This window comes from Ostrinia furnacalis, unplaced genomic scaffold (genome assembly GCF_004193835.3).
Source record: "Ostrinia furnacalis isolate ACB-3 unplaced genomic scaffold, ASM419383v2 OfSCF1353, whole genome shotgun sequence".
NCBI classification, from domain to species: domain Eukaryota; kingdom Metazoa; phylum Arthropoda; class Insecta; order Lepidoptera; family Crambidae; genus Ostrinia; species Ostrinia furnacalis.
This window is the reverse complement of record NW_021131592.1, coordinates 352375-640732: the sequence shown is the minus strand read 5'-3', so window position 1 is coordinate 640732 and position 288358 is coordinate 352375. Positions and strand designations below refer to the sequence as shown.

At 37.9% G+C, this 288358-nt stretch overlaps 10 protein-coding genes and 4 non-coding genes across 27 annotated transcripts; 9 read left to right on the top strand and 5 right to left on the bottom strand.

The window, feature by feature from the left end:
• The first annotated feature begins 55647 nt into the window (after positions 1-55647).
• Positions 55648-64436, top strand: LOC114352431 (cyclin-dependent kinase 12-like). Of its 2 annotated transcripts, none has more exons than XM_028304044.1 (9): positions 55648-55811; positions 56623-56743; positions 57493-57605; positions 58124-58243; positions 58802-59029; positions 59908-60104; positions 60647-60851; positions 61345-61613; positions 63030-64436. In XM_028304044.1, exons 1-9 carry the CDS (start codon positions 55794-55796, stop codon positions 63184-63186), a joined length of 1428 nt encoding a protein of 475 aa, XP_028159845.1. In that variant the 5' UTR covers positions 55648-55793; the 3' UTR covers positions 63187-64436. The 2 variants fall into 2 exon arrangements, with proteins under 2 accessions (XP_028159845.1, XP_028159844.1); XM_028304043.1 differs by having other exon boundaries at positions 58802-59041.
• A 4817-nt stretch (positions 64437-69253) lies between these two features.
• Positions 69254-130889, bottom strand: Myo61F (unconventional myosin 61F). 6 transcript variants are annotated; one of them, XM_028304022.1, is made up of 22 exons: positions 130871-130889; positions 130510-130641; positions 93776-93932; positions 90988-91103; positions 89502-89572; positions 87631-88022; positions 86860-87072; positions 84857-85119; positions 84343-84512; positions 83581-83735; positions 82978-83118; positions 82339-82480; positions 78747-78864; positions 78258-78371; positions 77629-77870; positions 75981-76137; positions 75134-75246; positions 74457-74584; positions 72368-72586; positions 71621-71721; positions 71041-71143; positions 69254-70491 (listed from the first exon to the last, which is right to left on the bottom strand). In XM_028304022.1, the coding sequence occupies exons 2-22, from the start codon at positions 130605-130607 to the stop codon at positions 70477-70479; spliced, it is 3228 nt and encodes a 1075-aa protein (XP_028159823.1). In that variant the 5' UTR covers positions 130608-130641; positions 130871-130889; the 3' UTR covers positions 69254-70476. The 6 variants fall into 6 exon arrangements, with proteins under 6 accessions (XP_028159823.1, XP_028159824.1, XP_028159825.1 ...); XM_028304023.1 differs by lacking the exon at positions 130871-130889 and adding an exon at positions 71979-72122 and having other exon boundaries at positions 72512-72586; positions 130510-130741; XM_028304024.1 differs by lacking the exons at positions 130510-130641; positions 130871-130889 and adding an exon at positions 124140-124601.
• Positions 130890-131817: 928 nt separating this feature from the next.
• Positions 131818-146469, bottom strand: LOC114352428 (RNA-binding motif protein, X-linked-like-3). The gene is made up of 6 exons (XM_028304039.1): positions 146203-146469; positions 142032-142288; positions 140954-141463; positions 136393-136521; positions 133642-133899; positions 131818-132812 (listed from the first exon to the last, which is right to left on the bottom strand). The coding sequence occupies exons 1-6, from the start codon at positions 146221-146223 to the stop codon at positions 132506-132508; spliced, it is 1482 nt and encodes a 493-aa protein (XP_028159840.1). The 5' UTR covers positions 146224-146469; the 3' UTR covers positions 131818-132505.
• Positions 146470-157926: 11457 nt separating this feature from the next.
• LOC114352425 (Kinesin-like protein at 54D) lies at positions 157927-182901 on the top strand. Of its 3 annotated transcripts, XM_028304036.1 has the most exons (14): positions 157927-158797; positions 159846-159990; positions 168482-168577; positions 171190-171343; positions 171784-171915; positions 177279-177419; positions 177909-178050; positions 178485-178721; positions 178997-179112; positions 179402-179506; positions 179886-180003; positions 181247-181463; positions 181971-182009; positions 182601-182731. In XM_028304036.1, exons 1-13 carry the CDS (start codon positions 158647-158649, stop codon positions 181990-181992), a joined length of 1776 nt encoding a protein of 591 aa, XP_028159837.1. In that variant the 5' UTR covers positions 157927-158646; the 3' UTR covers positions 181993-182009; positions 182601-182731. The 3 variants fall into 3 exon arrangements, with proteins under 3 accessions (XP_028159837.1, XP_028159835.1, XP_028159836.1); XM_028304034.1 differs by lacking the exon at positions 181971-182009 and having other exon boundaries at positions 182601-182901; XM_028304035.1 differs by having other exon boundaries at positions 181971-182731.
• On the top strand, positions 180423-180495 carry TRNAT-UGU (transfer RNA threonine (anticodon UGU)). The gene has a single exon. It is a non-coding gene; the product is annotated as a tRNA-Thr (tRNA).
• On the top strand, positions 180586-180658 carry TRNAT-UGU (transfer RNA threonine (anticodon UGU)). Its single transcript has one exon. It is a non-coding gene; the product is annotated as a tRNA-Thr (tRNA).
• On the top strand, positions 180759-180830 carry TRNAT-UGU (transfer RNA threonine (anticodon UGU)). Its single transcript has one exon. It is a non-coding gene; the product is annotated as a tRNA-Thr (tRNA).
• On the top strand, positions 180931-181002 carry TRNAT-UGU (transfer RNA threonine (anticodon UGU)). The gene has a single exon. It is a non-coding gene; the product is annotated as a tRNA-Thr (tRNA).
• Positions 182902-182999: 98 nt separating the features above from the next.
• Phf5a (PHD finger protein 5A) lies at positions 183000-184515 on the bottom strand. Its single transcript, XM_028304050.1, has 3 exons — positions 184329-184515; positions 184053-184243; positions 183000-183789 (listed from the first exon to the last, which is right to left on the bottom strand). Exons 1-3 carry the CDS (start codon positions 184378-184380, stop codon positions 183700-183702), a joined length of 333 nt encoding a protein of 110 aa, XP_028159851.1. The 5' UTR covers positions 184381-184515; the 3' UTR covers positions 183000-183699.
• Positions 184516-186398: 1883 nt separating this feature from the next.
• pths (probable ATP-dependent RNA helicase DDX47) lies at positions 186399-194792 on the top strand. The gene is made up of 8 exons (XM_028304040.1): positions 186399-186594; positions 186805-187063; positions 189585-189751; positions 190097-190333; positions 191255-191478; positions 192163-192295; positions 193674-193802; positions 194609-194792. Exons 1-8 carry the CDS (start codon positions 186478-186480, stop codon positions 194768-194770), a joined length of 1428 nt encoding a protein of 475 aa, XP_028159841.1. The 5' UTR covers positions 186399-186477; the 3' UTR covers positions 194771-194792.
• Positions 194793-195659: 867 nt separating this feature from the next.
• Not3 (CCR4-associated factor Not3) lies at positions 195660-224705 on the bottom strand. Of its 6 annotated transcripts, none has more exons than XM_028304028.1 (16): positions 224325-224680; positions 223718-223950; positions 222487-222642; positions 221206-221418; positions 219954-220152; positions 218307-218407; positions 217497-217597; positions 214899-214996; positions 211532-211648; positions 210764-210840; positions 208651-208799; positions 206706-206841; positions 205140-205226; positions 204188-204313; positions 198346-198555; positions 195660-197580 (listed from the first exon to the last, which is right to left on the bottom strand). In XM_028304028.1, the coding sequence occupies exons 1-16, from the start codon at positions 224347-224349 to the stop codon at positions 197482-197484; spliced, it is 2127 nt and encodes a 708-aa protein (XP_028159829.1). In that variant the 5' UTR covers positions 224350-224680; the 3' UTR covers positions 195660-197481. The 6 variants fall into 6 exon arrangements, with proteins under 6 accessions (XP_028159829.1, XP_028159830.1, XP_028159831.1 ...); XM_028304029.1 differs by having other exon boundaries at positions 197471-197580; positions 210764-210837; positions 224325-224705; XM_028304030.1 differs by having other exon boundaries at positions 197471-197580; positions 221239-221418.
• Positions 224706-238314: 13609 nt separating this feature from the next.
• LOC114352436 (uncharacterized) lies at positions 238315-274261 on the top strand. Its single transcript, XM_028304048.1, has 4 exons — positions 238315-238611; positions 271329-271449; positions 273216-273290; positions 273917-274261. The coding sequence occupies exons 1-4, from the start codon at positions 238563-238565 to the stop codon at positions 274137-274139; spliced, it is 468 nt and encodes a 155-aa protein (XP_028159849.1). The 5' UTR covers positions 238315-238562; the 3' UTR covers positions 274140-274261.
• On the top strand, positions 242354-249815 carry LOC114352435 (ras GTPase-activating protein 1-like). Its single transcript, XM_028304047.1, has 6 exons — positions 242354-242481; positions 242812-242941; positions 244303-244457; positions 244996-245128; positions 245627-245785; positions 246614-249815. Exons 1-5 carry the CDS (start codon positions 242422-242424, stop codon positions 245776-245778), a joined length of 630 nt encoding a protein of 209 aa, XP_028159848.1. The 5' UTR covers positions 242354-242421; the 3' UTR covers positions 245779-245785; positions 246614-249815.
• A 2607-nt stretch (positions 274262-276868) lies between the features above and the next one.
• LOC114352439 (spore coat protein SP85-like) lies at positions 276869-277959 on the bottom strand. The gene is made up of 2 exons (XM_028304051.1): positions 277864-277959; positions 276869-277230 (listed from the first exon to the last, which is right to left on the bottom strand). The coding sequence occupies exon 2, from the start codon at positions 277226-277228 to the stop codon at positions 276962-276964; it is 267 nt and encodes an 88-aa protein (XP_028159852.1). The 5' UTR covers positions 277229-277230; positions 277864-277959; the 3' UTR covers positions 276869-276961.
• Between the last annotated feature and the right edge of the window lie 10399 nt (positions 277960-288358).

The window sequence follows — 288358 nt, the reverse complement described above, 5'->3', positions numbered from 1 at the left end:
GAGTGAATGACGTTTGATTTCAATTAATTTCAATATTTTAATGTCGGGAAATAAGTGATTGGATTATTATTTTGCCTGTGAAATGTGATTCCTTAATTTTTGTTTGTTCGAACAGAACGGTTTTTACACAATTTCATCACACAAGACATGTCGTATTCGTGTTGTTTTTTCGCTGCTTAAATGTGTCAACTGTGTGAAGTTTGCACTCGAAGTGGTGTATCAGGGTGTGAATGTGTGCGTGCCGGCCTGTACGTACAGGCAAGCTGGTGTATCCTAATGTCACAGTATTTTGTTGATGAGAATCCGTCCGACTTTTTTTATAGGTCCATGGGGATCAAATTTGCCTATGAAAATATATCCCATTAAAACACAATTATTATGATAAATTATTTTATTTCCATAGTATGCGTAATAAATAACTAAAAAGTCCTAAAATTATTATTAATTTCCTATATTTCAGGTAATTTTCCCACGTAAATAACTGAGAACACTGGTCTTTGACGTATTATTTTTTCGAGTGAATGACGTTTGATTTCAATTAATTTCAATATTTTAATGTCGGGAAATAAGTGATTGGATTATTATTTTGCCTGTGAAATGTGATTCCTTAATTTTTGTTTGTTCGAACCGAACGGTTTTTACACAATTTCATCACACAAGACATGTCGTATTCGTGTTGTTTTTTTGCTGCTTAAATGTGTCAACTGTGTGAAGTTTGCACTCGAAGTGGTGTATCAGGGTGTGAATGTGTGCGTGCCGGCCTGTACGTACAGGCAAGCTGGTGTATCCTAACGTCACAGTATTTTGTTGATGAGAATCCGTCCGACTTTTTTTATAGGTCCATGGGGGGAGGCCTATGTTCAGCAGTGGACGTCCTATGGCTGTAATGATGATGATGATGATGACTTACGGCCGAATACTGAAACGCTACTCAAATCTTTTACTCAGCTGACGGGCTCCTAAATTTAAGTATCCTTCAATTTTAAATGGTATTCTCAAACGCTACTCAACGGATTTGAAGCCGTGATCAGCTAAGCAGCTCTCAAATGTTTACATAATGGCAACATTTACCAAAAAAAGTATGTTTTCATTTACACAAATGATAACTTTACGTCTTTTATCCATTACACGCAGCATCGTTTGGTTATGTATTGTCTTTTATGGAAATATACTCAATCAACTTAACATAGAACAGTTTATTTTTAGTTTCTATTATATATAAATCTCGTTTTATCATATAAAAAAATTAATGCTTGCATTTTTATTTAATTAAAAAAATAATTTTAAATGTGATACTTTTTATTGTTGAAATCTATTAAGTGGCGATCGTGGACCGAAACGTAACCACAATTGACATTTATCATTGTTGACTGACAGAGCATCAAATTGACAAATCAACAACTCTTGGAAATGCTGCTATGCGATGTCCCCTTAATCCTCAGAAATAGGCATGTTTATGTAAAGCGATTTCATAGCAGCTATTTTGGTTGTTACTTCGTGCACTATACGATGCACAGTTGGCTGTTAGATGTGGAAGATATCACCTAGTACACGTTCATAACTTCCCGTTGCGTAGAACAGTAGGGTTATAATAAGTATTTGGTCCACTGGTTGTATGGCGTTTGGTGAGGGGTTTCAAAGAGCTTCCAAATTATGAATCCAGAAACAACACCGTTTCTTTAGAGACGCGGAACCTCGCTCGGAATTGCATGTCATTATAATAATATTTTTCAATAGCGTTCAGCCTTATTGCGTTCCTGCGATTAGATCTAGGTATTTCCTCGAGGCTCGAAAGAAATGATAACGATGACACACATTATTTACCACTATTTAGGTCGATTTAGGTATAAGAATAGGATTTAAGATACCGGGCAAGCACTCTCAAATTTAACAGCTGCTTAAGACGATTTGACAGTTGTTTGAGTAATGCTTAGCGTTGAATGGCGTTTCAGTATGCGAAAATTCATTTGAGAGGCGTTTAAGTGCAACTTAATTTGAGAGGTGCTTAAAAATTGAGAACTGCTCAGATATTGTTTTGAGTATGCGAAATGTAAGTTTAGGAGCTGCTTAACTATTTGAGAAGCCGTCAAATATTTAAATGGCGTTTCAGTATTCGGCCGTTAGTCTTCAACTACCATGAATGATGTCATGGTCAAAGGGACGATGCCGTACTGACTCCGCATTACATTACAAAGAAGATATTGTGTAAGCACTTAGCGCTTTGCTATCATGTATGTAACTACTCTGGGACTCTGGGTGCAACATGAAAAGCCTGTAAAAGTTTGATTATTTTATAGGGACTTTTGAACTTAAAAAGTTCTTCTAGCATTTAGTATGATCGTTATTAGATAAGATAATTTTTTTGCAGATTATTTTTTTCGTAGGATTTTTAACTTTATTTACCTACAATTTAGATTCAAATGTCAAATCATATTCTCGAGAGGCTATTACGCCCGTATTCACAAACATTACTATGAGGTCTCACAGTACGCGTGGACGCATAGGGTGATACACGAACAAATCACAGATCTGTGTATTCAACGCTGTGCGTCCGATTTGCTGCTTCACTTAAGCAAGCATCGTTTGTGAATACGGGCGTTAGATTCTTCTCCTCAAATGTTTTATTTATAATTCAGATTCTGGGTAATGACACAGTTTACTGACTTCCATAGGTCCAGTTTCAGTGTCTGAATGGCGTGTAGTTACTGGNATACAAAGTTTAGAGTCTGGATAAACTATTGACAACAATACTTTGGTAACAAATAGCATATTAGGCAACTTATGGGCTCATATATTTGACATAAAAACTTACTGCGGCTGGGTAAAAAACAAAAATCCTTCCTGTACACCTTCGTTTCTCAGCGCAAGCGCCGCCGACTGGTGAGCGGATGGAAACACAAAAAGCGCATATTCTGACGCTATGCACACAATCTAACGTCGCTTGTATGAAGAAATATCGCCGATGGTACTATTGACCCGTGGTACTATTGTACCCGGTCTACCCTACGTTGCGCTTCTTTATCCCGTATCTCTGGGTGCAACATAAAGAGGTTGTAATTTGACTATTTTATAGGGACTTTTGGACTTAAGAAGTTCTTCTAGCATTTAGTATGAGCGTTATTAGATAAGATTATTTTTTTGCAAATTATTTTCCAGCTTCTAAAGTCAAAACTAAATATTCTCGAGAGGCTATTACGCCCGTATTCAAAAACATAACTATGAGGTCTCACAGTGCGCGTGAACGCACAGGGTGACACACGAACCAATCACAGAACTGTATTCAACGCTGTGCGTTCGATTTGCTGCTTCACTTAAGCAAGCATAGTTTGTGAATAAGGACGTTAGATTCTTCTCCTCAAATGTTTTATTTATGATTCAGATTCTGGGTAATGACACAGTTTACTGACTTCCATAGGTCCAGTTTCAGTGTCTGAATGGCGTGTAGTTACTGAGTGAGAGTATGTCGCAGTAGACAGCTCTGGTTGCGTGTTTTATAGCGTTGTACTGAGTATGGTCAATATTGGCGTCATATTCGGAAAAATTTACTCGATGTATTTTTGTAGCGATTGTTTGTGTAAAATTCGACGAAATAATTACAGTTCTCATTGCCTTTGTCATTTGTCAGTGGCTATATAATATCAAAAACAAAACAATCAAAAACAGAGCCTATAGAGACGCAATTCTTGCGATCATCACTATGATGTAGTGGGAGAAACACTACTTGCAAAATACCCAGTTTTTAAGTTATAGAAATATTGTTAGTTCATCATTAGGAATCAGATTTAATAATATATCAATAAAACGATAAAGATGTACGCTGAAAGTAAACTTATCAAACAAGATCTCGCTGTCGTTTTTAATTATAACAATAAATAAAAACTTAATGAGATAGTCAACGACCAATTTGCTGCAGTGCCAGTAAAAGATAGGGACGATTAGCTCAACATCGACTGTTACTAATTGTAATGGTCCGAGAGTGATGCCTTGCGAGACTCCCACGAAGTTGCCTTGGTGGCTTGGTACAAATTAACTACACTTGAGGTTGATTAATTGAGATGCTTCTTAGCAGTGTATTGTTTGCAATAATTATTTGTCAATTTGGTTTCAACCCTGTCCTAACTCGGTTAAAAAAAGTTGGTTTAGAATGTCAAAAGCCTGGGTGTTTAAATTATTACAAAACTAAGCGGTAAGCAATAGCAAAGTAATTAAGGCAATATTATCTCCAAGAACTTATAAAAACAAAACAGGTACACTTTTAAAAAGGCTATGTTATTTAATACGAGTATTTTCACGCGTTAAAGTTACGAATATGTGACCTACATTTTCCAAAAGCGAAGCGTTAACTCAAAATCAATTAAAAGACGAGGAAGTCGTAAAACGTTACACGAAAATTATATCATTTCAGATTGAAACGCAATAACTTAAATGTGGCATAAAAACTAGGTAACTTTATTGTTAAAACTGGTTCAGAAGTATGTATTTATATGCAAAAATCTTACAAGTAGGTATACTACAGTACATACAGTAGCAGTAACTTTTTTTCAAATAAGTCCAGCTACATCGTGATCTGTTACGAGATTATTCCCACATTTCGTTTCTGTCACTGCTGCAACTCCTGTGTAGCCAGGATCTACAGCTTGACCGCATGACCGCCAATAAAAACCCAACCAGTGAAGGTCAAATTTGTCCCGGAGGAAATTTAAACTGTCATAGGACCTGCAACGAAATTAATCAGAAGAACATAGAAAGAGTTTGAAGCTAAGCTTCAACTTCTCGTGACCTGTTGTTGACACTTATCATAGGACGTCCACTGTTGAACATAGGCCTCCCCCAATGCTTTCCATGTTGCCCGGTTGGTAGCGGCCTGCGTCCAGCGCCTTCCTGCTACTTTTACGTTGTCCGCTATCCACCTTGTCGTGGACGTCACACGCTGCGTTTTCCGGTACGCGGCCTCCACTCCAGAACCTTGCTCAATTGACACTTAAGTTTTTTTTATTCACAGAATCGCTTAAGCTTCCTTATTGTACCATGCACGGCCGTCTCCTCATCGTCTAGTGACAGTAGGTAGCACTGGTAGCACTAATGACCGCTGATGGCTACTCGCAGACACAACACGGCGGTTTCCATCGATTAAGACGTCATAAGCTTGCATGCCGAGTAAATTGGTGTAATTAATTAGATTAGCCGGCGTCCGATGACTTTCACAGTAAGGTAAGGCAGTGTGCGCGTGAATACATCGATAAATAAATGTAATATTAATATTGTACAGTACCTACTTCAGATTTATTTTGTTGCAAAATATCACTATTAAAAGTTGTGGGAAAAGGCTTAAAGCTCGATGTACTGTCGATCATACTTACTGTTACTTTTATTGATTTTAATTTGTAATTTTAGTACTAATTACAATAAGGTAATTGAGTACTTAATATATTGCGACGCTTCTAACAAACTGGGCATTTCGAAGAAGAACGAAGCGCTACTGGTAGACGAAAAATAGGGTCATGTAAAGGATCCATGGATGAGACAGTTGGGTATTATGCTCATGATGATCTATTGTTATCTTGAAAATGATTCTATCTAGTAGTGAGATGACCAGTATTAACCTCGTAATAGTAGGCAAAAAGCACAAATTCCGGATTTTATTCACACGTGTCCTGGTGGGTCGCTTTGCTCTCTGTAATCAATGCAATTTGAACGTGATGAATAATTCACTGACGTTAGATTATGTCCATTGACGTCACCTTTTTTATCAACCGGGTGTGGCTTAATTTTAATTCATTCAAATACCTGATATGGTCTGTCGTTCATATACACGTCGTATCTCGTATGTATTACGTATACCTACTACACGCCTAACTTTTAAGCGCGCAGTTACTTATGACGTTCGAAATCGATCCTAATCTGCTCGGATTTTGCTGACGTCCTTTTGAAATACTACGTATGATTTGGACAGACAAAAAATGAATACAAATCGTAACTACTCAAACGTAAAATGTTCATTATAATAGCAACGTAACTGATGTGGTATCAAAATACATAATACCTATAGCATACGGTTCTGTGGTTGTGGTTGTTTGTGTTTGATTGATGAGTAATTTTACTGTGATATTACATTATGTGACATCGCATTTAATCAGTTAGAAAGCTGCAAGTTAAACTATTACGAATAAGCAAAAAATTATATCCAATGTTTGGTTGAAATAAAGAAAAACAGTGATGTGTATAAATAAAGTTTAATAGAATGACCTAGTAACAACTCACTGAAATCGATTCGAACAGTAATAAATTAAAATTAATTTCCAGTATTAAAATGTTTTGAGAGTCCCGAACTCCCGAAACACTTGGATAACAAAATAGAAAAACGGGCTCTATTTCTAACTGGTTAAGGGAATCGTAGATTTGTGAGTATTATAGAATGTATTAGCCTATGATAAATGCTCCATTAACATTCCAAAGGAGAGTAGCGTGTTCCCGAGGACAGATATCGTATTACGTGCGCCAGTCGCCATGTGCGTTGATAGAGACCGCCCCAATTTCTATGAAACTTAACCAGTTGAAGGAAACTATTCTATAACGCAACGTGTTCGTTTTACATAATAGGGCCTATGATCTCTGTTTTTCTATACGTTACGGGATTAAAGTGCCATTTGATGGTACGTAAAAAAATACGTTTTGGTTAGCCGGTTCAATTTGTTTTATTATGGATCTTTCAAGGTTGTCCTTCAGCATTTATAAAAACGTAGAGCTGACTTCTCTATACACAGATTTAAACTATTTAAGTTGTACATAATAATAAAAAGTGTGATGAATTTATTAAATAGAATAAAAGATATATGTTCTACTTATTTTTATAATAACTAATCAACAAATAAAACATAATAATATGGTGGTTAAATTTGAAGGTTTTCCCTTGATATTTAGGTATCGTTTTTGAATGGTCTCAAAATTTTAAACAATTACAACTTTAACTTAAATTATCATATTAATTTATTACAAGCTGATAGAAAAAGTAATGCCTTTTACAAAGCCGCTCGCAGCATGGGGTAAATCTTTAGTTAATCACTTAAAGACTTACATAATTACACGCATAAATATCCAAAACAATTACCTGGGATATTGCACCTAATAACTATGAGAATAAAAGTCAACATCGTTTATGGTAATAACTAGAGTTATTTATACTTCAGCCGTATCGAGTAGTTACGATAAACGAAAGTACGTTTAATATTTTCTCTAATATGTCAAAGAGTGATTTATGAATACAAACGACGTTCTAAGCAATAAAAATGCATAGTTACCGATAAAATTTATAATATCAGGCCTTTGGTGGCAGGTAGTAACAATATTTTAATAGATAAGCTAGTGACGGAGAAGTTTATGTACATTTTATATGTACATATATGACATGCTAGTTACTCGTACATGCGACGTATTAAGGTCAAAGACATCTTTATACTTCTAGATGGACTTAACTGAGACTTTGCTAACTATTTGTAGATTAACAACTCATTTGTCATTTAGGAACAAGAGGAGTAGATGTGCAAATGATGTTGATAAGTTTATGGGACTGATACAATGATGTAATCTACGAGTAAGAGAAAAGCGAAAGGTCACTGACTCACTCACTCACTCAAATCTCAGAAACTACAAGTGCTAGGAGTCTCAAGTCTTCCTTTTAGAACGTAGGTGCTCACTAAGACGGGATTTCGCTAAATTCTACCCCTAAGGGGGTAAAACGGGATCCACAACTACGAAGTCGCGGGCGGCCGCTAGTTATTTATGTCCGTCTTTTGTGTAGGGATTTTCAGGTACATATTTGGTGAAGGCCTACTTTGAGACTTTTGATACAACAGCTACAGCTTACCTTTCCAGTTCATAAAGGTATTTCAATTCAATTAAACCTGAAATTACACACCTACTTAGTGATTAAGGGAATGTTAAATTGAATTTATTTCAATTCCTTTTCATAGCTACTAGTTTAATACTGGTGGAGTAAATTGGCTTCCGCTAGAATTAACGTCTGACAACTTTTATCAGGTGGAAAATACATAATTATTGGCCCGGTGGTCGTTCCTTGCTTAATAGAAAATTCACGTATCACACCTTAGTTCAGTCAGCTTCAAATACGAGTAGTTTGTGACACCCAAAGTAGCCAAAATTTATTTATTTATTTATTTTCAAAAGTTTCAAAAGTTTACAACACAACCATCGTTCGTTCGTTTCAGCCGAAAGACGTCCACTGCTGGACAAAGGCCTCCCCAAGGATTTCCACAAAGACCAGTCACCTCCCGTGACCTTCACCAGATCATCGGTCCACCTAGTGGGAGGCCACACAACACAACCTTATTCCAATAACAAAGACATGTTGCAAACGTTTTGACTGCTTTGGGTGTCACGAACTAATTGACGCCGAGTGTACCACAATCCTAACATATCAATAAAACAAGGTCTCACTTTCGTGTCTCGAAGAGAATCTGCAGTTAATTACCTTTATAATTAGTAGCTTATTAACGTAGAGTTCCGTGTCCGACATCTGAACGGTAGTTTTATTGCTAATATCCTAAATTGCCCATACTTTCATAATATCTCGATTGGGAGAGTTATTATTCAATTTATGATTAAGCAGGCGATAGTTGAATGGTAAGAGTCAAAGTTATCATAACATCATTAGGAGCTTATTTTTCAATCGTTAGATAGGTAAGTTTTAGTTTTAAAAGTAGTAAAAGTTGTCTATTTTTGTACAAAGCATATCAAAGTTCCTAATCCGTAAGATATTTATAAGAAAACCATAAAAACATTGGAAAGACGCGAAACTATAAAGAACAAATACTTTTTTCCGAGCCCTGATTAAATCGAATCCAATTTTAATGTGAAGATGCTATGCTACTAAATACTAATTGCATCTATTTCACTTATTGGGTTCATCAACTTGTCAAAATGTTTATGTAGACTTTTTTTTTTTAATTTAAAAATTACAAATTATAAAAACTATTTACAAAAAAAAAATACTTCACCCCCAGCGCCGCAGTCAGGAATGTTGCCCAAAAGGCTGGCAGCATTGCCACGTTGAATGGCCAGGCTAATTCTCTGACCAAAATAGCTGCCAGCCTTTTGATCACCGGTCACCTTGGTGAGCCTCTTTGCCAGTTCCTTATAAAAGGAACGAGCGCTTGGACCCCATGGTCCCATAGTCTCAACCCCAAACGGCACAAATATATAACTCTCATTGAGAGCTGCATATTTGCGCCGCTTGGAGCACTCAGCCGAGGCCGCCGCCGCGCCTGCGGCAAGGGAGGTACCTCCTGTATGAGACGGAGCAAGCGTATCCGCGCATGTTGCGTCCCACACAAGAGGACTAATTTAAATGTTTTCTTGATTGCCATTGCCTAATAATGTAATACCATCATCGCTATAACGTTGTTATTAATCTGTCTTCGGGCTCGTTACTTTCTGAAGGGTCTNAATATGTCGAAGAGTGATTTATGAATACAAACGACATTCTAAGCAATAAAAATGCATAGTTACCGATAAAATTTATAATATCAGGCCTTTGGTGGCAGGTAGTAACAATATTTTAATAGATAAGCCAGTGACGGAGAAGTTTATGTGCATTTTATATGCACATAATATGACATGCTAGTTACTCGTACGTGCGACGTATTAAGGTCTTCTTTATACTTTTAGATGGACTTAACTGAGACTTTGCTAACTATTTGTAGATTAACAACTCATTTGTCGTTTAGGAACAAGAGGAGTAGATGTGCATTGTGCGACGCACATAAATAATTAAGTACATCTTTGTATCAGTCTCATAAACTTTCAATATCATTTATTGTCCACTGTAACTCTACAATCCCTAGGAGCTTAATGCACAAATTGTGCGTGTTTTGTGTGAAATTGAAATTACAGGTAGGTATTAGGTTAAGGCCTACTTTGAGACTTTTGATACAACAGCTACAGCTTACAGCTCAGACAGCGAAGAAGACGACCAAAATCCAGAACCGCAGCCATTGATGGGACAATGAACCGCAGCCATTCATCGCACCAACGCTCAGTCCTATCAACGATAAACCCGTCTTTACCTATTTTCCTAGACCAGGCTCAGGATGCATATCTACTTGGTTGTGGTCGACCGGTTGCGGTTTAAAGACGCAGCGGCTAGTCGGCCGTCCTCTCCCATCCCAGAGCGTGTCCCTCCTTAAAATTGTGCCTCCTGGTATGCCGGTTTGACCGGAGCAGGCCTCGTCCTGGCTGGGTGAGCACTATCGTATCGTATCGTAACAGCTACAGCTTACCTTTCCAGTTCATAAAGGTCTTGCAATGCAATTAAACCTGAAATTATTAAAACTTAGTGATTATAGAAGTATGTTCAATTTAATTTAATTCAATTAATTTTCATAGCTACTAGTTTAATACTGGTGGAGTAAATTGGCTTCCGCTAGAATTAACGTCGTTTATTGACAACTTTTATCAGGTGGAAAATACATAATTATTGGCCCGGTGGTTGTTCCTTGCTTAATAGAAAATTCACGTATCACACCTTACTGCAGAAGCCCGTTCAGTCAGCTTCAAATGCGAGTAGTTTGTGACACCAAAAGTAGCCAACATTTATTTATTTATTTATTTTCAAAAGTTTCAAAAGTTTACAACACAAACTTCGTTCGTTCGTTTCAGCCGAAAGACGTCCACTGCTGGACAAAGGCCTCCCCCAAGGATTTCCACAAAGACCAGTCACCTCCCGTGACCTTCACCAGATCATCGGTCCACCTAGTGGGAGGACAACACAACCTTATCTAATAACAAAGACATCTTGCGGACTTTTGGGCAATTTTGGGTATTCCGAACTATTTGACGCCGAGTGTACCACAATCCTAACATATCAATAAAAGAAGCTCTCACTTTCGTGTCTCGAAGAGAATCTGCAGTTAATTACCTTTGTAATTAGCAGCTTATTAACGTAGAGTTCCGTGTCCGACATCCGAACGGTAGTTTTATTGCTAATATCCTAAATTGCCCATACTTTCTTAATATCTCGATTGGGAGAGTTATTATACAATTTATGATTAAGCAGGCGATAGTTGAATGGTCAGAGTCAAAGTTATCATAACATCATTAGGAGCTTATTTTTCAATCGTTAGATAGGTAAGTTTTAGTTTTAAAAGTAGTAAAAGTTGTCTATTTTTGTACAAAGGATATCAAAGTTCCTTATCCGTAAGATATTTATAAGAAAACCATAAAAACATTGGAAAGACGCGAAACTATAAAGAACAAATACTTTTTTCCGAGCCCTGATTAAATCGAATCCAATTTTAATGTGAAGATGTGCTACTAAATACTAATTGCATCTACATATTTCACTTATTGGGTTCATCAACTTGTCAAAATGTTTATGTAGACTAATTTAAATGTTTTCTTGACTGCCATTGCCTAATAATGTAATAACATCATCGCTATAACGTTGTTATTAATCTGTCTTCGGGCTCGTTACTTTCTGAAGGGTCCCAGTAATTGAATGATTAAACTAAGGGAGTGGCCAAACAGTGAATGGCCTGGAGGCTTTATCCTACGGTGATTATTTTACCACAGTGGCACCACCACTTGGGGAACCTTACACGACTTCATTTAGAGATCAGAATCGAACACCTGATGATGCTGGCTGAACCGTTTGAACTGACCGCGAAAGTTGTCCATTTAGCAGGCTGACTGCTTTTTCATAAATAAAGCTTGATTGATGGGAGGTCTCAGTTAGATGCTCCATCAAGTCACCAGAGAAAGGCAAGGAAAGTGATTTTGCAATGAAACCGATGTTTAGCGAAAGTGTACAAGCGATCCTTGTTAATGAAGCTGCTTATGATCGCGTCATCGCTGATGATTCCAATCTGGGATGTAATTAGTCTTATTTGCGGAAAAAACGAAAGCTTGATGAGAAATATTAATGGTTGAAGCCAATTAGAATCCGCGAATAGCTTTTCACCTTTTCTATGTTCATTCACACCTGATACTTAAAGTTTACAGTGCACGTTTATGGTTTGCTTATTGCAAGTTTTCTAGTAGGAAAAGTCAATGACATTCACAAATAGCCACCTATAGTAAAGTTAGTTGGGAAATAGCTGAAGATTGGATGCTGCTAGAACAGTTAGAGGACAAGGACTTCTACGTAGAGTAATTATATTCAAAGTAAAATCATGCGTAAGTGATTCATGTATTTTAATGAAGTTTTACGACAAATTCTGTATGTTGTTCAAAGTAATTATGCTTTAAAAACGCATAAGTGATGCTTCATAATACGGTCGTTTATCTAATGCTGCTAAGTCCTTGAAAGCCTTATTTTAATCGGCCCATACAAGCTCTCTGATCATTCTGTCGGAGGCCTTTGTCCACCAGCGGAGTTCTAGAGGTTGATTTCTACCCAACAGTAAGTACCGAAACTACAGAAAACAAAACTTTTTATCCACTTCATAATTACTATCGCAACAACAAGTTAATGAAAATTAATAAACTTATACCTACCTACATTGATAAAGCTACTCTTGTATCTATTTTTAGAATAATATCTCTAACCATTTCATTAATTAAATACTGCCATTCAAGCATAGTGACAAATAATTAACGAGAAAAGTCTGAATGATTTTATAATACTGTGCGATATATTTGTTTTGAATGAGGTGTCAAAGCGCAAAGGTTGAACACATTATAGATAATGTACTCAGAAATTATTTATTTTCATATTTACTCCCAGCTTGCAATCTTTAAAAGTTAAATAGGATTTGGTTTCATACGTCTGTCTGTTCGAAGAGGCAAGTCGTTATAGTATTGCTCATACAATGTTATCATAGTGACATAGTAATCTAATGTATGTTGTATAATGTAGTTAAATGTAGTTAAATGTAGTATGTTGCTACTTGGCAACAAAGGTAGTATCTATAATTTAGCCACACTTAAGTCTGGCTATAAAATCTACATTTATAATTGCCTCAAGTCTGTGATTGGTTTAGATATTTAAATTGAAAAAATAAAATAAAAATAGTGGCCGCCCGCGACTTCGTACGTGTGGATCCCGTTTTACCCCCTTAGGGGTGGAGTTTCGTAAAATCCTTTCTTAGCGGATGCCTACGTCATAACATCTACCTGCGTGCCAAATTTTTGGTTTGGGCTGTGCGTTGATAGATCACTATGTCAGTCTGTCAGTCAGTCACCTTTGAGTTTTATATGTATAAAATAAAATAGTGGTACCTAGGTAGAGACGAATTTACGTAATTAATAAAATCTAAAAACGTTTAGTGTAGGTGTTTGACATTTATTTGTACAGTTTTCACATCCTGTCGTTGGTTTTTACAAAGGTCATTTCGTCAAAACAAATACAGTGTGAATAAACAGCACACGGTAGAGTTATCTAGCCATAGGTATTCGTTTAAGTAATTTACTCGTACGTAGTAGATAAGAGGCGTCAAAAACAATTATTTTGTTATTTCTTAACTTTTAACACACACCTTTAACTGACATTACAGTAGATATGTTACTGTAAAAGCTCGAATTGCAGTAAATCCTAAGATATTCCAGTAAAACCTAAGATCTACCAATTCCTAATGGTAAATGTCCCAAAAGGTTTGCGATTCGAACTCTTACCACCATTTCGTTGGTAAATCTTAGGATTTACATTAATGGCACGGTAAATGTTGAAAAACAAAACATGTCATGACGTTCTCAGGGCATCTCATCATCATCATCATCATCAGAAATTACTTCAATTGGAAAAAAATCGAATCTATCTTAATATTGAAGTTGCCCTCTTTGTATTTCTAGTCGCTCACTTAGTAATGTAATCGCACGGACAGAATTTTAATATATAAAACGGANAAAACGAAGGCTTGATGAGAAATATTAATGGTTGAAGCCAATTAGAATCCGCGAATAGCTTTTCACCTTTTCTATGTTCATTCACACCTGATACTTAAAGTTTACAGTGCACGTTTATGGTTTGCTTATTGCAAGTTTTCTAGTAGGAAAAGTCAATGACATTCACAAATAGCCACCTATAGTAAAGTTAGTTGGGAAATAGCTGAAGATTGGATGCTGTTAGAAGACAAGCTTCTACGTAGAGTAATTATATTCAGAGTAAAATCATGCGTAAGTGAATCATGTATTTTAATGAAGTTTTACGACAAATTCTATATGTTGTTCTGTTCTAACATGCATAATAAAAATAATTATGCTTTAAAAACGCATAAGTGATGCTTCATAATACGGTCATTTATCTAATGCTGCTCAGTCCTTGAAAGCCTTATTTTAATCGGCCCAGACCAGCTCTCTGATCATTCTGTCGGAGACCTTTGTCCAGCAGTGGACTTCTAGAGGTTGATTTCTACCCAACAGTAAGTACCGAAACTACAGAAAACATAACTTTTTATCCTCTTCATAATTACTATTGCCACAACAAGTTAATGAAAATAAATAAACTATACCTACAAGAGTAGCGTTATCAATGTAGGTAACATTGATAACGCTACTCTTATTTCTATTTTTAGAATAATATCTCTAACCATTTCATTAATTAAATACTGCCATTCAAGCATAGTGACAAATAATTAACGAGAAAAGTCTGAATGATTTTATAACACTGTGCGATATACATATTTGTTTTGAATGAGGTGTCAGAGGTTCAACACATTATAGATAATATACTCAGAAATTATTTATTTTCATATTTACAAGTTTAAAAGTTGAATAGGTTTTGGTTTCACGCGTCTGTCTGTTCGAAAGGCAAGTCGTTATAGTATTGCTCATACAATGTTATCATAGTGACATAGTAATCTTATGTGTGTTGTATAATGTAGTATGTTGCTACTTGGCAACATAGCTAGTATCTATAATTTAGCAATACTTAAGCCCGGCTATAAAATCTACACTTATAATAAAAGCCTCAAGTCTGTGATTGGTTTAGATATTGAAATTGAAAAAATAACATAACAGTGGTAGGTAGAGACGACTTTACGTAATGAATGAAATCTAAAAACTTTTAGTGTAGGTGTTTCACTATGTCACGTGTAAGGTTTTCACATCGTGCCGTTGGTTTTTACAAAGGTCATTTCGTCAAAACAAATACAGTGTGAATAAATAGCACACGGTAGAGTTATCTAGCCTTAGGTATTCTTTTGAGTAATTTACTCGTACGTAGATAAGAGGCGTCAAAAACAATTATTTTGTTATTTCTTAACTTTTAACACACACCTTTAACTGACATTACAGTAGATATATTGATTTAATTATCGCCATTAAGATGTCTTCATTACAGCTAAAAGTTTATGTAATACAAACAGTTTTTAACTCTACATTTTTACAATTTTGTAAGCTGCTAATTAAAATTTAAGTGCGTGATGCTAAAACTTCAGCGACGATTTATATCTTAACTACATATCTATATTGTTTTAAGGTCAAAATCGGGACAAACGTTTTTCTAAATATGCAAAGACGTAACAAGTGCAGTTGTTTAGTTACTCCGTCACATGTTCCTCACACGTGTCCCCAATTCCCGCTGCGCCCGCACATGTGGCCTCACGACAATTTCCAATTGTTCCATTCCGAATGCATAAATCATAAAATCGATTTGAATTTCAACCTTATTGCAAGATCAGTAAAAGCGAGGGTTTCAGCAATTAGCGAGGTGCAGGGTACCTATTGTTCTTATTCGTAGTAAGTGCATGTGTTTGAAGGAACCGATTGAGTTGAAGTGATATTTGGACGTCTGGTGTCTGGCAGACAGTTGCAAAAACGCTTCCGTCGTGTTTTACGATAATCATTTCTGTCTTAAGAGACAAATTATTTTGTAGATAGATCTGATGCCCACTGAAAATCAGTTTTCAGCCATGTTATTAGCTGGCAGATAATACAGAACGGGTGTTCTTTTTTGGCACTCTTGATTATATTGTTACATCTCTGTCTTTGTCAAATAAATTTTTATTCTTTGTATTTTTTGTTGCCATTATTTCTTCGAGCACCTTGAAATATTTTGATTAGGTAGGTAATTCTTGTTCAACTTTCTTCTCTTCGCATATTATCCGTATTTAATGTTTCTGATATCGGTTTACGCCCCAGAGCAATCTCGGCCGATTGACCTCTTAGCGGCATTATGCCAGTACAAATGATCGCCCTGTCTGTCTCATTGATTGATTATGCACGCATATGCATATCTTATGTAACTGAAAATAAAGGTCACTTTTCCACTCCCATAACAAGTATTTTTTGATCAGGTTACCTGTGTCATTACGTGATGAATCATAGATTGGATTGCCTTTTTGAGAGACCAAGAAAGATAGAAATATAACAATATCTATACTCTTTATTGGTTATGTTTTCTCTGTCTGGTCTGGTACGAAATCGCCCCTATAACTTACTACAAAGTAAACACACTTTTGTATCTTTATAGGGTAATGTTCGATGTTTTAAATATAGCCTTATCCGAAAGAAGTCTACACTGATAAATGTCACCACATTACCAATTGTAATAAACGCAAAGTATCGGAAGAAATCGCGAGAGGTCACCCACTGGACGTCGAAATCGCGGCGCTTACATTTCACCAGTGCCATACATCAAAACAAATAAGGGAAGCCGGTAATACAATTTTGTCATCGTCATTGACATTTTGTAGTCAGATGAGATCGCTTTATGCTGAACCAATCGGACAAGGCTGCCATTTAAATATGACTCACAGTTTTTACCGTAAAAGATGAGGGCATTTCGATGCAAGTTTACGCGATTTTGATTGAAATTTAATGGAAGGTTGCACAGACAGCCATAATAAGGGTTACATTGAGAATGATATAGCATGTGTGAGTTTGCTTGTGTGTGGTTACTGTCTTAAACAGTAAACATCTTATAAATGGTTTTTATTTATTACTCGGCAAAAACGGACATGTCCAAGGAAGAGTTCCAATAGGTACAGAATCATCATATTGAACGTCATTCTCTTACTAGATGCCTCTTTTTTCAACCAGCCTGTATATCCTTTCAGTTACCTAGTTGTTTGAATATGGAAGAATTTGTTTTTAGACCATAGTTCACAGAACTCTCAATTATTTAGTGACTGCAGCGTTCGCCTGCCGTTCCTAATCAACCCAGTGCGTAACCAGGACATACATAGTTCCGTTCACACTGAACACCAGGTCAAGACGAAGGCGCTCGTCCGAGCGGAACGACACTCGATACGATCGAGTCGCCATCATCGAGTTACGGGCTGGCTACTTAGGGCATATCGATACTTTAGTGTTCGCGATTAAATCGCTCGTTGTATGGAAAATCGATGGAGTGGCTAGATGCTGCATTCCGTTGACAATAACAATGTGAAACCTAATATGATTGATTGTTCATGGATATTCCTGCAATGCCATATACGTACTAACATTTATATGATGAAATAGTTACATAACGTATAGTATAAAGTAAATAGCATTTTCTGGGTGAGCTCGCTCCATCATAGAACGCATCTGCACTCTTCGGGTGATATTGTGATCATGAACCAGCCAATAAATTATATAAAAGATCTATTGCTCCTACAGATGTAAATAAAATCAATCTACATTCCTTAAAAATTATAACTGTCTGAGATTATTCATTATCGGTACAACCCAATGGTCCAAAATTCATATCAGTTAAAAAGCTGCAATACCAGTCCCAATTTAGTGACTAGCTATTTGATGCACCGTTATGCACTCCGCCATAGCCTAAGTCTAGAGATAAAAAGCAAGCATTAGTCAAAGTTGGCTATCGGTTAATGTCAAAGCCATGTCACGGAAGAAGGATTTCTTGCTACCAGATCGCATTTGCTTACATTGTATAGCTAATCGAATGCTGACAATGAAGTTGCCGCATCGATACCTGTTTTGTCATCTCGATTGCAATTCGATCACGGAACAACGATCCGGCTCGCGATTTTTCATGCTAATTAATTATGGTGTAGTGTTTCGTTTTGGGAAGTAAGAATAAGAATCCTTGTGCTAAATTCGGCAGCATTTTAATTGAAGGGTAACTGATCTCATTAGTACAATTTAAAATAAACATGAGGCTATGTTATTCTTTACTAGTTCTTTAATGTGGCTTCGCTCGCCTGGATTTTGATTCTTTATCATGTGCGTCTCCCTATCAAAAAAGTTGATTTTGATTACCAATAGTATAAAATTCGTTAGTTATAATAATGAGAAATGATTGGTTTCTATGATAAACTTAGTAATTACTATGACTTTCATTTCAAGGATGTTTTGCGTAATATCACATTGAACTTTAATAAAAGCTCCTTTCTTCATATTCAAAACAAAGCACTTAAACACGTCTAAGCTCTGCAGTTCCTCCTCACATGAGTTATGAAGCTCTCGTGTGATATATTGAGGCCTACATCGATCAATATGGCTGGCTCTCTGCCAACTTCCCTAGGGTTTTGTTTTTCATATCTCTCTGTCAACAGCTTCGAACTTATTGACCTGGAAATAGGAAGAATGGGATAATAATCAGTTGATTTTTGTATTTTTGGTTCGGTTGGTTTAAAATTCTAAATACATTTTTTATTTACAAGGAGGAAGCCCTTGACCTGCATCTCACCTGATGGAAAGTAATGATCATTGAGTCGAAATAGTCAGATGTCGACTTCTGTCTTAAGTATGTGGAATCTTATCTACATTAGCAGTTATGGATGTGGTAACATTTTAGAAATTCTATAAGATTACTATGGGATATTAATTTCTAAAAACATCGACTTAGGTGTACGAGTATGTAAACCAGCAGTTGTAAATTATGTATTTGTAATATTGCGATACTGAAATGAAGATCGTGAAAGACAATGCAGTATTGGTGTAGTCATCAAAGCACGGGATTTAAGTATTTATACTGCGAATAAACTGTTGACTTGGTGGCTCGTGTACCGGACGGAATACAGCGCTGGTTGCGGATTCGATCCCGCCGGGGGCAAGCTTGTGTACGTGCATGAACATTTATAGCAAAGTCACGGACATTTGCGTGTAAATTATTTATTTAAGTATCTTTACCGTTTTCTATTCGCTATAGTAAAAGCTCAGCTTATTTCAGGGTTAAATAAATATGTGTCTTGTATAATTCATATATTTATTTCATTTTACTGCGATTAAAAGTGTAATTCGCCGAACGTGATGAATCATTGGTGCAGTCCTTAATGATAGGGAAATGCATGTCACATTATGGATTTTATTTAGAAAATAGATAATTAAGTAGATTTTTTAAGGGTTTGACAATAATTTAGACGGATTATCTAAAATCCTAAAACTAGTATTGTTCACGTAAGTGAAAGTAGGCATGAATGTGTAAGACACACGACATTTTAAGGATGGTCGTGGAAATGCCAGAGAGAAAGGTTAATGCCTAGACCCTAGAATGACTGGTACGGTCACGAATTAGAGAGATTAGGTACGTCTCCTTTTGAGGCTTGTATCAGGGCGAAGTGAAATTTCCATGAAAAATAGTCACATGTCTCATTCGAGACCACCTACGTTGATTTACAGAATCATTTGTCACTTGCCGACAGAGATGTTACTTTATTAGTTACAAAAACGCTCGCTTTTATCCCGACGTGGTAGAGTTCAATGTAAAAGTTCTATGATTAATTTGTCATAGTGTAGAGAACATTAAGCGACATTTTATTGTATTGAAATCGAGAGGATCAAGTTTGTTGAAATGAAAAACGACTTAAAGAACGTTGACATCCTTCTTTGTAGGTACTTACTTTGTGTGACCACTTTACTCAAAGTTAAAAATGAAAATCCATCATGTGTGCTCTATAGTGACAGATTGATTTGCATAGTCGATGTACAGTTTTAAACGATGTTTAATAATGTTAATGTAAATTTCATAGCAGCGAAAGTTTTATGATAAGAACTGTGTTTTCACGATTTTAAACTTTATCGCCATGGATGTACAGGTATTTTTGTTTGAAGAGGAAAGTTTCATTGCTGTAATCAATCAAAATTGTTTGTATTACAATTACATGTACCTACAATTTAGAATGTAATTAATTATTAACTGTCGTTTGTTTGGCAGCAAAACATGATAAGTTTAGTCGTCATTATTCAGATTACAACTTCATAATTGATTACACGTTTCGTCGTTTCCGATTGTTTTAAATCACGCCGCGCCAATATCTTTGGGCTCTTACTAAAGTGTACAATCAGAAAAGGACATCAGATATTTATAAGTGATACTAATAGGGATCTCCAGTGTACCAAAATGGTAAATTCACATTACAATACCAATTTGTATGAGCCCAACAGTGAAGTGGGCTAACTCGAGATCCGAGGAACGCGGGTTCGAATCCAACCGCCGCTTGACTATTGTAGTGAGCCCACTCGTAAACATAAGCTTATTTAGCATAACACGTCGGGCTAACGGGACTATTAGTAATTTGTGCAATACAAATTGCTAATAATCTTTAAAAAAAATAGCATGCTTAAGCCTCAATACGGGGCGTACAACGAAATGTAGCAAGTGCCATGAACGCCCCGTAGCTAGCAACTAACTGAAGTGAATATTATGGATTACTAATGTTTGGCCAAAAAACTTTTCCCAAATTATCACATCGCAAACAACGTTTCGCAAATTTTCATTTGGCAAATTCTCTTTTGGCAAAGCAACTTATTGNTTCCCGTGGGAATTCCTAAGTATCCTATAACCTGCCCAGGAGTATGAAGAATAATTGTACCAAATTTCGTCAAAATCCGTCGAATAGTTTTTGTTTCTATAAGGAACATACAGACGGACAGACAGACAGACAGACAGACAGACAGACAAAAATTTTACTGATTGCATTTTTGGCATCAGTATCGATCACTAATCACCCCCTGATAGTTATTTTGAAGATATATTTCATGTACAGAATTGACCTCTCTACAGATTTATTATAAGTATAGAAGATAGATGATAATGTGGTGAAACAATAAAGTATTGAGTATTGAAATAGGTGACTTCTAGGTAAGCTCGCTCCATCATAGGACGCATATGTACTCCTCGGGTGGGAGTGCCCAAGAATCAGCCCATAGAAAAGAGATGTAGTTTAATTGGACGAGCGTTATTAATAGCTCCTACCTAAGAATATATATTTCTTCAGGCTATTTACAATGTATTTACAATATTCCACGAAAGACTTAATAGCTAAATCGCTGGTTGTCATTTCAGGTATGTCAAATGGAGACACATCTAAATGGTTACACAAGGCTATGTGTGTCTCCCTTTGCCGGGCATATTTTGGGCATACTTTAAGGAGGTGGTCAATGTCCTGGACAGTGTTGGGGTCACAATTGCAAAGAAAGTCAACATCTACAAAAAAACTTCTGGTAAAAACAAATAGAATTAAAAAAAAACCTAAGAATATAAATCAAATCTAGCTACTCGTATATTCCTTTATTCAATTAGGTATAACTGTCTGAGATTATTCATTATCAGTATAACCCAATGATCCAAAATTCTTATCAGTTAAAAAAGCTGCAACACCAGTCCCAATTTAGTGACTAGCTTTTTGATGCACCGTTATGCACTCCGCCATAGCCTTTGAAGTCTAGAGATAAAAAGCAAGCATTAGTCAAAGTTGGCTATCGGTTAATGTCAAAGCCATGTCACGGAAGAAGGATTTCTTGCTACCAGATCGCATTTGCTTACATTGTATAGCTAATCGAATGCTGACAATGAAGTTGCCGCATCGATACCTGTTTTGTCATCTCGATTGCAATTCGATCACGGAACAACGATCCGGCTCGCGATTTTTCATGCTAATTAATTATGGTGTAGTGTTTCGTTTTGGGAAGTAAGAATAAGAATCCTTGTGCTAAATTCGGCAGCATTTTAATTGAAGGGTAACTGATCTCATTAGTCTATTTAAAATAAACATGAGGCTATGTTATTCTTTACTAGTTCTTTAATGTGGCTTCGCTCGCCTGGATTTTGATTCTTTATCATGTGCACGTCTCCCGATCAAAAAAGTTGATTTTGATTGGTCTCTATGATAAACTTAGTAATTACTATGACTTTCATTTCAAGGATGTTTTGCGTAATATCACATAGAACTTAATAAAAGCGCCTAACCATCTTCATATTCAAAACAAAGCACTTAAACACGTCTAAGCTCTGCAGTTCCTTCTCACATGGGTTATGAAGCTCTCGTGTGATATATTGAGGCCTACATCGATCAATATGGCTGGCTCTCTGCCAACTTTCCTAGGGTTTTGTTTTTCATATCTCTCTGTCAAAAGCTTCGAACTTATTGACCTGGAAATAGGAAGAATGGGATAATAATAAGTTGATTTTTGTATTTTTGGTTCGGTTGGTTTAAAATTCTAAATACATTTTTTATTTACAAGGAGGAAGCTCTTGCTTGCATTTCACCTAATGGAAAGTAATGATCATTGAGTCGAAATATTCAGATGTCGACTTCTGTCTTAAGTATGTGCTGGAATCTTATCTACATTAGCAGTTATGGATGTGGTAACATTTTAGAAATTCTATAAGATTACTATGGGATATTAATTTCTAAAAACATCGACTTAGGTGTACGAGTATGTAAACCAGCAGTTGTAAATTATTTGTAATATTGCGATACTGAAATGAAGATCGTGAAAGACAATGCAGTATTGGTGCAGTCATCAAAGCACGGGATTTAAGTATTTAGACTGCGAATAAACCGTTGACTTGGTGGCTCGTGTACCGGAATACAGCGCTGGTTGCGGATTCGATCCCGCCGGGGGCAAGCTTGTGTACGTGCATGAACATTTATAGCAAAGTCACGGACATTTGCGTGTAAATTATTTATTTAAGTATCTTTACCGTTTTCTATTCGCCATATTAAAGCTCAGCTTATTTATATAAATATGTGTCTTGTATAATTCATTTATTTATTTAATTTTACTGCGATTAAAAGTGTAATTCGCCGAAACGCGATGAATCATCGGTGCAGTTTAAATATTATTCTTCGCCGTTTCCTAATAAAGGTTCGGCCAAACCAACGCGATCAGCCGGCGTGCAGCGATGGCGATCAATGCATTTAGGTCTGGTCGCCATCGCTGCACGCCGGCTGATCGCGTTGTGATCGCGTTAGTTTGGCCGAACCGTAAATCTCCTTAATGATAGGGAGATGCGTGTCACATTATGGATTTTATTATTAGGAAAAAGATAATTTAGTAAAGCTTTGAGTTTGACAATAATTTAGACAGATTATCTAAAATCCTAAAACTAGTATTGTTCACGTGAGTGAAAGTAGGTATGTGTAAGACACACGACATTTTAAGGATGGTCGTGGAAATGCCAGAGAGAAAGGTTAATGCCTAGACCCTAGAATGACTGGTACGGTCACGAATTAGAGAGATTAGGTACGTCTCCTTTTGAGGCTTGTATCAGGGCGAGTGAAATTTCCATGACAAATAGTCACATGTCCATTTAAGACCACCTACGTTGATTTACAGAATCATTTGTCACATGCCGACAGAGATGTTACTTTATTAGTTACAAAACGCTCGCTTTTATCCCGACGTGGTAGAGTCCAATGTAAAAGTTCTATGATTAATTTGTCATAGTGTACCTACAGAACATTAAGCGACATTTTATTGTATTAGAAATCGAGAGGATCAAGTTTGTTGAAATGAAATACGACTTAAAGAACGTTGACATCCATCTATGTAGGTACTTACTTTGTGTGACCACTTTTACTCAAAGTTAAAAATGAAAATCCATCATGTGTGCTCTATAGTGACAGATTGATTTGCATAGTCGATGTACAGTTTTAAACGATGTTTAATAATGTTAATGTAAATTTTTATGATAAGCAGCGAAAGTTTTATGATAAGAACTGTGTTTTGACGATTTTAAACTTTATATCGCCATGGTTGTACCTACAGGCATTTTTGTTTGAAGAGGAAAGTTTTATTGCTGTAATCAATCAAAATTGTTTGTATTACAATTACATGTACCTACAATTTAGAATGTAATTAATTATTAACTGTCGTTTGTTTGGCAGCAAAACATGATAAGTTTAGTCGTCATTATTCAGATTACAACTTCATAATTGATTACACGTTTCGTCGTTTCCGATTGTTTTAAATCACGCCGCGCCAATATCTTTGGGCTCTTACTAAAGTGTACAATCAGAAAAGGACGTCAGATAGTTATAAGTGATACTAATAGGGATCTCCAGTGTACCAAAATGGTAAATTCACATTACAATACCAATTTGTATGAGCCCAACAGTGAAGTGGTCGGATTGGCTAACTCGAGATCCGAGGAACGCGGGTTCGAATCCAACCGCCGCTCGACTATTGTAGTGAGCCCACTCGTAAACATAAGCTTATTTAGCATAACACGTCGGGCTAACGGGACTATTAGTAATTTGTGCAATACAAATTGCTAATAATCTTCAAAAAAAATAACATGCTTAAGCCTCAATATGGGGCGTACAACGAAATGTAGTAAGTGCCATGAACGCCCCGTAGCAACTAACTGAAGTGAATATTATACCTTTATACTCGTGGTCGTAGCCTAAATCACCACTGTCGTCCAATCTCTCGCTCGTGTTTACGTTTTATTTTACTTCAACAATGTTTCGAAGTGTGTCAAGATGCCAGGCTGAAAAAAACATGATTCTCAAAGACTGAGATCAATCTAGCTATCTGTTAAGATGGTCTTGTTAACAAGCTTCGTGTTGTTGTTAAAGACTCAAATTGAATATTTCTGAGTTGGGATGATCAGTTTATGGAACTCTTGAAGGAAAGTTTTACTAACTTTTAAAGTGTTAGAATGCTATTTCAAATCGATTTTAACTCTCTCAAGAGAGGATTGATCACAAAAGCATAGTTCTTTTCGTAGCGACATTACTATAGTTTTTTTTCTCAAATAAAACCTAAATGTACCACAGAATAATAATAAGCTTCCTATACTCCCATATGACAATAAAGTTAATCTCTAGTTTAAATTGGAAATTACATTTTAAACCAGTGTTTAACCCGGGTATACTTGTAACTTTTTTGTAATAAGGCCCTTGAAGTTTCAAAACGTGGACAATACGTTAAGTAGCTCTTTATTAAATTATGTAATCGACACCAAAATACCTACCCCCTTACTAATAAAAAGTTACATAGTTGTTGAACACTGTTTTAAAATGACATTTCCATAATAAACGTCACTTTAAAACACTGTTCTACGAGCGTGTAAGTTTTATTAGTAAGGGGGTTCATCATTAAAGCTTTTTTCAGTGGGCTTCTTGAAATTCAGCAAATCACAGGTTTGAATCTTACATACTTTTTTTTTCGTTTGAAGATTTTGAGCGCCATCTTAAGGTTCATAAAAAATTACCTTTAGATAGTTCTTATAACATAATAGACCTTGGCAAGGGCTTCGACCTTGTCATGAATTAACATACAAAATATGAACATCCGCATATCCCAGGTCTTCTGTGTTCAGATAGAGAGATACATGTAATTTAGCCTATTAACCATGTAGATTGATATCTGTTTTGATGGAATAGTATGGACATCCTCTTATTAGTAAGCTATCTGAATTAATGAGGAAAATAAATTAGTTATTAATTACGTTCGTTAAATCAAGGAGGAATGTGCACGCATGTCATCCTGGTACGGGGAAGCAGGATGATTATGCACCTTGTCGGGTTTAAACCCGCTACCCTGAGCAACCACGCCTCTTTGAGATTTGATACTTCTTTCGTCATTGCGAATGCTGAAAACAATAGAGACTGTTTACGTAAGTACAAAATAATTAGAAATTAAGTAATATTTACCTATAGTCAAATACTTACTAACGAATGCAAAATCATAATAATTACCTAAGTTGATTGTAACTTACGAGTTTTTTTTTAAACTGAAAAACGGTTAGTTCTTAATTTACACACAGATAACGTCTTTTGTTTTTTGCAAAATAATTTGGGTTATGCGACATGGCTCCAGGATTTATAAGAAGAGAGCCAGAGTTTTCTAGTTTATTTCACTTGGAAGTTGGCTCTTGGCACTTAAGTGGACATCACAATGAAAATCAGTGATAATCCTCCTAATTCGCTTGCAGATCCTGGATTCTATTGGTGTGGTCTACAGTCTTAACGTGTCACATAAGCTGTCATTACATAAACAGGCCTAGTTTTAGTACCACAAGTACGTGACGTGCTTAGGTGCAACTTACCGTGATAAGGCTCTACTTCATCGAACGTGTAGAATTAATTAACTATGTGCCTCGGAACCAGTTCGCTTTTCCATGTGATGCAACACACGTCAGCTAACGTTTATGACTCATTAGGGATAAGTCCAGTTGAAGGGAAGCGATAAAAATAGGGTTTCAAATATAAGACGGCGGTTAAGATGAAAGTCTAACTTCTCTATGGTGTAAGTGGTGTGACTCATCTATTGTTATTCTCATAATTATGTTACAAAATAAACAGGTAGTCTTGTCCACTTTATGGACAGTCAATTAGTTAAGAAGGTATTGTGATAAGATAGTTTATTTTCTTTTCAAATGTTATCCTGCTTTTATTAAGAATGATGACTTTGTCAATGGTACAATTTTTTAAATCTTTATTTGGGACAACAAACAGTTACATTAATAATTCAGGGAACGATACCTTAGTCGCGAGGTCGCATGGTACTTTTGATAAAAGTTAAACATTTATTAGCTATCGATTCGCTTGAGACAGTGGGCTACAGGTTTAATAAGAGCAAGTAGCGGCCCACTTCACACGATGCCGACACTGCACGCTGCTACGAATCTGCGCCCGCGCAATGTAGAGCCTCTACTGCGCAAAACAACACCGGTATATTCATCTAACTCTCCTCCTGAGAAAGTGACTTGAGCAAAAGAGATAGACAGAATTAATAGATCGAACACAACAAGTAATACCCCAGCTTAACTTACTATCGATTTTCCCTCATTTAACATCGATATTTCATTGATCGGAGCTTTCTATGACTTATAACATATTACTTCTATTTATAATATCGAATAAGCGCGTGTAATATGCATTTATGGCCCTATCGGCGAAACGCATCCTGGGAAAATGCACCGCACTTGCATTATTCGAAATGATAAACGATACTCAATTACTTTTTTATTTGGGAGCTTCATCAGTAAATGATATTTACCTTTGAAATGGTAATATTCTTACCCGTATCATGTGACTTACCATGGTTTCTTTCAGATTAAATAAAGTTTCTAATATAAAAGCAAACTTGAACTTTTATTTCCAATTATACTTTAATGAGGCACGATACATATAGTTATTGAAAATGGTAGAGAGTTATAGAACAGACTATCAAACGTCTGGTTTACCACTGTAATGATTAAACTGATATTTATAGTTTCTTGGAATAATAACCGTTATTACATTAATTATTACTAATATTATTGCTTACCAATCCATTATTTCTCTTATTTATTATTTATAATTAACTGTACCGTATGGCAGCACCTAATAAGAAATACAATTACAAGCTTTTTGCTTAAAGATATAACAAATGACGCGAGGCCAAATTAGTATACAATGATCTATCGAAAAGTTTGTTATACAACGCTGTTTTAGAAAGGCAACTTAACTGAAGCAATGTGAAGACAGAGAAATGTATATCAAACTGAAATAAAGTTATCGTTGGTTGTGGTTCTGAGTGAAGGCCCGTCTGCCGCCAGTCTAGTCGCTAAGTCAATGGCAAGCCCACTTTCTCAGGCGTCTTGTATTTTTTGTGTTACTATAACTGGCCTGGTATTGTTGTTGGTCATTATTTCCGCCATGGGTTAATTATATATTATATTCTCTGAGCATTCGATCTCGTTTTGGATCGGTGTGGTCTGATCACTGTCTACTCTCTCATATTGGGTTTTGCCCAGTTATGGATGCTTGTGGTTTTGTTTATGATGTCATGGTTTTGTTTTCCTCTTTATATCTGTTCCGAGATATCTTTTATTTGGTCTTGAATGTGTTGCTGTTTCTATGAGGATAAATAACTTGTGAGCTACTTACTTATGGAAGAGATTGTAAAGAAATCATTAAGTGGTCGACTCTACTTCGTTGGTATCTAAAAGTTGAGGATCATGATCCCATATACTCTTATTGAAACTTCTTGATGAATAGCTTCAAATCAACTGACTAATTAGGTAGGTTGCTTAATATTGTGTTCAAGAATATTTTCAATAGTCTATTGTACAGCTTAGACTTTACATTTTTGTTGTAAAATAACACGTACCTATTGCTAAATTAAGCTCAATGTGCTGTCGTCTGTACCTATGTACTATCTCTAGGAACCAGATCATGTTCTGCTGTTCTAAAACTAGGTCTTTGCGCGGTAATATGAGTTTCTATAACTGCATAATTGGCGCTATAAGTTACATGTTCCTCCATAATGGCTGGCTGTAATTTATGTTACAGTCTAGTATAGTGTTTGTTCTCATTACACGGCCGTGAGAAGCAGAAAGGTCAATCCTAGTCACGTACTCATATGACGTTAAGCACCATTTCTCTAGGTCCTTATATTGAGTATCCTGATACTAATCACTTTTTCCATATCTTTGCATGATGTACTGGATAGTTTGATAATTTGATGTTGTTGAATAAACACATTTTGACTTTGACTTCTATCATAAGATTCTATGAGAACAGAAACACTTACTAATCCCCGACGTAAGAGTAAAAGAAGCAAAATCGAATCGAACCCCTCTTGGGTGTAATGAAGTTGTCCGCTATGGACGAAATAGGTTATGACTGTGTCTGTCTAGCGCGCCGTAGTTCTTGACTGGTGAAGTCGATTCGATTTTGCATCTTTTACTCGTACTGTATACATTTTCTTATATTGTTGTGTTTATGTCTCACTGTCGGCAGCTTAGTTCATAACAAAAGTAATCTCTATTACAGTTAGTTGATCGTTCGGACTGAACCACTAGGTCAGACGGTCGCTTAATGTTGTTAAACTTAGATGCTACACGAGGCTGCAAGTCTAGGTAGTAGGGGAGACCGAGGAGAGTTGTAACAGAGGAAAGTTGTTACATTGTCGAATTTTTGAAACCTATTGCATACCAGCGAGCTGGCAACAGCGCGAATTTGTTAGCTCGAGACTTTAACAAAAAAACGCGCACTGTGACGAGCTCGCTTCTAGTTAGTACGAGTAAGTTCCAAAAATCGACAATGTCACAACTCTTCTCTATTATAACTCACCTGGGTCTCCCCTAGGTAGTACTTTTGTCTAGTTTAGGTACTTGGCTGTATGTCGATTCTCTCGCTGACTGGTCATCGGGGTCAAGCGTGGAGTTTGAAAGGAGTCCGGGGTTTTAATAGCATTAATATTTCTTAATCAGCGCCGATCTAAGTCGCCGAAAACAAATATGTATAAATAATAGATAACCGTCATTAGTGTCAGTTACATTCATTGGCACGTATGTGATCTTGGCAGACTCTAGGAACAAAATATCAGTCCTACCCAAATCATAGAGATGAAGAAGTTATCTACCTGAATGATAGGAGGAAAGTTTTATGAATTCTTTCAAAACATGTTCTAAGTTCATGTTCTTTTAGATTCTAGCTAGCTTATAATGTAACGATGCATGTGAAATGATGTTGTTGGTAAATCTTTAACAATAAATAATAAGCTTTGACCAAAAGTAGCCGATCCTTACCATTTTCTTCACTTTGATAACAAGCAGAACAAAATTCTTTCTTTGATAAAGACTGGCCTCCATAAAAAATAAAATTATTGGTAAAGTTTAATCCAGTTCATTCGTTCATAAAAAATAGCAGTTGCGACAAACAAACACATTAACGTTGTTTACGTTACTTGAGCAAAGCCTGAAAGCTAACAGGCACTTATATTCTAGCATGTCAGACATACTGCTATTACTGCTGTATTTACTGATGCCAGTATCAGGTGTCCTCGACGTAGTCTGTGTAATAATTATTAGTATTTTTTTTCCACCGAGGAGTACTGCACCATGTCTCTCCTTTCCGTTTTCGGTCTTTTCCAAAGGACTCGTTCTAAGGGATTTTTATCTATTATAATAAATCTGTAGAGAGGTCAATTCTGTACATGAAATATATTTTCAAAATAACTATCAGGGGGTGATCGATACTGATGCCAAAAATGCAATCAGTAAAATTTTTGTCTGTCTGTCTGTCTGTTTGTATGTTCCTTATAGAAACAAAAACTACTCGACGGATTTTAACGAAACTTGGTACAATTATTCTTCATACTCCTGGGCAGGTTATAGTATACTTAGGAGTATCCCACGGGAACGGGAATTAGCGGGAAAATCCTTTTGTATGAAAAATCTAAACCGCTTAAGTTAGACGCTTGAAATTTGGCATGCAGATACCTTAGTAAATTTAAAGCTTAGTTACAACAGGATATTGCAAAATTCTCACGGGAACGGGAGTTAGCGGGAAAAACCATTTGTATGAAAAATCTAAACCGCTTAAGTTAGACGCTTGAAATTTGGCATGCAGATACCTTAGTAAACTTAAAGCTTAGTTACAACAGGATATTGCAAAATTCCCACGGGAACGGGAGTTAGCGGGAAAAAACATTTGTATGAAAAAATCTAAACCGCGTAAGATAGATGAAGGGGATAAAACGGGATCCACGCGTACGAAGTCGCGGACGGCCGCTAGTTCTATTATAAAACTCAACAAAATTATTTATGTGAAAACGTAAAACCCAGACGCCTAGACGGGTAGTTTACTAGGATATGTAATGTTTTATGTGTGTAACTACCACGCACTTTATACTGCATGCCTAATAAATAAAAGCATCGTTGAGCTCAATTCGTTTGTCTTTATTAAATCAATCGCCCTAATTTTTCAGCTCAGATCGAGTTAACGTCTGAAAATCGAATCTGTTGGCCATTAACGTTGATCTAGCACAACCGACAATTAGTGATGTGCCGCAAACTGCCTCGGCAATTGATCGTGCGTTGACCTGTGGCAATTTTTCTGCGGGCAATAGGTCAGTATGGTTCGCCCGCATAGGCATAGTCATCACACCGTAGGGGTGTCAGATGGCGGGAATGGGGTCAATCACAATGAGAATGGAGATAGGGTTTTGGGCTGATTGATTTTTTTTATGTAACAAGAGGCAAACGGGCAGACGGATCACCTGATGGTAAGTAATTACCGTCGCCCATAGACACCCGTAGTCCCGGGGATCTTACAGGTGCGTTGCCGGCCTTTAAGATGTGAATGAATAAATAAGTGATCTAGTATGATATCGGTCTTTAGTGGAAGGGTTCTTCTTCTTCTTTTCGTGTCGACAACAAACCTACACAGTGTCAGCCCAAAACTCCGCCACAAGTGGCGTCGTCAGTGGAAGGGTTTATGTTGTGTCAGAAAATCTTGCCACGCCTCGCATTGAAGGAGTACACGGTTAAACTCCAAGCTCTATGTATTAAATTTTATTATTAAAAAAATGTAGTACGTGTCTTGTAATATTTTAATTTTTAATTTAAATTTTAATGATAATTTTAATGATAATAAATACTCAGTGTAAACATTTTATTTGTTACGACTCATGAACAGGTCGTTGAAAGACAGGCAAAGAATTCGAAATTAATAGGGTCCGACTGACCCTCTTTGGGGCTTACCCAAGTGGGGGTACGAAACTCAAAAAAAAAAGGAACATAATTTAGCGGTGTATTATTATTTTTAATTAAAATAAGTAACCAGAAATTAAGATTCTTAAGAAAGTGGTCTGCTTTACCATATGTGATTTTAATAATTTTTATTGCAGTTTACGCACTTTACTGGACACACTTTCTAGATTTCAGTTCCGGTTGTCAGAGATGGCGCTTGATTTGATCTCAAGCCGATAACGTCCTCTCAAAATCTTTGCTTTTTGGGGACACAAACGATGCAGAGACTGGCGAAATGGATATGTGACAGATGAGAGATAGTACGATAGTACGTAAGTTTTATGGCTCATCATCATCATCAGGTCACTTAGTCTCTACTGCAGGAGGACGACCCGCTCTAATTTACCAAATGCAATTGGAGCATTTGGCCTACATCCCTGCGATGCCCAGATGGTTGGGAAGTTTTAAGACTTTTATCTCTTGTCCCAGGGATGATTTTATTCCCAACCTTCAAATTGGTGTTTTATTAATATAACTAATGACTAACCAAATTTTAAGTAATTTAATTGAAATTAAATATCAATCAAAAAAGCCACGATAGCCAAACAGTGAAGGGAACAGCGATTCCCGCCGCCACTCGACTATTGTGGTGAACTCACTCGTAACACAAGCATTTTTAGCTTAGTACGAGGGGCGAACGGGACTACATACTCGTATTAGTAATTTGTGAAATAACAAATTGCCTACCTTAAAATAAAATGCCCGCCACTAGTCCTACTCAGGTCGCCGCAACCCTACTCACAGGATACGTTAGGAAATCAGGTAACACAGTTCTGGCTCCTGTATAATTATCATTTACAACCATTTACGATCGAAACGCAATTTCCTTTACGGTTGCAAGCGTCCCGAAGTTACATTAAAACCCTATAAAATATTTCAAGCGGTTATACAACCTGTAGTAAAATTCCAGGTAATTAAACACTTTACTGGCGTTTAAAAGAAAGGCTGAATAAACTAATTGCAGTTATTACTGTGTTATTATAAAGACAAAATTACAGAATGTTTGTTTAACTAAGTCCCGTTCAAACAACAAAACAGTTTTTCTCATATTTATCAATTAGTCTGTTATTTGCAAAATCATTACACAAATAACGAAATGTTTAGAACTTGATTTGAGACAAAAACTAAATAAAATGCATAAAAATTTGACATTAACCGTATCGTAGTGTTTAAAGAACTCTCAAAACACATTTTGACTTTATACCATAATTATTTACTATAAACCATAATAGGTACTTACACATATTCACTCCCTTAACTGTTTAATAAGTGATCCTTTTAATTTCGCACAATAATTTTATGATGCAATTGCAATGAAATTACTTCTACAATTCACCTTAAGAGCGTTTACGCCGTTTGGCGCAAAAACAGTACTTTTTCAACTCGTTACAATCATTAACCAGTAATACTACAAATATGTTATAGGCATAAATAGTTAGGCAATTTCGTCGTCTAAATAGTTAATTGAGAAAATATTGCGATTAGTTTAGTATTCAAGAATTCTATCAAGATAAGTCCACACAGGTTTTGTAAATTTCCACTTTAGCGTCAGTTTACAAGCTGAAATTTGTATAAAAATACTTTGAAAACGATTTAACAAACATTTATATCATTNTAGTCGAATTTTGGAAACTTATTGACAATCAGCGAGCTCGCAACAGCGCGAATTTGTTAGCTCGAGACTAACAAAAAAACGCGCACTGTGACGAGCTCGCTTCTAGTTAGTACGAGTAAGTTCCAAAAATCGACAATGTCACAACTTGTCTCTATTGCAACTCACCTGGGTCTCCCCTAGGTAGTACTTTTGTCTAGTTTAGGTACTTGGCTGTATGTCGATTCTCTCGCTGACTGGTCATCGGGGTCAAGCGTGGAGTTTGAAAGGAGTCCGGGGTCTTAATAGCATTAATATTTCTTAATCAGCGCCGATCTAGTCACTGAAAACAAATATGTATAAATAAAATAGATAATCATCATTAGTGTTACTTACAATTGCACGTAAGTAATTTTGGTAGAGCAGACTTTAGGAACAAAATATTAGTCCTACCCAAATCATAGATGAAGAAGTTCATTAAATTGCATCCGTCTACCTGAATGATAGCAGGAAAATTTTGTGAAATCTTTCAAAACATGTTCTAAGACATATCTTTTAGATTCTAGCTTTCTTATAATGTAACGATGCATATGGTGAAATGATATGTTGTTGGTAAATATTTAACAATAAATAAATAAGACTCTTTCACACGCTTTGACCAAAAGTAGCCAATCCTTACCATTTTCTTCACTTTGATAACAAGCAGAACAAAATTCTTTCTTTGATAAAGACTGGCCTCCATAAAAAATAAGATTATTGGTAAAGTTTAATCCAGTTCATTCGTTCATAAAAGATAGCAGTTACGACAAACAAACACATTAACGTTGTTTACGTTACTTGAGCAAAGCCTGAAAGCTAACAGGCACTTATTTATATTCTAGCATGTCAGACATACTGCTATTACTGCTGTGTTTACTGATGCCAGTATCAGGTGTCCTCGACGTAGTCTGTGTAATAATTATTGGTATTTTTTTCCATCGAGGAGTACTGCACCATGTCTCTCCTTTCCGTTAACTGTCTTTTCCAAAGGACTCGTGCTAAGGGATTTCTATTCTATTATAAAACTCAACAAAATTATTTATGTTAAAACGTAAGAAATGACTAGGATATGTATCTAATGTTTTATGTGCGTAACTACCACGCACTTCATATTGCATGCCTAATAAAAAGCATCGTTGAGCTCAATTCGTTTGTCTTTATTAAATCAATCGCCTCAATTTTTCGTTAGTTAACGTCTGAAAATCGAATCTGTTGGCCATTAACGTTGATCTAGCACAACCGACAATAAAATTAGTGATGTGCCGCAAACTGCTAGGCAATTGATCGTGCGTTGACCTGTGGCAATTTTTCTGCGGGCAATAGGTCAGTATGGTTCGCCCGCATAGGCATAGTCATCACACCGTAGGGGTGTCAGATGGCGGGAATGGGGGCAATCACAATGCTAATGGAGATAGGGTTTTGGGCTGGTTGATTTTTTTTATGTGACAAGAGGGCAGACGGATCACCTGATGGTAAGTAATTACCGTCGCCCATAGACACCCGTAGTGCCAGGGGCGTTAAGGGTGCGTTGCCGGCCTTTAAGATGTGAATTAATAAATGAGTGATCTAGTATGATAATAATATCGGTCTTTGGTGGAGGGGGCTATGTCTCAAAAACCGACTGTGTGTGTGTCTTGTAATATTTAATTTTTAATTTAATTTAATTGTTATTATTTTTTGCTATGGTGGCAACGGTAATAAACTCAGTGAAAACTTTTTATTTGTTACGACTCATGAACAGGTCGTTGAAAGATAGGCAAAGAATTCGAAATTAATAGGGTCTGTCCGACTGATACTCTTTGGGTAAGCGAGTACAAAACTCAAAAAAAGGAACATAATTAGCGGTGTATTATTATTTTTAATTAAAATAAGTAACCAGAAATTAAGATTCTTAAGAAAGTGGTCTGCTTTACCATATGTGATTTTATTAAATTTTATTGCAGTTTACGCACTTTACTGGACACACTTTCTAGATTTCAGTTCCGGTTGACAGAGATGGCGCTTGATTTGATCTCAAGCCGATAAAGTCCTCTCAAAATCCTTGCTTTTTGGGGACACAAACGATGTAGAAACTAGTGAAATTGGATATTGGATAAGTGACAGGTGAGATATAGTACATATTTACGTTATATGACTCATGATCATCATCAGGTCATTATTTTAGTCTCCACTGCTGCTGTCTCCAAGCGGGTCGTGCCGCTTTAATTTACCAGAGGAAATTGGAGGATTTGGCATGCACTCCCCGTCTGGGCAGAGTAGGGGGCGTATGTTCAATAATCTTATACCGTCTGCTGGTTGGAAAGTTTTAAGACTATCAAAAATATGGAGAGATACCCTTCGTATCTCTATTTGATCTTTATCACCAACATAATTTGTCACAGGGGCGTTTGGTGCTTATGTGAATTTAATGATAATCTTAAAATAAAAATGACCACTGGTCCTAGCTACTTCGGCAACCCTACTCACAGGATACATTAGGAAATCAGGTAACACCGTTCTGGCTCCTGTATAATTATCATTAACAATCATTTACGATCGAAACGCAATTTCCTTTACGGTTGCAAGCGTCCCGAAGTTACATTAAAACCCTATAAAATATTTCAAACGGTTATACAACCTGTAGTAAAATTCCAGGTAATTAAACACTTTACTGGCGTTTAAAAGAAAGGCTGAATAAACTAATTGCAGTTATTACTGTGTTATTATAGAGGTATTAGCAACACAAAATTATAGAATGTTTGTTTAATTAAGTCCCGTTCAAACAACAAAACAGTTTTTCTCTTATTTTGTATCAATTAGTCTGTTATTTGCAAAATCAACAAATTACAACGAAATGTTTAGAACTTGATTTGAAACAAATAAAATTCATAAAATTTATTTGACAATAACCGTATCGTAGTGTTTAAAGAACTCTTACCTAAGTAAAAACTCATTTTGACTTTACATACTTATTTACTATAAACCATATTAGGTACTCACTTAAAATACATATTCACTCCCTTAACTGTTTTAATAAGTGATCCTTTTAATTTCGCACAATAATTTCATGACGCTATTGCAATGAAATTACCTCTACAATTCACCTTAAGTCCAATCGGGTCGGTCCAATCAATTTCCAGACATTTTCTAAAAATAGCACAATGGCGTAAGCGCCGCTTGCCAATCCCGGGCTTCCTTCAGGACGCGTCCAAGGATGCGGCACGTGGCCGCGTTTCCCGCGCGCCAGGAAGGCTGCTAATCTGCACGACAAGGTCGCTGGTAACCGTGCAGACTGGTAATTGGTCATGCGGGTGCCAGGACCGTTAGCAAAATTTACTAGTATGTATTATTAAAATATTCCTGGTAATTTGGTCTGGTAAGGTAGTATAATACTCCCGTTAACCCCAGTCAGGTAGATATATCAACTGTTATTACTACTTGCTGTCAATATGTGATAGGGTAACGGATTGCATACGTACAGCCATCTGTCATTTGATCAATAGCTGCCTGAAAGAGGCTTTGTCACATAAGCTGGTTCCCATTTGTCAACAACTTCCACATAGCCTGTTACATCAGGTAAGCGTAAAGCAATTCTTGAACAAAAAGGTGCGTTCATTACGATAGTCCAGCTGTCAACGGGCCATACACACACATTGTTGCAAGCTGTTTGAATTCGTTTCAAGTAAAATTGAAACACTTTTTTCATGTCGAACAGAACTTTTATTAGCGGAACGAAAAGAGCAATAATGCTTCATTTATACCAACAGGTGTTCTAGTTTTGAACACAATTTGGCGTAAAATCGAGAGCAATTTTTGCGGACGGTACTCACGGAAGCCGAACTTTTGTGCATTAAGATTGATAGAACTCGGGATTATTTTGTCCGCAAACAAACCGTCTGGGTGAGGTGGCGATGGACTGCCGACTTTAGGATGTCCTTATTGCCCGAAGGAAAGGCTTGAGTCAGTTTTGAACCATCTACACTCGCGAGCAAAAATACGAAATGTTCCGAGTGATCTTAAGAACTAAATGACTGTTGAAGATTTGAGGATTTGTCATACTGGATGTGTTCTGCGGTCTGCGGTCAGGTCAAAGTGAACGGGAAAACATGATGCGGGCTGCGTTAATTCACATTGAACTGACCACAGACCGCATAACGCATTCAGTGTGGGAAAGCCTTAATGAAAAATGGTACCAAAGACATATTATTCATTACTAGCTTTTGCCGGCGGTTTCACCCGCGTGAAATTTTGTGTCACAGATCGGCATAAATTATAGCCTATATGTTAATCTGGGTTACAAACAAAATCCGTTCAGTAGTTTTTGCGTGAAAGAGTAACAAACATCCAGACATCCAAACTTTCGCATTTATAATAGGTATTAGCAGAATATATTAGTAGGATTAATAGGATTAGAGTTCTTCAGATCGCTCGGAACAAAACACAAGACGGTGATTCCATACTTTTGCTCGTAATATAGATGATATCAGCGTTACAAATTGTTTCTTCCACGGTTAAAAGATAAGTAGGAAACGAATTTTGAGGAGAGAATTCACTCTATCGACGGCCATCTATAGCTAGTTAGTTAGTAAGTAGTTATACTGCACTAGAACGACAGTTGCGGTTCAAATCCTACGGAAGGCAATTTTAGTGAGATGATGGAATTTTAGTAACTATTTGAGTGTGATTATCCTGGATAATAATCCTAGTACCTAAGTAGGTATCTGATGAGAAATACTCATGTTTATTTGAAAATAATAAATAACTTGAAAAAATCGAACTGTCTAAGGCGGGAATTGAACCCACAACCTTCCGCTTGACTTGACATGCGACGCTTAACGCTAATAATTAAAAAACTACTCATGTTTATTTTGATGAACCGTCATCCATACTTAACAAAATGTATTGTTATTAAATATCATTTCAAATACGTTTAAAAAAAGCTCTATTAAAATAGCTGTTTATTTGATCAAGTAAAATACAACTTGAACATTTGAAACGAGATAGTAATTAAAATTTATACTCTACACAATGACCACTGAGTCGCAATGTTTATTTACTATCAATTGGCAATTTGAAAATAAACATAGTGTTACAGAATTTATTACGCATGTTTGTGTGATGAACAGTCACCTTTATTTTGTTTTGAATGGAACTTTCGTATTCGTTACACAAACAAGACTGTTAAATGAATACAATAACTGCCCATTATGCGTAAGTCCAGACTGCAATAGGTACTCAAGGTGGGATGACGAACTTCATAGGGTCGATCAGGGAAAAGGTGAAGGAACCCGATCGCGTGGCACGTCACCTATGCGCTGGACTAACCAAGTAAAATCGGCAGTGGGAAACCGCGTATGTCGTATGTGTAACAGGCAGTCTATCAATAGAGAGAGATGGCGGGAGATCGTGAGGAGAGCTTTAACCGCCTCTACAACCGGCGTGAACGCCAACGCAGCGTCACCTTGAGGTGACCACAACCGCTCTGCCAAGAGTGAAACGAATAAGTTTATTTACAGAGATAGTTCGTGATTCAAAATACGGGCCGTCGATTAATGTTCATTACCTTAAGTTTAATAGTTATAATCATGTAAATTTTGTGGCACATAACAATTAATTAGAATACTGCTGGGAGCCCAGTAAGCGACGCATTAAAGAAAACGTTGATTATTAAATTAAAGCTAAGATTATGGTGAAAGTGAGCACATTTAATACGAGTATCACGTCCACGACTTAGGCCCTTGAGGCAGACATTCGCAACCTTTGGCTATTGCGTTGTGTTCAGTCACAATAACCCCTATAATTCTGAACCACCTGCATGACAAATGTACGATTGACGTTCGAGAGAGATTTTCATGTGGCAGCAAAATTAACGTTTTCTATTCTATTCTATTCTAAATAAATGGCAGCGCATGATTGAGAAAGCCCACCCCGCGTGACGGGATAAGGCGAGGCAGAAGAAGAAGATGCTGAAATTTTTATGGTTCCGTGACTAAAAGGTCTAGTAGCGGAACCCTATTAAAGTGTCTCCACTTGTAGCCAGTTGTAGTATACTTTAAAAAACTAATAAATCTCTACAAATTAGTAAACAATGTTGTCGATCCCTGCCTTAGGACTTTCTGCAATGTAGCCGCTTTCAGCGCAGCCGCATGTAAACTGTTCAAGTTCGGTATTTAGATGCGAGACACGATAATCTATACCAAACAGAGGCTAGTGTAGAGCGAGATACTATAAAATGGCTAAATGATTTTGCTACGCTACTTTTGATTTAAAGATTAAAGTTACTTTTCTTCAAAACACATCCACTAATTTATACTAAGACTGAGTTACACCACGTAACTTTAACCGTAACTATAACGATAACCGGTGTATTTTGTATGCAGTTTGGCAGCTTTTTGACATTTGTTAAAGTAAAAGTACCTAAGATGGTGCAACCCAGCCTTAGTGTATACCTACTTACTATATTAAAAGCCTCTGTGGTCTAGTGGTGAGACCACCTGACTCAGACCCAGAGGTTACGGGTTCGATTCCCAGTTAGGGCAAAATTTTCTGCTCGATTATGTTGGTAGTGGAGCTTGTTCTAAGTCCTCCTGGCTAGCTCTCCATCTTACCAAAGTCTGTCACCATAACAGTAATATTAAAAGATTTTTTGCGTTCCAGCAGAACGTAAAATAGCCAGTTCCTTTGTGAGTGAAGATTCCGCGTGAAGCTCATTTCTGTCTGGCCTGATCATCACTTTCCATCATGTTATTTGTATGATGTAGGCATAGAGTTTCCCCCTTGAGGATTAAAAACAATCATTAAGCATCTTCTACTGAAAAGTTTATGGTTTACCTTTTTAGCACATTGCCACTTTTGATTAGGACATTGTATCAACAAAAAGATGTCTCTAGAATAAATATTAGCTTATTTGTCACTCCGACTCGGAATGACGCATATGTTCCGACGATGACGGTGCATAACTTACCTACCCACTTTGTTATTAGATGTCGAACTTATTATGGAAAATTACCTAAATGAGCTGGATTTAGACAATCCAATTATCATTGTAATTTTAAAATATGGAAAATAAATACGTAATATGTATGTTATGTCATGGTATAAATATGTTATATTAAGAGTGCGAAAATTATTAGTACATTATGTTTGATAAGTTTTCATGACTGAGCCGATTTTGATGTAGCATAAACATAGATTAGATCATGGGCAATGATCTAAGCTACATGTAACCGCAAAAAAACATAGCTTTACAAGCAATTTGGGAATAAATAAAATATTTTTGATCACACAATAAACATAGGAAATCTACCGTTCACGAAGTCAACGCCGAAGGCAGTCCAGATAAATAAAACCAGTAGTAAATACTTGACTGATTTTGTTGATCCTTTATTTGTCACGCTGAAAAACCTGACAATGCATTAAGGTTAAACAACACATTTGGCAGGAGCACGGGATGCCCGGTGTCGCCCGCAGTGTCTGAGTTAACCGGTATACGTCACCGGGAAATACGAGTATATTGCCACTGAAAGGGGACTTGACCCCAGGACCTCGGTTAAATGGAATCGATGTCACCGTGTTTTGAGTCTAATATCATAAAGAGGAAAGATTTGACTGTTTGTTTGCATTGAACAGGCTGAGGCTCTGAAACTAATGAAAAGATTAGAAAAAGTCTTCCACCATTGGAGTCCCAAGTTATTTCTAATAACCATAGGCGGCACGGAGTTTGCTGTCTTTTATTTGGGAGGATCTCCATGAAAAACTTGAAAATTGGAATGCGGAACATCTGAGCAATCACCTTATTACTGGAAAACTACTATTAGCTCGACAAATTAAGAACTGTAACAATTTACACTACAATATGTAATTGCTAAAAGAGTAACTTTTTCTTGCTTAAGTGTTTAAATCTGCTTAAGCTAACTTACTGTATAAGTATTTTCTCGTTAACTCTTTGGGCTTATTTTTATGTATTAAACGCCATTAGTCATGTCTTCTAAGATTTCGATCGTGTAATACACGACGTTGATTATGGTAATTAGTATTACCCAATAAATGCTCCCATACAGCTTGTCATCGAATAAGGGCATCTCCAATGTATTAGTACATTAGCCTTATTAGAGGACATAAGTACTTTAGTTTGATATGAAAGCGTGAGAAGGGAAAGATAAACGTTAAGTGAGGAAATACGGGTACAAATACACTACTGTTAATGTAAAACGTACCTTTATAGCCATAAGAGCGCCTAAATTGTACCGTTTCAATTTTGTTTTTCATCTAGCCGTGTGTAAGCTTCGCTTGAAAATAGTTTGAAAATTTTTCCCGTTTTTGCAAACATTTCATTGATGTTCCACTTTTACAAGTATTGGTTGTAGCGTGATGTTACATGTTGTCGTGTATAGCATTTATATGGCTTCTTCAATAAATTGACTATCCAACACAAAAATAATTACCTATACACGATGTGTTGCGATTTGATGCTGCGCGATGTACCTATCTATTCTTGGAAAAATGTCTCCATTTACTGTGAATTTATGTAACACATAACTTTATGACTTCCAACAATACTGCGAAGTTTCTCAAGCCTGTGCTCATCACTATTGTTCTATAATCACTTAGGTCACATGCTTCAAATACTTAAATACTGAAGTAAAAGTCATTAAGTCTTGATTTTATTATAATAGTAGAGTACTAGATCCTAGTGCAGTTATTGCTCTATAAGATAAATTTTCTTTTTTCATGCCTATAGAAAACAACAGAAAAGAGATTGTTTTTTCTTTAAGGCGATTAGAGTCCTCAATGACCTTGGGCGTTTGACCTTCACGCCGCGAGCAACACCCGCGCACCCCGCACCAAAAACTCCGATTTGACACCGATCAAAAATACACGGGCATAGGTAGATACAGAATAGAAGCTCTTTCTTCATACATTACTGCCTATTATTTTAAACTTAAATTGATGAACCTTGATGTCGGTGTCATTTAACTCAGGCTTAAAGGTATTTAATAAAAATAACAAAATCCATGAACATTTTGTACGGGATAAAATTTTATTTTATTTTTCGTAAATTTTCTAATGCTTTTGTCGGTTCAGTCGTTCTCGAAATTTGAACAAACCCGACTTTATTACAAGCTTTTATTTAGCTTGCAATTTATGATGTATGTATCAGTCTATAACTTCTATACTCCATCGATAACGACATTGAGCTTTGGTTGGGGTAAATTAATATAAGGTAACTTCATTTAGTCCCAATAATTGATTCTGAGTTTTTCGTCCATACAAAATGGAACTGACTCCTTTATGCAAAAATCGTTAAAGAACATAATAATAACGTATAATAATAAAAAGGTTTTCATACAAGCATTTTTTAAACCAATTTCGAGCCTTGCCCCCAGGATTTAAAGTATCGATATCTTATCGACTCCATTTTATCTTTCTTCTCTCTAATTGCTTTTTTCAAAGTGTGCGTCACGTCACGCGGCCATTGATTGGCCATAAGGCACGCCTTCTGGCCAATCACAGCACTTTTAAGCCGGTTGCACATGTTGTCGTAGACTCTCAGTCGCTTTGTTTTTACACAGTTGAATGTGTGTGTGGGAGCTGTGGTGGGGGAAATGTGGGGACACTGGTTCTCGTTGTAGTTACGCGCGACTTCATATCTATTCTCTTTCTATGATCTGAGTTCCGTTCACACTGAACACCAGGTCAAGACGAAGGCGCTCGTCCGAGCGGAACGACACTCGATACGATCGAGTCGCCATCATCGAGTTACGGACTGGCTACTTAGGGCATATCGATACTTTAGTGTTAGCGATTAAATCGCTGTATGGAAAATCGATGGATTGACTGGATGCTGCATTCCGCTGATATTAGCTATGTGAAACCTATATGACTTTGACTTTCCATGGATATTTCCGCAATGGGCATAAGTAACTGATATAACCTAACGAATAAAGAGCTTCCATATACGAATCCAAGGCCTTCAAGGTTCAAGTAAATAAAGTACATACTCAATCAGTTAAATTCAATCTATTTAAACAGTTAAGATCGTTCTGCCTCCTCCCTCCAAAGGTTGCTGTGCCCTACCTGTGTCCACATTGTTCTGCTTGAATTTTATGACCCAAACTAGCGGCCGCCCGCGACTTCGTACGCGTGGATCCCGTTTTACCCCTTTCGTCTATATTACGCGGTTTAGATTTTTTCATACAAATGTTTTTTCCCGCTAACTCCCGTTCCCGTGGGAATTTTGCAATATCCTGTTGTAACTAAGCTTTAAGTTTACTAAGGTACCTGCATGCCAAATTTCAAGCTTCTAACTTAAGCGGTTTAGATTTTTCATACTAAAGGATTTTCCCGCTAACTCCCGTTTCCGTGGTAATTTTGCAATATCCTATTGTAACTAAGCTTTAAGTTTACTAAGATACCTGCATGCCAAATTTCAAGCGTCTAACTTAAGCGGTTTAGATTTTTCATACAAAAGGATTTTCCCGCTAATTCCCGTTCCCGTGGGAATTCCTAAGTATCCTATAACCTGCCCAGGAGTATGAAGAATAATTGTACCAAATTTCGTCAAAATCCGTCGAATAGTTTTTGTTTCTATAAGGAACATACAGACGGACAGACAGACAGACAGACAGACAGACAGANTATCATAAAACTATTAGAAGAATATTAAAAAAAAGTTACAAGTCCAAAATGTCACGGACCGTGTAGTGTGAGATTCCCGGATTTGGACATACAATATTTTTTTCTGAAGAGATGTTATGTTATTTTGATAAATATTACAGTAATTATGCAAGATTAATACATGTTATATAAGACTGTTAAAAATTTATATCAATAATAATTACCATTTTTGATTTTGAACACCAAACATTGTGTGAGCAGTTTTTGTGTCACAACCACGTGCGCCACTTTAAATATGCTTAACTCGGTAAAAAACTATCTTTGATATTGACATCCCTTGCTAAGTTTTTTTAGAACAGTAACATTGTCATCTTATTAGATTTGCAAATGGCTGAACGTAGTGAGTGAGCCGCAAAAAATTATTTCCCATTTATTTGAAAAAAGGGACAACCATAACACGTCCATCCCGTGTACGATTTTTAAAGGTAGGTATCAATGTCACGCTATTGTATAAAACATAATTATGTACCTCATGCAGTATAGTTTCAGATAATTGCACAAGATCTGCTAATTCACAGATAGTTTTTTGGATATATCGGACACGTTCCAAATTGTCACGGCCATGGTATTAAAAATGTGTCACTACCGCAAACTATTTAAGTACATGGTCGTGACATTACAACGCGTGGTTGTGACATTCTATTTTTATTATTTTATAATAATAATAATAACTATTTATTAAAGTTTGTTTCAGGTAAGCAATTCATATCAAGAAAATTTAACAGCATATCAGTGAGTACTTTTATAAATGTCTTGGTCTTCTTTTTTCTCTAAGGAGAGAAATGACGTACCTACGTGATGACCTACCCAAGGGTCAGAATAGCTAAAAATACTGAAGTCACAAAAGAACTAGCTTGAACACCAGGTACACCTACGAATAGCGTTTTCAACTTTTCAGCAATCTATTTGCCTTCGTCCATCTTTTTTTATGCGCCAACTTCGATGGCTGAAAAACAAAACTATGATGCGCCCCGTTCAACAAGAAATGCCGTTGGAAACTGAACTCTATCGCTGCCGTATACAGTGCCAATGCATTTAGGTAAATTGATCACGGTGATGCTGTCGGCGTTATTGAATAAGTTCCGAGCGATAGCGCAGACGTGAGTGCAGTAGGCTCGGGCAACTGAAGTTTTAATTCAATGAACGCTACACATAAACGTACATATTGTTACATTTATTTCTTTAGGTTGCAGTTAGCCAGGTAATATACAGGGTAGCCAGGGAGTTGACGTTCAAAGTTAAAATTTAGATTCCTTACATCAAGGTGTATTAAAATCACGCCCATGTATGTTCTACGTTTTTGTTTAGTTTAGGAGATAGAGTTAATTTTGTAATTTTTTCCTTTCATCTATGGTTGGTTTTTAATGTTTTTTTCATTCTGGCGAGCACTTGTAGTTTGTTTTTACTTACTTACGCTAGAAAAGCTTCCAGTGAAGATCAACTTTCAAAGCTTCACGGTTGTTTTTCACCACGTTCTAAATCACGAAATTAATTCCATCTCCTAACTTAACTATGCAATATCGTAGAACATACGTGAGGGTGATTTAGATACACCTTCATGTAAGAAATCTTAATTTTAGCTTTGAACGTCAACTCCCTGGCCACCCTGTAGTTTGCTCTACCCGATTGAAAAAATGAAAATTGTAAGTCACTATAACTATTCACATTATTAATGTTTTCTGCTACATACAACTGCAAATGAAACTCATTTTGAGAAAATGCGTTTTGAACTTTCGCTCCAACTTACGATTTTTAATACACATTTTTAAAATGTTTGTAACTTTCTGAGAGCTTTTACAATTTGTGAAGTGAACTTACTGTATGTATCGTGTATGTTGACATCGATAGGGAGTTGCGATTGATTGCGTCGTGAATGTCATAATAAAAGTATGACAGAGCGGTGTAAAAGAGACTAGTTTTACAGTGCCCTATAAAATATTTAAAGTGCTCTCAAATAAAATTAGTTTGTCAGTAAAACGTAAATAAAACAACAAATTATTGAGTACACGATAGTCCCATGATTTAGCTATTGGACTGTTGGCAAAGTCTCTAGTTTGACTCCAGTAGTTGAGTTACATTATTGTGATGTTGGTATCCACTCTGTAGTCAAATTTATCTTATCTGAAGGCATAATGCCTCATCTTCGTGCCAACTTCAGCCCTTTAGATTCGATGTTCAGGCCTATGTGAAACTATTATGATGCACATCAAGGCCCAACGTTAATACCCATTGCTAAATTGATAAGCGATACCCTAACCCTTATTTATTCAGTAATCTAGCAGAAACTTGGCAAGATTTTAGTTTGAGAGTTATGGGTTAATGGATTGGAAAATGAGGAGCGAAGGCTTTTAGTTGCCGCAGTAATGGACCGGCCTGTGTCAGCTTTGTTACACAACTTGGCCCGTACGCTGCCGGGTGCTCGGTATAATGACGTGATCTTTATGAGGAGCGCTTGGGCCACTACGGTTTGTTAACTGAAGTATGTGCAATTCAAATACCGTTTAACCCAGGTCCCGATAACAACATTAAGGTTTTTAAGGGAAAACCTAAGATTTTACAGCTCTAGTACCGGTAGTCGTTTAACGTTACGTAAAACACAAGCCTATTTGTCTCCTGTTTTATGAAAAAAAAAATGTTTACCTTATTGTTAGTTAGATAAGTTGAAGTTATACGCGAGCTATGCAGAAGAATTCCAACACGAATAACTTAAAAGACGTCAATTGGATCCTTTGAAGTACATAATAAAAGGAAACAATTGCACGTCATTATACGCAAATAGCAAATCGATACTGTAGCCATGGTCTGTATTGATCACGGGGATTGTCGCCATGGCTCTCGGGCAACAAAACTTGGCTGTTTATCATATTAAACGTGCCCTTTGTTTTTGAGCTTGGCGTAATGAAGTAACAAACATTATTTGAGGGGACTCCCACTGCCGAGATGTGTCGTGCCTTTTTATGAAAAAAAATATAACTTAGGTAGTTCAGTAAGTTTATTTTTTTCAACGTGTATTGCAATTTCATATACTAATCTTATAAAATACTAATATTATAAAAAGTAAATCTGCATAACGTCCAAGCAGTGTACTAAGAGCAGGCAATGGTAGGCAGAAATTTATTCCTGCTTAGAAGCAGACCAAAGGCGATTTCTCGTAGTACCTAGTGACCAAGAATAATAATAAATTAATTTCACTTCGTCGAACATTCCGGAACGTAAAAGCGGGACAATTCCCACCTCTAATTCCCACTGCAAGTCCTGTGTAGTCAGAGAGCTTGACCACCAATAAAACCCGGATAGTGAAAGTTGAGGAGTCCCGGGGGGAGTGTTTGGACCCGTGACGAAATTAATCAGAGCTTCGTAGGCGAGAGATATTTCCGGAGAACTAGTGTAGCGAGGTACGCCCGTATTCTCAAACATTACTATGAGGTCTCACAGTGCGCGTGGACGCACAGGGTGACACACGAACCAATCACAGAGCTCTATTCAACGCTGTTCAAATTTGCTGCTTCACATAAGCAAGCATCGTTTGTGAATACGGTTGTTAGATCCTCTTTGGTGTAATGGTTATGGGACCTTGTTAAGCTTATTCTAAATGTTAAGCAATTCGCTAATTATTGTATGGAAGTATGTTACACAGACACATTGGAGCCAATGTCTACTTTTCGCATCAACAACTTCTTCTTCTTCTTGTCGTGTCGACAACAAACCTACACAGTGTCAGCCCAAAACTCCGCCACAAGAGTGGCGTTGTCAGTAGCACTCATCAAATCCTCCTGAGTGCAGTTGCTTGCATCAACAACTTATCCTCACGTGCTGCAACTTTATTTAGCTTTGCGTTGGCTACTGAAAGCTTGGAACTTGAAAGCGTCACATCCAAGGTTTGTTCCAGATAGATACACTCATTGGTGTCTTCAAATATTATATTGGTATGTGTTTAGCCATACTTGGACGCAACGTTACACAACGCTCTCGATCCCCAAGGCTCCTATGAACTTTTATTTATTATTTGACACACTCTGTATGATAATTTTCATTAATAAACATCCGTTTGGAATAAATAAAAGATAAAGCCTCATTTTTATTCTGGAATGAATTTAATTTTCCTTCTTATGTTTATAGTCTCTCTGTACAAGAGTTTTAAAGCCTAAAAGGAGCTAAATTAGGTATAGCTAAGTGTAGAAAGTCTGCCTGGAGCACAAGTAGGCTCATAAATCCCTTTGGCAAAAGGCCCCACCTAAATTATGGACGATACAGCACTAAATAAACCATAGTTTATAAGACCTTTGTTACTAACACTTTTATGGGCTATGCCTGAAATAAATACCTTTTATTTTATTTTTATTTTTACTAAACCATATTTATTTAGTGTAGACAGCTTTCATTTGGAGCTTTTTATCTGTTGTTCACCCAGCGGCAGGCACTAGTCTAATTTTTGGGCACTGGATATTGAAATACTCTAATTCTAATTTACTCTAGTTTTAATTTTAATTGTAACTTTTAAATTTTGGTTGTGGGAAACAATAAATGATTTTTATTTATTTATTTAAACATTTCAAACTCATGTTTTTCAAGTAGACACCGCCTAACTACTTATGAGCATTGCACGCCTCTGCCTTCATCTATTCTTCATCATTTCAGTCATAGGACGTCCACTGTTGAACATAGGCCTCCCCCAATGATTTGCACAATGGCCGGTTGGTGGCGGCCTGCATCCAGCGCCTTCCCGCTACCTTTATGAGGTCGTCGGTCCACCTTGTGGGTGGACGTCCTACGCTGCATCATCTATTAATAATCTAAAAAGAACATAATTTTTAAAGAAAACTTGTTCAAACTTGCTCCGAGTTTTCCACTAACTTCACATAATCAAATCACATTTTGACAACCATCTACAGATAATCTAATATTAAATCCGCAAAATCTCATAAGACTTAACCGACGCGCTTCTAATTAAGACTGGCGGTGGAGAAGTCTTGTCATTTAATTATCTTATTCAAAACCAATTCTGCTATCACTTTATCAACCACCCATTTTGCAAGATTCTCTCTTTACACAAATCTCTTTTAATTTGAGCTAGTGTAGTCAATATTTTGGATTTTCACATTTTTAAGCGGAATCTTTTATCATTCGTCATTGTTCGGTACGCTACGAAGTACTAATGGGACTAATACCACCTCTCTACCACAACTGCAACTCCTGTTTTGTCCAGGAACAGCTTGGCCTCGTACGAACTACTAGTGAACAGGGCCGCTTTGTTTCGATTTAAAAACAAAAGTCTACGAACAGTGTAAATCCCGCTCTATCCAGAGCTTTCATCCGCCCAACCCGCCGCGTGCAAACGCTGGGGCGGCTTCAGTTTCAGCCCCAGTCGCCGGCGGGCGCCTGACGCGGCCGGTCGCGTGCCTGCGTGTGCCCCACCCCCATCGATCACATCGCGCCACAAACATCTCCCGACCTATGTGATCATTGTGTTCAATATTCTACCACTCCTCTCAACATTCTGATTCTGACTGTAGTTTTTTCAAAAATAACTTTGTAGTTCTGTGTTTTAAATTACGGGTTTGTATTAAAAGTTCGCAAGCAAATATCCTCGCACGAGTTGGGTAATATTTTATGTGCTATTTAACATTGAAAGTTAGATTGGCCTTAACATTCCGTTTTTTTGGAATGGCATAATAGGTTACTTTTACTTACTAACGTACATGTTAGGTAATTTAGTAAGGCCATATTTTGAAAATGTAAGATTGTTTTGGTTTATGTTGCTACGCGGTGAATATAAAGAACTAGAAGTCGTTCGCTGTACTATTCGAAATTAAATAAAGTATTTATTTGGGGTTTCTGAGTCATGATAGAAAAAAGAGCAGTTTTTTGAGTGGTAAATAACAATCATATGAAAACCTTTAAAAATTAAAATACCTTTAAACTAACTTTACAATATACGGAAAAAACTTTATAATCACATAGTAACTTCGTTGAAAACATAGTAAATCAACAGATTCATTAAAGATTCATACGAGCAAGTTGTACTATGTGGATTGGATTCGCCCACGCGAGCTTCTCGCCTCGGGCTGTGTTTTTGTTCCAGTTTTAAGTTACTTCTTATTAATTAGTAATTTAATGTATTTTTTGCTGGGGTCGCCTGATGTAACTTATTTTCTTTGTTCTTCTTATAGTTAAGACTTCAGGGGGCAAAACGCCCTTTCTTATCAGCAGGGGTTCGTACGATTCATTTCCTGTCTATAACTTACATACAACTGAGTTTCTTGCCTATAGAGATAAAGAAAAATCATAGTGAAGAAAGAGAGAGACTTATATCTGAGGTGGGTTTGTGTAAAGCAATCGTAATCATTTGACAGTTCATAACGTACGATAAAGTCAGTTAAACAAAGCGTTTGACAGAATAATCGTACGTTATGAACTGTCAAATGATAACGATTACTTTACTTACACAATTCCACCTCTGGTGGGGAATTGAAATAGAGAAGACAATACAAATATGCATCTTTGTAAAATGACCTTAAATATCGTTTATTTCACGTAATGCTCACGCGTTGCAATGAAATACGTCCAATAAAAAGCCGATCTTAAATATCCTTACCGCATAAATCTTCAAAATCAAATCAATAACGTTCACAAGCCTAGATAATAAAAAATCTCGCTATCTCGAATCGAATTTCCATTATTCAATAATGCTCATGAGAAACTTGTAAAGGAAATTGAAATTGACAGGCGTTAATTGCAAAATCTCCGTTTCTGAGAACGTTATAAAGATCTTCTGTCAATTTGAATATAAAACCAAGTGACAGCTGAAGATTGGACAAGACGAGACAGGAATATGGATGGAAGAGAGGTTTCCATGGGAAATCGTTTTGTAGAGCATTTTATTTATCATCGAAAAGGTAGGGAAGCTCGGAGAAGTCTCACGGATAAATTATTAGCCTAGCCGCCCAACATTTGGGCCCAATTTATAGGATATCGGCCGACTAATGCCCGTTTTCACCATCAATCCCTAATTTTAAAGTGATTCATATGGTAACACCTAACAGGAATTTTGTATATACAGGAGTCACTTAAAAATTAGGGATTGATGGTGAAAATGGGCCTAAAACTCTGTAATCTGCGGGGAGTCTTAAGTCCATTTCTTGGCCCTTTAAATCACTTGTGGAGCGTGACATGTCCACAATGACCAAGTTAAGAAAGTGTCATGTCATCAGGTCCAAAATCAGGAGACCTTTCGGGCAATAAGCCGTTTCATACTTGCGTGGCGTGACGTGATAGAGGAATATGGGATTCATGTTTCTTTCTCTTGTGATTTAAAACTATATTTAAGACAGTTTTGAGTGGTTTGCAAAATCTCATAGGTCATTTTAGTTCTAACTAGCGGCCGCCCGCGACTTCGTACGCGTGGATCCCGTTTTACCCCCTTCATCTATCTTACGCGGTTTAGATTTTTTCATACAAATGTTTTTTCCCGCTAACTCCCGTTCCCGTGGGAATTTTGCAATATCCTGTTGTAACTAAGCTTTACGTTTACTAAGGTACCTGCATGCCAATTTTCAAGCGTCTAACTTAAGCGGTTTAGNTCAATAAAGAATTTTATTATTATTATTATTATTATTTTGTATTTTGAGGATTAAATGTAGAAAAGTGGTCTAACGCTAAATTTGGATGAAGTGGTTTTGATTAAAATCACTCTCGGATAATTCCGAGAAGTGGAGTATTTCGTGAAATGGCTTAGAAATAATGATAAATATTTTTCCCGACTTCATTGTAAAAGCTAGGTGATTTTTATTATCATAACAGCCTCCGGCCACAAAGTAAGAAAGACAATTTGTGAAATAATAAAGTAAGAAGTTAGTGGAGAAAACAAGCACTTACACGGTCTCGACGTTTATCGTATGTGTTAAGTATATTCTTAAGTATATCTATTAGAGTACCTTTCTCAGTATTCAATCTCGTTCTCTGTTCTCTGTAAAATCTAATTACTTTTTCTTATCTAAGAAGAAGCTCTTGGCCTGTATCTCACCTGACGGAAATAATGATCAGGTCAGTCCAAATGTGGAAGCAAGCTCTACCTGAATCTAATCTTCTCAACCACAGAGGAACTGTGTAACTATAAGATAGTTACTCAGTTTTCATCACACTTACGTTAACCTCCGGCGGGATTTGAACCCATCATTACTAATCATCTCATCTCAAATCATCAGGTAGGTACAGCAGCCGTCAAATAAATTGAGCCTTCGTATCCATCTCTCATCATCTTCTTATCACCGGGCGATGCGATATGGAAATCATTGGGGGAGGCCTATGTTCAGCAGTGGACGTATGACGACGACGTGTCATGACATGCATGACATACGCCAATGAGTGGACGTCTTGTGGCTGAAATGATGATGATCCATCTCTCTTTCTGCATCATCACCTGAGTGATATATTGTTCGTAATAAGAATAAAACCCCTCGTGGTAAGCTAAATATGCATTTGCTACGAGGCGTTCACCGTAATAGTCCAGAAGCGGCGGGGTTCGAACCAACGTTCCTCGGATCTCGAGTCGATTAGTCCGACAACTTCACCGTTGGGATATTGTCACCTCAAATACTCGTAGGTATGTATTGTTGCCACTCTACAGCGTAAAATAACTTAATCCACTATTATTTAAATGCGCCCATTTCCCAAGGCAAGCTAGATTTGCTCAATTTAGATCAAATTATGATACAACGGATTATATTGCAAAAATAAGTAATAATTCAGTGGGTAATTAACTAATCTTACATCCTGTCCAAGAACATTGCGATTGCATTATGTTGATATATAGATTAATAAGTTAGTAAAACAATTTTATTACACACCATGGGACAAAAGAGTTTATAGGGGTCTGCTGACAGACTTAATCGTATCAACATGTACGAAAGACAACACAACACAACAACACTTTTTTCAATTTATCTTCATAAAACTGAAGAAAAAAAACTAAGTGACTTTTTTAAGTCTCTCTAACTCATCTGGGCTGGGAATTCAACCCAAAACCTTTGAACAAGAGCTTTTAAGCTTTTAAAATCCCCCCGGTATCCTTGTGTAGGGAGTAATTCAGCTATCTTCAGGAATTAACTAGGCTCGATTGTGCGATATTTATATTGAACGGAAATTATCTAGGCTGAATTGACCGGTATTCATATTGGCATCCCTAGACCTACCCAAGGATCAGTCTCGCCCACGGCCAGGGCAGCTTTATGATCGTGCAGCATTTGTTGTCGCCGACATCCGCTGATTTACCGCGCGCTGCGTTCGTTAAACGAATACCGTTTCCCGTTAAAGGGCACATCCGTGAATACTTAGTAGGTGACAAGTTTAGGATTGGATTGTTGATGTTCGCGAAGGTAATTTGATTAATGTTCCGATTTGTAAACAAGAAATATTTAATAATTTTACTTCTCTGGTGGTTTGTGCCAACTGGGGTCGCGGGTTTGAATCTCCGAAGCAGTAGCAGAAGAAGCAGAACAGAAGCAGGCAGTGTTACTTAGTTAGAACTACATTTTTGAACCACAACTTTAGATNATTTAGAGAAGCATTATTCAGGGTTACATAACAAAAAAAAAATTTGGAAAAAGTGAACATTTGTGGCAACACGAGTAAAAGGACCGTCACCTGGAGTAGAATTTTTGGATTTTTTTTAAATGCCTATTATTTTTAAAATATGCCACATAGATTATTTTTTATATTTTTCTGATAACCAGCACAACTTGCCTCAACACCCAGTTCCGGCTTGACGTTACATTACGGGACACCCTGTATATGTCACCGTAACATTGTGAATTCCGTCAGATTATAATCTAACGTAGTTAAATTACAATCTAACCTAACCTAACCCACTGTTAGTTTACAATCTCACGCGTTATATTGTAAACTGACGGAGTTCACAATTTCACGTTGACATATATATCCCTTGATATATATCCTCGAACCCTGATCACAAGTAATATAAGATTCTAATGCCTGTTTTCATTACACTGGGGAACAGTCATTTTGCGGCATGGTAGTTTAGAGTCAATTCTGTATGCGACTAGTGTGCTGAATACTAGAAAAATATTAGTTTTGTCAAATTGACTCTAGATCTTGAGATAAATACTATTAACTATTTATATGAAAAAAACCAAAATAAAAATACCAATCTGTATAAAAAAAATATTTACACTAAGATCCTATTTAAGAACGATATAAAAATTCAAAATATGTTTGCTTTTCATCAAATAATAGAAAAAAAAACTACAAAAAGCTTTTTCTGTAAGCTTTTATGTTATGGTTTTGGTCAGGAAAATTCCATAATTATGGCAACAGTAATCAGCCATCATCTGGCGGTCCCATTGACCGTGGATATCATTCTTCCACTATCCTGATGTTCTGGTAGAACCGTTCTGCTTATTCCTCACTGTAATCACCCAGATTATGGGAGAACGTGTCCAAATGGCTATTGTTAAAAAAATTAATACTCAAATTAGATTCTTATGTGTTAAATGTTTCAAACAACCAATTCTGAAAAGTCTGGTGCTCTATGACTCCCCAAATATTGTTTGATTACTAAAACAAAGCTTAGCCATGCTTCAGATTCAATTTGTGTTATGTGGTTTACAAATACAGTGTCTTAATAAGAGTACGGATTTGCGGTCAATCGAATTTATTTTTTCCGTATTCAAACGGACGTTTCAGGACGTAAAGGACTTTAATTTGGCTGACTTTTGATCATTTTAGTGATTAGAAAGCTCAGTTCATATCTTTGGCTTTCCAAATTGAAGTCCTTTACGTCCAGCTTGACTCCAGTATGGCAAAGAGTCTTCACGAGTCTTGCAGACGATATTGGACCCCCAATATTTATTATTTTATGGAAGTTTTATAAGACAGTATGCTTGGTAGGTTTTTATCACTACCTCCGTGATCTTATTTCTTTGCTTTTGTAAGTTTAGAAGCCAAATATTAACAAAAACTGTTGGGATTGTAAACGCAAGGTTTTCATAATGAACTCATATTTTTGAGACAAAAAAGCTCTTTAAAAATTAATTTAAAAGACACAAACTGTTAATTTCAAGGTCTAGTAGCTGATTACTAAATTGTTGTAACTACAACTACACTAATACATGAGTAGAAAATAAAACTTAGTGGGTATAGTCAAATTAATATAAGTTTAGGGAGGGTAGTTTAATTTTTTTCATTGATTTCTTGTGTCTCGTTTATCTCAAGAACCAGAGTCAATCCAAAGAAAGTAAATGCACACCATTTATGTCTAATACAAGTATTTACAAAATCCATTAACAAAATAGATGCCGCAGATTTTTTTATTTTTTTTGTTCCGCAGTGTTATCAATCCCTAATTTTTAAGTGACCTCTATGAAAACGAAAAGCCTGTTAAGTGTTATCATAGGGTTCACTTAAACATTTGGGATTGATGGTGAAAACGGGCATTATTGTCCCAAATCCTTTCTCCCAACGCACAGCTTAAAGTGTATGTTGAAGCTACGATAGCCCAACGGTGATGGGGTCGGACTGGCCGACTCGTGATCCGGGGAACGCGGGTTCGGTCCCCGCCGCCGCTCGACTATTGTGGTGAGCTCACTCGTGATACAAGCATATTTAGCTTAGTACGAGGGGCTAACGGGACTATTAGCAATTTGTGTAGTAACAAATTACTAATAATCTTTATTAAAAAAAACCTTCCAGAAACAGCCCACAACGCCGCCGCCGCCCGCGACGGTTCCGCCCAACCCGCCGCTGCCCAAGGCAGGCGGCAGCGTGGTGGACACCGTGTACAACCAGAACAGCCAGCCGCCGCCGCCCAAGCCTAAAAGCCTCACCAAGCTGCCCATGCCGCCTAACACTCAGGTATTTGTTTATTTGTGTTTTGATGATACACGATAGAGACCTTGCATGAGCGGTTTGATGGCGTATCAGGAACGTTTTAAGCCTTGGGCAGGGCAGTAGCAGCGCAGTTTGAATGCGGGCCCGCGCAAGTTGTAATACAAGAAACTCTTTGAAGTGTGTCACTCCAAATTTGAACGCGCGCCCGCGCTTCAACCGCGCCGCACTGCAACTGCCGAACGACAAACGAGGCGGCGCGGGTGCGGGACAGAAGCGGCGCGGGACAGATACGGCGCGAACGCGGGCCCGCGCTGTTGTATTACTATGGCAGCCATATTAGCATGACACACCGGACGCAGGGCGGTAGCAGCGCGTTGAAAGCGGTTTTCGAATATTTAGCTTTTTGACAATCGCCCGCGTTGCAACTGCTTTGAAACTGCGCTGCTTTCAGTGTGCCTCAGCCGCGCTGCAACTCACCCGCACTGCTTCTGACCTGCGTTTGGTCTGTGGAAGCCTTTACAGAAAAATTTAACAGATAATAAACTTACCAGTGTTAATATCAGATGACTAGTTTTTTACTTTAAGACTGTCTCAACACTTCCTTTCTAGTTGGATTTTTTTCATTGCAGTTGCGAGCATGGTTTCCAACAATTTATCGAAATTACGGCTGTGATGACGTCACATGTCTGTACTTTTCTTATAGTACGAAAGGGGACCGTAAGAAACCCTAGGGCTCACGAAGCTCCATGGCACACGTTCAGAAAAGTTTGTTCTACTCTACGTCATGCTCAAGATGAGCAAAATTTATTTCTAAATCATTGTTTATTTTTTCCAGGTCGAAGATCTGAAAACGCTTGCGAACGAGAGTCCGCTAAGCACGCCTTCCCCTAGTCCAGTTAAGAAACAAGACAGTAAACCTAAGAAGAGTAATATCATGAACCTGCCCATGCCACCTGGTAAGTTTTTTGATTCTATCAAGTCATTAACTTCTTGTCTTATCTGCGCACCCAAACGAGTCTAAGTGAGCGTTCTAGTACGTGTTAGGTACGCGTTCTATTTGCCTTGGCGAAAACCACCGACTTAGTTGACCGATAGTTAGGCCCAATTTTAATTTGTATGAAGAACCGGCCGATACCAAATCGGTGTAATGTACGAACTTTCATACATCTCCATACTGATTAACAGCCCGACCCAACTATCGGCCAAATAAAAATCGGTTGTCTGCGCCTAGGCTTAGTAATTTGTGCAAAACAAACTTACAAATAAATCCAAAGTTTTAGATAGTTATTCTTCTTTTGGTTGATGGCGAATTTTGCCCTTTGTGTGTTTTTTCTGCATTAAGGCGATTATCACACTGCACCGCGGTCCGCGTGGCGACATATAACGAATCCCGCGCGCAAACGCGTTGTCAGTGTGTTGTGCCGCGCGTGTTTTCTATACAAACTGAGGTACTTGCATACAATGATTAAATCTGTCGTCCCGCGTACCGCGGCGGAGCGCGGTGCAGTGTGATAATCGCCTAAGGGTTCGGACAAACCAACGCGATCACACCGCGATCAGCCGGCGTGCAGCGATGGCGACCAGACCTAAATGCATTGATCGCCATCGCTGCACGCCGGTCGATCGCATTGGTTTGGCCGAACCTTTAGTTGCACGTACCGCAATATGTACATCAATAAACACTTGCAATATTTCAATGTTCCAGTGATACCCGGCTCCGAGGAGCTGAGCGGCGACGAGTTGGACGGCTCCACGCCGCCGCCCGCGCCCCGCGACCAATACTCCCACGTGTTCTCCAGGAAGCCCCGGGACGCTAACGTATGTACTTCTGCCATTACACCGTAATAAGTCCGTAGTAAGGACAATGTGTACTACAGGTCTAATAACCGTGTCAGTGCCTGAGGAATGGGAGCGGCACGTTAGGGTATTTTTGTGACGATCAAACTTCTCTTCTGGTGACTCGCCGCAATATTTACGTATATTTGTATCCAGAGGGCTTAGTGTGAGTTTACATAAAACGTCACTAGCGAGCGCGTTAAAAAAATTATATGAATATTTTAGTTCTTGAAAGTTTTCGCTAGGGGCGCTGTACAATCCGTCATACATTTAATGACACTTTTACGCTGTCGACATCAAATGCGTTTGACGTAAACTCACATTACGGCCCTTGGTGGTTTGGGTTGGCACTAGATAGCACGGCGTAAAATGTTTGGGATATAAAATATTTCCTTCAGTCCTAATGTCAAAGTCAGATACTGGTAATATAACTTAGTTTATTTAATCCTTATGTCCGTGTTCCTAGAGTTATATTAATCTGATCAATATTAATTCGGCAGGCGGGCTGCAAGCTGAAGCGGCCGCGCATCCTGAAGCGGCGCGGCTCCAAAGTGGTGGCGGTGGCCACGCCCACGCACCACGCAAAAGACTGGGGCGAGAAGTGCGTCGACGGCTTCCAGGTAACACCATCAACATCGGTGGAAATTGAATTATTTCTTTGTTAAAATAATTACGCTAATTAATATTTTCGTAAAGGTAGCAGGGAAGCGCTGGATGCAGGCTGCTACCAATCGATCAACGTGAAAAGCATTAGGGGAGGCCTCTATGTTCAGCAGTGGACGTCCTATGGCTGAAATGATGATGATGATTAATATTTTTATGCAGTAAAATCTAAAATTCTATATTTTTATTTCTAGAAATTAGAAGATGCCTACGCTGGGTTGCGCCATCTTACTTTAACATTTACATACGTCAAAAATCTGTCAAACTCCCATAGAAAAAACACCGGTTATTGTTTATGTTAATTTGTTACAGTCACCGTTAAAGTTAGGTGGTGCAACTCATTCCTAGTGTTTAAATCTTGATTTGCCGTGCTGTCTCTCGGGCTAGCATGAACGACAATACAGTTTCCACTGAGAAACGAGACACCCAAGAATGGTTTGAACTGCCGCATATTTGCTCGAGAGACTGATTTTAAAATCATAAAAACATTATTTCAGAATTCTGTAAATTTTCAGGTGATAACCCAAATCGGCGAGGGCACATACGGGCAGGTGTACAAAGCCAAAGACAAGAACACGGGCTCGTTGGTCGCGCTCAAGAAAGTCCGTCTTGAGAACGAGAAAGAAGGCTTCCCTATCACCGCAGTCAGAGAGATCAAGATCTTGAGACAGCTCAACCACAAAAACATAGTGAATTTGAGAGAGATAGTCACGGACAAACAAGACGCGATGGACTTTAGGAAGGTCAGTGTGCAGGTCAGGCGCAGAAACATTATTAGGGCTGCATCGAAGCCCCCTTGAATGCCTCGCTTGTTTGGTAAACGATACGCTGTTTTATTCTTTTAGCATTAGAAGGGTTTCTTAACATTGTTGTCAGTGAAGTTTTAAAATTTCCCTGAACTGGACGAGTAGTACGAGTAAATACAGGTTTAGTTACATTAGTTTGGTGGTCTGACTCATTGCAAACGAAAAGTAGAAGAGAGAAAAGTATCATAGAAATAATAATACATATGTCTAGTTTGTTAGTAGGAAAAAGTACTGATCCATTGAATGATAGAAACAACCTAAACGTTCTCCATTGTATTTATGTATTGATTTGTATGAGGCATGTATTTTTATTATGTGTATTGATGTAACATGTGGCTCATGTCATGACACCTGGTCATGACATGAGCCACACGTTAAGAAACCCTGGTCAAAATTGTAGTGTTGGTAGTTTGGAATTTGGATTACAAATTGGTATGCAATGTTTTTTGAAAATTCTTTTGTACGAAATTAATTATTCGCATTTATTGTATTTTTTGCTACTGTCAGTTACGTTGCCCATTATTTCAACTAGTCGTTTTGTTTTTAGATTTATTGGTTTGTCGATTATTGCCTTTGGAATCTATTTAAATTCTTATCAAGTTTTTAAATAAGAAAATGAACTTATTTATTCATAAAAACTGAAACTAGCCCCAATATACAACATTCTTTTTCATCACAGCAAAATCAGTAATAACTAAAAGTAATATTTATTACATAAATTGAAAATAACGTAATTTAGAGCTTTTTTCAGTGTTATCCCACCCATAACCTTCTTATTTCCATAGAATTCTGCTAATTTTCAAAGTGTGTTGTAGGACAAGGGCTCATTCTACCTAGTGTTCGAGTACATGGACCATGATCTGATGGGGCTTCTGGAATCCAAAATGGTGGACTTCACGGAGTCGCACAATGCATCCATTATGCGACAACTGCTGGACGGATTAGCCTACTGCCATCGGAAGAACTTCCTTCATAGAGACATCAAATGCAGCAACATACTTATGAACAACAAGTGAGTTTACGCAGCACTACTAAAGTCCGGTCGCCGAGCAGATAGAATTTCGTCCAATGACCCCATCTTTATCACTCGCGCGTAATTATATTGCTGTCGCGACTGTCGGTCATTAGACGAAATTCTATCTGCTCGCCGACCGGATTTTAGCTAGGTCAGTCAAAAAAAAAACAAATACGTCACACCGCAATACGATACCTAGCTCTAGCACCATACTTAAAAAAAAAATTTTAGTGGCACATAGCTCGTACAGACGAGAAGTTCTCGAGTGGCGACCACGGGCCATAAGACGTACTGTGAGAAGGCCTCCCACTAGGTGGACCGACGATCTGGCGAAGGTCGCGGGAAGAGCCTGGATGCGGGCAGCGCAGGACCGGTCGTTATGGAAATCCTTGGGGGAGGCCTTTGTCCTTCATAGGGCTGAAACGAACGAACGAAAAACCTTTTAGCCTGCATTTCCCACGCAGACTAGATAGGTTGGGGCGGGCAAGTTCTTTTTAAACGTTTAAAAATATTTTATTTATGATTCTTTCCATTCTCAGAGGCGAAGTGAAGCTCGGTGACTTTGGTCTGGCGAGGCTCTGGTCGGCTGAGGACCGCGCGCGGCCCTACACCAACAAAGTCATCACCTTATGGTACCGGCCGCCCGAATTATTGCTAGGCGAAGAGCGCTACGGGCCTGCAGTTGATGTTTGGTCCATGGGCTGCATACTGGGAGAACTGTTCCTGAAGCACCCGCTATTCCAGGTCAGTGGTATTCCGAATGGGGCTACGGGGTGGGGTGAAACACGTCAACTTTAACACACTACAATGTCAAAGTAGAGGTTAAGTTTTCTATGAAATAACAGTTGGCGAGTGCAAGCGTAAGTCGTATAGTTCATCCATACAGCTGTGGTTGTGTTTATGCGGGGTTTCGAGGTAACACGAAGGTGTCCATTGCGCTTTGTTAATCGGATTCGGATCTAAAACTCGTCTTCAGAGCATTTTTCGTTAGCATAACACAGTTATAGGTGGCCTTTTTATCAAACTCCTTAGGAACTAGATCTTAATTTCAGCCAATGGTTGTCCACTTACCCACACACAGTACTAGTTACTAGATGTAAGCCTTCTCCGAAGTTCGCCCCAAAACATGATCTTCCACAATTTTCATCTGACTGCCTTCTATCTTCTCGAGGTCCGTCCACCTCAAATCTAGCCGGTGGTAATCCACACAAACCATTAACCACTTTGTTATCCGCAGGCGAACGTCGAAATGATGCAGTTGGAGATGATCTCTCGAGTCTGCGGGACACCAGCGCCAGGCGTATGGCCCAACGTAGTCAACCTGCCTCTATGGGGCACGCTACGGCCGAAGCGCTTCCACCGACGTTGCGTTCGCGAGCAGTTTGCCTTCATGCCTCCGCACGCGCTCACACTCCTCGACCGAATGCTCGAGCTCGATCCCGAGCGTCGTATTACCGCTGAGGACGCTCTCAAGAGCCCGTGGCTGAAGAACGTCGTGCCTGACCAGTGAGTATCATTCCCTGGCACCCTGTACCCTGGCACACTGTACCTTGGCACCCTGTACCCTGGCACACTGTACCCTGTTACCCTGTACCCTGGCACCCGAGTGCTGTATGTGCGAGTTGTTCGCCTTCATGCCGCCACACGCGCTCACGCTCCTCGACCGAATGCTCGAGCTCGATCCTGAGCGTCGTATTACCGCTGAAGACGCGCTCAAGAGCCCGTGGCTGAAGAACGTCGTGCCTGACCAGTGAGTATCATTCCCTGGCACACTGTACCCTGGCACACTGTACCCTGTTACCCTGTACCCTGGCACCCGAGTGCTGTATGTGCGAGTTGTTCGCCTTCATGCCGCCACACGCGCTCACGCTCCTCGACCGAATGCTCGAGCTCGATCCTGAGCGTCGTATTACCGCTGAAGACGCGCTCAAGAGCCCGTGGCTGAAGAACGTCGTGCCTGACCAGTGAGTATCATTCCCTGGCACACTGTACCCTGGCACACTGTACCCTGTTACCCTGTACCCTGGCACCCGAGTGCTGTATGTGCGAGCTGTTCGCCTTCATGCCGCCACACGCGCTCACGCTCCTCGACCGAATGCTCGAGCTCGATCCTGAGCGCCGTATTACCGCTGAAGACGCGCTCAAGAGCCCGTGGCTCAAGAACATTGTGCCTGACCAGTGAGTATCGTTCCCTGGCACCCTGTACCTTGGCACCCGAGTGCTGTGTGCGCGAGCAATTTGTCTTCATGCCTCCGCACGCGCTCACGCTCCTCGACCGAATGCTCGAGCTCAATCCCGAGCGTCGTATCACGGCTGAGGACGCGCTCAAGAGCCCGTGGCTCAAGAACGTCGTGCCCGACCAGTGAGTATCTGATCACACCCTATGCGTTGCGAGAGTTATTGTACCCGAGCACAAAAACACTGCGGGAGTATTGTACCCGAGCACATGGGGATTTCGGGAGTATTGTACCCGAGCACATGGGTATTGCGAGAGTATTGTACCCGAACACATTTTTTTACCCGAGCATCCGAAAGGTTCCGAGTATTGTGCCTGAGCATCAAAGCGCTGCGCGAGTGTTGTACCTAACTACTGCGGGAGTATTGTACCCGAGCACCCAAGCACTGCGAATCCGACCGTTGTAGGAGCCAAGTAACTAAATAGATGTGTCGGCGTGCTGGTATCATATTGCCGCTACATGTCGTATGTTCACTAATTTTGCTGTCGTAATTATTTTGAGACGGAAATGTGCCACATACATAAAACCATTACTCGGCGGCGTACCATTTGCCATGAGTGCGACGGATTCTGCTGAACTCACCGTCAGATACTAGTTCCACAAAGCCCAGAATTAATAAACGAGTGTAAAGTAAGTATACTTGTCTTACTATTCTTATTATTTACACGTCGTTATTTATCCACAGGATGGGCGCGCCGTCTCTCCCAACATGGCAAGACTGCCACGAGCTGTGGTCAAAACAGCGGCGGCGGCAGCAACGCGAACAGGAGGCGCGGCGCGGCGCCGACGACGACAAGGAGCCCTACCGCGAGCGCGCCGACGAGCCGCTGCCCGTCAAGTAGCGCACGCCCCGCGGACGCCCCGTCTACGCCCCGCCTACTCCCCGCGAACGCCCCGCTGTGAGTGACCGCGGCTTTGTGTACTACTAACGCGATCCTGGTGATTGTCTGTTCTTGGTGCTACTCCACTGGCCTAGGAAAGAGCGTGACTGGTGGCTTCTATTCCAAAGCGATTAGTCCTGTTTTGACACACTGGTGTCCACAATATAACATCGCGTGAGAACGCATGATTATATTTTGTTTTATTCGGTTGTCAACGCTCATTTGTCGAGTTTTTTCTACATTAATATTTATACCATTTTTGGTCCCTGACCACACATTAACGTCGGTTAAGATGATTCTCTGGGTTTTCGATTTGGAATAGACAACCACAGTGATCCTACGCCAATGTACCTCATCTGAACTTTTCGTAAGCGATGTTGTAATTGCAGTTATGCTGTTTATGGTCAGTGTCACAAGAAGCTCTACAGGGTACGGCCATAGACAAGAAGTCTAGTAGCCCCAGCTGTGCTGTGGACTCCGTGCCGCATAGATTGTCTCTGGTCAGATGGTTACTTGTCAAATTGCAGTAGTACACAATGTATTCGTTTAGAGATGTTTTCCGGGCGCTTGTAATCATATTTTGTTGTAAATATTGTTGAAAATAATATAACATTTCGGGAAATCTAGTCTTTTAATTTAACATAGTAAGAGATCTATGAGAGATGAGGTTTTGGTGCCTATGAAATATATAAAATCGTACTGTATCTAACATATCGACATTATGAAGTATAAAATTGGTATCAGTCACCAACTATTGTTTTATTAAACCTGTAGATTAAAACCACACTCATTCCCATTCAGTATTATTGTAATGTGACAGGTAATTAGCTGATCAAGACAAAATAATAATAATTAACAATAATTCAAAGCAGTAAAAGATCTACCAAGTGTACCTAAAAGACAATGCTGCTAAATATGTATTCCATACATATTGTGTGAGTGATAATGGACGCCTCGGCTTGAAATAAGCTAGTGAAAAAGACTTTTCCAAACGGTGCTTGAGTGTTAGACCAATTGACTATGTGATCTAGTGTAATTTATTGTAGAGAGCGCCGTCGATCGAACAGGTGAGACATTCGTAGCTTCGCAGCATAAAAAGATGAAATAGTTACAACAATAGACACTAATAAGGTGTACAGTCAGCGTCAAATGATGACAAAGTAGCCAAAACGTTGCCAACAAGTCTGTCACAATTGGAATAAACTTTTTGACCAATTTGGGTATCACGAACTATTTGTGTATAGTCTGGTCTGCGAGCACGTAGAATTTTGTCCAATGACCCCAAGCTACCCATCCTTATCGCTCGTGCGTAATTATATTGCTGTCGCGACTGTGCGACTGGCACCCGCAGTGAGTGTGCGAGCATTCATTGGACAAAATTCTAAGTGCTCACAGACCGGGCTTTACCAATATTTAGTCAAATCAAATTACAACTATCTATAGTTGTACCAGTACTGCTTTTTATTATTAACATGTATTTATACCTAAGTATGACAAAATGAAATCATCGTACGTCCATGTAGTCATCGATTTTTACGAATAATAAGTTAATTGTACACTCATAGATATTATGTAGATAATCTTCACAGTTCCTATGTTCTTAAAATACTCGCTAATTGTGCTAAAACTCAATTATCACGTTTGCAAAATATGACAATAAGAATTTATATGTTTGTGACAGATAACTCATAAAATTAGCATTTTATCTAAAGCCATGAGATGCTTGTTTGTCTTTGGTTCCCTTTATCAACTATATGAGAGGCCCCAACACAATATTTATTATTCGCGCAAATTATGCATCATGATTTTGACAATAAGACAAACGAAATTGCAACAAAATTTAAACGAACTGAAGGTAGATCGAAATAATATAATTTCATATTTATGTAAGTAACTGTTTCTTTTCAAGAACTACGAATGTCATTCACCTATTCGAACGACGGGTTTCTTGAATTTGTATGGGGCCAGTGACTGGTCGAGAGAGGTGGCTTGCATGGCGCGTACCAAAATTATGATAACCAAAGTTTTGAGCATAGCTAGTTACCAGCGGGCCGATGCATACAGAGGGGTCGCGCTTTACAGTACTATAAACCTTGGCTGAACCGAAAGGGGTGATTCTGATGCCTTACTTATAACGGTTTTTTGTATGGGACAAAAGCTCAGAAAATATACTTCTCCATACTAATTAATTTGTATTTTAATGCTGGTCCGATACAAAATGTACGTACCACCAGAATCATAACCTTTTGTATCAGACAGGACTTTTACATATTGTATGCGCGTGCGCGTTCGTCTGGTGTTCATACAGGGTGATATACGAATTTATCTTTCAAGTCTTTGAATTGAGAATTCAAATCGCGTAACATCTACAACTTGACTGAGTGTAGAGGGCGCTCATGTGTCAAAATCGAATGTTCAATGAAACGTCACCCTGTATTTTATAACGCAACTATAGAAATAAGAACGCGCTCGTGACCCCTCTTTAAATTGTATAATACGCGTCTTCTGAAACTGTAAATAATATGTCTAGTGTAATTATTCGCAATAAGAACAATTAAGTTTATATTTTATCTCTGGGTTTTATTTATCGAGTCCCATCTGGAAGCGAGTGATCGCGTAATAATGGCCTAAACATTTTGATTGTTTTCAATCAACTTGTGATAGAACAAACTGGAATACATATTAAAAATACCTTCCCTTACTATTTTGAAATTTGCCACTGAAACGAATTTGGCAATTAAATTTATATCGTGGGAATAAGCCAACGAGAAGCTATACAAAAATGTAAATATTGTAGACACATCACAAGTGATATTAATGAAATAAAGCAATACTTACATTTTTGTAACCGTCTGGCTTGAAACCCATGATATGAACTTTTTATTTTTGAAACTAAAATTCCTACCGTCTCCTCCTTCCTCAGAGCTATTATAGCTATTATATATTATATAGCAGATATTTTGATCTGGGGAGGTTCAGGAAACTTCATGACAAATCTTAAGTGAAATTATGAATAAATACAAGAAATAAAAGAAGTTTTATACCTAGTGGTGGCTGTAATTTCAGAATTGTTGCCATTTTTGCAAACTCTAACCCTCCTATTCTGCACATTGCCGATGTCAAAACACTTGTCATTAGTTCAGTTAACTTACTAACTTATACATATACATAATAAGCACTGTATAGCCTTGTATATTACGGATTATATTAACCGAATTATTATTAATTATTAACTCATTTATAAAGTTAGACAAATGTACAGGGTATTTTATGAAACGCAATAATACATTTAGTCTCTCTTCGCCTATTGTAAGATAGCTTTCAAGTTCATAGAACAGTATTCTATGTTTCCAGTTTATTCTAGTTTGAAATAATTTCACCACAAATGCAATAAGTACAAAATGGCGGCGTATTTCGGGAAGTTACGAATAGTTGCACTCAGTTGGTTATATTTACGTAGCCACGGGGCTTACGTGGGGCGTTTGTATGAGACAGCGGATAGCCCCGCCCACATTGTTTCAATGTCACTTGTAGGCCACGCCCAGCGAACGTCACGTGGCAATGTCAATATACCTTAGGCAGTTGGGAATAAATGAGTACGACGCGACATCCTTAATTTGTACAGGGCTATTTTGAATTCTAATTTATATCATTTTAGTGCAATAACTTGTTCTATTTAGCATTTGCAAGTTATAAAATCTTGAACTTGTAATTTTGTTTTTTTGTGACTTTATCTTTGAAATATTTTTATTTATTTAAATAGCTTTGTATAAGTAGATAAAGCGTCCCTTGCTCCATTGTATTGCCTGTAGACAGTGTAAACATTCGTAATCGCTATGTCCCAAAGTCCTACAGCTGTAGATGTGTGCGACTTATCGATATCTACAACGAATGTTGCATTGTCTAGGTGCACAGGACCGCCAGTCCACGAAAGTCCCGCAAGCTCGGCTATTTTTCTAATATCCAAATGTTTATTTTAAGGGTTATAATTAAAATGCGGTCGCACGTATTCCTTGCCCCTTATTATATTTTGTTGACACGATATCATTATTTCTGCTCCAATATTATAGTAAGCTAGTCTAATTTACGCAAGGAACGCGACGCGTCCGCCATGTAAATACAGTAGTTTTTATATGAATTCAAAGGTGGATCGGAGCCCCACTAGTTGGCATTTATTTATGTGATCTGTATGTATATGTATGAGTCTGTTGAGTGCTGTAACGACCGTTGTTTTTAATTATAAGTAATATAACATCATGTTAATTGTTTCACAAATGTTTAAGTGTAGGCTGTAATAAGTTAATGCAACGCATTATTATTTTATAACGAACGTGTATATATGTTTTAGTTTCTTCGAGGTGTTTGTTTCGTTTTCATATTCGTATCCTTTATTCCATATGTACCAAATCTTCCATGAACTTGTATTGCGATGAACTATTTGTATATATTAGAGGTGCGTATGTCTGTTCAAGACAGAATTTTTTTTATTTTAAACATTATAGGAAGCAACAGAAAACAGAATTTAATGTTTTAGACATCTCACTTCTGATATTTTTATAGTCACAGAATGTTCGAATTTTTTACTTATGAGCATTGTCACACAGGATTTGTACAGTATTATACACCAAAAATGTCTAATTTTACAGTGTTTGCTTCCTACAATGTTTGTTTTGTAGTGTGGGCGATGGAATTTGAGACCTAGCTGAAAGACCTAATACCTGTTTTCACCATCAATCCTTAGTTTTTAAGTGACCCCTATGGCAACACGACAGGAATTTTGTTTTCAAAGGGGCCACTTAAAAATTAGGGATTGATAGTGAAAACGGGCATAAGTCATGTATGATATTAGTGAAGCGCCAAGAGCGCAAGCAATAATCCGGAGGGGACAATCAGTGTGTTTTCCTGGCTCATAAATGTTATATAATTGTTGTAAAAGATGCTCGCAACATGTGTTTATACATGATGGATATGATTTACAAATCAATGTGTTCAAAAACGTAAAATATCACTAAAATGTACTTGTAAATTGCCAAATAATGTTGTGTAAGTGTCGAAGATTGCTTCCGAAATGCACCTAGACGGAGTGTGTTATCTCGGACCAAATAACTAATTTAATAAGGTTATTTTTATTTAATAGCTGCATTTTATTAAGGACTTTAGCCCAAACATATTTATGTAGTATTTTAGTCAATTGCGCTGTCCGATGTATACCTACGCATTTCCTCTTAGGTGCATGTTTATCCTGTAAATGGTGTAATGTAAATATTGAAAATAATGTTCTATACCAAGTGCCTATAGTTATTTGGGTGCGTGGATGTCATATACGAATACATAGCTAATATTATGCGATCCATTGGCTCGCATCGCAATACATGCCTTAGATTGTACATACAATTATGTTGCAATACAAAGTAGTTTCAATATAAAATCAATGTAGTAACTATAATATACGAAACATATAAAAATATATATTTTAATATAATAACCAAGGGCTTCGAGTCCAAATATATCAGAATTTCATAGGGATATTTTGTTTATTGCCAATTAAAGTGACACTTAATATTGAATCCTATAGTGAATAATTTTCTTAGTGGTGAATTACTTTGCATTTAGCAATTTAAGCTTTTGATGGGTGGTTGAGTTTATTTGGTTTTAAGTATTATTCGTGTTATGTTGTTGAACACAGCACGATGTTCCGAAGATATGCACAACGCAGTGTTAGGCCGTGTGACTGTTAGTTTGTTTGCGCGAGATAGATCTATTGTTTAAAGACTGAAATTGTCGAAGACGGATGATTGTCTGTTTCTGTAACTCTGGATTGTTATCACAAATAAAATGTAAAAATGTACCTAAATTTTTTAAAATAATTAAACTACAATGAATTATACTTACTCTCTTTTACTTATACCTACCTACCTATACACACACCCGTTTTCTGCTCACAATTAATACACAATAGTAAAGTTATAGGTTCTGGATACAATAATGAAGTTGAACAAGCGCATTGTTATTGTTAATAAAAGAATCCTTTATCAAAATAAGTTTATATTTAATAAAATGACTACAGGAACGGTCTTAAAAATAAGGCACTAACAGCCTGCACATGTTACTTATGGCCAATCGACAATTATTCTGGCACGTATCGGCGAGAATCAGCGGTCACCATCGTTTTATTATGAACTATTTTTCCTTTATTTACATTTTAATGTAATGCGTTGCCTGTGGTTCAACTGCTTAGCCTTACGGAAAATCATTTACAGTTTGCAGTCCTGCCAATAATAGGTATTATGGTAAATATTATTTTTCCATAGTAGTAGAACCATCGAAAAACGAAATTCCCCATAATACTGCCAGTGGAACTAAGCAGTAGGACCACGAGCAACGCACAAAATAAATTTTGATTCGCCGGATTTTGTAAAATTAATTTAATTTAGTTGGACCATTATTAGAAAAAATCTTGTAGGTGGCGCCATCTTTTTAATGAACAACGTCATTTCCGCCACTACTCCTGCGCCATTCGTAGTGACCGCTGACCTCAAATATTTATTTTAACGTTGGAAGGTACTGTTTTCCTAGTAAAACGTGAAAACTAGGAAATGTACTACGTGACTGCCAGGTTACGCTAATTTTCTACACATAACTTTAGGCACCTTTGATTCAGCTTAAATTACAAAGCAAATGAAATATGCCAATAATGTATAACGCCGCACGATTTCGTTGTAGGTAAGTGGTGATATAAAATTTTCATTATTCAACCACGATAAATAATTGAAGTAAGTTGTATTTAGGTATTACATTATTTTCTTTGGAACATTGCTTGACACATTTCATATTAAGTATGTAACAATAATTAAATCTTTATGGCATACAATATAAAATACTAAGTACTTTGTACGTAAATCTCAATAAAATTTATCACATTTCATTACAAAAATAAAAATAGAATTATGGAAATTGCAATGATGAATACATAATTTGATTGTATTAGTTACTTAATTATAGAAAAACAATATAAAAAAAAAGTTTATATAACTTTGGTTCAAATTAATGTTATTTAAGATAATTTGAGCCAAAGTTATGATTGATTCTTATTAATTCTAGTCGACTATGAACACTTCTCACCGAAATAAATAAAGTAGATGGAATAAGGCAGTAGTAGAATAGTAGTAAGTACTAGCTATCGAAATAATTTAGACGTGTTAGGGAAATGCTGCGTTGTTCTGGATCGCTCGGGTCTTCAACACTGGTTGATCAAGGGGTAGCAACCTGCGAAATGGGAGAAACGAAACTTGTATTTCAAAATGTTTTTAACCTAAGTGTTATCTTTATCTAAGTTATTTCTGGAAGCAACTAGCAAGTTTCTAATGCGGGGAAAGTATAGGTTTACTTACGTTTAAGAATAAATTGCATTAACTCAAAAAAAAGTTTTTCAGAGTTTTTATAATAATGCAATATTATTCGATAAAAACTCGAAAAACTGATTTTTCGAGTTGATGCAATTTACTATTAGACGTGCGTAGGATAGAGAAAGTAGGTTATTGCATAGTATACAGACAGACGACAGCACATCAGTTTAAACACTGTGCATCTTTGTATTGGTCTAATTCCACTTTGATCACGTGGGTGAAGTCACCTGGGCATACATTGGCGACACTTTGATCACCTTTGGATTGTCACCTAGGTCCAAGGGTGATCCTAAGGCACTAGTGTCACCTATCCAGATGATCAAGTGGTAGACCGTTATAATAGGAGCTGTTTTCAAACAAAAATGTGCTGTTGACTATAATAATAGTATATGTTAGATAGTGCACATACCACGAGCAGGTTGCCGCTCTTGGCGCGGTGGATGGTGGGCTGTGGGCCGTTGGTCACCTCGATGGTGCCGCCCTGCTTGCCGTTCACCAGGTTGTGCGCAATGCTGAAATACACGAGAAAATTAATAAATGCCACTTCATAAACTTATGCTCCATTGCAGCATCTAAGTAGGTACCTAAAATAGCTGGAATTCAGACGTGTTTCAATAATGGGTATAATGTTACTCTTTTTAGTAAGTAATGTATGTAACTCAAGCTTTCCGACACTATTTCTAAGTTAGGTAATTAGAATCTTAACTAGTAATGTTTGGAAATTTTCTCATACAATAAGTTTCGTTCTGGTTTCGAGTTGGGTAAGCCTGGCGCTTGGGGCTATTTTATCCATTATGCTCATTCGTCAAAAAATTCCAAATTCCACATTTCGTGCTGCAGATGCCCATTACAGCAGGTGGATAGTACGCTTGAAGTATTCCTCCGCAATAATTATAATTATAAATTATAAGTGTCTCAATTTTTCTAAATTGGCCGGCAGAAGATAAGAAAACATAAAAAGGTTATTTGTTAGGTTACTAAACACTTACGTCCTGGTGTCGACGATCTCGATGAGCTCGGGCTTCTTGGTGTAGTCGGTGACGATGGTCAGCGCCTCGATCAGGTGCGTCACGGAGATGATCAGGTCACCCTGGAATTGACAAACATTAGGATCAATCAAAGAAACCAAGGAATCGAGGGAGTCTAGTGAAAAAGTCTGTGAAGCTAAGGAAGTAATCTTAGCTTCACAGACAGCTTGATGTATGTCTTGGGTCCAACTCCTAATGGGATCCCGTGAGTCCTTTTCCTTCTTCTAGTTGAAGTTACCTCATCCACTTGGAGCTCCTGCGAGATCTTGATGGGCTAGCACTTGGAGATGGATGATCAGGCTGTTTAATGACTGCTTACCTTGTCCTTCTTCAACTCCTGAGGTATCTTAATGAGGAGCAGGCTATCTGTCTCATTGGTGACGACAACCCGTAGCCTGTCAAGCGGCAGGCGGTGCTTCAGCTTGTATGTCTTGCGGCCGGCAGCGTCTAGCACGTATAGTGCCTTGTCAGACGCGAAAAGGGTGCTAAGTGTGTACTTTTCAGGTTGCTAATAACTAATAAAGAGGACTGCTTGGTGACTTTATTCTTCTGCGGTATCTTGAAGAATATCAGGCTGCTATGGGACTGTGCTGGCTGACAGCTTATTTTTTTTCAGTTCCTGTGGGATCCTATGAGTCTTTTGTAAGGCTACTGGACCTGGAACACTTTCTGCTACCAGGCTATTGTTAAAAAGGTCTGTCTCTTTACCTTGTCCTTCTTCAACTCCTGAGGGATCTTGATGAGCAGCAAGCTATCTGTCTCATTAGTGACGACAACCCGTAGCTTGTCGAGCGGCAGGCGGTGCTTCAGCTTGTATGTCTTGCGGCCGGCAGCGTCTAGCACGTATAACGCCTTGTCGGATGCTAGGAGTGCACGCTCGCGAGGCTTGTAGCCGCGGCGGTCGTATTTCACGGCTTCGCAGGAGTACTGGGGGTAGTAAAATCACATGAAGGCACACAAGTATTAAGAAAATGCTCGAAATTTAATGCAATATTGAGACCAGCATAGTTTTAGTCATGTCTTTGCTTCACTTTGGTCTAGTTAAGAAAAAAACGAGTACACTTTCTTCCTCAACAGTTTCCTTAGTTGCAAATCATGATCGTTCAACCAGTTTTTAAACTAAATTTAGATTGCTCAGGTCTGCTGAGGTTGTGGTAAAATATCCAAGGACATTATTTTCTGGGAAAAGTAGTTACTATCATTAGACTCATAATACTTACGAGTTTACTGAATGATTTATTTAGTGCCTCTCTTAAAGTGACGATACATTTCTAACCGCCCATCGGTGAGCTCGGCCCTAAACGGGTTAACATCTATCACATTTCCTAGCAGAAGAATTTAGTCATCAAATAAAATCGTAGATGGCGCTGTGCAAAATGTCCCTCGCGCTAGAACGTGTACTTACAATGAGCTGCTCGCCGGAGGGCCAGGCGGGCGAGGCCATGAAGGAGTTGCGAAGCACCTGGTGCTCGCCCGTCAGACGATCCTCTACGAAGCGCTCGCGTACGCTGCCCCGGTAGTTGTTACGCTGCCCGGGCAGTTGTTACGCTGCCCGGGCAGTTGTTACGCTGCCGGGTAATTGTTACGCTACCCGGGTAGTTGTTACGCTGCCCGAGCAGTTGTAACGCTACCCGAGCAGTTGTTACGCTGCCCGAGCAGTTGTTACGCTGCCCGAGCAGTTGTTACGCTGCCCGAGCAGTTGTTACGCTGCCCGAGCAGTTGTTGCGCTGCCCGGGTAATTGTTACGCTGCCCGGGCAGTTGTAACGCTGCCCGGGTAGTTGTTACGCTGCTCGAGCAGTTGTTACGCAGCCCGGGCAGTTGTTACGTTGCTCGGGCAGTTGTTACGCTGCCCGGGTAGTTATGCTGCTCGGGCAGTTGTTACGCTGCCCGGGTATGTGTTACGCTGCCCGGGTATGTGTTACGCTGCCCGGGCAGTTGTTACGCTGCCCGGGCAGTTGTTACGCTACTCAGGTAGTTGTTATGCTGCCGGCTTAGGTGTTATTGTCATGTACTCACAATGAGCTGCTCGCCGGAGGGCCAGGAGGGCGAGGCCATGAAGGAGTTGCGGAGCACCTGGTGCTCGCCCGTCAGACGGTCCTCCACGAAGCGCTCGCATACGCTGCCCGAGCAGTTATTACGCTACCCGGGTAGTTGTCACACTACCCGGGCAGTTGTTACGCTGCCCGGGTAGTTGTTACGCTGCCCGGGTAGTTGTTACGCTGCCCGGGTAGTTGTTACGCTGCCCGGGTAGATGTTACGCTGCCCGCCCGGGTAGTTGTTACGCTGCCCGGGTAGTTGTAACGCTGCCCGGGTAGTTGTTACACTGCCCGGGTAGTTGTTGCGCTGCCCGGGTAGTTGTTACGCTGCCCGGGTAGTTGTAACGCTGCCCGGGTAGTTGTTACACTGCCCGGGTAGTTGTTGCGCTGCCCGGGTAGTTGTTACGCTGCCCGGGTAGTTGTAACGCTGCCCGGGTAGTTGTTACGCTGCCCGGGTAGTTGTTGCGCTGCCCGGGTAGTTGTTACGCTGCCCGGGTAGTTGTTACGCTGCCCGGGTAGTTATTGCGCTGCCCGAGCAGTTGTTACGCTACCCGGGCAGTTGTTACGCTGCCCAGGTAGTTGTTATGCTGCTCGAGCAGTTGTTACGCAGCCCGGGCAGTTGTAACGCTGCCCGGGTAGTTGTTACGCTGCTCGAGCAGTTGTTACGCTACCCGGGCAGTTGTTACACTGCCCGGATAGTTGTTACGCTGCCCAGGTAGTTGTTACACTGCTGGCTGAGGTGTTATTGTTATGTACTCACAATGAGTTGCTCGCCGGAGGGCCAGGAGGGTGAGGCCATGAAGGAGTTGCGGAGCACCTGGTGCTCGCCCGTCAGACGATCCTCTACGAAACGCTCGCGAACGCTGCCCGGGTAATTGTTCTTTTTGCCTGAGATAAACAATGTACTGTCAGTAACAGTTTTGTGAAACATTTCATTTTGTGGTAGTTGGTGCTAAATGCTCATAACTAAATGTGCCGCCGTGGCCGGTACACCACCTGGCAACCCTAGGCACGGACGACAGCACATCATCAGATTTGTATTTTTATTGCTAAATCGCCCGTATTTACAACTACACAAGATCCCACAGTGTTTAGCTTGATGTGCTTAATAGAACCACAAAGTCTATGACAATTTTGTCACTAGAAGAAATTAGAAGAAGTTAGAAGCCAGTAAAGATTTCATGCAAGAACAGAAAGATTTGAGAAGAACAGAAGGAGTAGTAGGGCCCAACCCTAAAAAGTGTAAAAAAGTGCCCTTTGGGAGCCTAGCATAATAAACGATTTTATTTCATTTGATTCTTACCCTCATAAAGGTATGAGTAAGGCGCTGGATGCAGGCCGCTTCCAACCGGTCATCATGAAAACTAAGTCATTGGGGCCAATGTTCAGCAGTGGACGGCCTATGGCTGAATTGATGGTGATGATGATGATTCTTACCCTTGAACATCTTCTCGGCCAGCACCTTGAGCTCGAACTGCTTCTTGTCGGCGGGCGACAGCGCCAGCCGGTACTTGCGCGACAAGTGCGCTCTATGGAGTCGGTGTAGCTCTCTGGAATGACGCAGGAGGTTTATATGAAGCTGTGCAAACTTATGCTGACCCACGCTGAACTGTCCCACCAAACTCAATGACAGGGGGGCGCTACCATCGTTCAACTATATGGTTTCCAACATGGCATCGGAACCAGCGATCCGGTATTGACGGTGGCGCCCCACTGTCAATGTCATGGATAGGACAGTTCAGTATTTTGGAACTATAGCTTAGACTTTTTGCGCAAATGTAGACACTTTGATGTCCACACGCATGACACATTAGAAGAGGAAACCGAGTTGCTGAGTCCGATAGCCCATTCTTTATTTTATTCTTAAGATTCATCAGGGTTCCTGTTATTTTCTCTCAACAGGGCTCTCGTTCTTTCATCAATTAGAAAAGAACTGATGATCTTTAAACGGTAGAGATCTTTTGAAATTATGGCTGGCTAGAGACCGTCTTTATAACGTCAACTTTTAACAAAAAACGCATCAGTGCTCTGTCTAGCGCAGTGTAAAAAGACTATTATTTAGGAATCACGATGCCAAAGCTGAAGGAATGATTAGTAATTAAATGGGTGGTCCCATTTTTCAAAGTCAATCAGCCACTTCCCGATGGATGGCTAACTGGTCCCGATCCCCGACGCTTCATGTGTCTCCTCCTGAACACTAAGTAGGTAACTATGAGAAACACATAGGTACCTACTTAGTGTAGATAATGTGTTCAAAACCATCAAAATTTAAACATGAACGTACTTGGAAGCCTCCTGGCAGGTGGCAGGGCACTGCGGCCAGGACAAGTCCAGGATCTTGCGTGGCAGCTGCGTGGAGAGTCTCTTCAGCCAGTGCACCTTCGCGATGCCGAGGAAGCGACGGTTCTCGGGCGTTTCGGGACCGTTGCGGGTGATGAAGCCTGTTGAACATTCGACAGTTAGATAAAGAGTAGGTATAAGTAAGGGTAGTCAAAGACCGTGTCAAAGAGGTTAGATCCTGTGAAAAGGTAATACCTACCTTTCAAGGTACAATAAGGTAAGACCAAGGTAAGAATATGTACATCATCTTCATAAACAAAATTTTGATTCGTATCGTAATATGATTAGTTTCCCACATCCACCCACACAACTGAAAAGAGAATCCTGATAAGCAGTCTTCTTAACACTTAACATTTAGTACCAAATAAATATTTTTTCTTTCTTTCTTTCTTTCTACCTTTCTTCTCCAACTGCACATTTCTGTGCAAAAATGACCATGTTCTTAGTCTTCAGGTACTGCTTCCTCTGCCAGGCAGACCCTGGCAGTCATAAACGTCAGAGTAGTAATTACTAACCTTTGATGAAAGCCCTGATGACGTCAGCGGCCTTCTTTCTCCGTTCCTTCAACCTCTGCGCGAGGAACCTTCTGACCCACTTCTGTATGACGATGGCTGCGGCCCTCGTCTTGAGGTATTGCTTCCTCTACCAGTCTCTTATTAAGGAGCCTCTCAATTACTAACCTTTGATGAAAGCCCTGATGACGTCAGCGGCCTTCTTTCTCCGTTCTTTCAACTTCTGCGCGAGGATCCTTCTGACCCACTTCTGTATGACGATGGCAGCTTGCTATATCTTCCGATGCTGTATCCTACATCAGTCCCTTATTAGGATGTGTCTTATGATGTAGCTACTGACCTTTGATGAAAGCCCTGATGACGTCAGCGGCCTTCTTTCTCCGTTCCTTCAACCTCTGCGCGAGGAACCTTCTGACCCACTTCTGTATGACGATGGCTGCGGCCCTCATCTTGAGGTATTGCTTCCTCTACCAGTCTCTTATTAAGGAGCCTCTCAATTACTAACCTTTGATGAAAGCCCTGATGACGTCAGCGGCCTTCTTTCTCCGTTCCTTCAACCTCTGCGCGAGGAACCTCCTGACCCACTTCTGTATGACGATAGCTGCTTGTCTCATCTTCCGACGCTGTATCCTACATCAGTCCCTTATTAGGTGTCTTATGATGTAGCTACTTACTATGGGCCTCATAAGAAGGCTCAAGTTCACCCAAAGAGCGATGGAGCGTGCTATGCTCGGAGTTTCCCTGCGTGATCGAATCAGAAATGAGGAGATCCGTAGGAGAACCAGAGTGACTGACATAGCCCGCAGAATCGCTAAAATCAAGTGGCAGTGGGCGGGGCACATAGCTCGGAGAGCTGATGGCCGCTGGGGCAGGAAAGTTCTTGAGTGGCGACCACGAGCCGGAAGACGCAGCGTGGGCAGGCCTCCCACTAGGTGGACCGACGATCTGGTGAAGGTCGCGGGAGGTACCTGGATGCGAGCGGCGCAGGACCGGTCTTTGTGGAAATCCTTGGGGGAGGCCTTTGTCCAGCGGTGGACGTCTTTCGGCTGAAACGAACGAACGAACGATGTAGCTACTAACCTTTGATGAAAGCCCTGATGACGTCAGCGGCCTTCTTTCTCCGTTCCTTCAACCTCTGCGCGAGGAACCTTCTGACCCACTTCTGTATGACGATGGCTGCGGCCCTCATCTTGAGGTATTGCTTCCTCTGCCAGTAGCCGCGCCATCTGCTCTGAATGATGGTGGCGATGTCGTTCTTCTTGATCTGGTAAGCGTCTTCCGTTTCGAAGAGAGTCTTCGGGAATCGGATGAAGATTTTGGTGCTGGAAATGGAGATTAGGGTTAGTTTGTTCTTTTCATTTACAGAATCCTCCCTTGTGGATGAAAACTTGAAAATGATGAGGTTTTAAAAGATATCTTCACATCCTTGAATATTTCCACTGCTTTAGGGCAATCATTTGGAGCTAGTTTGGACAAAGCATGTCGCTTTGTTTTACAGAACAAACTGGGTAGAAGTTAATGCGCCAGGATTAGGCCTTACTTTCAACTGATTAACAAATACCAATGCTAGATTTTACGTTGGATGTTAGGTGACATTGATATATCCAAGGCCTGTCCAATATTTTGGTAGCTATTGGTCCTAGACTGCCAAAAAATGACGAATACTTATCAGCATTAATATCAGAAGGTCATTCAAGTTTACTACTTACTTGCCCATCCTGTATTCCTCTCTCTCGTACTTGAGCGTCTCCACGAGCTTCTGCACGCCGTCCCTCGGTATTCCCCGCCAGTTGGGCCACGTTTCCGGGCTCAGGCACTTGTATCTAGAAAGAATTAAATATTTTTAACTATCAGGAGTTGGTGTTGGTTATTCAATATTAAGGGTTAGAGAGGTCAAAAGAAAAGATCTTGGTATTTTTGACGTTTTATTTCAACTGTCTCTGTGGTTAGATTACTGACTCAGAGTCAGACCCAGAGGTCCCGGGTTCAATCCCCCGTGGGGGCAATTTCTGGTCGGTTTGGTTGGTGGGAGAGCTTGTTCTAAGGCTAGCTACCTATCACCATCTTACCATAACAAAAACGACTAACAACATTGTTGTGTTTTCGGCAATTCCTCTATGGTTGAGGATTCCGGATGAAGCTTGACTCTACCTTTGGCCTGATCATTAATTTCCATCAGGTGAGATGTAGGTACTTACCTCTCCAAGAATGCATCATAAGTCCTTCGGTACGCGAAACCAGCTCTCCTGACGCGTAGGTTCTCCATCAAGCCAAGGTATTTCACCTGGTGCGAAACAAGCTTGTCGTCGAAGGTCACTGTTTGAAAAGAAATTGTATAAGTAACTCTCACAGTCAAAACATCGACGAGTCAAAAAACTGGTCAGTAGGCGTGAGAAGGTTACAGATAAACACAGAGTTATTTCTTACTTTCGGATTTGGAATTTGTGCTAGCTGTTGCTTGTGGCTTTAACCACAGAATAATAATAAGTAACTACGTACAGAAGTTTTACTTCGCGAAGGTATTTAAAAAATGTATGTTCTATGTCTTTATCTGTCTCCAGAGTCAAGCACCATTTTGTTGACAAACGTCTGTGATCGGCACTGCGCCGAAGCTATAGGGCTGACTTCGGTAAAATGATGTGACGTGAGGTGCCAAACTGCGGAAAATGGCGGAGGAAATACATGATTTAGCATGAATTATCATGAATAAACTACTTATTTACCTCTCAGTGTCTTGAGTGAGGCAAATTAAAAAGTACATTCTGTGTTTTTATTATTATTTAGGCAGTTAAATACTGCACAGTATTTAGTACACCATTTTCTTTATTTTCTTCCATCATACACAAGAATACGCGTGCGTGAGTCAATGTTCGCTCGTATGTGAGGCCTTGTCGAATAGTACCTATCCTGTAGGTGGGCCATCGTGCGTGTTTTGTTTTCGATGTAAACTCGCGGAGATGAACAGGCCTGCTTTAACCGAGTGATTTTTGGTCTAAAATTAGGCTTAATCGTGAGTGTACGACTTTCGAAAACTTGTTATTTCCTGGTACTAAAGGGTATTTCTTCAGAGGCAAAATTTTCGATGTCTTTGGGTATAGTTCTGTAACCAACTAACAAAATGGCATGCAATATTTTTTTTCGTATAGCTTAGCTATAGCCCTATCTGGCGCAAATTACATTTTTTACATAATTGCTGTCTTTATACAAAATAAAAATATTTGAAGTGTGATTCTCTGATTCATATGGTGTGTCCGTTAGCCATTTTCCGGAACAAAATGGTTGATGTAGCATTTTCCTTTTGATATATCAATATAAATTAAAATTATTTCGAAAGCTAATGAGTTGTCCTTCTACAAAAAAAATGTGTCATAATTTTAATTAAGTTAGTTTGTTCGCAAAAAAATAAATAAGCAGTGTCCGGCATAAAATACTGATTCATATGGCGTGAGCTGTTCTTGACCATAACTAGTCAGGTTTTAATCATGAGAGTCTGGTTTCTGGCGTGTAGGCAAGCCCATCTTGCAACGGATGATCTAGAAGGCAGACGTGGAGCTGGTTGGCTTAGAACCCGGTGTGACGAAGGCAAATACTTGATTCATCTGTGCTTGGTTCAGGTGGCATGCTGATTACAATGCCTACTTTATAAAATTACATTATTGCATTAAAAATCTAATCTGTCTTTCTTGTGATGCTTTTGGGTTATAGATTCATGTAGAAAAATGACAACACTGTAGTCTGTATGTATGACGAGTTTTGCTCGATTTTAGGCAAAAAACTGATTTATCTGTGCGTGATTCATATGGTCAGGGCCCTATATGAATCATAAAATAAATTAGTTTTTGGTCTTTCAAGCACCAAAAAAGGGTTTTTTAACTAAGAATGACATCCCAGACTGCATATCACTTAAGACCAGGTGCGATTGCGGTCTTGTTATGAATAAAAAAAACATTATCATTTGTGTTTAAACAGTAAATAAGTAGTATATCCGTTAAGCTAGCAACCATAACACAAGCATATTTGTTGCTTATTTTGTAGCTAAATGGCGCTGTATGAAATTGCCCAACGATTTATATATTTTTATTATTATTTCAGCTACACTTATGGCGTCCATAGCACATAATACTAAACTGCTGAGCATAGGCCTCCAATGATTTCGAGATTAACTGATTGCCATTGCCACAACCTCTATAAGCTCATCTCACCTTCTTCACCTTGTAGGTGGACGTCTTAACAACAATAGCTTGGATAAGTGATACATCTCGGTAGAGTCATCTAAAATACCTTAGTGCCATAAGATGAAAGTCTACATCCAGTGTGTGTTTATCAATGATGACAAATTGTATTGAAAAGCGGCCTCTCACTGTAGGCTTACGAACCACAAAGTTGCATAGTGTACCTACTATGGAGTGGACTATGCTTGTTTTTTTTTATGCAATCGAATCTGAAATGAGGAGATCCGTAAACGATCTAAAGTCGCATGGTGGCATAGTCCGATGTTTTAGCAAACTGAAGTGATAATGGGCAGGACACATAGTATACAGAAATGATGGCCGATGGGATACCACGTTTCTGGAGTGGAAGCTACGTGCCGGAAAGCTCAGTGTAGAACGTCCTCCCACAGGAAGGCGCAGGATGCAGGCCGCTACCAATCGGTCATTATGTAAATCATTGGGAGAGGCTTATGTTCAGTTGAAATGATTATGATGATGACAAAATACTAAGGATGTATAATAAAGTTTCAAAAAAATGTTTTTTCACGAATTATTTTGGAATCGTTGCATTTTTTCATAACAACAGATCATTGTTTTTGTTATAGCTAATATGATTATTTTCTTAATTTAGAGCCAGTTGTACATGAATATCATAAATTTTATTTCTATTTTTGATTAATATGTAACAAATTCTGATTCATATGGGCACAAAATATTTGAACGTCGATATCTTGAAAACTACTTTACAAAAACGAGTCCCTTATCCAAATATATGTTATTGGGTGTACCTATTTTTATATGAGTCTATGTTACAAACCTAAAATTGAATTTGAAATTTGTCCATATGAATCAGCCGAAGAATGCGATTTCGAAGAAGTGCCCTAAAGCTAACTATCAAAACCAAGTGATTTGCCTTTTGGTGGTTAAAACATTTAGGCGGTCTTTCCGTCTTTTCGCTATAAATCGATCTATTTTAGACAACATAGAGGACAGTTCTTTGCTTAGAATAGGTGACGGGGAAAAATATGATTAAAGAATGAATAACTATATCTACATATAATGAACATGGAAGTGTGAATTTTGTTCTGTGCTTACCATGAGTTTACGTTAGGTGTGCTCGTTAGCGACTGCGTAAAAAAATTACATTAAATGTATGACATATTGTGCAGCGCCCCTAGCGGCTACTTTCAAGAAATAAAATCTTCATAGATTTTTTTGACGTACTCGCTGGCGAGCACACATAACGTAAACTCATGGTAAGCACAAAACACAGGCTTCTTTCTTTACTTTCGGATTTTGAATTTGTGCTAGCTGTTGCTAGTTGCTCGTGGCTTTAGCCAAGAATTTCAAAAACTTGTTTTTTCCTGGGACTATAGCCTTCCCTCATCAAAACCAGGCGGTTTGCTTTTTTGTGGTTAAAACATTTAGGCGGTCTTTTCGCTATAAATCGATCTATTTTAGACAACATAGAGGACAGTTCTTTGCTTAGAATAGATGACGGGGAAAAATATGATTAAAGAATGGATAACTGTAATGAACATGGAAGTGTGAATTTTGTTCTGTATTGTATTATACTTACTGGGCGCCTTGTTGTCGTTGGGCTTGATGCAGCGGATGTAGGAGGGCTCCTTGCTGCTGAGGATCTTGATCAGTTCGTTGAGCGAGTTCTTGAACTGCGTGATGGCCGTGTCCGGGCGTTTCTTGGAGTTTAGGTTCACGTCCTGTGCCCCAATAGGAAATCCGAATTAGAGAAGTAAAGAAAAGGAATTACTTCGTCTAGGTGGCAGAAGAGGTGCATTGATTGTATATGACTGTATTGTGATTACTAAGCCTTTTTTTATGCATTACTAGCTTTCCGCCCGCGGCTTCGCGCGCGTGGACTACATTATCTACATATTTTACGGAACCCTATTTTTTTTCCAAAATAAAATTTAGCCTATGTTACTCGTGGATAATGTGGCTTTCGAATGGTGAAAGAATTTTTAAAAACGGTCCAGTAGTTTTTGAGCCTATTCATTACAAACAAACAAAGTTTTCCTCTATATAATATTAGTGTAGACAAGGCAGGTATTTGACCACAATCATAGAGAAAAGACTGCACTTGGAAAGTAAAAGGATTAGCGAAACGTCATCAAGCGGTGGGCTATTTTCGCTAACCAGAAGAACACGATTTTCACGATTTGGACATTTCACCACTATTTTTTTTCCAAAGATTTACCTTGAAGCAGTTGGTGACGATGGAGTTCCCGCTGGCCGCCATGAGGCTCTGGATGTCTCTGAACAGCAGGTCGTTGTTCTTCTCCAGGAAGGTTCCCACGCTGTACGTTACTTCGCCCGCATAGTGCACCAGGCAGAATTCCTGGAGGCAACAGAAAGCTACGTCAGAACGAGTTTGTATCAAGTTCGTTCGTTAGTTTCAGCCAAATGACGTCCACTGCTGGACAAAAGCCCCCCCCAAGATGCCTAAATAAACTGCTGGACAAAGACATCTCCAGAAGATTTCTACAGGGGCTGGTATCGCGCTTGGATGCAAGTGCATCCCAAACCCTTATTAGATCTACGGAGTGGAAGGCTTGCCTATACTACATTTTCCAAACTTTTCTTTCCTAAAGATTTCCTCAATTCTGATCCAAAACCGACCTATACTTCTCTGCAACTGACCGCGAGTATTGCCTGAGGTTGTAAGTGATATTGTGACATTAGTAATAAACAATTTGAATTTGAATTAGGTAGCTCTTAAGGGGCTCTTCTGATTGCCTGATAAATATCTAGAGTGTAATGAAACAGTTCTAAGAGAAGAAATTGACAGCAAGATACTCACGTCACGGCCCATAAGCTTCTGCGTCCTAGAGTCGACCTTGCGGTGGGACTTGAAGTGCGCGTGGCCGTCTAAGTTCTGTGTCAGCTTCTCCAGGAAGCTGGCGTCGGTCGCGTCACCGGGCCGCAGGCATTCGTCGTCCAGGATCGATATGATACCTGACGGGCAGAAATAATTATGTCTACATTTTAGATCATCATCATCATAATATTCATGATCAACAGGTCAGTTGAAGGAATTGGCATAGACTCTCCACCTCTTCCAATATTGGCCAGGGTTGCGGAATAGGGAGGTCTGCCATTAACCATGTGGTTCTGGTAGAGTATTGGCAACACTTCCAACCTCCCATAAAAAGGGAGAAATGTCAGACGGTTATCATCATGACATCATGGCTCAATTGAACCTTCTTCCGGAATCATACAATCTTTCCAGAAAAGATAAATCTCTACGAGTCCGAAAAGTCCGCTATGTCCAATGGACTCTGGAAGCGTTTATTGCATGCTGATAATGTCTTCCCAATTTTTTGTAGTTAGATGCCAATCGTACAATCGACGGCACGCACATCAGACTTCATTTTAGTTGCATTGTAGCTACTTATGATGTCGCAGGGTCCGTACCTCTATGGCGCGCCTCAATGAGGTCGCAGATGACGATGTTGTTGAAGTAGTCCACGGGCTCCCATTAGATGCCCTCGCGCAGGTATTCTTCCTGCTCCTACTAGCGTCAGTTATCACAACACTGTACCTCATGTCGCAGGGTCCGTACCTCTGTGGCGCGCCTCAATGAGGTCGCAGATGACGATGTTGTTGAAGTAGTCCACGGGCTCCCACTCGATGCCCTCTCGCAGGTACTCTTCTTGCTCCTGCTTCAGCGTCAGCTCGATGAACAACTGCTGCAGTTTCTCGTTGCAGAAGTTTATGCAGAACTGTTCGAAACTGGGGAAAATAGAACATAATACAGTTTCTCAGCGAGTACAACGCACCATGGTCTTTTAAACAGAATCATAAGTAAGAGCACAGAAGACCCAGTAAGACGTAAACCAGAGACGGTCAGTATCAAATCGAAAGTCAAAATCATAAAGATTTGGGCGTAATTTGGATTGATCTAATTTGGTTGTGGTTGGATTGCCGATTTATTATAGGTACTTAGTTTGACCTAGTCTAATACCAATGCCAACTACTCATTAGAAAGTTTTAAATGATTAGAAATGCATGCGAATTCGTGTGTAACTAGTTAGACTATTATTTTTGTCAGAATTGGTTCATTTTCGTGTTCTTACCTGTTCTTGGGGAAGATTTCAAATCCGTAGATATCCAGGATACCCATGACGGACGACCTCGAGTCGCTGTCGCTAGGCACCAGCGAGGCGTTGATCCTGGTCACCAGCCAGCTGAAGAGTTTGTCATACATCGCCTTGGCCAAAGCATCGCGGGCGAAGTGTGCTTGCTCCAGGTCTAAGGGAGTGTTGACGACGTCACCACGTGCGTCGATGGTGCGGCTGGTCAGCGCATCGTGGAGTTTTGTGCTGTTTACTTTGAGGAGCTGCAGGGAGATGTTTGGTGTTGTACTCGTATTATTTTAATGCGTGAGCCAAAAAAATGAAACTTAAATAAAGTAGTATAAATAATAATAATAAGGATTGAAGGATGACATTATTTTCAAAGTAATCAAGTTGATTCAATGTGCTTATGAAATCGAAAGGAGATAAGTAAGTAATCAAGCTGTTTGTTTCCTTTAGAATAAAATAAAAAAAATTGCCCATTAGATATGGGGGTCTCTCAGAACATGCTTTTTCTACTTAGAAACTTCTAAATGTTACCCAATCTTCCATTGCCTTAATGAATAAATTAGGTATTAATTGATAAATATTTTGACATGATTTCATGACTTTCATTTTATGGATAACGTAATGAAGGTATTGATGATAATGTATAAGTTGAAACTATGTACGTGAATAATTATTACAATTTTATGTAGTTTCCAAGGAAGACTATCAGCGACACTAATGCAGACGGTCGTGATAACTGAACGGATAAAAACATTAGCAATAGAAGGAAACATTACGACATATCCTAAACCGTGACTAAAGTGATAACGATGTGTTGCGAATAACATTTTGCAACTGTAAACGCAAGGCCACTTACTGCATAAAAATGTCATTTGCATATCGCAAATTTCGTGCCTTAGAACAATACTTTTTTATATCCACAACGAGAAAGCTCTTGGCCTGTATCTCACCTGATGGTAAGTGATAATCAGGCCGAAGGTGGAAGCGAGCTTCACTCGGAATCCTCAACCACGGAGGAACTGGCTATCTATTGTACCTTTAGAGGTAGTTAGCTGCCTGAATGCTGTTAACATTGTTGTTATGGCGACAGACTTAGGTAAGATGGTGGTAGCTAGCCAGGCGGACTGAGAACAAGCCCTACCACCAACCAAACCGAAAATCTGCCCCCACTGGGAATCGAACCCGGGACCTCTGCGTCTGAAGGTGGTCTTACCACTAGACCACAGAGGCAGTTAAAAGGCGCTTAAGGCGTACGAAAAAATTTCAGATCTCTTGGGAGAATATTAATCGTACACCCAATGACGTCAGTCAAAACCATATTTCAGTAAACATTGACGAAATCCAAATAATTATACCTAAAGCAAATACTAGTCATTTTGGCTGTTCACTACCAATACGATGATTACTTCAGATTGTCTTAGAACCGAAAACAATGGCAATGAAGACGTATTCATATTTACATAAACAATATAGAACAATGGGCCTAGTTACGAGCCTTGTGGAACTCCGTACGGTACAGCAGAGATGAATGATCAGATAGGGATAACATAAGCTATTTCTTTTGAATATGTTTCATAATAGGTATTTTCTTTGGTATTATGCAGACAAGGGCAAAGGACTAAAGGTAGATTATGAATTTATTTAAGTATTTAATACTTTTGCTTTAAAATATCAGAGGATTTATTGATAATTTTATCTTTGGCCCAGATTTAGCTCACACATACAATTATGTGTTTAATAATAAACCATGTCTTTCCCTTTCCTCAATTTACTATGCCCAGATAGGTAACAATGCCAAAACCAACCAATATTAATAAATACGATCATTTTAGCATGGTTCTGTTTTTAGATGAAAGTTCTGACCAAATTAATTATGAGGATTTTCATCGCTTAATGCATAACAAAATCAATTTTGTGATAACTGGGGTCAAAAGTCAAAACGTTAAAGAATTTACATTTTAAAATAATTAATGTCAAATCTGACATCATTTTACCTCAGCCACATTTCCACTGTTGGCGTCGTGGGACAGGATCTCAGCATATCCCTTGTCGTTCTGGACGAACTTAACGTTTCCTAGATGCAGTACACTGGCCACAATCTCGAAGATGGCCTGCTGCTCTTCAAGGCCTATCTCAATGACCTTCATGGCTTCCTGGACCACTCGGAACTGGTCCGCATCGGCGTTCTTCTGGCTTTGGGGGGAGGTCTAGGAGAAGGACAAAAACTTTGGTTATTCAAGCTCCAACTGAATATCTCAATCGAAAGATCTAATTCTAAAAGTAATACTTAATGTAACTTTAATTTAGTTAGTTTAATAATATTATGATAACGACCACAATTTTAGAATTACAAATAAAGCTTATCGGGCGCTAGCGGTTTTCATGAATTATATTATTAGGTATGACGATAGCAAATAATGTAATAGAATTCTCAATAATTTTGTAATAACCTGTGTCACATTTTATATGAGCTTTAAAACTAAAGTGGAGGAGGCGCATAGTCCAGCAGTGGACTGTAGAGGAATGTTGATGATAAAGTACTAACTATAAATCTATGTAATACAGTGTGTCCGGGCATGTAGTAATCAAACTTTAAGGGCGTGATCTATGGACAATTTTATCGATGAAAAAACTTCAAATTTGGGGCTTGTCCCATCTCTCACAAAATTATAAATTGTCCATAGATTGTGCCCTTAAAGTTTGATCACTACGTGCCCTGACACACTGTATACGGGGGGATCAAAATGTTACATTCATCAACTTACCACATCAGTAGTGTACTTGTATGCCTCTGGCCTATTCTGCAGCTTCAACTGACTGAGCAACTCGGGGCTGCCTCCAGCCAGCAGCTGGTAAAACACGTGGAAGTTTCTCTCCCCTGTCATCTGGCTCACAACCCTGGACTTTTCTAGAAGGTAGTTCAAGATATGCCCTCCTTCGGGACCTCCTTCGTAGTTAAACTGGATGTCCATATATTTCCCGAAGCGACTGGAATTATCGTTCTTGTTAGTTTTTGCATTCCCGAAAGCTTCCAGCAGAGGGTTCGTTTGCAAGAGTTTGTCCTTGACGTTTTCGACATTGCGTAGGTGGTTGGTCCTAGCTGCGATGTATTCTAGCACTTTCTTGGACGCTTCTGTCTTGCCTGAACCGGATTCACCTGTTAGAAGAAAATTAGTTAAGATTCAAGATTTGATTTGATCTTTGGCAAAAGTTTGTGACAATAGATGGATGTTTTTATTTCGTTACGAGACACTATTGGGAGTCAGTTGGTAACATCAGGAAAAACTAGAAATTCGAACTATCTGCCTAGGCAAATAATGAATCTTTTTAATAATTGTATAATAGGCTAGAGGCAACAGGGAATGTTTCCTGGGTAAAAATGCAAGAGTTTTAATTAATCCGTCAGTTAACTTATCAAAAATTACCCGACACATATTTTTCACTTTTTGAAACTAGTGAAAATTGATTATAATTATTAGGCAATTGATTTATTACTTCATAGTGTGTAATTCCGAAGACGATCGCCATTGGAGATGGGTAGCATGAATGATAACCTAAATTGATAAGAATGACTAAGAGCAGGACAATAGTGTTTTGGATCTTGATACTATATCTGACAAAGCAATCGCCATGTTGAAACCATAAGAAATAAGATAATGAATAAATACTGCTTTTTGCTTAGCTTAGCATACTCGTATAAATAGAGTACCTGCAAGGTAGACCTAAGGTTGACTGGAGGAGAATGCTGAATAGCATTAAGGTCGCCTTATGTACCGTGTTTTACGTGCACACAAGCTTTAAATCAGTCTTTCCCAAAGTGGGCGATAACGTCCCCTTGCGGGCGCTGCAGGCTTAAAGGGGGGCGGTAAGAGACCCAGAAAAAAAAATCGGGAAGTTGTGTAGAGGCTTGGGAGGCGTCATCTACTAGGAGGACTCTTAGACACCGACTGAGCACTCGACACTCGACTACAAATGGGGGCGCTAAAATTAATTTATTCTCAAAGTGGGCAGTAGACAAAATAAGTTTGGGAACCGCTGCTTTAAATAAATAAATAAAGACTTAAACTAGTCATTCTACTATCCTACTATAAAATAGTAGTTGTAGGTATGTGAAAGTTTATGAGAATTGATAAATTGAATTTGTTACTCTTTAACCCAAAAAGTACTGACCAGATTTTTCATATAGTTAACTTGCTTAAGAGCATCTTATTGTGAACATTATAGGTAATGCTATAATTTTTAACGTACAAGTATCAATAAAACTATACGCGGGCAAGGCCACGGGCAAAAGCTAGTTTAAAATAAATAAACATCAGCTGTGCTTGTGTTAATGGCGGAAAAACAACATCAACACGAATAGATTCTATTAAAACTCATCATTAGAAATAGATTTCCTCATAAAACAGGAAAATTAAAGGACTCCTAAAGCGTATGATCACAGAATAATATTTTGGTCTGCTGAATATTGAAGCTGAAATAAATAATCATCAATCCAACAGCAAACCGTTTAAAAACACTATCTAACTACTTTGATGTGCAATTATTTTTTTGTGTTGTGTCATGTACTACAGTAAGCAATAAAATAATTTAGTTAACTGGCTTTATTAATCTAAGGTTAACTAGTTAACTAATTTACCTGAGATCAGGATACACTGCTCTCTATGCTCGTACACCAGCGAGCGGTAGGCGTTGTCGGCGATGGCAAATCTGCAATTGACAGAATTTTTTTTTTTTCTATATTTCCGTTAATGAGAATGGAATGCAAGTATCGGTAAGAAAATAAAAACGAAAAACAGAACAATTTACAAAAGACGATCGATAAGGTAATTTGTAACCAATTAGAAATATTCTCGCCGGCCAGTGTCTACTTTTAATTATGAATCTAAATAGGTCGTATACCTTCTGAAACAAACCTTTAATAAATAATTAATAAAAAAGTTTGATTTCCAAAATCTTTTCGGACTGTAATTAAGGTATTATTGTTAAACGATTGTAATAGAATTAAAAGAAGTAGGTACCTACTTAAAGGCCAAACAGTTTGTTGAAGTAGCGTAATTTTATCGATATCTTGTCTGTTTTTTTTAAACAAGAGAAAGGCATTTTACTTTAAAAAAAATTTTTTGTTTAATTAAATATTGAATTGGTCTTTTCTACAAATCAATTTACTCGTTTATAATTGATTTTGAATAGAAGTAAAATGTAAAATAATTATTTACTTTCAGTATTTTTTGTACATTTTCAGGCGCATTCACCAATACTTTATCGAATTGATATCATGTCTGCACTCAATATTAAATACTATATCGTGATATCATCAGATATTGTGCCATTATCGTGGTAATGACTAAATTATCTGCTAAGCAAGTCAGCTGGCTGATAGCATACGGATAAAATGTGGAAGGCTTGGGCACTTTCGATGTAGATCATCTGTCGGGTGAATGACACAAACATCATAATTTGCATGATATTTAATCAGATAACCCAAGATTTTTATGAAGAAACTAATCACACTGCTCGTTTCCACTGTTGTGTATCTTGGATTTACAACTGGACTGCCAATCCAAATGCCAGATTAGAAGAGTTAGGCCCTGGCTTTTTAATAGCATTGAGGGAACCGAGTGGTTAAGAAATTGGGAGCAGTAGGTAAGAGGGTAAACAAAATGGTTTGAGGGTTCTTGGCAGAACTCCTTCTGGAGAGAAAGCAAAATTCGTAACATTTTAAATTCTGAAATCGCGTATTCAATAGTCAATACTTTATTGCTTTATTACGTAACTCTATTAGGTCTCAATTTAAGCAGTTATACAGTGTGGACCCAGTTAAAGCAAAGAAAGTTTTGGAAGGAGGCCCCGCCCTTTGAAGCGATAGGAAATTGGATGGGATGTTACTTTGTCTCCCTAGATAGCTTCCTTCTTACCCCTAAATAGCCTTTCTGGGCTGCTTCTTCAGGGAAACATGGCAAGATCTGTCATGTGACCAGACCACCAGGCCTAGAATGCGCGCCACGATAAACTTTTATCGTTTTACGTGATAAGCCCATACATTTGTCGTTTAAAATCATCGATAAGATTTTACCACGGCGCGCATCCTAGCCCGGCTGGTGTAACAATAAAGGTCAACTTACACATGAGGGGGGGCTTCGAAGAAGGCTTTCTTGTAGTAGAGCTTGATCTTCTCCTCGGTGTAGATGGGCAGGTTCTTGTAGGGGTTCACGGAGATCAGCACGTTGCCGATGTACGTCTGCGAAAGAGTACATCTTTCAGTCATAAAAGTCATTTGTTTTCTGCAAAATGGCTATCGCCCGTATTCACAAACATTACTATGAGGCACGTGGACGCCAAGGGTGACAAACGAACCAATCACAGAGCTCTATTCAACGCTGTGCGTTCGATTTGCTGCTTCACTTAAGCAAGGATCGTTTGTGAATACGAGCGTATTATTCCTTAAGCGCCGTTATTCCCCTTCGGGACAATAATCTGGGCCAGAGCAGCAGAGAAGAAGCAGCGAAAGACTATATCTTTTTGTTTTCTTTTAGTGCCTCTAAATCAACTCATCTTTCTTGTGTCTATCCACTCTACAGTGTGTTAGGTAAATGGGTATATGAGCCGACACTAGCCCATGTTAACATAGGCATATAAATGGTATGGTGAAGTCAGAAATTTGATATCATGATGTTATTTTTTTTAATTTTCATACAAAATAAATTTTATAAAATCCGATTTGTATGAAAATTAAAATAATTAAAATGAAGATATCAATTTTCTGACTTCATTATACCATTTATATGACCATGTTAACATGAGCTTGTGTTGGCTCATATACCCATTTACCTAACACCCTGTAGAAGATGAGGTGTAAAAACAATAGTACCTACGAGTATACAGGGTGTTTCTTGTAAGGTGTCAAGCCGAAGGCAGGTGATAGGTGAGGACTAGACCTATCGATTTCACCCCCATGTATGTTTTACGATTATTCGTAGTTTAGAAGTTATCGTTAATTTTGTGATTTTTTCAAATTTCATGACCTAGTGGCTTAATTTTTTTTTATCTTTTTTTTGGGTTGACTTTTCTCAGAATTCTTTTTTTTTACAGATTCCCTATTAGTTGCAGATATTTGAAAAAATTAATCACCTTCCTATCTTTGATGCAAGATACAAAATTTTTGCTAGCAACATAAAAAATATGCTTTTAGCAGAACATTCTAAAATGAAGTAAAATAAGCATTTTAGTTAAAATTAAAATTGTCCTTACCTGTAGAGGAGAATAATGTTGTGGTAGGCCTTTGTTCAAACTATCATAGCAAATGTTGTGATAGGGATAGAGACATGCAATTTTTGGTTTTACAAAGGTAATACGATAGAGAATAATACAAAACAATAAAAACCACCTGTTATAGGGGCATTTTTGGAGAAATTTATGAAATAACCAAAAAAACACGAATTTTTAAGCAGATTTTTTTCAAAAAGTATCATTTTTTATTATTTGTTGGCTATTTTTGTGTATTTTATGTATTTTTTTAGTATCGCCTGTTATTTAGCATTATCACTGTTTTTATTTTATCAGGATATACCGCTTAGTTTAAAAGTTATTACGTTTTCTTTACAATACGTAATTGGAAGAAAAAAAAATCTATAAAAAATTTAAAAAAAATCTCAAAAAATTTTTGACCCCTTTTTTGTCGATAAAAATAGGTCTAGTTTCATCTATTTTCATATGTACACTTTAACGTGACTCACACTGTATATTCTTTTAAGTACTCATTCTGGTCTGAGAAACTAAATGTGATCAGGATGAAAAAGGCATTTTCGTGAAAATTTTCAAAATACTTAAACAGTATTAATAAGTAAACTTTAATACGCCCAGTAAGTCGATCAATATCGCCAATTAATCATTAAAGAATGTACATTTGATAATGATCTGTAATTTGTATCTGGTTCCTTAACACTGTCGCCACTCGCCACCGTAATTAATTTTGATAAGATTATTTAATTAATCATTAGTGTGGGCACATCAAGCTTTACACTGGGGTATCTTATGACATTGTAATAAGTTACCATTTTGCAAGTAAAATGTGTAGTCTGAGTACAAAAAAGTAGATCACGATTAATTAGTATGTCATGGCGACGCGGTACCTTAATAGCATATTGCAATGTTTAGCAGCAGTGACATGTTCATTTATGATTTACAAACAAAACTCAATGTGCGGTCTTAATGCCGGTCATATGGATTAGTCAATAGTCAACCAAGAAAGCGGTCTTATGCCCGGGCATATGGATTAGTCAACCTTTAGGCAAGGAGGCAGAGAATAGAGCAGTAGGAGACGTAGAGCTATCCCGTTCTAATGGACCATGTTGAGTCAAAAGTGACTCAAAAGTGTTATTTTATACTGTTAGTCTGAGTTGCACCACCTAACTTTAACCGTAACTATAACGTTAAATTAAAACCGGTGTTTTGTATGGAGTTTGAAAGATTTTTGACGTTTATTAAGTTAATGTAAGATTTTTTGTCCTCTATGTAAGATGGTGTAACCCAGCCAGCTTATACAATGTTGAATTTAATTTTGTACTTTATCGCATAAAAGTCTAATCTTAATCGTTTTCGTTATGATGTAATCATTTTGGCACGTGCACGTGATATTTGACCAACATTACAAATTATTTTCATAAATTGCATTTCCTCTGACAGGTTGTTTTGCATGTATGCCTTTGCTACAGACAATTAAGAGTAGGCGCACACCGTTGATTTTTAGTTGGCTGATAGTTGTGCCCGATTTCAAATTGTATGAAGAATCGGCCAAATCGAATCGGCGTAGTGTGCGCACTCCCATACATGCCCATACTGATCAACAGCCCGACTAAACTATCGGCCGACGAAAAATCAACGGTGTGCGCCTACTCTAAAAAAGCAACTCACATAGATAATGTTCTCCCTAAACCGCTTCCTCAGGTTGTCTATGAAGGCCGCCTCCGACTTGAAGTCCTCCAGAAGCACGAAATCCTGCACGCCCACGCGCTCGCGGTGTTGCAACGCGTGCTCCATCACGCCTTGCACTGACACCGGCCGTAGGACCCTGGAAAAGAAAAAAGAATTTTGAATTTCGCGCCAATTTTTGACGTTTGAAATTTTGTTTCAAGAAGTATGTAGCAGTGACACAGGCAGGCTGTAAGGTCTTGAAGAAAAAAAGATGATTTCACGTCACTTGAAAAATTGAATGGAATCAAAAAGTATACTGGCAGTGACACTGGCAGGCTGCAAGATCCTGAAGAAAAAATGGATTTGATTGTGTCCGCGCCAATTTTTGGTAACTTTATCGATTTTTTTTTTTTATGCTAGCCAAGGCAGGTATTTGACCGCAATCGCACCTGGTGTTAAGTGAGATGCAGTCTAGGATGGTACATATCTGCCCTGTAAGTGCCTATTCACTCTCGCCTTGAAAACGCCCGGATTATAGTGTTCAGGAAATACAGCAGCAGGCAGCGAATTCCAGTCCCTAGCTGTTTGAATTTGATGAATGACAAATCCCTCACTTCCCTTCCTCTGTTTATTTCGCGCCAAAATATTTACTGATAGAAAAAAAGAAAGCGAAACCACAGCTAACAAAATATTAAGTTGTACTACGGCAAAACCTCGATTTGAAGGTGACGTTTTCTTTGTAGAATCAGCAGAATAAATTAAAAATCCAAGAAGTTTCTTGCTCAACACGTAAAACGTTAAAAAACAAGATTATCGGCCAGCATTAGTAAATCTGTTCTATCATTAAAATTGATGTTTTTCCTGATACATTTTACTCGTAGTAATCACCCACCGTAATGTCTCAATTCTCCGAAGAGTGCACATTTTAGCGTAACCCATTTTTTTTAACAGTCACTTAGATTTTCACATCACTATCACTTTTTTAAAGATTTTCATAAAAGTGGAAAAACAAACAATCCCAACTAATATTATAAATGCGAAAGTAACTCTGTCTGTCTGTCTGTCTGTCTGTCTGTCTGTCTGTCTGTCTGTCTGTCTGTCTGTCTGTCTGTCTGTTACGCTTTCCCGCTTAAACCTCGCAACCGATTTTGATGAAATTTGGCATAGAGATAGTTTGAGTCCCGGGAAAGAACATAGGATAGTTTTTATCCCGGTTTTTGAAACAGGGACGCGCGCGATAAAGTTTTTCTGTGACAGACAAAATTCCACGCGGGCGAAGCCGCGGGCGGAAAGCTAGTAAACTATAAAATACAGACGAAATAAATATAACTGCAGCGAACTTGAACACTAACTGGACAATGAATAAAATAGTAGACTATGCGAAATAATTATCATTTATAATGAGTTCTAACACTAATTAACATCCTAGAGGAAAGTAAATAAATAAGGAGAAATTACTGTAATGTAAACAAACAAATAAAATCATACCGATGGATTTATAATTAACAGGCAATACCTACTAATATTACGATAAATGCGAAAGTTTGTATGGATGTTAACATGTTTGTTACTCTTTCATGTAAAACTACTGAACGGATTTTGATGAACCTTTACAGTATTGTTTATAACCCAGAATAACAATAGGCTATAATTTATGACGACCTGTGTCAAACTAAACTTCACGCGGGTGACGCCGTGGGCAAAAGCTAGTATTGTAAAATAGATTAGGATGGCATGCGTAAGTACTATTATTAACTTATCGTTTCAGTTTGTAAAAAACAAAAATAACAGTTAACTTATGAAGCAAATGTTATTATTATTATTTTGCATTAGAAGCGACAAGAGAGACCAGTTTTGTTTTTTAATTTACTAAACTGTTTTTCGTATTAATTATTGTGAAAATGTAATGTTATAGCACAGCATTTACCTAATTGGTAAAAAGATATTTTTGTTTGTAAAAGTATTTGTTGAATGCACATTGAAAGTGAGTTATGTAGTGAACAATGTAGGTACTTACTTACTCGTATCTACACTAAACTTTAAAACTTAAATATTTAATTACGTTTTGTAATAAGAGTGGGTAGTTATTATGTAAACTAGTTAACTCTCAAAAATAGAAAAAGAAGCGTATTTTAGTTACCCCATATCTAATTAGTTAGCTCGAAATTTACAAAAATGAAGACGGTTCAGTCACCATGATGAAAAAGTCACCTACCTACTACGCCACTGATTTCTTAGATAAAACCACATAAAACTGTTGAAATGGGATTTACTTAGGCTGGGTTGCACCATCTTATTTTAACTTTAACAAACGTCATAAATCCCTCAAACTCCACACAAAAACACTGATTATGGTTATAGTTACGGTTAAAGTAAGGTGATGCAACTCAGCCTTAATCGAGTTTAAAACTTCGTTTTGTATGTGAGCCTTAACATAAAGCCGCAGGGAAACCACACCGCACGCTCGGGACAGCAAACGACTTGCGGTGGTATTTGTGAATGTCAACTTTCATGACATTCGGCTGCAAATATCATGACATTACACAATGTGGGACGATTCGAGTTGGAGTGAGCCTCTAATGGTATTTGATTGAACCATGATAATGTTTCAATAGTCTCAAATATTTACAACTTCTCAAAGGGAAGAAAAAAAAAGTTTGAATGATGCTTAAACGTATTTGATTGAAACAAAGTTCCAATTTTCATATTTTTTTAACTTCTAAAAAGGATATTTTATCTTTGGAATTAATGTTCCACTATACGATGGTATTGAGAATGATGATGATCTTCATAATTTCAAGATTTGATTTGAAAGAAGAGCTTTGTTTACCTAAAACGGAGAAACTCTAGGCCTGCATCTTACGAGTACCTACCTACCTAATACAAAGTGATGATTAAGCTGAAGGTGCTGATTACAGGTCAGATTTGGAAGACTGGAACTTGGAAGTTCCTGTGTGGATTGCATTCTAAACTAAGTAGTTCTATCCTGAAGCTATTTACATATTTTTAGATAGAATTCAGAACAAGTGCCATTTAAACCGCGTGGGCTGAGTCCGCTGAGTAGGTGAGGGATACACGATTAGTGTCAGTGTCAGAATAAGGATGCGTGACATCATGGCGCCAAACGTACGATTAATGGATTGGAGGAGGCATGTCGCATGCAAATATGATGTTAAGTCAGCGAGAAACGAATTAAGCAATCTGACGTTTTGCATGATAGAAGTTTATTGTAAAACTAGTTAATCAAATCCTTCGAATCGAATGTCAGTCTACTACCGTGCGAGTTTTCCCCTTTCAAAAACTGGGATATACTGCCCAAACCTCTTGAAAGGTTCAGTGACTTTAGCATGAAAAGGTAACAAAAAGATAGAGTTACTTTTGTTCGCCTTTATAATATGAGTGTGGAAGTGTTTATAGATGGATTTATTTAGACGCTCACAACTCAAGTCTAATATTGTCCTATGATTGATTGATCTATATCATTGGTTCCCAAACTTATTTGAGACGCACCCCCTTTCGACCATACAAAATATTCCACGCCCCCCTCCTCCAGTCAAGATTATTTATTGGTCGTATCGAGCAGTCTGGAATGCATTTCTCTCAGCGGTCGCAGGTTTTTTATACTTAAGTACACATATGGCCTACGTCCCCTTTAAAGGTCTTTGCGCCTCCCCTTATGTGGTTCCCAATATCTAGTAATGACTTGAAACCATGGCTGAATCGAATAGAGTTTTGTCGTACTATAATACATACTATAGTAATACAGGCCTAAATAAGGCCTTTGTGGCCACTAAGGTTAAATATGACATCTGATACATGTTTAGATGACGTCATCTCTAATCGAGGAGAGCCAGTGCCTTATTAAGTTTTCCTGTATTTACTTACTGCATATAGCATCTAAATAAAGTTTGGAATGACTGTTGTTGACGTGTGTGTACATGATTAATTAAATGCGTAAGTTGTTTGTTGTAGTGCAAATAGCTTAGGCATTTCCTTAATAAATTACCTACTCATGTAACACGAATGAATAGAGATTTAAGACACAATACCTTAACGGTTAGTTATGTATGTTTAACATACTTGAAATTCTTAATTGTTTTGTGACAAGAACTGCTATATCAAAAAGAAGCGATACGTGTTCTTATTCCGTTGTATAACACAGGACTAATAAAGAAATTCGCCTGACACACTTAATATAGCTTAATATCTCTCAGAATGTATTTCTGTAAAAAGTAGCCTCTATCACTTCTGATTTAGTGCAGCTTTTTTCATTGGATTCTTTCTTTATGAAATAATTAACTAAATCGTACGACGAGAAGTTTCAGATATTACCTACAGCTTCGATACAAATTTTGTTTTATGGACTTGGTAGTTAACCTACTATTCAATAGTTTATTTATATTGTAAGGAAACGGTTCAATGAGTTCAAATAGGACTTAATTTTTCTTTTCAACCCATCGATTATACTTCAAAAGCAACATAAATCGCTACGCATCCGTCGCATGCGCACCGTTCCCGCTTTACCAAAATCGATCGGAGTCAATCACCTTTCGTCTAAATATGGTCTGGCTAAACTTAGCGGATTAACTTTAACGCGCGCGTTAAAACTGTTTCTTTTCGTTTACCTGAATGATGTTGTTTGAATTTTGAGGTGGAATTACAAAATATATCTACTAGGGTGGTCCTTATTTTTCGACTTTTGAATTATCCCCGGGGCACTTTCTCATTCGATTATATGCCTCTAAATATGAAATTAGCTTTTTTTGTTTTTTTTTTTTAGTTAAGATTTAGAGGTCGCTACCAGCTGTCAAAATATTTACAAAAGCTTTGAAAATCTTAAATCATGGTTTCATAAATGTTTTATTTAAGTGTTTATATCACATTTTACGTGCAAATGAACATCGCATAGATAGAATAGACAATGGCTTCTTGTCCCCTTCTCCCCTCAACCCCTCTTCTATACCGACCATGGTACCGACGCGTCGAGATACTAACAAGTAAACTCTTATATCTTAAAAATAATTGATTCAAATATGTACATTGTACATAATATCTTAGTTCATAGCAACAACAATAATTTTGTAATATTTTTATTTGGCTTTGGCTTTAAAAATAAATGAATCTAACAAATACAGATTTTGTTTTTACTTAAAATTCAAACCTTGGTAGCGACCCCTAAATGTCTTTTAAAAATTAAAAAAAAAATAATGAAAGACTTTCATATGGTATAGGGTGTCAATTTTCGACGAATTTCATAATTTATTGTGTAACTTAAAAAATAATTGAGATAGATTTTTTTTCTTATTTTTCCTAAAGCAGTCATGACTATGTCCACACTGCGGCGCCGGCTTATCCTTGAATTTTGGGACACGTTGTATATTCAAATTACGTGGTGCCCCGCAAAATATAAGAAAAAAATTTTTTTTTCGTAGGAATAAGGACCACCCTAATATCTACACTTCTTAACTGTATTGTCATCTTCAAGTCATTTATTTAGTGTCCATTGTAAGAGCGCGATCCTCTCTAATTTACCACAAGCAAACTGTACTAGGAAGTTACTCTTAGAGACTTTCGTAAGAGGTCCTAGAAGACTAAGTACAGTTTGTACTCGGTTTCCGTGACGAAATTTCTTTCAGGCGAATGTGGTTGTAATTATCTGAGGCACGTATTATACGACGAAATTCAAGACTGGATTTCACCAAATGGGATTCAAGAATTTATTTTGTCAGTCAAAACCCAGTCTTGAGCTGCGGTTGAGATTTTCATTATCATCATCATCATCATTTCAGCCATAGGACGTCCACTGCTGAACATAAGCCTCCCCCAATGATTTCCATGTTTATCGGTTAGTAGGTAGCGGCCTGCGTCTAGCCACAGAATACATAATTAGTAGCGTCCAGCGCCTTTCTGCTAACTTTATGATGTCACGTGGTGGAGATTTTAAGAGTTTGGAAAAATACTCCCATGAAATAACTGCGGGTTCGGGAAGAAAAAGATCCTTTACAAGAAAAGACGACATTCTTTGGAGAAGAGCAGTTAAAAGCTGTGAACCAAAATGTCAGACGCTTAGGGCAGTATAAATATTGACACTAGGGTTGAATCAACGCACACAAATCGCCGAATTCATAAACAATGTGCTACTAGCGTTTCTACTTAAAAAAGTTCCAGTTGCGTGCCACAATCACTTAGTGGACATCCATCGCACCCGGCCCTTCCGAAACTGTGTCAAGACCAGTGATGAATTTCTGGGAATATTGCTTATATTCCCATGCAAAACTCCCTTGAATCCCGAGAAGTACAAGTACCTACATTGATAATATATAAAATAAATATGCATAAACATGACCATTAGAAACAAAATTGTGTAATGACAAGCTATATGCAACCGGCAATAGGTATTACTGCGATTTTCAGGAAAGTTTGGTATTATCTGCATACATTGCAATCTTTTATGTTTGCGACAAGATCCGTGTCAAAATTGTGACATGCCCAGTGATGTGCTGTCGGGAATATTGCCGAAAGCAAGAATTCCAGGAAATTTTCTTGTCCAGTGCGATGTAACGGTATTGCAGTCCGTCCAAGCCGAAACTATGTCAAGCAAGACCCACCCACAGTCCTTCCTTGACGAATATGGCTGTCAAATATTTGAGAAAGGGAAAGTTGCCAGGATTTTTGATTAACGGTGCTGTATCCAATTTTTATCAAGGTGTAAAATTTTTAGCAGCTTTCACCCGAATACAAAAGCTGTTTTAAAACAGCGGCTGGCTTACTAGCAGGTTTTAATAAGTTTTTTTATGCTAAAAGAAAAAAGAAGTTTAAAGAAAAATTTAAATTTAGCCCATAAGTTTACGTGCTATACAATTTGTGAAATTTTAATTGTAGGGGAACCTGTTGTACTTAGGCCAGTTTTTAGAATTTTGATTTTTTGAAAAATAATGGTGATAGTTAAACTTGTCTAGTGCAGTTATATTTAAAGATCATTTAATTAACTACATAAATCATTCATAAAATTGGGTATAATTTTAACAATTTGGGCATACTAGCTGCTAGAAAAAAAAAGGGAAAACTGTCCTAGGTACAACAAACCAGATGTACCTTGGACCGTGTACTTTGTACCCATTTAAATTTAAATAAATGCTTATATTCGCTTCAATTTGTTAATTTTCTGTTAAATTATTATTTGAAATACCAATTATTACAGTTATTAGCAACAATATCTAAGTAAAAGTATTTTTTAAAAAAGATCCTCATCCATATTTTTTGTACTATTTATTTTTCACAATTTTTTGGCAACAAATCACTTAAGTTTAAGCCGGCTCTCCAGTCCATGTTTAGCCTTACACAATCAACAAAAATATGACAATATTCAACATTTTTTCTAGAAAATTTTGTTGAATGTTGATAATGTTATGTCGTGTAGGACAAAATACGCGCTGGAGTGGCTTTAACTTTCAATCTAGATTTTTTTATTTCTTATCATTTAACTTAAATTCTAGCAAAATATCCATTAAAACCGCTTTATCAACAAATATAATCTTAAAAAAGTCATATGAAGATACATTAAACGTAAATTTAAAAAAACATTAGAAATTAAAAAAAATATATCAAAAACAGACTTTAAATTGCTATTTTGAGGTCTTCGGGGCATTGTTTCTATAACAGTATAATATGTTTTTTTTAGTACAATAAAATTCTCATTAAAACGTAATGAAAATCAGTGACCAAGGTACTCATCGCTAGTTGGGTGGTCAAGGTACAACATTACGACTACTTCACTTAATAAGCTTAATAAACCCACTTCCATTTGAGCTTAGGATCTGAAACTCATATCGTCCAGTAGCTAGATATATAAAGATTATGTTCTAACTATAACCGTTTTGTCAAACATGCAACATTTTTCATAAATTGACATGAAGTAAACCTCCAAAATCTCACTGCGTCAGTGTAAAATATTAAATTACCATTTTTTCTTGTACTTGCACGGCGTCGGCGAATCTTAGCTAACTTCACGTTAATGTTGACAAATAACGTATGTAATACCCTAGACAACTTTTCATAAAACCTCATAATTTAAAAAATATATACAATTGTTTTAGGTACAACTCTGTCCAAGGTTCAACAGGTTCCCCTAATCTGTTTTGCGTCTTTAATAAATAAATAAACAAATAAATAAATCATTTAACTCTCTCTCTCTTTTGCCAAACTTTACCATGACAATTTTTTGTCTTCATGCCTCCTAAAAAAAGGGCAGTTGTGTCCATCTTTCTGTATTATCTGTATGTCATCAATATCACTCATTCATTTGATTATTTTTTTACCACTTAGTGCGCACTTGGACGGCATCAGATTATAAAAAAAATTGTAGCAAAAACGCATCTATAACAACGGAATAAGAAGCCACAGGGTAGCTTGATATGCCCTCGTCTGCACAAGCAAATCGTAATGCATTAGAATGTATTGCCGGATCGAATTGATACATCAATTAAACATCCCATTTAAGATGCCGGCAAATGGCCGACAAAAGAACGGTTTCTTTAATTCGTTTCCTGCAATCGATTAATTATTGATTCAATAAAATATTCGACCGTCTGTCTGTCTGGATATCCTTTCTCCTTACATAATAAACTGGTTATCGAGTGATTTATTTGTCCATTAGTCTGAAAGCGAATGTAGCTAATCAAATCGTGCAGACAAAATTAAGCATTAGCCATTTATATTGGGGGTCAGAGAAAAAGAAACCAAACAACTTTTTATTTTATTGATGCTGTAGAAAATTTTTTAAGTGCTTCTTTTCCTACCCTTTCAAGCCTCGCAAATCGAGACAATAGAAATCAATTGTTACGCGATCTTCGAGTAGGTAGACCTGTACCTTAGGTCATTTAAAATCGATAGCACATCATTTGTTTATTGCTAAATGTTATTATATTTAATTACAACTACCCACCAGAAATAGAAGACGTCAATAGCTTGATTTTCTTTCCATTCAGAACAAAACATAACTTACGTATAACTACTATTTTTTTCAGATACAAAACATCTCAAAAATAGAGTTCAATAAAATTGATAAAGAAGAACAAAAATTTTGCGGGCATAAGCCATGAAAACTTGTTTTTAATTTGCCACATGCTTTTCAAAACTATATCCTGATAACCTGACCTTTTATGGTAACCCCAGCTCTTTATTATTACCATGATGTCATTAGAAACGAGGATTTCTCTACTTCTAGAGTCTTGGATTAACCGATTACATAGACTGACGACTTTCTTGTTTATGACCAAGCTTACAGCTGGGAGCGGTTTTTATTTGTGCTAATGGAGAAAACACACTGCTTTATTGATGGCTTTCCTGTCAGGTGGCGAAGGCTTTGTTTCGTGAAGGTAGTGTTCGAAAAAATGAAAAATTTCGTGAATGGACTGTCTCTACAAGTTTATGTTGTTTTGCTTTCCTTTATTGAATTTGAAAAGTCAACATTGTGAAGCTATGATCACTATGATGAAGACATAAATCAACGAAGCGAAGTAACAGCTGACGTATTAGTTGGTCTACTATAGAAATAAATAAAATTGAAATGTCTGTTGGTGTAATGCTCATATTTATAAGGCTTTTTGTACAGGAATATTGTGAGCGTGAAATAATTCCATACATTTTGGTTGAATTAATAGCAACTCTACATAAGATCTGATTTTTAAATCTCTAAAATAGTGACTGAGTTTCTTGCGTTGCTTGTTTTCAGCACTGGCACATTTATTGTCCTGAAACAGTGGTAGGGTTAATACTGGGACGTGTAAAAGCCTACTTACAAAAAATGGGTTGACCGATTTTGAAGGTAGGTATAATTTCACAAGCAGATTGTTGATGTTAGAATACGAAGTAACATTTATAAAAATAATAAGGGTTTCTGGCAGACGAAGCCACCGACTGAAACTAGTTTAATAAATAGACAAACTGTCGTCAAGCCAACTCCTGCGCACACCGTTAGCCGCCGGTTTGGGTCTCATTTGCATTTGTTATTGTCTACGCCTGCTCGTGAATGCTAATGCGCTGTCACTTGTCTATGGGTCACAAGAAGTAGGGTCTCGGGCAGGGGGTCCCATTGAAATTGAATTATATTTTGTTGCCTATTCATTCCAGATTCCAATTGGAAGAAGTCGTAAATAATGTCAAGTTTGTCAAGTCCACTATTACAGAAGATAGTAGGTATTTCAAGCACTGGGTTATTTTATGTATTTATTATAGGTGCTATTTTGCAAATAAATAAAATTGTATGGTCTGATGTGAGTAAATTCTGAATTTTCCCTTCCCTTCGGGACAAACGTGGCCTTAATGACTTGGGTTTTTTGGGCGGTCAAGCTGTAGATCCTGGCTACACAGGAGTTGCATTGGTGGGAACCAGAGGTGGGAATAGTCCCGTGCCTCTCTGAAGTTCTCTTGACTGTGACTTTTTAACTTTCCTGTAAAACCTCTCGTCTAATGTATCACATAGGAATAATGTAGCATTACTGACGGTGAAAGTAATGTGGTTACTAGAAACGGCGATTGTTTGAAAACATAGTCTATTAAACGATAGGTCTCGACCGTTAGCGACCTAGCCACTTTGTTGAGGCACCACATTGTTCGTGGTACTTGCTAGGTAAGTAACTGTTCGTGATAGTACAGTGAGTTTGATAAGAAATTATACATAACATGCATAAGTAATGTATTTTGAATGAACAGACTTCGACTATCTTTCAAACAAATAAGTCCGATGAATCTCGCAAACCTCTGAAAACTGGACTGACATGACAGACCAGACAAAACGAGGACACTGAATTATGAAGGTGTCATCTACATACTTTCAGAAGAAACCCTCCTCCAAAATTAAAGGTATTTATAGTAATTTCGGAACACTTAAACTATTTGCCTGAAAAGCTGAGATAAGAGAAAGTGGTTCAATGGATATTTTTCTAGTTTGACGTCTATTTTGTGGTTTGACTTTTGTAGTATGCTACATTATCTAGCTTGACGTGAAGTCGTCTGTTTTCTCTCTAAAGGCCTTTGCCCAGCTGACTCCTCACAAAGAGAACCGGTTGTGTCATAGCTGACGTATCTGGCTCTAGTTTCGTTGTTCCACCTCAAGGCTTTAGGGAAGTGTCACTTGTAATTGGACGCGTAATCACAGTATTAAGTTACTTTGACGTAATATTTTCTAAATAGTGATTTTAAAGCGAGGTAGTGGGAGAGATTGAGAGCCATAAATGGAGCAGGACACTTGTTTGTTGCGGTCGCGGTGCTTCTTCTTAGCACTTGCCAAATGTTGGTCTCGAAGCGCTGGTGCGGTAAAGATTATGCGACATGTAGAGGCAGGCTCCTTAGGAGCAAAATATTTGTCGATTTGTAAGTACTATTATACATAAATAGTCTTTATAGATAAAGAAATTTTGATTTTGACTTTGACACATTGCACGGAATACGGATGAACCGCAGGGCCAGAAAGACCTTGGAGTGGAGACACCCGGGGCAGAGAAAGACCGTCTAAAAGATGGACAGATGACATCCGGCAACAAGCTGGCATAAACTGGATGCAAGTGGCCGGGGACAGAAGTTGATTGAAGGTTTTAGAGGAGGCCCATGTTCGTAGACGAACCCAAAGCCTGATAGATATCATTATAAAGTTACGTAGAAATAATATAAACATTAAAAGCTATTTTATTTATTTTCTCTTTAGCAAAGTGAATTATTAAGTATTTTTGAAGAATAAAAAATGATTCAACTAGGTATTTACTTATTTATATTTCTTTCAAACGTCACTTTTTTGTCTCCACAAAAAATCCAATATTATTATACCGTTTAATTAATTCATACCTAATTCGAACGAGTAATTCCAAGAATTAGTAGTAATTAAACAAGAATATGTTGTTTTTAGAAATCGATTTGGACGATTATAGTGGAGTGGGTATCGGATTAAGGAATTTTATTGTTGACTAGCTTTTACCCGCGTCTTCGCTTGCGTGAAATTTAAAGCATTCATGAAAAATTTAGCTTTCTCAATCTCATGGTCAAAGAAGTTTTAAAATCAGTTCTGTGGTTTCAGATACAACTTTTTACAAACAAACTGTACCTAATGTTATTTTTAATATTCACTCGATTTTTTTTCTGTTTCTGTAGCTTCTCTCAATCTTAAATCTTTCACAGTCCCTAAAAGTAGGGAGGTATATTATTCGTATAAATAAAGCATTTTTTTAAAACACCGCTCACCTCTCAAGAGTGGGTTCCAAACAATACCCTATTATGACGAAAAGCGAACTAGAGCCCTTTAAATCGACAAGTTCGTCGCCGAAATTGAAATACGAAACCATGTAGGCTAAATAGAGCCAAAAATAAATACACAAGGTCTTTCTTTATGCAACACTCTTGCAAATCCTCAACGATTTAAGTATAAAATAATTCAGAACGTTATCAAAGAGCGTTGCATCTCGATTGTAATTTAATTAATTCAATTTCGACATTATGGCTTTCGGAATTGAAATCAAGAATTCGAATTTGTTGAAAGGCGTTTGCTAATTTATGTTTCGCACGTTTCAATCTGATGTAACTGCATTTTTTATGTATGTATTATAAAAGTTTAGGATAATTTATTTACATATCTGCAATTCTGCATCTAATTTGACCATAATCATAAGTTTCTTAAAACAACTCATTTGAATTTTAGGTATCTAGCTAGCTCTAGGTGGGATTCAAACCTATATGTAGCCTGTAAGGCAGGGTACTCACCTGCCATGTAGCACGTAACGTAGCATGTAACGTGTCCAACCTTCAAGTGAGTTTAAGATTCGTCCACGGTCATCGCGTATCTAGCTGCGAGCTCCTGGATCCTACTGCGAGACGCCTTTGTGCTCGCAGTGATACCGCCACTCGGCGGGTCGCTGCGATCTCCCTGCGAACCACGCGCGAGCAGCTCGAAGCGGGCTCGTGCCTACCTATGTACTCACTTGATACAGTATCTGATACATTACATGCTAGGTACACGGCTAGATGAGTACCCTGCTTAAGAGGCGACTACTTTTCGCAATGAGCTATACACATAGAGACAAGAATGGACAATGGTAAAAGGACAAGGAATCTTGTACCAAATTTTGGTGAATAAGGCAAGTTGGATTTAAAATAAGTAATTCTTAACGATGCAGGTAAAATACATGTTTTGTAGGCCATTTGTTTATTGTTTTTAGATTATTTTATAGCTTGTAGAGACTGCTTATTTATCTAGTTAGTGGATAAATCTTGACATCTCTATAAAGTCATGAATATGTGCCTCTATACTTAAAAAGGTTTTAATAACTTGATAGACTGACAACGGAGGATCTTTAAAAGGATTGTTTTTTTCTATTGAGGCGTGGAATCGTTGTTGTGGATAAAAAAAGCCTGGAAACAATATAAATATTGATAATTTTCAGCTTCAAAATACTCTCGCTTACGATGTTTGCTACGTTATTTAGAAAGAAGTAATAGTAACGTGAAAGTAAAAATAAATAAACTAATTGAAGATAAAATATTGCTAACAATGAATTATTCATTAGATAAACATTTAACAATGTGTCTCTGTGCGTGACAAAAACAAGTGAAATATCCACGTTTTAGAAATTTTGTTAAATCACGTACGAGTTAACAATAATATTATCTACTCTAACGTTTAATGCAACGATTCGTTTATACATATTATATTGGTAATTAGAGGCATTTTTTAGGGTTTCGTAGTCCTGAAAAGGAACCCTTATAGTTTCGATATATCTGTCTGTCTGTCTGTCCAAGGTTCTGCTTGGAAACTATTGGCACTAGGGAGCTTTAATTTCGCCCCCCCCCCTCTATAAACTAAACTGTTGGCTTAAAAAAAATATGGGAAAATTCCTAATAATACTGATTTTCATGAACTTTCAAGGAAAACTATAACGGTTAAGATACATCAGTTATTTTAAGAGTAATAGTCATTTGACTCATGTATTAGGTATACAATTTATTAACCAGTAAAAATTCCTTAGAAGAAAAAATGAAAAGTGATTTTAGGTGAAGTAATTGCTTGATTCTGAAATATATTGTGGTAACGATGGACAACTAGGGAATCCTACACTGCGCGTTGCACGACACGCACTTAGCCATTTTTTTTTAGTTTAATAAATTAATTAACAATTAGTTTAGATGACAGACAAAATACATAGCAGTTTGTCTTCTTCATAGTCATACTCACAGACGCATGATAAGTTGATTGATTAAACGAGTACATGATTTACATAGTTTAGCAGTAGCACTTTATAATATTAATAAAATAATCTTTATTTTCTCATCACAAACATTACAATGAGCACAAGTTATTCATATAATTACATAAAAAAAATGTTTGTGTGAGACTGATGCCTGTGATAGGTATTTGTATAAATATTAAGACTACTTTTACGGTAGAGTATCATGAATTGAATTTTGTTTGTCAATTGGTCATGATGAACTGTAGTCATTAGTATGAGTATGACAATACTGAAGACCGGTTCCTAATTACGTAAATAAAAAGCTCTAGCCTCTATTGAAGTGACAACACGCTGTCAAAAAAGGAAGCAAATAGGTAAATAACAGGGTTTTATAAAATAGTTAACTGAACTTTAGTAAACACGCGTATCTTCTAACGCTACCTAATCCATTTTATGAATACAAAACCTTTAAGCATTTACTTACTATTGATAGGTAATTTAAAAAAAAACACTAGATAGAGAAGCATTTTGGAAAGATACGGGTCAGTTAAAAAACTATTACCTACTTAGTCGTTTTTTTACGAATTTACACATTACCTAGATAAGTAATTTACCACAAAAGTGTATTTACATAAATGCCGGTACCGTATGAGTCAACCAGTTGACCCAGTTGTGGGGTCTGACGTCTACGATGACACGTTGGTATGTTGCGTTTGGTACCCAAGGCCGTAGGAAAGAGAGGTTTGAGAGTTACTTAACCCTAACCCTTAGGGGTTAGATGGTACCTGCCTAACTCAGGGGGCCCACTGTCGGACCCATAGTCCGTTCCAAGTCGTTATTGCCCCGCACGTGGAAAATTTTGAATTTTCATTTCGGCAGTTGCCCAGGATCTCACGTGATGAAATCCACACGATATTAAAAACCTTAATGAAAAAGACGCTATTGGAATGTTTACGCAGCGTAACAAACTACTTTAATGATGACAATAAGTAGGTACATTGACGATGATGATGATGAATCTAAAACTTTATTTATTGATACTTATAGGTACAAATTGATCTATTTGATTTCGCCTGCAATGTAATAAAATCCAGACAAGGATCTCCATCAGGAAGGTGAACGACTTAGCCAAAACGAAAAGTCGGCGTGATGTAGGCGCCGCCGGATGACTAAGCCGGCTTGGACGTGACTGCAATGAAGTATTGAATTTTGGCAGCATTAAATTCACACGGATCAGGTGCGTCTGCGGTGGTATTGCCGGACGGCAATGTTTCAAAATAAACTTATTATTTGGTGCTGAAAATGCGATTTCAGAAAAAGTATTTGTATCTACTACCTACCTAACATTTTTTTTTACATAGAGCATAAATAAATGTCGCTCTGCCCTAGTTAGATCACACTATGCAATGGATAGTTTACGTATGCCCGTTTTCATCATCAAACCCTAATTTTATGTAAAACATACATTTATGTTTAAAACAGTTTGAAATCGTTTCAGCCAAATGACGTCCACTGCTGGACAAAGGCCTCCCCCAAGGTTTTCCACAATGAACGGTCCTGCGCTGCCCGCATCCAGGCATGGAAGACGTAGCGTGGGCAGGCCTCCTACTAGGTGGACCGACGATCTGGTAAAGGTCGCGGGAAGTTTGAAATAATAAGAGTTTAAAAATAGATTAAAAACAAACTCTTCAGCTTTATAGTATTAGTATGGATAATACATGCATATTATAGTAGAGAAAAGTCGGAAAATTCCATTACGTTAGCAAGAAACAATCATACCAAAATAGATATTTTCTCGACAGGGGATCGAATCCTCGACTTATCAAACATTATCTCGTGTTGCTACTCCCATGGAGTCATCGCCCACGCGGTGATAAGTTGCTCTTATGAAAACACTTATCTAAACAGTTAAACGGAGTGACACAAAATAATAGGTACGTCTCCATTCCATGGAGTGTGGGTTGTATGGTATTATCTACTGTGATAGTATACAAAATGTTAAAAAGCTGATTTCAACCTACACATTGAGACTACGGATAAAGAAAAGGTACATTATTATGTCACACAATTAAAAACTATAGTAAAATGCTGACGCGAAAATGTAGAGCTTAAAATATCTACTAAGTCTTTTACAGCGAAAATTCCTTTGTAATGATAGAATTTTCGCAAAAACTTATGATGACATTCTTTGAAGAGCATTTGACACATTAGTGTAAGTAAGTACATAATTAGTAAAAATATTTTACTCTAATCGAAAATGTTCTGTTCTTAAAACCAGCAGTGAAATAATACCCTTGCTTACAGGCTATACATATGTATAGGAAAATTAAGTTTGTCCTGTAAACAAGGAAACGGATTAGCAGTGAGTTTGTCCGATTTCAGCTAATTCCAGTCACGATCCTGACTCACGTTCGTCAATGAGGTCACGGTCCTTCGTCACGAGTGAGGTAAAAATAAGTTTAAGTCGCAACTTGATATCCATTTGGCGATTTGGCACTAATCACTTGTTTGTGTAATTGTTTTACGCCTCTTTATCTTGTTAGTTATTTGTGTGTGCGTATGGCTTAAAGCCCGCAACTCCAAACACCTAGTTAACCATCTTGTTGAAGAGAATTAAGTTTCAGAAACCTGTGTTTATGGGTAAACTTGTTTCACACTAGTCATAAACAGTTTATCAACAAATGTTGCCTAATGAATACATGGCTTTAAGGTGTAAGTAATTAAGTATCACACCTATTAGAAAATAAGTATAAAGTATGTTACACGTAAATCAATAGTTTCAGTCTGGTAGTTTGTTACCAGATTGAATTAAAGTTTTTTCAGTTGCTTTAAACAATATGAGTGTAAAATTTGTTAACTACAGTCTTGATACATTACTTGGTATGACGTTTGATTCGTGACAGGATGATACACTAGTCATTCATAGAGCGGCTCGTTGTTCTGTTACAAGTAAATTCTCTAGTTAGTGACTAGAGAACCTTTTTATGTAAGTTTTTTAATTTAATGTTGTAGGTAGATACTCAACGTTGTTCAATGCAATATTATCAATTAGTGATACTTGCTAAGCACTTCCTTTATTAATTCTACATAACTTCAGGTACACCGTTAGCGATAGTATTTCCCAATATACAGGGTGTCCCAAAATTAGCACGTCACACTGAGACTGGAGGTAGCTGAGTCTAAGACGCATCGAACAAGCTTAATATGTCCATGTAAGTTTCATAAGTTTTAAGATATGACCAATTTTATTTATTCATGTCCATAGAAAAGTTTTATGAGTTTTGAAATATGATTCATGTTAAGTAGTTATTTTTAAAAATACGTTGTTAGATGCGTCCTAAGCTCATTTACCTCTGGTGTCAGTGTGACGTGCAAATTTTGGGACACCCTGTATACAAACTACTTAAATGCTACATGAAATTTTCCTGCTAATACGTCATAAACTACAATTTCTTGGCAAAAAATCCATCAAAAAATTGAAGTAAATGTGATACAACAGCAAGTATAGTATGCAATAACCTACACACCAGCTGTGAGTCAAGGACAGTGGCCGATGTTACCTGGTCTAATCCGCCTAAACCACGTGGGGGAGATTAAAATCTAATGACCTGCTTCGGTGACGTCATGCGATTAGTCATAGTGGACCGGTTTGCTTACATTTTAGGTAGTAAGAGCAGTCTAATAGGTAGTCTGCAGTTCAAATCTTGGATAGGATATTAAACAATGTATGTCAATCTATGAACGCATCTTTATGGTAGGTCCTAGTCTATTCCTTCTCTGTTCACTCATTTTCGTATTGTAGTAATTAAAACTTTTTAATTTCAAGTTTCTTTGCTGATTGACCTTATTTTCCAGCAGAGGACGTCCACTGCTGGACACACGATTCCACAATGATGCGCAAAAAATTCACACGCTATCGTGATGCATAAAAGGGACAACGCCATCTATTGGTCAGATTCCGAACTAAACTCATACACACATAATGTAGTGCATTTACTTGACATTGACATTGATTAAGGGTGGGTTGCACCATCTTACTTTAACTTTGACAAACGTCAAAAATCTGTCAAACTCCATACAAAAAGCACCGGTTATTGTCATTGTTACGGTTAAAATAAGGTAGTGCAACTCAGCCTTAGACTCGCGATTTCTTGGTTTTTCTTTGACAAATAGAAACATACGTGAGAAGACCAACGGTCAATATTTAAGCTATAAGCATAGTTACCTGGGTATCATTTTATCGCTTTGTTGCCAATTTAGATTAGAGGCTATTCTAGAAGCCATATTTAGAGGCTTATAAATATGCAGTGCTTTCCTAGCATTATGTCATCGGCGTATTGCCTGTCTTTTGTGCATACAAACGAACTTATTTTTACATCAACGCAGATACAGGGATACTTTAGTTAATTTTCCTGACAGAACATTAAATCTGTACCCCCAGTGAAAAGGGATCTAACTCGACTTAGATCAAAATTGACTTTATAACATAATGTGAATCTCTGAAAAATTAGCTATTTTTGTATCTAATCGGTATGTTTCTACGACGTATAGAAAAGAAAATAAGTTTGTGCCAAATGATACAAGTAAGGCTTTGTGAACCAATTTTGAGTTTTCTTTCGTGTAAAGGGCTTTTTAAAAGCCTCTTTGTTGAAAACAAATGCATTTTATGACTTTACTTTTATATTATCCTTCTGTAGCCAAAAGGCAATCAATATAGCTTGACATCATCATCTCTGGTCCAGAGATTGATTCCTAATAGGGTAATTGTAGAAAACAAACTTTTCTCTGTCTTCTGTCTAATTAGTTGATGTGAAACCATTGTTGTTTCTGGTCTTTATTACACAATTGCTTCAGCTATACTTACTTTAAAATAGGAGATAATGTATGTGATTTAGGCCGATATAATTCATGGTATATGGTGTAATAATTAATAAAATAGTAGTTTCAGATCAAAATAAACATTTAAGGAGTAAATAATTAGAATTCAGTCTCAAATTCTAGCCTTATTCCTTTACAATCGCCACTTATATCACTTTACACATAGTTATTTGGATACTTAGATCGCTGTTATGTTAGTTAGATCGGTTTACACTTTTTTTTTCTCACCACAAAATTGGTGTATATTGATATAAGTAAAAATTTTTGGACGATTTACCCTAAATAACCTGAAATAATGATTCCTCATAGTGTAATTACTTATGTTTGTTTTACAACTTTTTCTAAAATTGAAGAAACAAAAAATTATCAACAAAAATGGCGGAAAATGTATCACTTTACACTTGTTAGCGTGTGGTCAATTCAGTGTGGTGTAAAATGATTTATGTCCCATTACATCACTTTACACGAATGTAAAGTTGTCGTGCATGGTGATATAACTGTGTTTTTATTTAATTACGAAAAAACCACATGCTATATTTCCCAAACTGGCACACTGTCTAATTATATCTAACATTACCTTTCACCTAAAAAATATTTCACCAAGTTATCTCTAATAGCGATGAAGCAGGATTTTTTTTAACTTCAAATGCGATTTCCCAAAAATCACCATTTTCGACTTAACTCCCTTTTCACTGGGGGTACAGAAATTTGATATGAATGGACGTAAGAAATAAGTAACAGTACCTACTTGAGGACAGACGACTATCTATACTTTGTGGGAATATTGCACTTAAGTATTTAGGCCACCCACTAGGTGGACCGACGTTCTCTGGATGAGGGCAGCGCAGGAATAGTCGTTGTAGATATCATTGGTGAAGGTTTTTGTCTACCAGTGGACGTCATTTGGCTGAAACGAACGAAGAACGAACGAAGATAGCACAATGACAATGTTTAATTTGGTGTGCTGTCGTCTAGCTAGCTTGGTAGGTCTATATTTTCTGCCTAGATTTACATATAGCCAGGATGACCTATACTTAAGTTATTTATTAGTAACTGAAGGTTAAGTTTTCCCTGTGTTCATTATGCACTAATGACGTAATGCTCATTAACACACTAATTTAAAAGTGTTTCGCTAACGAGGTCATTGTTATTATCTCTTGGGAAATTAGACAATGTTTAATTTCGTTAACTCTATGTTACAAAGTTCAAACTTAACTAAATAATTTATTATTCTTTACAATAGTCATATCTTTATTTCAACAGTATATTATTCGTTACTCTGTGCTAAGATATTCATTAACTTGTTACATTATTGCAATGTAGAGCCATCTCTATTGTATCTTAAGAGTGACAAATATTCCATGTTTTTACCCGACTGCGCCAGGAAGAGTTTTATTTTTAAGGAATTATAATGAAATGCCTAATCAAAACACAATAAAACTTTTTGCGATCAACCGATATCCATGCGGAAAAAACCGTAGGCAAGCGTTAGCTTCTAATTTTAGGGACAAAAGACATAACATTAAAAGAGTCACTTCAAAATAAGTGACTCTACCTTTTCCTAGAGTTTCAGAAACTTGTCAAAAACATTATATTTAGAAATCTGTATGCAGGTTTCTATAGTCATGTATGGGATTTAGTTTAAACTTCAAAAAGCCTTAACAAAAATATTATCCACTTAAAAATGGTGCAAAGTATGGCGCCTGTTCGCCCGGGGACCGGGAAATAGGCGCGCCTGGGAGCGGCGACCTACTTTGTGGACATAGGTGTTGCACTATTGATACGCTCGTAGTAATAGTAAACATATGCTTTGTGTACGTAATACATATTCAATATTTATATACAGGGTGGAATTTTGTAATGCCACCTGGAGGGAAAGTACTCTTAATATTGTAGGTAGAAATTTTTCCTCAAAAAAAAATTCCTTTATTTTTGAAAAGAAATAGAACTGCAATCAAAGATTTCCAATAATATGCTTGCCACACCCGGGAATCGAACCAACTAAAATCTGCTAAAAATTACACCCTGTATTTTTATTACATCGATCGTTAGGGTTAAGTATATAAGGATGAAATCTCTCTAACAAACTTGATAAATCAAATGAAAGGAAAACTAAGAAATCTTAAATTATTAGGTGGTACCTACACAAAATTGAATGGAATGGTAGTGAATTTTCGAAAAATTTTCGAAAATCTTTAAATGCATGCAGTTCTCTTTCTTTTCAAAAATAAAGGAATGTTTTCTTTCAGTAAATTTTTCTATCTACAGTATTAAGAGTACTTTCCCTCCAGGTGGCATTACAAAATTCCATCCTGTATAGACGCTATTTGGATCAAATATGTAATTGCTCAATAATGAATAATAAATAAATAAATAATACATATTGAAAGCAGAGGCATATTAAATAAACAGAAGTCGACTGATAAATAGTAGGATGCGTAAGTAAAGAGAGATTAGAACTGATAGAACTTCTACTAAGATAAATCTTATGAAGGTATGGTGAGACATACCAGAATTGAGTCATTTCAAGGCTTTTTTAAAGGTCAATAGTCTCAATTTCTTGGGGAAGAGCATAGAACTGAATTAGACATTTCATACCATTTAATTTCCAAATGCTGGATCGCTGGATGCAGGCTGCTACCAATCGATCAACGTGGAAGCATTAGGGGAGGCCTATGTTCAGCAGTGGACGTCCTATGGCTGAAATGATGATGATGATGATGATGAAGCATCCTAGTATGCTACATGTCCAATGTTCACTATAGGACTTCTGATGTACGGGATATACCTCCAGTCCTCCACGAGGCGGATAAAATGCCTCCTCATATCTTCACAGACTGCGGACTTAAGATGTGCTATAATAGCTTGAATACCTGGGCAGACACGTCTTAGGCACTGAGGAAGTAAGACACAAATCCGCTCCTCAAAAGTAACTCCTTACTTTCTAAAATTTAGATTCTAAATAAAAGCGACACTTTGGTATGCTTTGATCACCCATGGATAAAAAGCCACTTATGATCACCTAGGTGATTTTATCCATGGGTGATCAAAGGACACCAAAGTGTCGCCTGGAGTTCACTTTGGTCACCTGGGTGATCAAATCCAGATGACCAAAGTGGAATAGACCGATTACGACACTGAACTAGAACAGTCGCTTAAAACACAAATTAAAAATAGTAGAGAGAAAGCTCCTTGGATTTTCCAGCACTAAGTTAAAAGACCGATTGTTACAGTCCATACGATAGAAGATACCATTTCCTATGGAAATCTTTTCCTACAATGCACTACAATGTTCCCTGGGAATGAAGACCGTACATTTGATCTGTCTTATTGATAAACCAATCCACTTCCTCATTTACACTTTTTCTATCAACGGACTTGGTTTGTTTGCTTGCGCCATGTTCATAGTGGACACACTGGACTTACATAAAGTGGGTTTGGTAAAATGACTATGATTTCTTTCGATATGACGATGCTTTAAACAAGTTATAATGTCAAGTTAGATCTGAAACTGAAACAAGATAGATAAGTAGGTACGAGGTGAGTCTACGTTTCAGCACCGAGAATAAAATCTTTCATTTTTACCATTCATCATAACTTCATGAATGACGATGGGTAGGTATCTTTAGTTTTTGATAACATTATGAAGGATTCTGAGGAGGGAGCTACATAGCCAGTATGGTCAGTCTAATATGCTATCATCATCTTCATTTAATATTCACTGCAGAAACACGAACCTCACTCGATGCAAATGGCCTGATGTTAGCATAATTTCTCCCCGTCTCTTATAATCATCATCATCATCATTTCAGCCATAGGACGTCCACTGTTGAACATAGGCCTACCCCAATGCTTTCCATATTGATCGATTGGTAGCGGTCTCTTATAATAACCACGCGAAAAGTATGGGTATAAGTCATGTTTGACTGAAGTGCAGCTACTGACTACATTCCTACTGCGGCAAACTCATGGGAACGTAAGTTTTTCTCCAATTTTCCCATTATTGTTCCGTGCGAAACAACTATAACTTAGTACTATAATTAAAACGACACTTAAATGTAGTTGTTTTATGACTCCATTGCATTATTGAGAGCACACGTAGGTCAAAAATGTCAATTCAGTCTGGGAAAATGTGCAATATGCTTAGAGATTTGATAATGAGCAGCAGAAATACACGTAGCTTCTAAGTACATACTTACGTGGTTTTGCAAATACTTAATTTTTGGTCATGGTCTATGCCGAACGTGAACACTTACAGTCGGCGTCAAATGTTCGTGACTAAAGTGGCCAAAAGTTGACAATACAACCTTATTCCAATAACAAATATGTGAAGCGAATTTTTGGCTACTTTGGGTGTCACAAACTCAAATACCTCCCTTATTGTCCTGCATAAAAAAACTATTTGACGCCGTGTAAAATGTATAGTATTATAAAGCAACAATTACTAGCTTTTGCCTGCGGCTTTACCGGTTCGAATTTAATCTGTCTCAAAAAGACTTGCGTGTCCCCCTTCCAAAATCTATCTCATGTTTTCCTTGAGTCTCGTGTACATTTTATGATTTTATCTAGCTATATCAGTCCAGTAGCTAGCTAGCTTGACAGTTACAAACAGTAAAAACTGTATTTTAAAAGCCTATTTTCAGAAAATAATTTAATTTTAGATTATTTTTATGACAGACAGTAGTTTCGCCTTTATTATAGATGTTTTAGGGATATGAAGAGGTTTGTTTGATTTTGTACCATACAACTTTGCTTAATAGATTCTCATGGTCACATTTTCTTTTGGTTACTATATTGTAACAACACTGTAACAATGAAGTAATTTGTAAATTTCCTAAAATTTGTTTAATCATGTGGCCATTCGTATGATTTCATAAGGCCATATTGGCACAAGTCCGTTCAATAATAAGATAGATAGACTTCAGAAAAATACAAGTAATTATACTTAGGTACTATTAACTTATCAAAATTACTGTCAGTTTCACTGTCTGACTAAAACTGTTTTCTTCAGAATTGCACAATGCACGTCGTTCGACGACGTTCTGATATGAATGATATGATTTTTTTCTGTAATTAAAGGTATTTTTATTGGTCACGTTAACTATTTATTACATACTATGAAAAGTCGCCTGTACATGGGTGATGAAGATAGTTATGTACAGGTTAATTTAAACCATTGTTAGAACTAAACTTTATAAGGAAGTCTATTTTTAGATCCCAGCTCTTCCTATTGTCTTCTGATTAATTTCATGGCAGACTAAATGGCCTTATATAAAGTACAGACTAACATTGTTGTACAACTATTGTGTATTAAATAACTGGACAAAATCGAATTGCCTAAGGTGAGAATCGAATCCACGAAATTTCGCTTGGCGGGCGACTCCGAGAACAGAATTTGAGATGCATTTTTCGCTAAATTTTTTAATATCTATTTTGTGTAACTAAAAATTAATGGTTTAACAACCAAAACAGCGGTACTGACTAGTATAGGTTGGAGTACCTGTTACAATTAAGTTTACTCAGCTGTCACCACTAGATATGAATCATTTAACATTGGTCTTTCAAACTAACGACGTAATTTTTTCGTAGTAAGACGGCACTACGGATTGGAGAGCGTTTCCGAGACCTTCAACATGCTTTAGGATTCGTATTAAACTAAAAGACAAATATGTTATGGACTAAGTTAAAAATATAACTAGACTTCACATCATTTTACTCCGATTAAGAACCAGTGATCAGTGATGATGATGAATGATCCTTTGGTTTGATGGGAATACGTTTTTTTAGCCACTGGGCTTGAAACATTGATTGTTTTTTTTTGTTTAAGCCAGTTGTCCCATAAATAAGTATGCAACTAATTATTAATTTTATTTAATTGACATGCGCTAATTAACTTCGACAATTTGGTAAATTATGTGTTAAATGATAAAAAAATACTGAATCAAGTGTAAACTGTCGTATTCAATTATTTTCACTTTGCAATTAAAATTATTTTATTAATATAATAATTAATCAGACGGTGTAAAATTAATTATAATGAACCATAGATGGCTCGAAAAGCTAGACAGTCTTTACTGATATGCAAACTAGAAATATTTGCAATATTACCTGAGGAAATTACCTGAAACTTCTCTTCTTGTCATTTGTCCATTAAAATTTTATTCGGTGTGAAAAACACCACAATAATCGCGAATTTCAGAGACAAAAATTTACGATTTTGTTTACGGAAGAGAATTCCCAATGGCATTAAGTTCGCATTATTTACCAGTCTTGTGGCATCCCAACTAATATTATAAATGCGAAAGTAACTCTGTCTGTCTGTCTGTCTGTCTGTCTGTCTGTCTGTTACGCTTTCCCGCTTAAACCTCGCAACCGATTTTGATGAAATTTGGCATAGAGATAGTTTGAGTCCCGGGAAAGAACATAGGATAGTTTTTATCCCGGTTTTTGAAACAGGGACGCGCGCGATAAAGTTTTTCTGTGACAGACAAAATTCCACGCGGGCGAAGCCGCGGGCGGAAAGCTAGTAAAGGAATAAATAAATAAAAACAGACACGACGTGCAAGGTATTATTGTCTTCTAGCATTCTGTCAAAAGCCATTTTTGTTGTGTAAAATAGCACATTATTATTTACTGTTTAAAATGCTGCAATGTTGACTTGACTTGTTGAACTTGATAATAATATGCCGTCCGATATACTTACAGTCTCATGAATCAGCATGGTGTCCATTATAGGTATTTAATATTCCATAAGCGGTACTTTAACTTAATTTTACGAGCGGCTGGAGCTATCAAGCGGCGCTTCTGTATCTTTGTTGAATGACTCTTGTTTGGGCTCGTGATGTGTATTATAACGATAACAGTTGTATGAGATGTGAGTCATTCCTTGTTTATTCAATTTTTTACTTGCTTATTGAGTGTTTTATTAACTTTTTATTTTTATGTGACAGGAGGCAAACGAGCAAACGGACCACCAGTGATGGTAAGTGATTACCGTCACCCATAGACACCCGAAGACCCTTATATACCCTTATGTATAGAACTTAGAAGTTAGGATCATCATTTCAGCCACAGGACGGTCACTGCTGAACATAGGCTTCCCCCGATGATCCATATTGCCCAAAATCAAAATCAAAATCAAAATTTTCTTTATTTGTTTAGACTAATTAAATTAGTTCTTGCAAATCGTCAAATGCTCTTAAGGAGCCTATACATGTCTCATTCTTTTTTTGCCCTACCAGCGCTTCGAGACAAACATTTGGCAAGTGCTGAGAAGAAGCGCCGCAACAAACTCAGTCACCACTGTCTGCCGGTTTAAAAATATAGCCCGGTTGGTAGTGGCCTGAATCTAGCGCCTATAGGTCCCTGATTGTTGGAACTTTTTATTTCTTCCTATTATTTTTCAAATCAAATCTAATGTATTCAGTACTTAGCAAAAAAAACTTAGGACAAATATAGCTTGTCCTACCACCACATCGGATCATCTGGTCTGGTGGCTGGTGCTGAGAAGAAGTGGCGGAAGAAACTCAGTTACCTGGAGCAAAACTAAAGTACGGCCAACGAGAAACCCAATGTCATGGGTGAACCCGTCTGACTTTGACATATTTTGGCGGGAGAACGAGACATTACGACAAATACACAAGATAGGAAGAGACAGAATATATTGTCAACTCGACAGTCGTATCGACCTTTTGTATCGCTGCTGCTAGTTGGCCGTACTTTAGCTCGATGTTATTGTTCTAATTATTATATTGTTGATAAGTCGAAAGTGAATTGTAAGTTATGTAAAGAAATAAATTCATCCATTTAATTATTCATTGTTTATTTATGCGAAAATTCGTCTTACTGAAGACGTTTAGGTTAAATTACTTTATATTCTGACGCACATTTAATAGATTATTTAAATAGAATACAAATTAACTCTATTTTTGTCAGTCAGTATGTGGGTAGGTAGATGTATTTGGTTTCTCATTTAAACTAGTGATCTCGTTTGCTGATTTCTCTTTGAAAAAACGCGAATATAGTTATAATGATTCTTAATGATTAACGAGATGTTTTTATCTCACACGCCAATTGCAGAAATAATGATATTTCATACAATTACTACTGGTTTTAATACCAAACAGAATAAGAGCTACGATGAGTAGTTTTAATTTCTTTTAAGCAATAGGTCTAAATTAAAATTCTTTATTAAGTATGTAAGCCTCTTTAAGGAAATACTCGACCCAAATATAGCTTTACCTACCAGCACGGGAGGTCGATTTTAGCAACAAATCTTTGGTGCTAAAATGAAGTGGCGGAAGAAACTCAGTCATGTAGCCAAAGTCACTCTTGACCAAAAACTAGCACCTAAAAGTAATTTGTGGTTGAGAATTTGAGATCCTTAACTTAAGTAGCATCTAAGCCTTACTAGTTATACCATTTATGCAAGGTAAAAAGAATCGTAATTTTTGTAACATTCACACGAAAAAAGAATACTTCGCTTTCCTCACAATAGTGACTGACGCGCGTATTCATAAAAATACTATGAGGTCTCATAGTGCGCGTGGACGCACAGGGTGACACATGAACCAATCACAGAGCTCTATTTGATGCTGTGCGTTCGATTTTCTGCTTCTCTTAAGCAAGCATCGTTTGTGAATAAGGTGCGTGAGTTACTTGTGCTACTTATTTCTTCTCAGCACTGGCCCATTTATTGTCCTGAAGCAGTGGTAGGGTTAATACTGGGACGTGTAAAAGTGCTTTTTAAAAGCCTACTTGCTAAATGAGTTTTATAAGTTGTTTTATAAGTTCTTGCTCTGTGTAAATAAGAGATTAGAGCTAGACAAAACTCACTACGCTTAACTACAATAGCGAAATTAAATCATAACTGAAGACTGAAATAGTATCAACAATGGTCGTCCCAATCGTAGACAAACAGTGACGGAATCGCTGACATCATTATGCAAAACATTTATTAATCGGCAGATATAAGTGATTCAATTTGCTATTAAATAATCTTACTAATATTATAAATGCAAAAGTTTGTATGGATGTCTGGATGTTTGTTACTCTTTCACACAAAAACTACTGTACGGATTTTGAAGAAACTTTATAGTATTATTGTTTATAACCCAGAATAACATATAGACTATAATTTATGACGATCTGTGGCAAACTAAATTTCACGTGGGTGAAGCCGCGGGAAAAAGCTAGTATGTGTGTAAAATTGTGGGGTTCAGTGGATGAAAATTTAGACCCTTTCGACTCACAGTATCGATTCTAGGGTACAGAGAGAGACAGCTAGAACTATACATTTGGGACGTGTATGAGTGCCCTGAAAAGGCCTACATTTTAATAAATATTTTGATTTGGAACTCACATTCTTTTAATTTATTTACCAAATAAAATTACGGACAATTAATTTGTTTTGACAGCATTCAGGAAGGAAGATTTGTGTTGATGTCATTATTTTAATTGACATGATTCAATGTATGTTATTGCCTGAAAATAATTTTAATTCGAATTTCAGGAGACACGTTATACCAATCTTTCTAGAGTTTTAAAGTCATTCTTGGGGAATTAAGTAATGTTCAATTTCAAAAAAGATAAAGTAAAGAAAATTGACTGTCCTGGCGCCGCAGAACGATTCCAAATAATGGGAAAGGGCTAGGACAAAGAAGAAGAAATAAAACAAATTGAGTCGTATTGTTACGAGTACATTCTACACTTCAGAGATGATGAAACAATACATTCTCCAGTATTCCAGAAAATTCCACGCTACCGGGAATATTGCCGATGTAGGGAATGTCCCCAGCCGTTCGACTCATATTTACCTACTTAGCAACCATGTGCATTGTGCGACTGTGCGTCCTGGCGGTGAGTGACCTCATTTTCCACAAAGGCTGGGACAGGTGACAAGACTATAGTAGAAGTGTAGATGAACAATAAAAAATACATAAAGCCCCTTTAAAACATTAATTTTTAACGAGTTTTTTATTTCCTGAATGAAAAAAAAAAACGCCCGTATTCACAAACGATGCTTGCTTAAGTAAAGTAGCAAATCGAACGCTATTTACTATGTTTGTGAATACGGACGAAAGACATTATTTAAGTACTGCACGAGGCCGCGAGGCTTTTTAAAGCGCTTTTACCCGTCCTAGTAAATAACAGGACAATAAATGAGCTAGTGTTGAGAAGAAGCAGCACAAGAAACTCAATCATCTTACTTTTTACCCAACTGCGGCAGAATGAGGGTTATGTTTTTAATGATTAATGGGCTGATTACAATCTCACCTAAGAGATACGAATGTGATAGACTACGGAGGAGCAAACTAGCACAGAAAATATCTAGTCCCCTAGGTCATCAGATAAATGACGAGTAACTTTGAATGAGTAATCGTACACACTGGGTCTAGCTAGACAAAGTTAATCGCAAACCAGTCGAAAAGTGGTCGAAAGGCCTTTTTTTGTATGGAGTTTTGACGGATTCGATTTTCGATTTGTTCAAAAAGTGCAACTTGTCTAGGGGGGCAGGAATTCATAGTCTGCGATTTAAAAGTCGTGTGCTTCAAAAGTCTTTCAGCAGTCTGGTTTTAAACAATCTTGACAAATGTTTTGATGGAATGGGATGACTGTAAGTAGGCAGTTACTGCACTGCACCATAGAAGGAAGAGGTAACAGCGTAAAGTAACATAAGTAAAATTTTCATTATTTTAGGAACCAAGGTGAGGAAAGTTATGGTGTGCTGGTATAAAAACTATTTAATAACCTAGTAGTAAATAGAAAGAAGAAATACATATGTTAATTAAAGGTACTTACAATTATTTTAGTTTGACAAATAATTATCTATTTTAATGTTATTTTTAAGTTTTTGCAACTCCTTCACTGGGCGTCACATGTACAATATTATGTTCTTGTCAACCCTTACCCATGTGACATGTACTTAATAAATAATTTGAATTTAAGTAGGCCTACTTATTCACAAAAGGAAATGCTAAACAAAAAACAAAGTGACAATATTGATTGCGGTAATTTAGTAAAAATAGGCAATGGCTGTAAGATTGCACGTAACCTTTACTTATCAATTGTCTATGAAAAACATGGTCACGATGGGCACTTTGACCTAAATGCAAAAAACGTGCCAAACCAATACATTATTCACTGCGAAGCTGATCTATTGGATTTTTATCTACATTATTACTTGACTTATCTCGAATCAATATCTTACACTCGAGATGCTTCATGGAAAAGTCATTGACCTCGCCGAATTCGCAAAAAGATGCACCACTCACCTTGGTCAGACCCGAACTTGATCACAACTCGACATCCGAGCACTCCCGTTGCATCACTTGCACGCAACGGACTGCCGAAAAAACATCTGCTATCGATTTTGTTATCACCTTTTTATCTATCACTCATAGATTTTTACACAAAAAAGGATTTCCACCACAATGTTTTTTTAATTTTACACAAAAAACAAAAACACACGCGGAATTAAAGTTTGAAGTTTTAAAAATCGAACGCGAACGGTTCGAAGTTTGAACTTTTTGCTTCGATAACGGCCAGTGTGGGAGCGCGCGACATGGATCCAACGCGAGCGTCGACTGTGAACTGCCGCGCAGACCGGTCAAGTGAGAGCTCAGTCTCACATTGTGTCATCCGAATGAGTCGGTTTTCCATTTACGTACACACAATACTAGCATACATATGAAATCCATACAATTTAAGCACTGTGTTTACGAGAACTTTCGGTTGAAAGGTGAGCGGCTGAAAACGACCTTTCGTTGCCATAAGTTCCACATTATAAACCTTCTTTGTAAAGCCCTCACACGTGGTTATTCTCGCGTTTCTTAATGCACAGGTATTTATATTAAATTCGTCATGCGATTTCGCACGCCTTTTATGTGGATGTATTTTATTAAATTCTGACATCTGAAACGATAAGGTGTAGGTTTAACAATCGAGCTAAGCCAATGTGAAAATATAAACTGCACAGTGCACACTTTTAAACCGGCTTTTAACTTTTTGTATGTGTAGTAATGTTTTTGTGGTATACCAAAGAAAATAAACTTGTAAAAGTAAGTTCAATGATTCAATAAATTCCTTGAAATTGTTTATCTACTTATCCACACTTATCTGCTAGATTATTATACCTACGAATATCGAAACACACTACCAATGTGAAAGACTCGAAGAAACTACTGTAAACTGTTTTTATAACTTTTATTTGTAACCGACTTCAAGAAAAGCAGGGGTTCTTAATTAGTCTGTATATTATTTTTTTAATGTTTTATTTTCAAATTCAAAGTTATCAGAGATTTAATAGAACACCTCAATTATCAATTTTTATAGACTACCTACATGTTTTGAATTATTTTTACAAACTTAAAACAATTAGGAAGCACTTATTTGTATGCAGGCCGCTACCAACCGTGCGATGTGGAAGTCATTGGGGGAGGCCTATGTTCAGCAGTGGACGTCCTGTGGCTAAAATGATGATGATGATGATGAAGCACTTATTTCAAAGATTGGTACTTTTATATTGACTTACATTATTATTTAGCTCGTCCTTTTCCTTTATCCCTTTAATTAGATCACTTTTTATATCACTAATAGATGGACGTATAAAACTGATAATTATACATTCATAGCACAAATTTTCAGAATCAGAATCTTTATTTGCGTAAAAACATGGTATATAAAGATGTTACAGATTTCAGTACCATTTTTCATGTCCTTTCCCGATCCCGAACGTTCACAGACCAGCTATGTGACTAACACTAACTGTCATTTCTCCCGAACTATCTTATCTTTTCCCACCTCCGAACTCATATTGATAAAATGTTGACATGATGCAACGGCTTTTAGGATAAAAGATTGCAGTATTGCAACAAAATAAACAAGCACGTTCACCTGTAGAATTTTGTACTTAGTGGATTTTACGCTGATGCCCTTTTAAAGACAATTATTATCATTGATGATGAAAATCGTCTAAGTTAAGATCTATATATAATTCTTAACGTGTAATGATGACCATCTTCCAGGTAAATGGCCAATATCAGGAGCACGAAGTAGAATGCGAGTATGATTGCTATACGATTATGAGAGTCATTCGTGCTCCGGGCACTGATCTGGGTAAATTAGCTAAAAGAATGAACATGAAAAATTCTTCATTGTGTAAAATACTTACTATAGTAAAATCATAGTGTTTCAGTTATTAAAGAATGTAATTAAAGCACTTTCGCTGACGTTATACAATTCACAATGGCCACTTTGTTATTGCGAAATACTGACCTAGAACTCAATTTTAAATGCAATAAAAATGTGCATACATTACGTTGTTTCAGTACTAGGCAGCAGTAAAAGGTGGAGTATTTTAAATACATTACATTTACTTTGTATAACACCCGCAATAACACCCGCGGCAGAGGAAGACCTCCTAAAAGATGGACAGACGACACCCGGCAACAAACTGGCATAAACTGGATGCAAGTGGTCGGGGACAGAAGTCGGAGGAAGGTTGAAGAGGAGGCCTATGTTCGAAGACGAACTCCAAAGGCTGTTAAAGACATTTACATTTAGATTTTTTAAACGCAAAAGTTTAGGTAATAACCTTTTCAAATATCTCATTATGTTTTGCATTTTTTTAATGTGAAATGGTTTGAAAGCAATTATTATTAAACTTCTAAAAGGACTCTGTTTTAGAAAAATCTTTCATCAATCCAAAACGCTATTCCATGATGCTTGGAGGCTTTCTAGATTTTTTCCCGACTGCAACCGGGGGAGGGTTATGTTTTTCGAGTGTATGTAAATGTGTATTTCTTTGGCACGGTCTAAAGCCTCATTGCCTTAGGACTGTAGACACCGTTTCAGGACTGAAAAGACTGCTGGACTATCGATCCAGGGGCCCTTGGATCAATTCCCAGATGGAACACAAAACGCTTCGCGTAATTATTTCCAGTATTTAAATATGAATTCGTTGGCCGTTGCTAATCCAATATAATATCCATTAAATAAAATTTGTCTGTGAACAGAACTTAGTGCACCGCACACTGGAACCAATCGATTTGGTTATTGCTCCGAGATTGCCTGCGAAAATTTATCGGTCGCGATTATTCTCTTTAGTCTCGTGATTTCTACGAGCAATAGGCAATTTTTGATAGGATAGCCCCGGTTTAATATTTTTCAAATTTTAAACTAGGACGTAGTGTAGTTCGCGGAAAGCACGGATGCAGGCAGCGCAGGACCTATCGTTATAAAAATCCTTGGAGAGGCTTTTGTCCAGTGGACGTCTTTTGGACGAAACGAAGTAACGAAAAGCACTCCTCCTTTTTTGAAGTCGGCTAAAAAAATACTAGCCTTTTTTCGTATGGACAGGAACTTGAATAAAAGTAGAGTCATAATGGTTTTTGTAACCGTAATATGACGATTGGAAAAGTATGTCTACATAAAACAGCCTTTTCAGGGCACTTCTACACGACCCAAATAATAGCTTCTCATACCACCACTTCAGGACAACATATCAGCACATAACTGAAATAACTTACTGATTGTCCGATATGATTATGTTCTTAGTAGAGTTCAAAATACCTAAGTGATTACAGCAAGTCCATAATGATAGAAGAAACGATTCTACTGATTGTCAATAAAAGCCAAAGTGTTTATCATCTTTATCAGCCACCACAAGCGTCTCTAGTAAAATATGCTCTTCCTAATTTGGGAACAGAGAGGTCTTTTAACATGAACGAACGCACATGTCTTTACTGTCAATGCTAATGAACTTTGCAACGTCATGTGACTTCGTTTCTTTTTCAGTTTTTTCTAACAAAATTCTTATAATCTACATTTATGAAGAAGTGAGAGTTTAACAACAAATGTTTGAGTCATGTTAGTAGGTATACAAGCCATATAAAATAGTAACAGATAATCAGAAGCTGTAGAACGGGACTATTTCCATCTCTCGTTCCCACCACTGCAACTCCTGTGTAGCCAGAATCTACAGCTTGACCGCCAATAAAAACCCAACCAGTGAAGGTCAAGTTTGTCCCGGGGGAAAGTTAAACTGTCATTGGACCCGTAACATAACGAAGTTGTGGAAGCGAATACTCCCTACGTTTATCATTAATTTTCTATCCCGCTGCGCTATACAACTAATTATACTAATAAAGAAGCAGTAAATAGCCAATGTAGAGTCGCAAGCACATCACTCTTCACATTTTTGTTGGAAAAACGCTCGTATTACAACGAAATAAGATGCCACAGTGTTAAACTTGAAGGTGTCGTTTGTACTCTCAAACCAGCACGCGAGTCAATTGCACCAATATGTGTTATGAGCATCTCAATTGATCATCAATTAAGTGTAATTAGAACTAAATAATGATATGGAGAGTTAAGAATGTGAATTAGACCTAGAGTTTGTTATCTAGATATTTTGAAAGGCGGCCTTTTCAGGAAAAGTGAAAGTCAAAGTTTTTATTCAATACTTAGGGCCTAAGTCTTAGACATTTTCCAGGGCGCTTATACACGTCCTAAATAGCTTGCCTTACCACCACTTTGGGACAATATAATATGGGCTGGTGCTGAGAAGAAGTGGCGGAAGAAACTCAGTCACCTTTGTTTACATTTCAGTTTATGGCCGTTCGCGGCTGAACACCCACGTTATTTAATAAAAGCTGAAAGTTTGTCAGCACATGCTCCCAATATGGGTAAGAAGAACGTTGGTGCATCATGAAGTTTGGGCCATCGTGGCTTTGGCAGCTACCCAAAATGATTGTTTGACAAGGAGTTGGAATGGTCAAAACTCTGGCTGATGGGGAAACAACTTGCGCTGACAAATTTTCAGCTTTTTTAAAATAACGTAGGTCTGGCGTTCACTAGCTCTTAGTTTATAAGCTAAACCCATAGAATCACAACATAGAGACGATATCTCGCTTTTTCATCCAGCCACTGCAATATCTTCTTGAGGAAAGAGCACATAATCGAAGAATAAGTAATATGGTAAGGTTCTCCAAACCGTCTGGCCAGCGTGATAGAGTAGGGAGTGAAAGACAAATTTTCCATTTTACTTGGGTATAATACAGAATCATGCTCGTGCAGTGAAGGCTGAAAGACCTGATGATGGTGATGTTTTTGACTTATTTAGTAAATAATCAATACATGTTTGTTCGTCAACTGATTCGTGTTTAATTGGTGTGTCGGAAGAACAATAAATATATGTCTACCCAACATATTATTCTGTTTGTCAGCCAGTATGTCAGTCAGTCACGTCACGAATCACGATACTGCATTACTGTACATTAGAAGCCATATTAACTCGTGTATTTTTCGCCAATTTAACGATTTAGTCACTATCGAGCTATTTATTAGGCTAAATTAAAGGTTTATTACATTTCCAAGTAAATAATACACTTGAATACATGATATTGGTGCGGTATCAATGCGATATGATAATGTAATCAAAGTAATTATGATTTCGTATATGCTATCAAGGCCACGTACTTGCTTTAATATAGTTCAGCTAGTTACTAACTAAAGAGGGAAGAAAGTTATTAGAGTCAGTTGAAAATATTTGTAGGTATTATTGGCGGCCGCTCGCGACTTCGTACGCGTGGACCCCGTTTTACCCCCTTAGTTTCGTAAACTCCGTTCTTAGCGGATGTCTACACTAGGGATGTTATGAATATGTAGTTTCGGTTATGGATACGGTTACGAATATAGGAATTATTTCGTTTACGGTTACGGATATTTTTTTATTTCGGATATCCATAACATCCCTGGTCTACACCCTATAAGGAACCTACTTGCTAAATTTCAAGTTTGTAGTGATTATTATTAGAGTTATGTACCGGACCGGGAGGGTAAAGATACGGAACCCTACATAGTCCCACCTCAGTCCAGTCTGTGTCGACCTGTCTGTCTGCGGGTAGATGTATTTTTTAAATCGTAAAGGTTGTCAGTAGCTATACCTACAGCATAACAATAAACTACAGTACGTAACCAAGTTTCAGTGGAATAAAATTAGTTATATCGCCTGTACAGGGAATTAGCCAAGCGGCTGATTGACTGTACAGGTGATAGAAGAGCTGGCGCATTTCTTGGCCAACGAATCAGTTTGGCCATTCAGCGTGGAAATGCAGCCAGCATTCTGGGCACCATGTCGCGTTGTTTGGACAGCGATTTGGGACATATTTTTTATTTGTAAATATTTGTAAATATTTAGCCTATGTAGATTAATTATTTGTATTATTTTTTTAGACTTTAAATTAGATTTTGCGAAGGTAAAAAAAAAAAAAAAATTAAACGATACAGATTGTAAATAACTTTAATAAGTTAGAAATTCCTTATGTGCAAAAACTTTTTTTATAGTATAAAATACTGGTTTAGACTTTTCAATTAAGTATTTCAACTCTCGTTATACAGTATTCAGTTTCAAACCTAATTCTAACATTCAGTGCCTGTTTTCAGAGGTAAGATTAATTACCATATTGATTACTGCGGTGGCGATAAAAAATCAAATTGGCGACGTTTACGAAAACCGTTGCTACGTTACTTCGAACGACTTCGATAACAAAATAAGTAAAATTTAAGAAAATAAAAGGCCAAGGCCTTGATAACAAGTAACTACCTAGTTCTAATACGAGTATCAGGCATTTAAAAACTTACGGTGGCTTAGCATGAAGAGTGTTGCCAGCAGACTCGACAACCTGGATCCCCGAAGAATTGGAATTTTCCGCCACATTCACTGATTCCAGTTCCGTCATGATTACTTTTTATCGATATCGAACCGTCACAACACTATTTAGCAAAAAAAGAGTTTATTTTTTAAGTTCTAGCCAGTATTCTTCAACTTTGAATTTAGAATTAAATATTTTGAAATTCAGTATGCTGGCTAGAAAATAAAAAATAAACAGTTTTAAAATTTGAATGTCACTCGCAGGCCCCGTGCGCGAATCGACCGGCCTAAAGGTCGATGAAACCGTTTTTAATTAAATTATTTAATTAATATAACACAGCGACGTCTTACAAGGACCCGCAGGCAAGTGGACGAGCTTATCAGATACAATTGTCTATAATCCTCTTATCATATCACTAATTGCTTGATTTGCGGTCGTAATTCGATGTACTTACGCATTTCTTTCAAGCGGCAAAGGATAAAGGTTAGGTACATTATTATGTCTACAATTTTATTGTTTTTAATCAGTAGAGTTTTATGATTTATCGATACCTGATTAAGCAAATAATGTGGTATAATATTTTTATTGTATAACGCTTGGTGAGAGCACAAATAGGTACCTACTATTCGCACAGATTTATCAAATAGTTTTTAGGACTAATAAATTTGTTATGTATTAAAAATAATAGTAGATTTTTTTTACATACTAATGTAACACTTACTTAAACTTTAAAAAAAGTATTTTTTTTAAGTTTAAGGAAATTTTTGTTGATGACCGGACTAATTTGCTATCGTACCCGTCCTAATCCAACTTACGACTTCCTATGTCCTTAAAGATTTTTTATATTAATTTAATTATTATTTAAAGTTAACCTTTCTCGTTCATGACAATAATGCCAGTGTTATTCCATCTTTTTTTCATACAAGTCAAAACGTACATTACAGTTTAACACCATCTATCAAACAGTTATCACACTAGCATAGAATGGGGCTCGTACTCGTAGTCATGAGCATGACCGTCTTTATTGAAGAAGTTACACTCATAAACATTTACTAGAGGGCGTTGCATACTTTTTCATTATTATACGGATATCGTATGCGTAACCCTTTGTTACTGTTTGTATCTATTTTTTAATTATTAATTAATTAAAAGTAATTATAGCTAATTAATATTTTATGAATTTTCAGGGAATACTACAAAATCGTCAAAGTAATAGAAAATTTATTTGTCCACAAATTCTTTTACATTCAGAAGCACTACGTCTAGTAATAATTAAAATAATTTATATTTATTGTTGTTCTTTAAAGTTCATAGCCTACATTACACACTTTACGTGTTTGTATTCTTAAATCTAAATTAATTTTATTTGAGCTTGGCAGAGTGATTGATTTTTATATTTAGGTTTCTTCATTTTCATAGGTTTTTTTATTTTATTTCATTAATTTGAATTGAAAAAGTAGTTTAAATAACTTGGAAAAATGCATGCAAAACTGATCTTCGACTCTTAACGTTAGACAATTTAAAATTATTATTGAAAAAGTGTATTTGGAACCTCTAAGGAAGTTTTTTGTTCTTCTTCGTTAAGAAAGAATGGAAAAAGATACACTTAATTATTGAAAAACATTGAGTGTAGCTCGATATCCTCAGTTTCATAAAAAAATATTGCTACGACTAAGATCGTTAATTTCAACTCACGAATGACGTCATTTTACAACTTTCCTTCCATCAAGTAATTTATTTCTTTCTGATGAAAGTCATAAAACAATAGTTGAAATAAAGTATTTACGGATAAGCTTTATAGTGCTTAGATGTTATTACGCCGAACAATTAGAACAATAACTGGATCGGGAGGATATTTTAATCTAAATTTAGGCCTTTGTTTAGTAGTGGAGGTCATTTGACTGAACGAACGAAACTAAATTGCAGCATTACCTTTTCAGCACACTCTTAAAAATAAGTCATCAGTTCTTAAATGCACCAAAATATTATGCCCCTTGTGCTGCCTTAGTAGTTTCATCAGTTTTTGTGGTCACCCTCTCATCTTCTCTCTGAAATAGGTAGCTTGTGTTCGGCGTGGTACTGCTGCTGGAAGCGGGAGCGGCATTCGCGTAGCCATTGCCGTTCGAATAGCCGTTGCCGCCGGTCGAATAGCCGTTGCCGTTCGAATAGACGTTGCCGCTTGAATAGCCGTTGCTGGGCTGCGCGTACGCCTGTCCATAGTCGCTGGGACGGTTAGGTTGAACGTAGCTTTGGCGGGCGGGTTGCTTCACTTTGTCAAGGTTTGCGACGCCACTGTAACAACAAAAATACATTTATGAACATAACTGTCGCTCGATCAAAAATTGAGAACATTGATTTTAAGCTTTTCCATTTCAATTATATAAAATATAGAAATACGAGAACGGACGACGCCGCGAGCCACCAGTCTGCTTGTGACCACGGCTGTAGCAACATAGACTTAAATAGTACTCGTGTAGGTACTACATAATAAATAGAAAGAACATTGAGTCTACAGAATAGTCGAATAAAGTTAGCGGCTTAAGACATTATCATGTTTTTAATTAAAATTTTGTAACAATAATAATATCCTTGGACATTTTACACTGCTCCATAAATTAGTAAGCCTTTACTTCTCCATTCACTTTGAAATAATGTTAGTCACATTTTTCATTGATGGAAACATACTTACCAACGAAATATCACACTGTAACTAGTTAATATCTACAGGATGCTGATTTCAATCCTCGCCATTTTATTTAGGTGATCTATTATTAGTTACATAAACGCATGTTCGACCAAAAAAAAAATTACAAACGAGAGTGAAATTTTTAGCGAATATTTTCCGTGAGACATCAACTGTACTGTGGCTCCCAATACTGCAATACGTTTGCACTGCGGCACCATCGAGCTACGCGGATCGCTCGCTTATCATGTTGGACAGCCTACTGAAGGAAGCCACTTAAAGTAGGTAGTGTAAATATAATTTTTTCTTTGATTAACTAAAGTTAAAGTTCGTTTCAATTTTTTTTTCGAAGTCAATTCTTTTACTGATCGTGATCAGAATAAGCTACTTAATTAACTCCCTAAATATGGCGAGGATTGAAATCAACACCCTGTATACCTCTCATCTCTATACGGTCTTCTCTCCCCCACGTTCCTCCAGCCACTGGACTGTCCGTAACTGAAGCCCTGTCCGTAACCGCCGCCCTGTCCGTAACCGCCGCCCTGTCCGTAACCGCCGCCCTGTCCGTAACTGGCGCTCAGGTCTTGCCGGTAGCCCCCTTCACCGTAGCCCAGGCTGCCCTGGTACTGCACAGGATCGCGACAACCACCGCCGGAATAGCCCACGTTTTGCCAACCGCTCTCGCCGTACTGTGGTCTGAAAGGACATTGGGAACTTTAATATGAGAAAATGCCCCACGGCGGACAAAGATGAAACGTATTTTATTTCAAAGCTTTATACTTGTAGGTATATTCACTTAAAGCGCTATGTTGTGAGATATGGGAATTCTGAGATATGACGAGTCTAAGTTGAAAATATATTTGTCTAAAATGATTTGATATTTTTACATGTTATGTTGTTTGGCATTGCAGAGTAACCAATAAAAGTAAATAAAATAATATAAATAAATAAAAACAAGTGCGAGTCGGGCTCGCGCACAAAGGGTTCCGTAGCAGCAAATATAATAAACTTATTATGTCAATTTAATCAACCTATCTCAAAAACTATAAGAGATACTTTGATCAAACCAAAAATCGTTGAAAGAGTTAATTAGCATGCATCACCTCTATTTTTTTTAGAATTTTATACCCCGTAGTTATAAAAATAGAGGGGGGGGGACATACTTTTTACGACTTTGAGAGCTGATATCTCAAAAACCGTTCACTTTAAGAAAAATGTTTTTTAGAAAACTTTATATCATTTTAAAAGACCTTTCCATTGATACCCCACACGGGTATGTACATCGAAAAAAAATTTTCATCCCTCAGTTACATGTATGGGGGGCCCCACCCCCAATTCTTTTTTTTACTATTTAGTGTCATAATTTTGTAGCGGTTCATACAACACATATTCCCATCAAATTTCATCACTGTAGTACTTATAGTTTCCGAGTAAATCGGCTGTGACAGACGGACAGACGGACAGACGGACAGACGGACAGACGGACATGACGAAACTATAAGGGTTCCGTTTTTGCCATTTTGGCTACGGAACCCTAAAAATATAAATAAAGTAATATAAATAAATAAAATATTATAAATACTTAAATTAATATTAGACAACATCTCATATATTACTCCTCCAACCCAAAATAAGTAGCTAAGGCATTTGTGTTATGGAAATCGGGAACGACGAACCACAACACACCCAAACCAGAGACAATGTGAAAAGATCGTTTTCTATATTGTCCCGGCCGGGAATCGAACCCGGGACCTCAAGATTGGCCCGGCACACCTTGAAAACCGGTGTGTGCGCCTCTCCGCCACGGAGGTCGTCAAAAATGTTACCTAAATGTAAAATAAAATAAAATATTAAAACTTCATTTTCTCAATATTCCCATATAAGAGAGAAAAAAAAATGCACGGAAATTCATTGGATATTAGTATGTATCATCTGTGATAGGTTTCGTTTGTGTCCGCTACTTTTCGAAAAGTGGGGCAAAAAGTTCCCAATGTCATTTGAAAATGAAAATTCAGTCAAAATGTAGCACGGTATAAGTTATTGCTGAAAAATTGTATTATTTTAGTGATATGAATATCCTTGCAGGAACAATTTTATTAAATTCTTATGTCCTAATAAAACTTAGTGCTTCCGGATAATTGCATTAGGTTTGAGTCATGAACACTAGGTATACTCAATGGATTGGACTCTACACTGCTAGAGTTTCCCAGTCCCACCACATTTACTAAATTGACATAACAGTTATTTATTTAGTTCCACCATAAGTATTATCGATATCATACCATAACATCACATCACTATTTTGAACAAAAAGTAATGGTTATTATAATTTAGAGGGATTTTATTAATGGCCAAAACAAATAAAATAATAAAAAGAAAATAATAAAAAGAAAATAAGAAACAATAAAATTCGAATTTCAGTCGCATTTTTTAAAACGGTTGCTGACATTATATTTCGTACCATTTCGGTTGTCTCAAAGATGATCAATGGCTGAGGCCGCTAAGGAGTCTGCTCATGCAGTTTGGCCATTTTTGCATGCTCCTAATTTTAATGTAAAGACTGTCCTTATTTTTATCTTCTTCTTCTGAGTCGGTACACTCTTGTCAGAGTAGTCGTGGTCATCATTGTGAATCACGATGAGTGATGTTCCTCGCAATACTTATTAGTTGCGGCCTTATTTTTATCTTATAAGGCCCTTATTATGAAAAAACGTTTAAACCTTCGTTTTATTATATGTCCCATAAACAAAATGCCCAGGACCTACTACTTACTACTACTAGGTGATTCACAAGAAATAAAAATAAACTTGCCGTTCCAAATCTCAGACTACATAAAGTAGGTACCTATGTCATTCTTGGGGAATAGTGTTAAAATGTTTAAAATAAAATACCACAATCTTTTATAGAACTACCTATTCATAAATTCAAAGTATAGGTTAAGAAAATCCTTATGAAAAGAGGATACCTACTTACTATAAAGTTAACGATTTTTTATATAAATTACTGTATGAAAAAGAGGCTGACAAAGGTGACTGAGTTTCTTCCGCCACTTCTTCTCAGCACCAGCCCATATGTTGTCCCGAAGTGGTGGTAGGGCATGTATATTTGGGACGTGTATAAGTGCCCTGGAAAGGGCCTAATGTACTAAATAAAAAATTTGAATTTGAATTTGAATTTACTCGTATTTACCTGGCATACTCAGGGCGGCCCCAGGGCTGCGCGGGCGCCTCGTCGGGGCGGCCCGACGCGAAGTAGTACCCGCGACCCCCCGCGTCCCACCCCGCCTGCCCGCGGTACGTCTCGTCCCATGGCCTGAAACTAGCAGATGCAAACTTAAGACCGATTTCCATGAAAGCGGAGAGAAGAGGAGATGTGTTGAAGCCACAGATCTAGGGCATGCAAACCGGTTAACCGGATAACCGAAAAAACCGGATAACCGACACAATTTGGAACTCGGTTTTTGTCAGTTATAAATCCGGGTTTTTCGGTTTTTTCGGTTTTTCTTCTACGATTTTAGATAATTTAATAACTCATACAAGAACACGCTTCTTTAGTCATATCAATAAAAACAATTATTGTAATGCAATGTGGAAGCGGTACCAAGGCTCCAAAGTGTTCGCAAGAGACAACTCTATTGGGCAAAGCCAGCTGACGAAGCTAACGACGGCGGACGGTAGTGTAACGTCAACAAAAGCCGAGGTTCTGGGTGAGATCGAGAGGTTTTATGGACAGCTATATACCTCGGTCACCAAACCCGTTGATAGCTCAACTTCAGATCCAAGAGCTAATACCTCAATGCCTGAAGACTAGAGTGTATAACCAATGTGTGTTACCAGTGATAACTTATGGCTCGGAAACGTGGCCTCTCACTATAGGCCTTATACAGAAGCTCAAAGTTGCACAGCGTGCTATGGAGAGGGCTATGCTTGGTGTTTCTTTGCGAGATCGAATCAGAAATGAGGAGATCCGTAAACGAACCAAAGTCGCTGACATAGCCCGACGGATTAGCAAGCTGAAGTGGCAATGGGCAGGGCACATAGTACGCAGAACTGACGGCCGATGGGGCAGAAAGGTTCTGGAATGGAGGCCGCGTACCGGAAAACGCAGCGTGGGACGTCCACCTACAAGGTGGACCGACGACATCGTAAAGGTAGCAGGGAAGCGCTGGACGCAGACCGCTGCCAATCGATCAACATGGAAAGCATTGGGGGAGGCCTATGTTCAGCAGTGGACGTCCTATGGCTGAAATGATGATGAATGATGATGAATGCAATGTGAATGAGTAGAGTATAGTCTATGGCTATGGTATTGAACTAAAGTACCATGTATCTTCTAGCTAAAGCTATAAGCGCGCGGGCGCAAAATGGAACGCGCTTTGTATTTGACCATTGCCGCCATTATTTTTGCTTTGCTAGTCTCTGTCAGTGTCAACTTACATATTATTTAAATAAGCATAACTATGACCAAATTTTCTTCTTCTTTTTTGATGATGTTGGCAATACACGTCGAGGTCGACTTGATTTGTGCCATTTTCCAGTATATAAGTGATACGAGTTACAAAATGAGATCAAGTAATGATATAATGAAGGATGATAGATGATACCCTTTCCCACCCTTTGAGTCTCAGTAAAGTTGTGGTGCTTTACTGAGACCTCCTATGGACAACTTGAGAGAACCAGAAGAATCACGATGCACTGTTTTGCTTCACTTGCCCGCACCCATGGACGTTCACGAACACTCAATGGTTAATAATCCACCATTATTATACATTAATAGTCGCCCACACACGAATTTGAGGAAATAAAACAAAACCGCTAACATGACGCTTCAGATTCCCGCCAAGAAGTCCTGACCAAAGGTTTTGCTTTGCTAATGAGCGAAGTATCCTATTGTTGATCTCTTTATATTTTGATTTTTAATTAAACTATTCACAATTGATCTCACAATATTATGTTCACAACATGTAACTTCATCTTGTCAAACTAGAATATAAAAGAAATAAAATGATTTTTATTATAATTTGCAGCATTTTATTTACTTACAAACAGTCGACCCGAAAAACCCGAAAAAACCGGTTTAGTTCGGTTTTTAAAAATAAAAACCGAAAAAACCGGTTTTTCCAAACCGCTCGGTTTTTGCATGCCCTACACAGATCACAGAAACTAAAGGGAGATGTGAGAAGGGGGCGTGGCCGGTGTCGCAGCAATATGCCCAAAAATAGAACACATTGCTCGAAACAGCAGCAATGATGACAGCAGCGACGTCATAATGTAAACAGTTTATATTGCTTGCGTAGTACTAAAGATTGTTCGAACGTTGAGAACTGATACCGCAGTGGATAATTAACACATACTTTGTGTGTGTGAATTTTGAATGCGACCACAGACTTTCAAACTCAGCGCATTAGATGGCATCTCTCTACATCTCTATGGATGAAACCAATCAAATTTCATTGGTTATTCAAATATTCTCCTCTTCTCCTCGCTTTGGTGAAAACCGGGTCATAAGCTCAAAACTTATTACCTATTTAAAGGTCAAATGGCTAGAGGATCTTTAAAGGGTGCGGTGTAGATAGAGTTTATAGGCCCGGTTGCATAGTTGGTCCAAGGAGTTCCTGATGAAAATTTGGATCTTTCTGTCTATTTTCTACGTGACCGTGTGTTCCAGTAGATTAGTATAACCTATATGAATACCAGCTCTTTCCGACCAGTCTGGCCAGCGTGGGGGGTGTAGTGTAATCCTAAACCGGCAATTGACTTTGATAAATTGTGGGATAAATAAAGGGAGAGTCGTACTTCTGCTGATATAGAGGAAATCACAACTTTGCAACTGATTCAAGAAGAGACAATAGACAGTCCGTAGCTACCATTATGTAATGTAGAGTGAAAAAGACAACAAAAAATAATTGAACAATCAAAAAGATTGACATTCAAATTCAATTTTAAAGTCAAACCCTAAAAAACTAATCTCTCCCATCAAACTAATAACGGAAGCCATAACACAAAAAGTTCGCAAGATCAAATTACATCATCTAAAAACAAAGATGTAGGTTACCGTAACGAGTTCATTAAGTTCTTCGACCTTTTCTGTTTCAAATTCGACAGTCCAGGAAACTGGGGGTCAACCACCTCATTTCGCCGGGGGTCCTCAACCCGTGGGCACTCAACACGAAACATGGCGGCAAAAAAAAACAAATAACGTGCGAATCAAAAAGTACAAACGAGAGCACATAAACACACTTTTTTTGTTGCAAAATCGTTCCTATGACGACTGAATTAGGTTGACGAAGTTTTGCCTACCTTCTTGGTGTGTTGTCTGCTGTACTTACATTCAAAAAGGTTTTACTTAGCGGTATTTAATGGCAGGCAGTAACAAGACGCAAGCGTGTCAAGATTGTTCTGCAAATTAGATAATTGCCTGGAATTTGTGTAGGGTAATTTACGTTTTATTTTATTACTTGTCTTGAGAACGAGCTACTAATTGCATATTTTGTGTATGAGGAGTTACGCTGTGAATTTTTTACTAGCTAACACTTAGGCATCATGTTGTTAGGAGCCGCTAAGAGAAAAGATTATTAAAAAAATGGAGTGAATAAAGGAAAACTACAATTGACTACATACTCTACAACTGAGGTCCCCAAACATTTTGGTCTCGCTTGTTGGTTTTCGGTTTTGGCTAGATCCCCTAGGGTGGGGTGTAGGGTTAAACCTAGATGCTTCATGAATTTTTTTTTTTTTTATCCACAACGAGGAAGCTCTTGACCTGTATCTCACCTGATGGTAAGTGACGATCAGGCCGAAGGTGGAAGCGAGCTTCACCCGGAATCCTCAACCACGGAGGAACTGGCTATCTTACCTCTAACTGTCGGAACACAATAATGCTGTTAACATTGTTGTTTTGGCGACAGACTTAGGTAAGATGGTGGTAGCTAGCCAGGCGGACTTAGAACAAGCCCTACCACCAACCAAACCGAACAGAAAAATCTGCCCCCACTGGGAATCGAACCCGGGACCTCTGCGTCTGAAGCAGGTGGTCTAACCACTAGACCACAGAGGCGGTTGAGTTGAGAGTTGAGAATGAGAGTAAGTAGACTCTGTTCAACATTAAACATATTAAGCAATGTCTGCCTGTGCTCTTTCATTGGTAAAACACCCAATCTACTATTTTGGACCTTCCATCCAAGGACTCCTATCTATTTTTCACATTACATCGCTACCTCCCTCAGAGATTGCAATCGAACTCTATGGAACCTGTAGTTCTACAATAAAGCTGTTCAGAAGAGCGTGACAGCCTAGAAGCATCATTGCACATATGAGCAACCAATTTGGGAGAAAGCGTAATCTGCCAATGTTCCAGTAACGGTATCCATTGTCGATTTGCCGTGTGTTGAACTTCGCAAATGATACCCATAAAACTACTGTTACCACCATTGAATGACCTATGGGCTATGGGCAATTGAATGTGATAACAATAGCGTGGCAAAATATGTTTGTGCTCGATATAATAGTTGGGGAGAGTCAAAATACCTCATCTTTGTTGATGATATATCATTTGCTTGTCTGAGGTGTGGCTAACATTGGGCAGAATTTTCCCATGAAAATCATATTGGTCAATAATTCAATTGAATTTTACAGATGATTGAGTCCGATGATAAAATCACAGTTCTAAATCACTTACGAACATAACGAAGTGGAATAAAATGTAGAGAACTGACATATTTAATTAAAACATGGCTAAAATGTTAACTTACCTATCATGTGGCCCTCTTCCAACACCAGGTCCATATCCACCAAATGAATCGTCGTACGCTCCTACTCTATCATATCTGTCATCGTAGACAGGTCTTCTGTACCCTGTGTATCCGTATCCATCGTATCTATCCGGGTACCTATCGTATAAAGGCCTTCTTTCCCTGTACGGATCATCGTAGTACGGTCTGTCGTACCTATCTCTATCTCGTCTATCCCCTAAGAATCTGTCATAGTAGTCAGGCCTATATCTGTCTCTGTCATCGTCCCGATCTCTATGCCGGTCGCGATTCCTGTCCCTGTCTCGCTTGCTGCCGCTTGGACGGCTGTCTTTGTCATCATAGTTTTTGTCCTTGTCCCCCTCATTATCAGTGCCGTTCTTGTTGCTGTTGCTGTTTCTGTCGGTGTTGTAGCGGCGGTCATCGTCATCATCATCTCCGCCCTTGTTTCGATCGTACCGGTTCCCATAGGTGGGTCTGTGAGAACGCCGATCGTCGTCGTAGCCGCGACGTCTGTTGAAAAGCAATATAAATTGTTTTTACTTTATTTCCTTGGAACATAACTTCAACTAACGTTGAAACCTAATTGGCTAGAGGTTCTTAGTAACGAATATGACACCTCCCTTGATTGCAGTGATACAAATCTGATGCACTTCGATCGCCGCTTCAGTATGATCAGTTAGAGAACATAAACCCCGACCAGTATCCAAGAGGATATTGTTATGTATAAAATCGAAGTTAAATTAATTTAATTGCAAACTCTTAAGAGCCTCTATATTATATTTCCATAAAAGTTTATAATCCCAGCTCAGTCATTAAAATCAACTGAACAACTTCGAAACACCTACCAGAAGCAGACACTGTTTATCTGTCAAAAAAACGCCTTTTTACTCAACTTGGCTTTTCTCGAAATAGTTCAGTAAGTAGGCCTAAGATGCGCGCCGCGATAAGCGGTTATCACGCCATTTTATCGATTTTACCTATACGTTTTGACGTCGATAAAAGTTATCACGGCGCGCATCTTAGGCCTACAAGTCATTTTCGACCCTCTATAACTTCGTTGTAGATATATAATAATTACCGGTCATAATCGTCGTCCCGTTCGTCCCTATCATCCTGGCATCTTCCACACCTCGCCGGTCGGTCGTAGTCCAACCTTCCGTACTCTAGCCTCGCGTACGGCCGGCCGGTACCGTACCGGTCGTAGTAGCTCCGACTCTGCCGGTTCAGTTTCGTGCCATCTGTGGGGGTCAGCACTTCAGTGGGGGTCAGCACTGAGGACAGCACGGTGTCTGCTTCGGTGGGCTGGAGGCAGGCTAGGATGACGGCTGAGAGTGCCTGGAAGAGAGATGGGATCAATTTACTTTTAAAGATTCTTACTAAGTTCTTACTAATTCAGTTTTCGTATATTCCTGAATCAGGATTTCTGATATGATTAAAGTCAGAAGAAGGAGCTTTTACAGATTTATTTGGGTGTGAATAGGGTGGCAGACAGATCACTAGAGATAAGGTGGGTTACGGTAAGGATGTAAATTAGTATTAAATTTAAATTAAACTGACAATGTTAATTCTTAGTTTTTTTCGTGATTATGATGCTGGCATACAGAATTGTTTGTTACTAGGATGGGGATTGGGTCTCGGGCTGCATTTACGTAAACTAGGTCTTTGCCGTACCTACTGATTATTGTAACTGATCGATATTCATTTGTTTTAACGATATTTACTCTGAAAATCAATACTAAATTAGCTTGCCTTTTATGGCCCTTAAAAATTCAAAGCTATCCAAATCGAAGCGACATCTCAGCCTACTGAAAATTATTAGCATTTTGTCTGGAAAATATTCGCTATCTTGGATCAATGAGTCACACTTGCATAATGACTCGCTGAGTGTCATTATGACGTGTGCGCAGATACAATCTCGGCGGTCACTGTCACGCGGCGTCATAAAAAGAAGTTCAGCGAGCGATTGTTCAGTGATTGTTTGTTCAGTTTTACAGCTTCCGCAGCTTGATCAGCTGGAGATCTGTTTGTCCGTGACCGGTTTTTGTTAATTATATTTTATCCTATCCTCATTGAGGACTCTACATTTATGAGGGCAACGCAAAGGGAGAGAAGTGGAAACCCAAAGGAATCATTAAGGCTCTACATAAAAGTTAATTCAAATTGAGCTTACTACGGGTTTTCTGAGAAAAACAGTCTGAAAGACGTTCTTTTTTGCTTTTGAGGACATGCAATAAGGACTCTATGTTGAGATGAGGGTGGCATGGGTGTTGGTTTGGAGTCCTTAAGTAATAACGTATTATTATTAAAAGGACAAAACTGGAAACACCATTAACTTTTTACGAGACGATGTACCATCAACATTTATACGAGAATTCGCAGGTACCGTTAAATACATTTAAAAGAACTGTTAACTATAAACCTTTATAACATGCACTATAAACAAGTAAAAAGCAGTTAGAAGTATCAATTTAATTTTCCAGTAAGGCTTAGCTGCTGAAACATTAAACTAAAATAATTATAGCTATGGAGGCACTAACATGAGGACGTTAAAAGCCTTTCGTTATCACACATCGTCTCTACCATGCTTTTCCACTTTATATTATGACCCAAACAAAATATAGCCTTGGCAAGAAAGGACATACCTACTTCTAAAGGCTAAATTCTGTACATTTTCTATTTCTATAATACTAAATAATGGTATTAGTATAGACTAGTCCAGTTCAGCTGAGGCCTCTACAGGTACGATTTAAAAAAATATTTTTGTATCGAGGAATACATTTACCAAAGTTACAGCAGAGTATCAATGAAAAATATAAAAACTTTTTGCGTCGCGGGCACAGCTAATTATAAGGCTGGGTTGCACCATCTAACATAAATTTTGACAAACGTCAAAAATCTGTCAAAATCCATACAAAAAACAACGGTTATCGTTGTAACGGTCAAAGTTGGTGGTGCACTCAGCCTAAATGAAGCTTTTAATTACCTTCTAAAGTTCTGAGCTTAAACCAAAACTAAATATAGGGCGGTCGTGAAGCGGGAAATTGCGTAAATCCTAAATTATTCCCTTCCTCTGCCTTCATCAGAACAATCGTAATGAGTGCACGACCTTCGTTTACCCTCATTTTGCCGTGTGGTTTCACTGCGTGACGTCACCCATTGTTTTTGGAGGACATTATTAGATTAGCTATTATCTCATATGATTCAATTCGTTATTCAAACGCACACAAAAAATAGGGAAGCGTATTGTTGGAGGCTGTTTAGGAAATAAGATGAATAATTGGTGGATGGAGGTCGAGGATTTGGAGACTTGATGGAAACTACAACTTAATTTATTATCATCATTTAACTGATTTTCGATCCATAAACGACTGCTCCTATAAGATATCTTTAGAATAATTAGGTAGGTACGATATGGTCCTATGAGCTTAATTTTCTAAATACATTTTTAATGGCGCTGGCGGTTCAAGTAGAGATCCTGGCTACACAAAGTTGTAGCAGTAGGAACGAAATATAAATTAGATATGTTTGACACTTAACGACAAAAAACTAAAAGGTACACCATATAAAAGGCTCTTTAAAATAGATGACTAAATAGCTTTTGAGCTCTACACTACGCAGATTCAAAACAAAGCCTTTCCATAAACCAAATCGAGCAGAGCATTTTACCCAACACAGAGAGGGAATCGAACCCGGGTTTCTCTGAGACAGTTAGGTAAACTACCAGCTCTAGAAGACCACTGGGGTTCAATTTACCAACTTATTATCCAGCGTTTGTTTCAAATTGATTGGTATTTCCCTGTCCCTTTGCCATGTTTTGTTATATTATAATTAAGTCCAGCGTACTTAACGTTACGCAACTAGCGTAAATGTTTACGCTGCGCTCGTATTGTTTAAGTTTAGTGTCCGGATCTAGGGTTGCCAGCCGTCCGGAAAAACCGGACATGGTTACATTTTATCTACGGTCGATGTGTTACGTCTGAATTTTTATGGTAAATAAATAAGGCGAGTTATTCAGAAACTTACGATAAATTCATTCATTCAGAGAAAACTGCACGGATGAGAATATCACCCATTCATCTAGCTAGATTAATAGGTTATGGAATGGTTCTGAATATATAAAAGATAATTTAATGAAGAATATGAAAAAGAACTTATCGATTTATGTAGAGCCTTTTTAAAATTAAATTGTCAGTACTTTTATCAATTGAACATTTACTATTCTATTTTTTGATAGATATATATAAATTATTTATTGCATAACACACAAAACTAACAAATAAACTAAATACAAAATTAAAACGGCACAGTTCTTATTGTCTATCGCTACAATATGAGCTTTTAAAACTGTTATTATTTTTATTTCCCCAATTTAAGGGTATCTTTGTATTTAGCTGGCAACCTTGCAAACGTACGGTAGTAGTCATAATCACTTTATAATTGCGAGCGGACAATAGATCAAAGGTTATGGGAATGACTTGAAATTACACCTCATGGTGGTTTTCATGTCGTAAACACATCTTAATAGCACCCATTTAATGTGATACTAGCAAATTGACCCAAAGGTTGACTGGAAGAGAAGGCCGTATGACTTTTGTTCGTCTTTTGTACTTTGATATTGTGTGCAATAAAGTTTTTAATAAAAAAATATTAGGCAACCTTTAAAACAAACACAATATTGTAATACCGCCAAACGATTTTTTTTTTGCTTAACCCGAAGGTGAACTGGTCGAGCATGCCTTATGGCATTAAGTTCGCGTTATGTTCCAATTTATTTGGCATTAAAAATTTAATAAATAATAAATAACTTATCTATGTAAGTACATAATATTTTTTGCAATCAGGCTTTAAAAGTGATCTTACTCGTAACCATTTTACTCTAACACTGCTTGGGGACATTATTTTAAGCTTTGAGATGGTAGAAGAATACTTATTACAGTTGAAAATGAAGACATACTTTATTAACTATACCTACCAAATAAACAATGTAGAGTCTCTATGGTTACTATAATAAATAGAGTTCCATAATAAACACAACAGTCGATTTCGCGTTAATAACAGTTGTTACATAGGCATTTCAAAAATATTTTTAAAAAGCCTGGGTAAATATACCTAATTACTATCGCTTATGTATTTCACTGACTGTTGTCTAAACTACTTTGTACCTCAACTTCCATGGAGTATCTTTCTGTATTACTTATGTACAATACGTAGAGGCTTAAGGCTAAAAAAATAAAATAAAAATATCTTACCAGCACCAGTAACCGATCCATCTCAAATAATTTCTCTTAATAACTCGCTGTAAAGTGCATCCTTTGCATAAAAGTTTGTGGCACTGACCGCGCACCAAGGAACCTGTTTCGCGAATACAAAAACTCCTTTGGCTTTACATTATAGTCTATGTAATACAACTGGCCGAAAATGTATGATGAAAAAAGTTAATTTTGAATTTGAATTTAAAAATGGAACGTTATGGCGCGCTGGTGACCGCGCGGGCGCGTACGGTGAACTGACCGAGGGAGCTTGCGTCCTCCGCTTAAAATAATTATGGCGATTGAGGTCTTTTTTGTCCATCTCTATGGAGGACTGCGAGATTTTGAGGCTGGCTACTGGAATTACCCATGCATAAGGCTTGTGCGTATCCGGCTTTGCTTATAAGTACATATTAAGAATATTGACTAAGTTGTACTGTGTGAAACAAAGCAAGCTATGTATGTGCTTTTTAACATCTCTTTTACTTGAAAATTTACAAAGTTCACTAATAGATGAGCATACTGAGTCTCTACGCATCATGGTTTTAAAACTAATATAGGCTGATGCAATGACTGGGATTTTAATTAAGAATTTCGTGTCCTTAAATTAATTTGAGTCGGTCTTTGTCCAGCAGTGGACGTCATTCGGCTGAAAATGAATCGAATGATGAACAATCTCAGTTTAGAGGTACTCCTTCAGATAGTAGTCTTTAGTATAGAGATACCACAGAAGGATGGAAGACCAAAGGATTTTCCATCTCCTCTCCAAAAAGGTCTTTTCCCTTGACTTTACAGTATTCTATGCCTTATAGCCTTGCACTATAATATCGTAACACTTTCCTTATGTACCTAGTTCATAAAAATAACATTTAAGTAAATTAAAATGTACCTAATAACAATACATCTTCATTAACTATAGTAACTTACCTAATTAAACGCATAGTAATCAATTACTCTACTAATTACGTAGGCTTCAACAAAAAACTTTTCTCACAATACAATGCCGGTAGTTGAGCACACAGAATTTACGATGCCAAAATAGTAATCGCTCAAAATAGAATGACCGTTATATTTTTTACTTACTTACTTGTAAGTTAATTAATATAATTATAGCTTAATTAACTCATAGTAAACAATGATAATTAAATCATAATCTTGCTTTTTAGACATAGTACAGTTAAAAAAGTAACAACATTTTCGCTAGGTCGAGTTTCAGCTACCCATTGCAGATTCCACTGATCGCTAGTTCGATTCCAGTGGGTAGACATTGTAATGAACCTAGTAACTCGTAAACATTAATCCCTGATCTGTGGGCTGAGTGTGAGTTAACATTAAACGCGCTCACTAGTGAGCGCTAGTAGGCCAGTAGAATTAAACACAAAAATGAATTAAATCGGAAATAATTCCTACTAAAGATTTTAGTGCTTTAATGGCTTCATTAGTTGCCCATAGACTTTCCTAGGTTTTCGACTTCGACGGAGTTGTGCTTAAGTGGTGGGGGCCTCCGAAAGGGGAGCTTATTCGGTTTTCCGGTTATACCACGTAAAGGACTTACCCTATCGAAAAGTGGTCTTCCTGACGGTTGAAGGGCATTTAATCCTGCATTAAAAAAGACCAAATTCATATGCTTTAAACAAACCTTTCTCGTGCAAATGTTCGGCAAAGTAGAAAATATGTGTATATTTAATGACCCTCTCCACGTCCAATGGCTCGTTACCCGCAGGCTTCCAAGTCTTGAAAAAGAGCGCCTCAACCAGTGTAACCCTATCAAGGCTTACGAGCTTGATGCGCCTATCCTTGTTCGTCACAGCCGTTCCTTAACTGCGGTTGCTGCACCTCTTCCTGGCACTCACCTGAACGACTCTGTGTTACCTACTGTGGCTGCCCCTCTTCCTTGTATCCTCCTGCACGACTAAGTTGCGTAGCCGTATGCCTGGTCTAAGGTTCGACGCCACAAAATCAACTATAGGCCCTCAGAACAAATTGTACATTTTATTTATGGGACAAAAATTTAGCAAGTTCGTTCGTTTCAGCTGAAGGAAGTCCACTGCTGGGCCTTTGTCCATCATTTGCTTTTGCCTCTCCCAAGGCTTTCCATAATGAACGGTCCTGTTTTAGCTAGTCCTAGTCAAAAATCTTGCTTGCAAGCAAAATCTATTATAATAGCAGTCTGTTGTCAAAAATGAACACTACATAAAACGTAGGCTTTGTAATTTAAAATAAAAATGATGCGTACATAAATTAACTATTTCTAGTAACTTTGCAGCCTAACCATACGTTGTAAGGTAGTTACAACAACACAACAATTAGTTCTAAGGGCGTTTACGTGGAATCCTAACAAGATGCGCTTAGATCTAATGCTTCACAAGTGATAAGGACATTCGCACGCTATGTTGAAATGATCCAGTTTCCACAATTTTCTTAGTAGCACACTAATGTCAGGCTGCAGGTGAATCAGTTAATACAATGAATTATCTGGTGTGCAAGGATAGTAACGTTTGATTCTCGGTTATAAGGCAATTTTATTTACTGAAACCTGTGTCACACATATTATTACATACATGATATCTTGCGTGATAATAGGTACAGATAGTTACAATTTGGATTTGTATCATCATGTTCATGGATTCAGAATGTGTGTAAAGTTTTAGAGATGCAGGGACTTTGTAGAAAATAAGGATTTAAATATTCGAAAGGATATTAGGTATATCATATCCTTTCTAAATGGGCCCAAGTCAAAGTGACACAGACACAAATCCATTGCCTGTTTGAGAGACATGATTTTCAGTATTCTGTGATTTAATTATCATTCTACAACTATGCTTAAAATACATATAGGCATGTCCTAAAAATAAAAATGTGCGAAAACTTTAATACATTTGACTCTACATGAATATGATAACTATCGAGAGAAGCAATGCCACTTTTGTTTGTTTAACAAACTTAGACAAAAATGTGTACTTTATGCACATTATGTAAAATAGACTTTGGTGCATGCAAAAAATGCCCATTTGAAAGATAGAGCCTACGAACTTTAACCGACAGGGAAGAGGAAGCTCTATTGTTCGGCTATTCACTGTTTCCATTGTGTTGGTGTGTGTTTGATTTATTACCAAGGTGGACGTGAGGAAGATAAAAGTTCTAATAATTAACAAAGCACTGTATCTTCTGGTATGCTTAGAGCCTACGCACATGGTGCGTTGTAGCTCACTGCAGTGCAGGATTGACACCCGTATTCACAAACATTACTATATCACTCTCAGGGACGCACACTACGCACAGGGTCCCGAAAACCTATTCATACAATACTTGAGCGAGTGCGAACCAATCACAGAGCTCAACGCTTTTGAACTTGGCGGCAAGGAAACGATTGACAGCAAGCGCCTGTCAAGTGGCTTAGTGCTAAATACGTTCTCTATATTTCATAAGCTTGCCCTTGCTACAGACAAACTTCAGGGAATCTTGGAGTTTGCATTACTTTAGAATAACTTAAATTTATTTAAATAAATAAATATTCAGATCCCGCTAGAAGACATAGACTCAATCACTGTGTAAAAGTAAAACGACCATAAAGTGCTAAGTTCGCTCCCTAGTGGTTTTAAAATTCTAACCAAACATTATTCACCAACTATTCCTAAAATAAAACCCTACATAATTAAGCGATGTTGACCAAAATCGTGTCGTGTGTTAACGAGCAAGCACACAACGCACGGCCCGTGACTGACGCCCATTATGTTGATGTGCCCGGCAGTGCATAAATACCACTGTGTTTATTGAAAATATGTGTCAAAAATATTCGATTTACAGAACAAAGCACTTTATGATTACAATTCTAGTTTTAGGTAGAGCTTTAGGACAGAAAGCTCTGCTGAACTACGAGTATCGTGAGCAACGTCCAGTGTAGCAGTGGTAGGGTTAAAGTTTTTTTTTTAAGTTAAATACTGGTATGATTAAAAGTACTTTTAAAAAGCTTAATGTAAAATAATTATGACTTTGAAGGAGCCTAGGGCGACGTATCAATCTGTGTTGAGACGAACGATGAACTAAAAAGTAAGGCTGGGTTACACTATCTTACTTTAACGACAAACGTCAAAATTTTGTCAAACTTCATACAAATAACCTCCTCCTTTTTTGAAGTCGGCTAAAAACACCGGTTATGGTTATAGGTAAGTATTAACTGTTAAAGTAAGGTGGTGCAACTCAGGCTTAAATATTTTTTTATTGTGTGCACGGCTGTGTCTTATTTCATTGTCCAGAGAGGTAGTTTGGAGAGCACGTTAACCCATCGCTAACTGTCAACATGCTTTCGCAAATGAGCATCCAAAGTAAAGGCAAATTAGCGAACCCATTTTTGCATTAAATGACTAGAAAAATACAATACAACAAATGAATTTCCTTCCAAACTTATGATTACTTGGCCAAAACCTCAATTACGATGGCAATAACGATGGTGGAATATAGGAGACAGAACGGCATAATTTGCGGGCCAGCGGATGACAGGTCGCTTCCCGCGGTTACACCTACCACACTAGAATAGCATTCAGCAAGTACACTATGTCTAGACGTATTCTATTTACCGAAAAAGACCATATCAAACACAAGCATGCGCTGGATTATATTCCTAACCAAAATAACTTCAAATTCTATAAATAAAAAGCTCGGTTTGTTAGTTTGTCGATTTCATCCTTAATAGTAGCAATTTATTACCCTTTTGCTGCTCCTCTCGCTTTGAGGTGGTGATGGCAATTTTCAGCAAGTCTATTGGTACGCTGAAGTCTCTGGCCAGCACAGTAAAAGTGGTTCAGGCACTCAAATGTTGTATTAGGTTTATATCAAACTCATGACTGTCTGAATCCTGACTTGCCTCAGTCAGCTGCCCAACTGGTAGAGGACATCGCTACCAGCCCTTCCTACTTCAAAAGGTTTGGGTGATCAAACACTGGGTGTCCTTTGATCACCTAGGTGATTAAAGTGGACATTTATCCATGGGTGATCAAGGGACACCAAAGTGTCGCCAGGAGTCCACTTTGATCACCTGGGTGACCAAATCTAGGTGATCAAAATGGAATATGCCGTTCAAAATAGGGTTCGTTAGTCATTTGGGAGCCTACTGATATCATTTTATGCGAGGTTGAGGCCCTGCGCACACCGTGACGGCACAATGACATTAACATTTTTAAAGTGACTCACCGTGATCATGGTGTTTGGACACAGGACTATTGACCTAAGCCAAAAGAGTAAAATTTACCTAACTACTAACAACAAAAGAATAACATTAATAATCTGAGGATACCTAGATAATTATCAAACAATTGTTTGCCTGTCTTTTTTACTCGGACTCGTAGCACAAGCATAATCTTAGTACGAGGGGTTAACGGGACGGAAATAATTTGTGCTACTATCAAAAATTTCTAGCAGAAAGTCTAGTCAATCTGGTCATACGTAGTGATAAATTATATCAAAATTCTTTAGTTTATAAATAAGTCTAGAGTAGCTTCTTCTATGACCTTGGTGTAGAGAACCTCAACTTGTGATTTATAGTAACAGTTAATAATAAACATCAATACTTTAAAGCCATACACTTGATTTATTGACTCGACTGGCCATTCAAACACACGCAACCACCTTTGAACCGATTTCAATTGAAAACTAACCCTAAAACTACTGCGTCACAAACGGCTGGGTTAACATCGATTGACAGGGTGACCAAGAGATCCTTACTAGGTAGGATAATTATTATGAAAACATTTTTTTATTTTCAAAGTACAGTATAGTATTAGTAAAGTGTTCCTGACACATAATTTGCCAAACTAAGCACTATTTATCCGAATTATCATGAATGGATTAATTATTTATTACATGCACTAACAGAAAGTTCAACTGCAAGAGTTGAATAACACGAAGTACGTCAATGGCACCCGCACGACTCTTATTATTTGGAGTGAACTCTACTTTTTTATTAGATTTTATTTTATTAGATAGGTAGCACCTACAAGGCTTCATGTTTACTAATATGTTTATTCATACATCATCGTTATAAAAGACCTTAAAATTTAAAGTTTTAAGTACTTCTCCAATAAGCTACTCATGTCTAATCAATCAAAATAAAGAAGTTTCGTATCTATTATAAAAGTACTTAGGTATTTTCCTGAAAACAGGTAAAGCATGTCGTCCCCACTCATGTCAATCAGACAAAGCGCAGGTGATTCGTCAAAACAAATTATAACAATTGGGTCGCGCGGACCGCAGTGTCAGTGGTAACGGTTAAATGGATAAAGTTCAAAGTTTATACGTTATTGTTTAATGATATTTTTATAAAATGACATCATACTCTATATTTATATTAAGCTTTATACTTTTATACTTGCTTTTGTCTGCTACTTTGCTTTGCTCGCGTTGAAATCTAAAGTAGAGAAAAACTTTATTTGCCCAATTTATCAATTACCATTTTCATAACTCTTAGTTTTATTTAAAAAATAATATTTTTCTTCACATGTACGACAAATCTACTTTTTACCAAAACATTATCCTAATTATTTTAGCGGTGTAATTAATTTAAAGCGCTTAGGATAACTTTAGAAAACGTGATGTTATGACTATTAAAAGAAATTGTAAAGCCGGAATTATTAAAATCGCTGCACTTCCTGCCCCTGCACTGCACTAGGTATTGGACTAAAATTGTTATTTGGTTTTTTTAAAGGTATCTTGATTATGGAGATGATGATGATGGATGACAAATGTAGAGTTCTCAGGACACCAAAGGCATGTGCATTAATAACTTCAACATCACATCACAATACACATATTTATTGCAAAATCGCACCTATTTATATCAGCATAGGTGCTACAGCGTCTACCTTGATGTGCTTTACCGTAATATTGCGTTGTAATTTTTCATTTCACGCTGCCATTAGACTTCATAGTCATTGCTATTCGCGCTTATCTTGCTATTGACATTTCCGCTATTGTACACAGTATATAGTATTGTATCTAGGAAGAATTTGAAGTAAAAATTACTTTGGTTACAGTATACGTAGAGTCAGCGTTTTATAACCTCATCTTTGAAAAGGTTCTATTCCACTTTGATAACCTGGCTTTTTGATAAAGTGGACTTCAAGCGACAATTTGGTGTCCTTTGATGACCCATGGATAAGATGACCTGGGTGATCAAAGTGGACTCCAGTTTAATGATTAAATTAACACAAGCATATTTTATACCATTCAGAGGTGTGATTTATTTTAGGTGATCAAAGGAAACTAAAATAATAATCCCAACTAATATTATAAATGCGAAAGTAACTCTGTCTGTCTGTCTGTCTGTCTGTCTGTCTGTCTGTCTGTTACGCTTTCCCGCTTAAACCTCGCAACCGATTTTGATGAAATATGGCATAGAGATAGTTTTTTGCGGGCGGAAAGCTAGTAATTATTATAAACTAGCTTTCCGCCCGCGGCTTCGCCCGCGTGGAATTTTGTCTGTCACAGAAAAACTTTATCGCGCGCGTCCCTGTTTCAAAAACCGGGATAAAAACTATCCTATGTTCTTTCCCGGGACTCAAACTATCTCTATGCCAAATTTCATCAAAATCGGTTGCGAGGTTTAAGCGGGAAAGCGTAACAGACAGACAGACAGACAGACAGACAGACAGACAGACAGAGTTACTTTCGCATTTATAATATTAGTTGGGATAAATCACACCTCTAAATAGTATAAAATATGCTTGTGTTACGAGTGGGTTTACCGCGATAGTAGAGCGGCAGCGGGTACTGAACACGTGTTCCTCGGATCACGATTCGGCCACACCACCCTCACCGTTCGGCTATCGTAGCCTGAATTGTAGACATATTCTAATGTAGGTACTTATTTTAGTAGCTCGTAGAGCTGATGGCCGCTGGGGCAGGGAAGTTCTTGAGTGGCGACCACGAGCCGGAAGACGATCGTAGGGTGGGCAGTCCTCCCACTAAGTAGGTGGACCGACGATCTGGTGAAGGTCGCGGGAGGTGCCTGGATGCGAGCGGCGCAGGACCGGTCTTTGTGGAAATTCTTGGGGGAGGCCTTTGTCCAGCAGTGGGCGTCTTTCGGCTGAAACGAACGAACTTATTTTAGTAAGTGGTAATGGACTTGACCTGATTCATTTTCTTTGTTTACATACAAAAGTACAAAGTACCTATAATAATAATATAATGAAAGAAAAACAAAGGTATTGTAAACAATAAGTACTTATTTTATCAATCAATGGACAGTGGCCTAGCGAGGTCACCGAACTCTACCCCATCACTCACCCTAGTGCATGTTAGTGATGGGAAATTGTTTTTTGGCATTTTATGTATCGATAGTTGACTAAAAAAGAAAATTTCCAGTTTAAATCAATACCGATAGACTACTAAACTTTAATCTATTATGTTGTCCATCATCTAATATAATTTACATTCGCTGCCTTTTGCTTTTTTTCCCGAACACTATAATCCCGGCCTTTTTGAGGCGAGAGTGAATACACTAATAGGGCAGATATGTAGGTATTCGTACCATCCTAGACTGCATCTCACTTAAAAACTCTCACTCATCATGATTAGAGATTGTCATTGATGTATCCTTTTAGGCAGATGATAGTATTTTTATTTTTAAAATTCAGTTAACATTTTATAGGTTCTATATTAATAATATCGGTATTTAACTTAAGATTCAACGGAAGTCTTATCTTTATCGATATTTTTCTTCCCTTCACTATAGTCCTCACCATGTACTAAGCGTTAATTTCACTTTAATAATGCACGCACTTTACTTGTTTCCACTTTGATTACAGATATCGATTTTATGTTTTATCTTATTTACTTTTTCTAGTTTTCCGAAAAGGGCTTGGAAAAATAGAAATTGACAATTTTCTTTTTGTAAAGTATCTTATGGTAAAGATTTTTATGTTCCTTGCAAGTGACATCACATTTTATGTTCATGTCACCGTAAAATTGGCAATTCCGACACATAACTCACTTTTAGTTTATAAGCTCACGCGTTATATTACAAACTGAAAGAGTTCATAATTTCACGTTGGCATTTACATTAGGTTCTCCTGCGGATCTCCTCATTTCTGATTCGATCACGCAGGGAAACTCCAAGCATGGCCCGCTCCATCGCCCTTTGGGTGACCTTGAGCATTCTTATGAGGCCCATAGTAAGCGACCACGTCCTCAGGAGAACCAAAGTGACCGACATAGCTCGCAGAATTGCTAAAATCAAGTGGCAGTGGGCGAGGCACATAGCTCGTAGAGACGATGGCCGTTGGGGCAGAAGAGTTCTCGAGTGGCGACCACGGGCTGGAAGACGTAGCGTGGGCAGGCCTCCTACTAGGTGGACCGACGATCTGGTAAAGGTCGCGGGAAGAGCCTCGTTGTGGGCAGCGCAGGACCATGCATTGTGGAAAACCTTGGAGGAGGCCTTTGTCCAGCAGTGCCCAGTGGACGTCATTTGGCTGAAACGAACGAACGATTTACATTAGGTTTTTTGTTTGAAAACATTCAAAGTCAAAGTCAAAGTCAAAGTCAAAATGTATTTATTGCATTTCATGAATGTTTACAAGATGTGGTTATCATATTATCCAGTACATCATGTTACCCATTTAGGCTTAGCACTGATATACACTATACTGGTGGTTGTCAAGAATCTTATATTTCTCTAAAAAGTAAACATTACAAATTAATAAATGTTTGTAGAGTGCCTTAGTGCCTTTATTTGAATAGGCCTAGCTTTTTGTTTCGTAGAGCAATTAGGACAGAGTGTGTGTAAAGACAATCAACGGACTTATAATTGACACGACATAATTCGTTCGACACAAACACACTTCAATCATGGTTGCTGACGTCAGTACATAGCAAATTAGTTTAGGCTGTATGAAGACTCTTGTAAACATTGTATAGACGGCGCATTAATAGCATAATCAAGGTGAGTCTACCACTACCACCACCACGTAGACCAGCGGTTCCCGAATGGTGGTCCGCGGAACCCTGGGGTTCCGTGGAAAGTCTGCAAGGGTTCCGTAAAAAATATTATCCCACGTTTCGTGACGGACGTTGTTCGCGCGCCGACTTGTTTACGCACAAGGGAGGGACAGGGCGTGCGGACGGAGTAGTACGGGGGTTCCGCTAGGAAAAGTATAATCAATTAGGGTTCCTTGGCAGAGAAAAATTGGGAAACCGTTGGGTCGGTTTTCAATTTATATGAGGACTAGCGGCCGCCCACGACTTCGTACGTGTGGATCCCGTTTTACCTCCTTAGGGGTGGAGTTTCGTAAAATCCTTTCTTAGCGGATGCCTACGTCATAACATCTACCTGCATGCCAAATTTCAGCCCGATCCGTCCAGTAGTTCGGGCTGTGCGTTGATAGATCACTATGTCAGTCAGTCACCTTCGAGTTTTATATACAGGGTGGAAACGATAAGTGATCTCACTCGATTATTTCTAAACTATACAAGATATCGAAAAACTGATTACTGATCCTGAAAGTGCTTCATGAGCTCTTTCAAACGGTATCAGTAATAGGTTACAGAATTAACTGGATCTATCGGAAAATGTAATGTTCTCAGCCTCCATACTAAATGTATGCCAGCCACACAATATTAGAAGTGTTAATTTTTTTTATCAAATAATAAATACTTAAGATGAACTCGTAAACTGCATTCTTATTTAAAATTATTCATGGAAAACATTGGCTTTTGGCTTTACCTGTTATAATATTATCAAGAAATGAGTGCCATGACTGTGGCAGTACTAAATGTGTGGAAGCTGGAAACATTGAATTTTTAGATAGATCCAGTTTATTTTATAACTTATTATTGATACCAATGGATAGAGCTCGTAAAGCCCTTTCAGGATCAGTAACCAGTTTTTGGATATTTTGTATAGTTTTTAATATTATGTGGTTTTACTAAATGTATGGAAGCTGGAAACATTGAATTTTCGGATAGAACCACTTCATTTTGTAACTTATTATTGGTACCGTTGGATAGAGCTAAGGAAGCACTTTCAGGATCATTATCCTGTTTTTGGATATCTTGTATAGTTTAAAAATAATCGAGTGAGATCACTTATCGTTTCCACCCTGTATAGAAGTGGCCGGTAAAGTGGCAGTGGGTTAACAGCCCGACCCAACTATCGGCCGAATAAAAGTCCATAGTCTGTAGGGTGTCTAACACTATGGTATCTTATGGAGTTGTATGTAATAGGAACTCTTATAAGCTGATTGCAATAAAAGTAGAGTCGAAATACGATGTGTTTAAGTGCCAACCAAGTAGATAGAACGGATTACTTTATTGGAGTAAGATTTTTTTTAAATATAAGATTTTAAACTTTCACGTTCTTATTTCGACTTAAATAGAAAGACACGGGTCTTCTTGATGCGACATTTATTAATGAGTTACATTAGTACTAACGGATTTTTAAAATATTTGATACCTGGCCCGCACTCCCAGTCACTTACAGTCAATAACTTTCTCCTTGCCCTGATTGTAGGAAATTAAAAAAAAGTTCGCGATTAAAAAACTATAATTTCACGTAACATCATGTCAATCACATACATGTAAAGTGACATCCCCATCGCATGCTAACAAAGAGAACCGACGCCCCCACATACGGCAACACCACGAAACTTAATTTGAATGGTGAAAAACCCCCATAGAAAACACCCCACACCCCATCTGGTCAACTCAGTGTGACCCGCGCCCGCGTGACAGAAGCTCGCGCCGCCATTTTGTGAAAATTTCCCGCGTTTTCCGCGACAGATAAGAAATTTAAAAAGTTGTGATCGTCATTTCGTTGGACAAAAGGGACATGCTACTTAAAATTTTACTGAATTTGTTGTGATTAAAATTAGCAAGTATAACTTATGAATATGAATTTTTGATACACGTGCATATTCACATGACACTGACCTGATGAATACATCGATTTATTATGATATGACATTCAGCCCCGGCCCTGCTTTTGGTCCTTGGCAGAGAACTATATGTATTTGGAAGAAAATAATAAACAACAGTGAAAGTCTAGGTGAAATCTGATGACTAAAGACATTTAGATCGAAACTTTCCCCTTGTCTACTTAGATTTATGGTTTCACCCGCATATTTTTCAAACACTAAAAGTTGTTATCAAATCGAAGGCTCCATAATATTAAAAACACATTAGCTATCAGTCGTGTATTCCTTTTACGCGCCGACAACAGCTATTTAAATTGTCAGTTAGGCTATTTTTTCACTGTTTAAAACCAAAACTTAACTTCAGTGGAGCACAAAAAAAGTTTGTATTGTTTTACCTGCCAGTGCTTTTAAATAGCAAAAAACTTTTTGCTGTTTTAAAAATAAATCTACTAAGTACAGATTACAAAACTTTGCGATGAAAAGAGTTCCTTGTGAAAAAAGTTTTAAGTCGTGCAAGCGAAAATGGTTCCAAGGCTGAGCGATGGCACTGACGAACCTTCGTTTGTTTCGCCCCATGAACTCTAACATGGGATGTACACATCGTCAGGCGACCCCCATGAGGGCCACACCATCGGCATTGGCAAGAAGCCTGTCCAAGTCTGCTGAGACGCTAGTAGCTACTACCAGAGGTGGTAAGTTATTTTTGTTTAACTTTTTAGTTAAAAACAAATGAAAATTCCTTTCAGAAAATTGCCATGCTCAACTCACATTTTACTTTAATGTTTCGGAAAAAGTAGAGTCGTTACACTTAAATTATTGTATTATTGTAGACTTTTAACTTAATATTGTACCACTTAATAATTGGCTTTAAAAAAAAATAAAACTGTTTTAAACTTCTTTGACAAAGTTAGTTCTGAATGACGTGGCGGCCGGTGGTTTATTTATTTAAATATTTTATGTCGGTGAAGTTTGAAAGTAAACTTTGAGGACATTTAATTTTTAATTAAGTAGTCATAATTTAAGGAGTTTTAAACCATTGAACTCACAAAAAGGACACAGTTCTTTAGACCTAGTTCACGTTCAGTTCGTTCGTTCGTTTCAGCCAAATGACACCCACTGCTGGATAATGGCCTCCGCCAAGGTTTTCCACAATGAACGGTCCTGCGCTGCCCGCATCCAAGCTCTTCCCGCGACCTTAACCAGATCGTCGGTCCACCAAGTAAGAGGCCTGCCCATGCTACGTCTTCGTCTTCCACGTCAGTAATAAACAGTTTCACTGTCAGAACCGCGACAGAACGTGTTCAAAAGGCTCTAAATATTTTGCGAAAAGTTACAGGACCATAATGGCTTTAACTGGTGAGCTCAAATTCGAAACTCCTTATTGCCTGTCATTGACCAAACCCTCAAAAGACAACTGTCTACAAGACCATAGATCCAGCATTGTTTCAGCCAAATGACGTCCACTGCTGACCAAAGGCCTACCCCAAGGATTTCCATAATGACCGGTCCTGCGCTATCCGCATCCAGATTTTTCCCACGACCTTCACCAGATTGTCGGTCCACTTAGTGGTGGGCCTGTCCACACTAAGTATTTATCTTTCGGCCCGTGGTTGATGCTCGAGAACTTTTCTGTCCCAACTGCCATCATCTCTACGAGATAATGAGTAATTTTAGCAATTCGGCGGGCTATGTCGGTCACTTCAAGACCATACAGAAATTAAACAGCTACCTTATTTTCAGGTAAAGAACTACGCACTCGCAAAGCCCGCAGCACCGAGCAGCCTGGTGCTGGTCTGGTGAAAGGCACCAGCTCGTTGGGACTCCCTGCGATTGGGAAGCACTGGGGAAGGGACGACGACAGCCTTGCCAGTGGGAGGAATGGGAGGTTGGTAGTGCTTTAAAACTATTTTTTCCATTTTAGGAAAAAAAAACTGTTGTGCTCATAAGAAAATCTATGCACCTCCTCCTCGCTTGTAACAGTGTTACTCGTTGGGAAAAAAATCCCACCCCAACAGTGTGACTGGTTTTGAACAAGCGGTACTCCTCATTAATCTCTCTAAAACTAATAGTTATACAACAATATACAATTATCTATCGATTTAGATTCAAAATCAATTAGTATTTAAATTAATCATTTTGTACGCCACTTTGGGACGTAGCGGAGCGATCACGAAATCCAAATTAATGACTGGTACATTGTCGAAAGGCACTGGTCTTAAAAAAATGAATTTCACACCCATATAGTGTAAAAATCTACACCTGAAATATTTAACGACAAACATCTTTATTTTCCGAGATTTCGAAGTTCCACGGAAGTGCGACATTCCGATCACTTATCTACATTCGAAACCAAAATTATACCCGCCTCTGAAAGCCATGGCCATGATTATTGCATGTTATCGTCCACCATTGACCCTTGACTCCTCACGCAACTACCTGCCTAGTATCAAACGGGGTTCAAGAGCATTATGTTTGGAAGGATTCTTGGAGATTTCCTGCATAACCTTAAATTAAATATTATCTAAAACTTAATTTGACAAATTAATTAATAGCATTTCCGCAAGATCGAACTCATAATTTTTGTATCTGAATTTTGAAATGGCAAGTTTTAATATCATTTAATAATGGGACCCAAATAGTTTCAAAAGTGACAACAAGAGTTTAAATGTATCGTAATTCAAAAATAAGTATCGTTGTAATAAGCATTATAATATGAATGAGAAAGTTATAAATAAAGTAAATATTGGCAGTAGGACTGTTTTTTATGTGATAGGTGGCAGACGGATCAATACGAACTTTTAGGCTCATTTCTTACGGAATTTCACCTATTCCAATCAACCTAACCGTTTCATAGATTATTCAAATAGTTTTCCCGCAATTTCGAGCTGTCAATCTCCGGTGACAGGACACGAGCCAACATGGCCTCCAAATGTCAAGGCCCAGCGGCCAGTGTTTAAAGGGTTTTATTTTTAATTTGCTCATTATAGTGTTATAGTCGTGGAACAATACGTTAACTTCTTTCTTGTTTATTAACTTTTCAGTTTATTTACACTGCTGTTTATAGTAGAACCTGTAATTATATGGTGTTACAAGTGTACTAAAACTCGATTTTTAATGACTTCCAAAACTTAGTCATAATAAAATTTTGTGCTGAAAAAAGAAAATTGATATTATAAGCTTTTCATTCTTCATTTTCCAAAATCTTTCAGTCAAATCAAAAATACATACTTTAGTTACTCATAAAAGTACCTACTTTAATACAGTGTGAGTCAAAGTCCCAAAATTCAAGGATAAGCCGGCGGCGCAGGGTGGACATAGTCATGACTGCTTTAGGAAAAATAAGAAAAAAAATCTATCTCAATTATTTTTTAAGTTACACAATAAAATTTACACCCCTTATGATATTTTACATTACCACGACCACAATTTTTCAAATACTTCTGTTTTTTTGTTTGTATCGGCAATTTAAGTAGTGCTGCTGTCCACCCCAATTCTTAAAACCCTCAGAATCGTTGCAGTTTTTACACAAAAGTTAATCAAAATATGATATTTCCCTAAAATTTTGAACGATTTTTACTTTCACTCCACTTTGACTCGTCGTTTTGTAAAAAAACAGTATGAACACTACTGCGGCAAGTTTTTTATAAAGTTGACGCAACTATATCCAAGATTCCAAAATGGTATAATACGCGTACCATTTTTACAAGCACTTCGCTTGTTAGTTAGTATGGGATAAATCTTGCAATTAAATTTAAAACCAGTTCTTCTCAACCAATTGAGCTAAAATTTGGTATACTTATGTAAGTACGATGACATTGCAATATTATGGTATCATTAAGCTGGATGGAGTCTGGAGGTGGCCATAGGAACTTCTAAACGAAACGGCGGAATTGCATCTAGTTTGGGTTCGTTGGATATCTTTTCGAGCACTTTAGTGCTAGATGATGTCCAGGGTCCTGATGATGAAGTCAAGAGGTGGCCAGGAGCTGGCCAAAGGAACTCCTAATCGAAATGGCGGAAGATTATCGAGTTTGGGTTCGTTGGATTTGACTTCCCGAGCACTTGGACCATGAGATTGAGAAACAACTAAAAAGTGTAAAATAAAGTTATAAAAAAAAAAAAACTTTTTTAAAAACAAGCATTAATGCGAAATTTTACGAAAGAATTTAACGATAAAAATAATTGTATGCAAGGTTCAAATAATTTCGAAAGTTTGTAGCGCAAACAGAAAAAAAGAGGAATAAATTCCATGCGCGATTATAACTTTATTTTAAACTTTTTAGTTGTTTCTCAATCTCATGGCCCAAGTGCCCGAGAAGACAAATCCAACGAACCCAAACTCGATAAGCTTCCACTATTTCGTTTAGGAGTTCCTATGGCCAGCTCCTGGCCACCTCTTGACTTCATCATCAGGATCCTGGACATCATCTAGCACCAAAGTGCTTGAAAAGACAAATCTAACGAACCTAAACTAGATGCAATTCCGCCGTTTCATTTAGAAGTTCCTATGGCCACCTCCAGACTCCATCCAGCTCAATGATACCATAATATTGCATTGTCATCGTACTTACATAAGTATACCAAATTTCAGCTCAATTGGTTGAGGAGAACTGGTTTTAAATTTAGTTGCAAGATTTATCCCATACTAACTAACAAGCGAAGTGCTTGTAAAAATGGTACGCATATCTTTTTTGCGACTAGTTTTCTTAGAGTATTATACCATTTTGGAATCTTGGATAGTTGCGTCAACTTTATAATAAACTTGCCGCAGTAGTGTTCATACTGTTTTTTTACAAAACGACGAGTCAAAGTGGAGTGAAAGTAAAAATCGTTCAAAATTTTAAGGAAATATCATATTTTGATTAACTTTTGTGTAAAAACTGCAAGGATTCTGAGGGTTTTAAGAATTGGGGTGGACAGCAGCACTACTTAAGTTGTCAATACAAACAAAAAAACACAAGTATTTGAAAAATTTTAGTCGTGGTAATGTAAAATATCATAAGGGGTGTCAATTTTCGACGAATTTCATAATTTATTGTGTAACTTAAAAAATAATTGAGATAGATTTTTTTTCTTATTTTTCCTAAAGTAGTCATGACTATGTCCATCCTGCGGCGCCGGCTTATCCTTGAATTTTGGGACACGTTGTATATGAAACTAGATGAAACTGAACCTATTTTTATCGACAAAAAAAGAGGTCAAAAAATTTTTGAGTTTTTTTTAAATTTTTTTTCTTCCAATTACTTATTGTAAAGAAAACGTAATAACTTTTAAACTAAGCGGTATATCCTGATAAAATAAAAACAGTAATAATGATAAATAATAGGCGATACTAATAAAATACATAAAATACACAAAAAATGCCAAAAAATGATACTTTTTGAAAAAAATCTGCTTTTAAATTCGTGTTTATTTGGTTATTTGATAAATTTATCTAAAAATGCCCCTATAACAGGTGGCTTTTATGACTTTGTATTATTCTCAATCGTATTATCTTTGTAAAACCAAAAATCGCATGTCTCTATCCCTATCACAACATTTGCTATGATCGTTTGAACAAAGGCCTGCCACAACATTATTCTCCGCCACAGGTAGTGACAATTTTAATTTTAACTAAAATGCTTATTTTACTTCGAAATCTTTTGTTTTTATTTGAAATCTAACTTGTCTTTATCAAAATTACAAATCTAGAGCCATTTTCAGTTTCGTTGTTAACGAAGCGTTGAATGGCGCGCCCGGAGAGGCTTAGTTCAAACGATCATTGCAAACATTGTGATAGGGATAGAGACATGCGATTATTGGTTTTACGAAGGTATACGATAGAGAATAATACAAAGTAATAAAAACTACCTGTTATAGGGACATTTTTTGGAGAAATTTATCAAATAACCAAAAAAACGCGAATTTAAAAGCAGATTTTTTTCAAAAAGTATCATTTTTTATTATTTGTTGGCCTTTTTTGTATATTTTATGTATTTTTTTAGTATTGCCTGTTATTTAGCATTATTACTGTTTTTATTTTATCATGATATACCGCTTAGTTTAAAAGTTATTACGTTTTCTTTACAATAAGTAATTGGAAGAAAAAAAATTCTATAATTTTTTTTAAAAAACCCCAAAAAATTTTGACCTCTTTTTTGTCGATAAAAATAGGTCTAGTTTCATCTATTTTTATATGTACACTTTAACGTGACTCACACTGTATAATACATAAGTGAAGCTACGGTTTAGGTCTAGTTTTCAGTTAAATTTAAATAACAAAAACACCAGTATCAGTAACAAAACGTTTGCCTACAAATTGCTGCTATAAAAATAGCTCGAACGATATGAAATTGGTCAATTTGATATTCAGTCCATTCAGAAGGACTTTCATTGGTTTTTATCAAATATAGGTCGTTTATTCGATCTAGCTAGAGTGAAGGTAATATAATGAATTGTATTCCAAAGCTAGCGCGTTCATTCATTCGTGTACGAGTAAATTAATAATTCCATAGGTCCACACTTTGAATTGACCATTGTCTGTTTTATTAAGCTATTAATATGAACAATACGGTGGGCTAATTTTATTTTAAATTAACCCAAGAAAAAATATTATTTATGGGCATGGGCTGATATTTCAATCGTCAGGAAATATGTCAAAATGACTAGCCCCCCTAGACAAAACGCACTTTTTGATCGAATCGAAAATCGAATCCGTCAAAACTCCATACAAAAAAGGGGCTTTTCGACCACTTTTCGACTGGTTTGCGATTATAATTTGCACTTTGTCTAGACCCAAAGGTTATTCTTCAGTTAAAAGTTATCCGAACATAAAAACTTAAACTTTTTACAGTGTAGCAGTGCTCGCTTCTAGAACTTAAAATTACTGTTTCAATAGAGAGTTTTAAGGTTTTGCAAATTGACCTCTTTTGACCTTACAGAATAAATATGGCTGCGTCTAATCAAACTCTAGAAAGGGTTGATTTTTTTCTAACCACCAAAATGGCAATTTGGTTCAAGGCTTGGCTGAAAAGAATCCATTACCAATCTGAATGGGGCTTCGGATAGGCTTCAGCATTGTGAGAATAATTGGAAGTGTTGCTACTTCGGTAATGTATCTCTACAATTTTTGTAGTGTCGATGACTCTATTTTACTAACTTAATTCAAACTTGCAGAATGATTTTTTATTAGTTTTATTTCAATAACAATTCAGTTTTAAGAACTTTTTTTTTATGCATAACAAGGCAGATATTAAAAATTGACCACAAACGCACCTGATGTTAAGTGGGATGCAGTCCAGAATGGTACATTATCTGCCCTTTAAGTGCCTATTCACTCTCGCCTTGAAAACGCCCGGATTATAGTGTCGATGACTCTATTTTACTAACTTAATTCAAACTTGCAGAATGATTTTTTATTAGTTTTATTTCAATAACAATTCAGTTTTAAGAACTTTTTTTTTATGCATAACAAGGCAGATATTAAAAATTGACCACAAACGCACCTGATGTTAAGTGGGATGCAGTCCAGAATGGTACATTATCTGCCCTTTAAGTGCCTATTCACTCTCGCCTTGAAAACGCCCGGATTATTCGGGAAAGACAGCAGCAGGCAATGAATTCCAGTTCCTAGCTGTTGGTGGTTTAACTAACTTTTACTTGGGTGGTTTAAGTACCTACATGTACATAGTTCTACTAAAAGTAGTTAGGAGCAATATCCTTGACGAGGCGTCGAGTAAGAGACCCAGAATAGGGAATTGATACATCAAATCAAAACTTAACCAATCGATTTGTTACCTACTCAAGAGAAACATGTACCATTTGAATCTGTCACCTTAATGGATCTCTGGAAAATAAAGATCTAAGTCGTTAACGTATTGATTTATCAATTGATACACTTTTCTGCAATAAGTGCTTACTGCTTAGAGTTAGTTCCTTATTCTTTTCTTGATAGGCAAATTAGTTTAGCAGGGTCAAAGTCAGGGTCAATCAAGGATTACGCATATTACTTAGAACCGAATTATTCACGGGGCGTCAAGTGGTGAAACGGGCACGCAATCTTGGCATATATTACATTATATACCTGAGTGGAGACTCAGCGAAATTTCAGGCTCTTTAGCGAAACCGTGAATCATGATTGGTTGGTCACGCAACTAGGACGGACGGAATCTTGAATTAAATAGATAAAACTTAGATGGTTAATCCTGTAATTAATTGCTAGGTAAGGTTCATGTAGAGGAAAAAAAGCTACATAAAATATTGGTTTAAAATTGATTATATAAATACGTAGGTACAGTGGAAAAAATAAGGTAGGAAATATTGGCTTAAAATTGGCTCCATTTACGCCTCCTATTCAATTAAAACTGCCATTATTCGTTATTACATATTACTAACTGCTATTAGGAATTTGATTAGGTCATGAATATAGCAGGTGTTTGTAATTGGACAAAAGTTTAGTGAATGTGTGGGAGGGAGTATATTTTCAAACCAACATTTAATTAAATATGTAGATATGAACCTTTAGTCCTATGAATGAATGGGTGAACAAATGAAATAAAAGTTTAGTACATAAGTATAGAATTTGATACTGATCCATAAAAGGTGACGGTTCCTATAAACTTTTTTGAAAGATTAGTTCATTTAATTAGTTTTATATCGAATAGCTATTTGTATCGAAATAGTTTGTTTTAATTACCTACATGTAATTTAGATAGAGCTAAGTACTAGAGCTATAATAATATGTAGGCTTAAGGGAAGCGGGAAATGCGGGGCCGGTTCCTTGTGAAAAATCTTGGTGGAGACTTTTCCCAGCAGTATTTATAATAACCGGCAGACAGTGGTGACCGAGTTTGTTGCGGCGCTTCTTCTCAGCACTTGCCAAATGTTGGTCTTGAAGCGCTGGTAGGGTAAAAAGATTATGAGACATGTAGAGGCTAGAGAGCAAAATATTTGACGATTTGTAAGTACCTACTTATTTATTAATTTATAAAGAATTTTACAAATAAAGAATTTTTGACTTTAACTTTAGTGGACGTCTTTCAGTTGAAAAGGGTATAAGAACAAACACCCTTACATAACCTGAAAAGGTAAAACATGTTTCGAAGCTAATAACATCTTAGTTTATCCATATTCCCCCATTAGCTTTCAAAATATTATCACATCAGTTACAGTAATAAACCAATCAGTCTTATTGGTCAGCAATCGGATCGATCAGCGCCCACATAAGCGAAGACAATCATCTGTACAAACAATGCAGTTTTTATAATGGCCGGACCTTGACTATTCCGCTTTGAAGTTTGAACATAACTGCTGATTGCCCTTATGAATATCTAATGCATTTCTTGTATAACCAAGGAACTGGGTTAAATAAATAGTCTTTCCCCCGGTTGCTGAAGTGATATTTTAGCTTGAACGCGCACATCTTCTACTTAGGTATGAATTTTATATGAAATAATTTTTTCGTCAGGAAATGCATGAAATTGCATACCCCGGGGTAACCAGTGGGTTATGTGAGGCTCTTTCTGCAAGATGGGCAGGGCCTACTCACTAAAACCTGACGGTGTCCTCCCAAAGTCTTCGGGACGGAGCTGCGAGTTATTGTCCGAGCTAGAGCTAGACGGTCTAGCTAGACATTCTTTCGCGGCTCCGCCCCAGATGAAAAGAAACCAAGCCTTAGGCCGTATTCTAAAACGATATTTAAAGCTCGATTCAAACTCAAAAGGACAGGTACAGATTCAAGGTTCTGTTTAGAGATGCCGCTCTATACTTCACTATCCATTGTCCACCAAAAGTCAAGCTAATGCCCAGATATCACCTGGCACGTAGAGTAAATGGGGTGGTACAAAAGATCCCATGGGTTGGAGTGATCTATTGTTGTTTCAGCCGAAAGACGTCCACTACTGGACAAAGGCCTCCCCCAAGGATTTCCACAAAGACCGGTCCTGCGCCGCTTGCATCCAGGCACCTCCCGCGACCTTCACCAGAACGTCGGTCCACCTAGTGGGAGGCCTGCCGTACATCTTCCGACTCGTGGTCGCCACTTAAGAACTTTCCTGCCCCAGCGGCCATCAGCTCTTCGAGCTATGTGCCCCGCCCACTGCCACTTGATTTTAGCGATTGGCTATGTCAGTCACTGTGGTTCTCCTACGTAATAGTGATCTATGCTAAGGTATTTTCCTCTCAATATGATATAGAACAACAGAAGGTGGACAGAAGACCTATAAAGTTTGCAGAAAAGCTGATTGATGCGGGCTTTTAACCGGCAAACTCGATGATGTTGTCTTAATTTCCACTCTTATCCATTGGTCAAATCCATAACGGATTATACATATTCCACTATTGAAGCCTCGTCAAGTGGAAGTCTGTGATGATGATAATTAATTTGAGCATTTCTACAGCGGCAGCAGTCGTGCTGGCAGCGTGGACCGGAGTACCACACGCGGCTCCAGCACTACCCTCAACGGGGATGAAGACAATATCAATGTGGTTGTCAGGTAAGAATATAATACGAGTTTAAGTAATCTCAACAAACAAACAGCAACGTAATCGCTTTCATCATAGTGGGATCATCATCATCATCATCATTTCAGCCACAGGACGTCCACTGCTGAACATAGGCCTCCCCCAATGACTTCCACATCGCACGGTTGGTAGCGGCCTGCATCCAGCGCATTCCTGCTACCTTTATCAGGTCGTCGGTCCACCTTGTGGGTGGACGTCCCACGCTTCGTTTTCCGGTACGTGGCCTCCATAGTGGGATAATACCTAATAATCTTTATTGTATACCACACAATACTGGCAAGTAAGTAGAATGAATTGCAATACAACATTGAAAGGCAAAGTTTAAGCAATCATAATGTTGGAATATAATCTCTTGCAGGCAAAACAAGGATAGAATGTTGTTTGAGATAAAATGGGAAAGGAATTAAATAAATCATGAAGTAGGTCATTTTAATTCTATTTATAAGAATGACACTGAATTCAATATTACAAATTCTTATTATCATAAACATAATTATCTCACAAGTTTTTATAAGAAATGATAAGATTTTGTAACCCCACGTTGGGCGCCAAAAGTTGTTTTGATATCTACGTGTCTAGTATTAGTTAACTAGAATTACACTGCATTCAATATTACAAATTCTTATTATCATAAACATAACTATCTCACAAGTTTTTAAGATAAATGTTAGGACTTACTAACCCCACGTTGGGCGCCAAAATGTTGTTTTAATATCTAGGCGTCAAGTATTAGTTAATTGAGTTTAGAAAGTCTACACAGGTAAACTTTAACAATATCAATCACATTCCGAGTAGGCAACCACCTAATATACGAGTAAGTAATTAAAAAACGATAATTATTTATTTCAATAGCTATGAACGTTTGTTGCGGGTTGTTGACATTCTTTTGATAATAAATCGATATCCATTTCAATGGAGTCACATCCGCTATGACAGACAGCATAGCGTTTAGTGGGTGTAAGGTTTTTTCAAAGCTAAAGAAGTGTATAATACCTAACTAAACTAAAGAAAAAAAAAATAAACAAGCACACTCACGAATATAGGCATCAACCCTAGTTTAACGTCTTCGGAACCTACTAAGAAATAAATACTGGTTCTGTAGATTACTATAGGTTGAAAAAATAGTATTAAATGGTGGTGAAAATCAAACATCGATTGTATAAATCAAGAAAACATTCAAAAGAACTACCTAACTTACATTATGTTTTATCATTAGCACTATTTTAAGCTAGGTTAAATTAGACTCAAAATATTAGTAGATACCTACCTACTAAATCTTTAGGTCCTACTCTAAAAGTTTTAACTACTTAGATCCTCGACATATTAATTGTTTTTGTTTGAAAGGTCAGAATCTATTGGCACGTTCTAACGATTACTATTTCATTATTAAAAGTCAATTTTACTACTAACATCCGTTGTAGATGGTAGGTACAGATTAACATGAATGACTGACAGTGTCTAATTCTATTGTTTTTATTTCATACCGAAACACCAACGTTGTTTTGATATATGGAAGAATATCTAATGAATTGGAAAACCATTAATGTCAATTTCTAAAGGAGCTTACATTAAGGTAGTATTAATCTTCTCAAATAATAATTGAACAGTAAATTATTAGCTACAAAATTGTAAGACAGGCCTATGAGTATAAGGTTATTTTTACCTACTTTATTATCAATCCTTATGACTAGGAGTATTAACAATAAGTACTAATTTTATTATTATGTAACAGTAGTAGGTACGCCCTAGGTAGGAGTAAATCTATACTAATATTATAAATGCGAAAGTAACTGTCTGTCTGTCTGTCTTGCTTTCACGTATAAACCACTGAACAGATTTTGATGAAATTTGACATAGAGATAGAGAGAGTCCCAGGAAAGGACATAGGATAGTTTTAATTCCGGTTTTTGAAACGAACGCGCGTGATAAAGTTTTTCTGTGACAGACAAAATTCCACGTGGGCGAAGCCGCGGGCGGAAAGCTAGTAATTAATATAACCAAGAGTATAACAATTAATTATGTACATAGTCACTTAGTAGGACTCTAGTAGTCTGTAGTAGTGAATAAATTAAGTCAATTATGTTTCCCAATTATTGAAGGCCTATGGTAATAGCTAATGAAGGACTCGTCTAACATTATGACGTATTTAAATTGCCCAGTAATTATCTTTCGATAATAACTAACATTAAAAATAAAATCAATAACGTTTATTGTTTTAAAAATCAATTGCTCAATGTCATGATCGGTTCTGTGAAATGAAAGAATGTCTGGCTTAAGTTAAATACTAACTGAGGTCTAAAGAAATATCATTGATGATCCAGAATAGGTATGTACCTACCTACCTACAAATTTTTCATGAATTCAGAAAAGTAATTATTTTTTATTCATAAATATTTTATGAAAACAACTCTTATCACAGTTGATTTTTATCAAACCAAACCATTAATCTTTTTTGCAAAGTACCTAAATAAAATTAAAATTACCTACTCAGAGAAACATGACTCATAGACGCTACAAAATATATCTATAGTTAAAAGTCAAATGACTTCTATTAATATACCAATATCATGGTTTTGATCCACAGAATACGTCCCCTCAACGACAAAGAGAAGGGCACAGGTGAACAGGAGGTCCTTGAATTTCCTGGCAAGGGGCAGGTGATCTGCCACACCATGACACCTGGCCAGAAGCCCAAGGTGTTCTCCTATAACGTCGTCTTCGAGCCGGCTGCGACACAGGTTCGTACCTTGTACAGGTTCAGTTTTGTCGATCCTGGGTTCGATTACCACGTTGGACACAAATGTTTACAACTATCGTTATTAGGTTTCAGACTTTATGTCATCCTGTAACTGTTACAGGATGACATAAAGTCTGAAACCTAGGGTAGGTCTACATACCACTATGATGACTATCGTGAATAATAGAAGAAGCAGGAAATCTATGATAAGTACACGAATATAGAAGAAAAGGATTACTTGAAACTACTGTCAGAGCTGGAGAGAATAAATGCCTTGACACCTGCTGTTTAAGTTCTGTTATATCACCGAAACAAAATTCTCGATTAGTCTGAGAAAGCCATTCAAAATCCGAATAGGTACTCGTAGTTACCCAATTAGGTACCTATAGCTACCATTACCCTCTGACTATATTATATTACAACACTACTCCTATTTTTTAGGAAGACGTATTAGAATATTCTGGAGTGAAGAGGCTGCTCGAGATGGCAGTGGAAGGTTTCTCCTGCACAGCCTTCTGCTACGGGCAGACAGGGAGCGGGAAGACACACACCCTCACTGGACCTCCAGGACTGGTGAGTCAGCCTTCCTGACCAAGCTTTCCTATTTTGAGAAGCTTTCTTTACCAGACGCCTGTAAAACTGTTTAATCGTGTCTTATTCTTAGTTTTCGATAAGTTTCAAAATAAAGATACGTTACAAGCAGATGGAATACATAATGGAAAAAATGATATCCGGCTCGAAGAACCAAGTTGTAGCTTACAAAGGTAGAACTTATAGAGTGCCTCTTTAGGAGTAACTTTGACGCGTACAATATGTGTAGAAGAAACCAAATGGCATTTACTATGTAAAGCAAGTTTTTAGTTTGTATCAAAATGTAGGTTTTGAAACACCGTTAAATGTAAATGTAACGAACAACTAACCTAATAGCTCACCAATTAATCGTAGCTACGGCTACAACGTAAATTTTATAAACGCGTGTGTTTACATTGTAGAAGAGATTATTATAGCGAGCACTAACGAGCACCAATTACGTCTAATAACAATTTATAAAAATTATGATGACCGACGGTAAGGACTGGCGGCGAAGTGGTATCGATTTTGAATTATGACAGTCTCTACATACTGAATAGAATAGATGGATAGATATCGAGAATATCGGCGCAGACACGTATAGGAAATGAAGAACAGATCTAAATAGTTTTTAAAACCATCCAATATGCATATTATCAGCTCCATCGTAAGAGCATTATTATTACCTACATTATTTTATGCCCAAAGCAAAACCATGACAGCGAAACTCTACCAAAACATTACTATGTTCACACTTTCGTTCAAAAACAGTCTAGGGCCTACTTATCAGCAAATGGTGATATTCTACTGAACTTTATCGACAATTTTAGGATATTTGGAAAAATCTAATTTATTTTTATAGTTTACTGGTAGTTGTTTACATAAGCCATGTTAAACAAACTTTTATGATGACATTAAAATGTGCTTAACAGCTTGTTGCTAGGGTTATTAAACTCCTACACGATAGAATATTTTTATTGTAACGACTGCCAAATACTTTTCTTATGATTTATTGATAGTTGTTAAATTGATGTTTATTTTGTACCTTCTATACTTAGTAAATGAAACAACTTTTCACGGCAGTAAACTAATGAACCAAATATTAATTGACGTTCTGACAAGAAAGACGTATTGTCCAGAATATACACTCAGTCCCGTTGTAATGATGGGTTAAAAATACATCCTATTAATGATACTGGCTTCTACGAAAACTTGATACCAATTTTTTCGTTGAAGAAAGATAATTTAGCTCCTATCAAATCAATCATAGTAATTAGTTTCTGAACCAACTTACCTACTTAAGTTACTGTAACCACCCCATAATGGTCTAGAGCCCACCTCAGGATGTTGGGATACCGATGATATTACTCAATACACTAATGAGCTACACGAAAAACCATCGGGCATGTCAGGTCTCTCCCCCTCTGAAAAATTTTCCTACATACGCCAATAAATACGCTAATGAAAGTCTTGACTTACTTGAATTTGTAATCTGCAGGTTCTTCATGATTGCAGGCGAAACACTGAAGTACTGCAATAATTTTATAGTTGTTCAACTACTTCTTCCATTTTAAAAATAATTAATTAACACCATTTTCGAAGAGCACGTCTTGCCCGGCAGAATGTTGATAAAATGAATGCAATCAACTTATTCAATGCGGGTAGTACCATAGCTATTTCTATAGCGAAAGTAGGGTATTAGCTCTCACAGTGATTATGTCATGATTCAAGTAGTTACTTAGTTAGAGAAATACCCACATGTGCTGCCAAGGAAATTCCATTCATTCATTCCCATTCACTCATGAGCCTATCTGGCAGAATAAATATTTAAAAAACATAACCCACCTTCCGTTGCAGTCGAGTAATACTCGTTCATGTCGTTTTAAAAGTGTGATATTATGAAATGACCCGCATCGCGTGTCACCCGCGTGACGGGTGGTTTGTCGGACTACCTACAATCATTTTCATTAGGTATGTTGTCCGTTGTCCGTGACTGACGATTTGTTCCCGCGGCAATAAATCACGATCCATAGACGCAATCACCGTTATGAATATGAGCTTGTGATTGTAGATGTTACATACATCAATCATTGGTTTTATCATTAGTAGGTAGGTAGCGTTAATAACGCGTCCTTGTATGTAACCTTGCGGCTTGCAATAGCTGAAAATAAACCCATTGTCGTTTTCATGTCTTAATCATAATATTAATTTATGATAAGTAATCCTTCCCATCGAGGATTTTATCGTATCATCATCATCTCAGCCACAGGACGTCCACTGCTGAACATAGGCATCCCCCAACGATTTCTTTATTGACCGGTTAGTAGCGACCTGCGTCCAGCGCCTTCCTGCTACCTTTATGAAGTTACGCTGCGTTTTTTACGTAGCCTCCGATCCAGAACCTTGCTGCCTCATCGGCCTTAAGTTCTGCGTACTATGTGCCCATTGTCACTTCAGCTTGCTAATCCGCTGAGCTGAGCAATGCCTGTATGTAATCCTACCGGCTTAACTTTTTAGATTTGATTTTCAGCATTAATACATCATTACAATACTGCATCACTGACTTGACGAGCATTTATTTGCCTGTAACGCATTTCAGATTCGTCTCTTACGCTGGGTTGCGTCATCTTACCATTATCATTATAGTTACGGTTAAAGTTTAAAGTTAGGTGGAACAACTCAGCTTTACACGAGTAGATTTAAGACCCACTATTCTAATTAAACGTCCATGAAAATAAACACGGAACACATAAAAGTTCATTAATATCATACAAAAAACACCGACATTAGTAAAAGGTAACACAAACCATTAAAAACTTAAAGCAATCAATATTTACTGTCAATTTCGAAGAACTTTAGTGATAAGAATCTAAACACTGATTACAGCTAAAGTTTAGTAAATAAACGATTAATAATTCAAAAAGCTATAAAATACTGCCAATCGATTGATAACACAAAACACTTTCGCCTGATTGCCGGGTTGTAACTATAGAAAAATAATTATTTTTATGGAACCCCATTTCACAGGACATGTGACTATGACATACCAAGGTCGCCAAATCAAGGTGTTGTAAAACCAATAATACCTAATACTTAACTACGTGTCCTTGGAATTGATTCTAGCTGTCAAGAGAAAAATAAAGTCGAGTTTTTCTCATACAAAATATGAATAGGTAATGTTATTTACCTACTTACCTAAATATTTATTGTAGGCAGCTGCAGCAGGTAGCCTATACTAAACAAAACAGGCACATAAAAGAATTACTAAATCGGCCTCACCTCAGTAAGGCCCGGTTTCTTCCACTGTATAGTCTGGTCTGCGAGCACGTAGAATTTTGTCCAATGACCCCAAGCTGCCCATCCTTATCGCTTACGCGTAATGATATTGCTGTCGCGACTGTGCGACGGGCGCCCGCAGTGAGTGTGCGAGCACGATAGCAACCTAAAAATTCTACGTTCTCACAGACCGGGCTTTAGAAAGCTTTCGTTTTGAATGCATTTGCTCCCGGCGGGATTCGAAACCGAAGATTAAATGGTGTACTGCTATAGTAGCGCAGCTGGTCGTATCTAGCTGGGCCATTCTTATTCTTACGCATTTTTGTGTGAGATGTAAGAATAGCATATGTATTTAAAGAAAATCAGTGCACTGTATATTAATTTACTTAGTAAAATACCTCTATTAACTAGACCCAATATCATTTTTATCATAAAACTATTAGAAGAATATTTAAAAAAAGTTACAAGTCCAAAATGTCACGGACCGTGTAGTGTGAGATTCCCGGATTTGGACATACCTACAATATTTTTTTCTGAAGAGATGTTATGTTATTCTGATAAATATTACAGTAATTATGCAAGATTAATACATGTTATATAAGACTGTTAAAAATTAATATCAATAATAATTACCATTTTTTATTTTGAACACCAAACATTGTGTGAGCAGTTTTTGTGTCACAACCACGTGCGCCACTTTAAATATGCGTAACTCGGTAAAAAACTATCTTTGATATTGACATCCCTTGCTAAGTTTTTTTAGAACAGTAACATTGTCATCTTATTAGATTTGCAAATGGCTGAACGTAGTGAGTGAGCCGCAAAAAATTATTTCCTATTTATTTGAAAAAAGGGACAACCATAACACGTCCATCCCGTGTACGGTTTTTAAAGGTAGGTATCAATGTCACGCTATTGTATAAAACATAATTATGTACCTCATGCAGTATAGTTTCAGATAATTGCACAAGATCTGCTAATTCACAGATAGTTTTTTGGATATATCGGACACGTTCCAAATTGTCACGGCCATGGTATTAAAAATGTGTCACTACCGCAAACTATTTAAGTACATGGTCGTGACATTACAACGCGTGGTTGTGACATTCTATTTTTATTATTTTAATAGTTTTTGTTGTTCTGCTAAATTATTTTGTGTATAGTGCAATTTTTAGGAGTAGCCTTTTAGTAAGTGTACTTATTTTTCGCTAGTATGATTTTCTAGATGCCACGATGGAAAAATTATTGCACTTTCTCATTTCTGCAGTAATATCAAATTTTACTGAGACAGCTCCCGGTAAAGGCCCTGCAGAGGTGGTCGGAGTTGTTTTAAAAGGAATTGCTATAAACCATATTTTTAGTGGTACGGTGACTATGAAACATGTTTAAGTTGTCAAAACCAACTGTTATGTGAATCCTGCAGAAATCTCATTTGATACTCAATTAGGTACCTACTGTGTTTAAGATTTACTAATTTGTTAAGCATATTATCATATCGAAACCATGTAGGTAGCATATCGGAAGCATGATCAGATAGTGCCAATAATAAAAAGTCTATTTTTTTATTATCTAGTAGATATATTAACTACCTGACGGTATTTTAGATCTCAATTTTAATTAAATTTTTGGATGTTCAGAAAAAAGTACATATTACCAAATAACACCTTTGTTGATGAAACGAATTTAGTGTATTTTATTGTTAATCAATTTAAACTATTATGATATAAATTTAACAACATAAATATTATTATTTACAGTAAAAATGTAAAACTGTCACATCCGTGTCATGCAGTGTCACAGCCGTGTTTACATAGGCTATTTTGTTTCCTTTCCGAGGGCTTTAAGGTTGTCCATATACATCAAAAGTATGCTTTTGGTTTATACTTTCGATACACATCGCAAAAAGTTAAAAAAAAATTTATTTAATTTAAAAAAAAAATTGGCACAAATTTAAGAATGGCCCAGCTACCTCAATAACTTCTGGTTACTTCTTTTAACATAACATTATAACATTATTTGTATTGTATTGCTGTTGGTTTTCCGAATAATATAAAATAAAATAAATAAAATAAACATTAAAATTCTTACAGGTAGAGAGAGGCACGAGTCCTTACTCCCCAGAGCACGGCCTGGTGGTGCGCTCCTTCGTGTACCTGTTCCAGCTCATACAAGAGCGGCCTGAATGCCACTTCATCCTCAAGGCTTCCTTCTTGGAGATATACAATGAAAAGGTGAGTGAACGAGCGCCGAACGGTAAAGGGGTCGGACTGGCCGACTCGTAATCTGAGCAATACGGGTCGAACCCCGCCGCCGCTCGACTATTGTGGTGAGCCCAAACGTAACACAAGCATATTTTAGCTTACCACGAGAGGCTAACGGTTTAATTAGTAATTTGTGCAATACAAATAACTAATATTGTTATTAAAAAAATCTTCGTTATTCGATCGAGGCGAAGATGTCTGACTGATAAATGCATGATGATTATTTCTAAAAAACTTCAGATCAGACTCCAGACTTCTACCCAAGACATGCGGAAAATGTGGAAAGCAGGAAGGTCCAATTAAAATCCCAAGATGATTGCAGTTTCAGTTAGAGGTTCAGTTTTAGTTTAGCTGTGAAAATTATGAATTTAAGTAGGGGTAGGTAGTTTATGCCATATTGACATGAAGAAATATGATACCCCAAGATGCAATAAATGAATAAGAAACTAATGGTTCCAGGTGATTGATCTACTGAACCCTGGCAGCGCGCGGAAACCGCTCCAGGTGCGGTGGTCAAAGGAGAGCAGAAGTTTCTACGTGGAAAACCTGTTCACAGTAGATTGCGAGCAGCTGGATGACTTGTTTGCTGTTCTGGAAGAAGGTAGGTATACATCTACAAACAGTGGCGGCAGTCGGCCCCGGGTGCCAAGCATTAGGGGGTGATAATGGGGCGACAACTCAGTCGTGCAGATTAGTAGCCAATGGCGCATCTGCACGTTAAGGACAAGGGGCAGGACCATTAGCGTGTCATTTTCCACGGGGGGCTTGGCCCCTGATATAAAATGATACGGAGAACTCCATACTTAGATGTGGTAACTTAGAAATCCTTTTTTCAGGGCTGATAAGCTATAAAATGATGTTGACTGTCCAACCACTAGACCTTGTAGCGGCCTTACAGCTTTTGCAGTCCTATTTTATAGAACAGATACGTTCTCTACGATGTAATTTCTCCAGGAAGACCTTTATTGTTTTCTTTGGAAAATAACCTTCATTGAGTGGTGGAGACTTTCTATCCCTCTCTCTTTCTCTCCCCAGGCATGAAGAACCGCGCGGTAGGCGCGCACGCGATGAACGCGCACTCCTCTCGCTCGCACACGTTACTAAGCGTGCGCGTGCGCCGCGACCTGCGCGCCGACGCCAAGATCACGTGCTCGACTCATGGCAAGATCAACTTCGTGGACCTGGCCGGCAGCGAGATGACGAAGAAGACTCACAGCACGGGGAAAACGCTTGAAGAGGCCAATAATATAAACAGGAGTCTTATGGTTTTAGGTGAGTCTATTAGCCTGGGTTGGTACTTGGTAATTGCAGGCCGATAGGCAAGAACAACAAAACTGATGAAGGTGCTGGAAGAGCAGTAATATGCGTTGAAAAAGTATATCTATCATACATTAACAGTTCTACGTGGGCTGAATTTATGGATAAAATGGATGAATGTGGAGGAATGCAGAAGTCTGTTTCCGAGGCCAATACTTCACAAACCAGGTATAAACAAAGTAATACTATCTACATTTTAAGACCATGGGGAAATATAATTTATGTTTCAGGTTACTGTATAGCACAACTCAGCGACGGAAAGAAAAGAGGCCATATCCCATACCGGGACAGCAAGCTGACGAAACTTCTAGCCGACAGTCTTGCCGGGAACGGAGTCACATTGATGGTAAGAGTTTCAAACTAGCTCAAAGACTCGTAGCTGCTGCCTTGAAACTTTTGTTTAACGTCGGGAAATGCTTTGTGCATACCCGCTAGTTGATGAGGACGGCCAGTGGGTTATGTGGGACTCTCCCCGCCTGTTCAGTAAAGGCGGAGCCTACCCACTAAAACCCGACGGTATCCACCGGAGCCCAATGAAATAGAGCCGCGAGTTATTGTCCTAACTTGGACATTCGTCCTCAGCTAGCTGCCTTGAATCTGGTCAAACGAATCTATCAAAATAAAACTTGTTCCAGATCGCGTGCATAGCCCCAACGAGATCAAACATCAGCGAAACCATCAACACTCTTCGATACGCCTCTAGAGCTAAGAAGATTAAATCCAAACCTATAGTCAAAATGGTAAGATCACTTCTTGAACTTCAATCTTAACCAAATTGAGAAAAATTATAAAGAAGCCAGGTTTTCCACCGCGAGCGGAGCGAGTAACCACTCCGTTTAACTTGCAATACAAATTGCTTACGAGTACATCTGTTTCCACCAACAAAGAGTCGTGCGAAAATGTAATAAAGAGGACAAAGTGTAAAAATAAGCCCGTTCATCAAATAACGCACATCAAAAACCGCACTCTTTCTAGGTGGAAAAGCAATCCTATTTTACACGAACACGTGAACTGTACACGACGAATACCGCTACTCTAACGCTAGACATCCCTAGTTCATTCCTCATTCTTCTTTGGCGGTGGAAAACGGGTTTCAGTAATGATGGTTGATAATTTCAGGATGCGAGAGACGCTCTAATACTGAGCTTGAAGAGGGAAGTGGAGGCTTTGCAGACGGAAAACGAACACCTCAGGACGGCGTTACACGTGCAGACAGATTATACTTTGGATAGTTACAGTAAGTACATGAACGTCATTCCCATCTACTCTCTTCGAACTTGCCACCGGGGTGGTGGTTGACTAGGATTTACTAGAACTAGGATTGACCTTCCAGGACACTTTGAAGTACCTAAGCCTGAAGACCTAACACTATTGTGCTCATCAGTCTATCTTCGTCCACACAGCTAAATATGTATTGTGTAGCAAGCCTGCCTCAATGACCTTTAATTTTTCCGACATGAAATAGATTCTGAAACTATAAGTAGGTAGGTAGTTTCAGAGTAAACAACAAAGAATCCATTTATACTTTAAACAAAAGTATAAATCATTTCAGTTTGTATTTGAACAGGTTGAAACAAATGATTGGCCCAAATATTTATTTAGCAGCATTACGATTTGCAGCTATTTAAAGCTACTTTTTTTCGTCTTCAGCGTGTAGCCTCCATAGCTCAGGGGTTAGAGCACTGGTCTTGTAAACCAGGGGTCGAGAGTTCAAATCTCTCTGGAGGCAGGAATCGATTTATTTTATTAATTACTTTTCTTGTTTAATACCGTTAAGATTTGCAGCTATTTAAAGCTACTTTTTCGTCATCAGTGTGTAGCCTCCATAGCTCAGGGGTTAGAGCACTGGTCTTGTAAACCAGGGGTCGAGAGTTCAAATCTCTCTGGAGGCAGGAATCGATTTCTTTTATTAATTACTTTTCTTGTTTAATACCGTTAAGATTTGCAGCTATTTAATGCTACTTTTTTCGTCGTCAGTGTCTGGCCTCCATAGCTCCATAGCACAGGGGTTAGAGCACTGGTCTTGTAAACCAGGGGTCGAGAGTTCAAATCTCTCTGGAGGCAGGAATCGATTTCTTTTATTAATTACTTTTCTTGTTTAATACCGTTAAGATTTGCAGCTATTTAATGCTACTTTTTTCGTCGTCAGTGTCTGGCCTCCATAGCTCCATAGCACAGGGGTTAGAGCACTGGTCTTGTAAACCAGGGGTCGAGAGTTCAAATCTCTCTGGAGGCAGGAATCGATTTCCTTTTTACTATTTTCTTGTTTAAAATAGGTAGTTACTAATGAGAACATTTGCACACAATGCCCACCTTTTGAGTCAGGTCCTACGCTATTCTCTAAACAAGTACGTACTTCTTCGCTCCATTTTGCGTCTCCATCTTACATTTGCGACCATAGCTTAGTTTAATAATAATCAACTAATCATAAAGCTACATTGATTGCAGCAATTTCTTTAATCAGTTTTTCTACATTTCAGGTAACCGCCGCACACCGCCTCAAATTGAACCGAACAAACTCTACCAACTGCCCCAATCAGAGCTGGTAGACCTGGTGCAACTGCACATGCAAGAAAATACCGCGTTGAGGACCGAAAACACGGAACTCTTCAACGTGAGGGACCAGCTCCTCAGGGACCAGGAGTTGCTGAGTCGGGAGAACGAGAGGCTTTTGAAAAAGCTCGAAGATGTCAATTCGTGAGTAAATGCTTAGGTAGTATGAAAATGAATCATAGCATAGGTACAATGATTTTAGGCCTGGTTTTCACCAAGGCGCAGCGGAGAGAGATGTGTCGGGCGGACTATTTTTCTATAGAATTTGACATGGGGCGCTGTGCGGAGCGGAGATGTGCAAATAATGAAATCTGATTGGTTATTCAAAACATGCATCTCTGCTCCGCTTCGCCTTGGTGAAAACCCAGCCTTATAGGGATTTTTATATGTATAGTGAAACAAATGAGCAAGGATCTTCAGCCTAAGAGACAGGCTATTACTCGTATTTACTTAAATTAATTAGCTTAATGGAAAAGCGGTTACATCACAGGATATGGGTATATTTACTAATCACTATTAAAATAATGAGCTGCGAAATAATATTTTTACTTATAATTCCATAAAACATAGGACAAAACCAGCCTATCCTGACCTCATTTCATGTACGATGTTCTATGTATCCTAAAGCTAACATTTGGCAATGTTCTTTAGGACGATTTTCGGATTCAGCTGATGTCCGAAAGATCAGAGGTCAGTGGAAGCAGTGGAACGCACGACACGCATGAGAATTGAATCACCTTTCACCTAAATATAAAACAAAATAAGTAAAAATGGTTTAGGTGCATGATGATAACAAAGAAATAATAAAATCAGCACTGTCACGTGTGGATTAGACTAGTGAAATTTTGATATGGTTAATTTTACAGAGTTATACATAATACTTGTCCAATTAACCCTTTATCTGAGGATAGGACATATGGAAGTATTATGGCATCATATTGTGACCTTAATCAGTAATGTAGGATTTTCTGTTTTAATGAATATGCACTTGTTAACATAAAGCCAGGTCTCCAACGCATGTTTTGCTCTACAAAAACATGTCAACATCCAACAAAATTGCCTACAAAAAATGTTGAATGTTGACATGTTTTTGTATATTGTGTAGGGCAAAACGCACAAAAAAGCGAATTGGTCCAATTACGAATTGGACCAATCGCGAATTGGACTAATAGCGAATTTGTGAATTTTTCACGATTGGCCCAATTGCGAATTGGACCAATCGCGCCTAAACGCTTAACTATAACCCTTAATTATACATACTAATAGCACAATTAATTCCAGTGTTTGCATACGCTCACCCATCATTCCTGCGCGACCAACGTACTCGGACGGTGGGACTATTGGCGCCAATGTTTGGACCAACCCTGCCGTGGCCACGCCCAACGTTGGAGCCAATGAAAACACTTTTGGTAAATTAAACTTGAACAAATAAAATTGTGTACTGCTAATGTTTATGTTTTGCAAATGTATAAATTACTTGTAAATAAATAATAGCAAGCATAGTATGTTGTAAGCTTAATTATGTATAAATAACTATTTTATATGTAGATGTCATAAATATTTGTTTTAAAATAAAAAAAGAGTGGAATAATAATGTTTTAGATAAAAATAGTGTTTTTACTTCACATCCCATTTATTCAATGGATAGATTTTATGAAGTAAATTCAATTTAACCAAACATTTAAATGTTACAGCTTATTTATTCAGTTTATTTATAACTAATTAGGTAATACAGAGTATAAAAACCACAAATATTACATTACAGATTGAGATGTATATAAAACAACACAGCAGATGCTGTGAAACCGTATCTAACCGTACAATGACTGAACTAAACCAAAAGCAAAAGCATTGGAATCTGCAGACCAACACAAATAATGCTAATGAAAATCAAAATATTTCTGCTAAATGCTTGTTAAGGTGTTAATACAACTTGATATAGATTGTTTGGGATTGATACATCAATATAACATGACATTATATCTGGTATAAATATTACAGAGAAAAGTCAAAGAAAAGACAATTAGAATAACCTAACCCACTATGGGTTAGGTTATTCTAATTGTCTTAGCTAAACAAAAAATGTAATTAAACATATCACATTAACGTCCATATCTCTCACACATACCCTAAACCGTCAAAATAATTGCTGAACCATCATAACAGTGCTGATGCGATTTTATCTTAATCTAATCGGTGAAGATGCATACTTGGAAAATGTATTTATGCCACTTTAAAACGGAAAATATTAATACATATTTTGTATATAGCTATTGTTGAAAACACTGAATAGTAACACTTAATTAACACTTAAGAAACTCATATCGCTGGCACGTATGATAGTTGGCAAATACGGATGACGTCTAGAGTAACTTTACTGCTAGTGCCTTCTAAACCCATATTTCTTTCTTTCGTAGAACAGATCTGTTTTTGAACTCCCCAGGTTCACAATCTTCGGACAGCCATCTCTCTGTAAACAACAAAAAGAATTAATAAATATTTAATATTCAATACACTCTCACATCATCAATTCCACATCCTTAAAATTCCTATTAATGCAACAAAAGGTAGCCTACATTATTTTCACAACTCGAAACTGTCTCTTTACAAACAGAGTTCCGGGAACTAGTTCAAATTATACATGAAAAGTTAGCATGGTTATTATTGCAATATTCTACAAATTGGATGATGATTATCACCAACAACTCAAGTGATAAACGGTGTTCAACTTACGTCTTTCTCTTGTATAGTGCACTCCTTACAATAGTAAGCGTCTGAGACTCCAGGGCCTCCGCAGATCACGCATCGCCCTTGGTAAGAGCCGTAGTTGCACTCATCGCAAATACGCACCAGCGTGCAAGGACGCACGTACGAGTCGCAAATCACGCATTTGCCGTCACATTTCTCGCAGAGACGCCCGATAGCTAGAAAATTCACATGAAAATCAGTTTCAGAGCTCCAAAATACAGCTATAAAATTGTGTAGTTTATAGATACAATGAACACTTACCAACTCCTGGCTGCTTTCGGCAGAAAATAAGATCTGGATGATGCTTGGCCATAGCAAATAGGTTTTCTTTTTGGTATAGATTTTATTGAAAAATAACGCCGACAGGCGATAACTTATTCATAAATAATCACCACAATAACCTCAAAATTTTCTGTCAACAACAATCCATAGAGAAAAAGTAACAACAATCAATGACAGACATCAAGTCAAGCCCGAACCAAACACATCTTTTTTTTTACTGGCAATGTGTGTATTCAAATAACGATTAACGATTAGTCTAGTATACCTTAGTTCTTTAGAAATTTCCCTAAATGTAAACAAATATGGCCAACTGACATTGACGAATTTTTAGTCTATGTCAGTTGATCTACTAGTGATGCGACAAAATCTCTCGTTAATCGCAATTCTGTAAATGTCATTTACGGACTGCAACAGACGATTATTAGATTTTTAAAGATCGTTTGTATAATTATTAAGATCAATCCCTCTTCTAATTGATGTTGAGATCAGTAATCTGATCGTCAAAATAGGATCTTCTTAATCAAAGAAAATTTAATTTTCCCTTTTTTATTTGTTTAGGAAATATAATTTAAATTATACTATAAACCAGTCGAAAAATGGTCGAAAGGCCTTTTTATGTGACACTCGTCTGTATAATATAGCTGAATTCAAAGACTTCTTCACAAAGTGAAGTGTGTTGTTGCATTCAATGAAGAAAAAATACATTGTTGAATTATAACCTCGTTTATATTTTATTTTAAATTAATATTATCAAAGTAATTGGTAATTGAAATAATTGAATACTTGAAATAAAATCGATAAAATTTACAGATTATTATCTATGAATATTGTCTATGACTTACAGATTTTCCAGAGATAGGACCTAAATTTAAACGTCAAATGTCGATTTGACATTTTAACATGAAGCACAAATTTTCACCATCCGAATATTTTGTTAAAATATTTTGTTTTCAATGTTAGATTTCATATTTGTTTCATCATGAGAATAAAGNAATTATTGTTCTCAAACTCAACATCAAGTGAGTTTGGTGAGTTTGACACTGGCACAGAGTTTTTAGCAGTAGTATCATTGAAATTGTTTGGTTGTTGTTTTGGCTGAATTAGCGTGTCGGAATGAGATTCCGAGTGACATTCACATGAATCAAGCGAAGGAACTGTAGAGCTTTTATGATGACGTCTCCTCTTTTTATTACAGTGTTTACAATACTTAGGTACAGAGGCCCGTTTTAAACGTTTGGATTTATTTTGAGAATGTTCGGAGCCATCCGTGCATGAACTTTCAGTATCTAATGCTGAATAATTATTAGCTATAGTGACATTGTACGAAACCTGGGGGACAGAGCCCCCAGGTTCGTCTGGGTCGTTCATGTAACCAGAGAAAAAGGTAAAAACTTACCAGAGCACTGCCAAAATCACTAACTAATAAATAAATAGAAAGATAAACATAAATATACTACACTCCACTACTTAACTGATCTCTATTTACTAGATAATTTATAAAAATCGCAAAAGCAAAAATTGAGACAACCGCCTAGCTTGACGTTTCCCGCGCTTTTTCTCGGTCATAACTTTTTACTGACAGCTTATTTTTTTTCGTCCCATACTGAAAGTTAATCTCTATGGACTCTATGGACTATAAGCCAGTGTAGGTCTCATTGGTGGTGGACATTTGGATCACTTTTGGTCATTGTCCTTTTATATTAACTGCTGAGATTAACTGCTAATAGAGATAGACAAAGTTGACCACCCATGCACGCAGCGCAGTTCGCGAGCTTGTACCAAGGCGAGGCATGAAATTTCATAAAAAGAATACTGAACCGCTCAAGTTGAAACGGTTACGATCCCTTCCCGAGTTGATAGATGTGTATAGTGTAGTATTTTATAGTATTTGTACATACTACGTGGCTAAGTTTAGAACTAGTTTTAAAATATATTGTGGAAAAATAACGATTAAATTATATTAGTTATTTAATCGTTATTTATTGTGACGTCCTTATTGTTTGACATTTGGTTGGGTTGACAGTGACCATAGATAAATATTAATTTGTGACAGTGACAGACACTCTGCAACACATGTTTTTCGTGTGGTGTTTATTTTAAATTAAAAAGAAATAATTTACAATTAATAATGACTGAAAATAGTGGGAGTGAAAGTGAAAATGAATCTAATAACTCAGAAGAGGAGCAACCTGACATGCCCAAGGAAGACGCTAATGAAGAAGAAACAGTAACTTTCAAAGATCTGGTAAGAAATGTTATTCCGCGTGTTATTTTTAATATTCTGCTTGTTTAATTACTTCCTGAGTTGATTTAGTTACTTATACTTTTATTTTTCATAATCATCATAAACGAAACACTGTAAATGTGCTGCTTTTTTTAGTTTAAAGCATATCAAAAAGTCACTTATAGGTTATGATCAGTCTGGTCATTTCTCATGCATGCTGCTCTTTTGCAGGGCGTCGTTGATGTATTATGTGAAGCGTGTACAGAGTTAAAATGGAAGAACCCTTCGAAGATCCAGAAAGAGGCGATCCCTGTTGCTTTACAAGGCAAAGATATCATTGGTCTTGCAGAGACTGGGTCTGGAAAAACTGGCGCCTTCGCGCTGCCAATCCTGCAGGCTCTCTTGGAGAACCCTCAGAGATATTTTGCACTTATACTGACACCTACCAGAGAATTGGCATTCCAAATATCTGAACAGTTTGAGGCATTAGGTAAGGAGTTTTAAAAGTTTGTGCATGTTACATTATTAAAGCAGTATTTTTATCAACTTATGTCCGGGACCTTTTTTACTTATTTCAAACTTTTGTACTTAATCTAATAAAATTCTAAATGAAAATCTAGCCTAGAGATGTGCCGCTGAGAAAGTTCTCGTTCCCGGCAATATTCCCAGTGAGCATATTCTCGAGAACCGAGAACGCTCCCGGGAATATTCTCAGTGTTCTCGACAGAATACATTTAGTTTTAATTTAAATTTTGTTGTTTATATGTGATATTATTTGTAATGTTTCGATGTTTTATTAACTGGGCGTTAAGACTAGTCGTTATAAACAAGGCATAAAACGTGTGAGTGAGATATTGCAGTCTTGCTCACTCTTTTCGTGGCGAACGCGTGCCGCGGCTTTAGGACTCGGCTACGGTATTTGAACATCAGTGTGCCTCTTGAGTTTTAAGGCCCTTGCCACCCTAGCGGATTGCAAGCGGATTCAAAGTAAAGCGGATTCAAAGTGGATTTAAAGCGGAGAGGTGACGCGACGGAGAAGCCGCGTGAAAATATCGTGAAGCTTCCCGAAGGCTGCCCAGCCGAGCTGGATTCGATGAATGACCTTTTTTTCGAAATTGGACCTACCTAACTGGACTGTTTGCCCCAGGTATACATTATATTCAACAACTTCGAGTACAGAGTCTCCAACTTTTAGAGGAGTAGGTGCAACACGGTTTTTAGACATGATTTTTAAATCGTGTCCATGTTCATTTGGAGACCCACTTGTTGAGAGACTCTATTGAGACCATCGAGCATTGTGCCTAGATCTTCCACGATCTCAGCCATGACTACGATATCGTCTGCTGTCTGGGTTATGTACTCGCCGTTGATATGTATGCTGAATCCGCTCCAGCCCAGAAGCTTGAAAACATCGTCCAGGGCGGTGGTGATGACGTCTCCCTGTCTCACCCCTCGCTGCAACTGGATAGGTTTCGGGTCCTGATCTTAAAACGGATTGTCACTGTGGCGTGTTTGTACAAGCCTTTCAACACTTTAATGTATCAATAGTCAATTTGGCACAGTCGAAGAGACTGAAGCACTGCCCATGTCTCAATCGAATCGAAGGCTTTCTCATAGTTCACAAACGCAAAGTGGCTGATTATACTCCTTGATCTTCCGTATAATCTGCCGTAGCGTATTTATTATGGTATGTGGTACTAAAGCCTTTTCGAAAACCGGCTTATTCGGGGGGCTGAAAGTCGTCGAGCCTGCTAGCGTGACTATCGAAAACTGCTTGTAGACATGGCTCAGAAGCGAAATGGGTCTATAATTCTTCAACAAGGTTTAGGGCTTTTAGTACCGGCGTTCCGCCTGCTTTCAGAAGCTCAGACAGACGTGATTACAGTGCCTTGTTTTTTTTCAGCTGTTTGAGAACCATTCTAATCTCGTGCAGACTAATGTACGGGATATATTCGTTAAGTGTCGGATCAATCTAGCTAGCACGTATTTTCTATAAAAATGTGTCAAATGATCCGTCAGACAGGCTATCCACAACTTATCCAGAAGTGGCGAAACAGGCCCTTACTAAACGATTGTGAAATATGCCCTTAATGTCAAATAAAAATAGTTTAAAAAACTAAAAACACGCTTTTAATTACTAACAACACTAAAAAGTCAAAAATCATCAGGACCTTGGACATCATCTAGCATTAAAGTGCTCGAAAAGACAAATCCAACGAACCCAAACTCGATGAGTTTCCGCCGTTTCTTTTAGGAGTTCCTATGGCTACCTCCTGACTCCATCATTAGGACCCTGGACATTATCTAGCACTTAAAGATCTCGAAAAGACATCCAATCAACCCAAACTTGATGTGATTCTGCCGTTTCGTTTAGGACTTCTTTTGGCCACCTTCCAGTACCATCAGACCAGCTGGTACCACAATATTGTATTGTCATTTCTAATCTACATATAATTGCCAAGTTTCATAATGATACAAGACTTAGAAGTGCGTGTAATTCAGATTCTAAGATTCCATTACATAGTTAGTTACATACACGACGACCTAATAAGAGCGTGTTAAAAACGAAAAAATTGACAGTTACATTATTTAATTACGTGTAAAAAGAAATGTCTGTCATCTTTCATATCATTAAAACGACATTTCACGACAAAAAGAAATAAAATATAATAAAGTTGCAGTGGCCAAGAATATTGCCGAGAAAGTTCCCGAGAATATTCTCGGGAACACTGAGAATATAGCCTTTCACTGCAAATAGAGTGTATTGTTTAATATACACTTATCTGTTGACTTAATTTAATACTATTTTACTTAAGAAAGTTTGTTTATTTCCATTTTATAAACATGATTCTCAACCTTTCTCACTTAGGAGAACGCTCCCGGGAACGCTCCCGAGAATATTCTCAGCTGAGAGAGCGTTCTCGGGAACGGCACATCAATAATCTAGCCATCCTTAGTGTGATAATTAAGGTTAATAGCTTAGTTTCCATAAAATAAGTTTTCTGTTTCAGGTGCGAGCATAGGTGTAAAATGTGCAGTAATAGTGGGTGGAATGGACATGGTGGCGCAAGCCCTGATGCTGTCCAAGAAACCACACATCATCATCGCCACTCCTGGCCGATTGGTGGATCACTTGGAGAACACCAAAGGATTCAACTTGAAAGCATTGAAATACTTGGTGCGTATTTTAATATTGCAATCGTGACTTCTGCTGTTCTAATATTAATTAATGAAACATTTCCTCACAATCCCTTCTCATTATAGTAATCATCTACAGAATATCCCATTCCACTGCACAATATTTTTCAAGTTGTTGAAAAATATTGTGACATCCCTTGAAAGTTAAAATAATCCTACAAATATAAATACAAAAGTTTGGATGTCGGGATGTCTGGATGTTTGTTACTCTTTCACGCAAAAGCTATTGAACGGATTTTGATGAAACTTTACAGTATTATTATTTATAACCCAGAATAAAAAAAAGCAAAAGCTAGTTATATCTAAATGAATCACTATTTTTCAGGTAATGGACGAAGCTGACCGCATCCTCAACATGGACTTCGAAGTGGAAGTAGACAAAATCCTCAGAGTAATCCCCCGTGAGCGGAGAACATATCTGTTCTCTGCCACTATGACGAAAAAAGTCCAGAAACTTCAGAGAGCATCTCTGCAAGACCCTGTAAAAGTTGAAGTATCAACGAAGTACCAGACAGTGGACAAACTGCAGCAGTACTACCTGTTTATTCCTGTGAAATATAAGGTGAGGTTTGCATTAGTATTTAATTTACTAGTCTGTCTGGAAACATTATTTATTATTAATGAGTGACATAATAGCAGTGGCAATAATTTCTTTGTAGTCAGTGTTGCCAGAAGGTTACTTTTGAACTGCTGTGGTTACTTTTAGGTTACACTAATGAAAAGGTTACTTTTAGGTGATTTTTCAGAAATTGTAGAATTAACTTTACAGGTTATTCAGCAAATCGCAAATCCATGAAACGTTTTTATACGACTGGTCACTTTTCGAATTTAGATGATCAATTGTATTCATTTTCCATGCATGAACAACCTTACACAATTATCGCTCCGCACCCCGCACCCCCCCCCCCCTGTATTTATATTTTTATTTCTGGTAATTTATTTATAAATTTTATTTATATTTCTGGTAATTTCTGACTAGACCCGACTGGCAACACTGTTTGTAGTGCAAGGTTTCCACTAAAAATGATTTCATTAGATGATGATGAAACATCATTTATCAGTAGTGGCAGACTGGTAGACTTATTAACAGCACAGCAATTGAGCTATTATTGAAAGCTGAGTATGACATATTATTGTAAATTTTCTAAAATTTACCTTTTGACTTACAAAAATTTTAGTAATTTCTATAGGTTGACTGGAAGTACTGGAACTAGACACGCCAATAGCAAATTCCCATGTAGAGGAGGTTGTTTGCGAATTATGACCTTTACCTAACATAGTCTGGTCCGCGAGCACGTATAATTTTGTCCAATAACCCAAGCTACCCATCCTTATCACAGCAATATAATTACGCGCGAGCGATAAGGATGGGTAGCTTGGGGTCATTGGACAAAATTCTACGTGCTCACAGACCGGGCTTTACAGTTGTATTTTGGGTGATATAGCTGACGCAGACTACCACTATCGCCAATCTCATCCACAGGACGTATACCTAGTCCACATCCTCAACGAGATGGCGGGCAACTCGTTCATAGTGTTCGTGGCCACTTGTGCGGGCGCACTGCGCGCGGCGCTGCTTCTGCGAGCGCTGGGCTTGGCCGCGGTGCCGCTCCACGGACAGATGTCGCAGAACAAGCGGCTTGCAGCGCTTAATAAGTTCAAGAACAAGTCGCGGTCTATACTTATATGCACTGACGTTGCGTCCAGGTAAGTTTTTTGACTACTTTTTTTAGAGCTAATAGAGAGATGCCAACTAATGCGCTGAGTTCGAAACTCACACTATAGAAATTCTCACGCACAAAGTTATCAAAATATGCGCTCATTATTCACTGCGGTATCAGTTCTCAACGTTCGAATAATCTTTAGTACTACGCAAGCAATGTAAACTGTTTACATTATGACGTCGCTGCTGTCACGAGCAATTTGTTCTGTTTTTGGGCATATTGCTGCGACACCGGCCCCGCCCCCTTGTCAGTTGTCACATCTCCCTTTAATTTCTGTGATCCATGACTTTTTTAATAATTAATCCTTCGTGATAAGCTAAACATGCATGTGTTACGAGTGGGTTCACAATAGTCGAGCGGCCGGAATCACACCCGGGTTCCTCGGATCACGAATCGAATCCGACACTGACACATTCGGCTATTGTCGCTTCAAGTAGTTTCATTGATATGTAGATTTTGAGATCTCGAAATTGCTGAGACAAGCAGAGTTGACGTTGGGAATAGTCGTGAAACTTAGATAAAAAAGCACATCAAAAAAGCTTTGTTGTCTCAATAAAGTAGGTAAATAAACGACAACGATTAGGAGTACTAGATTAGCGTAAAAAAATAAACCGAGATGAAGGTATAGAAATAATCTATAGTTTTGCAAAACGCGTTCTCTTCGCAGAGGTTTGGACATCCCTCACGTGGATGTGGTGATAAACCTGGACATCCCACTGCATAGCAAGGACTACATCCATCGCGTGGGCCGCACAGCGCGAGCGGGACGCGCCGGGAAATCGATCACTTTTGTCTCACAGGTACTTTTGCAGAGCTACAAACAAACCCGTACGGCTAGCACGAAAAACTTTTGAGTTTGAATCGTTTTCGTATTCGAATCGCCATCAAAAGATTTAGTACGAAAACTACAACAGCGCCCTTGTGAACGTGTCGTAAAGTGAACTTATTATGAGAAACTTATTTTGAGAATCAAAATATTGTCACGTTATCGTTTAATTCGAAGGTTGGGTATCGAATTTTGTCGAATACACAAACAATTCGAAGACGAAAGTTGTTCATGCTAGAGGTACCGATCGAGTTAGCTGCGCACCTCGCTGAAACGCGACTCTCCCTGTCACTTATAGTTCCAAAATACTGGACTGTCCTGTCGATGACATTGACAGTGGGGCGCCACCGTCAATACCGGATCGCTGGTTCCGATTTTTGCCATGTTGGAAACCATATAGTTGAACGATGGTAGCGCCCCCCTGTCATTGAGTTTGGCGGGACAGTTCAGCGTGGGTCATCTATACCCGCACACCTTTCGTTCGCCTCGTCCATACCAGTGGTGTGTTGATGTGACGTCACGGCTTCCAGGTGCGCAGTTAACTCGACCGGGTTGTACTTAAGTTGTTATTTTTTTGTTTATTCGTTTTATGGTGCGTCCACATTGTTGGTCATCCTGCTTACTCTGCTCTTGAGTGAGCAGGATGTCGAGTTTGCCGCGCGAGCCCGTTCGCCCAGTGTGGACGCACCATTAGCCAAATGACGTTAACTGCTGGACAAAGACCTCCCCCAAAGATTTCCATAACGGTTGTCCATATGCAGTCAGGTGCTTACTGCCGACCTTCACCAAATCGTCGGTCCACCAAGTGGGAGTCCTGCCCCACACTACGCTTTTGCCCGTGGTCGCCACTAAAGGACTTTAAAACCCAGTCTAGTATATTAAGTCTTCAGAGTTCGACACTGAGATGGTTTTCTTTTCTCTAATATTGTTGTATCTCCAGATTATTTCGATTGCTTTTGAGATTTTATTGACTAAAGGGACTATTCCCACCGCTGCAACTCCTGTGTACCCAGAATCTAAAGCTTGACCATGACCACCAATAAAAACCCAACCAGTGGAGGTCAAGTTCATCCCGGTTTTTAAACTGTCATTGAAGCCGCAACGAAATTAATCAGAAGAACATACGAGTTCGAAGTTAAGGTTCGACTTTATTCCAGTGTAAAGCGTCTAAGTGCTAGGTTACTAACAGAGTAAATAAAAATGAGTAGGTCATCTTCATAGAAACGCACCAAGCACGGGTTGTATGTGCATACGTGTTGGCGCGCTTACATACAAACCGCGCCCGTGCGTTCCTATGAAGATGACCTACTCATTTGTATTTACTCTGTTACTAATCCAAAGTTCTATTTTAGTATGATGTGGAGTTATACCAGCGCATCGAACAGCTGATCGGCAAGCAGCTGCCGCTTTACCCGACTGATGAGAGCGAAGTCATGGTGTTGCAGGAACGAGTGGCGGAAGCACAACGCCTCACCAATATTGTAAGTATACCTTGTTTTAATGATGCAAGTAAAATAAAGATCTCAGTATCTAATGCAAACGAACAAACCAACTTTTAATGAGGGCTATCGTTTTAGCCCTCACCAGTTAGCGCCACTGTAGAGTAAGGTCCTGTCACTTGCTAGTAGCGAAGACAGTGGCACCAACTTGTGAGCGCTAAAGTGGTAGGAGGACAATCGCATTTGCACTCATCAAGATGGCCCCACTGTAGAGTAAGGTCCTGTCAATCGCCAGGGGTGCCAACTGTTAAGTATAAAAACGATAGCCCTCATTAAATATTGGGTGAGATTCGCGGAAAAAAGCGCTTGTAAGTAAAATGGCGATCGCGGTAAGCGCTGCGACTGCTAAAAAATATAAGAACACGTCACTATTGAAGTTAACAAACGTGTAACGTGGTCGCCGATCACGTAGAATTTCGTCCAATGACCCCAAGCTACCCATCCTTATCGCTCGCACGTAATTGTACTGCTGTCGTTACAGTTGCGACAGCAATATAATTACGCGCGAGCGATATGGATTGGTAACTTGGGGGTCATTGGACGAAATTCTACGTGCTCGGCGACCGGACTTTATAGTTTATTTCTCAGTGCTAGCGTTTTCAAGCGCTTTTTTTCACTCATTTTCTGTAATAAAGTATTCCCACCACTGCAATTGTGCACCAAAAGACGAACTTTCCAATAAAATTTACCAATGAAGGCAATTCTTTTCTCATGGTAAACTTCTAACATTATTCTCAAACTATGTTTTATCTCAACATATTTCTCACCCCTCCCTTTCCTTCCCACAGGAAATGAAAGAGCTAGAAGACAAAAAGAGCGTCAAAGGCAAGAAGCGTGGCGCCGACTCGGATGACGACACGGAGGAGGCGGCAGGCGTGCGTCGGCGCATCAAGGGCAAAGGCGGGCGCGGGGGAGGGAAGGGCAAGTTTGCTAAGCGAAAACGAACCTAATATACTTGTTAGTTTGTATAAATTGCCGTTTTATTTTGCTAACCCCTTGATGCCATTTTTGTAAGCCCAGTTACAACTGTATTTAAAGCCCGGTCTGTGTCCAATGACCCCAAGCTACCCATCCTTATCGTTCGCGCGTAATTATGTTGCTGTCGCGCTCGCACACTCACTGCGGGCGCACGTCGCACAGTCGCGACAGCAATATAATTACGCGCGAGCGATAAGGATGGGTAGCTTGGGATCATTGGACAAAATTCTACGTGCTCGCAGACCAGACTATAGTAAGAAACCTTTTGATAATATTTATGGTAAGAAAGTGATCACAGCACACAGATTTCTTCTGGAATTTATAAGTTATTTTTTGACTTATTTTCTGAGACCGACAGATTCGTGGCGGAGATCGTAATTATTATTAGTTGTCACGAAGTTAGATTATTCCTTGTGGAATAAATAGGTGTTAAATAAAATTGTTCAATCGCAGAGAGATGTTGTTGAGAATCGCATCTATAGTCGAGCACAATTTTAATAAAAATAGATTGCACTTCTGTCGTTCAAGAATCTCTAATTTTAGAGAACAGTGTTTTGGTGCTCAGACCTATTGGCTATTAAATTATCCTAATCAGTTGACATTATTTGATAACAACAAGTCTGTTAGGTATCAATTTGTAATAATAATTGGGGCCATATTAAAATTTTCAAATAAACAAAATTTTTAAATGCTTTCTTACAATTTATTCTACAAAGTAAACAGTCATTTCTTTTAATAAAAAAATAAATTAGAAAAAAGAAATGCGAGAACCGCGACCGCAGCGACGCGGCGCGTCAAAACCGACGCACTTAAAACTAAGCGTAAGAAGAAATCACAACATGTTTTAAATTTTTTTAATCGTTATTTATTATTTCTATACAAATAGAACTGTACAGATAATTTTTTAAATTATTATTTACCACATACTTGCTTTCACGATAACTTTTTACAAAAGTGAAAACTATCAACATAACGCACGGAATAAACGAGATCGCGCGCTCGACCGCTCACCTACCGCACGACGCGACGCGGCGCGACACGACGCGACGCGGCGCGACACGACGCGACCCCGCGCGACACGACGCGACGCGTCGGGCCACGGCCCCGGCCGCTTATTGCCGTACCATTGTACGAGTACTGTCTGGCAGTAAGTTGTATTGCTCTCGACGAGTCCGGCTGCTCTCTCACCCGCCCCTGCCTTGGCGCTAATAATTTATCACAAAATAAATAAGTACAATTTAAATATCGTAAGTCTAATCACCGAAATATATTACAAGAAGCGTGGCAGTGATTCACGTACGCTACGATTTAAGCTTTTGTTCAATTTAAATGCACTAAATGTATAATATACACGACTCGATGACGTTCCACGGAGCGGAGTGAGAGAGCGCGCCGCCTTAGCGCATCTAATGAAATCACACTGGAGATCCTACGGTATTTATATTTAGGCCTAAATCACGAATACGACTGCTGTACGAGCTTCATACAAAATCGCGTCATATAAAAACGGGCGTTGATCGTATAGCAAACACGTCAGTTAATCACATACAACCGCCACGCAGTTCAATAAATACAGTCTATTACGATGTGGTAAACAATTTTATTGTAACATTTTTAAAAACTGTCGGTACATCAGCTGTACGCGTGAGTTAGCACTTAAATTAATTCCGAACTATTCCAAATTGCTCACTATACACAAGATTAAAACAAAAGTCCAGGGACCGGCCCGCCTGCCCGCGGGACACGCGGCTTCCATATTCGAGTCATCGTCGTGGCCGCACACCACGCACTCGCCGAAACGGATGAGGAGAGAAAGCGCAATTCCAATCAGGTTCCACTTCCTCTTCATGTGATGTCGAATCTACAGTATTATAAAAACGTTCATTCACCGGACAGTCAACTCTTTACATTCCATCACGGAAGCGACGTGTCCAAATTTGCCAGTTCAAAACGCGTCAGTCGTTGGTTTTTGAGCTGCCAAATTTACTGCGTCAGCTCCTACAGCAATCGTGTATATGACAAATAATAAGAAAGGCACTGGCTCAGCTTTATAGATCGCTTCCTCCCCCCATCGGGGCGGTTTTCGTGGCGGAGCGTGCGGGTCCGACTCGTCACAGACTCGTCACGCGCCGCGGGCGGCCCGGTCGCGTCGCTCCACTGTGATGTCATCAAATATAACGGGCTTATCTACATTATCTTACAACATCTAGCGCTAACGAGGCCTATCGGGAAAAATTAAAGTGTGGCGCGAGCGACGACCGAGCGGCCCGGCGCCGGCGGCAGGCGAGCGAGCCCCGGGCGCCTATATATCAATATCACATTGTTTTTAATAATAATAATCCCGCGAACGGCCGAAACCGATCATCGCGTCGCGTGATATCTTTCGCGCGCTCGTTTCTCGATGCCGATTCGTTAAAACGCTCGTTTTCTACAATATAAAAAACTGCCAGAAATGCGAAGTTCACTCGACGACGGCCGCGTCGGGACACCTGCCGGGTAGTTCACTGAGTCACCACAGAGACATCGTTCACATCGTTACAAAAATACTGTCGTACAACGGAATGGAGGCAGCGTCGCGGCGGCGGGGCCCCCGCGCTCGGGCGGGCGTGGCCCCCGGGGCGCGAGACCCCGCGAGGCGTGGCCCCCGGGGCGGGCGGCGCGTGGCCCCCGGCGCGCCGCGCGCTCAGTTCAAGTCGCGGTCCTCTAAGTACTTATACTCGAACGTGAAGCCCTCCTTCTTTCTCTGGCCCCACTTTTCGTAGTCAAAGTAGATATATGTGCCCTGAAACAAGATAATCAGTGGTCAGACATCATTCTAGAATGAAAATTAAATAATAACGATGGTTTACAAAGCAGTGAGAGATACGAATAAAGTTGAACACGAACAGTTCCATTTGGAACTCTAGTAGGGTAGCACCTCAGTCATAATAAGTCTCATTGACTGGAACATATCATAAATCGGACTAATAGACATGTTGACACCACCAATCGATTGACGTATAGATGACCCACGCTGAACTGTCCCACCAAACTCGATGACAGGGGGGCGCTACCATCGTTCAACTATATGGTTTCCAACATGGCAAAAATCGGAACCAGCGATCCGGTATAGACGGTGGCGCCCCACTGTCAATGTCATGCATAGGACAGTTCAGTATTTTGGAACTATACTTTTTAAAACTGTCAAAACGAAACTCTCCCATAGATTTTGTAAGGCACTACAAGCAAGTGACGTCACTATTTTGTCAACTTAATTAAACTACTTTTTTCAATAATTACAATACGACCAAAAATCGTAATTTACAGGTAATTTAAAATTAATTAAGTTTTAAAGACCAGAATGAAGTGTTTTTTTAGAAAAGTTGTGATTTCGAATTATTGGGGAATGGTGTCAAATCGTCTTTTTATGCGCGATTTGCTGATCTAAGGGCGCGCATCGACACTGTGGTGTGAAGACGCGTTCGCTTCGTGAACGCGAGCTAATTTGTGAGCAGTCTCGGGAGTCGATACACGCCTTCACACTTCTAAGCATCCCCCAAATTCTCACCTGCTCGTACTCCTCGTTGATGACCTTGGGCTCCTCGTGGCGCTGGAACCACATCATGTACTTGGTGTGGAAGCGCCAGCTTTGCTTCTTGAGCGCCTTGGCGGCGAGGTACTGCGCCTTGGTGCCTTCCATGTAGTAGAACACGAAGAACAGCGTCTCTGTCGACAGCCGCTGGAAGAATTCCACCGACTCCGAGTGCGGCAGGAGCACCTGGAATGCAATCAACTAACATTTCTTACTTCTGAAGATTCTGAAGAAACTGACGAATAATGGACAAGTTTCGTGATGTTGAAAACATTAGATTTCACTGAATGGGATTAAAATATAGACCAAAACTAAAAAGCCGGTGAAGTTATTTTTGAAATCCATCAATAAATGGCTGAGAAATTAATGGATCTGTCAACAGCACGGGACCAGGGGTGATTTTATTGTTTGTACAGTCGCGGAATGAAAAGGTTCGTCAGTTTTCAAATTGATTCCTTCAACGAATCGCGAGCACATATTACCTTTTGAAACTATGTTACAGAATAATCTCGAGTAAGAGAAAATAATCTTTAACTGTTCGTCAGTAAAGTTCAAAATTATTCAGATCAAAGTTGTTTGACGATTTATCTTGATCTTGAAGATTATTATGATTCATAAACTAAAACCTTCTTGTTGGTTCAACCTGCCATTATTATTTCTATTAAATAAAAAAAACTATTGTCAATTGGTCAATGTCATCATTGCATATAGATGACCCACGCTGAACTGTCCCGCCAAACTCAATGACAGGGGGGCGCTACCATCGTTCAACTATATGGTTTCCAACATGGCAAAAATCTGAACCAGCGATCCGGTATTGACGGTGGCCGCCCTACTGTCAATGTCATCGACAGGACAGTCCAGTATTTTGGAACTATAGCACTGATGGGATAGAAAAATAAACAAGCAAAACCTTATTCGTTAGCAAACGTCATATTTATTTAAATGTTAGCAGCACTGTTATGTTGGCAGGTTTGATTCTTAGAGTACCTAAAGTCGGAATTATAATTCGATTCCACATTTGACATTAGCTACTGTCATTTTGTGAAATAATGATACCACATATAATAGTGTAGTGATGTACACAAAAATCGATAAACAATCAGTGTGTGTGCCATCATCAGTGTACCAATTAAAGACTAAATTATTGATTTTTATTAAAATAAATACATAATTACGGCTACCGAATGGTCTAAATGCGTATCCCATGTTGTCAAAGAAGAGGAAAAAATGAGTAGGCTAGATATTTTAATTGACAATATCACAGACACATCTATCTATACTTATAATAAATCTGTAGAGAGGTCAATTCTGTACATGAAATATATTTTCAAAATAACTATCAGGGGGTGATTAGTGATCGATACTGATGCCAAAAATGCAATCAGTAAAATTTTTGTCTGTCTGTCTGTCTGTCTGTCTGTCTGTCTGTCTGTATGTTCCTTATAGAAACAAAAACTACTTGACGGATTTTAACGAAACTTGGTACAATTATTCTTCATACTCCTGGGCAGGTTATAGGATACTTAGGAATTCCCACGGGAACGGGCATTAGCGGGAAAATCCTTTTGTATGAAAAATCTAAACCGCTTAAGTTAGACGCTTGAAATTTGGCAAGCAGGTACCTTAGTAAACTTAAAGCTTAGTTATAACAGGATATTGCAAAATTCTTACGGGAACGGGAATTAGCGAGAAAAAACATTTGTATGAAAAAATCTAAGCCACGTAAGATAGACGCTTGAAATTTGGCATGCAGGTACCTTAGTAAATTTAAAGCTTAGTTACAACAGGATATTGCAAAATTCTCACGGGAACGGGAGTTAGCGGGAAAAAACATTTGTATGAAAATATCTAAACCGCGTAAGTTAGACGCTTAAAATTTGGCATGCAGGTACCTTAGTAAACTTAAAGCTTAGTTACAACAGGATATTGCAAAATTCCCACGGGAACTGGAATTAGCGGGAAATTCCTTTTGTATGACTGACTCACTGACATACCCACGCACAGCCTAAACGGCTAAACATAGGCACTTGAAATTTATAAGGGACGTAGCTTAGGTACCGTAGAGGTGCACTAAGAAAAGAATTCCCGAAATTCCAACAGGAACAGGAATTACCGGGAAAATCCTTTTGTATGAAAAATCTAAACCTCTTAAGTTAGACGCTTGAAATTTGGCATGAAGGTCTCTTAGTAAACTTAAAGCTTAGTTACAACAGGATATTGCGAAATTCCAACGGGAACGGGAGTTAGCGGGAAAAAACATTTTTATGAAAAAATCTAAACCGCGTAAGATAGATGAAGGGGGTAAAATGGGATCCACGCGTACGAAGTCGCGGGCGGCCGCTAGTTTATAATAAATGTTACAGAAAGTGACAGCGATAGCGATGACGGCGAAAAGGACAATGGGCAAAATGGTACCCGGCTCCAATAGATATGCTTCTAGTGTCGTTTGAAAGGTCTTACCAAGACGAACAACTTTTACTATGGCCACCAGCCTCAGATCTGGTTGTGTTCGAAGATAAACATACTTTTTTGCAAAATGGTACCCGGCTCCAATAGTTATGTTTGTAGTGTCATTTGAAAGGTCTTACCAAGACGAACAACATTTACTATGGCCACCAGCCTCAGATCTGGTTGCGTTCGAAGATAAACATACTTTTTGTGTAACCGAAGTATCATATGTGTCCATCTTATGATACTTAGGTTATGCGAGGCATGAAGGGTTTACTGCTCCTGCATCCTTCCTTAACTCTATAATTATTGATAGAGATAATTGTGAAATAAATGTTTTTATTTGAAGAACTACTACCCCCTTATTTAAAAAAAATTATACCTAGGATGAACCTTGGATTAAAATGACATTTCCATACCAATTGACAATTTAAATCAGAGTTCAACTAGGGTGTAACTTTTATGAATAAAAGGGTTGGAGTTTTATTATTTCTTAAGGGTTTTATTATGGGTTGCTAAAGCAAATAAACCCACAAGACCCAATAAGTCCACCCACAAGATGGACCGACGACCTTATAAAGGTAGCGGGAAGGCGCTGTATGCAGGCCGCCACCAACCGGCCATTGTGGAAATCATTGGGGGATGCCTATGTTCAACTGGACGTCTTATGGCTAAAATGATCATGATGATGATGATGAAAGCGAATAAAGGGCTAATAGCTTGGGTAGTTCATCGTAGGTATAATCCTTTCCTTTTCAAGGCTTCTTTTAGTTATATTAATAGATTGTAGTCATAGTACACACTCGTATACATGGATGATTGTGTTATACTTTCATTATAATACTTAGTGGAATTACTGCTTTCAAAACGTGAATTAGAACTGGCCCCATAGCAGACATTTTTCTACATCTAAAAGCCTTTTGAAATATATATTGGTTATGGCTATTGGAGCGGGTACCACTTTCCATACATTTGTGCCCATCATCCTTTATAAAATAAATTATTACCATAACATACCTATATCTGTTTTATTTGTCATGTTCCTTCATGATCACATTTTTTTATTTATTTCACACACAATTATAAAAGAAAAGTCTCAGATCGTTAGTTAATCGTCATAACTAAATTATCGGTTCAGAAATATTTAATTTCCTGATATACTTAGTTTATGAGAGTAAAATTATAAACGAGAAGAATCGATCCGGAAATATTCCATTTCCATATCGAATAATTTCGCAACGTCACTATTTAGTACTTGTCATAACGTTGCAACACTGAAATTGTCAAATGTGGAATCGAATTATAATTCCGACTATAGTGCAAGCGAAAACCGACACTAAGGTGACGAACCTTTTCATTCCGCGACTGTACTTTAATGACTGTCGTGACTACTTCGAATCAAAATAGCGTGAATTTTGTTATGCGTCACTTTACGGCCCTATAACTTTTGTATTTGTAGAGATATTTTCATGATTCTTTCACAATTATTATTAGTTTCACTTATTTTTTTTTCTTTTAATAAAACTTGAGTTGAATATAATTCAACTCAAGTTTTATTAAAAGAAAAAAAATTGGAAACTTGTCAATTGACGGAAGAAACTCAGTTGGTTTTATCATCGTTTCGAACTACTATGTTCTTCTGATTAATTTCGTTGCGGGTCCAATGACAGTTTAACTTTCCCCCGGGACAAACTTGACCTTCATTGGTTGGGTTTTTATGGCGGTCAAGTTGTAGATCCTGGCTACACAGGAGTTGCAGTGGTGGGAACGAGAGGTGGGAATAGTCCCGTATCATCGTTTCATTAGACTTTTCTATCGTCTAGCTCTAGAGCCTCAACTTGATTGTCAGCAGATAAGATGTACATTAATCGAATTATGTAATTATTTACAGTTCGGTTTTGAATATTGTGAATTGCGCGCAAACAAACTTTAAACTCAATCGACTTTTATCAGAGCATCCTCGGTGGCTTTTTCTGTATATTCAATAGACTGTAATTCTACTAACATTATACCATTAAATCTGATTTTTATCCCAACTAATATTATAAATGCGAAAGTAACTCTGTCTGTCTGTCTGTCTGTCTGTCTGTTACGCTTTCCCGCTTAAACCTCGCAACCGATTTTGATGAAATTTGGCATAGAGATAGTTTGAGTCCCGGGAAAGAACATAGGATAGTTTTTATCCCGGTTTTTGAAACAGGGACGCGCGCGATAAAGTTTTTCTGTGACAGACAAAATTCCACGCGGGCGAAGCCGCGGGCGGAAAGCTAGTATCCTATATTGGGAGCATAGCATACGCTGACAAACTTTCAGCTTTTATAAAATGACGTAGGTCTGGCGTTCACCAGCTCTAAGTCTATTATTCATGTATTTCCTCCGCCATTTTCCGCAGTTTGGCACACATCATTTTACCGAAGTCAGCCCTATGGCTTCGGCGCAGTACCGATCACTGACGTTTGTCAACAAAATGGTGCTTGACTCTTGAGACAGGCTAAAATACACCAAATTGTTAATGACATTGAGCATACATTTTTTTAAATACCTTCGCGAAGTAAAACTTCTGTACGTAGTACTTATTATTATTCTGTGGTAAGAGTCTCAACTTGAGTGTCAGATAAGATACATTCATCGAATTAAGTAATTATTTACAGTATGGTAACAGAAAGGCAACTGGGAGTAGTCGTAATGATACGAGAGTCTACTACGCTATGCAAAAGACATTACAATATGTCGCATGTTCAGATACATCTAAATGTATATAAGTCGAAAGGTGACTGACTGGAAATAGAGATCTATCAACGCACAGCCCAAACCACTGGACGGATCGGGTTGAAATTTGGCATGCAGGTAGATTATGACGTAGGCATCCGCTAAGAAAGGATTTTACAAAACTCCACCTCTAAGGGGGTAAAACGGGATCCACGCGTACGAAGTCGCGGGCGGCCGCTAGTTTATAAAATATACCTCAAGAAATGTTTCTCTGTGTATAAGGGGGCGTCCATAAATTACGTAAAAACCTCACTAAATCTCACGTAGGGGAGAGGGGGGGTCTCGACAAATATCACGTAATTTTTTTCAGCAAGTAAAAGGGTCAAATTGCGATAGAACTGGGTTATTCTAAACCGTCTAGACAATAAATAAATAAATAAGAAGAAACTGTTTTTTCGTATATTAAAACCTAATCGAATTACCCTTTACATTGCAAATATGTATTTTAAGAAATCTCACGTGAGATTGTGGGGAGGGGGTCTAGAAAAATCTCACCAAATCTCACGAAGGGGGGGGCGGCGGGGTTGAAAAGTTGGCAAAATTGTCTCACGTAATTAATGAACGCCCCCTAAGATTGATTTGATTTACTATGTCTTACCTGGTTGTAGTAGATGGGCGTCTGGCAGATGTTGCGCGGTAGATACGCGCGCGCCCGCTCCGAGTCCGACGGGTGCGGCATGTGGTAGAACGACGACTCCATCATCTGGAACTGTAGCTGGTGCTCCTGGGGACAAACGTTACGTCATCAACTTATTTACCAAGTGGCGGAATTACAGTTTTGCCGCCCGTTGGCTAGGGTGGGGTTGGATCTTTATTTTACTTTTATCTTCTGAAATCGAGTAAGCGTCATCTAAAATCTGCCACCGCCTATACGGCCTATTGACAGATCCAAGACTGATATACCTTATGCCACAGCAGTGACGAAAAATTAAACTCTAAGATTGTTATGCCGGTTGCAGACCAAGAGCTAAGCTAAGTTATTTTCGTTTAGCTCGCATAGCTGACGCAGTTTCCCATAGTCGTGTGTAGACTGAAAACTATGCCAATTCTATGGGAAACTGCATCAGCTATGCGAGCTAAACGAAACTAACTTAGCTTAGCTCTTGGTCTGCAACCGGCATTTGATTAGACATTTATAGATCGCTTCATCCACAGACGCGCCGCACAAAATTTTGGTCGAGGGAAGCGCGGGGTGCGGGGAGTTTGATCCGAGCTATCCGAGTGTCATTATTGTGTGCGTGTGCAGTGCACACTGTGCACTAATAGATTTAATGTGTACTAATGACAGTCAAACATTAGCGGAAGAATGGTAGGGCGCGTGTTCGTGGATGAAATGATCTATATTTCAACTGAAAAATTTTTTGGCTTTCCCACACTAGTCTTTTAAACGTTGTCGTCTCGCGGTACGTTTCAAACGTTTTTTTTTTTCAGACAAGTAACGCAACCCTTTTGTTACTCGACAGACGTGTGTGGGGGGTCCCTAAACTTGTTGACTTTTACTGAGCTATGTATAAAAATTAGAAATATTAAAAATAATAATAGGTACTCACAGAAGTAAGTGGTAACGGCCCTAGTGGCGCGACGCCTAATAACGGCGGAATGTGCGCCTGCGCAACAGACACGCCTCTCCGCACGTTCTGCAATGAGAAACAACATTATTAAGACTAGTCATACTCATTATCGTTGCGTTTAAGGCCTTTTTTTGTCAGTAAATGCATGAAACTGCATACCCACTGGCCCGGGAGAACCAGTGGATTATGTGAGGTTCTCCCTGCCAAATGGGCAGGGCCTACTCACTAAAACCAGACGGTGTCCTCCAATCTTTTGGACGGAACTGCGAGTTATTGTCCGACATAGCTTACTCGCCGGGACGTGTCGCTTACTCGCCAGGACGTCTCGCTTTCGCCGGGACGTAGCTTACTCGCGGCGACATAGATTACTCGCCGGGCCGCCTCGCTCACTCGCCGGGCGGCCTCGCTCGCTCGCCGGGCCTACAACAACACTCGCCTGGTGCGGCGCGTCGAGCCCCGCGCGCTGGACGGCTTCCTGCGCCATGCTCTCGAGCGAGGCCGCGCTCGCCGGGCCGCCTCGCTCACTCGCCGGGCGGCCTCGCTCACTCGCCGGGCCTGCAACAACACTCGCCTGGTGCGGCGCGTCGAGCCCAGCGCACTGCGCAAAGCTCCCGAGTGATGTCGCACTCGCCGGGAAGCCTTGTTCACTAGCTAGAACACCTCGCTTACTCGCCGGGACGTCTCGCTCACTCGCCGGGCGGCCTCGCTCACTCGCCAGGACGTCTCCGCCTGGCTCACTCGCCGGGCCTGCAACAACACTCGCCTGGTGCAGCGCGTCGAGCCTAGCGCACTGCGCAAAGCTCCCGAGTGATGTCGCACTCGCCGGGAATCCTCGCTCACTCGCCGGGCCTACAACAACGCTCGCCGGGCCTACAACAACACTCGCCTGGTGCAGCGCGTCGAGCCTAGCGCACTGCGCAAAGCTCCCGAGTGATGTCGCACTCGCCGGGAATCCTCGCTCACTCGCCGGGCGGCCTCGCTCGCTCGCCGGGCCTACAACAACACTCGCCTGGTGCGGCGCGTCGAGCCCCGCGCGCTGCACGGCTTCCTGCGCCATGCTCTTGAGCGAGGCCGCGCTCGCCGGGAAGCCTCGCTCACTCGCCGGGCGGCCTCGCTCGCTCGCCGGGCGGCCTCGCTCACTCGCCGGGCGGCCTCGCTCACTCCTCGAGCCTACAACAACACTCGCCTGGTGCGGCGCGTCGAGTCCAGCGCACTGCGCAAAGCTCCCGAGTGATGTCGCACTCGCCGGGAATCCTCGCTCGCTCGCCGGGCCTACAACAACGCTCGCCGGGCCTACAACAACACTCGCCTGGTGCGGCGCGTCGAGCCCCGCTCGCTGCACGGCCTCCTGCGCCATGCTCTTGAGCAAGTCGCGCTCGCCGGGCCGCCTCGCTCACTCACCGGGCGGCCTCGCTCACTCGCCGGGCGGCCTCGCTCACTCGCCGGGCAGCCTCGCTCGCTCGCCGGGCCTACAACACTCGCCGGGCCTCCTGGCTCACTCGCCGGGCGGCCTCGCTCGCTCGCCGGGCCTACAACAACACTCGCCTGGTGCGGCGCGTCGAGCCCCGCCCGCTGGACGGCTTCCTGCGCCATGCTCTTGAGCGAGGCGGTGCCGCCCGCGTCGGCCGCGCGCGCCGTGCTCGACGCCGCGCTCGCCGTCGACGCTTCGCTCACTCGCCCACTGGAAACGAACAAACGAACAGTAAGTACAGGATATTCTGCATTTCAGCGAGCTAAATATCGAGCGAGAAACGCAGACAGATGTTTAAAACCACCACTCCACCACACAATGTATGTATTACTGTATACAGAATACTGTGTCATGTGTGTGAAGTCGCTCATACAACTACATACGCCATCAACGAAAAAAACGTACACGATAAAAGGGAACAGTAAAACGGAGTCATGTGTGAACCGGCCGTAAGTGTAGCGTAACGTGCACGTGATGCACACGTGTCCCATATCCATACGTACTTGTTGAACGCGTGGTGGTGCAACGGAGCGTGCAGCACGTCACCCGCATAGCTTACCGTACTTGTTGCGTTGCGGCCTCGCTGAGCCAGCGTTGTCGTCGCTGGCGAGACGATGCTCGAAGACACCAGTGTGAGAGATATGTCAATGATCGCGTATCTACTAGACGCAGCCTCAGACCGAACGGCTGCCTCGTCCTTAACGACATAATGTGTCTCGGCTCGCGGGGAGCCCCTATAAGAATACGTGCATACGTACTTTTTGGGCGCGTGGTGATGCGGCGTGGGCCCATTGAGCGCAAGCTGCGAGGACACTGACTAAACGATGACGCTCAAAAGACGCTATAGTCTGGTCTGCGAGCACGTAGAATTTTGTCCAATGACCCCAAGCTACCCATCCTTATCGCTCGCGCGTAACTATGTTGCTGTCGCGCTCGCACACTCACTGCGGGCGCCCGTCGCACAGTCGCGACAGCAATATAATTACGCGCGAGCGATAAGGATGAGTAAGCTTGGAGTCATTGGACAAAATTCTACGTGCTCGCAGACCGGGTTTTAGTGGGGACTATTATGTCAATGGTGCTGTCTAGCAATACCAGACTGTATTTGCAATAACAAATGTCCCATATCCATACGTACTTGTTGAGCGCATGGTGGTGTAACGCAGGTCCATTGAGCGCGAGCGGCGAGAGCGCTAGGCGAGACGACAACGCTTCAAAGACGGCGGTACCTATGTCAATGGCGCTGTCTAGAAAAACCAGACTGTATTTACAAGTACAAATGTCCCATATCCATACGTACTTGTTGAGCGTATGGTGTGAGCACCAGTGTGAGTGGTATCTAGAAGTCAATTATGCTGTCTGGCAGCGGTTACTGTCCTTTATACGTACTTGTTGAGTGCGTGGTGGTGTAACGTAGGTCCATTGAGAGCTAGCGGCGCCGGCGAGGGCGGCGCGGGCGCGGGCGCGGGCGGCAGGGCGGGTGCCGCGCTGGTCGGCGTCGAGTTGGGATCAACGTTACCTCACTGCTTTTTGCTTAGTTTTCTCACTGACTAATCTTAAGCTGACGTAACACTACTGGCGAATGGCTGTATTCACCAGTAGCGTCAACTTGTATTCCTTATTTTATGACGTTTTACGCGCACGTGTCCCATATTTATACGTACTTTTTGGGCGCGTGGTGATGCGACGTGGGCTCGTTGAGCGCAAGCTGCGAGAACACTGGCGAAACGATGACGCTATAGTCTGGTCTGCGAGCACGTATAATTTCGTCCAATGACCCCAAGCTACCCATTCTTATCGCTCGCGCGTAACTACGTTGCTGTTGCGCTCGCACACTCACTGCGGGCGCCCGTCGCACAGTCGCGACAGCAATATAATTACGCGCGAGCGATAAGGATGAGTAGCTTGGGGTCATTGGACAAAATTCTACGTGCTCGCAGACGGAGTTATATGTCAATGGTGCTGTCTAGCAAAACTAGACTGTATTTACAAGTACAAATGTCCTATGTCCATACGTACTTGTTAAGTGCGTGGTGGTGTAACGTGGGTCCATTGAGAGCTAACGGCGCCGGCGAGGGCGGCGCGGGCGCGGGCGCGGGCGGCAGGGCGGGCGCCGCGCTGGTCGGCGTCGAGTTGGGAATCAACGTCACCGCTGAACTCTTTGACGTCTGGTGGAAATAAGGGATCATTAGCTTCATCTTGGCTATTAGTAACTTTTGAAACCAATTCAGGGCGTGGTTTTGTAAAACAACGGCCATCTCAGGGTTGGTAGAATAAACGACACTGATGTTAAAAAAAATTAAAAAAATAATGGAAAAATCCATGAAATCAGAAAAATGGTATTATCACAGAATAATAATAAATACTACGTACAGAAGTTTTACTTCGCGAAGGTATTTAAAAAAATGTATGCTCAATGTCATTAACAATATGGTGTAATTTAGCCTGTCTCAAGAGTCAAGCACCATTTTGTTGACAAACGTCAGTGATCGGCACTGCGCCGAAGCTACAGGGCTGACTTCGGCAAAATGATGTGACGTGAGGTGCCAAACTGCGGAAAATGGCGGAGGAAATACATGATTTATAGATGACCCACACTGAACTGTCCCACCAAACTCAATGACAGGGGGGCGCTACCATCGTTCAACTATATGGTTTCTAACATGGCAAAAATCGGAACTAGCGATCCGGTATTGACGGTGGCGCCCCACTGTCAATGTCAGGCATAGGACAGTTCAGTATTTTGGAACTATAGCATGAATTATCATGAATAATATTAACTCTACTTATTTACCTCTGTGTCTTGAGGCAACTTAAAAAGGAACATTCTGTGTTTTTATTATTATTTAGGAAGTTAAATACTGCACAGTATTTAGTACACCATTTTCTTTATTTTCTTCCATCATACACAAGAATACGCGTGCGTGAGTCAATGTTCGCTCGTATGTGAGGCCTTGTCGAATAGTATCCTGTAGGTGGGCCATCGTGCGTGTTTTGTTTTCGATGTAAAATCGCGGAGATGAACAGGCCTGGTATTATTATGCGGACGAGCTATCGGTCAGTCCCGCTCTCTCGGGGAGGCGGCCGCATGTCATCGGTGGTGTAATAGGGTACGCGGGATCTCGAAAGTCGAAAGAAGACTTTTTGAACAAGGTTTTTTACTTATAAAGTAGTTGTTAAAATTTCATTTATATTTTTCTTGTAATTACTTTCATGTGTACTACCACCGGTAGCGCATTTTCTTACATAACTTTTCTATTCCTATCATTGGAGGTCCGAAAATATTTCTCATACAATTTGATACCATAATGATCATTCTTCATAAAAAATTTAAAACCTAAATATTTAAAAACATAATCATTGATATTCATAATATCACTAATCATACACTTAGTTCTTACTAATATTTGTTTTCATATATTTTTCTATACTAATGATCGAAATTCATAATCATTCGAATAAATAACTATAATATTCATAAATGTCATGTATCCTAATACGTGTTTTCATAAATTTATTACTCATAAGTGTATTTATCCATATTATTGAAAATCATGATGTCTATATTCGTATTAAATCGTATTTTAACATTAAATTAATTTGAAATGGTCCAAAACAGGCAATATTTTGTGCCACAAAACTAACGTGACAGAAACGAAGCGCTGCAAAACCGACTCCACGTAGTCTTGTCTGCCCTACCCCTAGAGTGTAATTTAAAAGCCGGAGGCGCGGAGGGAGGGCAGCCCTCGCCCGCTGTAACGAGGCTCAGGCGCCCGGGTGAGCTGGAGCGGCTGAGGCTGGTCGCCGAGGCGCCGAAGCCTGGGCAGGCCCCTCACTAGATGGACCGACGATCTGGTGAAGGTCGTTGGAAGAACCTGAATGCGGGCAGCACAAGACCGGTCGTTTTGGAAATCCTTAGGGGGAGGCCTTTGTCCAGCTGTGGATTATCTATAATTTCTAATGTCATCCTCATCATCATTTTAGTCACAGGACGTGCACTGCTGAACATAGGCCTCCTCCAATGATTTGAAGATTGGCCGATTGGTAGCAGCCTGCATCCACATCTTCCTGCTACCTTTATGAAGTCGTCCGTCCACCTTGACCTCGTTTTCTACAAATAATAACAACTCACCGGCACAGGTTGAACAGGCGGCGGTAAGTGCGGCGTGTGCGCAGGCGCACTCGACACGGGACCATTCTCCACTACTTCTGCAACAACAAACGCGCCCAGTCGTAAATGGATCGTGAAAATTGCATTTAAATTCGCGCGCAAAGAGGCTCAAAAATATTGCCAATCAGTAGGCCTAAGATGCGCGCCGTGATAACTTTTATCGACGTCAAAATGTATGGGCAAAATCGATAAAATGGCGTGATAACCGCTTATCGCGGCGCGCATCTTAGGCCTACAGGTGAGAAGAACTAAGGATGTTATGGATATGTAGTTTCGGTTATAGATACGGTTACGGATATAGGAATAATATTATACCGGTTTCGGTTACGGTTACGGATATTTTTTATTTCGGATATCCGAATGTTTCGGTTACGGATATCTGTGTTTTAGAATGCAATTTGCAATAGTTGTCCAACACGGTTCATTCATGGCCGCACACTTTACATCGAATAAAAAAAAATAAAAAAATAAGAATTGATACTAGATGGCATTATAAAGGTAAATCAGGCTGTTATGCCTTTAAATATAATCCTATACAAAAAACACTAAACTGCTTGCATCTGAAACTATCCGAAACTTTTGAATCGGTTACGGTTTCGGATATTTTTTATTTCGGATATCCGAAAGTTTCGGTTACGGATATCCATAACATCCCTGAGAAGAACCAAAGCCCTTCGGACCGTTAGACACCAAACAACAGATTAAAACCCGGACGAGTTAACTACGCACCTGGGGGCCGTGACGTCACATCGACACTGGTACGAACGCGGGGAGACGTGCGGGAGAGTGCGAGGGAGAGTCGCATTCCGGCGAGGTGCGCAGTTGACTCGACCGGATTGTAGGTTTCTTAAGTTTGGATTACAAATTGGCATATTAGTACATATTTATTTATGCATATTGCTGTGTTAAAAAAAAATGATTTACAAAAGCTGGCTTAAAAATTCTTATAACTTATTTTACAGTTCAAATAAATAATTGGAAAAAAACTTAAAATAGTAAAGCCTGGTCTGTGAGCACGTAGAATTTTGTCCAATGACCCCAAGCTACCCATCGCACACTCACTACGGGCGCCCGTCGCACAGTCGCGACAGCAATATAATTACGCGCGAGCGATAAGGATGGGTGGCTTGGGGTCATTGGACGAAATTCTACGTGCTCACGGACCAGTCTTTAGAAACATAAGAGTTAAATTAAATAACCTAGCATGTTAGATTCTAGAGTAAAGCTGGAGTTTTCCTTCCTCTAGTAGTAAATATACAGTCAAATCAAATCAAATCAAAATTATCTTTGTTTGTATAGACTAATTAAATTAGTACTTACAAATCGTCAAATGCTCTTAAGGAGCCTATACTTGTCTCATTCTTTTTTTGCCCTACCAGCGCTTCGAGACAAACATTTGCACAAAAGCCCATCAATCTAAATATTTTTACAATATCGCCGTTATTTCAACTACATACGACGACAAATTGCGTAGCTTGACATACCGTCATCAACTTTATATAGCCAACCCGCAAGGGGAGACCGTGAGTCACATTAGTAGTACACATGTCATTGACTTGCCCACGTTATTGACCGCAGAGGATAGTTTACACTTTATAGTAATTTAATACGCGATAGCAACTGTTTAGGACATGTGTGAAAAATTTACATGTCGCTCGCTCTTGTGTAAAAACCGCAGAACGGATGAGGATGTGGTTTTAAGTGTTTTGTGCTCGAAGTGAGACAGTATTTTTACATAATTATATCAGTAGGCATTATATGCATGAATTTATTTACAAGTAATAATAAATAAATATCCTTGAACATTTTACACTACGCCTGTAGCCCCAAACTAAGCAAAGCTTGTACTGTGCGTATTAGAAAACGGATACAAACATACTTAAATACATTTTTGTGAAAAAAATAAAAAGGTGGCTTTAGTATGTTTGTATGTTAGTAGTTACTACTATGTCATAGGACGAGCTTTGTTTAGTTTAAGGGCTATAATAGATGGTGCTATGTAAAGCGCCCAAGAATATTTATTGAATACTAGCTTTTGACCGCGCCTTCACCCGCGTGAAATTTAGTTTGTCACAGATCGTCATAAATTATAGCCTATATGTTATTCTGGGTTATAAAGAATAATACTGTAGTTTCATCAAAATCAGTTCAGTAGTTTTTTCATGAAAGAGTAACAAACATCCATCCAGACATCTAAATTTCGCATTTATAATATTAGTACGATTACTACAATTATGTATTAATTACACAATATTCATTCTTGACAAATATAGCATCATAAACATAAAGAGTGTGGTAATAAGGAAGATGAAAATAAATAACGGTGTTAAATCGTTTCCTCTTCAAACCAAAGTTGTGTATGAATTGACTCAGTTGTTTGGATTTGAGTCAATTACGCGCGAATGCACTAAACGTCATCGTCCGTGACTCACGTTTTGTCTTGGATTTTATTTTTAAACTTTCTTTCATCAGTAAAAAATACGTTTGACTCTTTATTCCAGCTACTTTATTGATAAAAAACCATAACAACCATATTAAATTTTAGTTACAACATGAAAATACAAACTTACGTGACCTACGCCGTAATTAACCTACAATTTGCAATATTCTGTTGTTTACGCCAACAATTAACTAGGTCAGATAAGTTTCCAGCGATGCAAACCTTTTGTTGCTGCGCGAACATTTGTCAAACGTCACGTGATCACACACAAACAATAGAATTCTCCTTTTTTTTCAAAGTAAACAGTTCACAACAAACAATCCGCATCGCTGTCCTTCAAACGTTATTACATAATCAGCATTGAACTTAGCGAGGAATGTATAAAAACAAGGAACTACGCAACAACAACACATACCGGATCATTTCGTATTCGTACGCCATGGAAAAAACTTGTAAAACTCATGCACACTCAACGTTCAGTTTTCTTTACCATCGTCCATATTTTATCCGTCATTTGGGCGGGAAAGCATTGTTTTTCTGGTTTCCCTCTAAAGTTAGACGCAGGTCGTCCGCTCATACAGCCTGGCAAGACTGAGACTGAGTCGCCATGTCGCGCTGGCATGGCGCCAAGCCCGCGGTTTGTAAAACTTTGGATTGGCGCCAATGGCTCATTCGCTGTCGTGACGACTGGCGAATGTCGCTCCATTCACTGGCTGATAACGCGGTTTATTTTGTAAACAATGCGCCGTAACGTTATCTGCCTGGCGGATTTGATAGTGTTCGCTAATTAACGTGTTTGTTTATGCGATTAGCCGATCGACTACGTTTTCGAACGTTATTCTATTTTGTTTTTGTACTGGGTTATTTTTGAGTTAGTTTAAAAAGTATAATTTCACTGGGCGTCAATGACGTGCAAATACTAAAGTACTCGTACGATGATAGCCATTACGTCAGTTTTAGGAAGAAGAAACTTTCCAGAAAATGTTGCTTCAAATAAAATTACATTCTTCTTCAAAGCTTCAAACCAATTACCAAGTACCAAGTACCAATCACAGATCAAGTCCTAGCGTAGTTCATGAGCCTGTCGGACTAGGATACGCGGCTTGATAAAATCTTATTTTTTTAATCAGAAAACTTTTTTTTTAACATAGAAAATGGCGCGCATTCTGGGGCTACTGATTGAGGATTGTTGACATCTATGGATCACGGCCAATGAGGGCTATCGTTTTTATACCCCTTGGCACCCCTGGCGATTGACAGGAGCTTACTCTACAGTGGCGCCATCTTGATGAGTGCAAATGCGATAGTCCTCCTACCACTTTAGCGCTCACCAGTTGGTGCCACTGTCTTCGCTACTAAAGCCTAGTCCGTGAGCACGTAGAATTTTGTGCAATGACCCCAAGCCCATCCTTATCGCTCGCGCGTAATTATATTGCTGTCGCGACTGTGCGACGGGCGCCCGCAGTGAGTGTGCGAGCGCGACAGCAACATTACGCGCGAGCGATAAGGATGGGTGGCTTGTGGTCATTGGACAAAATTCTACGTGCTCACGGACCAGGCTTTAGCAAGTGACAGGAGCTTACTCTACAGTGGCGCTAACTGGTGAGCGCTAAAACGATAGCCCTCATTGGCCACCAATCAAAGATTATAACTCACCAGTGTTGTTAGGCTGCCGGACATGCGGCGCGTGCGGCGGGCTGGGTGGCGGCTGCTTGCTGGGCGTCGACGCGCCCGAAAGCCCCGAGTTGCTTATGCTGTAACGATAGTTACATGAGACTGTGAGCTTCGCGAGCGACGGTGATACCAGAGTAAATACAAATGAGTAGGCCATCTTCACAGAAACGCACGGGCGCGGTTTGTATGTGAGCGCGCCAACACGTATGCGGCGCGCACGCACACACTGACAAAATTTTGCGGGGATTATGTATTTGTGGTTGCGCCGAATTTTGTCAGTGTGTGCGTGCGCGCCGCATATTATATTGGCGCGCTCACATACAAACAGCGCTCGGTGCGTTTCTATGAAGATGACCTACTCATTTGTATTTACTCTGGTGATACGGTCGGGAAGAATGCTTGATCGTTTTGGTCTAGTAAGGTTTATTCAATGACTTGGGTAATTCTGGTGGGGTCTTTTAACTATTGGAACTTTGAATTCGATTGATTGAATAAATAAAATCATTGACTTCAACAGCGCTTTCACATTTAGGCGATTTAGCAGCGCGACAAACGCGCGACTGACGCGCTGCCGAAAATTTCATACTATGTGACAGCGGATGCATGCCTTCACATTATAAAAACGCCTCTGCCACGCTGCAGTCGCGCTACTAACGCCCTAATGTGAAAGCGCTCTTGAAGTCAATGATTATTTCATAATATACGACAGCGCCTACAATGTGAAGGCAAGAGTTCGCTGCTGTCGCGCTTCTGACGCCTTTACGTGAAAGCGGTCTAAGTCCTACCACTGCGTGCAGCGGACCTCCACGTGCGCATCTGTTTTATGGAAAAATGACGAACACCACGAGCTGGATGGCCTACACAACTCATAAAACTATTATTTTACAAATAGGATTTTAAAAAGAGCTTTTACACGTCCCAGTGTTACTTCCTTACCGCTGCTTCGGGACAAAAATAGGCCAGTGTTGAGAAGCAGCGCAAGAAACTCAGGTCACTGTCAGCATCGGAACGGTGTACTACGTTTTTCCACAAAACAGCTCCGAAACTCAGGTCACTATTGTCAGCAACGTAACGATGTTCTAAGTTTTTCCACAAAACAGCTTCAGTATGCGGACATCCATGCGCGGATTATGCTTTACACAGGTTCCGCCAGGTTTAAGACAGTTAATTCCATGAATAGCTACTTTATAACCCATTGTGACTTCAGCAAGGTTACATAGAATTCATAGACAAAAGTTATTTTATTGCCAAGTCATTGCACCAACAATAACATACGATCAAACAGTCTTGTAAAGCGTTGATGAATAAAAATAATCGATAAAAATGAAATGAATGCAAAAATCTACTTCAATTTCAATATTTTGAGTTTCAATTGAAGTATGGAAAACGTGAAAATAGCAAAGTTATCATGCGATAAAACAAAAAGACGTGCAGTACAAATGGAAGCAAGATGATGACAATCATTTTACTTCCATTTAAAATGTGGATATATTACAGATCGAAATAAATTTTAGATTGTCAAGAACAATTTCTAATGTTTTATTTATTAGAAAAATATGAGAAAATTCCATGATGATTTTGGTTAGATGTAGTAAACCCTCACCTAGTGACTTTTCTTTAAACATCCAGTTACAAACAATTTTCAAAAGTTATTTATAATTTAACATTCCAATTGGAAGTTTCCAAATCGATGGTTACATGCAAAAACGAACCCACTAAGCCCAAAAGCTAATGCAAGACATACTTTTTCATACCAAAATATTATTGACTTTACTAAATCCATAATAAGCCTAGTATACGCAAAAGCAAACATTATTCTCTTTCAGAAAAACTAAGCGTTACTTATTATCTGTTACTGCTTTGTCATTAGAAAACAGTTTTAACTTGTAAACCCTATTACCATTACATAAAGTCGCATTCAGCAGTAATAGCCGTGGGGAGGTGGTCATGGGAGGCGTGGCCTATTGGACACTCCCATTTCCCTTCCCCCACCGCATACCGCAACCGAATACGAGTCAGTATGTATTGTTCATTTTACACTTATGGAAGAGCACAGATAGGAACGCGAGTAATTAGTAGTGTGCTCAAAAACTGCAATAATTGTATAAGACGACGGGTCATTTAACAAAACTGTGCGCCTTGCGTGCCATGTAATATTGTGAATAACATACTTTTAAAATGATTGGTAAGGTCCGGTCGCCGAGCAGATAGAATTTCGTCCAATGACCCCAAGCTACCCACCCATCCGTATCGCTCGCGCGAAATTATATTATTGTCGCGACTGTGCGACGGGCGGCCGCAGTGAGTGTGCGAGCGCGACAGCAATATAATTACGCGCGAGCGATAAGGATGGGTAGCTTGGGGTCATTAGACGAAATTCTATGTGCTCGGCGACCGGACTTTAGCAGCTATTTGAGCGTTCCTAGCTGCGCGCTTCTATGAGTGTTAAACCTATTACTATGAAGACGTGAGCCTCAGAAAACTATAGCAAAACGTGTCCAAAACATCACAAAATTTTCTCCCAAGCTACTATTGGAAATTGTTCTCGTAAATAAGATTGATAACTGCCAGTGGACTGACCTATTGGTCGATGCTGCGGAGTTATTGAGCAAGGAACTAACGTTAGGCGAGCTATTGCCGACCACCGCCGTGGCGGCCCGAAGCGCCATCGGCTTAACCGGCTGCAATACAACAAACATCATTTACTATGGTGAAACGGATTAGTTTCGGGTTCGTTTGGGATTTATAGAAGAAATCTACGTTGAAAACCTAAATGCCAGTCTGATTTGCAAGAGTTGCTGGTAGTCTCGGCTATCTCTTTCGCCCGCACTAGTATTTAGCGTTAGAAAGAGATGGATATAGCCTCAAATACCGATACGTTTTACAGAGTAATTGCGCAAATTTGAAGTTGAGGTATTGAAAGGATTGTGATTGATAAAAGAGTTTTTCATTCCATTTTAAAGAATTGCAACTGTGGCTGTGGTCAAATGTCAATATTAAATTAGACTAATCAACTAAAATATTATAGAAAATAAATAATAATGAGAGTCAACGGACATACCAACTTAATTACATTAAAGGTCAGGTCAACATTATCAAGGTATTTTTAGTCAGGGCAAAAATAAAATACTATAACGCCACGATAGATGTAAACAATACCACGTCACAGCTTATCTTTTGTTATTTATGATTGAAACAGATTTATAAAGTGCGTTATTGTTATTACTGAATAGAGAAAAACGAACCCAAAAGTAACCGATGTAAGGTATAAAATTTTGAAAATTATCCACATCAACACTCCACATAACTACAGTCAACATTAAAATTGAAGTTTGATGGTAAACTGAGGTGTAATGGAATGATGAGCGAGCGGGACGGGTGTACACTCACTTTCGCAATGACTTCCTCTTTCTTTTTCTTTTCTACGTCTATGGAGTCTGTTGAGTGATTGTGGACTTCTAGCGCTGGCGACGTGATTGGACTTGTTGTACCTGGAAACAAATTTCACATTATTTATTTATTTATTTGAACCTTGGAACCTTGGAAGCTCAAAGTTGCACAGCGTGCTATGGAGAGGGCTATGCTCGGTGTTTCTTTACGAGATCGAATCAGAAATGAGGAGATCCGTAAACGAACTAAGGTCGCTGACATAGCCCGACGGATTAGCAAGCTGAAGTGGCAATGGGCAGGGCACATAGTACGCAGAACTGACGGCCGATGGGGCAGTAATGTTCTGGAGTGGAGGCCGCGTACCGGTAAACGCAGCGTGGGACGTTCACCCACAAGGTGGACCGACGACATCATAAAGGTAGCAGGAAAGCGCTGGACGCAGGCCGCTACCAACCGGGGAACATGGAAAGCATTGGGGGAGACCTATGTTCAGTAGTGGACGTCCTATGGCTGAGATGATAATGATGATGAACCTTAGTAATTACAGCCAGGTCAAGTTAACTGCGCACCAAGCTCCCGTGACGTCACATCGACGCTGTGGTACGGACGGAGCGAGCGCGGGGAGGTGTGCGGGTGAGTGCGAGGGAATCGCATTCCGATGAGGTGCGCAGTTTACTAGACCGGGTTGTATCTCTAAATGACCAGAGGCGAAAGGAAGGATTTGTCCTACACTCCCTACGCTGACCAGAATTATTGAAGTAAAATCTGTGTGCAATCTACAATAGTTTGTGGATTTCATTGAACATTTTAGTGATTTTTCTCATAGACGAATGACCGATGCATGTGGATGCCATTGACTGTGTTGTCTTGTAGCTAATATTATCTTAACCTTTACACTGTCCACAAGAAAGCCACGATAGTCAAACAATAGGGCGCGAACTATACAACACTGGTTGTGGAAATCTGTATAGGAAGGTTAATTTTTTTCCTATTTGCCTTATAGTTTATCTTCTAATTAGAATAGTATTGATAGTATTGTATGAAATACATACACTGTTATTAAACCTAGGCGCAGACCACCAACTTTTAGTTGACCGATAGATAGTTGGGCCCGATTTAATTTGTATGAAGAATCGGTCGATACCAAATCAGTGTAATGTGCGCACTTTCATACGCGTCCATACTGATTAACAGTCCGACCCAACTATCGTCTGTAGTCTGTGGTTAGGCTAAGCCTAGCCCGGGCTGTTAATCAGTATGGAGATGTATGAGAGTGCGCAAATTACACCGATTTGGTATCGGCCGATTCTTCATACAAATTAGAATCGGGCCCAACTTTCGGCCGACAAAGACCCAGAAAACACGGTGAAACGAAACTGAAACTTCTAGTTACTTTTGAGTTGCATCTAAGTTTCTGCCATAACGTCCGTTGAGAGACCACACATGACGCAACCAGTTTGAAACCGATTTGAACAGGTCAAACTGGTCGCATCATGTGTGGTCTCTCAATGGAATCTATGGCAGAAACTTAGATGCAATTCAAAAGTAACTAGAAAGTTGCAGTTTCGTTGCAGTTGCGTTTCACCGTGTGTTCTGGGCCTAAAAGTCAGTGGTCTGTCAGTCAGGGTTGATAATCAAAATGCTCACCTGATAGCATACTAGTGGGCGATCCTCCCGAATCGTTACTATTATTACTATCCGTGGTAGCAGACGAAGGCAAGCCCACGCCGCTCAGTTCAATCTCGTCTAACCCTCGAATATCATCGTATATGTACTCATTCTCCTCGAAGCCTGGCTCTAGAGACGAGTCTATATAATATTCGACATCCTCTTTTATCCTTCGTATCTGGAACAAAACAGATCAATCTTGAATGACTCCGTAGAGTAACGATCACACATCTAGGACACACAAACTAGTGATGATATGATGGGATAGTTATTTGATATTATTAATATTTTTTAATTTGTTATCATTTACATGCCTCATGCCTCTATGAAGGAACTAAGTGAATATAATCTTAGTAAATTATCCAATTAATAGATATTTTAATACTATTTCTACTCACACAAATATTAGAATATATAGAACTGCTACAACACAATATTACGACTTCCTACACCGTTGCAGAGCACAACACCAAGTGATAAACACAACAGAATGACTACAGCTGTTTCCAGACAATAATAAAAAGATAGGACTCAGGTGCGAGTGCAAGCTGATAAAAATGGGATTTGAATGAAGTAGTTGTAATCACCTCTCGCTCTTACGGTATAATAAAAGAGAGAGATCGACAGTTATCTGGGACGCATTTTCAAACACGCGTCATTGTTTTAGTGCATATCACGTGGACTGATAGTAATTATAAATTAATTATATTACTTTTAACAAGAGAAACATATATTGAGTTATGAGTAGGAAACTACTTTAGAAAATTATTACCATAATATCACCGGGCGCACAAAGAACGGAAGCAACCTTATCGACCTTAGCAGTCGTGTTTTTAAACATTCTACGAGGCACGGACCTCATTTTTTATGGTAGTGAAATTAGGTATTTTTCATGAAACATAAACATGCATTTTGCACACTGATAAACAACATCTTTTATAAAATGAAATGGCATCCGCTGTGTAATGTATGGATGATTTCAATTGATGGTTAATCTGAATCTATGTTTGCAAAATACTTGATATCTGCCATCACAGATTATTGATGGCAAGCATGATCAACCTATATCATAGGTATGAGTAGCTATCTTTTTACTATCAATAGTCTACATATTCTATCTATCTAATAAGCTCAATGTAATATTTTTTATAATAAAAGATGTTGTCTACCACAGCATTACATAACATATATGAAGTTAAATATAAATTACAATACTCAATTTCATATTTACTTGTTGTATATAGGAATCGTTTCTAGGACAGACCTGTTCGACTTCTACAGACATGTTGTCAAGCATTCGGAGCAAGGTCTCCAGCTTCTTTATGTGAAACCTGTGCTTTTCGAGCTTGAGTTTCAGCTCCTCCATACGATCTTGCTTTTCCTTATCCAGTCGTTTTTTCTTACCAACTACCATTGACTCTATTTCAGACTCAAATTGATCAACCTGCAACAAAATAATGAAAGGTTAGTGGGACTATAATAGTGCAATACAAATATATATCTACTAGCTATGCCCGCGAATTCGTACGCGTAAAAACCCATTATCGCAACATTTTTTTTTGCTCTGCTCTTATTGATCGCAGCGTGATGTTGTATAGCCTATAGCCTTTTTCGATAAATGGGCTATCTAACACTGAAAGAATTTTTCAAATCGGACCAGTAGTTCCGGAGATTAGCGTGTTCAAGTAAACATACAAACAAACTCTTCAGCTTCTCACTCACTCATCACGAAATCTCGGAAACTACAAGTGCTAGGTGTCTCAAAGTTTGCATGGGGCTTCCATTTAGAACTTAGGTGCTCACTAAGACGGGATTTTACGAAACTCCACCCCTAAGGGGGTAAAACGGGATCCACGCGTACGAAGTCGCGGACGGCCGCTAGTTAAGGATATTCTTTACATAAAAAAGTTGTCGTTTTGGTCAAGTCGTTCGTTATAGGACAAAGGCTTCCCCCAAGGATTTCCCCAAGGACTGGTCTTGCGCTACCCGCATCCAGGTGCGTCCTACAACATTCGCCAGGTCGTCGGTTCACCGACATCCCTGCGTGCCTACACTACAAAATATATTGGTGTGGAAAATTGGTAATTTTATGAGAGTACCCTCTATGAGGTATCTATTACTGTCGCCTATAGGTCAGAATGTTAGGTTCACATGATTAGTGCATCTTGCCTTTCCAGAAGAATAAAACGATAATTTAGTCAGTAATATACTCTGACAAATAATACAATGCACCTAAATTCATAGAATTTTACACAGCCCCGGTGCAATGAACCCTGTTACAGATTCTTGTAACTTGTACTGAATGCAATTCAATGTAAAAATTCACGTATTTGCTTATTTATCATGTATGACTAAGCCCTTGAATGACTTTCTGCCAAACATCAAATAGTGGGCTCCACACTTGGCATACTTCATACATTTTAAATTAGCAAATAAGGCTTTACTCCGAGCAGTGTCCGTTAGTATTTATGCTTGGTCAAGTAGTTACATACTATATTATTTAGCGTCTCACCTGTAAATTAAGTGCATCGATAGACGAGACCAGCCACGCAGACATTTCCTCTCTTTCTTTTTGAGCAGGGTCTAGCTTTTGTGCCGCCCCTAACCCTTCTTTAGAGTATGCCTTTGTTTTTGTCTCTCGTTCAACTACTTTAAATCTCTCCATTTGCTGAAACAACAACTTTCTGTTAGAAAAATGGCATAAATTATTGTAAATGACTAACAAAATAAATAGTATTTCATGTGTAGTTTAACACATGTGGTGGAACAGTAGGTATGACACACATAGGAATCTTTTCTGCATATTATTTACAAAACAAGAATGTTTTTTAAATTATAAAGAGCAGGAAAGTAGTTATACACTGATATTTAGTATTAATAAGGCATTATTGGAACAATATGTATGAGTATTCTGCATAAATTTTGTGTCTAAACAAAACTACAATTAATCTAGCACAAAATATGTTGTTTATGTCAACAAAGTTGTATTTCAGGTTTGAGGAAATAAAAGCTAAATGTGTGCCTAGTTTACTTAATCAAGAACATACAATAACACATTATTTCCACTGAGATAAATTAACCTGGTAATTATCAGCAACCAGCCTATTGTTATTGTGTGATAATTTTAGATTCATGAGGGATAAAATGCATTTTCTATAGGTACAGTGAAATAAACATAAAATACACACTATTGGTTAAGGTATATGAATCAAATAAGAATGCAAGGAAGAGGAAAACATCTTAAAACACCGGATAAACTTATTGTAGTCTAAGCAAACTATGGTTTTTAATAGGTTTCCTTATGTGATTTGCCCAATAAGAAAATTATTCATTTTGAAATGATAATGGATCATAAATTAGCTATAGTTAACATAATCCATAGCAGAAAGAAACAGTGACAGAATTATCAAGAAAAATTAGATTATTTATTCAACGATATTCAATGAATTCTGAATTGATTATGGGCAAAAAGTAATGAGCACTCTCACACTACTAATTACATAGTAAAGGTAATAACATGGTAAATGCTCTGAAAAATACCTTATCAAGTTTATTTAACTGGTTTTATCAAAATGTAAAATTAATAAATGTAAAAACTAATTAAGATGTTTTTGTGTGTTATCAACATTCTGGTTGATTATCAATAATACCACAAGTAAACAATTCATAGTAAAATTGTATCGGAAACATTTGATGGATATCTAATTGATTTCTTATTGCTTTCAAATTGGATATTTACTCACCGTTTCTATTAGTTTCCTATATTCTAAAAGTGTACTCTTATCCTTAATCTCCCCGGAGGCGATCCACGATTTGATCTGATCCCGTAGCCTCTGAAGCTTCTTAATCTCTTTCTTGAGATCCGCCTCATACTTCTCTTTCTGATTACTATTCGTAGCATTGTGAACCTTCTGCCAGATGTCCTCAAACGTCTCTACCCCTTCCGTTACTTTTTTTAAACACCTGTCTATTTCACCTGCAAACATAATTGCATTAATGATCAAGAAAAACCTGTTCTTATTGTGACAACAACACGCGTGACAAACATTGTGCGTGGACGCGGTACTAATATCGATGCAGCAAGATAGGGTTTCGAAATAGCCTTCTGCATGTCCAAGAATACTGTGAAAGCACGTATGAGAGCGCAATCATTCAATATTCATAACAAATTACACAAACAAGAGATATTTCCTAGCAACAGCATTATTTGACGCATCCAAACAACGGCCTGGCCATCATCATTGACTCCAGCAAGGTGGAGAACTCGTCAATCTGACAATAATGCTCTAGAACACGTACCTACATCGGTTGGGGTCAATCAATCTCTAACCTGATAACATGATAAGTTACCTTGTAATTTCCTTGTCGCTGCCATAGCTATTTACACATATGGACGAACGTTCCGTACATATCCTAAACATACAAACTATTTACAATAAAATGCACAAAAATTATTGATAAACAGACAAACTACACATCTGAAGCTTTGTTCGATTCCAAGATGGCTACCATGGCTACCGTACACCGCTCGTTCGTACTGAATAATTGTGACTGAACGCATCCAGGGCGAATCACACAGAATTATCCAGCCTCACGCTTGGAATGGTAATTAGCAAGGAGCTTTCATAAATAATTATAAATTATAGGTTGTCACTAATAACAACAAACTTCAAATTTTTCCACAAAATGATTTTATGTATGTCGCGTAGACCATCAAGTGCGCAGGCGCAAAAAAATAATAGAATGAGGCATAGACAAAAAAATGTGTGGCGAAAATATTAATGTGTAAACCACTTTCAGAAGGTAGGAAAACAAAACTTTCCAAAAATATTCAAAAGAATTTTCAAATGAATCATCAAACTAAAATAAGTAAAGTTTCGATACAACATTTGTTTTGCAAGATGTTTAGAATAGAAAGAAATTATCTTGTAAGTAATAAATGTCTCTTAATTTTTATTTGATAAAAGTACCTACCTAGAGGTTTTAATTAAATATTGGTTGTTTCCTATAAAAACACAATAAGGATGATTATGAACACAAACAAAGGTTTGTCGAATTAAGACGATGATGTGATCGCACCTTAAAAAAACAAAATGATTGTCTTTGCTATAACCTCAAAACCGTTCCACCTAGTTCGTTGAGATGTCGTGAGATGGCGCTATTTTGAATTAAATACATCAAGCTACATACATAATAAAACTAGATGGCAGTATATGTGATGTTTTTAAAATACTAGCATTATCCCGCGGTTCCGCACAACGAGATAAGAAATTATTTTAGAAAATTAATTATACGGTTTCTTCTTTTTCACACTATTGGGTACACAAACAAAAATCGTATAATTAAATATAAAAAGCAGCGTCTTTACTTTACTTGCTTATGCGTATTCTTTTGAATTAATGTTAATGAAATTAAAATGTTTTGTTACAGGGTGATCTCGTTTTGTTAATGGGTCATTACAGTAGTTATATTACCTCTTTGTTATCATTTTAACGACACGGTCGTAAACGGGTCTCGGATTTATTGACCGTCTCGTTCCAAACGACCGATTTCAAAGGCCTAAGTACTGGACAGTGGTTATGTAAGAGGTAAAGTAAAAGTAAAAAAAGTAAAAAGTATTTTATTTGCCAGCAAAAAAATGTACAGTCTGTTTATCTAGCGGCTGCTGCACTAAGCTGTGCTTGTGTCGCGGCAGCCTTAAGTAACACAGGTTAACAATTGTTGATAAAAATTTGTTTTTAAACTCCTAGCCAAATAATGCTGATTGTTTGAAGTAATAAGTAAGCATTAGGATAAAAATTAGCGTTTTATGGACTTTAGTTACGTGTTTTTTTTTTTTGGCTAGAAAGATGTTGCTACCGCAAAAATGCCCAAGTGTACTTAGGTACTTAGTCACATTGATCTACTTAGTGGTTGTAGTTAGACCCCTGATACTAGTGTTCTAGGGTTCGTTTTTTAAAATGGTAAAAATAGTATTTTCGGTTTCTGATGTCAATAAATGTCTTAGCCAAACTAGGACATCTTACACAAAAACAAATTTTAATGAGTGTAAGGTAGGTAAGTGCCTACCACTTGGAAATCGAAGCCAGCAGAACTTCCGATTCGATACCTTTTAATCTTTTAACCATTTAGGTAATTAGATTAAGTTGAATAGATGACGAACACGATATTATTATTGGTTTTTGGGCCTTTATTTGCGCCCCGAACGAACACGATAACGGTCGTAACGTAATAAACATTGTAGAGCTGCATCATTATTGCGAAAGTGTGGTAGAAGAATTGATCGATTAGCAAAACTGCATAGCATAAAATAGCAAAACATTAGTTGAAACAGTCCGCACGTTACGCGTTGAATATTGATCGTTGATTTGCCCCACAAATTGCTTGTCCACCTGCTAGTACTTATTTTTTATTATTTCATTTCTTATACAAGCAGCGACTCCATAACAATCATCGTAAGTGTTATGCCAGTGTGCCTACCTACCTATTTAGTTTTTATGGGAAAGCGCAGGTACTAAGACGCTTTATATTATTATGCTTATGTTCATTTGTAAGTTCAGAACGAATTCATATCTACAGATTTAGTACATTTTTTTTTGCAATAGGTATTATAATCAATTGCTATTGCTAAAATCAATTTGAATCCAGTCCAGTCCAGGAATGCCAGAGACTTGCTCTTTTTGTTTCAGTTCTCTAGCTAGAGGGTGTATTCCGTTAGTAGGACTTCTTGAAAGTCGAAGAGGTCAGTTTAATTTATGACGGAAACGGCCGTAAAATCAATCGAATTTCATAATAGCCATGGTTCTCAGTGATTTATTTCGAGCGACCCATCAGCTTCAGCTGTCAATCAACCATTGTTCATGGTATTTCCTCATTAACATGGCTAAAGCATAGTAAACTAATAGCTAATAGTAAGTACTACTGAAGGTCGGGTTCAAACATAACGGACGATCGGCACGCGAGGTACGGACATCACATTAAGCTTTACATTTTTGTTGCAAATTAACCCCTATTACAACTACACAAGATGTCACAGTGTAAGCTTGATGTGCTCTCGTCTGTATTTTCGTCGAATAAAGTAATAAGCAATTTCCCTCCACCTTTGAATCGGTGCTTTTGGGTGCTCCCTTTGATTGTAATATTTGTAGTGCTTCCAAAGCAATTTGTTACAATTTCTGCTTGAAAATCAGGGTGAGGTTTACGTTTCACAGAATGACATAATGATGATGGATATTTCTGTAGGCAATCATGGAAGTTATTTGACCAAAGTGACTGACATAGCCCGCAGAAGGGCCACATAGCTCGCAGAGCTGATGACTGCTAGGGCAGAAAAGTTCTCGAGTGGCGACACGAGCCGAAAGACGTAATGCGGGCAGGCCTCCTAGGTGGACCGACGATCTGGTAAAGGTCACGGGAGGTGCCTGGATGCGGGCGGCGCAGGACCGGGCGTTGGGGAAATCTAGGGGGAGGCCTTTGTCCAGCAGTGGACGTCATTCGGCTGAAACGAACGAACCGACGATTTGACTCTATCTATTAAATGATTTAAAGGTATTTTAGTTACTCTACCTCTAACTACCTATTTCAGTTGACCCTTCCTTTCTATGTTGTGGTTGCTAAACTAATTCACCGTAATAAAACCCTGTTTTCAGAGTTTATAAATAATAATAAATAAATAAGTTTTAAATAAATAAATAAGTTAAAATCGATAAATAAGTTTTCACCATACTGTACAGCATTGTTTCCCAAAGTGGGGGGCGCGCCCCCCAGGGGAGGCGCAAAGACCTTTAAAGGGGGCGCGGGCCATCTGTGTACTTAAGTATAAAAAACCTGCGACCGCTGAGAGAATCCATTCCAGACTGCTCGATACGACCAATAAATAGTCTTGACTGGAGGAGGGGGGGCGCGGAATTTTTTGTATGGTCGAAAGGCAGTGCGTCTCAAATATGTTTGGGAACCAATGCTGTACAGCAAATTTCGGCAGATAGAAAATGATGTTTTAAAAAGTTTCAGGTCTGTATTTCAGTAATTTTCTTCTAGCACCTCTAATATTACTTATGTTCAATAAATATTACAATAATATTTGCCGAATGGTGGAGTAGGCATGAAGGCCTGCCCGTTCAAACAAGTCTCAGTTATCACCTCGCCAATCGTGACTATGTTTTTAGCCGCCCACGGACAGTACTTTGTACTCGGTATTAGTTCAAATATTTTACTTATTTAAAATTATATTTAATAAGTAGGTACTAGTAGAGGCCCCAGTATAAATACCTATTCATAAAATTTTTGACACCATTTTGGTTAATGAAATGATTTCCATATTCTGAAAAATGTATGTAGGTAGCTTTCCCTAAATGAAAAGGTGTCAGTATTGAAAAATATTTTAACAATTTAAAATATTTTAATTAAACATAATGAGAGCAAAATTAAAAAAAATATATTAAAAAATAACTAATTTATCTATGTAATAATTTGTTGTTCTGAATAAATCCTAAACCATTTAAATTGTACTCCAATTTAAATATTTTTATAGATAGAGAAAGGGCCAGTTTGGCTGTGTCTTTATTAAAAAGCAGGAATTCGCGCTTTGTAACGCATACTGGGAAATGTTTAAAGCTGAAACGATGAATAAAGAAAAGGTTTACTACCACACTTAGGCGTTTCACACCGTGGTGCGATACGGGCGTGGTGTGAATCGCCCCACGTCCTAAAGTGCGCACTTCCCCTAGGTGGCAAGTTGAGTCCACATTTATCATACTCGCCTATAGTAATAGTTTAGATTGCATAGTTACAACAATACATCAAATAAGTAGTAAGTAGCTACGACGTTTTTTCGAAATCAGAATATGTGTCCTTTTGGCTTCAATGACGACGGCAAAAGAAAATAAACTCTGACATCTTGTAATGTTGTGAATAAGTTACTATTTGCAATTGGTAGGTAAGTAACATAATTTTGTTTGATGTGTTAGTCAGGGCTGTACCTACGATGAATTTCTTTGATCTTCATCATTTCAGACGCCAGACGTAAGTACACTGCTGGACAAGCCTCCCCAAATGATTTCCAGATTGGCCAGTCAGATTAGTTAGAATGTACTTGTACACAGCCTTTCATGTTGTGTCCTGTAATCAACCCAATAAGAATCACATCCAAATTATCTGTTTGTGCCTTTATTTATAGTAGAGTCGGGACATAATTTCCCCGAATTGGATGTTCTATTCTGCCTACGTACTTATTTATTAACTAATTTTGGCCTATGGCCTTCTCTGGATGGATTTCAACATATCCTTAACTTAAGAAAATTATCATAGAAAGTGTCGTGTCTCAAAAAATCCAATGAAACGGAGCCGCGAGTTATTGTCCTAGCTTGGACATGCAACTCCGCCTCAGGCTAGAGGCTCGCTCAGGCTTCGAGGAAACCCTCAATTCCCTCCTCCACTCTGGCATAACAGGACCCCCGACCCGCCGTAGCAGGTTACGGTCTGCTCGATGCCGCTGCTCAGTCAGCTCAGCTGATCAGAGATGTACCGAGAGTGACCCCCCAAAGGCAAAATAACATCTATTACACTACATAACACAAATTAGGGTCTCTATCTACATGGTCCGAAGATACTTAAACCAATATTGTACTTGACATAACTATAATCTGTGCCAAAGGTAGAGGGGTGCGTCAGAGTAATTAATCACTGTCAAGCTGCGTCGTCATCAGCATTGATTCTCGATTACGTTGTTTGACAAACAGCGCCCGTTTGCGGTGTCCGGTGGACTGGGCTTATATTTTTTTCATGTTGTTGCGGTGAAAAACAGACCACTGAAAACTGCAGTGTCAGTTTTTTTTAATTATGAGGCAAAGGCATAAATTAGATGCGGGTTTGTCTTCGCAATTTGTCCTTTAGCTATTTTATTACGGCAATAGGAAGGTACTTTTGAAGATACAAACTGTGACGTCATGATACATATTTCATCAGCTCTTTTCAAACAGTTGGGAAATTGGAGTACCAAAGTAGTTACAATTTTCAGGTAGACTATCTCAATCCAATAAAAGTTATAAGTTCCGATTTCCAGGTGGTATCAGCACATTTTTTTTATACATTAGGATATAGCAGAAGATAAAAGATTTCACACAGCTAAGTATGCTTATAATTTATCAACGAGACTCTACAGGTGTCTTTCTCTACATAATTAAAAATACTTTTGACAAATCACTTTGTTGCAATAATTACACTATGCAACAAATTTTAAAAAATAAAAATTCACTGGGTTCACAGTATGTAATTATGTTTCACCACCTTAATACTGTTTGAAATATTGAAATAAAATTGTTGTATCACATCAAGTTTATTAGTGAAACGCATTTATTGATTTTATTTAATGAAATATGAACATAGATTGTTATTCTACATTAAAAAAATATTTTTTTTGATCGATTGGCTTTCCTCTTATGGTCAGTAGTGTCAGTATCCCTCTGGAGGCTCCAAAAGTAATCTGCAAGCATCGCTGGCTCCCATCTACCTTGGTAACGCTTCTCATACTCTGCTATTTCTTGATGAAATCTTTCTCCGTGTTCATCACTTACTGAACCCATGTTATCCGGAAAGAAACTTAAATGGGAGTGTAAGAAATGAATATTCAATGACATATTGCATCCTAGTTTGTGATACGCATCCAGCATCCTGTTAATTTTTTCATGAAAATCTGGTGATTTGTGATTGCCTTTTAGGAGTAAATTGACCACAAACGTAACAAAATAAGTCAGGATAATTAACACAAACACGCGGCATTTTGTAGATTTATGAGTAATCTAAATGTTCTGATGACTTTTGTACACATCAATGATAAAATTTTATAACTACCCTTAACCACATGTTGCGGAACGTAAATAAAGATTTCTATTATTTATGTTTTGGGACGTGATACAAAGTTATGAATTTGTTTTTTGTTGTTTACTAAGTATACCTAATACGAATCATCACTCGGGGTATCAGTGATTTTTTTGGTGTTGCATAGTGTTATCTTTTTACAGCAATTTCCAAAAACCCAATCATTCTTTCAGAACGTGTTTATAGATCTTTGATATCAATATTGATTTAGCAGCTCACCTGCGATAAAGTATAAAAATAAAAAGAATTATCTATCAAACATGCCTGCTAATTAAAAATAAATTTATGACTATCCCACGTATCGATATTTAATATTTATCTTATCGGATGAACAATAACTTGACAAATATGTGATAGTGAGCAAACATTATTACGAGTAGTTAAGCCAAAAAAGCGCCAATTTATTTGTTGATACAGATTATTTTCTTTTTCAAAGAGCCAATTTAAAGTATTCAATAAAAAGTATTTCAGTGTAATAAGATAAGCAGCATTTTTAAGCTTATAATTGGCATAATAAAATGTTGTTTTTCGCCAAATAATGTAATAAAATAATGTTTGTTACAAAAGAACAATGTCAATTTAGGTTGGTTGAAGGTTGAAGAGCACAAAGGCAAAAAAAATAACAGTGCAATATCAAATTACGCTTTAAAATACTTATCACCGCCACCATAACTTGCTTCTTCTTCAAGCTTTCACAGATTAACTAACATACTACAATGTATCATTCTGGTGATTTCAATGCCCATTATAATCCTCCTCATCATTTCAGCCGATAGCTTTAATCAGAGCTAGGCTCTACATTCGGGACTATTCCCACCTCTTGTTCCCACCACTGCAACTCCTGTGTAGCCAGGATCTACAGCTTGACCGCCAATAACAACCTAACCAGTGAAGGTCAAGTAAGTAGGCTGCTCTACATATATAAGGAAGTCAACTGTACATTTCAGGACAATGAAGAATAAATAGAACAGCATTATATCACGTTTTTTGTTGAAACATAGCGCCTATTACGAGTGCAACTACAATAACGCCCGTATTCACAACCATTACTATGAGGTCTCACAGTGCGCGTGGACGCACAGGGTCACACACGAACAAATCACAGAGCTCTATTCAACGCTGTGCGTTCGATTGCAAGCATCGTTTGTGAATATGGGAGTAAGAAGTCACATTGAGACATTGATAAGCTTGACACGCTTTTGAATGTACATTTCGAGACTAAAGCTGGGTTGCACCATCTTACTTTGACTTTAACAAACCTCAAAAATCTGTTAAATTCCATAAAAAAACACCGGTTATCGTTATAGTTACGGTCAAAGTTAGGTGGTGCAACTCAGCCTAAGCAAAACCAAATCATAGTAATTCTGACTGAAAATCCTCTTGACACCATTGATTGATGGCGGATATCGTTTATGACGTTCAAGTTTATGGGCCTGTGAGATCTATGGTCTACAAAATCAATAAATTAACCATTTTACTGGTTGTTTGTCTACACGAGAAGGTGGCGGGACGCCGATATGCATTCCGTTATGTTGTGGAGCTTCCGTAGGCGGAGACAATGTATTTATCCTTAAAATAAGATATTTAACTACCTATTTCTTGGTAGACCGTAGATGTTATGACGTAGGCATCCGGTAAGAAAATCCTACGAAACTCCACCCCTAAAGGGGTAAAACGGGGTCGGTGCTTTTTTCCGGAAGGTTTACCTATATGAATATTTTAGTGTCTGTGTAAAAAAGCCAGGTGATGAAGTATGCAATAAATAGATGACGGAAGCCAATAGTGATGTCCCGCGTTCCCGACTCATATGGCTACCGAGGGCAACGTCAGGTTTTTAGTGGGTAGGCCCTGTCCTTGGCAGGGAGAACCCCACATAACCCACTAACTGCCCCCGCGGCTGGTGGGTATACAAATTAATGTATTTTCCTGACGAAAAAAAAATAGATGACGGAATCAATTCAATTAAATACCGAAAACAAACTTTATTGTTTTCATTATGTATTCACAAAAATACGTGTCTTTCTTTTATTTATTGTGTAGTTTCCGTCATAAAATACCGTTTAGGCAGATTACTTTTGTGTGGAAATGCAATAAAGTGTTTACTTGTTTCAAGTCCATTTGTATATTAATACTTACTTTGTTATTTCATGAACTACTTACTACTTATATCATTTCATTTTCCTTAAATAAGAAATTATGGTCGACCCCATAAAATATACTTCCAACTTCTACTTCTGCCTATAATTAAATAAAAAAAATAAAAAAATAAAATAAAAGTTTATTTAACAACTTTTTAACATTTTTTACAAAAAATAATTTAAATTGTTAACAAAAGCTTCTATTCTGCTTGAATTAAAGACGTAGAGTCTTCTTGAATTTCATTAAAAAATGATGATTTAAGCTTCATAAGGAAGCTTATAAGAACTTATCGGGTAAAATGTAAAAATAAATCTCTTACATAAAAACTCGTCTCAAGTTCTTTATAAAATATCTAATTAAAACCGGTAAACTATTCACAAACACATAAGCCACTGTTTTCATGACACAAGCAGGAAAATAATACCAACCATGTTGCAACCATGTAACAAAAAAAAAACATTTCAAAATAAATCTTGTTTTTAAAAAATTCCTGGTGAACAACAAACAAGTGTGTTCAGTAAACAAACACTATCTTAAAGTTTACTACCATTGCAAATTGCTATAAAATCGATAAAAATGCGCCGTATCTTGCGATCTCCTGGCGGGAAGCCAAAGCCCTAGATCTGGGATGGAGAACCGATGGCACACGTGCCAATGATGGCACTCGCCACAATATTTGAGGCACGCCACCAAACACAAAATTTAGTATAAAATAAAATAGTAAATCTCTCCTTTTCTCCCTTATCCTCTCCTGTCCTCCCTCCCTTACCTCTCGTCATCCATTTTATATAAATTATATGTACTTATGTATTTATGTATACAGGGTGTTTCTTGTAAGGTGTCAAGCCGAAGGCAGGTGATAGGTGAGGACTAGACCTATCGATTTCACCCCCATGTATGTTTTACGATTTTTCATAGTTTAGAAGTTATCGTTAATTTTGTGATTTTTTCAAATTGTATGACCTAGTAGGCTTTAAATTTGTTTTTCTTTTTTTTGGGTCGACTTTTCTCAGATTTCTTTTTTTTTGACAGATTCCCTATTAATTGCAGATTTTTGAAAAAAATAATCAACTTCCTATCTTTGATGCAAGATACAAAATTTTTGCTAGAAACATAAAAAATATGCTATTAGCGGAACATTCTAAAATTTTTTAGTGGAGCGATTACAGAAAATAATGGCCTATTAAGTACATGTTTTTTTGTGTTATTATGAAAGTTCAGAAAATTGCGCAGTTTTTAAAATTATTTTGGACCTATGGAATTTCTTCTTTTTTTTTAACTTTTAAGTTAAAAATTTTAGAATGTTCCGCTAATAGCATATTTTTTATGTTTCTAGCAAAAATTTTGTATCTTGCATCAAAGATAGGAAGTTGATTATTTTTTTCAAAAATCTGCAATTAATAGGGAATCTGTCAAAAAAAAGAAATCTGAGAAAAGTCGACCCAAAAAAAAGATACAAAAATTTAAAGCCTACTGGGTCATACAATTTGAAAAAATCACAAAATTGACGATAACTTCTAAACTATGAAAAATCGTAGAACATACATGGGGGTCAAATCGATAGGTCTAGTCCTCACCTATCACCTGCCTTCGGCTTGACACCTTACAAGAAACACCCTGTATATTTTGTATAAATATATATATATTATAATATTTTATGTATTATATTGTGTACATTTTTGTAGCTTTTCAGCACCGCCTACTCAATATCTCTGTTTTGCTCAAGGTCAGCTGGTAGAGAATGACGTATGGCATTAAGCTCGCCTTTTTGTACTAAACATTGTTGTGTGTGCAATAAAGTCTATAAATAAATAAATAAATAGTAAATAATGTGTTTTGAATAAAGGTATTTGCCCTTATCAGTTAGTGCCACTGTAGAGTAAGGTCCTGTCACTTGTACTTGATAGCATTTTTAGGTGTTATTTTGATAGCACGTCTATGACTTTGTCAAACATTTTTTTTAGAAAAGTGGTACGTTGATACATAAAGGTTCGCCATCCCTGCCCTAGATGTATGGAGTACGTGGGGACTTCAAATATTTTGCTCAGGATCGAATGGAAATCTACTCGTTACGTTGATATTTACAAATGTGACTAATTCATTGCATTAGTGGGCATACTTTTAGGGTTCCTTAGTGACGGTCATAGCAGACTTATCAACTCGGAAAGGGATCAACAACGTATCGCCTTTCGCGCGCTGTCAATCGCTGTTACCGTGCGAAATTTCATATTTCATACAAAGAATACTGACCGCCTCGAGCTGATACGGTTACGATCCCTTTCCGAGTTAATAAGTGTGCTACGTCCTTTAAGGTACCCCTATTGTTGAGGTTCCATTGTTTGTCGCCTGTACGTCTACTCGTTCCTCACAGGGTTGTATACAACCTTAAAGGTAGGTTGTATACAACCCTGTGACGAACGAGTAAGCGTCTTTTAAACCATTATAAATTAATAATTTCATAAATCACAGAATACGTAGGTATTAATTTAATTCTTTCCAAATAAGTTTTATAGCACCTATCGAGTTCATTTTTAGCTCTAGATCGTAGTACAGTGAATGAGTCGAAATCGCGTGGATTGTTGTATTTTTTGAACTTTTTGTGGTATTTATTTTTCTCTTTTAATATTTTAATCAATCCACGGGAGAACCACGTGGGCCACGAATTTTGCGAATTAGACATTGGAGTATGTTTTTCTATTATTTCCCAAACGTGGTTGTAAAACACCTGTACGAAGTTGTCACACCCCAAGTCAGCGTACTAATCCCAATCTATTTCACTAAGATCTGAATTACATGCGAGAAAGTTAGTTTTATGAAATCTGTATTTTTTGCCAGGTTTCTGTTTCAACAGGTTTATTTTGCTATAGGTAATTTAAAGTAATTTCTAAAGGTGGATGATAAACGTCTACACGACTTAGTGGTTGAGCCTCAGTAACAATACATGAGGTCTCGGAGTTATTCAATACAAGATCCAAAATTTTTCTCTGAGAGTTTACTATAAAATTAGACTGGGTTAAGTCCGACCTGCAAATGAACTCATGCAATGCAGCGATTTTAGTATTGGTTGTAGTTGTCGGTTTGTTGCTAGACCAATCAATTTCTGGGAGATTAAAGTCACCAATTATAAGTGTATGTTCAGATGAAAAGGAACAAATGCTCTCAACACGATCTAATAATTCTTTGAATTGTTCATATTGTATATAGGAGGGTATGTAAACCGTTATTATGTTCAAGGTTATGTATCTCAAATGCAGGCTTATCCAGACATTCTCTACACAAGTATCTGTGAGTACCTTGTCCATGCAAACCAGGCACTTTTTAACTGCAATAAGAACGCCGCCGCCGTGTGCCTTATTATGTTTTTTCATAAATTCAACTGAGCGGTCCTTACGGTAGACAATATACCTCTCATCAAACAATTCGGAAGAATCCACGGATTCATTGAGCCACGTCTCACACAGACATATTATATCATAATTGTTTATTAGTATTGAATTAGCTATTTCAGTGGTTTTAGATTTGGTACCTCTGACNCGCCGCCGTGTGCCTTATTATGTTTTTTCATAAATTCAACTGAGCGGTCCTTACGGTAGACAATATACCTCTCATCAAACAGTTCGGAAGAATCCACGGATTCATTGAGCCATGTCTCACACAGACATATTATATCATAATTGTTTATTAATATTGAATTAGCTATTTCAGTGGTTTTAGATTTGGTACCTCTGATGTTTTGATAAAATACCGACAGTTTATCCATCATAAAAAAGATATCTACGTATACGTACATTTATCACTTAAGACGAGCGGTAGTAAGAGAAGGTTGAAATTATTCTGTATTCCTGTTTGCAGCAACAATGTAGCATATAATAACCCTCTGTTTCGAATGTGCAGATTATATAATGATAATGCCACCAATTTAGATATATATTTTCAAAATTTTTACTCATTTAAAAAATCAATTGAATTATGCATTAAGTAAGTAAACGTAGCCACTGATATTTAACCTGTTCAAGCTCCATATCTTAATTATTCTTATATAAATGTTGTGTGCAACATTCATAGGAATATAATTTAAATGTGAAACCTAGTTAAGTTATCATTGTAATTTTATTGAATTGTATTCTGTGGTTGTGCCTTTAAATAAATAAATAAATAAATAAATAAATTATTGAGCCGTTATAAATAAATAGGTAAGTAAAAAAGTTCATTTTTATGTACGGAACTTACTTTTCAAGATTGTCTCGAAATCGGAGAAATTTTGAAATAAATTCACGCGTAGGTACACCTACAAATGAATAAGCGGAACCAAACGTCAATAGGTCATGGTAAATACTGTACACAACATTCCTTGCTATGTTATAAATTGTTGACAAAATCATGAGAATATGCTAGTATGTTGTTATGTATTTGATAATTCAAGGAAAAACAATATACAAAATACCAAAAAGTCAATTTTTCACAGAACTCAGTTTAATCAAAGTCAGATTTTGTGTTCCTTATTTTATAAACTGGAACAAAGTCCCCAAATCAACAAAGACGGTAAATCTAAACCTTGAGAAGTGGTTATTGGTTAGTGAAAAACAAAAAATTAAAGGTCTCTGGCCTTAGATTTAGTTAGTTCTCATTGAACGCTGCGCTGTCTATTTTCATTCATCATCAGCTCAATTAAATTCCCTTTTCAGCCATTCTTATCATTCTTAATTCATACCTTTCCCTCCACATTACCATTCACTCATAAAATGTTGGTCACACACCTTCCATTAATTTCCATTGCGTGCCCAAATCTAGACAAAGTATTAGGCACTGTTATTTGTCACGTCACTTTCATAAATATTTAATAGTAGAGACAGCAGAATAAATAATTTAGAAGTCGTAGTCGTAGAGCATAAACATAAACAATTGAACGATTTGTTTACATCCAGATAATTTGCTCTGGAACTAGTTGGTTTTCTTGTGGTTGTAGCTAAGGGAAAAATTAAGAGAGATCCCTAACAGCATCAGTTTTATAATTTTCAGGTCATTTTTCCCGAAATCCTGAAAGCACTCTTTAAACTCTTGATTTGTTGTGAAAAAATCATCAAACAAACATTAGAAAAACGTCGACGTCTTTATTAAAAGATAACCGAAAGTACAAAACACAAGATCCCTAAGATTACAATTGATACAGACATGACCAAAAAGCATAAATTATTCCTTTCCAGTTAAACCTCTTTCCTTTTTTCACCATGGCACTGGCCAAAAAGACTGCCCCATAAAGAAAATATACAGACTCCATGAAGTTAATTTTCTTCAGCCAAAAACTTATCAGTCGGACACACTGCTTCGTACAGAGAGCACGCGCGTCCACACTCCGGAAAAACCACGCGAAACTTTTCTACTAAAGAAAACCATTTAAAATATTATATAAACGTTATTTCTTAGTGATAGTGGATAATATATACCTTTTATATTTCAAAATGATGTCTATAGTGTTGCTTTTTAGGTAAACATGTAATTTTAGTGAAGTGAAAAATGTGTCGATGAGAAAACTGGATTATTTTCATAGTTTTTTAAGTAAATAGTTTAGTGAAAATGTACTTTTGGAAGCAAAACATTTTGGCGGTCTGCATCTTCTTGCTGGGTAAGAATGGATTCGTTCTATTCGTAGATTTTATTATTTTTTCATGGCCTCTGCCTAACACAAGTGTTTATTACGTGTTTTTCTTAAGGCAATACACATATTGACAGAACTATTTGATCGGGAAATGCAATAAAGTGATAATTACCAGAAAATTCTCCTAAATTCCTTAACAATCTCGGTTATCAGTTCAATAACCTGTCAATATGCAAAATCATTCATACATTAACAATGTAATGTGATAGATTAGTAGAGTAAGTATAATTTGAATTGATAATATTAATCATTTTACGATCGTATTTTGTAGATTGTAAGAGGAGTCATAAAGGTGTTCCTTTTCATATTCTTGAATTGTATTCCGGTTTATCTGCATTATAAAGGCGACAGAAATGTTGCCATACAATTTTGGGGAGCCATTGTACATTTTAAACGGCTTTTGGGCCCTGTGAGTTGTCTGAATATCAAAATTCAACCAACAACTCAGGTTTTAATTTAATGCTTTATAGATTTTAAGAGACATTACAGACTACAAGAATACTTTAACTATGGACTTTAAACATTCTTTTATATGCAAAATATAAAAAAAAAATTCAATCCAATTAACGTCATCACGTGTAGGTAAGTTATTATTGGATTTTTTAATTTTAAATGTCCGGTTAAGTTTTGGTGTTAGTAGAGCTTGAAACAACGTGATTTTTGAATTGTCGCCATCTTGGGATTCGAACTGGCGATCTTCGGATCAATAGAGCCAAACTCTAAGCTCCTAACCCAATCTAAAAGCTAAATACATAAACCACGAATTTTCAACCGACTGCAACAAAAGGAGTAGGTTATCAATTCGGTTGGCTTATTCGTTCTCAAAAATGTTATATCTACATTACGATAAACTCAATTTTACGATATCCTGTGAGTTATCTTAAGATAAATCTTTTAAGAACTTTCTATTTTAATAGTGTCTGCTAAAACACTTTATTTTATCTAAAAAAGACAATATTATCGCAGTGTAAAGATTACCTATCTATTATGTTACATCATTACACATCTATATGGACAGATTTTTTCTATGGCTTATCAGTCTCACTTAGACGCTTGTCGGCTCCTTTGAATAAGCCATTTTCGGCGCAAATCTAGATGGTGGGCGGTAATAAACACATTTAGAAGTGATAATCACTTTAATGATAAAAATAACGCGAAGTGGACTTTAGGTACATTAAACAAAAATGTACGTGGTAAGGGTTTCCTTCAACTTAAATAGAGCACGCATGAGTAGTCAGTCAGAGAAGATTTTCTTAAAAACTGACTTTTACCCATGTGACATGCAATAAATAATTTGAATTTGAATTAAAACTCACTGCAAGGGACCGTAAATTAATTTCATTGTACTCCACGTGTTCCTGAATTATTTTTTAACAATTTAAGACAGAAGTTAACCTAGAATGTCTTCATACCCAAGAATGAACCTGAAAGAAGAACGGTCATGCCCCATACAAAAAAAACCCAGACCCGACAGAAACGAGACATACCTCAGTTTTTTTGTCATGTCTTAATTAGTTAAATTATATATTTTTTATATTCGAAATCTATGTATAACACCAAAATATTATCTTTTGTTTTTGTTCAGGTCAGGCGTTGTACAAAAACTAATACAAAATGGCTATTTATCACCAAAATTGGTAAATGTATGTACCTAAATGTCTATTACAGCTGCTATGGAATGTATCTAGGTGACCTGGAGATACAGCCGGATTATACAGGGTGGAAATGATAAGTAATCTCACTCGATTATTTCTAAACTATACAAGATATCGAAAAACTAGTTACTGATTCTGAAAGTGCTTCACGAGCTCTTTCAAATGGTACCAACAATAGGGTACAGATTATGGAAGCTGGTAACATTGAATTTTTGGATTTTGTAACTTATTATTGTTTCCACCCTGTATAATCCGGCTGTATCTCCAGGTCACCTAGATACATTCCATAGCAGCTGTAATAGACATTTAGGTACATACATTTACCAATTTCGGTGATAAATAGCCATTTTGTATTAGTTTTTGTATAACGCCTGAACAAAAACAAAGAGTAATATTTTGGTGTTATACATAGATTTCAAATATAAAAAATATATAATTTAACTAATTAAGACATGACAAAAAAACTGAGGTATGTCTCGTTTCTGTCGGGCCTGGGTCACAGATGACCGTTCTTCTTTTTAATTTAACATTCTCTATAAGTAGTTCAGCTTTTCATTTTTTATTACAGTCATGTAAAAGCTTGCCTATCATCTAAATATCCGGATCGTAAGATTGAAAATTTATTTTCAAAGAATATTTTATTACCTATTGAAATACCAAGGATCTGCTCGCACATAAAAACAGACATATATTAAGTTTTATTTTTAGCCTAGCAACTGAAAGATTCGATCGCACATTAGACTGTAGGTACTTTTTGTTGAAAAACTACACCTAGGTATTACAACTACATGAGACACAGTGTATAGCATGATATTATAATGTCATTTGGACATCTTCTTGACCGCTTGCAAGCCGCAGTTATCACGCCCGTATTCACAAACATTACTATGAGGTCCCACAGTGCACGTGGACGCACAGGGTCACACACGAACTAATCAAAGAGCTCTATTCAACGCTGTGCGTTCGATTTGCTGCTTCACTTAAGCAAGCATCGTTTTTTAATACGGGCGTTTAGTGTACACTAAAAAGGTTCATGACTCCGAATAGTGTCGTGCTCATTACACTAGTTATCAAATTGACCCCAATGGGGTCAATACTTGAAGGATTTGCCACACTGAGGCAGCAATGAGGTCGAAGTAAACGCAGCCCGCATCATGTATGACCATACAGTTGATCTGGGGGCACGGCAGTGCCCCCGCCAAGTCGAGCGCGAAGNAAAACTACTAAACGGATTTTTAGTCAACTTTACAGAAGACAATATTTTTTATACATGAGAATAGCATATACTTACTTAGCTTTTGTTTACAGCTTTGTCCTCGTAAATTTTTTTCTGTCACAGAAAAAAATATAGAGCGCATATTTTTTTCTGTCACAAAAAAATATAGAGCGCATTCCTGTTTAAAAAACCGGGATAAAAACTGTCCAAAGTCCTTTCCCGGGACTCAAAACTATCTCTTTACCAAATATCAAAATCGGTTCAATGGTTTATGCGTGAATTCGTAACAGACAGACAGATAAAGTTTTTTTCGCATTTACTTGTATTATATTATTTAAAAGCATGTAAAGCAGATTTTGGAATAGTCAGAAATATTACCGGTACCAACAACTTATATTTTTTTCGTTAAATGTTAATTATTATTTGACATCCTACGTTTAGGTATTTAGTTTGGCAATATGGCATTTAGTCAGGTACTCCAGAACTTCTTAAATGTTACAAAAATATATGGCTTCTAAATACCCAATGTTTGCCAGGGGGGACAACAGTCCTCAAATCATTGATTGAAAATCTAGTCCTGTTGTCTCCCCTAGCCAGGGGGGACAACAGGATTTCGAAATCCTGTTGGCTCCCCCAGGGGGGCCAAGCAGGGGGGGACAACAGGACTGCACCTAAAGTACGGCCAACTAGCAGCGATACAAATTTGGGATGGACTGCTGTGGAATGACTTGTCTAGTACCCATAGTACAAGTTTTTCTTAGTTTGGGACTAGAAGCATAGTGTAAAATGTCCAAGGATATTTATTTATTTATTTATTATTGTCTTTTTTAATTTCAGGCGGCAATCGCGGAGACAGTTCAGAAGCTGATAGATGCTAAACAATCAGCAGAATTGAATCCCACCAAGATGGATTCACCCGACGACGCTTGCAATAATGCTGAATTTCTGCTCATGATACTTGACCAGGTAAGAGGCTATAGGATAAGCATAACGGTGTCTGTTATTAAAAAAAATAAAACGACTTTATTTTAGGAACATAGAGGAATTCTTCTTCTTCGTAAATAAAAATTTGACTTGAACGAAACGAACGTTTAGCGATGATCCACGTAATAAAGAGACACTTGCACATATTTATTTGGCTTAGGTTAGCCCACCCCATTGAAGCTATCACATTTGTTATAACTATAACGTACAAAACTCAACCTTATTGTATCCTAGATAACGCTGTCAATCTTTACATCGCCCGTGCGTTACCTGTAAATTTGACAAACAAAACTCAACCTTATTCTGTCTCAGATAACGCTGTCAATCTTCACGTCGCCTGAAGCGTGCCCGCGGCCGGTTCGCTATCTATGCGGCTGTCTGCAGCGCGCCGCCGTCGCCAAGTGGCCTAACGAGAGATTTGTCAGGACACGGGTTGTTTCTGGTAAGTTTGATGGTAAGGCGATTATTACCGTGCACCGCGCTCCGCCGCGGTACGCGGGACGACAGATTTAATCATTGTATGCAAGTACCTCAGTTTGTATAGAAAACACGCGCGGCACAACACACTGAAAACGCGTCTGCGCGCGGGATTCTTTATATGTAGCCACGCGGAGCGCGGTGCAGTGTGATAATCGTCTAAAACAGTGGTGGTATTTGTGCTGGTAGTACTTGAGAACCAATGTGCGCCTGTGCAAATATTTCTGAAGTGCTGCAATACCACGAAATCTTCAACAGTGCCACTGAATGTGCTCTCATACTTGTCGCTATGTGCTGCATTTCGTGCTTTGGAGGGTACTTTAAGGTTTGTCCAATCAAGTAGATGTTAGGTTACAACAATCCCAACTATTGAAGAAGAAGAAATTTCAACCTATTTGCTTTGCCAATGGTCTTTAATTTACATATCTACTACAATGACTAAAATAACTTTTTTTTAACCCTATCTGCGGTGCAAGACTTATAACCAAAATAGGATCCTGTCATGACTCGATGGTACCAACTTCAGTGTCAGAACTATTTGACGCTGACTGTAACACACCTTTGGTCTTGAGACAGATAAAAAAAGTTACCCGAAACATTTCCTCAATAATGATTCATATCTCGTGCACACAGGGTTCATTTTACTGCGGCAAATTTGCCCGGCATTACTAGAGCCGCGCAGAAACGTTTCCTCAATTATGCTCCATATCTCGTGCACACAGGGTTCATTTTCCTGCGACTGATCTGCCCGGCATTACTAAAGCCTGGTCCGTGAGCACGTAGAATTTTGTCCAATGACCCCAAGCTACCCATCCTTATCGCTAGCGCGTAATTATATTGCTGTCGCGACTGTGCGACGGGCGCCCGCAGTGAGTGTGCGAGCTCACGGACCAGGCTTTAGGCCTCAGCCTCGAATTTAGCGGGCAGCGGGGCGGCGGCGGTAGCGGCGCGGGAGCGGCAGGATCTTATGCGTAAAATCAAATAGACCGGTTCTCGAAAACAGCGGCGCGGGAGCGGGCAACGAGCGGGCAGCGCACTCCTTCTTTTGCCCACAAAAAATCGAGCGTTAGGAATAAATTTGAATCGAAATAAAATTGTCTCCGTTATTCAGACATTTCGTTTGCGAATAAAAACAAATATCTCGACAACACAACCCCGAACACAACACTTCGCCGCTAAAGCGCCGCGCGAGCTGCCCGCTTGTTTCGAGAACGGGTCTGCGTTGCCCGCCCCGCTCCCGCGCCGCTGCCCGCTAAATTCGAGGCTGAGGCCTTAGAGCCGCGCAGAAACATTTCCTCAATAATGGTCCATATGTCGTCCACACAGGGTTCATTTTCCTGCGGCTGATCTGCCCAGCGCTAGTGGAGCCGCGCGCCTGGGCGCTGGTGGCGAGCGCGCCGCCGCCGCACGCGCAGCGCTCGCTGTTGATGGTCGCCAAGTGTCTGCAGAACTTGGCCAACCTCATCGAGTTCGGCGCCAAGGTAAATGCGACTTTATTGTAATGTTGTTAAAGTTTAATTCATTTGTGAATGTTTGCCGGTGTAAGGTTCATTTTGGTCTTTTCTAAATGTCATTAGGGTTCGTATTCATCCGCTAATGTCTGCTTGTAAAAGTTATTTTGTGCCCTCTTTCGGCGCGCCTAACGCATCCCGGTTGGGAAGTCCTGGTCTATGTTAATTTACTAATGCCTGCCAATGTTGGTCAATGATGAGACCAAGGATTGAGGATGCCTGCTCAGTAATTACTCCCTTCCTCAATTCATTAAGGCACGTACAATTTTAAGTGATGAATTTGGAGAGTCCAATTTTAGCCATGCACTCTCACACTGGCTCTGGTTTAGACCAAGACTTCATATTATAATGTTTTACAAAACTTGTAATTTCGATCGATCAAATCGTAGCGGCATAAGTAAGAACCTCTTCATTTCTGACATAGGAAGCTACATCGTTTGAGAAGCATTGACGGTTTTCAACTGTAATCGAAGTGGTAACAGTGAAAACCTCGTCATGTACTTCACAGGAGCCGTACATGGAGGTGGTGAACCCGTTCATCCTGAAGAACAAGGAGCGCATGGTGGTGTTCCTGGACCAGCTCAGCAGCGTGCCCGACCCCGGCAACCCGCCGCCCAACTCCAATAACAACTTTGATATCGGTAATTATGTGAATAGGAATTTGATTCTTAAAGTAGATACGTATGGAATAGTAGTCATCTCGTCGATTTTCGACTGAGGCCCGATTTGACCAAACTTTTATCCGAGAATAACTCCTGGTATAACTGGCTCTTTGACAGTTTCAGTATGGGAAATATGTCAAAATATCGAACAACTTACGATTTATTCTGAGATTAATATTTACTCTTGTTTGGTCGAATCCACCCTGAAAAAAGTACTAAACTTTTCTTTGGAATAAACTAACATTGTTGTTGAATGGTCATGTAAAATAAAACTGTTATTTGCTTAATACATGTAAAATATCATGTACCGTTACGGTCATTATATCAGTTAGCATGCTAACGACTCGCTAGCCTCAGACAGTACCAGACTGACCAAAAATTTGTTTTAGTTTAAGTAAAACAACAGTCACTGCTATGTGCATCCTGACTACCTCAAACATTACTTAACTGAGCAAAACCTTTTATTTCTTCAAACAGCAAAAGAACTGGCAACACTGCATCACATCTGCGTGTCGCATCTCACGGAGCTTCAAGGCCTGGCCAAGAGCCAGCCCGCCATCAGGAAGCTGGTCACCGTCACCGAGATGCTCACCAAGCACAAACACAAGTACCTCGAGATGATCAGATAGGACACAGGTGAGGAAACAAATAGAAAACAAAACACTCTCTTACTCCTCATGATTAGATAGGATAGGATCTAGGTAACGAAAAATAAAAGCACTGTCAACTCTGTCAAGCCTTGTTCCACTAGTCCAGTACTTGAGTCGAGTGGTACCGTAACTATAAATCCGGTGTTTTTGTATGGAGTTTGACAGACTTTTGACATTTGTTATAAGATAGTGCAAGCCAGGGTTACTTACCATCATCATAAGAGCATTTTTTTTATCCACAACGAGGAAGCTCTTGGTCTGAATTTTTATCTGATACAAGTGATGATCAGAAGGTGAAAGCGAGCTTCACCCGAAATCCTCGACCACAGAGGTACTGGCATCTTACCTCTAACTGCTGGAATACAACATTGTTGTTCTAACGTCACACTAAAGCCCGGTCTGTGAGCACGTAGAATTTTGTCCAATGACCCCCAAGCTACCCATCCTTATCGCTCGCGCGTAATTAATTATATTGCTGTCGCGACTGTCCGACGGGCGCCCGCAGTGAGTTGCGAGCGCGACAGCAACATAATTATGCGCGAGCGATAAGGATGGGTAGCTTGGGGTCATTAGACAAAACTACGTGCTCGCAGACTAGACTAAAGGCGAAATGCTGGTAGCTAGCCAGACGGACTTGGAACAAGTCCTGCTACCAGCGAAATCGAGCAGAAAATAGTGAACTTCCTCGGATCGGACCGGACCGAAATGTGTAGCCTAATAATAATTGTATATCCTATAAATATATTTCCTGCTATCTATTATCAAAACTACCTACATTGTGGACAATTTTAATGTTTTTTATCATCTCTTTCAGGGTAATTTGCCGTAACTCCATCGGAAATCGGTAACGCGTTAAGTAAGGTTTAGGATAAGTTGTATCTCTTAGTCGGACACGCGTAGTCATTGTTAGCTTTAGCAATTATGTTATAATCTCGTATTACGCAATCAACATTTATTTCCATGCTTCCTCGTGCCAAAAGTCATGGGCGTTTAAAACTACACCGCTTAAATTTATCTCTTTAGAGTAACAATAGATAATATTACATTTATAATAAAATTAATCTCTTTAGGTAATTATCGCACCGAATTTAATTACAATGTTTCGGTATTATTACCCTGTCTCACGTTTTAAAAATTAATTTAAACGCCCATGGTGTAGCAATTGTATTACAATTTACAACATATTGTATTAATTAATTTTAAACTGCCCATAAAGCATTTAATTTATGTGGACGCTCTCTAGTATTGTGAGACATTTATTATTAGACATTATTTATTAAGATTTATATGAATGAGCATTTACTATTTCATTAAGTTCATGGATGTATCTGTAAGAAGGGTAGACGTGCTAGATGCGTAGATTATGATAAAGTATTGAACCTATTGCGGTTCAGTTTCACAACTTGTTGCCTTCCAAAGACAATGGATACTCACGTAATTAATGCATTTGAAAAGGTCACAAAGTATGAGTAATTTGGATGAGTGTCGTGCACTATAAGGTCACAAAGTGATTACGGAGAAGGTGAAGCTAATTAAAGGTTTTATTTGCCAGAAGTATGTTACTGACTCATGCTCGAGTCAGTTAATATTACTCGATGCGCTTATAAATGTTCTGGAATAGCGGTATCAAATTATGGACACCCTTGTATGTCTAGATAGCGAGATCACAATGATGAATCAGAAAACAACAGCATCTAGACTCTTAACTCAATGCAATGAGGTAGATAATCGCTTGATTGGAATAATATTTCTAAAAGGTGCTCCGTTTCTTTTGGTACTGACTACGCCGGGAACATTAAAAATTGAATGAAAGAATGAATGAGTAGCACAATGTTATCGACCGATGAATATTCGTAATCGCAAATATTCGAGCTGATAGTCAGCCGATTTTGATCCTAAAATCAATAACGGTGGATTTGAATTTAGTTGTAACGTACTGAGATTGTTTCAGGTATATTCACAAAGCTAAATATGGCGCGCTACAAACGCGAAGGTTCGATCGCACGCATTTAGATTTGTGGATATACTTAAAAAGTTTTAATCATTACGTAACGATTTAGTTGTAAGTTTTATATTTACCGCTTTTATTATGTGTACAACTTATTTAGCATTTATATTATACTTGAGTATTATGTAGAACTTGCGCAGGTGAGCTGATTGTATTTTGATTTTCCAGGCACTAAAGTTTTGAATGATACAAAGTTCATAATTAACCAAAGAGTTTAAAATACGTTTAGTAATAAAGGCTGTTGCATAAGGAACATAAAAGTACATTGCTCTTTTCTTGAAACCCTCTTGAACCGGTAAAGGATCTGTATTAAGTTATTGATCATACAAGGAACTTTGAAGAATATTTCAGACTCAGGCATGTAGCTCTCCTGCGTAGGTTAGTACTAAATAAGTATGTCATAAGAAGTACTGCATAGGCGTAGTTTTAGTGTAGGCATCGACGACCATCACAGGTAAGACACCAAAAATGAAGTAGCAAAATATTATGAATGTGATAGACATGGTTAGGCGAATGGTGTTCTTTACTTTATTAGAACCTTATAAATGTGACGTAGCACTTAAAATATTGCAGTGCACCAACTCTGTATTTATTGATTCTCTGTGATAATTATTGACTATTCCTTTTCATATAAATAACTGCATTTTTCTCTGTGATTTTATTGGTTATTTGAAGACTTGAGTTCTAAAGCGTTTTAAACATTCATTTATTGTCAGTTAAAAAGTTATAAAATGGTAAAATTTTATAGTTAAACAAAGTAATAAGTTCATACTTTTAATTTGCCTTTTTATACGAAGTTTCATCTACATAATTTTACTTGTGCCATAAACTGTACTTATTATTCTATTTTGATCGCTCACAATATGTTATTAACTAAGTTTTGTTTCTTTAATAGTGGGCATTATTAAATAGCAATAAAAAGCAAGTTTCACATCTAACTATATTATGCTTTTTTGTAGAGATACTGTATTGAAAAACGTATAATATGTTGATTCTATTTTTATTAACTACTGAATAGTATGTTGAATAATGCTTCCCTAAACGTTATAAATTAAGTTCCATTTATTGAGACTGGGATACCAATTTTTTAATTAACCCCTTGAACGAAAAAGTATAGAAGAATAAAATACAACAATAAGATGTGAAGAACACATTACTGATATTATTTAAGTCTGAAATAATACATTACGGAAAAGTCACATTTGAATGTTTTTAGTAGATTTTTATTGTTTTTATCCTTCTATGCTCTTTTTGTATACTACCTACATAAAACAAATCGCTGATTCTCTAATGAATCGACTGTGACAGTTATGAAGAATTGGAGCTTGTTGCTGGCTTGAATGCATCGAAGTTATGACGTTCATTTATTTATTTAGCATTAGCTTTAGGATTAGTGGAGTGCCACTGCTATATCCGAGTGTGTTGTTTAGCTTATGATAGGGACAATGTCTAGACTGATTTACGCTCCAATTAGAAGTGTTAGTATATAATGTATGCACTAGATTTTCCACGAAATTGTAACAAAGAGTGATAATATTGCAATATTCGGCCCTTATAATGTAAAACTTTTGATACTGAAATTCAAAAATTACTATAACAATAGAATTTGGTTAAAATTTTGACATGTTTTTTCTGATTCAGAAATAATTAGTGGCTGTAGATGGGATTGTGTAATTAGTTACAGTTCAATTGTCAATATCGAATATTTGTTTAGATGTTTTGCTACAATTATACAATATGATAAAATATCTATATTTTTTGTGGACATAATAATATTTTTTATTTGTTTCATAATATTATTTTCAATGCAATATTTACTGAGAATATTTTTCTATTTTGATGATGATCATTTTTAAATCACAATTATATTGATTGATAAGCACTTGTTGATATCTGCAATAACAGGCAGATTTGTTGCAAGTTTTAGGTTGCATCCGAACTAATCTGTGTTACAAAAGTTTATTGTTTTCAGTTGATTCTGAAACAAACATGTTTCATCTGTATAAGTTTGACAAAGTAAGTAACAATTAGAAATACATAAACTAGATTTTGTGACTGTTTTGTAATCTCTTTATATTCTATCCTTTAGTGTGTACTGTTTTCTATTAAATTTTTATCTGTGCTAGATCCAGTCTCGTATAAAATAAAATTATAGAAATGAATTATGTTGTTTTATTTCAAACTAACACCAACCAGTTTCTAGTTAAATTCAAGTCTATACATTCTATCCATTTGTGAAAAGCCTCATTAAATGCATGATAGTAGGGAATTTAGTGCAAGAACCCCTCCACTTTGGTATAGAAGGCTCATTTTTGCAACAGTGGTTCTTTGGGTGCTCCTGAGTGGATTTCCGTCGGTAGACATCGGGAGCCCCCCCTGTGGTAGCAGGGGGAGGGGGGGCAAGTTTCCTTCCGCCGCGCTTCACTTTAAGGCCCATATCTTCAAAACTATGGGTATTATGGCAAGTGTGGTATCATTTACGGATAATTAAAGGATGGCGAATTCATTTCTAGAACAAACTTTTTGCCTTTTCATACAAAAAAATAAAAATATTGAGTAAAATTCACAAAAACCAAAAAGTATTTTTTTAAATAAACGTCGTTTACTTTTAAACTACTGGAGATAATCTAATAAAAAAAATATGACCTGAAAGCTACATTTATCAAGATTATAAAAATATAACATTGTATGGTACTTTTTTCGCAAAAAGTAGGTGAAAAAATTTTTTTCTTCAGGACACAGCGGGCGAATTTTTGTGCGCATCGGAAAAAAATNAATAAAGAAATCGCAGTAAGGAACCATAGACTTGGCACGACTTTGTCTAGATTTCATTACTTTTTAGAGATAAACAAGCAGCTCCATCGAGACTTGGCTAGTTTTTTACAGAATGTTTTTAGTGGGATTTGATTGTCGGTCTCTAGTTCTCTTCATATACATTTTATATTGATGCGATCTCAACGCAAACCGCACCGCTGGCAGACTGCCTTATCAAGACCGCAGACTGTCTTACCCGGACCGCTGATCGCCGCCCTGACCGACAATGACAGGTTGCGTTCACTTTATCCTGACCGCAGACCGCATTCAGTGTGGCAACTCCTCGAACGGCGAACTAACATGCCACCCGACTGTTAGAAAGTGCCATTCATATGAATTATTAATTAAATTCCTAATGGACTTTCAACAAAATCCATTTTGAATAACATGTTGTTACTGCATAATACAAATCATCAAGTCATGGCACTAAAAATATCTCGCATTTCCACGCGAGCGGTTTGTACAAAGTTGACACGTCGTGATTGACAGATTAGTGGCAATAACTTTGATGATTTGACACAAACGACTAGCCTATTCTATTCGTAAAGGAGTGAGAGAGATAAAACGGTCAAATTCTTATTTATTAGTATGTGGAGTGGACGCTTTTAATTTCAGTGCACTTACACGTGTCTCAAATACAGCTATTTATAAAAATTTACGATATGGTTAAATTCAAATTATGAATTTTAAAGTATGTAGGCCCACTTCAGGTATATTTGGTATACTACAGAAACATCATAATCAACAGTCATCTTGTTCCTACTGCAGGAGCTAGAGGGTCTTAAATATTTACTAATGTAGGATAGGTATCCCCTCCCTGGTCAGACGGGATACGGAGAACTTACATATGTTTGTATATTTGTCTCTTAGTCCAGGTCAACAGCGAGACGACCCAGGACTTGTGCCAGGCAGAGGCGGCGTAAGGCGTAGGCGACGTGGGCCACCGCCTACGGCCTCGCGGTACAAGGGGCCTCGCGCATCAAAAATTTTGAAAAAATGTATACAAGGTGGAGATGACAATATCACAATACGAACATTGACTATTAAATATAAATTCTTGATAGCTAAACAATGTAGTTAAAAATAAAAATATATTTTTTTCCAAACAAATTCAGCCATAATCAGACACAAAATTAAGCAACAACACGGTTTTAAGTGACGAACATTATTCTTTGGCGCAATATACCTTTAAAAATAATCACTGAATCAAGAAATCAGAAACTGTCAATGTATAGACCTTTGACCCTTTTTTTTATTATTTCATAAAATCCGTCTTCAGGTCGCCACAGAACAAGGCCTCGCGAAATCTGTCTTGCCCACATCAAATTTAGGTCTTGCCCCGCCTGCCAGGACATAGCCGCCTGGAGACGTACTTATGATTAGGAGGGCCGACCCTATATAAAATGAAGAAGAAGAGTCATCTTACGTTACGACACCCTCGGGAAGAGTAAGAGTGATCCTATTATTACTCTGCCGGATAGATACTTGCGGCATAATATGAAATCTTGTAAAAAGAATTAAGGCCAGGTGGAAACCTTAATTTATTTATCAGCTGTTACCTTTGTATAACATGATCCTAACTTACTCGTGCTTTGTAATTGATACGCATACGCACTTACTATCGGGAATATTGGAGCCACGGGTGGCGAATTAATCCCATATCTATGCTATATGTGTCTTGATGATAACCGGAACGCATTTTGATAACTGATAACGCTATACTGTCGGTAGAACAAAAGCATTTCAATAATGAAGATCTTATGACAGATCCATTAGATCCTTTTTGACAAAGCAATAAGAAAAGAAGTGAAAGATCTACGAGTATTGGACAGTTGAATATTTTAAAATTTTACACATATTTTCAATGTTCTCTACTCTACAATAGAGGGTAATTACCTCAGTAATTTATTACTACTACTAGCTTTCCGCCCGCGGCTTCGCCCGCGTGGAATTTTGTCTGACACAGAAAAACTATATCGCGCGCGTCCCTGTTTCAAAAACCGGGATAAAAACTATCCTATGTTCTTTCCCGGGACTCAAACTATCTCTATGCCAAATTTCATCAAAATCGGTTGCGAGGTTTAAGCGGGAAAGCGTAACAGACAGACAGACAGAGTTACTTTCGCATTTATAATATTAGTTGGGAAGTTGGGATTATGCAATAGGTACGTGTGTATTACAAAATAATACATCTGTATTGTAATATCATACTGTCCGTTTCTTTTGCCGCTGAACCAATTCCGATAAATTGTAATATTATGAAGTGGGAATCAGTTGTGAAAGTGGGAATGAAATGAGAAATTACAAATGAAGTGTGTATGGAAACTCCACGATTTTCAATTTTCATAACACTCAGAAAAAAGCTTAGTATGTTTACACTACATATTATAAAAGTCGCTTTCTTATCTGTCCTATGTTCGCTTAGATCTTTAAAACTACGCAACGGATTTTGATGCATTATTTAATAGATATAGTCTGGTCCGTGAGCACGTAGAATTTTGTCCAATGACCCCAAGCTACCCATCCTTCTCGCTCCCGTGTAATTATATTGCTGTCGCGACTGTGCGACGGGCGCCCGCAGTGAGTGTGCGAGCGCGACAGCAACATAATTACACGCGAGCGATAGGGATGGGTAGCTTGGGGTCATTGGACAAAATTCTACGTGCTCACGGACCAGGCTTTAGAGTAATTCAACGGGAAGGTTTATTTATATGTATACTTAGCACCCGTGCGAAGACGGGGCGGGTCGCTAGTGTTTTATAAGACTCTATAATTTACGATTCCGTTTCTGACCGAGCCGAGCCGACCGAGCAATGTCGCGGGCAGAAGTTAGTAAATTATAGAGACTAACAAATAAATATCCATACTGGTAGAGTCGTCAATGAACTGACGTAACTGCATTCTTTGCAAGTGTAATGTAGTTTATTTATGCACTTGTTTACAGCATCAACTTCTCATTACTTATTTATTAACTAGTAATTAGAAGGTTTTCATTTAGCAGTCTATCAGTCAGTGTAATTAATATCTTAACTTAAACATATTTTCGTTTTGTAACTTTTAAATTTTACATGCCAAAATCTTGGCAAAACACTTTTCTAACATTGGAAAACCATCACATAAATTGCGTTGTAATATGATTTCACACATGTATAAGTAAATAAATGCCATTATCTTTATCGGTTTTTGTGAGATCCCTCAGGATAACAAAGGTAATTCGGAGATAGGATCACTAAAATGTAGCGTTTCGTAAAGCCTAAGTAATAACAAAAATTGATATTTGTCAAAACTAATACAATACGCCTGGACACAATGAACTGCGATCGGTTAGTAAATACAATAAAATAAAAGTCACTGACAGATGCTTAATTATATTGAACAAAAAGAAAATATTTTATTCTGAGTGTACTTGAAATAATTTGGAAAAACAATGACTAACTTCAATCTAGACTTAGATCATCGTGATTCGTGTATTTTTGTTTCAAAAATACCGCAAACGTATCTTATCGTGTTATTGCAACATCAATACACTTACAAAATCATAATCATGTTGTTTAAAAGAAAAGGATTGTCTTTACTTTTAGGTAGAATTTTACCCTTTATCATATGGAATGGACTGTTGTTATGTTGTAAAATGAACAAACAAAAATATATAAATAGATATCAATATGAGTTTCAGGACCGGTCTTTGTGGAAAACCTTGGGGGAGGCCTCTGTCCAGCAGAACGAACTAAATATGAGTTACTGCCTCAAGCACAGAATAAGTTATGCCTCAAGTCAATATTTAGCCAATTTTCAGTCAGTTCAACATTTTTGGTGTAGTGGTTCAGAACGGACTACTATGCCGAGAGGTCCCGGGTTCGATTCCCGGCCGGGCAGAAATTGAAATGATGAATTTTAATTTCTGTGACGGGTCTGGGTGTTTTCTATGTATAATATGTATGTATTTACAAAAAAAAAGTATTTAAGTATGTTTATATCCGTTGTTTAGTACCCATAGTACAAGCTTTGCTTAGTTTGGGACTAGCGGCGCAGTGTAAAATGTCCAAGGATATTATTATTATTATTTTTTTCTAAATATGTATTGGCAATTTGTAAATGCAAATTACAATAATTAGATCCGTCTCCAGGTAAGTAGTATGTGTAGTGTAGTAAGTAGTAACTTATACATATTAAAGGGACTAATTTTCATTAGAACACAATTTAGCAATAGGTAGGTAGGTATGGCCAATGAGAGAGACAGACAAAATCTTGCAAGCACATTGTATGCACTCAAATACAACGCAACAGGCAAATAAGAGTTATTTGCAAAATGTGTTTACTTTAAAAAAAAACAATTCGTGAAATAAATCATCAAAATTATACGTGTTTTTATTTTACTATCTTTTGTTTATCTCAAAACAAGATTTTGACAAAATCATTATCGGGACAGATACTTATCGGAGAATCACTCGAAAATGCTGGTAAAACCATTTTAGCACCTGAATTATATCGATTAGATAAAATAATCTTAAGAAAATGCACAAAGAAGTATCTGAGTATGTTATTGATGTCAAATTATAAACAAAGAAACATAATCTAAGCGGTGTTTTTAAATGTTGAAAACTAGCTGTGCCCTTGACTTCGTACGAGTATGAGAGTGAAAACAGTTTGAATAATATTTCCCGTTTTTGCAACATTTTTATTTTGGCTGCCCCTATTGGCTATAGGGTGATAGATACATAGCTTAAAGCCTTCTTCGATATGGGCTACCTAAGTAATACAAAAAAAAAATAAACCAAATTATTCAGCTTTATTAGACTGAAACCATAATGTAAGGTACTATTTGAAATCTTTTTGAAAAATTTAAATTAACACGTCCAGTTTAAGAGTCCCGTAGTTACAGTACTTTTCATCGTCCCCATTCGTAGTCGTTACAAAGTTCTCGTAGTCGTAGCACGTAGCAGTGACCCACCTTGTAGCTCGTAGCGAGTCCCGAAATTTGTCGTAGTCGTCGTAGCATAAATTTTTAATATTGTACTACTACAGCCCCCGTAGAATTCGCAGTGTTTCGTAGTGTTGGTCTTACATAGTGGTCTCACACATCTACGTATTTCTACGAATAATAATAGCAACGAGGGTGTCTCTCTCTATGTGTATGATATGTATGATTGCAGTATTTGATCCTGGAGATGTCGTAGCGCGTCGTAGTACGGGGGGATTTTCAGACCTGTAGCCATAGTCTGTTGTATTTTATTAACCTACTAGCTTTTGCCCGCGGCTTCACCCGCGTAAAATTTAGTGTCACAGATCGACATAAATTATAGCCTATATGTTAATCTGGGTTATAAACAACAATACTATAAAGTTTCATCAAAATCCGTTCAGTAGTTTTTGCGTGAAAGAGTAACAAACATCCAGACATCAAGACTAGTAGACAGTAGGATTGCAGTATATTGATCCTGGAGATCTCGTAGCACGTGGTAGTACGGGGGAATTGTCAGACCTGTAGCCATAGTCCGTGGTGTTTTATTAACCTATTGGTGTCGTAGTCACGTGTATAGCATATTATTTAGCTTTATTCGATGACAATATAGTTTTTAGCCTAACAACCGTAATTGCAGGAGTCCACCACAATAACTACGATTTTTTTAAATTAATATCATTTTTCTAACATAAAAAATTGCTTACTTTTACCAATATGGTGAACCAATGATCAAAAGTGATGGAGAGGAACAGTCCTATTACGATCGCATTATATTTTATACGAATCTCTGCGTAAACGCTGACCTAATGATGATTTTAACTGAAATTAAACCACATGGTTTCTGTTTACAACAAAAACACTCTATTTTTCCGTTTGGATCAAAACTATTACAAGAAAAACTTAACACAAAATGCAAAACAAATATCACATGGTAGTCGTACGAGATAAAAGTTAATTCTATTTAATACGTCATATTTACAGTATTTAGGAAGAAGAATTTTAATACCTGTAACCTTAAAACAAAAAACAGAATTTATCAAATAAGAAACCTTTTACTACTTCCCAATAAACAACTTTAAAAACTTATATGTATCTAGGAAGGAAAATTAAGCTTATTTCTACATATATCATTATCTTTGCTTTGCAAACCAGCTGAATCATTATTGGGTGACTAAGTTTGTTTATACACTAACTTCTACGTGTAATTTTTTTAGGATAGTCATTTTTAAATTTAATATATGTATGACTTATTTCAATATGTGCTTCTATCTATATATATAAAAGAAAGTCGTGTTAGTTACTCCACTTATAACTCAAGAACGGCTGAACCGATTTAGCTGAAAATTGTCAGGGAGGTAGTTTAGAGCCAGGACATAGGATACTTTTTATCCCGTTCGAAATAAAAAAAAAAGTCTGCTTATTTATTGCCATTAAGGCGGAACAAAGTTCGCCGGGTCAGCTAGTTAACTATAAACCTGTAGAATATTGTGAACCTTATAGGACAAATTAGAGTAGAGGCAGACCATTTAGAATTTGCGGAAAAACTATTTTTTTTAAATAAAACAATTTTAATATTCTAAAGGGGAAAGATTAAATGATTTGTTTCTTTTGTATTTAACCGGTTTGAAAAATTATTTCAACATTAGAATCCTACATTAATCCTGATGAACATACGCGGTACGAAGTTCGCCGGATCAGCTAGTCCAAGTCAAAGTCTATCATATAGGATTTAAACAGCCTAGATAGATTGTATACCTTCACTGTACCCATATCGTCGACGAGTGAAAACCTCGGGAGTACAGAAAATATTATTTTTCAGGAGAGGCAAAAAACTATCTGTCCATCCTGAATATTTTCATGAAGTTTTCATTGAACGTGATAGTTGACACTATAATCATCTCATTCAATTATAGGTGAGCTCGAAATGTGGGTTGAGAGGTTTTCTCACTTACATTATAAAGTGTTTTTGGTACAAATTCGACTTAGACTAGGCGCAGACCATCGATTTTTAGTTGGCCGATAGTTGTGCCCGATTTTAAATTGTATGAAGAATAGGCCAAATGAAATCGGTGTAATGTGCGCACTTCATACATGCCCATACTGATCAACTCCCCGACGAAAAATCGGTGGTCTGCGCCTAGTCTTACGAGGTTTTCACACGACGATAAAGTGTAGTGTGAAATGTAGTCCTTGTCTATAATGAAGTTCGAGTGTGTGCACGCCTAATCATCAACAAACATCATTCAATTAAAAACAGTGATATCAGTGACGTGTCAATGTACCCGTGATAAGAGCGAGGCTAGCTCTCGATACCTTTCAAACTATTAAAAAACACTTCAACGCATTATATTCTTAGGTGAAGAATCAAAATGAAAATACATATTTATTGCCAGAACAACTAGTACAATACAACAGACCTCATTGCCTGTCCTGTGGAGGAAGGAATCAGTGGTGTTTCAGTGCGGTAAATATGTTGTAATGATAATCATTGATATACTGAAATTTATTTACTGATTCATCCTTCGCGATGATTAAAAGTAGCACATTCTATAGCAAAAATAACACCGATAAGTTTACTTCGTATATAAATTTATATTGTAGTGAATTGCGGTGCGATTGTGGTCAAATACCTGCCTTGTCATGAATAAAAAAAATTATAATAAATAATTAATTACTTAATGTTCGAGTGATCCAATACAGCTCATAAAAATAATTTTCAGTCAAGAGATTGCAATTTTAACAATTGCACTCTCCTAAGTTGTGAGTACATTGACTTGACTACAAATCTTCTTAACATAATATACCTACCCTACTTGCATCTCCCATACAAGTAGCATTAGTCGGCCGTTTGGTGTAGTGGTTCGGAACGGAATACTATTCCGGAGGTAGCGGGTTCGATTCCCGCATAGTACAAACATTTGTGTGCATGAACATATTTGTTTGTATTGGACTGGGTGTTTTCTATGTTAATAAGTATGTATTTACAAAAAAAAGCATTTAAGTATGTTTATTAGAGATGAAACGGATATCCGGCAACTATCCGGTAGGCCGGATATCCGGCCTAAATTTACTATCCGGCCGGATACCGGATAGTAACTCACTATCCGGCCGGATACCGGATATTAAAAAACTACAACAATTTCCTATTAATGAAATGAAATACTTTAATCTTAGAGGTAAACATAAATAAAATGGCTTATAATAATGACGGGTTTTATTTAAAGTCCAAAAAGTTACATAAAGCCATAATATTAAGGCCTTTAAAAAAAACTAATTTCTTTTTCTGGGCTATTCACTCTAATGACGAATACATAAATCTACACTAATATTATAAAGAGGAAAACTTTGTTTGTTTGTTTGTTTGGTTGTAATGAATAGGCTCAAAAACTACTGGACCGTTTTTAAAAATTCTTTCACCATTCGAAAGCTACATTATCCACGAGTAACATAGGCTAAATTTTATTTTGAAAAAAAAAAGTAGGCGTAATATATGTAGATAATGTAGTCAACGCGCGCGAAGCCGCGGGCGGAAAGCTAGTAGTAAATATACACGGTGGCCAAAACAGTGAGGTCTAAAAGAAAAATTTAGATTCCTTACATCAAGGTGTATCTAAATCACCCCCATGTATGTAATACGATTGTGCTTAGTTTAGGAGATAGAGTTAATTTTGTGATATTTTAAAATTCTATGACCTTTAAAAAAAATATCTTATTTTTGGGTTGATTTTTCTCAGATTTATTTTTTTTGACAGATTCGATATTAATTGCAGATATTTGAAAAAAATAATCACCTTCCTATCTTTGATGCAAGATACAAAAGTTTTGCTAGAAACATTAAAATTATGCTTTTAGCAGAACACTAACAAAGGACATTGGGAACTTTAATATGAGAAAATGCCCCACGGCGGACAAAGATGAAACGTATTTTATTTCAAAGCTTTATACTTGTAGNGTTTCAACTACCTATTTTAAAGTTTTTTGTCACTTTCTAAGTGTTGAATTTTATGGAATTGGGAAAGAAATCTCAAATACCGAGTTTGAAGCGTTCATGAGCAGACATTGCAGTTGAATATTCAAGTTCTGAATTTGATTATTGATGAATAATAAAATAAATCCTACTAACTCGATTGATGGTTTCATTTAATTTATTTAAACCAGGTTACCTATAATAATATTTTTTCGTTAACCCTTTGCACCACCAGTGGTGCAGGCCGGTGGTGCAAGGGTACAAAAGGAAAATATCAAATTAGCCCGTAATCCTGAATCCTGATACATAAAAGTTAGCCTATTAATTTAACACAGGTACGACTGTACTCAGTGTTGCACTATCAAATGCAATTGACGCGCCTCTATGCCAGGGTTTTTATGTTCCTGGTCAGGCTATAATTGCAGATATTTGAAAAAAATAATCACCTTCCTATCTATGATNAAAAAAAATGCACGGAAATTCATTGGATATTAGTATGTATCATCTGTGATAGGTTTCGTTTGTGTCCGCTACTTTTCGAAAAGTGGGGCAAAAAGTTCCCAATGTCATTTTCAACTCAAAAGTTTAAGTAAAAAAAATTACTTCCATTCCTTCCTGTATGTTAAGTAAAAATATTGCCAAATAAAATATCATCATCATCTCATCATTTTTCACTGATGGTCTGATGTCATGATGATGCAGTTCGGTCAGATTACGTAACAAGTAAACGAATCACACACTCACGAAGGCAACCGAAATCGCCCGAATTTATCTGCCCCCTAGACAAGTGGCAAAATCCGACATTCTATTCGGACTGATTCGATTTTCAAGTGTGACTAGTCTAGTCTACTAATAGACCCACTGATCGCGTTCGAAGCACCTGTGCGGCGCTAAACTCGTCACGACATGCAACGAGACAATGGGCCAACTATCCGGCCGCCGGATATCCGGCTATCCGGCCTAGCAGCTGGCCGGATATCCGGTATCCGGTATCCGGCCAAACTACTATCCGTTTCATCTCTAATGTTTATATCCGTTGTCTAGCACCCATAGTACAAGCTTTGCTTAGTTTGGGACTAGAAGCGCAGTGTAAAATGTCTAAGGATATTTATTTATTTGTGTATTATTTTTTGCTTAAACGTTGAAAAGTAAGCACCATAAATGGGATTGACCTTTGTACATCTATAACAAAAGCAATCACTAGCCTTGGCAACATTTCATTACCAAGCCCAAATTGATATTTGACGGCCCTCGGGAAGCCCTCCAATCACGGAGGGTGAGCGTATTCTAAATTAGATAGATTGTATTCTAATTTGGGGAGATTGCCAATAACTGCACTCGAGGCAACAAATAACTAATTGAGGCAATTGAGAAGCAGAATACAACTCGAGTACCCTCAATGCTTGTTTGTGTTGGGAATTGCGACTGATATGAGCCAAGTCTAGACGTACAGAATCGTGTCAGTCGAGTTTACAACTGGAAAAACGTGTGATCACTAAACCAATAGCTTTCGTAGTTTTTTTTTTCTCAAAAATAATTAAATTTTAATTTGTAATTTGGGTCACAAAAAATATGAGAAAGACAGGCTGGGTTGCACCATCTTACTTTAACTTTAACAAACGTCAAACATCTGTCAAACTCCATACAAAAAGCACCGGTTATCGTGAAAGTTAGGTGGTGCAACTCAGCCAGAATTTATCGAATTTATCAGATTATTTCATTTTACCAAATAAGCACCAAACTATTCGTTTTATTTAAGGACAGTAAGTAGTTAGGTCTCTTCAATCATACGTTTATTTTGTTAAAATTAGACCACAAGGTGGACCGACGGACGACCTCATAAAGTTAGCAGGAAGGCGCTGGATGCAGGCCGCTACCAAGCGGGCGATATGGAAATCATTGGAGACGGCCTATGTTGAGCTGTGGACGTCCTACGGCTGAAATGATGATGATGTAAGACAAAGGGCACAACTCCACACGCGTGAAGCCGACATTTTATAACAGTAAACATAGTAAGTATACAAGAGATATAAGGTGCAAACTTATTTACTATATGGTCGACACTGTCAATAAAGGAAAACTTTCCACGTGGCCAACCAATTTCCTTAATTGCTTTAGCACAAACTGACAGACTCTACCTTTTTTTCAAAGGATATAAAGTTCCAGAACACGACAGTTCTTTGTAGTCCGTCATGTTTGTAGTGGAACACACGCTTTGTGAATGGAAAGACAAACAAACATCGCAGCCAAAACATCTAAAAATAGGAAGATGGAATGGAAGTTCAGGTTCGTGATACATTGTGTTAACAACCTGGTATTATGACTATTGCAAAAGAATTGAGGTTTGATCCCATAAAGCAAAAGAATTGAGGTTTGATCCCATAAAGAAGGGAATATCTAAACAAATGTCGCTATAATTTCTGATGTTGCTAATGTTCATCGCGAAGCTGAAAATATTGAAAATTTTCTTTATGTTTAAATTCAGACATGAATTGTTTTGAAGACCGATTTAGTTTTAACTATTCAATTTAAACAGTTTATTGCTTTTGTTGTAAATTTATTCATTGTTATGTAGATTTTTGAGACGAAAATAAATGACTGTGTAAACAAACTGTGGCAATGTGTAGAATTTAAGTTTAACTGTAGTTTGACACTTACAAATTATGTTTGCAAATCACAAGTTGAAAGGGTTAATGGCACAGATTTCGGAGATCTATAACTTCATAAGTTCGCGAACTCAATTGACCAACTTATTTCATTTTAAAGCTACTAAAAATCGAATATCAGCTGTCAAACCTCGGTTTCCAGGGCTAGGATGAAGTTTACAAATTTGTCTTGGAATTTATTGGTTAAGTGTACCGAATTGTATTAAAAATGCATTTACGATGTCAACAGCCGATCTGATGAATCCTGAAATTGGTTGACTGAAGAAAAGCTTTTAAAATCTTTTCTACCTCACTTATTTCAGAATCATCGTTTCAGTTTACTATCGTGACCGGTGATGTTGACAGTTCACATTATCCGGCCACCGCTCGTGACAGTCGCATTACTCATATTTGTGCGCAAACGCAGAAGTGACAATGGGCGAGCGACAACGAGTGGCGGCGCCATGGTGTAGCGGGTTCAATGACAGGGGAAAACATGGAGAATTTTGGGATATGATATCGTACCCATCCACCGTTTGAATGTAAAGATAATACAAGATCAAAAGGCCGTCTTTAACCTACTAGGGGTCTGGCACGTGCCCAGAGTACGAGTAGTCAGAGTACTCAGTGGGAAAGAGGGGCGTAATCAAATTAAAATGTTTTTGGTACATCAAATAAGTTTGAAATGTGTTATACATTTCCGGTATTGTTTAATTATATTTGTTTATTAAATAAGACTTTAATTGCTATTCGTACGAAAATCCCCGCTATTGATTTATTTTCAACGAGTTTACGTAAGAAAATCCGGCTCTCCTAACCAAACGGTCTCTAATTTCTTATACAAACACACTTGTCGGTCCTATTTCGTTGCGTAATGATGGCAGACAAACAAAATCTATATTATTAGTTATCTCCTTTTTTATATTAGAGATGTGGGATTTACCTAGATCTAATAATACACATAGGATGAGGAGATATTGTAGGTGCAATGAACGACTTTACATTGGTATTTAGGGAAAAAATATAAATCAGTTATCATAACTATTCAAGCAATTGAGTTTGCAAAATTAAAATAAAAACTGGGCATTTCACACACACCTATCCGTATAAAGTAGACCAAACTACTGGATAAAGAGTACCTAAAAACAAACCATCAGTTTAAAAGCGAAATACCACTCACTGATTAATCACGAAATCTCAGAAACTATACCTAACCTAACACCTACAAACTTGCAATTTGGCAGGTAGGTTCACAGGATGTAGACATCCGCTAAGATATGTATGTAGATATGTACCATCCTAGACTGCATCCCACTTACATCAGGTGCGATTGTGTTCAAATATCTGCCTTGTTATGCATAAAAAGAAAGTAACTAAGTGGGTAAAACGGGGTCCACACGTACAAATTCGCGGGCAGCCGCTAGTTAATAAATAAATGAATGCCAATGCTATTGACGCTCAGCTATTCTATCCCAATTGCTCCCAGTAAGATTGCGTTAGTGTCCAGCTCGATAGATGTCGTCACTCGTTGTTTGCCAATTTGTTCCTCCATTCAATACTACAATGGACTCCAGCCAAAACTACGCTAGCTAGGCGACCCCGATAGAATAAATGGTGGCGCCAAGGTGCAGTGGCGAGCAATTGATGTGGCACAGTCAGAGCAGAAATGGAGTTACTTTGTGTGATAATTATTACGTCACTTAGTACAATGATTATTTTATTACACTAAGTAACTCCTCAGTGACGTAATAAAATGACTCCAAATGACATGACACTAAGTGACTCCAAAAAAAAAAACTGAAATTCTACAATTACTTAGAAAATGATTTCATCAAGCTCTGCAACTCTGCCTGTGGTTTCGCCGGCGTGGGTAACGATCCGCCGCAGAAATTTTTTATAGCGCGTCAAACCACGGTTGTAAAATTTAAACTATTCAGACTTTTAAAATTCTTATTAGACGCATAAATATGAACTTTTATATCATGTGAAACCTATTAATTTGACATACTTTAGATTTATAGTTCCGAACTTCCGACAAGCAATTACCTATGATCCTATGTGCATCGTTCATCAGCTCAGGCTTGTAATGATACACAGTTTATTGTTTTGCCCGAACGATGTCCAATTTATGTGCCATTGAGTGTATATCGATCGATGTGTCTTATAGCTGCAGACCACAGACTTTTAGGGCTATATTTCACCGGGACACCATGGCGGCCCAACTAGTCGCCGCGCTACCAACAAAATATAAACAGCTTTGCGCAACCAAACGGACACCAGGTGAGTAACTGTCTATAGAGCTGTATACATTTTGTTGGTAGCCGGCGACTGGTTGCGCCGCTATGGTGTCCCGGTGAAATATAGCCCTTAGTTATCCGATAGGGTCGGGCTGTTAATATGTACTATGGACATGTATGAAAGTGCGCACACTAGTATCGGTCGATTCTTCATACAAATCAGAATCCGGCGACTATCGGCCGACTAAAATAATGTCTGTAGTTTGCTGTCTCTTACACAACATAATACAGTGTGAGTCACGTTAAAGTGTACATATGAAAATAGATGAAACTAGACCTATTTTTATCGACAAAAATGAGGTCAAAAAATTTTTGAGATTTTTATTTATTTTTTTATAAAATTTTTTTTCTTCCAATTACTTATTTTAAAGAAAACGTAATAACTTTTAAACTAAGCGGTATATCCTGATAAAATAAAAACAGTAATAATGCTAAATAACAGGCAATACTAAAAAAATACATAAAATACATAAAAAAGGCCAACAAATAATAAAAAATGATACTTTTTGAAAAAAATCTGCTTTTAAATTCGTGTTTTTTTTGGCTATTTGATAAATTTCTCCAAAAAATGCCCCTATAACCGGTGGTTTTTATTACTTTGTATTATTCTCTATCGTATTACCTTCGTAAAACCAAAAATCGCATGTCTCTATCCCTATCACAACGTTTGCAATGATCGTTTGAACTAAGCCTCTCCGGGCGCGCCATTCAACGCTTCGTTAACAACGAAACTGAAAATGGCTCTAGATTTGTTATTTTGATACAGACAAGTTAGATTTCAAATAAAAACAAAAGATTTTGAAGTAAAATAAGCATTTTAGCTAAAATTAAAATTGTCTCTAACTGTAGCGGAGAATAATGTTGTGGCAGGCCTTTGTTCAAACGATCATAGCAAATGTTGTGATAGGGATAGAGACATGCGATTTTTGGTTTTAACAAAGATAATACGATAGAGAATAATACAAAGTAATAAAAACTACCTGTTATAGGGGCATTTTTTGGAGAAATTTATAAAATAACCAAAAAAAGACGAATTTTAAAGCAGATTTTTTTCAAAAAGTATCATTTTTTATTATTTGTTGGCCTTTTTTATGTATTTTATGTAGTTTTTTAGTATCGCCTGTTATTTAGCATTATTACTGTTTTTATTTTATCAGGATATACCGCTTAGTTTAAAAGTTATTACGTTTTCTTTACAATAAGTAATTAGAAGGAAAAAAATTCTATAAAAAATTAAAAAAAATCTCAAAAAAAATTTGACTTCTTTTTTGTCGATAAAAATAGGTCTAGTTTCATCTATTTTCATATGTACACTTTAACGTGACTCACACTGTATTATTATGAGTAAGAGTGCAATGCCTCTCGTTCCACAAAACAACGGTCTTTTAAAAGCTTTTTGACACCAAATCAGTTGCTAAAGATGTCTTAACTTTGAGAACACATAAAACAAACGCACATCTGTTATTCGTCACGAGGATGTAAACCAAAATAAAGCGACTTCTGGAAAAACATTCCGGTACGTTTTAATGCGTGTAATAAGATATTTGTTTGTCAGTTACGTCTTTATTTAAGGATTCGTAAAACTTAAGTATGTTTTTGAAGTATTGAACGAGTTTTCAAATTGGATGGAGACGGAGTGTGTTATGAGTATTTGACTCTATTAAACAATACCTAATTCTAAAACACAAGTTCTCTTGCCCTGAAAACCAAATAATATAACAAGTTATAAAATGTTTCTTAACAACAAATTGAGTTATATCCATAAAGATCATATTCCTTCGGTTCCATCTGAAATATTTAAGGAAACTTTTAACAAGTCTCAGTGGAAATAGCTCTGTAAATAGGTATAACTCTGCAAGAGTTGATAAATGTATAAAGTATAATCCAATTTAATAACCCAGCAACCCAGTTGGTGAATCTAAGCGGTGACTGATAAAAAACACTGTAAGTGCAAGTGAGTTACGTCATACCTTTTTTTTGTCGCGGAGAAAATACTTTGCGCACCGTCACCACTGCCGGGGGACAGGGTGGTGTGGGACTCCCGGCGCCCTAAAAAGGGCGCTGCTCTACCTAGGTATACCTATGGTAGGGCAAAAAAGAATGAGACATGTATAGGCTCCTTAAGAGCATTTGACGATTTGCAAGTACTAATTAATTAGTCTAAACAAATAAGTAAAGAAAATTTTGATTTTGATTTTGAGATATTATACAGAGAATACTTGCAGTTTGTACATAGATCTGCAGTTTATTACGCAACGACATTACATCCAAAATTAATTTCAAATTCAAGTATTAATCTTGGGATGCGTTTCTTTTACTACCATCATCATTTTAGCCATAGGACGTCCATTGCTGAACATAGGCCTCCCTCAATGATTTCCACAATGGCCGGTTGGTGGCTGCCTGCATCCAGCGCCTTTCTACTACCTTTATGAGGTCGTCGGTCCACCTTGTGGGTGGACGTAATACGCTGCGCTTTCCGGTACTTGGCCTCCACTACAGAACCTTGCTGCCCCATCGGCCATCAGTTTTGCGTACTAAGTGCCCTGCCCATTGCCACTTCAGCTTGCTAATCCGTTGGACTATGTCAGCGACTTTAGTTCGTTTACGGATCTCCTCATTATTACCAAAATACTTGAAGCTTACCATGAGTTTACGTTAGGTGTGCTCGCTAGCGACTGCGTAAAAAAATGACATTTAAATGTATGACATATTGTGCAGCGCCCCTAGTGGCTACTTTCAAGAAATAAAATCTTCATAGAATTTTTTGACGTATTCGCTAGCGAGCTCACCTAACGTAAACTCATGGTAGGCACACTGAACTAAAGTTTTAAAAAAAAACGAGAAGATCACCAGGTTCATTTGTCTATGAACTACGAACCTGTAGGCTGGGTTATACCATCTTACTTTAACTATAAGAAGAAACGTCAAGTCTGTCAAACTCCATATAAAAACCCGGTTATAGTGGCAGTTAAAATTAAGGTGTTACTGAGGCTTAATAACCTAATATATTTTTGTCGGGGTTAAAAAAAAACTCAGTAAAACTCATTTATTTCTGTAGGTAGGCTTTAAAAAAGCACTCTTACATAAAAAGGGTTAAAGTTAAAACGTTATTGCGACTACTTATGTTACTGTTATTATCATCTACAATCTGCGTAATAATTGTCTGGAACTACGAGTAAAAATCAGAAACATTTCATTAATCTCAATTATTTTCATTGAAGGCGTCTTCAAATCTTTTACCGACGTCTGGATGCGCTAAAAGAACACATTAAAAGCTAAAAAATCTCTTAATCTCCCGTTAATTTGTTTGATAAAGATAAAAGACTGTTGTTACCGCATTTATAGCATCATAAAACGTAAGTATACCAAACAAAACGTGAAGATTACGCAAAGGAATTTTGTTTACTATAATTATTTTTATAGTATTAAGCGATTAAAAGTGTGCAGGTCGAAATTCGTTGGTGGTAATGGTCAATTAGGCGAGCGAACAAAACTATTAACTACCCAACAACTCATTGCAGACATACGCCCGTATTCACAAACGAGCATCCATCTTACGTAAGTCTGTCGCCATAACAACAATGTTAACAGCATTGTTGTGTTCCGGCAGTTAGAGGTAAGATAGCCAGTTCCTCCGTGGTTGAGGATTCCGGGTGAAGCTCGTTTTCACCTTCTGCCTTTGGTACGTCCCACGCTGCGTTTTCCGGTACGCGCTCATTGTGGATAAAATAAAGCAAATCGAACGCATAGCGTTGAATAGAGCTCTGTGATTGGTTCGTCACCCTGTGCGTCCACGCGCACCGTGAGACCTCATAGCACAGAATACATAATGTTCATAGTAATGTTTGTGAATACGGTTGTTATCAACTCTTAAAGGAATCAACACAGTATCGCCTTTCGCACCCTGTCAACCGCGAGGCGAGGCGTTTACGTTACGGTGCGGATAAGTGTGCGTTGCAGTATGGAGTTTCATACAAGGAATACTGACCCTCTCGAGTTGATACGGTTACGATCCCTTTCCGGGTTGATAAGTGTGCTACGACCTTTATACTTTATGTTAGCGGGTGTTGATTTGTAGGCGGTGGGCGTTGGCTATTTTCATTCTACAATTTATGAGAATTTGAAAGAAATATTGAAACCGTTCATTACCTCGATGACTTGATTAAGTATAGGTACAGTCGACAGCATATGACTAAAGATATTTGTTGCAAATTAACACCTACTACTACATACTGTCCCAAAGAGTATTGTCAGGCCGAAGCCCAGAGGTAGAGCAACTCTAGGGGTACCCCTATGTAGTTTTCGAGTTATGATTGTTTTAAACTGTGCTTAGGTAATTTTTTGGTCACGATGGCCATAACAGGAATGTAAACTAAAAACGTTAAAAACCTGTATGTTGTAAAAAAAAATCATAACCAGAAAACTATCAAAAGTGGCCGTGATTGGGGAGCCCAAGTGATGCTCGTCGCTACGTCTGAGCTACGGCTTTTTGACACTGTTTTTGGACACCCTATTTAAAATGACACAGTGTTTAGTCTGATGTGCTGTATCCGCAAGCCCGTAGACGCTATCTTATAGTAAATGAATAGTCTGATTTGGTATTTTCGACTATACTGAAGCAGTATCAGTTAATTATCTAAAGGAAATATTTATTCATATCCCTGGGGATATAGACAGTCTAATAAGTCGGCCCTAAACCAATGAAGATGTTAGATCAAGCTTATTTGTGGGCAAGATGAAGGAGGAGGGATGAGGTCACAGACTCAGTTCCAAATTATTTAATGATAACCTAAGTCAGTAGGTATTTCTATTTGCGCATCTTTTATCAGAAACTAATTTAAATAGTGAGGTTAATTTATAGGTAGGTAGGTACGAGTAATTGGTTATGTAGAGTTTGCCGATTGGTGCGATTATTTAATTAATATAGTCTTCGATAAATGTCACGGACAAGATCTTTGTTTAAAGATCATAAATTGTTCGCGTGAGCTGTGAATAGGTACCTATTGGTCTCATGCCCGTTTTCACCATCAATCCCTAATTTTTTAGTGACCCCTATGCTAACACTTAATTCTTTTTGGGTCACTTAAAAATTAGGGATTGATGGTGAAAACGGGCATTACTGAATTAAAACTATCATTTTTTTTTCTTGACTATCTAATGACTCTATCCATTGATGAAAATCGCATGGAAATCCTTTCAGTGGTTTTAGAGTTTAGCGAGAACAAGAGAGACAGACGCGGCAGAGAACTTAGTTTTTGAATAAACTATACTTACGAGCAAAAGTATGGAATCACCCCTTTGCGTTCCGAGCGGTCTTAAGAACTGAATGACTACGTATTGTATGTATCTATGGTATCAATTTTAAGCTTATAATATCACCTGTAAAATGGTACCATTTTTATTGAACTTCTATTAGTCATTTAGTTCTTATGATCGCTCGGAATAAATGGGGTGATTCCATATTTTTGCTCGCGAGTGTAGTTGACCCGGCGAACTTCGTATCACCAATAAAAAGTTGTTGTAACTTTTTGACATTTATGTAATCAAGGATAGTGTAGGATTATAATGCGGAAATAAATTTTCAAATCGGTCCAGTAGTTTCGGAGCTTAATCAATACATACAATCAAATCTTTCCTCTTTATAATATTAGTGTAGATAATTGTGTTTTTGTGTCAATCAATTAAATTACTTAGCTTTTCCATGCACTGCATAAGACGGCCGGTGTGTTCTGTCGGAAGATATCACTCGTCTATTTTAGTATTTCAAGTCGATCCGTTGAATGTTTTGATTCGAGAAATCGAGAATAGATTGATGGATGTGCCCTTTCATTTGAGTTATCGCTGTGTTTTGATTTGGCGATGGAAGATAATGGTAGATATTTCATATTGTACGATAAATCAGCTCCATTCATAACGCTATGCTAGTGATAAAAAGTAGTTTCATTCAAGTGATATAGTGAAATAACTATCGTTTGTTTTCATGAGAGATCTTTATTCATAGGAGGACATATTCTCGCATTAACGGTAGTGAAAATAATTAGATGTTATTTTCCTCATCAGCCCGACAGTTTTGACCATTCCCACCTCATGCCAGACAAGCATTTTACGGTAGCTGCCAAAGTCACGATAGCCGAAATTTCTTTATCATCCATCGTTCTTTCCTGTGTTGGGAGCATGCGCCATGGTCAGCGAATGGCGCATGCCAACTTTCAGCTTTTATAAAATATCGAAGGTCCGGGGTTCACGGGCTCTAATCGAGCTATTGTCACAGAATGTTAGGTTTTTGGTAGGTATACTAAACACGCTGGTTACTATATCAAAGATAATCAATATGAACTTATGAAAGTTCACACGTTACACCGATTTGGTATCGGCCGATTCTTCATGCAAATTAGAAGCCGACAAAAAGTCTGAAGACTGTAAGGACTCTAGGAGCATGTACAGATGACCCTTTTGACTAGTGCGTTTCAAATCGCGCGAGAAAAAGTTTTCATAGGTACCTAAAACGTGTGACTCTATCTATACCTCTACTTATCTCAATATCGTGCAAGTAAAAACGGGTCATCTGGACCAGCACTAAGCCATTGACATAAATTAATCTTAATGAGGGCTATCGTTTTAGCGCTCACCAGTTGGCGCCACTGTAGAGTAAGGTCCTGTCACTTGCTAGTAGCGAAGACAGTGGCGCCAGCTGGTGAGCGCTAAAGTGGTAGGAGGACTATCGCATTTGCACTCATAAAGATGGCGCCACTGTAGAGTAAGGTCCTGTCAATCGCCAGGGGTGCCAACTGTTAAGTATAAATACGATAGCCCTCATTCCCCTTGGTTCCAGTGAGGAGATCGTCATGCGCAGACGCCGGCGTGATGGTGGAGCTGGTGCGAACCAACATCACCATTCTCAACGTGAAGGCGCTTCACGACGCCGGACACAAGTTGCACAATATTGAACACTTGTGAGTATGTCAGAAGCTGTGTGGTTCCGGAAAAGTATCTTATCTTATAGGGCTACGCCTAAGCATAGTGCACCTCTACCCATTGGAATCTTTTGTGCTTTCTTTTTCCTTTGGAACTGGTGCGGACCAACATCACCATTCTAAACGTGAAAGCTCTACACGACGCCGGTCACAAATTACACATAGAACACTTGTGAGTATGTCAGAAGTCGTGCAGTTCCAACAGAGTAGAATAGGACCACCCCCACTCTTCCCGTGGATGTCGTAAGAGGCGACTAAGGAATATACGAACTGCCGGCCCAAATTCCACAATGAAAACTTGTGAGTACCTACTCTGTTAAGGAGCCAAATTTCAGCACAATCACTTCCACTTTTCCCGTAGATGTCATGTCGTAAGAGGGGACTAAAAGACAATAAGCGAATATCCTTCTATCCTGTCTGGCCAGCTTGGGGAGTAAAGGACAAATTCTCTATTTTCCTCTGGTAAATTCGAGAGGATCGTCCTGTAGTGGAGACTAATGATGATGATGATAATTTAATACTTCTCGGTTTATAAAATCTTTATAACATACGAGCCATCGGTAGCTAAATATAAAGGTACCTACCCTGAACGTTCCGACGCTATGACTGTAGGACGGCGCCATATTTTGGTATTAGTTTGTTTTCCGTAACAAGACCTTAACATAGACTTAAAGAAGATTAGGTACGTTGGTACGTTGGTGGTGATGATGAAGCTTTGCTTCTTTAGACATACCTACTTTCTCTAAAACATTTCTAAAATGTTCACCCTTCGAAGAATCTTGATGAAAAATAATCCACTAAAAGAAACAACAATCTACGTGCAGACGCTGAAAAGGCTACAACCATTGAACTGTACCTCTAAGGGCCTTCTCCTGGAGTCTCGCCAGTTTCGCTTTGGCGTGGCGTGGAGCGACGTGGACGTGCCGTGGCTTCCGCTTCTTCGACATTAACTTTTCAAACGGAAGCAGCAGCAGCCTTGCTGCGTCCTGCAAACGGATAGCTTGTGTGAACGCTGGAATTTAACACGTTCACGTCAATGGCTAGAACTGGAAAAGGATATTATGCTGCGCTGCTTACCTACGTCTTTTTTTTCTTTTTTTTTTAACTATACCTGCGACCATTTTGTATTTTCTTGTCTAGTTTTCTGCCTTTAAGTGTATAGTTGAGCTTAAGCTTACAGCACCTGAACAGCGATTGGATGCGAGCGGCGCAGGACCGGTCTTTGTGGAAATCCTTGGGAGTTGGGAGGCATTTGTCCAGCAGTGGACGTCTTTCGGCTGAAACGAACGAACGAACAGCACCTGAATTGATCTCCAAAAAGACGTATGGGGGAATAGGGAAATATTTTTCTTCTCGATACTGCTGTAGCTGTAGAGCAGGGTCTCCCAAACTATGGGTCGCGACCCAGTGGTGGGTCGCGAGCGAACATTGAGTGGGCCCTGCCTGTAAAACGACACACCACCCTACCCATCCAACCGTTGGGCAGCGGGCGAAATTTCCTATAGACGGGTCCCGCGTTTAGGAACTTGTATTAGATGAGAATAAGAATAAGTTTATTTATAATGTTCATTACATGTCAAATTTTCAAATACATTTTCTTATTAATAATAGTCAAGTATCAATAAGAAAGAAATACAAATCATGTCCAAATAAATTAATAATACAAAGAGAGTAGAGAGCGGCTGACACAGTTAAGCACTACAGCTATACTAAAGAATATTTATTAACATGGCAATTTTTTTCAGGGCTATTATTGACGCACCCCAATTGGAGCACATAGCCGTTGAAGATCTGACCAAAATGCCAAAGCTAAAATCGTTGTAAGTATTACCATGATGTGATGATTATAATAATGATTCACCGCCGCTATCGTTAAATTGTCCCATTTGTTATTTCTTATTAATACTTGTCATTTGTTCAGTGTGCTTTAAAATCTAATCCTTAACCTTACTAATATTCATGGAGATTTCAATAAATAACACATTCTTACACTAAGTAAAAATTGTTTATTTGTTTTGTAAAAAACATTGACAATACATAAATAATATTTTAAGCTCCCTTAAAAACTACCACTCATCATCAGTAACGAAAACTCGAGCACCGTAAGTAGTTTTTGTGCATTTTAACACGTTCAACGCCACGGGGTCACCAGTAACCCCAAAAAATTGATCTGGGGAATTAAAATTTAGATTAAATACTAAGGCACCTACATACAATCATGCACTAATTTACAATGTTTATTAAATAGTCTGTTCTGTATTTTTTCAAAAATGTATTTTATTTTATTAAAAAAAAAACTAAAATGTTTTTTGAATGCAATACCAGTTTTGAGTAAAAAATAGCTTTTATTTACGAAACCAATGTACTAGTTGAGTCGTGTCATACTTATTAAATTGGATTTTATTACACTAACAATAAGATAAAAGTTTCTATATGTTTATTCCAGCTACATAACCCAGGCGCCACTCCTTCGAAGGGTGCCACCGCTGCCGTCGCTGCCTTCGCTGCGCACATTGTACGTATGTGTCTTGTGTATACTTGTTATTACCTATTTCCCTGAGCAAATGTATTTGTTCCGCGTGACGTGGGGAAATAATTTCCCCATCGTGACATGCGAGCGGTTTAAACCCCAGAATAAACGAGTGTTTGGTATTCAGTGTCAGTGTTAAGTAATACCCTAAAATTTCTGAATTTTACTTTAAAAAATACAAATATGTTTGCACTTCAAACTCTCCAAAAAGAAAAATACTGCATACATACTGCAAAGAATATCTTTGTGAAAAAAACATTTGTCCTACCTTTAAAGACGACGAAAAATTGGAGGCTACCTTACAGCAGCCGTTCATGCTGGAGGTCAACTGAAATAATGATAATGGCGAATGATGAAAAGTCATTCAAGACCCAATAAAACATTCGCATCAGCAGCAGTTATCAAAGTATCAGAAATAGACCATAATTGGAATGTATCTGAATCTAAAAAATACGAGCTTGTAATCAGAACAAAAGAACGAGTGGTCTTGATAAATACCAAGTTTAAATTTAACAAAGTGTTTAAAAGGTTATAGATTTTATGTACATAGAGTCGCATACATAAATCAGAATTTTGGGACATGGCAAATCAATCACAATGACGGATCGAAAACGAATGTAAAACTGTTTACCTACAGCCAGATGTTCATGTAGATTGCTTCATAACTTTTGATACAAAAGAAGAACGGTCATTTGTGACCCAGGCCCGACAGAAACGAGACATACCTCAGTTTTTTTGTCATGTCTTAATTAGTTAAATTATATATTTTTTATATTCGAAATCTATGTATAACACCAAAATATTACCCTTTGTTTTTGTTCAGGCGCTATACAAAAACTAATACAAAATGCCTATTTATCACCAAAATTGGTAAATGTATGTACTTAAATGTCTATTACAGCTGCTATGGAATGTATCTAGGTGACCTGGAGATACAGCCGGATTATACAGGGTGGTTATACATATGGAACGATAAGTGTTCTCACTCGATTATTTCTAAACTATACAAGATATCGAAAAAATAGTTACTGATTCTGAAAGTGCTTCACGAGCTCTTTCAAATGGTACCAATAATAGGTTACAGATTATGGAAGCTGGTAACATTGAATTTTTGGATTTTGTAACTTCTCGTTTCCACCCTGTATAATCCGGCTGTATCTCCAGGTCACCTAGATACATTCCATAGCAGCTGTAATAGACATTTAGGTACATACATTTACCAATTTTGGTGATAAATAGGCATTTTGTATTAGTTTTTGTATAGCGCCTGAACAAAAACAAAGGGTAATATTTTGGTGTTATACATAGATTTCGAATATAAAAAATATATAATTTAACTAATTAAGACATGACAAAAAAACTGAGATATGTCTCGTTTCTGTCGGGTCTGGGTTTTTTTTGTATGGGGCGTGACCGTTCTTCTTTCATCTCTACAACCCACAAAATATTTTAACACACGTATTTATAAACGATACTTGCTTAAGTGAAGCAGCAAATTAAACGCACAGCGTTGAATAGAACTCTGTGATTGGTTCGTGTGTGACCCTGTGCGTCCACGTGCACTGTGAGACCTCATAGTTCACATGTTTGTGAATACGGGCGTAAATTACGTAGGTGTTGTGCGTGCGGTTATTAGGTTAGGAATATAGGTGTACCAGAATCTCATGGCAAACAAAAATATTGGAAAAGTGTGTTTTTCATATGGCAATTGTCTATGGTTTAACTGTCACCTGTCNTATCTTCTAGAGGCCTATGATTTAATGCACAGCTAGATAGGGTTGTTAAGTAACATATAAAAATACTTGCATGTCTCTAATTTGTCATTTTTAACGATTTAACAGCCCGGACACGCAAAAACTAGCTCATCTGAGAATGGCCGATCTATGTAATTTATCAGTAGTATGGAGGATTTGGTATTAATTTTACATAAACATTCATAAAATTAAAAAGTAGATTTACTTTTAGTTGGTGGAAAAAATATTAACTTACCTGTGTGGTTTTCTTATTAACTTCTAAACTCTTTAGAGAGAGAACCACGATTAGTTCTCTGAACAATCTTTCAGATACTGAACTATTGCCGAATGGTCGGTGTATTATGTAGGTACATCTAATAATCGATATTTATTACCCTACTATTGAATAGTAACTTTAGTAGACATTAAACCTTATTGTTAAAGTCACAAGTCACAGAATTAATCATTCCATAGTTCCGTACCTTTGGGCTTTTCCATTGAACTGATAAGATAGATTTGTATACTTAGAGTATTTTGTAGAATAAGATCATATAATGACTGTTTTAAATCAGCTATGTTAGTCAAGTTATTACATACAACATAGATTTAGAAAAATATGGATTTTCCATCAAAATATTATATTATTCAACGATTACAATCTTCAGAAATGATTCATTCATCGTAAGTTCGAAGGTTGTACCTTTGTGAATGTGAAAGTTATATAAACATACCTACTATAGTTTTAAGTCATAACAAATCAGCCTTTTCTGTGAACTGATAAGATAATTATATCAACACGGAAAATACTTTGGCATGACCAATTGTAATCTTTACAATGATAAATTATCTATGTTTACAGTAAATAAAACTTATATTTACCTATTCTTACCATGGGATATAAAACAGTTCATTATTAAAATAACTACCTTTACACGAACGAAACTAAGTTCAGATTTGAAATTATCAAAAATTGGCATTTTATTGTTACAATGTTGAAGTTTAGTGAATATGTAAGTACACAAGTTGTTCTTGTGAGTGTGTTTTTATAAATTCTTATTAGTAATTGACACAACACCATAGGTAGGTATTTAAAGATTTATTTATACAAACATTTTCAGTTCTTATAACTCTTGGTAAATAAATGTAGAAATAATAGTAATAAAAAATTCTCAATTGATTATTAAAAAAAAAACATCAAATAAAAAGATCTATATCACAGATGTCCACTTTAGCGAGCTTGATGGCACGGGCACGTAGTGTGGTGGTAATTGGGGTGATGTGGGCAGCAACCTGGCGGGTATTGTGGTGGGTACTGCGGCGGGCACTGTGGTGGGTAGTTCGGGTGCTGATGAGGGGGGTAGTGGGGAGGTGGGGGGTAGCAGGGGTTGTGGTCGACGACTGTTACGGTGGACCCGCCGTTGTTGTTGTAGAGGCAGTGAGGGTGGCAGTAGGTCCCGCAGTGGGCTCCGCACGGCATCGGCATCGGTTGAGACATTCCTACCGAAAGACATTTTAATGTGATTTCTACATTCATAGTACTTCTACATTAATACACTCGCGAGCAAAAGTATGGAATCACCCTATTTGTTATGAACGATCGTAAGAACTAAATGACTAATAGAAGATAAATAAAAATGGTACTATTTTAAAGGTGATATTATTTAGTACTTTAAATTAATACCAAAGATACATTCATAGGCATTCAGTTCTTATGATGGCTCGGAACAAAACACAAGGGGATGATTCCATACTTTTGCTCGTAAGTATAGTTACAATATACACAATTTGTTATCTACAACACATATTTTTTTATTAGGAGCTTGTTTATGAAATTACCAAGTGTTTTCAGATTTAAGTGCTTATATGATTTTTATCAGTCAATAGCATTCTGTTTACAAATTAAACTAAAGTTGCTATTAGATTGTAACATTCATATAAATCTTATAAATTCAACAATTTTCTGTAAGTTGTCTTGAACTTTGAACAATTTTAAAAGAAAAACATAACATCCTATTGATCATCTACTTAATAACATTTTATTGTAGAAACTGTTCTTTCACAATTTATAATAATTAGAGCCTTGGTTAACTAAATACTAGGTGTATGCACGCAAAACTTTAAGAAACTCACTTTCTGGATGTTGTAGTACTTATTAAGGAATGACAATAACAAATCTGCCAATTGTCTTCGGGTTGTATAAATAGACTGATTTAGAAACAGTGTGTGTTCATGTTTTATTGCGTTTCCGTAGGTCTGCACGTGAGCTTGTTTATTTTGATAAGGCTAATTCATTGCACTTTTAACCCTGTGTTGTACACCTTAAAATACAATCACAACAATCACCAATCGGTCAAGAAGATAAGACACAGTGATAACGTAGTGTTTTTAATAATCTTATCAACGGAATTGTTTTGTACCACGTACTTAGCTTAATGTCTGTTCTCCTAAATCATTACTCATAGGTAGATATAGCTTTAATCATCTTTTTCTCTCTGATTCGGAACAATAGTTTTGCAAGTCATAAAAACTTCCTCTAATTATTTCGTTTCCAGTTGAGTGGTAAGTTGAATTGAATTAAAAATATTTCTTAACCAAGAATTTACACATAAGCAGGTATATTGTGACTGTTAATGGAGTAAGTATGGTTTACTGTGTAGTAAGGCCTTCATGTAAATTTTAAGGTTCAGTCTTGGCTGGGATACTTTTCCTGCTCGCCTCAAAAATGTTTTGAATGATAGACGCACAATTACACATCATGGAGTCATCATCATCGGTGTGTGCATCAGCAAACCATGCCTTTGTCTATGCTATTATTTTAGAAATATAAAGAAAAACAAAACCAGTCCTTTGTAAATATACCAAGCCAACATTAAATACATTACAGATAGATCCAACCAGTTCTAACTTTAGCAGAAAAACGATACACCGCAAAACAATCCCATCCAGTCACGAGAAACAGCAATCGTTAAAAGTTGTTTGGAGTTTTTCATCGCCCGTTTGTTTTGAGATCTCCACAAAGCAGAAAATGCTATTTACTTATTGCGCTTCGTTTACTTACAAGGTATTTAGGTTGTGTCGTCTCTTCTCAGTTTTGTATTTGGGAAATGGAATTTTCCTGTCGGGATAGGAGGGCGCAATTCCCAATCGGTTTCGAAAAAGGATGTTTTGTAATAGCCATTCAGTTTTTGTTTACTGTTGCCTCCTTTGTTTTGTGTTTTGATGGAGGGGCCATTAGTGGCTGTGTCTATTAATTTAAGGCGTCTGTTGAATGATGAAATATATTGGATTATGAATAGATAAGTAAATTAAGAGTATCTATTGCCTTTGTAGCCGGAAAGTTTGACACGAGCTAGATAAGAAAATAGCTGTTATAAGGCATAAGGGCTCTTTTCAATGGAGACTTGTGTGTTCACACGACTAGACTGTACAGTTTTGTGAGATCTTGTAATGTATTACTCAATTCTACGCAAAATTGTGTGTGCTACATTTTTTATTAAGCTTGAAATACTTCAGAAAGTTCACTTTTGAGTACCTAGACTGAAATAAAGAAAACTACTCTTGCAAAGCAAGATTTTTCTTAGAACTAGAACAAAGAAATAGGAATATTGGATCAGATATATCTACAGGGCTGCCTATTCCCTACATCCACTTCATGTAGCCGTCAGCCCAAAGTGCCCTTCGCTCTGAGCAGTATGTTTTTGTGGATATTCCTTTAAACGGACTCAAGACTATTTTACGGATCGTTGCGTGTGGACATTTCGAGTTATATCTCCTTTTTGTGGGGCATTCATTTCGCTTTCCTTTCTGGGCATGCCTTTATTATACGCATTTCCTCGACGCAAGGAAAGCTCGACAATACACCCAGTTTATACGTTTATCATAATAAAGTTAACTAAGCGTGACGCATCGCGAGAAGTATGTCTTATGAAGGGGTGATACGCTTTTTATTGCATTATGCTTTTTGATATGAGTTCGTGATAAACATAGATACCTGCTGACTTTAACGTTAACGATGAAAATATGAATTTTGCTGCAGCCATGCTCTCCTAACGCACATTTTATAATGGGTTAATATGTATATTATGATGCCCAGTATGTTGTGTCCCTTCAAATGAACCGTCATTTATCGTCACGATATAGCACATTATGTGGACAATCTAACAAGCTATGCGAAGTACGATTACGGTACAGTATGAATACATCTGTTTCATTAATATTTTGGATCAAAAAATGAGATGTATTGTAAATGTTCCTAGTTCCTTAAAATCCTTTTTTTATCATATAACACTTTATAGTCTCTAAATAATGCTTGACAGAGTAACACAAAAATCTGTTTACAGTATGATTAAGCAAGTCAAATAACAAATGGCGAGAAAGTAGAGTCTAAAAGGAAAAAAAAAAACAGAAATGTATAATCACAGACAAGTTTAAAAATAAATTTAACACCCCTTGCTAATTAACAAGGAAGTCGCAAGTCGGAAACGAAAAAAGTAAACGAGAGGGAAAAAAAAGCGGCTAAGGTATTTATTGGGTGGAATTACCGAAGGAAACGAACTATTTACTCACCGTAGAGTTCCTCTGAAGACCAAATATTTTGAATGAATTACAAAACGAATAATAAAAATAACATTGTGTATTTTACCTAAATGTTTGCCGTTCCAAACTTAAATACAAAACAATAATATTGAGAGCACGCGATTTTTTACCCACTCCAGTCTTTAGAGTTAGCTGTAGTTTAAAAAAAATACATTATTCTTTATTGTTTTGAAAATGAATTTCCAGTTTGTTACCCAATAGCGGTATTGGAACCCTAATGATTATATCGCTAACGGGCGTACAGTTTACTTTTCATTAGCCGGTTGTGCTGTTGACGCACCTAGTTTTTGTGGTTGTGTTGACTTTCAGCGGTTCTGCGCGTACTGACTTTTGGTCGACACACAATGAACTATGGTTTTATTATTACCGACCGACTGCAACGGGAATGTAAATTGGTATTTACTACTCCGATTGTTGGCTGAATTATTGGCAGTTGTGCAATCATTTGAGTTTATGCCATGCCTTATAACCACTTACGGTGTAGTCCTCTCTTTCATTTTCCCTGGAAAAGAAAATAACGGCAAATATTTGTAGCGATAAAATTAGATAGTTTACAACATTTACTAAGAATTCCAAGACTCAAATTATTTCTTAAAATAGTATCTCTGAAAACACAATCAACTATCTTTGACTAAAATTAGATTTTTAGTTGGTTTGGAACCAACAAATAGTTATTTGATTGAGAATTTATTGTTTGGAGATCAGCACGGCGTCGAAATCAAAATTGAAGTAACATCTACTGTGAATTTACATTATTTCCAAGAAATACAAGATGGTAAAGACATTCCCGAGAGACGCCAGTCTTTCTGTGAAAAAAAAAAATCGGTATTTGGAATAACATTATAAACTTTTCGATACCAAAAATGCCTACCTATCTGCTTGTAAGTAGTGTGATTTATTTAGATTACAAATGAATTGGATAAACGATTTTCTCATGTACCTACTTATATTCCAAGAAAATCATTTATATGCACGTTCAATTGAGCGCTCAAGCTTAGCTCGCTCAGCTTAAAATCAACTCGGCTAATTGGTCAGTCGGTTTCGTAGCCTTTTGGTGGATTTATTTTGAGTTAATTAGTCCCAAAATTTCCGTCGCAAACAATTTTAAGAGCCTGATTACGAAGTAAACGAGTTCAGTCAAGGTTCTCTCCAAGTTCAATGGGAACGTTACCGGTAATATTTTAGCTGTTTTATTGAGTTGAGGTTTCTTTAGCGTGTATTTTTTTTTATTTTAAATTAAGCCTTGTAATTAACATGGAAATTATACATGTGTTGGCCTACCTAATGGGAATTATAATATTTTAAAGAAATGTGCAGATACGCACAAGGGACCTCCACAGTTCAGTAATATTTTCAATACTAATATAATTATTTGTTATGTTTTTACAAATTAAATTAACCCGCTTGTCACTGGACGTAAATATTAATATTATCAAAATGGTTCTCATCTGACCGAATTGCGGCATTTGTTCTTTATGTGGATCAAACTCCACATATCCATTGTGTTTGAATAAACATTTCAATCGAGAGGTTTCATTGGCAGTGGCCAGTCGACCGGAGCGAACATTCAGCTCTTTTTTACGGTACACTGGCTCCCGATGAATGAACTGAATGAACTGCCGCTGGGTTATTAGACCCCACCCGCAACGTAGGGTTAAACTAATATACGGAAAACATACTGCGAGCTAACGACTCCGCTCGAGGGCTATGAAATTTTCATTTGCTCAGTTCACGTTCGATCCAATTGTGAGCGATTGCGTTGAATGAAACCTGAAACCTTCACAATTCTTTCAAAGTTGAGGTCACTTGTTGTTGTTGATGGTAGAGGGAAGTAGTGCACTTCGTTAGATGTCGATAAGTAGTGTTAAAGACACACAAGACGCTTAACAGACAAACTTAAAACAACCCTGTTTTCCCGTCGGGAGTTAAAATGTACATAATTTTATTCCGCTGAAAAGAGCCACAATCCATCTAGTATAATTAATAAAGTTGCGAGTGTGTTTTGTGTTACAAAAACAAATAATGGTAACGGGGCGTGCCAACTCTGTACCTCTGTGTTTAACCGCCTGTTCGAAGGGAAGTAAGTGTATAGAGTTTGGTGAAGCACTCAAAGTTGGAGAAGCAGCCGTCAAAAGTTCGAGAGAGCATCAAACGAGATAGTCATGGATGACTGACAGATTAAATTTTCATCCCCGCAATATGCCGAAAGAAAAGTTTGACACCTTGTCTATTCGGGTTTCCGATTACCGATTTCAATTTGGACGTGTTCAATAAAGGCTATTATCATATTTAGGCTGAGTTTTACCAACTTATTTTGACGGTACCTTTAACAATAACCGATGATTTTTGTATGGAGTTCGACAGATTTTTGACGTTTGTCAAAGTTAAAGTAATATGGTGCAACTCAGCCTTAGAGATTGGTTGTAAAGGACTCTAGGCCGCTTCAGCGAAATTTAGGGTTCTTCAACTGAATGACAGGGCGACAGGAGAGTATTGCGAATGTATATTTAATAAACTAGATGCATATTACAGAATGATACTCAACACTAGGCTTTTTGGTTGAGTTTCAATTGGTTGAATTTCAATTTTTCGAGATAATTTAGGTATGAATATTCAATCGATTTTTAAGCGTTGTTTATTCAACCTTCTTTTTCGATTGTCGAAAAATAATACGATGGTAGGTAAAGGGAAAATGCGTTCAGGTTTAGTCTAAAGAAGACTTTCATAGATTAAAAAAAAATAATTTCTGTTATTTGAAGTTATGTAAAATACTTAATTAAAAAAAAACCTTTTGGTAAAACACTCAATTTTTGTTTGTTGTATTCGGTCAACCACCAATCAAAGCAATGTTAGTTATTCTGAAAAAAAAAGGCGAATAAAAGTCTACCATTTGTGTGTAAAATAAAAAAGATTTAATTTTATAACTACTTACGTCTATGGTTTAAACACATACTCGTGCTTAGTTATCTTTGTTATATTATCTAGTATTATTATATTCATAATTCAGTCCCTAAAACATGTCACATATCAGGTAGTTCTATTTATTTCAATATAGTTCTCCCGGAGCAAGGATGTTTCGCACTTTAATGTGATCCCAGGTCCGCGCGCTCCCCCGGGGCCCTACGTCTAAGTTAGGTTTAAGTTAGAGCGGGCCTGCTCTATGAGTCTCGTGTGGCACATTCGGAGTGATTTTTTTGGTCACACCGTGTCCCTGTAAATAATTCTGATGTAGAACTTTTGGCTTTTAGTAATACATAGACAAAATATTGAATGCATATGTCTGTATTCTGACGGTTTTAAAATTAAAATAATTTGTATAAACATTGGCTCCTTGAATATACGCGTCCCGTGTTTATATTGCCCTTATTCGAAACCGTCCTAAATTTCAAAGGCGCAACAAATAAATTCCTTGTAGAAGAATACGTTCACTGAATTCTCGCGAATTGATTAAAGTTTAACATTTAACAGCCAAACGGAGGGTGCTACCCCAGCACAAGGAAATTTTGAAAGCTCGTGTGAAATTCAATAGAAAGACTACAATGTCAACTCGAAAATATTTTATGCCGGCACCGAGTCCGTATCACGTAGCAGCTCCTCTTCGAAATGCACAAAATAAAACACCAAACAAAGAATACGAAACTGCAATCGTAAAGTAGCCGTCGCCAACCTATGCAAATAGAAAATTTAAAATTCGAATTGATTCGGTAAAATGGAATATCTCGGAATAAGCCTTTTCCATTAGCGGAGTCGCGGGACAGCACTAGAAACGTCAATTTGCTATATTAATTAGTCAGTCTTGCGCCAAAATAATCGCAATTAAATATTCAAATTTGGAAGTGCAGAGCCGTGTCGCTGCAGCGGCGGCAGCCTCGCGCTGTCACGAGTTGCATTCGGCTTGTCGGCGGAATGAACATGTCTGGCCCGTGGTGTTCCAGGAATAGCATCGAACGGGACAGGTCAAACGGAAATAAAGCAAGCTGCACTCAGCGAAGTTTGGACATGTCTGATAGCTTTACTGGCGGCTCGTGAATAAAATACACGCTATTTCTGTTTGCCTTTTTTATTCCATTTTGAACACTATTGTGGCGATTGTCGTTTATGGAAATAATGCTTGCGGAAGTTGTGAGCGTCCATTAAGTTATTATTGCCGTTTTCAGGAAAACTTATAGGTAGTTTGAGAGATATGAGTATGGTTCCTCCATTTTGCCACGGTAGCGATAAAGCTCTTAAGCCCTACTCGTAGAATTGCGTAAGAATGGCTTAACTAATTAGAAAGTGTGTTTTTATAAGACATGTTTCCTACCTATCTACGTACCTACCAGTAAAAGGGAGAAACATACCTTTATAAATAGTTTTCGTGATGTAATGCATTCTAAGAACTAGCTCCATTTAAATTCGAGTCGACGTCGCATGCGAAATATCAGCCGTATATTACATGAAACCAGAACCGAATTCATAAATTGCCGACAGGCTTATTGCCAATTCGGGGTTCTCACGCTATCTTCGGGTTCTCTTCCAAGAGAATCAATTACACCGTTCATACGTCATCCGATAACAATTGCACGGCAAGTATCTTGGCACTGCGGGCCGCAGAAAATATATTATGGAGGCGAGCGGTTTACAGTGTGCGATAAAACGGACGAATTTGCATCGAGAATCGAACCAGAAACCAGACGGTCCGCAAATCGACGATCGTAAAACGATCCGCTGGTCACCGGGCTCATGAATAAAGAGCCGGCCGACCTTAGCGTAAAAAATTGATAACATACGGCCAACTCGTTAAAATATTAACGTCCAGCCTGCGCGCTTCAACAATATTTTAAATCCGTTTTTTCCGTAGCTAAAATTGATGTATTCATGCAAACAAACTTTTGCGATAAGTGTCAATAATGTACTGGATCTAAATCTTGTCATAGATTAGTATTTTTTGGTTAGCAAATACTGCATCGCATATTTCATTTCGTAGTTAAGGTACGAGTATGTCACGTGAAAACATTTGATATTATCTACCGCACCTTCTACACTGTGCTGAAAAAGGTATTCCATATTTTTGGGTTAGTAGAATCCTGTAATAAGCCCCAACAGCTGCGTAAAAAAACAAGAAAAGGAAATTATACCGCTGCATCTATTTATGAAAAACGACACTCGGGTCCTGTGTGGATGAGACCACTGAAAAATTGTTCGTATTGTTTGAAAGATAAGGTTTAGTTCGTTTCGGGCAGTTTTTTGTGATGCGCACATTACATTGTGGTTTCTGGAGTCACGTTCAGACAATATTTGCTGTATAAAATTCAGCAACTGAGTCTGTTGTAGGTACGATGTGTACAACAAGTACCAACTCATCACTGTTGCACTCTTTAGTATTTTAAGCTGCTGTGAAAATATTTTCAGTTTATTACTACACTCAGCTGAGTACAAATGGAATGCTCTTTTCTGTGAAAATTGTTTGTTTATTATACAGCATATTCTTATTTGGAATACCTAGTACAATTAAATATGACTTATCGATAACAAGCCACAGCTGTAGAATAATTTGATGTTTGGGATCTCCTTAAGGGGCTGTGAGCAAAAGCCTCTTTGCTTTTTCATTTTATTTAGGTACGCCTAAAGACAGTCACATAGTATGTCAAAATACTACTGCTTTTTATATTTTATTCACGGGTTTAATGTTCATATTCACAATTTTGTTATTACAAAACTCATATCAAAGTTTATCCAATCCGTGGTACGATGACAGTTTGCATCTAATATGCTCTCAAAATGGTACATTTCATGATGAGTACAAAATGTTAATGAAAATAACTTTCAAGTGTAAACGTTAGTTACCTACTGTTTAATACTAATATTATATGTAGAGTCAGAGCTGAGATATCAGCACAGAATAAGTAATAGTACCAAGATAGCAGTCAGTTAAATTTAATTAAAATGTCATTTTAAATTCAGATGAACTTCCGACGACCCAGCGTGATACTAAACTAGTTGAGTTATGTGAAATTATATTACTTGAAATTGGATAAGCAAGCCTTGTTTATTGAGTTTTTTATTATTTTAAGTATTATTTTGAGTGGCTGTTGTATTTTTGGCATGTTTACCTATTAGTTAGAGAATATACCACTTATACTTCATTTCGAATTTGAGCCTAATAGTTGAGTGAAAGATAATTAGATGTCTAGTGTTTTACTCAGTCTGTGCCTGGGGTACCTATGGGTGCGGCGCGGGCGGGTGTTTTTGTAACGTCAAACGTCAGCGAGACATCAGACATGCTTCAGTGGGTCTAGTCAAAATGCCATCGCAAACCAATAGGAAGTTTTCACTAATGTCTGTCGCCGCGTCACCAGTAATTCGATTCGATCGGAAAATGGCAGCCAAAATGCACATTGAACCACCAACGACGCGGCGACATAAAAGTTCATTCAAAATCGAATAAAAGTTAAAAAATGTCTATGACTTTGCGATTGTTTTTACTTTTTTTAGCTTTTTTTTTTTAAATTAGTTTCTTCCTTCTTTCTGTGGGTCTAGTCAAAATGCCATCGCAAACCAATGTGAAGTTTTCACTAATGTCAGTCGCCGCGTCACCAGCGATTCGATTCGATCGGAAAATGGCAGCCAAAATGCACATTGAACCACCAACGACGCGGCGATATAAAAGTTCATTCAAAATCGAATAAAAGTTAAAAAATGTCTATGACTTTGCGATTGTTTTTACTTTTTTTAGCTTTTTTTTTTAAATTAGTTTCTTCCTTCTTTCTGCTCTCTGTTTACGTCTATGCTTCGCTGTCAAACTAGCTGTCAAAACGACATCGCGATACGGATTTGTCAAAACAGCCTTAGGGTGGGTTGCACCATCTTAGTTTAACTTTGACAAACGTCTAAAATCTGTCAAACTCCATACAAAAAACACCGGTTAACGTCATAGTTACGGTCAAAGTTAGGTGGTGCAACTCACCCTATTGGTTTTCGATATAATCGAAGCTTATCACCGGGGTTTAAGTAATCGCAATGAAAATGGCGGGTGTTGCGATTCGATTCGATTTTGATTGAGTCTTAAATGCATGTTGGCTAAGCCTTTGTATGGGAAATTTCAAACCAGTCTTTCGATTATCGATAGGTAGGGCTTTGCGATTCGATTTTTTGCCGTTTGACTAAGCCTTTTTTGTTATCGACCTCTTTTGCGATTTGTTTATTTGTTTGCGACTGGTTTGCGATGGGTTTGCGATTTTAAAGTGCGTTTTGACTAGACCCGCAGATTTGTAAGCTCTGTCACGTCACAATATGACAATGTCACCCGTCCCCTGCCGCTCCCATTCCTGAGGCACTGACTGAAGGAGTTCAGCGCTAGCTAAACTTTTTTAGATATCAAAATTTTATTTTATTAGGAAAATCAAGGTAGTTTAATAATGTTTTGAACGCGATAAACATCGAAGAATTTGTATCGCTCTACCGGCTTTGTAGGGGACATGGTTGTGTTAGGTTTCACGGGTACGTGCTTAATAAACCCGCGTCAAACATTCCCGGTCAATATTGTGACAACGTGATCGCCTCTTGTTCGTTAGGGCCGTGTCGGTAACGGACCGGGCGAATTATAGGTATTATGTGGTATATGAAATTAATTAACATCGTTAGATCGATACTGTAATGTAACTTATGTATTAACAACCACTTTTTCTGTGAATGTCGACTTTTCATATAATTTGAAGCTACTTTAAAGTACAGTCAAACTTTGTTTTCAGTGAAAAATCAATTTATGAAAAACACATAACCTAAATATGTAGGTTTGTGAGTCACGTAAGATCATTCATATTACTACATGTTTATTATACAATAGTACAGTGAATTATGAATATTTAAGAATATTTTTATTAACAACTCTCAAGGCGAAGTGATTTCCTACATTTTAAGTTGTGAAAGACTAAAGTTTAACTTGTGAAGTAAGGTTGTCTTATACAGCAAACACGAGCCAATCAAGATCAATCTCGACCGTTAAGAACACGTCCGCTCTTGTTAGGGGAAAACTTTTTAATTAGACACT

Excerpts from the sequence above, each read along its gene's own strand:
- LOC114352431 (XM_028304043.1), top strand. Across the intron at positions 59,042-59,907 it reads TTAGGAAGGTCAGTGTGCAG|GACAAGGGCTCATTCTACCT; the intron begins GTCAGGCGCAGA and ends AGTGTGTTGTAG. Across the intron at positions 61,614-63,029 it reads AAGAACGTCGTGCCTGACCA|GATGGGCGCGCCGTCTCTCC; the intron begins GTGAGTATCATT and ends ATTTATCCACAG.
- Myo61F (XM_028304022.1), bottom strand. The coding sequence starts at position 130,607 with ATGACGGAACTGGAATCAGTGAATGTGGCGGAAAATTCCAATTCTTCG. Across the intron at positions 91,104-93,775 it reads TTAGGGAGAACATTATCTAT|ACGTACATCGGCAACGTGCT; the intron begins GTGAGTTGCTTT and ends ACTCTTTCGCAG. Across the intron at positions 71,722-72,367 it reads AGGAGTTGAAGAAGGACAAG|GGTGACCTGATCATCTCCGT; the intron begins GTAAAGAGACAG and ends TGTCAATTCCAG.
- LOC114352428 (XM_028304039.1), bottom strand. The coding sequence starts at position 146,223 with ATGGATCGGTTACTGGTGCTG. Across the intron at positions 141,464-142,031 it reads CGGGACGACGATTATGACCG|ACGTCGCGGCTACGACGACG; the intron begins GTAATTATTATA and ends GCTTTTCAACAG. Across the intron at positions 132,813-133,641 it reads AGACCGTATAGAGATGAGAG|TGGCGTCGCAAACCTTGACA; the intron begins GTATACAGGGTG and ends TTGTTGTTACAG.
- LOC114352425 (XM_028304034.1), top strand. The coding sequence starts at position 158,647 with ATGGCACTGACGAACCTTCGTTTGTTTCGCCCCATGAACTCTAACATG. Across the intron at positions 168,578-171,189 it reads AATATCAATGTGGTTGTCAG|AATACGTCCCCTCAACGACA; the intron begins GTAAGAATATAA and ends TTTGATCCACAG. Across the intron at positions 181,464-182,600 it reads AAGCTCGAAGATGTCAATTC|TGTTTGCATACGCTCACCCA; the intron begins GTGAGTAAATGC and ends AATTAATTCCAG.
- Phf5a (XM_028304050.1), bottom strand. The coding sequence starts at position 184,380 with ATGGCCAAGCATCATCCAGATCTTATTTTCTGCCGAAAGCAGCCAGGA. Across the intron at positions 184,244-184,328 it reads CCGAAAGCAGCCAGGAGTTG|CTATCGGGCGTCTCTGCGAG; the intron begins GTAAGTGTTCAT and ends TGAATTTTCTAG. Across the intron at positions 183,790-184,052 it reads GCACTATACAAGAGAAAGAC|AGAGATGGCTGTCCGAAGAT; the intron begins GTAAGTTGAACA and ends TGTTGTTTACAG.
- pths (XM_028304040.1), top strand. The coding sequence starts at position 186,478 with ATGACTGAAAATAGTGGGAGTGAAAGTGAAAATGAATCTAATAACTCA. Across the intron at positions 191,479-192,162 it reads TGCACTGACGTTGCGTCCAG|AGGTTTGGACATCCCTCACG; the intron begins GTAAGTTTTTTG and ends TTCTCTTCGCAG. Across the intron at positions 193,803-194,608 it reads CACAACGCCTCACCAATATT|GAAATGAAAGAGCTAGAAGA; the intron begins GTAAGTATACCT and ends TCCTTCCCACAG.
- Not3 (XM_028304028.1), bottom strand. The coding sequence starts at position 224,349 with ATGGCAGCGACAAGGAAATTACAAG. Across the intron at positions 223,951-224,324 it reads AGCGACAAGGAAATTACAAG|GTGAAATAGACAGGTGTTTA; the intron begins GTAACTTATCAT and ends TTATGTTTGCAG. Across the intron at positions 222,643-223,717 it reads ATAGGAAACTAATAGAAACG|CAAATGGAGAGATTTAAAGT; the intron begins GTGAGTAAATAT and ends TTGTTGTTTCAG.
- LOC114352436 (XM_028304048.1), top strand. The coding sequence starts at position 238,563 with ATGTACTTTTGGAAGCAAAACATTTTGGCGGTCTGCATCTTCTTGCTG. Across the intron at positions 238,612-271,328 it reads GGTCTGCATCTTCTTGCTGG|TGAGGAGATCGTCATGCGCA; the intron begins GTAAGAATGGAT and ends CCTTGGTTCCAG. Across the intron at positions 271,450-273,215 it reads TTGCACAATATTGAACACTT|GGCTATTATTGACGCACCCC; the intron begins GTGAGTATGTCA and ends AATTTTTTTCAG.
- LOC114352435 (XM_028304047.1), top strand. The coding sequence starts at position 242,422 with ATGGATTCACCCGACGACGCTTGCAATAATGCTGAATTTCTGCTCATG. Across the intron at positions 242,482-242,811 it reads TGCTCATGATACTTGACCAG|ATAACGCTGTCAATCTTCAC; the intron begins GTAAGAGGCTAT and ends ATTCTGTCTCAG. Across the intron at positions 245,129-245,626 it reads CAATAACAACTTTGATATCG|CAAAAGAACTGGCAACACTG; the intron begins GTAATTATGTGA and ends TTCTTCAAACAG.
- LOC114352439 (XM_028304051.1), bottom strand. The coding sequence starts at position 277,228 with ATGTCTCAACCGATGCCGATGCCGTGCGGAGCCCACTGCGGGACCTAC.